The sequence below is a fragment of the Prinia subflava genome, chromosome 21, assembly GCF_021018805.1.
Source record: "Prinia subflava isolate CZ2003 ecotype Zambia chromosome 21, Cam_Psub_1.2, whole genome shotgun sequence".
Taxonomy (NCBI): domain Eukaryota; kingdom Metazoa; phylum Chordata; class Aves; order Passeriformes; family Cisticolidae; genus Prinia; species Prinia subflava.
In genome coordinates this window covers 3,036,033-3,322,048 of record NC_086267.1, presented here as the reverse complement: position 1 = coordinate 3,322,048, position 286,016 = coordinate 3,036,033, and the positions used below count along the sequence as shown (strand labels likewise).

Here is a 286,016-nt window from a genome sequence, read left to right as displayed (position 1 = left end):
CAGTTTTTATTTAGGAGCTAAAACCGTGTGCAGGTACTACTTTAGGCAGTAGTAGATGAAGAAACTGTATTCATTATGCCAACAAATATAGTGGCTAATTAAGCCAGTCAGTCTCCCAGAAATCACTTTATAATCCATGGAAAGGCTAGAACAGGGTAGATCAAAGCTCCAAATTAGATGGTAAAAAGAATGGTTTGGTCATTTTTGATCGAAATACCCCAGGTATTGTTGAAGTAGCATAAAAGGGGCTTTTTGTTGTGTATTTAGACACTCTTTAAATACCACTGTGATTTAAGATATAACACTGTTATATTCCTTATTTTTTGCTTATAAAATAATATCTTTAAAATACAATATTGTGATGTACAATCATGGCCATGTAAAGGTTAAGTGTGAACAAAGAAACAGCAGCAGAACTCAGCAACACAAATGTGTATGGATCAGTTTACCTTGTAATCCCAGTCAGGACTGCAGAAACATCCTTTATTCACTAGTTGAAAATAAGCACAGATGGAGAAAACCAATTACTAGAGGAAAATCCCCCAGTAGAAGGTGAAATAAATTTTGTATGTGAACAACAAGCAGCTTATTGGGAGAAGCTGCTTATGCTCCTGGCATGGCAGTAGCTTTCAGCCCTGAAAATTGCCAGATAGTGAAGGCAGGAAGGAAAAGTGTGCCACACAGCAAAGGTGAAGAAAATTAGTGAATGTCACAAAGAAATATAACATTTTTCTTTGTGTGATACCGTTGCAGATGCTTGGCCATGAGTGGCACGTGGAAAAACTGTTCCAGTGCCTTTGCCCTCTCAGAATTATGATTGACAAAAGGAGGTGGCCCAGATTAGCCTTGCCTAATTTTAGATTCTTAATAAAGGCACCTAAATAAAGTGTCTTCTTGCCATTATCTTCTTTTGTAGTCTGTAGGGGAAAATAAATATCTCTGGAAGATAATTCAGCTCACCTGAGATTTGGGTCGCCCTTGGTGGTGCTGCCTTTCCTTAACTGCAAAGGGAAACTGGAATATGGCTTCCCTCTGAACTGCCCAAAGTCAGGCTGACCTGGTTTCTGTCTGTCTGAGGGTTTTGCCCCAGCCCTGTTCAAGCTGAGGTTCTGGATTTGATGCAGAACAGTTCCTGGACTCTGTTTCCAGGTTCATTTTAGGCTGACAGTGGAAGTGGCTGGGTGGTGGTCAGACACTACCGAACAGAAGGATTGGGAGGCAATTTATTATCAGTGTTCTGCATTTGTAGGAAGGAACACTGGATACTAGACAGCTCTTTGTTGGAGAACATCATAATAAAGTCAAATATTGAAATGAAATTGGGGGACTCTACTGCACTTTAAGCTTCTTTCACTGTACCCAGTACAAGGCTCTGCACCACTGACATCAAAGGGAATGTAAATGGGATTTAAGGGGTGTGTGCTTGTGTCATTTCTTGGTTTCATCTGATGTGGGCCAAATATAGCAAGAGGCAGGGTTAAGTGGTGCCTCTGCATGTGTTCTTAATATTATCTTCGAGGAGGTTGTAAATAAAAACATTACCTCATGGTGCTGGGGCTGTCTCTAAGGAGCCTCTCCTGTTTGCAGCTATACGTTGCTGCAGATGTGAATTAATCATTGCATCCCTTCCTGCCAAAGTTCCAGCTGGGAGCCTTTCAGTTCAAAGTCCCAGCTGCTCTCAGGCTGCAGCTTCTCACACCACGACAAAATTTGATGTCTTTAAAAGTTTAATACTACTTTGAAACCACCCATGCTTAAGCATCCCGTGACTCACTAAGGGGCAGCTGAGCTCACTACTCCTATGCACAGAGTGACAATTTCCTAGAGAAACTTCTCAGAGCTGCTTTCAAAGCACGGTGCTTGTGTTGGAAAGGAGAGCGTGTTGTAAGACTGTTGTTCATTAGCATTTCTTTCAGGTGTCTCCAAAACCAACAAAGAAACTTCTGAAGATGAAAAATGTTGTAGGATCTTGTTTCTTTCCTTGCATAAACCCGAATAAACCCAAACACTAGTGGGTAAAGGCAGTTGTAAGCCAGTATTTTAGCTTAGTCCTTGAAATAGGAAGCCCTCAAAATAGAATGTTTCCATTTCTGATAAGAGACCAGGAGATAAAAATGGCAAACCTTAAATGATTCCTTCTAGCAAGAACTGCAATGATCCTTTCCTCATTGCCCTCTGCTTTTATGTGGAAAAAAAAAGAAAAAAAAAAAAGAAAAAATAAAATGAGCTTCGGTTATTTGTAACAGCTAAAAATATTAGCTAGCAGAGAGTGTAGATCACTTGGGACCTATCACTTTTCTTTTGGAGATGTAACTGAGCAAACATCTGGAGGTGACTGATGGTTTGCAGTGTCTGCTTCCGGAATTGTCCCAGACCCAGGTGTTGTTGGAAGGGATGTGTGTGTTGGCCATCCTGTTTGGGCTGCATTTCAGTCAGCATTTCTGTCCTGATACAGGAACTCCCTTTCTGTGGAAGAATTCTTCACTTACAGACCTTAATTCAATTGTGAATAAACTGAGTCTTAGTTAGTATCCATTACTGGAGTTGGTTCTGTTGTAGTTCAGTGAAAACTTCTATTCACGGTGGTGGAGGTTTAACAAAAATGCATGATTTGCAAGGGATTTGCCTTTTAAATACAGCAGCTCTGTAATTTTCAAGAGCAGTTTTGTCTGTGATTTGGCTTCATCCTCAGTTTAAGTGTATTCCAGAGTCATGTCCAAAACCTACAACATTAGTTTAATTTTGTGCAAGAAGAGTTTTCCATTATTTTTATACTTCTGGATTTTTTTTTAAAGTATACAGGTGTCTCTTCTGTTGTGAAGTTATTCACACTGTGAAATCCAAGCCACAACATTTTTTTGTATTTTGAAAATGTAAGGGTTTGAAGAATACGACATAGTGGATTCTGGGATTTGAATTTTGCAACTTGAATCTTTGGACAGTTAAAATTTTCCGACTTCAGAAAAATAGGGAAGTTTGTTAATGAGAACTGAAATTCTCGTTTGTACCTGGGGCTCCCGCAAAATCATATCTGCAGTATCCTTGTCCTTGGCCTGTTTGGGGCCACAACACTGGCATTTTCTTTCTCTGTTAATTCCTTCTGGAAGTTGGAGTAATGTGTCATGCCATTAAAAATCCCCTGGCGTGTATTTAAGTGTCTAGACTGTTGTTCAGGAGAAAGTATGTACTGTCTAAATCCTGAAGTGCTTGCTGCAGTTTCCTTAGACAAAGACTGACAGCTTTGCTATATATAACCAAGGAAGCTGGATGACAGAATACCAGAAACTTTGGGAAGGATCTGCCAGTTGGAAAATGGTCCTGAAGCACAAGGAAGGATTTAGCTCAGCCTTATTTAGAGTATGACTGACTTTGGTCAGGTATTCCGTGTAGCTCGTGATGACAGTGCTCTGCTGAATTGTCAGAAACATTTCCTTTGGTCACCACACCCTGCTGCAGATGGGTTTTATTGCTGGTGCTGGCTTAGCCAAAGGAACAAAGCCAGAGTTTAAATCCACAGTGCCAAGCGGCAGAGAACCTCTGGGCTGCTTCTCAAGTAGATCACATGTCTTCTGAATGTTACAGCATTCTACTGGCAGAAAAGCAACCCAAAATCTACTTTAACTGGGCAGATACAGAGAAGCAACTGCTCTTCAAGTGCTTGGTGTGTGTAATGACCCCCAAGAGTCACTAAACAAAGCCAGGAGAGGAAAAGCTGGAAATTTCCTAAGCTTTGTCTTGTGTGTGGTGAAATCAGCCACAGAGCTGTGGGCATTAGGAAGGAAATGATGAACTCCAGTACAGGATATTCCTTTAAAATATTCCTTGCAGAACTAGAGATGAGTATTCCAAATTTATGCTTTTAATAATGTTGCTATGTCAACCTCTGCTTTCTTGTCTACTAAGTACACTGAGCTCAGACTTGCTATCCCCTGAATATGGGATAAAATTACTTTCCTATGAGATTTGCTGCACCATAACCCTGTTTCCCTGTCTGCAGTTTTACTAACAGTCTAATTGTTTCCTCTGAGCAGTGAGGGATGGAACAGCAAGGTTGGACTTGTGATCAAGGTGTGAATGTCTTTTGTATCTTGCTGTAAAGTGACAGAATCACTGAACTTTCTGTTTTTTCTACATGGCTGACTAGGAAGGAGAGTTGCAGTCAAGACAAGGAGAGAAGAACAAAACTTGGTGTAAGGGATCAGCAAACAGGGCAGATGTGCAGCACAAAGCAGACATCAGTGTACTAATACTGGGATGTGTCAATGCAAACAAAAGGAATTAAGAAATGACCTCTACTACAGTAATAAACTAATCTTTTCCCTAAATGACTTCCTTCCCTGAACTCTGAGGCTACAGCCATGTGCCCTCTCACAGCTGCCTTGTTGTAGATTACTAACCCTTTGTATCTGCAAGAAGAACATTTTGCAGGTTCCTCAACTCATTTATTTGAAATACTCATGCCAGACACTTAACTGGAAACTCTTAGGTGTTAATTCTGTTCACACAGTGATTTTTGGCTACCTACTTTATATTGCCATGCAGCAGGCAAGTTCCCTCCAAATGTGTTTGGTCTGACTTTTCTACTCCACTGACAATAGACTAGCTAATGTTTGGATGTGTTTCATAGTCATAAAAACATTTTACTACGGGTTTGGAGTTAAGTGTGTCCCCATTACAGATTTAGTAGTGCCTCAAGCTCTCCTAACAGAGTATATGCTTGCCTGAAAATGGTGATGGTGTAACAGCTAAACTGTGCCTTCACAAAGGATTATTCTGATTCAGTTGATGCTGGGTGTTGTAGTGTTTGTAATCAACAAATAAAAGGATGGAAAAAACATGAGGAAGTCATAAAGCAACATGAGAATGTGCTCAGCATCAGCTTCTATGTCCTTTGAGAGTTTTTGGCCAAGCTTCTGAGATGGAGGGTTGGAAATCAATAGTGCATTTGTCTCTTCTTTTTCCTCATTTGTTTCTCTTTAGCATATCCCAGCATACCTATGCTCCCAATCCCACATCTTTTTCTGCAGCTCTGTGTAACAGACTGTGCACTGCAGAGCTCTGAGCTTTGCTGTGGGTTTGATCCCCATGGAGAGGAGGCTCTGTGCACACACAGATCAGAGGGGCCCTTTGAGAGGACCTGGGAGGCTGGGAGTGGTAGGATCTGGCAGCATTTGGGTTCCATCCTGTAGTCCCTGACCACATCCAGACAAAAAGCAAACAAACCAACAAAATAAATGTGCCACTGAGGCAGCCCCTGTGCCCGAGCTGGGCCAGCAGCAGCAGTGGGCATTTCTGTGGTCCTTGTGTGGCTCACCTCGAGTGACACACAGAGAAACACCACAGGGTCCTGCTGGAGCCTCACAGCCTGAAACCTTCCTGCACTGCCTCATTATCTGCCTAAATGCTCTCCAGGTTTTTTGCTGCCTTGGTTTTGTTTTGCTTTTTTTCCAGATGATTTACAAGTCCTTGGTCTGAGGTGAATGCACAGATTCAGTAGAAGCCGGTGAATTGCAGGAGCTGAGAATCTGGCCTCTCTGTTTCCAGTTTTAGTGAGCAGCCTAAGTTAATGAAAGGTCCACTTGTAAGCCCTTAAATAGGACTCTTTTCTTTGTTTGTGAAGTTACAGATTCAAAAAATAACTGCTGGGATACAGACGTGCAAACCTCTCTGCTTGCCCAGCTGAGGAGAAATCGAATTTTATTTGATCTCTGCTGGTCTTTCACAAAGACACTGAAAAATTCAGATACACAGACTTGCAGACCCACTAATTGAGATATAGCAAGATGATTTTCTCCTTTCTGTGATAATTGTCTTGGCTGTTGGACATGTAGAGTTAGATTCATATCATGAAGAGGCACATATGGGACATGTGTAGAAGTACTCATCATTCTGCATGCAGGATGAAAGGCTGTGCAGTGTTTATTTAGTAGAAAACTGGGTCCCTTTTGAGTCAAATGTGACTGTTCCATTTTCTTGTACATCTTGTTTACAACCAGCAGTTACAGAGTTTGATTTTCAAAAGGCTTTAGGGTTGCCTGATTTTATTGTTTAGTTTAGCCATTGAAATAGTGCCAGAGTTTGGGTAAATCAGGACTCTTTTGAAACAATCTTTTCTTGTGATTTAGTCATTTCTCTTTTCTACAGTTTTGAAAAACAGAAAACTTTTTAGTCTTTCATACCTGACTGCAAACTTCAATTCCCTTTCTTACAATATAAACCCTTTTTATCTGAATTATCCTGTCCATGGTCTTAATTTCAGTCCAAACCAAATGTAACCTGACCTGGCATAAACCTGCCTTGCATAAGGGAATATAATCTAATATTTGCCTCTAGGTAAGATCAGGCATGTGGACAGTTGATACAGCCCAAAAGACATGTGGGATCTTGTTAAACAATCATGTTAATTTTTGTTCATGTGATGTGACAGCCAACAGAATAATCTCCTTCCCTGCAGTGACACAGCACCATGGGAAAGGTTTGGAATCAGGAATCTGCCTCTGCAAAGGGCTGCTTTGGATGCTTGTTCAGGCCAACTTCCACCTCAGCTCCTTTGGTTTGATTCTGTGTGCGAAGATTTGCCTGAGTTTTGACATGCTGAACGAGATCAGCAGGGCCAAAAATGTATCTGCTAATATGATAATGACGATTAATAATAACAATAATAACCACAATAACCATAATAATCATCATAATAATCATCACCCTTTTGGAAATTGGAAATATGCTTCCTGATGGAAACAAAGCTGCTTTTCTCGATTTGCTCTCAATCCATAACCTGGAGTGTCCCCACCACAAGCAGAGTAGCTGCAGGTTTATTTATGGCCTTTTCCAGGTTAGGAGGAATCAGAAGGAGACCTTTTTCCTCTGAAACCCTCAGGCCACGCTGTGTTCCCCAGGGGTTCCTGTGTCTGGATAAAGCCACTCCACCAAGCTCTGTACAAGTCCAGCCCTCTCCCATCTCCCTGTCAGCCAGCAGAGATTGCTGAAGGTGGCATTGTCATTTCAGGTCTGTTCTAACTTGTAATTGCTGATGGTTATCAGTAAACAGCAGAGATAGACACTAAATACTCCAGATTTATTTTATCTGGAGTCTATTTTCCAGATAAATATCTGTATCCTTTGGAAGTTATCCTAAATGTCTGGCTCTGTGTGAAGAAAAAGTCACAAACCCTAAACAGACACAGAAAACCTTAAATACTGTAAATCACATTCTTGATCCAGCTCTGGAGTTCAATGCAAACTGTATAGCTAGTGAAACAGAGGTAGGATTTTGCAAGCAGGAAATATCATATTTTTTATCACTAGTAGGGTTTCAGCCTGATCATTGCTGGACTCCTCTCAGAGTTGAGAGAAAATATGCTTAAAGGCTTCTCAAAAGCCTGAATATGAAACACCTTCTAACCTGTAATTCTGGTATCTTAGATTACTTAAGATAATTCTGTAAAATAGTGGTTTTGCTTCATTTCTAATGGCTTTAAACTTTGGTACATTTAATATAGATGCTTTTCAAGAACAAGGTGGCTGAGTGAGCCTAGAAAACAACTTTAGGACTTGCCTAATATCTGTTGATTTTAGTTTTTCTGTGAAATTGTGAACCATTAATCCAAATTTCAGCCTCGTATTCTACCATACAGAACCACTAGAAGTTTCAAGTCAAAATCCACACGCAGTGGATCCACATCAGAATAGCTCCATTCTTTCCAGCAGGATGATACTGATGGTATTCAGGCCAAAATCAGGTAATTCTTTTCAGTTTGGGTCCCCTGATCTAAGCCTGGTGAGTGGATCTGTGCTTTGAAAGCAGTGGGCTGAGTTTAAAGTTTGTGTTCAGAGCACTGTTGTTTGAAACTGCTGTGCTGCTGCTTGGGATGGTTCCATGGCAATGGCAGCTGTAAATCACATTGCCTCGTGGCCGTTCATTCACCATGAGTCAAACACTTCTCAGAAAGACTGAGTTTCAAAGTGACATTCCTGGAATCAAGTACTGGTCAAGGGTAATTCTGATTTACTGTTAACAAATCAGACTCCTTGAGCTGTAGAAAGACTTAAAGATCTGTTTTACCTAAAAGTGTATATTGTATCTTTCTTATAAAATTCAAAATACACGTTTCCAAATTAATCTTTTTGGCACATAACACTTTTCACATGTGTCTTTGGCAGTAATTCCCCCTGGCTTAGTTTCCCTCATTGTACATTTATTGCTTATGGCTAAGTGAAACTTAGCAAAGCCCTGAACGAGGCTCAAATTCCAAGAGCCTGAAGTGTCTCTAAGCACGGAAGTTAAACTCCTGGATGAACAGATTTACAAGTTACTTTCGTGGAGTTATACCCCTAAATGTCAGATAAACGAAACATTTAGTTTAATTAAAAGTCAGTTAAACCGAATCCCTGCTTGCAGAGCCCGCTGTGGATTCTGGAGCCATTTCCAAGGGCTGTGCAGGGAATTCCTCCCCTGCCTGCCCCAACCCCTCTCCCTCCCTCACACACACAGAAAATTCTTTCCCAATAGAGTCAAACTCAGCCCCTCCAGAACTTTAGCTGTGTTTCTTTCCAGATCACAGCTGCAGTAGATGCCCGGTTGCAGAATTTCAAAGAAACTTTTACAAACTGGTCAGAGTAACTATGTAACCCACAAGAGAGCACAGAAACTGTTAAATTACAGGAAATATCTGGAAATAATTGTAACCAAACTTTCTCCTTACCTTCTTGAGCAAGTGCTACAAAAGGCATGCACCCGAGGACGAGGATGAAGAGTGGAACTTTTATAAACATATTTGATCTGCTTAGAGAGTCGCTTCCCAATCCTGAAACCAGATGGATCCAAATTCAGATTTTTATCTTTTTTTTAGAGGCAGCGGAGAATTGAGATGATAAAAGAAATCACGGCAGAAAAAATACTTTGGTATTCCAAGTATTCCTTTAGCTGCTGTAGCGTAAAGAGAGGAGGTTTCCTCGGATGATAACTGCACAGTTAATGAAAACTGAGTGCAGTCAGAACTATTTTCTTTAGCCAAGGGATGGGAGCAGGCTGGAGTGGTCCTCAATTAGCAGCCAGGCCCGCCCTCCCCACGCTGTTTGGTCAGGACCTAAATTATGATCTCAGCTCAGGTTTAAAGTTACAGGACCTGTTGTGGCTTTCAGAAGACTTTTATTTAGCAGAGAGGGGAAAGGAATTTAGGCAAAGTGAGGTGTTCCCTCCCTTCTGCAAACTGTCTTTAAAAAATCCTTAAGAAGCAACACTAAGGACACTTTTCTTGTTATTTGCAGAAGTGAAGTGATGTTTTTTGCATTTCAAAGTGATCCCCCGTGTTTGTCTAAGCAGCTGTGGTACTGAATGTGCATTTAGGGGTACTGAAATAGTTTTTAGGACAGGCTGTTTAATTCTGCAGTAAATACTGTCTGGATTTTCCTGTGTGTCTGTGTCTCTCAGCTTGTGTCCTCAAGTGACATCCTGGCTGTGCTTGACCACCTTTCTCTGCCCACAGGCCTGCTGGCCTCGGAGAGCTGATACCACCCTTCAGGGAGAGGATTTTTCCTTTTAATTAGGGCAATATTAGGAGCGCAGCCCCTACAACAGCCTGTGCCAGACTGGTTATTTTTGGCTTGTCTGTGTTTCTGGGCAACAGCTTTGCAGAGCAGGAGTGTGAGGTTGGATCTCCCCACCAGCTGTAAGAGACTCCTTTGCTCACTGAGAATGGTTGTGAGACATGAACTGGGGCTGAACAGGACTTGGGGAGCAATGACTTCTATCAGTCCTTTTCTGAGCCTTGCCTCATCTTGGGCAAGGGATAATCTGCTGAGTAACATCTATTTAAGAGTGTAGGTAAATTTAAATTTAAGTTTAAATTTAGAGGGATGACCTAATAGTTACATCTATATAAGAGTGTAGTGAGTTTTAAGCAGGGCTCATGTGTGAACTCAAGTGTGAGCAGCGTCCCAGTGACAGAACTGGGTGAGGGAATGTGGCTCCTTCTCCCTCAGCTCCTGCAGTGCCAGGCTCCAGATTCACTTCCCTTCTGCCCACAGCTCTGCAATAACCTCTGCCAGAGCAGTGGGGCAGACTTGTGGCAGAGATTTTGTCTTTTTCTAAATACACACAAACAACCCACCCCTCCCAGCCAACCAAAAAAAGAAACCCCCAAACCAGGGCTGGATTGTTTTGCTCAGGGAATGTGAGTCAGAGCTGTCATTAAAGACCCCACAACACTTGGTGGGGCCCAAAACAAGTCTAAACATAAGCAGTGATGTAAAAGGGGCTGCAGATGGGGAATGCAACACCTTCCATAGGGATTTTCTTTCCTTCTGGAAGTGATAGGTGTCAAAGGAATTTGTTAGCTATCAATTATGGTGCTATAATTGTGTTATTTGTGATGAAAAGGAGTGTAGGATGAGAACAGTTGGCACCAATGCAAAGGAACAACAGGCAATATTGGCTGATTGTCTTCAGGAAAACAGCAAAATAAATATTGCCACGTTTCAGCATCTTAAAATCTGGGAATAATTATTCCTTGAGAACTCTGCTTCAAATTTCTTTAAAAGAATATTTGCTTATTGGGGAAATGTTCCTCAGAGGAAACTGAACCTTGCTAGGGGAGTATGTCGGTTTCAATGGAACTTATTTTGAAAGACTGAAACAAATTCTTTTTTACCTTATCAGAATGGAATGTTTGGAATTCTGTATGTATCTTCAGAACAAAAATTAATGCAGTACACTATGAAAGACAAACCAGAACAAACAGTGACTTTTAAATGTTAACAAATTCTCAACAAGATTAAAAAGAAGGAATTTTTAGAATTCCATTCCATTTTCACAAGTATTGACAAGACCTTTTACTTTTGTGATTATTCATATAAACAACTTTCTCTCATGTTTAGGAATAAGTCTTTCGAAAGGAAAAGCTTTTTGCTGAATTATTTAAATTCTCTCTTTAAACTGTGCTGTGTTATGGGTATAGAGCTGAGGCATTTGAGCTTTCAGGAACTGGAGATATCCAGGTTCCAGTGGCTACTCCAACACTTTTAAATACTTTTATTATTCTTCCTAATAAGGAATAGCTTCTTTTATACCAGCCTATTTCTCCTGCTCCAGCCTATTCCTGAAAGGAAAACTCCTCTAGATAAATTTATTGAACTATGAAGAATTTAATAAAACCTTCTATCATGGCACCGCAGTGCAACAAAGGGCAAGAAATGTGCCCACAGATGCAAAAGAAGTTACAGCAAAAGCTAGAAATGTCTTAGTATTGTCACCTTGGGATGGAATTGTTCCTGAAGGACAGCAGGGGCAAGAACTTGCCTTTGTGGGGACAGCATGTTGCTGTGCAAGGAGATTAAGGCTGGGAGACAATGCTGAGCCCTCTGAAAACATCAACAAAATTCTTTCAGAGGAGCCAAAATCCCCTTGGGAGAGGGGATGGGTCCAGGGAGATGAGGGAGAGTTTTCCTCTGAACTGTACCAGATGAAGGGGGTTTAATCAAACTCTGGTTCCCTGGTTTGTAATTCTGTGGAGCCAAGAGGTTCTGTGACAAGAAAGGAGTTATTCACAGGTCCTGATTTAACAATTCATCTGCACTTACAGCAGCACCCAGTCCTGTGCCTGTGTCAGGAGAGGAGTGAGCACACCCAGTGTGTTTGTGCTGCCTGCAGTGCATCTGCACGTGTGCTCAGTGCTGCCATGAAATGCAGGTTGGGTTCACACAGGGATGTTGTAACTTGGTCTGGGTGTGCTATGACAATTCCCACAACCTGCCAGGATATGAGTGCATGGGTCACTCTTTCTCTTTTTTTTTGCCAGGCAGGTCTGTGTTTTTGTTCCCCGTGGTTTAGGGGAGGAGGTGGAAAGGCTCTTGAGTACACTCAGCACTTTTGTTTTCATTTCATAATCCGTTCTTCCCTCATTGTATCAGAGGTTTGCAGAGTCTTGTGGGAGGCTTGGACTGGTTCAGTGAGAGCAAGGAATGAACCAGAGCTGGGGGAGAAGTGGTGACTGTAACCTGCAGTTTGTTCTGCCTCACAGGCACAACTGTGTGGGAGGATCCCAACTCAGCCAGTGTCACTGCGTGAACCCAGGGCTTGAACTCAGAGATCCCCCCAACACAAAAGGGTTTGACTTCATGTAAATAACCCATAAAATGAACATAACTGTCCACACTCAGTTTAATGTCCACTATGTAGACCAAAGTTACACCCAGGGATGAATTCTCTCTAAGCACACACTAGGAAGGGACACAAATGTCTCTCCACAGAGGAAAATCCCAGCTACCCCCCCACAGTCTCACAAGTGGGCAGGGGTTGTAGCATGGGGACACATTTGAATGTCCTGGCTTCTGCCTGGCTTCTTACAAAATTTTTCATGAATGTGCAAACTGCATGTGCTGCTGAAATTTCTCTTTCTATGGAACCATCTCATCCATAATCACTGGACTAGTGAAATCTCAGCTTACAACATCTCCAACCCATAGAGAGCAAACTCGTATTTTCTCTTCCTATTCTTTCAGTAAAAACACTTGAAAAGTGTAAATTAAGCATTCCATTTGATGACATCCTTTACAAATCTGCTCTGTAACAACAACAAAAAATCCTGTCTCTTTCTGTTGCCACATTTCCTGTTTCTGTACCCTGGAGGCAGCTGTGGGCCCTGCAATATTTGGTCAGAAGCATAAAAGCTGCTTTCTGCAAGCTTTATTAATTTTCAAGCCATTTCCTGTTTTCCCTTTGCAGCCAACCCCACCCCTTTTGGCAGGTACTGAAATACAGAAACACCCAATCCAGTCTGAAGAAAAGTTCAATTACTTGAAGGAGGAGGAGTCCTCAGGTGACAGCTCCAATTTTTGTAATCTGCTTTCCATGAGGGAATTTTTACTGTGAGGTGATCTTCCAGCAGATTAAACAGTGGGATTGCAGACAGCTTTTGCAGAACTACAGATCCTTGCCTTCAGGAACGGCTTTTACCTTACCTTATTCCCAAACTGTTGCAGTTCAAACCCATCACATCTTTTCACTGATTTGTGCAGTCCTTAAAAATGTGTTGCTTGGTCGTAGCTTTTGGGTTTGAGTCACGGTGGGTTTAGTTTCTGATTTTTGGAGTGCAAGAGATGAGAACACTTGGTAGCCTCTGTCTGCTCAGAGGGCAATGCTGAAGTTTTTCATTGGGCAGTGTCAGGGAGTGGAAGGTGCTGCTTTCACCCTGTCTGTGTTTCAGGCAGCCTTTCCTGACTGACCACTTGTGATGTGAAGTCAGACTTGTCAATAAAGAATAAAAAGTGAAATGTGTCCCAAAGGAAGGGATTGGTCTCGGTATTGACAAACTCAAATCTGCATATCATGGAGTTTTTTAAAGATAAGCAGCTATAAATCAAAGCCTGTTCCTTGACCATCTGTGCTCCTGACAGTGTAATAAATGCCCAGAGCAGGGAGCAGCCCAAGCTGTCAGGTGTGGAGAAGAGAGACTGTGAATGAGAAAATTCCAGCAATGCTTGAGGCTGGAGTCCTTCAGCTACAACAATGACATTTGTCAGTCAGTTTTTGAGATGGGGCTGCATTTTCAGCTGATATGAATCAGTTCCACCAAAATCCATATATACCAGTGTTCACAAACCAGCCCTCCAAGCTACAGAGCACCGAGGAAACCAGAAATATTTTAGGCTCTGAGAAATGGGCACACACTAAGTCAGTGCCTCCAGGCTGTACAGGAGGCTGATGGAGAGAGAAATTCTGGGGCAGCCAGGTGCCATCCTAGCAAGGAAATCTAGATGTATTGAATTGACTCTCAAAATAAACACATTTAAAGAGAAAGAAGCAAGTCTCTACACTTTAAATAGTTTCATTTGAGATTTATGGGCAGATGTTCTTTGTACAAGTTGCTGTTCTCCATGATGGCATTTTAGTCAGCTCTGAAAAGAGCTGATTAAGACATGCTGGGAGAGGGAAAGGGCACAGAGGGCTGCACAGTAGAGTTGTGTAGAGCAAGCTGGTCTATGTAAAATGGCAAGATTTCTCTATGATATTTCCAAGTCAATCACTTGATGTTGAAGTTTTAAAGTTGAAACTGGATTTTGTCAATATTTTAAGGTTTTTCATTAGGAGCAGATGAATTCAGGCCATTTAACACAAAAGCCTGAATTCTATTTTTTATGTAAGATAACACCATTGCCCACCTGAAGGAAAACACAGGTGTGAAGGGAGTAGGAAACACTTGGTAGATGGTCTGCAGTGCCTTTCTCAAGAGAGTGCTGATTGTTTATAAGGAGCCTGGAGCAGAGCTTTCAGCTGCTCCCCCATGAGGCTTTCTCCAGAGACAGAGACATTCTCAGGGGACACAGTCCTGGAAACAGAAGTTTCATGAAGTTCAACAGGTTAAGAGCTGATTTTAGGGAGTGGCCATGCTCCTCAGGAGTTTGGATTCTGTCAGGGAGTGCTTTGTCCAGAAAAATTCTTCTCAAAATCTGCCAGCAGCTGTCTCTACGTGACACAAAATGGAGTGACTCAGAGTTAAATATGGAATGCCTACTCTTGACTACTTTTAAACCTGTCACTGACCACCATGTATTTAACAAAAAATTATAAGGTTGACATAGGTTTTCCTAGGTCAGGAGTGTTTTTTAACTAGAACAGTTATATAAGGAAAGCAACACAGCAGTGGAGCCAGAAGGGGAAAACACACGGGCTGTGTACTCAGTCTCATCTATTGCAGAATGGTGCTGGGAGTTTGTTAATACTTTCAGAGGCTTTCACTGCTTGGAGAGTGAGCTTATACAGATAAAGCAAATACCTGTCAGTAGGAATTTACATGCCCTCATTTTTTAAATACACATTGTGATGTTGTGCTGGGAATTTAGCAAGAGAAGACATTGAAATCCTGCCAAGGTGACTGAGATCTCACCTGCTGGGAATTTCAGCAGAACCTGGGGCAGTCCCTGGACTATCTGAAGCAATGCTTTGTCCTAAGAGCCAGCCAGGAGCTGTCTGGGCACCTTAGGGCTTGCCTGGGTTTACAGGGAGAGGGACCAAGCCTCACACTGCATGAGGGCACAATCAGTTCCTCATTAAATGACTAATTATCTCTCTGAATGAACTCGTGGGTCACCAAGAAGAAATGAAATGCACATGGATGAATAAATAACAAATACTACTGCCACGAAGTTCCATTAAAACCTCCCATTTCAGCTCTGATTTTAGGGAGGAATCACACAAAAAAATAATGTGGTTCCTTTGCCTTTCTGCATACAAAGCATGCTCCCAAGAATAGGCAGAGGAAGTACACAAATGAACAAAGGCTGGTGGAAAGAAGAGTTTTGTTTCAAATGGGGAGGGAAGGGAGGGACAGAAAAGCAGGTCCGAGTGGGGATGAAGGCTCAGGAACGTGGGGAAGGAGTGAGTGCAGAGTGGTGTTCTCCAGTTGCCCTTCCTGACTGTAACTGGGCTTCCTCTTTAAACAGTGTAAGTGAACCAAAAAAAGAGCCCATTTCCACAGTACCTGCGGCCACGAGAGGGAGTGAGATGTCCACAGGTCCTGGCTGGGATGAAATTCCTGCAGTGCAGGGCTGGATTCCACCTCTTCCCCAATCCCAGTGAGGAATCTGAGCCTAGAAATACACTCCACACAAGTCAGGTTGGAGCTGCAGGGCTTTTTGCCACATCCTCAAGAAGCAGATGGTTTTCCACCCCAGCTGCATGTCTGGGTGGGGATGGCAGTGCATGGTTTGGGGAGAGAAACAAGGCAGAGGAACCAGGGGTTGTCTCCAGTGACAGTCGTGGTGACCCCAACTCACCTTCTGATGGCAACCACATCTACAGGGAGCAGCAACACAGAGAATTTTATTAAGGAGCAAAGCACAGATCAAACAAAAATGAATCCAAGCATTGAAATCAGGGCAGAGATCATGGGTGTTTCAGCTGATTTGTAAAATCTGGACTCATTCACTTCTTATTGCACTGACGTGTCACTGAATCACGCGCTGCAATCTCTTGAAATGAAATTCTACACCAGTGACTTTAACAAAGAGTCTCAGCTGCCCCTGCAAATGCTTTGTCTAGGAGAAATACCAGACCAAGAGCATGGCTTTACAAACATTTCTGCCAAATGTTTATAACATTGCACCATTTTTCTGAAAAATAAAATGAAAAAGTATGATGGCAAGGGGAACAAGAGCAACAGAGGACACCAAAACATTTACTGAATCTTCATCATAGTTGAAACCATGACCAGATTCAGAGTTTGACTTTTGGCTGGACTACACTATAAATCATTTATGCCTGGATAAAATGCACTGATGACTTGAGAGCGGGCAGTGCCAGTCTGTGAGGGGAAGGTGGACCTCGAGGAATACGATTGAAAGGAGTTCTCAAAGATAGACCTTATCTTTGCATTACTCAAACCTCTGCCTGGCATCACTTTGTGTGACAGCAGCTTCTCACTCCAGGGAGACAAGGCAAGGCAGTTTAAATGCAGGATTTTTCCTATCTAAGGGGTAAGTTAATTCATGCTTTAAATCAGGGAATGAATGTTTTATGCTTTGCCCTGTATTTGCAAGACCTGTCTTGCATAAACTAATCCCGGGACACAAAGGAGAAGGAGATAGCTGCACTCCTGGAGGCCTGCTCAGCACTTTAATAGCCCCAAGCCATCTCCACAGATCTTCAGATCAAGGCATTATTGTGTTGTTAAAAAATAAATATTTAAAAGCCAGGGGTTTTAACATGGAAATGCTGAAAGCTTTTGCAGCGAATGTCATTTAACTTTAAAGCTCCTTCCTGTTGCTGCTTCGAGTTATTTCCATATGAAGTGGTGGGGAAGCTGAGGTGCTGAGCACTCCGGTGACTTTCCCAAGGTTACACAGTAGATAGGAGTGGAAATAAGTATTGCAGATTCTCTCTCCACTGCCAATACTGTCTCTACTCTATAAATCAATTCATTAAGTACAAGCAGTGAATTAGGAGGGTTTTTCTTCATTTGAATGTTAATAATATCTTGCTTTCACTGCAGGAAACTGAATTAGAGGACCGTGATTCATGGATTTGTAGGCGTAGACAGCTGTACACCAAGTACAAGGAATATTAACAGTTTTAATCGCCTGCAAGAACTACAGATAATTCAGTGTCTTCCACAGCAAACAAAATTACTGCTAAAATGGGTGACTTAGATCTAAGTACTTGATATTATAGCCCATAAGTCTGAGAGCAGTTTTACCCTTTCCCTTTTAAAAAAAGGCCCCGAGGTATTACACTCTAAGTGTAAATTAAGGTAAAACTCTGGCTTTGAGATGGATTTTTTTACCTCAGAACGTGTATCCATGGAGTTTGACTTTGTACTTTATTACTGCACAGAATGTTTATGTTGCATAAAGCTGTGTGCACATAAATCTTCCCAAGAGCTCCCCAGGAATTCTTGGCTCCGTGGTGCCCCTGCCTTCTCCTGCTTGGCCCCTGTCAGGGCAGGGAATGATGATGATGATGGTGAAGATGATGATGATGATGATGGTGAAGATGATGATGATGATGATGATGATGGTGATGATGATGATGTGTCACAGCAGCAGACAGATCTGTAAAGGAACAATAAGGTGTCTGCTCTGAGTGCCACCTTATCGCAGTAAAGTGGATTTTCTGAAAAGTGACAAGTCTGAAAACAAACTAAAAATCATTAGGGCTTTCTTGAATGTTTGCATTAGCTATTCCTCTATTGGATAAATTTTTTTAGCATCACAAGTGACTGATTCATCTTACTCAAAAGCTGGACATCAAACAATTCTTATTAGTACAATTTTTAACTCTGTTCCTCTGACCATCCAGTGGAATAGAATGTAATACCTGACTGGGATAGTAGCCAGAGGAAAGTTTATCTTCTGGATAAAATGTGACTTCTTCTGTCATTTTGGTGAAAGGAAAGGTCCTACCTTTAGGGACCTTTAAGAATAACAATACAACAAAAAGTAATTTTCAATTTTATTTTTTTATTGAACATGTTTTGTTAGACATTTTTGGTTTCTCTCTTTTTAGTCTGCAGTCATTCCACAATCCCTAAAAATGTCTTTTTGCTTGTAGCATTGCCTGAGAAAATGGACAGTGCAGTCCACATGTTACCACGTGGACAATATTTTTATCATATTCCTTTTTTGTGCCATTTACTTCTTGAAAAATTTACAAGAGCCTGAAGCAAACTTACTTTCTCTTCTGTGTTCCCCTCAAATGTGAGATTTAAGAGACTTCACTTATTCCTTTCTTGTGAGATGGATTTATTTTTGATGCTACTAAAGAAAAAAAGAAAAAATACGTAGAAGCGTTTCAGCTTGTGATGCCTGAGAACACTGCACAGTGCCCATTAACCTCACTAACATTCCCCAAGGAGGAAATTCTGGGGTTTATATATATTTTTTTTTTTGTTGATGTTACTCAGCTTTAGTGTCTTTGAAATGAGGCAGACCCCAGAATTGTAGAGAGCAGTGCAAGCAGATGTAGGAATGATTTATCCAGATGTAAATCATAAAACAGGCCCTGAGTCACCCCTGCTTGCACAGGAGCACCAGGTTATGGTGGGACAGCCCCTGGGTGCTGAGGCACCTCCACCTCCCCACACCACGGCTCCTACTGAAGATCCAGTGTTCCAACTGCTCCATGCCACTGTAGGGCCACCACACAGGCTGAAAAATCTGTGTTAGAGCAGCTTGCATCGCTCCAAATGGGACTGCAATAACACCCAGCAGGTTATTTTTTATGTTGTGGAGCACCAGAGAAGTCCCTTGGGAAGGCTGACCTGAAACAGAGACTGGACACAGAGAGAGAATAAAATAGGAATTTATTGAGAGGCCTCCAGGATACACCTTGGGCAGGACAGGGCCTGACCAGGGCTACACCCAAGGTGGACTAAAAATGGTCACAAAATGGCTTGGCTGGTCACGAGATCTTACATTTTTATCAGTTTTGGTCCATTTGCGTGTTGGGGTTTAATTGTCCCATTCCAGCTCCAGGCTGTGAGGACCCATCCTTCTTGTTCCTCTCTTCAGCCCACCCCTGTTTGTGCTTTTGGGCTGAAAGTTGTCCTTGGTGTGCAGCAGGACAAGGATTTGTTTTGTGTCCCTGCTGTGTGCAGAGCTGAGTGACCCCGAGTGTGAGCTCAGAGCTGCACCCTGGGCAGCGCAGGGGCTGAAACACAGGAAAGATAAAACTGAAGGCATCACCCCAGTCTGCTGCCCGTGAGGTGAGTGGTTTCTGAGGCAATTACGAGAGCTCCTCATTGTAATAATTAGCCTTGGTCCTGAGCAGGTTTGTGGGAAGCAGCCCCGGAGGCGGCGGGGCGGCTCCTTGGGGCAGCGCTGTGCCCGCTGATGAGATTCCACCTGACATCTCACCCGCCTTATTAACAGAGGCAGGGACATGTCAGGAGGCATCAAGTCAAGGTCTGCTGCCTCCCCCGAGGGACTCTGCACTTCTGCACAGCCAGAGAAACTTTTAAGGGGATGGAAAGTTCCCTTTAGATTGAAGACAACGGGGATCCTCGGCCGTGAACAGGACTGTGGATGCCTCAATTATATATCAACTATAAAAGTTTATATTTTAAAATTTATATAGAACTGCATATAAACTATAAAAACTGTAATAAGTTTTTGTCATCTTGAAGACTTTTTTTTTTTCCAGGGGATGTTTTCAACATTTGCTTTACACTTCAAAGGTAGAAACAAATCCCTTGCACCACAGGATTTCATCCCATTGGTTTGAGCATCTCTGTCACTGTTTTGTTTGGGTTTGTTCTTCATGTAGTGTAAAAGAACCTGGAGATTCTTTGCTTTAGAGTAGAAATTTGATTTATTTAATATACACAAACACATATGCACACCCTCATCCTGTCACTTTGCTTCCACTTGAACATGGTGCAAAATCTCATGTTCCTCATCTTGCCTCAAGTCCTAATGTACTGTTGGTTGTCCCTTTGTATTCCTGAGTGCTCCACAGTTCCAGTGCAGAGATGGATGCATTTTTCTGCAGTAATTATTGTGCAGAAATCCAGTTGTCCAGAATTAACCTGTAAAATGTGGAATTGTGCACTTCTGAGAATAGTGCACGTAATTTAATGAGTGTGAGATGCACATTGAAGGGCAGTTTTCAAGTCCCATTTTGAAAGTAGTCTGATCTTTTAAGGACTTAATTATATTTTTCATGAAGTATTTTTATGGTAAAGGGCAACAGAGAAGGGTGTAATAATTATTTCCATTATTTCTGCCTCTCGGCTGATGCTTGGAATTCCCACTGACACAAAGATGCTTTCTGCATATTTAAATCCATGGAGTGCAAGCAGCAATAATCAATAAAGGAGAAGGGAAGGAAGTACTAATGACTGTCTTGGGGTTGTTTTCTCTGCATTATAAAAAAGATTTAGAAGATCCAGCCTGTTTTTTAACTGTTGTTGTGAATAGCTTGTACCACATATAACTTAAATAAATACAGCCACAGAAGACATTTCACAGAATGTCTTTATTAAATTCCCTTATCAAAGCAGAGTGAGGAGTCACTCACTAAAAAACCTCGACCTCCAATTAAATCAGCACCTTTGTAAATTGAACTTTTCTTGCTGGGTGTATGTTTGGTGTTAATTTGCATCAAATCCTCTCAAGTGCACCATCCTTTTTGGTCAAAAATTTAGCCCATCAATGTTACAGTGTAAATTAAAAAATGAATTTGAGTTCTTTTTTGGGTTTTTGGGGGGCTCTTTTAGTCATTGAGGGGTTTGTCTGTGTTTTTTTAGGTTTTGTGGTTTTTTACAGTCTCTGGTGTACCATGCAGACCTCCTGATCTGGAGGGGCTTTATACTCAGACAATTTTCATGTGGCATTTTTGTAAACATCAGTCAACTGCTTTAATTGCTATAAATCCATTTGCTGTTCCTCAGAACAGGGCAAACTCCCCAAAAGGTTTTCTAAGGGGCACAGAGGACAAATGAAACCTCTACACTTGCCTCTGAGGGAATACAAACTTGGTTTGCAGATATTTCAAGATAATTTCTGGTTTCCCTTCCTTACAGCAAAGGAGAATTTCCTCCTTTCCACTGGAGCATTTTCCTTGGGATGCTCTGCCCTCTGCTCAGCCTCCGTGGGCTCTGGTGGGTGTTCAGCAGTTGTTCCCTCCCTGATAAGATCATAAGGAAATTAATTCCCAAAGGTTATTATTTTCTTGTCTTTTGAAGCAAATAGACCATGTTTATAGTGGTGAGCATGGGTTAAAAAATCCAGTCTATTAAACTTTGCACCAGAGCTGGATTAGGTGTTGTGGGGTATCTTGAGAATTTACCCAAACTTCCTTCTCACTTCAGCTTCACTGCTTGAAAAAGGTGCAGGTTGAAACAAGTTTCAGATATGAACATTGTGTTCAGCTCCACCTTCTGCTTTAAAGACTCTGACTTTCATAAATTTTCCTCAGGAAATCCTGTGTTGGATTTCTTACATAATTTTTATTATAGAAGCTCTTGAGCTTTTAGAAAATCTTGGGTCTCTGATCGCCATGAGGTTTTTCAGATCTCAACAGACCCACTGGTAAACCTGACCAAAGAAATACAATCTCAAAGGTTTTTTCCAACTGAGATGATTCTGTGATTCTGTGATTTGAGAGGAGTCCTGGTACCACCCTTCATTCCATTGCATACATCACTAGCAGTGCATAAACATGAGCACATCTCTGTCACTATCTTAGGAGGAATTTTATTTGCCTTTAATTTGCTTAAAGCTCTGCTAATTCTGGACCAGTGCATAAACTATGCAGAGGACAAGCTGCAGAAGCTGGATAGACTCATTCCTGAGGGAAAAAGGAAATATAATCCACACTCTCCAATCTCTTGTGACTGCATTTAGTGACTCTAAATGCTTTGCAGAAGGGAGTGACCACACGTCTGTGTAAGCCATGCTGTCTGGGGCAGATGATGGAAGCCTTTTGATGGGTTTAGGCTGCTCTCGTTTGGCTGCTGAACTGCAGTGTCTGAAGTTTTCAAATTCAATCATTGCTGCTGCTGTTGATTAATTTTGATGCAATTTCCCCTCCAGTGGCACAGCAGCAGCAGCAGTAGAGAAAGACTGGGTAAGGTGCAACTCAAAGCTTCAGCTCACGGTTTTTACCATCTCATAAATTTTAAGCCTTCTGTTTTTTCAGTGCTTTTTAGATGTAAGATCAGAGGGAAAACTGCCCAGAGGTATCCCTTGGCTGCATTCATAAAACTGCCCAGTCAGAGCAGAGGAAAATTTTTCTCAACAGAAAAAAAAAAACCAAATACAAATCAACAACACTAAAGCCAAAATGGTAAAGACCTGAATAAAAATGGGATTTCTGAGATGCTGCTGAGCACTTGTTTTCAGTGCTTGCTGAATTAACACCCTGCTGGTCACTCAGGCTCAAGCAGTGGTGCCCAGGACAGGTTGTGATGTCTGAAAATGAGGAGGAAACCCCTTTGTGACCATCCTGTGCACCTGGTACTGCAGCCTGGCCGTGACATGTGCCTTCACCCAGTGAAGCATAAGCCTGGAATAATAACTTCCTTCATGGAAAACATGCTCAGTTAGCTGCTCAGAAATGTGCACGAGGATGGGCAGTTTTCAGTCTGAGTCTCTGCTAAGGAAGGATTCACTGGCTGAGACCCAAACCCTTCACGTGTGTCTGCACAGAGATTGCTCTTTCTTTTCAACTCCTTTACTCCAATTATTTCGGGATGTTTTGAGCACTTTTAAGGGATGTGCTGGAAGATTCCAGGGGGAAGATGGAAACTCTGTCAGGAGCAAATGTCTTTTCTCTTAGTTTCTTGACATGATACAGTTCTGCAAGCACACTAAGAATCCAGGACCAGTGACTTGTCACTGCCTTTATTTTCAGAATTTCTCCTGGCAGTATCCTGAATAAAAAAAATTAAAGGATGGAAATATACATCATTGTTTTTAGTCCAAAGCCTGCCTACTGTTGTGCTTATCCACATCCTGCTACTGGAAGGTGTGGAGAGAAATTGGTTTTCCTTCTTTGTTCTCCACAGAGGGATTCGAAACAAATTCCTCTACACTTAGAGCTGGAACTGGAATTGTTACCCTGAATTACAAGAATGTTTTTCAAGCCCATTCTGTCCCTCTAGGGGAACCTGGGAGGCAGAATCCCAGATAAATCAGCCGGCAGTCAAAATCTGATCAATGTGGGATCCCACCTGTGTGGAAGAAGAATATTTGGGGTTTTTGTTGGGCATCAATTTCTAATTGGGAAGCTTGTGCTTTTTCAAACCTGTATGAACTAAAATGTAGTACTGGAAGTATGAAAAAAGGTGGAAAAGCTCTGGGCTTTTGCTTGGGAGCACTGAAGAAGCACAGCTTATAAAACCCCTTTATTTCTGAGACTACTCACTGAAGCAATTTTGTGTTTTACCAGTGTCAGCTGAGGTACATAAGAACACCACCTGATTTATGTCTTTTATTTTTTATACAGAATGATTGGGGTTTCTTTAATAGGAAGAGGAACAAGGGAACCTGAGAGACAGGCAAACTGTAGAAATATGGTAAAACTTGTTAATAATTCACCAGAAGGGAGCAGAGCAGTTGTGGCTGCCCAGTGTCCAAGGGCACAAGAGGGTGCTGTGCACTCAGCACATCACAGCCAAACCTCCAGGTTACTGCCACTGACTGATGCAAATAAACCATTTAAAAGTAAAGCTTTAACTTTTTTTTTTTTTTTAGATAAAAAGCTTTGCTTTCTTCCTGCTAGTCAAAACTGCACAAATTGTTTGGCAAGCGAATGAAGCTTCAAAAAGATTCAAAAGGATTTCTGTGCTGAGAGGGAAACAGCTGAGAAACAGAAATAAGCAGGAGCTAGAAAAGGAAAAAGTGAAACAGGAAATGTTGCACAGAGAAAGATGGGTGAGGAAGAAAGCCTCTGAAATCAAAGACAGCACAGAAAGGCTTCAGCCCATGGCAGGCACTGCAGCTGGGCTTGTAGAGCACAAGATCAGAGCTGTCACACTTTGGCAGAGAAACTCAGTTTCCCTGGCTGCTGTGGGAGCAGGGCTGATGCTCCACAAACCTCTGGGACACCTATCCCAAAATATCCAGAGCCTGACGGGAATCCCTCATCTCCTGCCAAGCCCTCCACCAAGATCTCAGCCAGGAGAAGCCCACAGGCTGTGTGCAGACACTGCCAGCTGCACAGGAGAGTGCAGAGCTCTCTCTGAGGGTGGGGTGGGATACAGGAATAACAGGTGAGGGGTCCAGGTGAGCAGCTGAGCAAAAGGAAGGTCTGCTCTGTACAGAGAGGAGGGGTGGTTTTAACAAGGGCTGGTGGAATTCTTAGGGAAGCTGAGTCCTTTCCCACCCCTGCCACTAGCATGTTCTTGGAACTTTCACAAATGATGCCTTATTGTCTGTAGTCTCCCATCTGTGAAGGCTGAGGCATCTTGGAAATGAAAATGTCACATCCTGATTCTGAACACTTGATAGAAAAAGTGGGGGTCTGCAGAGGAGGAGCCACAGAGATCCTTAAATCCTGTGAATAAATACCTGCTCTTAACAGAGAGCTGAACCTCTCCATATAAAATTACATTGCTAAAGACATCAAATCTGTTCTGCTTTGCTGTGTTAGAAGCATGTTTATCTCTGACCTAAAACCTTAGTTCGATTAGGGGCAGAAAACCAGCAGATTGCAGCAGGAGCAATTGTTTACAAGATACAGCCCTGAGAGTTTAAAAAGCAAGATACAGCCCTGAGAGTTTGAAAAGCAAGATACAGCCCTGAGAGTTTGAAAAGCAAGATAAAGCCCTGAGAGTTTAAAAAGCATCAGTTCTGCATGAGAAATACCAGTTGCAGTCACTGCTTGATGCCAGTTCAATGAATCCTGACCCCAAGAGTTATTTTGCATATTTGGGTTTTTCTAATCGGAGGCAGCCTGTCACTTCCTCTGTAATTTAAAGGTAAATATTTAAAATAATCACCTCAGGAATTTATTTGGGCTTTGCCTTGGTGGTTTATAGAGGCAGCTGTGCCCGTTTCTTTCTGGGTGGTGTTTTCAAAGTGATTTAAGACATGAAAGGTACCTGGAGCAGGATGTGTCTCTATGGGAGGGTTCTAGACACTGTCTCAAGGTGGTTTAGCTAAAAGTCCTGTGAATTAGAAACAAGGTGTGTTGCAAAATGTGAGAGAGGTGCTCAAACAAACCCTGCCATGTTCCTTTCCCAAGAGCAGTGCAGGGAAATGCTGAGGTTGGAAGGGACCTCTGGTCCCCTGCTCAAGCAGAGTCAGAGCAAGTTTGCCCAGAGCTGTCCCCAGCGGGGTTTTGTGGTGATGTTCAGCCTTTCTGGGAAGCCTGGCCACCCTCACAGTAAGAGAAGTGTTTCCTTGTGTTCGGGTGGTTTTCAATCTGTGCCCATTTCATCTTTTTCTCTCAGTGGGGCTACTGAGAGCAGTGTGGCTCCCTCTTTGTTCCCTCCCAGCAGTTCAGGGTTTCTGGGTAGGTACTAAAGGAGAGGTGAGGGATGCTGCTTTCATTGTTTGAATTTAGGCACAGCTATCTTGGAGGAAAGGCCTTCTGAGAAGGAAATTTTTGTCCCATATTCTGGATGAAAGATAATCCAGTTATAAAATATGATCCTAAATCGAAATTTCTGGCCTCTCTTTGACCTAAGAATGAGCTTGCCAAAGGTGTTTGACTTTGTGCTCTTCTCATCAGGATACACCCACCCAAACACCATCTGTCTCCAGAAGAGCCTTCCACCACAGCACCCAAATACCATCTGCCTCTAGAAAAATCTCCCACCACAGCACACAGGTGTGACCCCAGCTCTGCAGGCTCTGCTTGCACACCCTGCACAGAGAGGGAGGGATGGAGTTAAAGGCTGAGCGTGGAGCTGGCTGAGGACTTGCCTTTGTGGGTGTGGGTTTGAGAATGTCACGAAAACACAGATGCCTTGATGTAAAATCATTTCTGCTGTCCCACAGGAGACGGGCAGATGGACTGTCAAATATTTCAACCCCCTGAAAATGAAGAAAAACAGTTCAATTTTAAAGGTTTGATCCATGTTTTGCACTATTACTGGTGCTGTAGCAGAAAGCAGTTTTTTGGGTCATTAAAGGAGGAAGGAAAAGCCCCTCACTTTGGAGACTGTATTCCTTGTTGCTGCTGTAGGTTGTTCTTGGTTAAGACATTGATATTTAGATGATGTGAACAGGCTTGCTCTAACAGCTGAGGAATCCAGAAACAGCACAAAGCAGAGCTGCTTGTCTGTGGGCTCCCCCCTTCTGCTCCCTGCTTTACAAATAAAAGGGAAAACTGTCCCTAGCAGGCATTCAGGACACTGCCTGACCCTTGCTTGCATTTCCAGAGCTGTTGGTCACCTTGATGGAGGCTCCAGCCAGGAAACCCTGTAAGTGATCTCATCAGGGATTTTTACCTGAAAGGCTTTTCAAGCAGAAGCTGTTGCTGGCAGAGTCACAGGATCAGGTGTGATTTCCCCTTTGCTGGAATATACAGCAAATATTCAAACAGGCTCTGGGCTTTTTTTAGCTCACAAAAGCAAGGGAGTCCTTTGAAAGATCCTCCCTGTACCCAATCACCGCTTTCCTCACCCTGCACAGCATCACAATATTCTGACAGTGTAAATCCTCACATTTGCCTCCCTCCCTCCCTCCTCCCTCCCCCTCCAGACTGCTGCTATCGGATCTGTGATGATATGTGATCTCCTGGATACAATCAGGCACACACACAAGTACCAGGCACTCCTGCTCAGCCCAGCAAAATGTCTTTCTCCTAGAAGTGGTGCTCATCACAGCCTGCAGATCCTTGACGATGTTGCCATGCTTTCCTGCCTGCCTCCTGCCTTTTGCTGCCTTTGCCTGCCTGCTTTTCCTGCCCGGGGGGCAGCTTTGCCCTGCTGTCTGTAGCTGTATGGACTACCACACCATAGACTGCCGGGATCAAGGACTCCCGAGTGTTCCCAACCCCTTCCCATTGGATGTACGGAAACTTCTCATAGCTGATAACAACATCCAGGCAATACCAGCTGACTTCTTCATATTTTATGGAGACCTAGTCTATTTGGACTTCAGGAACAACTCCCTCACCTCTTTAGAAGAGGGCACTTTTAGCAGTTCTACCAAACTGGTGTACTTAGACTTAAGCTACAACAATTTAACCCAGCTCGACGCCGGGACATTCAAATCAGCAGAGAAGCTGATAAAACTGAGCCTTGGGAACAATAACCTGGTGGAGGTGGACGTGGCTGCTTTTGAGAACCTGGACCAGCTCCAAGTGTTAGAACTGAATGACAATAACTTACAGAGCCTCAACGTGGCAGCCCTGGAAGCGCTGCCCTCCCTGCGGACCATCCGCCTGGAGGGCAACCCGTGGGTGTGTGACTGTGACTTTGCCAACCTTTTCAGCTGGATACAGGACAATGCATCCAAGCTCCAGAAAGGTAAAGCTCCGTGGCTGCTCAGTGCAGTCTGTGTGTCTGTGTGTGGCTGCTCCCACTGTCTGTGTGCTGCCTGCAGTCTGCTCAGGCTGTAATTGCATGCTTTCAGCAAAGGAGCCCCTTAAATTCCTGTTGGCTTCTTTTAGCAGCAGGTCCTCCTCCCACTTAAGAAATAAAATTTAAAAAATTAAGCCCCAATGATTTTGATTTATAGACTAAACTTGCATAGGCAGTGAAAGAGCCTTTTCAAATTCATTCAGCCCGGAGCTGGTTCTCTTCCAGACTTCATTTTCTCTCTGGTAAATATATTTTCTACAATAAGCCCTTTGAGCAGCTAAATATTCTGTGCCACCTCCTTAGGAAAACTGATTTTCCTCTCATTTGAGGTTCACTTATGAAGCTGTTACAAAAGAGTTAAATCCCCATTTTATGCAACTGTGATTGTCAGCCCCTTCCTGGAAGTATTTTGTTGTGATGCTCTGTGTTTGAAACACTTCAGCATCTCCAAATGGGCTCTTTTCATAAAAAAAGCACTGCTTCCAATATGGGAAATGAAGGGGCTTCAGAACTCCCCAAAATGCAACATATATAATCCTGGTATGTGAGCCTGTAATTTTTAGAAAGGCACAGGGGGAAAAATGAAAGTGTTAAGATTGCCATGTCTAGGGAATCCAGACTCTTGCTCCACATGTCCCACCAGACCCCAAAGCCTCTCTTAATCCAGCTTTAGCAGGAGATCAGCTCATGGTTCATGGCTCCCTACAAGCACCAGGGCACAACTCCTGCCACTGAGCAGCACCAGCTGCTCCCAAAGGCAGAGCAGGGAAACCTCAGGAGGGCCCAGAGGGGACAGAGGGGACAGAGGGGACACCTTCCACTGTCCCAGGCTGCTCGAACCCCATTCAGCCTGGCCTTGGGCACTGCCAGGGATCCAGGGACAGCCACATCTTCTCTGGCAACCTGTGCCAGGGCCTCCCCACCCTCACAGGGAAGGATTTTTTCCTCATAGCCCATCTAAAGCTACTCCCTGTCAGTTTGAGGCTGTTCCTGTGTGTCCTGGCACTCCAGGCTCAGACTCTGCAGTCAGTTATTCGGGTTCTTCCCATGCTTGTGACCTTGGGTAGCATCTTTCTAATACACTCATCCACATTGTCCTGAATATCCTTAGCTGTAGGTCAGCTGCTATAAGAAAGAAGTGATCTGAGGGAAAAGTGTTAGGTTTTTTCCTCTCTGTCCAGTGAAATTTTAATCTGGATTCTTTCTAAACCAAACCCATTATCCCACCTTTCCTGATGCTTTAGTTAAAGTTTGCTCAATTTTAGTCAAGTGTTTACCCGTCTCTAATGTTAAATATGAGTTCACACAGCTGTCCACTTTCCCCAGGATTTTACTGAAATTCCAGGTTGTTCCCCTTCATTCTGAGTCTGTTCAATTTGAGTCTGTCCTACCTCTTTCTCTGCTGCCCCCTCAGTGTTTTAAAGTCTATCTGAACTTATTTCTGGACATCTCAAGTAAGTGAGCTCTCCCCTAGCACTGCCAGTTTCCCAGTGCCTTCCCAAGCTCAGAGAAGCTTTCCCACAGCCTTCTCTCTCATCCATAGCTGTGTTTTGGCCAAACAGATGAAAAAATGCCTAACTTATCCAGATCTTCCAAACTTTAACTAAGACTTGATCTGGGAAGACAAAGAAGGAAGCAGCAAATGTTCCAGTGGTTGGTTTGATCTGAGCTGCCCTGTAAGGGTTTGGATTTTGTTGCCTGGAGTGAGTCCCCTGATGCAGAAAAGCATCAGGGCTTCTTGGGAGCTGCTGCCACAAAACCACTCACTGCCTCCTTTAATAAAGCACCAAAACATTCCTCACAAAGGTGACTGCAAAACTAACCCCAAAAAGGAAAGTCTGTCTCAAAGACTTTTTGAAATACGCGGCCACAGTTGCGTGCCTTGCAAAACAACTTTTGGAAAGCCAGAGTTAAATTATTAGAATTATGACTTGATCACATTTAACACCCAGTTTCCAGTTTTTAATGATGTCACAACATGATTCTTGATTAAATTAGTGTTACTTGTCTGGTTATGCTTATCCAAGACCACGCTTGCCTGGCCTTTCCTGGGAATAGTGGGAAGGGCAACTCAATAAACACTGAGCATTCAGACTCCCTGGCTGCTCCTGACAGCTCTGTAAAGCTGAGATGAGGGATCCTTGCAGCAAACTCACCAGGATAAGTAGGGCAGCAGGCTTTCTGTCTGGAAATACAGGAGGAAAGACAAGGATGCATTTCCAGGGCCCAAGAAAAGATCTTGGCTGCTTCTGCCTTGGAATTCTGCAGCAGCTCAAGGCTTTGTGTACACAGGGCTGGGAGAAGCACATTTTCAGAAAGATTCAGGGTGTGGGCATTCATTTAGGTTCCTCACTCTGAATGACACTTGAAGTAGTTGGATTTGCCTGTCTGAGGGGAGTCCTCAGTAGCTGAGATGTCCCCTGAGCCCAGCACTGCTCCACCTCTCACTGCAGCACTGCAGGGAGCTCAGCAGCCCGGGCCGCCCTTGGCTTCTGCAAAAGAAACACCAAGTCGATTTAAAAAGGGGAGTTTTGTCTCTGTGAACTGAAATCTGGATAATTGATCCTGTCCCTCTGTAATTAAGGTTGCTGGAGGGCTCAGTGATCTGAACAAAAGCTGTGCTTCAACTCATTAGTTTTGCAGGAGTCAGGTCCATTTTCCTCCTGGCACAGTACCAGGAAGAGCTTGTAAAGCTCTAACTTCTGCTGCCCTGCCTGCCCAGCTGAGCTGCCTCTGCTCATCCAACCTGTGGCTTCACACAAACACCTGGGATTGCACCCATTTCACAGATTTCAGCACTTATTCATCTGGCCTAAATTTTAAATAAAGGCTTAATTGGCATTAGGTGAATACCTTCCCCAGATTATACCCTCATCCTGGCAAATTTGCAGGCAGACTTATTAAAAACTGCACTAAAATTTTGTGATTGAAACTAGCACTTTAAAACAGCAAACACTTTTTTTACCACAAAGACATATTAAATCCAGCATTTTCTTCATACTACAAAAAACCCAATCAACAAGTTTCCCCTCTGGTTTGGTTAGTAATTGATTAAAAAAAAAATGAGCATAGTGCAAAGAAGGCAAAAGAAATGTGTAGAGAAATGGGATGGTGATAAGTGGAAAATAATGGAAAAGTTCTTTTTCCTGGAGAAGACAGCGTTTGCTGTTGCATGGTTAAGTACAACACTTAGGAAGATTTTCTGCTGAAGGGTGTTGGTTGTGTAGACATTTTACACCTGAAAGGCACATGGTGATGAATGGCACATACTAAAGCCTTCCCATAAGGAGGATATGGATATTAGGAATATAGGATTTTTTTGGAAATAGGAGAGTTGCTGCTAGATCTTTACCCCTAAAAAGACAAGTATGAAAACTTTCATGGTAGATTTTATTCCATAGGGCCATGAAAACTCATAGGACAAAAAAAAAAAAAACCTTAAAAGAACCAATTCCTAAGCTGGTCTACAAAAATACACTTGGCAAATTCTTGTGTTGGCCAGGCTTCCTTCTCCTCTCAGAGCTTGTTGTTCATCACATTTATCTTGGCTAAAAATGCAGTTTTCTTTCTTTCCTCACCTCTTAAATTAGTTCTTTTAGTAACACTGTTTGAAACTCAGGGCTCAGCCAGCAGAAGATTGTCACTGGTGCAAATGACCTACAGAACAGAGGGTTATGAACCTCCAATTTCAGTGTTCAAATACAAAAGGCTTTGATGGAATAAATTTTTGCTGAAACATCTTGTTTAAAGTCAGTGCAAAAGGCATTTCTTGAATCTCTCTGAGGATCCCATCAGGATGAAGGGACTGGACTCAGATAAATGTCTGTAACAAAGCCAAGCAAGTAATCTGCAATGGCCACATTGAAGGGCTTTGTTGACATTCCCGTTCTGATTTTTATTTTCTGTGAACATGCTTTGGACAGCTGAGCCTGTGACCTTGTTTGCTAATGACTAATGTATTTTTAACATTACTTTTAATTAGAGCTTAAGTATTCTTTGGAGTGTGACTGTAGTGTCTCCTTTCTGTCATCTTGCCCTCATTTTGCTTTTTTACTTCCTTTCTTCCCCTTAACTTTGGGAAGTTGTATACAGTTTCTGGGAATAATTAATTTATTTGTTTAGTTATTTAAGTTCTCCACTACCCTTTGCAAGACTTAAAAAAATTGCTGCTCTCTATAAAAACAGCACTAGAAAAACTTTCAGCAACAGTTTACACTGAGCATTTTTATGGGTAGCCTTTGTACATTTGCATTTCCAGGAAGATTGGAAAAACTCACTCAGAAGTGGCCAGAGACAGAATTCCAAATAGATTTGTGCTGTGATAAATAAAATAGATGTTCTGAATGTCTGAAATTGAAGTAGGCAAAGTTTGAGATGAGGACTGGTGCTCAGGGCTCATTTGATCAACTGTTGCTTCAGTCTGGAAAGTTGTGGGCAGTGGCTGCACATTTCTAAGATATTCCAAGGGGGTTTTGGTGTCAGTACTGACAGAGATATTGTTGAAAGGCTACTTGAAAGGCTTCTGTAGCTTTCAAGACCTCTTCAGAATGGATGGAGAAGTAAATTCTGGTAAAGTGGGATATTTCCAGTTAAAGCCTATCTATGCAAAAGACAGGGGAGAAGGGTGGCAGTGAGAGGAGGTAGGAAAAAAACCAAGAGCAGGTAACAGTGAGGCTGTAAGCAGGAAATTCAGACTGAATTCAGTCCTAAAAGAGAAATTCAGAAGTGAATCAGTGTAGTGAGAATCATAAAATACAATTATTTAGGTTGGAAAAGACCTGCAAAGCCAAGGAGTCCAATCTGTGCCCCATCCCCACCTTGTCCCCAGCCCAGAGCACTGAGTGCCACCTCCAGGTGACACCTCCAGGGACACACTCCAAACCTCCCTGGGCAGTTCCAATGCTGAGCTCCCTTTCCATGGGGAAATTCCTGCTGCTGTCCCCCCTGAGCCTCCCCTGGCCCAGCCTGGGGCCGTTCCCTCTCCTCCTGTCCCTGTTCCTGGGAGCAGAGCCCAACCTGGGGCTGTCCCCTCCTGTCAGGAGCTGTGTAGAGCCAGAAGTTCCCCCTGAGCCTCCTTTTCTCCAGCCTGAGCCCCCACAGCTCCCTCAGCTGCCCCCCACAGGAGTCACCCTCCAGACCCCTCCAGACCCAGGACAATGGGATGGTTTTTCCTCGCCTGTTTGGACATTCTGTGCCATGAGGGTACCATCTCCTGCTTCTTGGCTCTTTCTACGATCCCATTCCAATCTGAGATCTATTGCATAACTTATTCCATAAATTAAACAATCTCTCATTTCATTAATCCAGGCCTTTAATGGGTTTAACAGAAAACATTAAACATTTTCTTCAAAACAAAGCATAATAACGACACAAGGGGATGGGGTTTGTTTAACACTTGAACCAACAGCTAAGAAACTGAGAGTTTTACATCTCCTCTTGACTTATCAGTCTTTATTAGCACTTATTTGTTCATCTGCTGTGGAGGAAAGGCTCCTTAACTCCCTGTACCAATTTAGAACCTGAGGGAGCTGCAGCTCGAGAGGACAGGCTGTTCTGTCCATTGCAACCACCAGCTCTCCCCCAGTACCGTGCACATGCTCCCACATCACCAGGACAGAACACAAGATCTGTGTGTCTGCAAAGGAATTAAAAGCCCTAAGACATTTCACACATTCAGCAGCTTTTATCCCGCTCAAGCAGAAACTCCTCACAGAAATTATATTCCTTAACAAGCGCATCAAATCTGTTTCTATATATACACATATATAAATATATAATTTGATCTCCCAGACATTTTCAGTAAAATGATCTGACTGCCACTGGCTTTTCACTCTGTTTCTTGCCTCCTAAGGTTATTTGGAGTGCTTCCATCTTTCACGTGTTTGAGGATGTGAGGACAGCATTTGCAGATGTGAACACCTGATGCTGAACTTTATATTTGGGCATTGAGACAAATGCTAAGTCCCCTCCGAAGCTGTTCTGCAAATCTTTAGGGCACTTGGCCACAAAAGTTTTACTTAGGGACCTAAATCTGGGCTTCAAGTCTTTTAATCTTTGCTATTCTGATTGCTCAAGGCTATTTTCAATGAAATCTCACTTCACAGGCAATGCCTCTCTCATTGCCTATTAATACATCCAAGACATTTGTGACAGTGTTTAAGGAGACTAAGGCAAACCATAGCTGGGAGCAAAATACCACACAAGAAACAACATGCCACATTTAAACATTTCAAATCTGTGTCAATTACATTCAGCAACATGAGGCAACAGCTAAATTCCACCCAAAAGGGCATTTTTACTCAAAAAAAAAAAAAAAAAAAAAAAAAAAAAAAAAAAAAAAAAAAGCGCCTATTGTAGTGCTCTTATATTTACTGTATCCATAGTAGGGAACATGTGTGCATGCAGCTTATTTAAACATTTATGGTTTCAGATGTTTCTGTGGATGTATTTCCATACATCCCAGTGCATGTCCCAGTGTGCCTTGGCATTATCTCATCCTGCTGTCCATGGCTGAATGGAAGGAAGCTCTTTGTCCTGGTACCTGCTTTTTGTGAACTCTAAAAGACCCCAAAAGAATTGAGGCTTTTTATTTTCTTTTTTCATTTTTTTTTAAACTCAGCATCCAAAATTATAGCTGGGCAACCTCTGTCTACTAACAGACAGACCAGGACATTGAAATGGCAATGAATTCCAGAGGTTGTCCAGTCAAAGATGTATTCAGCAGAGGGATTAGAAATAGGCAGAGGCAGAAGGACACAAGCAGCCCTTCAAAACAAGGTGAAGTGGACCTGGAGAAGGTGATGCCCTTGGTGCTTGTCCTTAGCTGTACAGAGGAGGATAAACCCAAACTCACAGTGCAGTAGGGCAGCAGTCAATATATCCAGGGAAAACCCCTGGCACAGCCAGGAGCAGGCAACGTCAGTGCCCTCCATGGCTTAAAAATTCACTGATCACAAGAACCTGTGAGAAACGTTCTGGATTATGGCTACGAAATCCCAGCAGGGTCCAGATGAAACAGGGCCTCGGGGTTTTTGTGGGGGTTTGAGATGGTGAGATCAGCCCAGTTATCACTTTGGGGCATTACAGCATTGCTGGTCTCTTCTCAGTAATTTACAAGGAAATTATTCATTATTTGCATGCAGACTGGTTTTTGGGCTGCTTCTGTTTTCTAGGAGCAGGGAAAGAGTTAAGCCTGGGCATAGTCCCGAACAGAAACAAACTCAGAGTGGTTTGTAGGACCTAGCAGCAGCCTAATTGCCTGTGATTAATTGGCAGGGTTTGAGTGCTGGGCTTGGTGGAGTTGCACCCCTCCAATATAAGGTGTCCAAAGTCATATTGTTGTGAAACTTGTCTGGGAATTTCATTGGAATAGCTCTACCTGGAGCCCTCCTGCATCACTTCTTTATGTCCACACTTTCTTTTTCTTCTTTTTAAAAACCCACCTCTCCTTTTAACATCACGGTTCTGGAATCCCAGCACTTTCACTTCCCATGTTACTCAGACAATCTGCTCCCCAGGGTACAGACCTTATTTTCATCCTTATTTTTCCAGAGCTGAGACAAGCCTGTGGAGAGTGCAGCACCTGTGCCTTGCCTGGCACTTGAAAGCAATCAGCACCAGTGCAATGCATCTGCTCTGCTGATGACATAGCAGAAGGATACAGGGTGTGTGACATTGTCCTTGGGACAGCTGGAGTCATTACAGATAATGGGATGGCCCTGACCAAAATAACCCGGGCTGTGTATTTATAGCACACTCACACTTGTTATTTCATTTACAGTTTTGTTTGGTATGAAGAAGCAACTCCTTGAATATGTTGTGGGAGCGATGAGGTAGATATATATAACTGTCATCAAAGGCTCTCTTGCTGCAGCCAAGCACTAAATACAGAGCTGCTTTGAGATGCCCTTTACAAAAATCCTGGCTGGTCTTCTAAAAGAATAAATTCTACAGAATGAACAAATAGTTAAAAAAAATACAGAAACCCCCCACAAACAAACTATAAAAATTAATACCACTCAAGTAAAAGTGCGTGAAAGCAGAGTTAAAAGTAAAAGCAGAGCTCTGAGGTTAAATGGCATCTTCTGTCCTCCGTAGGTTCTGTGTGGGGACAGGGATTTGATGGAGCCAGTCTAGATGCAGCAGAATCACACCAAGGAAAAAAACCTACAGCCTGTAATTAACACTGATAACTTTCTACAAACCATCCTTTAGTTCATTGTTCTGTTTAATGCCCTGGAATTGCTGCCTGCCCAAGGAAAGAACAAAGCTGGATCTGTTGCTGGGCACCAGTGGAACAGGACAGGAGGGGTACAGACCATCAGTTCTCTGGACTCCCATGTAAGAACAACCTGCTTGTAAATAATGGAAAGCAGGGCTGTGTTTCCATGGAAGGAAGCAGATGAAATGGGTTTGTCCATTTCTCATCTTGTGACCTGCAAGTGATGGTATTTTCAGGTGAAGGGTTGGAAGCTCTGGTGCAACAACTGCTGCATCAGCTTTGGAAGAAGAAATTCCTTGTGTCACCAGAGACAGAACTGCTGGTCTCACTGCTGCCTGTTCCAAATGAACAGTCTGTTCCAAATTCTCTTCAGAGTCTAAAGAAAGGCTTCTGTTTGGCTGTGCTGGCTTTTTCAACAGTGTTGATTCAAATTAAGTTGATAAAATCACGCACAAAGGCCCTCTAACTAGTTAAAGTTAGCAAGTGGTATGTCTTATTTTGACAAAGGTGGAGTCATCTCCTAGAGTCATGCCCTTGATTTACAGGTTCTTTGCCCTCTATTTATTTACAAAAGTCTTACATACTCAAAATGTTTATACATCTGCATAATCCCAGAGCCTTCCACTCTGGCTTTGTATTAAAATGAGCTCAGAGTCCTTCATGCCTCCACAATTCTCCCCTCAGATTGGGTCGGTGGTCCTTGAAATGGGTCAGGGGTCTTGAAAGATGAAGTCAGGGATGTCTTCCTGGTGACCTTTCTACCTTTACAAATGCTGGCAGGCTTTTGTGACCTTTTGGCATAATCCAATCTTCTCTTGGTTGGTTCCAATTGGTTTCTGTGTTCAGGTGCCGTCACAGTTTCAATGCTTACAATGACCCATTTATCTCATTTCCTTCTACAAACACAACTAAAACAAGCAAATACATGCTCTGGCTTAAGCATCTAAATATTATTAACCCATCTCTGCTCTTCTAACTTAAATCCTAATTAATACAAATTGCATCTACCCCTTAACTAAAACCTTAACTCTTTAAATTCTTAACTCAGTGTCACGACTCAGCGAAGAGAAACCCCCACGCAACAGGAGGGACTGATCCGTGCTCCTTTCCCTCAGTCACTGCCCTGGGCTTCCCCTGAGCTCTGCAGCCTGCCCTGGCTGCTTCCAGCACAGCTGCAGGAGGCTGCCCTGTGTGGGGACAGGAGATCTCAGCTCCCTCCTGGCTTTTGGAAGGGGTGGAGCAGACACAGCACGGCTGAAGCTGCAGCTGGGCAGCACTGGCCCTGGCCCCTGCTCTGTGGTGCTGTATTTCATCTGCTGGCGTCTGTTATTCCAAATAACTAAGAATTCTCTAAAAATCTGAGGCCACAGAAGCCTGTTGGGCTGGGGGATGGAAATGCCATGGACACACAGCAAGGCAGAGCCCAAAGCAGGGACAGCACCCCAGGATCATCACTAGAGAGGAACTGGACCAAGGAACTCAGCAGCAGTTCTCATGTCATTAACACACAATTCTTACATTTCCCCTTTACATTCATGTCCTTAATAATGAGACAAAAGCTGCCTGGCCGGCAGCTCTACAGACTTAATTCACTTCAGCACTGGTTCCATTCTAGCCCTCTCCTGATGTTCCCCCGTGGTGAACGAGGAAGGAGCTGGGATACAGAGTGAACTGTGTGCTTTCCCTGTCCAGGATCCAGCTGTGTCCTCAGCACTTCTTAAACCTGCAGGTTTTTGCTTCCACTACAAAGAACCCAGCTCTGGGCATTCTCCAGTAATGCAGGGAGGAACAATATCTGTCAGTCTGCATGGCCTCAGGACAGCCAGAGAGAAAAGGTGGAGGCAGGACACTGACAAACAAGCATCCATTAAACCCAAACTGTTGTTTGACCAGAAAAAAACCCACAACAACTCTAGTTTGGAACTACATGGAGAAAAGTACTGTAGAAGGGTATGGAGGGAACTTCAGTACCCCTCTGACCCTGTTTTGGAGTCAGAGTCTGTGTTCAGATGGAGTAGTTGGGAATTGCTTTCAGGTCTCCAGGTTTAGATGCATCCAAGGTTCAACATTCACTATTTAAATTCCTCCAAATCATGGTCCTAGATCACACCTGATCCCTGGAAGGCTGAAGGTGAAATAACTTAATTTCCAGGAGATGCTCAAAGGGGCTAAGTAATGACTTTTGGATAGTGACAGGTTTTGTTCCATTTTTCCCTGAATATTGTACAACTTCATAATTAACCTGGAATTAACCCTAAAACTTTCCTTCAGCCATTCAATCTCTGACCCAGAACAACAGAAGAATTCATCAGTACTCTGCTGAGCTGTTCCCCTCTGCTCTTCCTTGCAGGTCTCCATGAAATCCAGTGTTCCCTGCCCGTGGAGAACAGAAGGATCTTTCTGAACGAGTTGTCTGAGGTCAGCTTTAGTGAATGCAAATTCAGCTTGTCACTGACAGACCTTTTCATCATCATCTTCTCTGGAGTGGCCGTGTCCATTGCTGCAATCCTGTCCAGCTTCTTCCTGGCCACCCTGGTGCACTGCTTCCAGAGGTGTGCTCCCAGCAAGGACGACGACGACGATGAAGATGACAGTGAGGACTGAGCTCAGTCGAAATCCTTAACTTCCCTTGGTTCATCAGTTACCAGATCATCAGCCAAAGTCTATGAGGAAAAAAAAAAAAAAGTAGAGCAAAAGCTTTAAATGTGACTTAAACTCACAATGTGTAAGGATCCCTTCTAGCCACTGATGGTCACAGGCAGGAATGGCAGAGCTGAGGCTGTCACCTCTGCTTGCACACGCACCCTGCTGCAACCAGAGCAGGTTGATTTCCATGGTCCTTGATCAAACACTGCATTTAAATGTTGAAGAATGAATGAAAAAGGGGGGAAAGCCAAAAAAATTTCCAGTGTTTTAAAAGATGAGTTTCCAGATTGTCCTGATGAGATGCAGATCCTGATAAGTGCTTGAAGTTTGTTCTAGATACACTTTGAACAGGGCTGGATGAATGGGGATGTTTCAGGTTGAAAATACAGAAGCAACTCAAAATAGTATCCTTCCAAATCTGAGTACTGGCAGATTCTGTTAAAACTCACACAAAATGCAATTAAAATGATTCCTAGAATTGTAGAAAGCATGAGAGGAAGGTTGGCATCTTCCCCCTACAGAAGTTCTCCAGAAACATTCATCCTCCATTTAATGACAGCAATTGCAGGCACCATTCAGCAAAAGAAAAAAATATATATATATTTCTGTAAGTGAATATGATTCTGGGTCTGAGTCATCCACTGCAGATGCCTGGCACTTCTTTGGTCATGGCACAAATACTAAATATAACATCCTTTTTGCATTTTTAGATGCAGTGAAGTAAAGGATTTCCCTCCCCGTAATGCTCGGCACCAGTAACTGTTGCAGCATCCAGTCCATTTAGCTATTTTAAAGCACTAAGGGCTATATTCTGCTCCTGGTTATACTGGAATAACCCAAATGAGATGAACACCATGATCCAAATTGGCAACTGTATAAACAAAAGTGAAACCCGGCCCAACGTATTTCTGACTGTATTACAGGTTTGTAGAAACTTGAGCTCTTCTACATGATGGTAGATATTTTTGTTAAAATTTAAAAAGACATTTATTACAAGAGATTTTTGGAATAGTGCTGGACAGCTTTTTAGGATAAGTATATTTTTTAAATATTTGTAATGGAAATATTTTTTTAAAGCTCTGTGTATTTAAATTATCTAGAGTAGCTGTGAGGGCTTAAGGTGATGAACAACATAGCACTAAGCAAGCTAAGGACTGTACGCTGTTATAAAGTAATTAGAGCTGATAAAGGTAGCATTTATTTAACTACTGTAAATGCTATTATTTCTTTTTTAAAAAGCACTCTTTGGTTCAAGCACTGCCTTGTTCAGAAGGAGGGAATCCCCCTGCGTGGTGGGGGTGTCCAGCAGACCCCTTCCCTCAGCCCTGCCTGTGATCCCCCCGGCAGGGATCAGCGGGAAGGTGCAGCCAAGCGCAGCCTGTCCGTGCCTGGCCCCGGGAGCTGCAGCCTGAGCAGCCCTCCAGGCTTGTCCCCTGCTCTGGGGCTGTGGCTTGTCCCCTGCTCTGGGGCTGTGGCTTGTCCCCTGCTCTGGGGCTGTGGCTTGTCCCCTGCTCCGGGGCTGTGGCTTGTCCCCTGCTCTGGGGCTGTGGCTTGTCCCCTGCTCTGGGGCTGTGGCTTGTCCCCTGCTCCGGGGCTGTGGCTTGTCCCCTGCTCCGGGGCTGTGGCTTGTCCCCTGCTCTGGGGCTGTGGCTTGTCCCCTGCTCTGGGGCTGTGGCTTGTCCCCTGCTCCGGGGCTGTGGTTTGTCCCCTGCTCTGGGGCTGTCATTTGTCCCCTGCTCTGGGGCTGTCATTTGTCCCCTGCTCCGGGGCTGTGGCTTGTCCCCTGCTCTGGGGCTGTCGTTTGTCCCCTGCTCTGGGGCTGCAGGGGGAGGGCAGAGCCCGGGCTGTCCCTGGGGACCAGCCCTGCCCAGCTGCACCAAGGCTTGCTCGGTGTGCTGAGGTCACAGCCAGGAGGAGGGAGTTTATTTCTGTGTTCAGTGCACTCACTGCTTCCACAGTTGGGGTTATCACTTCTGAAAACACTGAGACAGGATTGGGCAGTACAGGGAGAGGCTATTCTGTATCAATACTGTCTTATTCTATGACAATTCCGTCAAGGAAAAATGAAATGACATGATTTTCACTGTGTAGTGCCATGATTATAAACAACACAAATATATTTATAATTTCAACCTGGGGTTTGATGTTTCTTTGTGTGTGGGAATGAAAAAGGACAAAACCTGGGCCTGATTCACCTTTTAGAAGGGAGGTTTTGTGGGGTGGTTGGGAACACGTTGCAGTTCCTGAGGCACCTCCCTTTCCCACAAATACGGATCTGTTATCAACAGTTTTATATTTAGAGCTGTGCAAATTGTTCAGTCATGGAATAGGAAACTGGGTCACACTTTTTATGGACTCAAACCTCACGACCTGTTAGCAAAATTTGACTTGTCCTACCAAACTTCCCAGGGAGCCACCAGTGGGTATTTCAGCAAACATCTGCCCTGCCCTTGGAAATGAATTCATGGTTTTGTGTCTTCAGCCTGCAAGGCTCAGTCGTTTTGCAGAAGTCACGTTCCAAACTCAACTATTTTGCCTGGGCTCTGCTCTCACTTGCAGGTTCACCCTACTGTGGTGCCTCAGGAGGAAGACGTGGATTTGTTTATAGTTTGTAGCTTTTTGTTCAGCCCAGCACAAAGCACCTGAAAGCTCTGGTTCTATTTGGAGCACAGCACCCTCAGAGCAGCGAGGAGCACACCGAGCTGACACCCACACAGCACAGCACAAGCTGGAGAGCAAGGCTTGGCAAGGCTTGATTTGGGAAGCTGCTATTCTGGATACTCTACAGCACCAAAGAGATTTTGCAATGTAGGGTTTTTTTCTGGATCAGCAAATTCAATGATATTTTTAAATTCTGTTTTTCCCTATAGGTAATGCACATTTCAGAAAAACTGAACTCCTCCAGTTAGTGATATTGATTCATTGTAAGCACTAGCAGTTGCCAACTATTAATATTGATTTTGCATAACTCTAATTGCTAGTGAGACAGAACTTGCACTTAGTTCTAACTGGGATCTTTCTGATTTTATGGAATCTTGAGAGCAAAACACTCTCCTGCTGGAATATTGCCAGAACCAGTGATCACCATAATGATCCTCTGCAAAACCAATGGAGAGTGGCCTGAGGGCTGCATTGCTATTGCAGTTCTAGCTCCACAAAGGTGTTGCTCAGAGCTAATCCCCTCTCCAGGTTTTTGGGGCACAGGGAGTGCTCCTGTGCAGGGATATTTCCATGGCTGATCCCCTCTCCAGGTTTTGGGCATGGGAGTGCTCCTGTGCAGGGATATTTCCGTGGCTGATCCCCTCTCCAGGTTTTTGGACACAGGGAGTGCTCCTGTACAGGGATATTTCCATGGCTGATCCCCTGTTGCTCTCCAGGTTTTTGGGGCACAGGAATGCTCCTGTGCAGGGATATTTCCGTGGCTGATCCCCTCTCCAGGTTTTGGGGCACAGGGAGTGCTCCTGTGCAGGGATATTTCCGTGGCTGATCCCCTCTCCAGGTGTTTTGGGCACAGGGAGTGCTCCTGTGCAGGGATATCTCCGTGGCTGATCCCCTCTCCAGGTTTTGGGGCACAGGGAGTGCTCCTGTGCAGGGATATCTCCGTGGCTGATCCCCTCTCCAGGTTTTGGGCATGGGAGTGCTCCTGTGCAGGGATATTTCCATGGCTGATCCCCTGTTGCTCTCCAGGTTTTTGGGCACAGGGAGTGCTCCTGTGCAGGGATATTTCCGTGGCTGATCCCCTCTCCAGGTTTTTGGGCACAGGGAGTGCTCCTGTGCAGGGATATTTCCGTGGCTGGATGTGGTGAGCCTGCACTCCCTGCTCAGGCTGCAGTGACCCACATTAGGATCACAGGAGTTACACTGGCGCCAAGTGAGAGCTGAATTTAGCTTCCCCCACTCCAGCAGCTCTGCCTGTAGGTGATCAGAAATGTGCTGTGCAAAGTTCTCCATTTACAATTTCCCTTCTAAAATAGCTTCATTTTGTGGTGCTCTCTCTCTCTGTCGCTGTCAGAACTGAGCAGACATTTTACCTGCTTCAAGGGGAAGGAGAGAGACTCTGCATGACCCAAATAGAGAATTGCAGGCTCCAGGAGCCAGGGAGCAGCTGCCACATTGCCTGCAGGGATGTCTCCTTGATGAAATGCTGGAGCTTGGTACGTGTGAGGATCCAAAACCTGGGCAAAAAAGCAAATGTGCATGATGTCATTGAGACAGCCTGACTTTTAGAAGGGTGCACATGGGTTTTAAAAAGCCCTACTCCACAAAATATTAAAATAAAGATCACCTAAAGCAACTGTCCAAGCCCAGTATTTTATCCCCAGTGAGCCACCATCTTTGTGAGGCAGCTCCTGCTGTGTCTCTTGCTCAGACATGAACGTTAATAGATCAGGTTTTACAGCAGCATAAAAATGCACTGGGATACCTCCAAGGGGTGGCTCTGGAAGCTCCTACAGAGAACTGATGCCTTCAGTTTGAGCTTTCCTGTATTTCAGCCCCTGCGCTGCCCAGGGTGCAGCTCTGAGCTCACACTCAGGGTCACTCAGCTCTGCACAGAGTAGGAACACAAAAAAAAATCCTTGTCCTGCTGCACACCAAGGAGAACTTTCAGCCCAAAAGCACAAACAAGGGTGGGCTGGAGGGAGGAACAAGAAGGATGGGACCTCACAGCCTGGAGCTGGAATTGGACAATTAAACCCCAATATGCAAATGGAGCAAAACTTATAAAAATGTAAGATCTCGTGACCGGTTGTCCATTTTGTGGCCATTTTTAGTCCACCTTGGGTGTAGCCCTGGTCAGGCCCTGTCCTGTCCAGGGTGTATCCTAAAGGCCTTTCAATAAATCCCTACTTTATTCTCCAGCTCTGTCCAGTCTCAGTTTCAGCTCAGTTCCAGGCATCAGAACCACAGTGCTTTCCTGCCTTGGCCAAGGACTAGAGACTGACCCATTGCACACTGACAGCTGAAATTCAGCTCAGCACACACAGAAATGACAAAAGCTGGGCTTGTCTTTCAGCTGTGGGGAGAGCTGTGTGCACTCACCTGTGTGGGCAGAGAAGGGGTGTGACAGTACAGGTACTGCTGTACCTGTGTCCCCTGTGGAGCTGCAGATGAGTGGACCAGAGCTGGGCTCTGTCCCTCATCCCCAGCCCAGGTCCCTCCATGCTGGCTGCAACCTTCTCCATGAGTAATTCACTTTATTTCCAGGGCTGGCACGTCTGAGTTCAGCTCACATCCCCCAAAATAAAGGAGCAGAGCTTTGACAGTGTCCAAATCCAACCATTCCTCTGAGAGGACAAGGTTTGATCACCTGTGGTTTAAGCTGTTTCTCTGACCTGCTGTGGCACTGGGATGCTTGACTGTGGAGGAAAGTCCTTGTGATTCATCGTGGTGAAGGTGATGGTGGGATGCTGAATCCTTGTGTAGTCCTTCTAAGAAAAAAAAAATAGAGAGAAATATAAATTAAATTAAATTAAATTTCTTGGAGAGTAAGATCTGCCCAGGGCTCTGAGTGTCAGGCAGCCTGTGACACACAAGCCACCAGAACCTTTTGTTATTTCATGTCCTCCCTGTCACCACTGGAGCAATACAGTCTTGTCACAGAACTGTAGAAAATGATGGAAAACCAAACCACAAACGCATTACTAGTAATATTATTAGTATAATTAGTCTTATTAGTATAATTGGTATTATTAGTGATACGTGATGCTCTGTCACAAAAATACCTGGTTTTGTAATCAGAATCACACTCTCACATTGACATCACTTTCCACTTTCTGTGTTGGTTTCTGTATTTTCATATCACAATTGTATCTAAAACAAGATCCCAGTTTGGTGCTTCCTCTGAACAGCACAGCAACACAAATCACCCCAGAAATAACCAAACCAGGAAAACCACATGTCCAGCTATCCACCCAACCACCCAACTACTACTGCAAAGAGTCAGTAGGAAAAAAACTCTGAATTTTGAGCTGACAGAGAGAGAGACAGCAGCAGCAGCCCCTCTGTCACAAAGCAGGACTCGAATTCTGCTGTGTCTCTCCAGTTGCCAGCAGCTCTCACACCCCACCCACAGCTCCCTGAAGCCGTGTGAAGTTGTGTAACTCTGGGGTAGCAGCACCCAGCGTGGCTTTTGGGGGGCTTGTCCAAACCCCTGCCAGGAGATGCTTCAGAGCAGCCTTCCACTGTTGGCTCTGTGGGATGTGAGAGGTTTGCAGGGAGGTGGGCAGCAAGCAAGGAGTGAACCAGCTTGGGCCAGGGTTGTTCAGCAGAGCCAGGTTTGCTCCAGAGCTGCTTTGTTTTCATCTCAGAGCTGCCTTTCCACCAGTTTCTCCCAGTTTCTGGGAGCAGTGGTGAGCTCTGGAGGTTGGCCAGTTCACACCCAGGTACGTAGGATTGTCTGCTGCCAGCAGAAATTCATCTCAGGTGAATTTTCAGTTTAGTCCTCCCAACCAAAGCACCTGTTCCAAAGCTTTCATTTGAATGTGAAGTGTGAGATGTCACTTAAAAACCTGTACAAAAATCTCTTACCAGCTCAGAAATAAGAAAGTCACAAAAGTCCATCCAGACCATGGTCCTGGCAGGTTTTGCTTCAGCCCTTCCAGAGTGTGAGGCCATTCCTCCAAGCTGAATTATCATCACTGTGATTAAGTTTGGACTCCTCCTTTTCTCTTCTCCTGGTTATGCGTCTCACCTGCTGGCATCACTCCTGAGCCTTTGGAAACCTGGCTGCAAAGGTGAATTTGGATCAAGGGAGGAAATGACCAAAATATGACCTGGAGGTCACTTGGTCAGTTTGGCACAGGCATTGAGGTGCCCTTTTTATCTCTATGAACTGTGCCCATGAAAATGGGAAAACAATTCCCTGAGGTCCTAAAGATTCCACACAAGCACAGCATTTGAAAATACAGAGGCAACCAGAAGGATGAGAGAGATGTGTGGTAAATACCATAAAAAAGGAAAATGAGGCATAATTAGATTGACTTGTATTTTCACAGAATAACATTATTTTTGGGTTGCTTTGTTGAGTGCTTACCTAATTTCCACATCGTGATGATAAAATCTACAGACTGGCAGGGAAGTGGGGAATATTGGCTATAAAATAACACAGGTTGTGAGTTTAAACTTGCAGTGTCTTGACCAATAACCTGCAACAGCTGCCTGTCCAAAATAATTCAGTTGTCTTATGATTGTATTATTTAAAAACTAAACAAAACAACCACCAAAATAAACAAGCAAACAAAAACCCCAAACCAAACCCCCTAGTGTTCATCTTCATTTTAAAAATTGGAATGTTCTGTAAGTAGTTTCAATGATTTCTTCCTATGGCAATTCCTAAATGTCATTATATTTACTGAGCTCAGGGGTTTGGTTAAACATGACAGGAAAGTGTTATAGAAATACATTCTCATGTATTTCTTTCCAACTTGAGGTAGGAAATCCTCAAAATCCAATTCTAAATTATGTTTCTGAGAGCATCACGTTGTGAGTGCAAATTGTTCCCATATTAAAAAAACAAATTATCTTAAAAAAAAAATGGAAGGAAAAGCTGCTTTAGGGATTTTTCAGTCCAGAATGTTTTTTTTAAAACAATCAAATTAAAATAAACCCCACAATGCAGGCTTTTAAATGAAAGCAGAAAATGTTTGAACCATAAATTCATGAATATTACACTGAATGGCAGCGAAGTGACTACAGACCTAATATTTAATTTATATTATTCCTTGAGGGAACAGAAGCCATTAGGCTGAGGAACTGCTCATTGTTTTTGAGGAAAGTGTCCCAAGCAGGCTGATTCCTTCAGGTTTGGGGTCTGGATGCAGATTATCCACCACAGAGCACAGGGGGTTTGTGAGACTGTGAGGGCATCAAAACAGAGAACTGCTCTCTGTGTGACCTGAGTATGGTGGGAAAAAAGAATTTGCAGTTGGCTCCAGATCTGATTTCACTGTTAGATGATTTTGGATCCCATCTGGTAAAGACTGGTGCAGCTCCATGCCCTTCACTGCTGCTGTCCCCTGCTTTACCTGAGGGGGAAACTGCCTGGGCAGGGGAACTCCGCAGGTTGTGGGGCTGGGGGAGTTTATTCTCTGCATTCTTGTACAAAAAGAAGGAAAATAATTCTGTGTGGGCCCTTTGTCCTGGTGATCTGAGTGAGTGGGAGTTATCTGGGTTAGCAGTGTCTGCACTGGGGGGTAAATCCTGATTTTATTTCGCGTGGTAGGCAACATTATCTGGAGATGGCAGAAGCCAGACAGCTTTTCCAGCTGTGCCCAGGACCCAGGGCTCTGTGCCCTGTGAAAGAATCTGCTCCACTCCCCAAACTCGACTGCAGCCCCGTGTGGCACAGAAGGTGTCACTGTCTGGTGATCACTGTCCATCGCTGGCCTAGTTTGATGATGGATTTATAATGAACATCTTTAACCTCAGCCCAGCCATCTGCTCTGGGAAGCAAGCTGGCACTCCAAAGCCATTTTCTGCTTCAAGGTGTCTCCTTGCAGCCTTGCAGAACAAACAGTGAGTCATCTCCTCCCACCAGGCTACGGCAGGATTGTAACCCAGCTCGGCGAGGAAAGTCCCTCCTGCTGCTGGCTCCAGAGCTGTGTGTGCTGAGCACAGGCACCAAACTTCAGCGATTTTTCTTCCCAGCTGAATCACAGAGGGGTGACACAGAAATCTCCTGAGGGGTGTGAATGGGGGGAAGACTCTGGCTCACATCCACAGGCAACAGGGAAAAGGCAGCACTTATCCAACCTCCCCAAGCCTTCCTTTGCTCCTCCTGATGGAATTCTCTCCCTGCCTGTTCTGTGTCCATCATCTTAAATCCCTGAGACTTCATTCTTCAACTTTCATGGCAACTGTCCATTTTTGTATTTAACAGGATGGCTCAGAAAGGGGGAGTGTCAGTGAGGGCACTCACTTCATTAATGGAAATCATTTTTGGGATATGAAATTGCTCTCCACCTGCAAAAAGGAGCCCTTGTCAAGACTCCAGGGTTTTGGTCTGCCTTCTACTGCAGCTCTAGAAAATTAGGGACATCCAATCTTAAATGGAAAAGTTTAAGAAGCTTTGTCTCATAAAATGACGTCCAAGACTTGTCTTTTATTCCATGTTCTTTACTAGATGATCCCCCCTGCTGCCACCTTCAAACGAAGCGATTTAAAACGGATCGGATATTAAAGCTTTAAGATGGGATTTTAAAATAAATGAAATGCTATCAGGACTGTAATAGCAACAGCTGCTGTGTCTGCCAGCTGGACTGTGGACTTAATCACTGCACCAAATCCCCCTTCCCACAGTCCTGCCCTTGTTTTCTGTGCCTTCCTGCCCTCTCACCCAACCCCGGAGGGATGCTCCCTTTTGTGAGGAGTGGTCACCAAAAGGAGGAAGGAAAATGAGTCTTCCTCCTTCTAAACTTTCAACCTTTTCAGTGCAGATGTGATTGGTGAATGGCAGAACTCCCTGTTTCCTGATTTCAGTGGGTTTCTGGAAACAGGAGGTTTGCAATTGTCTTGTGTTCTATTGATTAGTTTCTCTGTTTTTCATAATACACAAACACAAAGTTGACAAGTAATGAGTTACTCGATCTGGGGTAGCTTATCTTAAATCCAGTTTCTTTTAACCGTCCTCTAACTTCTAACTGATTTCAGCAAAGCTTTTCTATTCATTTCAGCTAAATCAGCAACATCTATTGTTAACTATAACCTTAGCTTTTCTCAAGTCTTCAGAATCAGTGTCTCACCCCAAAGCAGGAAGGAATGGGAGCTCAGGTTTAACATCTGTAGAAGTTTTTGTTTCCTGCCTGCAGCCCTTCCCCAGCAGGGATGTGGGAGCCTGGTGCTGGAGATGCTGGAAAAGTGCTCTGAAGGCAGAGGTGCTGTCTGCTGAGCTTGTCTTCAGAAGAAAAGGAGCTTCTGTATCACTGTGGATTGAATATGAACCATGCCAAATGAAGAACTTGTCCTGGCTCACTCCTAATTCAGCACCACTGTCCAAGGCACTGCCAGGTTCCAGTGAAACAGATTATTTCCAACTGAGTCACCTCAGAAAACAACTTGTGATTTCAAAGTGTCACATTCCTCCTTGACTTTGGCTTTACATAAAGTTCACCGAAAGAGTTCGCTATGATTTCCTTTTACATGAAATGGAATTTTTTGGCTGACCAAAGTTTAGTTTATGTGTCTCTCATTTGTTAAAAGAGGCATTAGGAGAGAATTATTTTTATTGAAACCAAAAAGACCATTTCTCTGATTTGTGCATCAGCTGCCCAGTCAAGAACTGATGATTTATTTAGGTCTGGGCTCTCACTGCCAGCAGTGCAGGTAAAACAGTGACAGCCACAGACACAGCAGTTAACCTCTCTATTGTGTGTTTAACCATCTGTAAAATGGATATGATCCTATTTACCTGCCTGACACAGCTGGACAGAGGCTTAATTTTTAATCAAGCTCTGTTAAAACACTTGGAGCTCATTGTATAAAAGATGCACCAAGAAACAAAATAGTTTTATTAGGGTATTAATGCTTGTACAGCTTGTATTATGTTCCAAGAGTGATACAGAGTGAATTATACCCATGTTCTAGAAATAACATTATAAAAGGAAAGTAAGTATCAAGAAGCACAAGAGATGTACTGGGATGGAGAACAGACTTTGTGACAGTCTAGGGTTCCTTCATCCCTATTAATTATACATGTGGAGCAACTCGTTAATGCATTTCTAAAGACAGCCTGACACAGGCTCAGCCCTCTCTCCTGGCCACAGGCTTTTGAATAAATTCAACCCCAGGAGAAGAAGAACTGGACAATGAGGTTGAAGGCAGTTCTATAACAACCAGAGTGGACCAGTGGTGACACAACAGATTTCCTGGGCCTGAGGAGGCAGTAATGAAACACCAGTGTGGGAGCTGGGTATGAATAATTTCTGCTCAGGGCCCTGGAGTTACATTTCAGGCTGATTGTCCGTGGAATATGACCAGGTATTATTCTCCATGTTAATTCTTTACCCCTCTATGCCCTCCAACACTTCCAAAAATCAGTGATAAAAATACTAGATTTTACTAATGAAGTCCTTCAGAAGTTATGTTAATGGTAAAATATAGCTGCTTATATTTAACAGCCAATGGAAATGGAAACCAATAATTAATTATATTTCAACAGGTTGCCTCAGATATGCTGCAGTATTCAAATCTTCCCTAAAATATTTAAGCAAATTTGACACGCTGGGTGCTTTGCAGGCCACCCCCACCAAATTACCATTAATTACCTGTAATTAATGTTCATTTCTGTAGCAGTGGATGAAGAGTGTCTGACATTAAATTAATTAAACAAAAAGTGTTACTCATTACTGGACAAGACACGCCCACTGAGTATCAAACCCATGACATTATTTTGATCATTTTAAATTGCTGATTCAGCCACAGGGAAGTCCCCTCAAAGCATTGATGTCTCTGACAATTTAAAAAAGCAATTTTTAAGTCCTGCCCAAGGTAGATCCTGGAGCCCTTTCAATAAATATCTGCTTTATTCTGCAGCTCTGTCCAGTCTCTGTTTCAGGTCAGCCTTCCCAAGGCATCAAGACAACAGGAGCAGATTTTCAGAGATCTCAGGCAAACCAGAAAAAAAAAATGCAACTTTTTAACCCATCCAACACTGGAGACGTTTAAGGAGGTACCCACAGCACAGACAGGAGCTCTCTGCTCCCCTCTCAGCCTCTGGCTGAGCACTGGACTTTAAGGAGTTAATTTCTCCTCCTCTTCCCTTTTTTCCCCTTCCCTCTTCCTCTCTCCCTGCCTGGCTCCAGCTCTGGCTCTCTCTGAAGGGCACAGACACTCGGGGAGGTTCACATGACACCACTGACAGCAGCAGGATAAGCCTATTTCTGACAGTGTGGCAAATTACTATTATGAAATCCCAGTACGTTTGATTGCAGAGTGACTTTCAGAGGGGATCTCACTCAGCAAGGTTATGAAGGGCTCAGTGTTTCCTGCAGTAATGCTGACTTACTGGAAAAGGATATCGAGAGCTCTTTAAATAAAAAAAGTTGGGAGATTCCCAATTCAGAAAACATTTGGCTGAGTATATCCAACCAGGCATTATGTTTCTCTGAAATGAAAGGGAAAAAATGATCAGCAGGAGTTCTTAGGTTGGTTTTTTTCTGGTTGATGAATGACTCAGTGAAACGCTCGAGGTTCACCCAAAAGGGATCCTGGACTCGAGGCTGTCCTTCCCCTCTGGCATTTCTCCCCTCAGGAGGTTCCAGGTGCTCTGTCTGCCCCAAGCTCCCTCCCCATTCCAGCCAAAGCATCTCTGCACAGAGCCCAGGTGAAAAGGACAACAAGATTCAAACAAAAATCAAGACAAAAGCAGAGGCAGGAGGAGCAATAGGCAGTCTCTGGGCTCAGAGGGAGTGGAATTAGCCAGTAAAAGAAGCATATCTGCAAAACACAAAATACCCCTGACCCACCTGCTGAACTACCATCAGCACCCAAGGGGATGTTACAACATGGAGAGAAACTGTCCTGCCCCAAATATCTTCCTTTTAAACTTACTTATGAGGTGACTCAAGCAGCAAAATCAAAAAGAGCAGGCATAAAATCCTGGTTTACAGCAGGAATTTTATCACATCTGTGGACACCAAGGTATTTTCACAGTGAAATAAGTCTTATTCCATTATCTACTAAATAAATATGATTATTACTTTGTTTTTCTAGAGTTTGATAATAAAATGATTGGTTATGATAACACAGGTAAAGATCTAATTGATTTTCTTGGTTTTATTGATTATCATACCAGCAGCTGCCTTTGCTCAGGCAAATACTGTTATCCTGGCAGGTAAAATTAAATGTGTGGCAAGTTCAGATTTCTTTTTTTTCTCCTCCTCTCTTCTTCCTCCCTAACTGAGAACAACTTTAATATTGGTTGAAAAATATCTGCTTGCTGTAAGTGTGGGTACAAAATCCAAAAGCCTCTCAAGTTAGGCAGAAGCTCTTTGGTTTGTATGAGGGTTTTGAACAGCAATGAAGTGAAAAAGCCCCCAAACATCTGAATTTCCTCATCTTAGCACATTTCCAAGTTAGGGCAGAACATGTCAATCAATAGGTCAGTACAAAAAATAATTCCCTTTCCTAATTATCTCAATTTACTTCAAGTAGAGAACTCACATGATCTTTATTTCGGATACACACACACAATACAATCTCACTGCTGGCTGCAGTGGGACTGCTCCACTCTGCCTTGGGGACTTTTCCCAGATGAGTCAAGGAACAGATCCCTGACTCCCCTAAGTGGAGACCTGCAGGTTTTTCTGTGTCCTGCCCTGTGATATGAATATATTTGGGAGATGATGAAAACAGCTGCCACACGTAGGTGGGCAGAGCCTGTCACAGTTTAAGCTGCCTGACTGACCAAATGTCTGGGGGTGGATGTGGAGCATCCACAGCTGTCTTTCCATAAAGGTTATTTTTTCAAGGCATGTGTTTCTGGAATTGGTTTCCTAAGTGGCACAAGTGTACAAATAACCTCTGCAAACATGGATTTTGCACTTTGCTGCAAGATCCAAAGGTGATTGTCTCTGAAATCAAACTCCTGATGGCAAAAGCTTTGTTGTAACCCTATATGGATAAATAGGTGTGTACCCTAAATGGATAGTTACTGCCTTTCCCTATGTGGGAAAGGGGAAGAAATGACAAATTTGGGATCTTTTTGCATGTCTAGCAGATTTGGATAAATGTGGCTTTTACTTCACTGGGGTGAGGGTGTCACCTGTGAGCTGTGGAGGGAGAGATGCTGATGCTGAAGTGGGAAATCTTCTCTGCTGGGTGGGCACTGTTCCTGCTTCCAGCACCCAGACATGAGGCTGTGGGAGCTGTGAGACAGCCTGGAGGCACAGAAATTAGAAATTAGAAATTAGAAACCCTCTAATTGCAGCTGCTGGGTCTGTGCCTCAGGCTGCAAAACCCACCAAAAGGGGTGAGCCCCGTGCCCTCCAGCAGGGAATTGAGCCCTTGGTTCAGCAAGTGGAGACTTGCAGGGGTTTTTTTTGTAAAAATCTCCTTAAAATCTCTGTGTTCCTAATGCTGAGCTCATATCAGTGACCTGTCTGCAGAGCCACCCATGTCCCCATCACTGCCAGGAAAGGCTTTGGGGGTAATGAAACACAGTTGGTATCTTTTGGTAAAACATCTTGTGATTATTTACAGGAAGGAGAAGAAGAGGGCACAGGGATGGGAGAACTGGGCAGGGTGGGATTTAATCTAATTTAAAAAGTGGGGTGATGGGGGAGTCTGCTCCCCAAAACTTGGAAGCACAAGAGGAGAAGCAAATACAAGAAAAGATTTCTTGGGAATCATCAGGGTCTAAAAATAGAATTATTTTTATCTGCAGGAGCTCCAGTTCTAAGAAGAGTGTGGTAACAACCCGACCATGAGTTTTACAGCCAGTTGAAAGATTTCCACTGTTTTCAATTTACTTTGGACCATATTGTATGCAATTCATCTCATGATGCAGAATTCCTGATTTTCCCCTGGAAATAACCCTGCTGTGTTATATATTTTATTATGCCGTTTCCAGCAGAGTATAAAGACAATGACAAATGCTGATTTCAGAGGAAATCTTTGCTCAGGTATTTCAGCTTAGTCATACCCTGGCTGATCCCACAGTAAATCTGCATGCCAATATTTATCTTATATAGGCCATCTGCTCTACTCCTGACACAGGAATTCCAAAGGACATGGGAAAATGAAGAAATAATTTCTGCAGAATTCTAAAAAAAGACAATAATTATCAACAGTGGGTCTCCTTAAAATAGGCCTGGAAGTTTGCTATGACTCAATGTGTTTTAAGGAAAGAAAAATGTTATTTTAACGATGAAGCCAGCAAATTCTATGCTTTAGATTCCACAGCAGTAATCGCTGTAAAACCCATGATTTAAAAGCTGCTATTTCTCACCATCTGAAGCTAAGTACGCTTTTTTATTCTAACAAATCTGAATAAAATTAGAGCACTCTGCATAAATTCTCCCTGCCTCTGCGCCTGCTGTCTTAGCTTGAGGCAGAAGCAGATGCCTGTGATTTCTAAGACTGTCAAACCAGCACTATAAGCCAAAGTTACGTTCACCTTAAAAAACCAAGAAATTTATTCCAGCTTGGTAACAGGCTGGTCCATTATTTCAGGTTTTTGGTGCCAGTGTTCTGCTTTTTAAAGGCCATCTGAAACCTCACAGGCATTTTTGACATTTTCCCATTAACAAGATTGATATTTGGGGTATTGAGACTGCTTTGTGTTCAGATTTAAACTTATAATACATAAGGTCTGTCACTGGTTCACTGGAAGATGCTATTTTTATTTTCCTCATTATCAGTTCTTAAAAAAAAAGAAGGAAAAAAAATAACACATTGCTCATTTAATATTAATTGGAACATATTTTTCCCTGTAGCAGTTTGCTGATTCTGAATTTCGATGCCACAGAGGTGGCGTTGCAAATAGTGACTATAAATAGAAAATAAAGCTTTTCTGTGAAATGCCCAGGCAGAGCAAAGGCTCATTAATCAGGGAGCAGGTAGAGCCCAAGAGCCCAGCCTGGCTCTGCTCATGGAAACAGGGGCTGACAGGGCTGTCTGAATGATCAGCCACAGCTCTGAGCTCTGTGCACAGGGAGAAAGTTTAGTCAAGTGTTTAAAATATGGAAATGGGAGTGAAATGCCTGTGTTGCTGCTCCTCTGGCTGGCTGCAGGCACATCCCCGCCCTGTGATTTCACCACTGACAGAGGGGCACCACATGAAAACTGCAGGCAGGATTGATGCCCTGAAGGCTGACCTGAAACTGAGACTGGGCAGAGAGAGAGAATAAAGTAAGGATTTATTGAAAAGCTTCCAGGATCCACCTTGGGCAGGACAGGGCCTGAGCAGGGCTACACCCAAGGTGGACTAAAAATGGTCACAAAAATGGACAAACAGTCACCAGGTCTCACACTTTCATCAGTTTTGGTCTATTTGCATATTGGGGTTTAATTGTCCAATTCCAGCTCCAGGCTGTGAGGTCCCATCCTTCTTGTTCCTCCCTCCAGCCCACCCTTGTTTGTGCTTTTGGGCTGGAAGTTGTCCTTGGTGTGCAGCAGGAGAAGGATTTGTTTTGTGTCCCTGCTGTGTGCAGAGCTGAGTGACCCTGAGTGTGAGCTCAGAGCTGCACCCTGGGCAGCACAGAGCCTGAAACACAGGAAAGATAAAAGTCAAGACATCAGCATTGCTCAGATATAGCAAAACCAGAAAAAAAATACATCATGGACTGTGAAAGGTGGAAGTGGCCAGTGTGTAAATCCCAGGGATTTGTGTGACAATTAAAGAGTTCATGTTGAAACCTAGCAGGTCATTTTGGGCTAGCTGCATCCTGGGTTGTGTTCCATGTATCCTGCAGTGAGGATGTTGATTATGGCCAGAAAAAGATGATTTGTGGAGGTCAGTGAGTCCTCCTGCTCCCTTGTCTGTCAGCCATGGACACCATGGTACCCCCAGAGCTCTGCCACCAAAATCTCACCAGGACAGCTCTTGGTTTCCAGGCTGAGACTGGCTAATTGGGCAGTGTGTGATTTAATCTGTAAAGAAATGGGCTGCTTTTGTGCTGCTTGCATAAAATCAAGCCCAGTTTACTTTTGACCCCGCTTTGACCTCATTTCTACTCTTAATAGAAATAAGAATAGTAACAATGGCACTGTTCACCCCCCAGGGATTCCACACTGGAAAAGCTGCATCCTCTGAGCAGAGATGTGGCAGGGTTTGAAGGAATAAGTAGAAATTCTGACTTCAGAGGGGGTTTTGGCCCACCAAGGACCTTTGCAGAGCCTGAGCCTTGCCTTGCTGCCCAGTGATGATCAGGGGGGCAGGGACAGCTCCCCATGAGCTCTGCCAGAGCCCAGGGATCAGGAGCACCAAACCAGACCCAACTCTGCCACCTGCTGCTCCCCTCCACGCTTACAGAGCCCTGCACCCAGCCCTGCTCTGCTCTGACCTGGCTGGGATTGCACTGAAGTTGTGTTACCAGCAGGGCTGTTGTATTTAAGCTAAAAAAAAACCCCAAAAAACACCTGGGGGGTTCAGTTAAGTTCTTTGCTTTCAATATTTATATTAACAGGAGGAATGCCAACTGTCCCTGCAGCATGGAGTGAGAGAGGGGCTGAAGAACATCCACACCTGCCTTACAAAAACAAAGCCTGGGGTTGTGCTAAGTACATATTTTAAAGGAAAATTACCGATAATACAAAGGATGGAGACTGGGCTGTTCAGTGAGGGCACTGACATAACCAAAGCTTATGACTGCCATAACTAAAGGTGCTTTCAAAGCTCAAGCATCTGAGGGAACAGAAGAAAAATGCAGATTTGTCTGTACAAACCAGTGGGGCTTCCCAGCACCCCTCTAGGTATCTCCAAGTGAGAAGATGAAATCAGAAAGCTGAGTCTATGGGCAGTTATCAGCAACCAGTGTGTGCAAAGCCATGGCTTCTGTATCCCTGTAAGAACTCAAAATTGCTTTACTTTTAACTCCAATATAAATCCAAGACTTTCTCCTTATGTGCTGCTAGGCTGAGGCAGTGCCTGGCCCTCAGGATGTTTCTCAATGAGCACTTTCCTGTTGGAAATGTGAATTCCATTGTGAGTGTTCCCACCTTGAGGTGAGCTGGGAGGAAAAGGCTCTCACCTTCCATGGCAGCAGAACCTGCAAGTGCTGATATCAAGGATGTTCAGGTTGCCACAGGAGATTGGAGTTGTTTGGGACTTAAAGGAGTTTGTGGTTCTTTCCTTTATGGACTCTGAACTTCCTCTCAGGTCAGCCACTGTCAAGGCTCCCATCAGGTCAATGAGCACTTTATATATAGTGCTAACTAAATTTAGTGTCAAATCCGCTGTGAAAATTTACAGCTTGTAATATTTACCTGACAGGCATCCAGGTCCTCCTGTCCAAACACACAGTTCCTTAAATTAGACACAAAATGTGTCATGAGACAGCAGCTAAATTGCATATTTACAGCCCTGGAGCAGGTAAGTACATATTTACACAGCCAGTCCTGGGTTCTTATTTTAAAGAAGTCGACTGGCTTGTTCAGGGTGTTTTTTTAGTGCTGATTTTCATCAGATTTCCATTATTGAAGAGCTGGGAGGTTTGGGAGCTCTCTGGGCCAGGGGCTGTCTGTGTTTACAGCAAGTTCTGCTCCATGAGCCCAGCTCCCACCTGGAAACTGGGAATGACATTTCTGGGATCTATTCCTTGGATTCAGTCCTCAGGGGCTCTTGCAATTGAAAGAATAAGAGTATGTGACAAAAAAAAGAGCAGCTCCCTCTAAAATGACTGTACCCAGTGATTTTTCCCTTCTTAACAAACATTATTGCTCCCAAACAGCCACTTTTGTATTTATGTAACCATTTCCTTATGGGTCACTGTTAAATAGAACTTGGGTCCTTCTCTACCCAGAGCCAATGTCCCCATCACTGCAACTGCAAAATGATGTCCCTGTCAGGGCAGTTCTTTTCTCTGCAGACACAAGTTTGTTTTTATATTCCTGTGGAAGAAGGATGAGTGTGAATCCCAGTCCCAAAGGAATCAGGGCAGTGGGATGTGGAGCTGTGCATCCTCCTGTTAAAGGAGTTCTCCACCAGAACACATTTCACCACCTTACCTTGGGCTCCCCTGGTGTTGAAATTGTAGATTTAATTGCAAATAGTTCAATAAAACCAGATCAGACCTGTGGCTGGGGAGCTCTCAGACTTTGGAATTAATGTTTTCATACAAATTTCATAGGTGGTTTTTCCATATATGAGCTTTGCTTTTAAAAGTGCAGTAGATTATAAACATAAATGTTTCATTTGTTATAAATATTTAATAATTATGAATAATTGATGAGCAGATTTTAAAGCAAACTGATTAGAGTTGTGTGAATTAATTATACCTTTGCATAATTTTCTAAGCTGTATTCCAGATATTATCTGGGCTCTGTTGTGCTATAGAGGTGCATGCCTGATTGGTACTGTCACAAAAAAAGCAGCAGACTGGAACAAACAGAAAAATACACTTTTAATAGCTATATTGACAATAAAATTAATATGGAGGAATTCCTTGTGGAGACAAGAATTTCTGTATCCACCAATTTTCCTTCCAGAGTAATTCATTCTTTATGGATTATCTTAGAGATGTTTTTTTCAAGAGAATGTGTTTAATAGCACAGCACTAATAGCTAACTGCGATTCAGTGACTTTCACCTATTTTGCTTTCAATTTTTTCTAATTGCCTTTGATCTCCCCGGGGCTTTGAAGCCTAAAAAAACCCACATAATGCTTATCTAATTACCAGGGCTCTTGCATCTCTGGAAGATTTCATCAAGGACGCTGCTGTCTGGTTCCTGCCCTCAGCTGAGGGGCTGTCCCCACATGGGTTTGGGTGTCTCACAGAGCCACAGTCCCTTTGCCAGTTGGTGCCACTGTTGTTCTGCACATCTGAGTCATCGATGTCCTTCACTTGGAAACTCAACCTTGAAAACCCAAATCTAAATCACCCTGACTAAAACGTTGCAGAGGTAAAACTCCATCCAGACCATGGCCAGGGGCCTGTCCATGCCAAGACTGTGGTATGTGCTTAATCAGTTCCTAAAAATAATTATAATATTGCTACTCTTGCGCAAAAAATGAATTGCATTAAAGGAACTCCAGATATATTGAATGTAAGCCTTTAACTTGCTGCAGGTTTATTGTTGAGCCTCAGACCAAGAGCAGCTGAGCTTTGCAGATCTCTGCTCTGGGCCAAATGCAATTTAAATGCAGAAGTTGCATTTTGGAGCAGTAAGAATTTGGAGAAGTACCAGCACTTCTCCCGTATGAGCAAAGCCTCAGGGTGGCCTGTGCAGCAGTGGAAAGGCCCCAGAGCTGTTTTTTCCAGGTTTGCTCTCTGGTAATGCAAGGTCAGCTGATGGAATTTGCTTTGCAGCTCATCTGCTGTTGAGAGCTGTCCCTGTAAAGCCAAGGGCAACCAAGGCCTGCCTGCTTCCTGCATGGGAGGAACCTTGCTGCACTTGTCCTTGGACATGCAGCTGTTTCCTGTGTTTGCTTTATTCTTAGACATTTCAGACGTACTATGGAATAACACAAGGTTCTTTTCTGCTCTTTCTTCAAAGAAACACATAGGAAGCTGTGTAAAAATAATAATAATAATAAAAAAACAACAGAGGGCAAAGCAATTAAGATTTTTATTTCAAGTTCTACCCCACTTGTTTTGTGGTTTGGCTTGGTTGTTATTTTTCACTGCAACTATTTATTGACTAAAAACCAAGACATGAAAATTTGTTTTCAGTGATTTAATATCTTCTGAAATAGTCCTGACCACCTGCAGGTCGGGATGTAACCCAGCAACTTGTTCTGACTGGTCTAAAGCCGTGTGCCTGCATAACCTAATTCTCCCTCCTTCTCCTGGAGAGCTCCCACGGGCAGCAGGCTATATCAGGCAGGGCTTAAATCACCCTAAGCAGTTTACACAGGGGCATCCCCAGCTTCTCTGGCTCTCACCAGGTGTCCCATGGTTTGCAGATATTCTGCCCCTCCTCTAAGTCCAGGATTCTACCAATATTTTGGGGAAGATATCCCTGGTCTGGGAGGTCATGAGCTTTGGGTGGTTGTGTCAGCTGACAAGTAGCAAAAGCAGAAATTGGCTTTCACAGGAAATGGGGCAGATACTGGACATAACTCAACTTCTTTCTTTTCATCAGGTCTTCAAGATGGCCATAGAGAGTGAGTTACTCTGAGACTAGATTAAGTGTTAAAAATATATATAATTAATTTTTTGTTCCGGGTGTTTTTACTCCACAGTTGTCATAGGAATGTTTGTACTATTTTGGCAGCAGATTGAGAATAAAATGGATCTTTTTGTTCCCAGGACATGCGTGTCCACCCTCTGGCTGCAAGAGAAAATCACTGTTAGATACTGACAGATAAAGTCATGTTATCAATCAGGAGTCCTGATTCTTCAGAGCCTCTCTGAGAAGTATTTGAAAAGTCAGCCCAGGTAATCTTTTACTTAAAAATTCAGAAAGATAATAATGCTCAGTGAATTCTCCTGCTAGTTGTATCCCATAGCTCTCCTTGTTTTCAACTGATATTGGATAGGGAAGGGAAATCTGTTCATTGACACTCTCCCTCTGTGCTTCCTGTGGTGAATAAGGATTCGTGTATGAATAACATTTCCACTTTATTAATCTAGAAAATAAAGTCCTGACTGGTAAGAAAGTAGCCAAAAGTCACCACAAAATCCATTTCCAGAATTTAAATAGAAGGAGGATCCTGTCTCTAAATCTATTTATTGACCAGTGCACCATGTTCCATTTCATTGAATGTTTAACAATGCCAAGAACTACCAAGAATGGGGCAATCTGATTTCTGAGGAATCCAGGCCAATTTGCACTCCAGCTGCAGAGGGGAGGCAGCAGAGGTTGTATCTGTGTCCACTGCAGTTCTCAGCACACTCTGACACCAAATTTTGGCTTCTTGTTTCCTTGTGATGGTGAAAAGTGCTGCGGTGGCAGGTCCCAAAATGAGATGCACACGATTCTGTTGTGCACAGCATTCAGATGGCTTTGGGTGGTTTTGAGTCTGTATTTTTCCCACTGATATCACACACCTTTGTCAGCCTCTGTGTTACTTATAATTTAATCCCTGAAAATAAGGGCATTTGCATTTCAAGTGAATTTCCACTTAAGCAACTGCATCTGTATGTCATGAGATCTGATCAGTCTGATTTCAACACTTGCATCACGGATTTGCAGACACTTTTAAGAAGGCTGAAAATGAAAAGCTGATTGCCTTGTGCTGCTTAAGGGTTTCATGCAGCAGCATTGCATATGCAGCCTTCCAGCTGCCTATCTAGAGAGGATGATAACAATACCTGGGGGTGGAGAGGCACCTTGGTGGAAGGGAGGTTCTAGCAGATGATGCTTGTGGGAAAAGTATTGTAAAAGATCTGGGCCTCATTTAAGTGCAGCTTGTTTATATGAATTGGAGGTGTGCTGATTAAAATAATCCTACTTTACCAGCAAGCTGCTATTAGAGCCAGGGGATGCCCTGAAGACACAATACCCAGTCCCAGGTGGGGTAACCCCGTTTTCTTCATGTGCCCTGGTCACCCCCAAGGCACAGACTGGGAACATCCAGGGAGTCCCAAGCAGTGTGTGCTGGTTGCCTGCCTCGGGAAGGATTCCCCCTGGAATCCAGCCTACAGGGGAGCTCTGGGGGCTTTGAATGGCCACAGAGCTACAGTGCCTTCCTTTAGACATACAGTTGTTTAAGGATATAGAAAATAGGATTTAAGAATTAGTCACAGATCATCGCTGCCTGGAATGCTGGCGCACGCAGCCCCACATTGGAATTTTCTGCTCCTTACCTCAAATTTCCCCATCGTGGTTCTCCTCAGTGTTTGGTGTGTGAGCTGGGAAGCAGATGAGGCCGTTGTACGAGATGCTGCTGAGTTTATAAATGTGAGATACACAACCCTCATCATTGCTGAGACAGCCCAGCAGCTCTGTCCCACTGCTCCTTTCTTTCCCTACACAAGTGGTTTTTTGGGAAGAAGTCTGTGTTCTTTGCCTCAGCTGGTAAAGCCAACTGGTAAAATCAGCCACTGTAAAATTCTGGATATGTTCCTTAGTGTAAATAAAAGGCACTGTATTGCACTTGAAAAATTATCTGTGCTTTGGTTAATTTGGTTAAATGCCTTCACCTGCCACGGGAACTAGCATCTGAAAAGGCTGACTGAACCATTTCCCCCTGCTATTTGTTCCATTGCTGCTGCAGCAGATTGCAACACAGCCTGGGCATTTTGTCACAGGAAAAAAAATCTGAAGGAAGCAATTTTAGCAGAGTCAGGAGGATCTGCTTGAACAGCTCTAACATTGAACCTAACTGGCATGTTTTGACAAAGTTAAAGTCTAATGACAAAATTTTGCAGAGCTCTTAAGCAGAGCATAAAATCTATTGAGCAGCTCTGCTAGCAAAGATGCTCATGTTTCTACAAGCAGATGAGACCAATATCCAGATTATTAAAGATCCTCCAAGTCATAGGTATTAAATTCTGGAAGGATTAGTGAAGTCTCTCTTGCACGATGTTGGTAAATATTATTGTCTATATTGCTGTGCAGTTGTGTGTAAGTGGTACAGCAGCTCAAGTGACTGCCCTAAGTGCCATTTTTAATTGGCCAATATTATATCCAGTGTGAAGCCCTCAGTGCAACCTGTGCTTAGGCATTGCTTCTGCCCTGGCTTAAGGAGGTCATAAACAGAATGAATTAACACAGCCCAAGAAAGATACTTATCCTTCTCCCTCTTAGTGCTCTTGTGAGCTGAGGACTGCCCTGTGCTGCCCCACAGCACAGACCAGCTCAGTTCCTGCCCTCACCTTCCTGCCCTTCCCCTTCTCCCTCCTGATCTTTCCCTGGTCCTCTTCTCCAGGCAGTTTCTGAGAGCTGTATTAAAGCATTTGGGTCAGTTTTCCACCAGTCCTGCCCATCTTTTTGTGATGCAATGCTATTTGTTTGTCCCACCAGCACTCCCCTCCCTGACTGATGGAAGTGTCCTTCAAGTTATGTGGGTGAAACATTACCCAGTAGTCCAGTGCTAAAACTGGGGTAGAAAAGGGCTCCAGTCCTGCCTGTGTGCTGAGAAACACGGGTGATGTTGGCCATGGAACCATTTTTTTTTGTTGTGCCCAGTGACAGAGACTACATTTGACACAGCATCATATTTCCTTATTTTCATCATATTTATTATTTTATTGTCAGTGGCTCATAACCCACTAACGTCAGCTGGGTTTTATTCTCACACCACACACACCTGCTAACACACAGTTCCTCTTCACTCAGATATATTTTATTTTAAATAACCAGAACAAACCAGGATGTCCATTCAAAGATCTGTTCTTTACTAACAGAGCTAAAGACAAGGGCCTGCAGCATGGTACAAGCATGTATAAGGTTTGCATATTCCATGTTCCAACAAACAGCTGGAATTAGGTTCTGATGAGCTTTGTTTATCATTGTTAATGGCTGCCCCTGATTCTCTATCCATAACCTGATATTAAATACCCTAAAAAATATTTTCCTAGGCTGAGGTATGAAAAGACTCATGGAATCTAAGATGTTTACTATAAGCTTTTTAGGAAGTTAACAACGCTGTCCAATCCCTTTTTCCCAGATGGAAATGACACACCACAATAATCAAATAGGCTTATGATCCCATGGAATCCATCTTCCAGGTGGTACCAGGTCACTGGGACCCCGTTGTCCTCCAGCCTCTTCTTGTACAACAAGCCATCGTCCCTCAGCACGTCGTACTCGCAGGTCAGGATGAAAGATTCTGGCAGCTGGTGAACAACGGAGTCTTCAGCCAGCAGCGGGCACAGGTTGGGCTCACAGAATCTCTTCACTGTCTCATAAACCTCAGCTATAAAATCAGTGGGACTAAGTGGCTTCACACCTCTGACCTTAAATTCCTCTGGAATATTGTCTGGACTCACCCACTTCCTATACTTCAGCCTCATGTCTGGAGGAATATGAGAGCCCTCCAAGACCTCTTGCATGTGCAGTGCATCCCCATTGAGGTACAGCAAAGCAAAGAAAGCAGCACGTTCCCGGAACAGCAGAGGGACTCCCCGGTTCTGTTGGTAGGACGGTAAATTGAAGTCCAGCGCCTGAAGGCCGGGGTAGAGCAGGATCTGAGCTCGCAGCCTGGGGAGGTCTGACCTGCCTGCCAGGCTCTGGCTGACAGCAGCTGCCAGGTTGCCCCCGGCACTGTCCCCGCAGACGGTGACGCGGGCGGGATCCACGGCAAAGTGCTGCAGGTGCTGCAGGAAATGCAGCGTGGCGCTGAGACAGTCCTCGTAGGCAGCGGGGTATTTGTGCTCAGGGGCTAAACGGTACCTGGGACACAGGGACAAGAGGAAAGAAATGTCAGCAGTAGTAACCAGGAAATGGTCTCCTAAGCTGTTCCTCAGCCCTATCATTTTGGGGTGCTCTGGCTCTAGGTTTGGATTTTCAGTGCCTCCAAAGAGCTGCTCCTCCTTTTGGGATTGCAATAAGCTGTAAATGGTGAGTTCAGTCACAAGGATTCACTGAAGTAGGATTGTCTCTGATTAATGATCTGAACAAGGAATTGTACAGTTCTCAGTGATGGTGAAAACTCCCTCTGTACTCCTGACGACTTTATTTAATATTTTTGTGCGTCTGCTTCCTAAGTGTAAAATAGGAGTATTTCAATGTGATTATTTTCTTTTTCCATAGCTCCCAGTTGCTTGGGGCATCTTTTTACATGTCCATATGTTCAGCACAAGTGGAAGATTTTTTCACCTAAGCTTTTAACTGGCTTTTATAGACCTCCTTAGTATTCCAAATATTTCCATTTATATCTTTTAGGAGTATCTCTGGGCACGAATAAGTAAGGGCTGTGAAATCTCTGTTATCCCTATTTTTCTCTTTATGGACTTGACTGAATCCCATAGAAATTTCTGTGCCAAAAAAGAACATCTCCAACACCAGGGCAGCTCTGCTGTGTCCCACAGCAACAATAATCTCCCAACTACAGAAGTGGGTAGTGTTCACTTACTGCACAGACACCACCACCGAGTCACTCTCCCTGGAGAGGTAGCGACACACCTTTTCATAGGTATCTGTGAAAGAAATATTGTTGTTAGTGCTTTGCTATTTCCCTCAGCTTTGAGACAGCCATAAAGAATGCCCATTCCAGAAAGCTTCAGACTTCATCCCAAATCACATGCTGAAACCACATCTTATTTCAGTCTTCTAAAAGGATGAGAATATTCCTTCTTACACTACTACAGTTCCTCCAGGAAATATCTTACCAAGGCTTCCAAACACCCAGCCTCCTCCATGAAAGAAGAGGATGCCTTTCCTTGGTCCATCCGAGGTAGCTTTAGGCTGATAAACCCTCACAGGTACTTTGTTAAACTGCAGATCCTGGATAAAGAGCTTTGGATCCAACCCTAGTTTCCGTCCCTGTCGCACGTATCGGCCAAAAGTGATTTGGCTGCAAAGCCCAGTCTTCTCCAAAATCCTTCCCTGTTAAAGTAAAAGACATTAAGGCATCTTTAAAACTCTGGAGTTAGCCAGTGTATAAAAACTCTGCATTGTACTTACGTTAAACTTATTTGGGGGAAATTTTAAAGAAACACGGAACTCTGATTTGGAACTGAAACAATTTTCCCAAGTTCTCACATCCTGCAGACTGCAGAAAAATTTACTTGCACTACTCAAATCCAAGGTCACATCAGAAATTTTGTAAAGATCAGCCAAACTGGTTGTCTCAGAGAACATATTTCAATCATCAGGATTGCCCTGCACACATTTGTGGTTATTCTTGCTTCATTTATACTTGATAACAACAATGAAATACCGTATGTAGAAACAATTCTTCATTGCTGAAACTAATATTCATGAATTAGACTCAGTGAATTTGCAAATCTAAAGTGCCGAGCTGTGTTGTGCAAGTTAGTTACTGCCTTTTATTCACACAACAGATCTACTGAGCAAAATGAAGTTGCTTCCCTTCCCAATGCTCTTGCAAGCATGAATATAAATCCGAAGCAATAACAAGAACCAACAAGAAGCTGGGAATCAAACAGTTACCATTCACTGGCTGAACAATATCCCTCTTTTTAATGCCCAGTGAGTCTGTCCTGTCACCTGCTAGTGGGGTTCGGGATTGCTGGGCAGCTTCGTCAGTAAATTTAATTTAAAAAGGATGTAAATGGTTTAAGAATCTGTGTGGAGGAAAACCAAGCCTGTGTGATAGTAGGGATAATGTTTGTGGCTCAAGGAGTGACAAAACGGAAGATTTTAAGAAATTCAAAGACAGCAAGTAACAGAGACAGAGCTGAGGAGGGCTCTAATGCCGTTTATGCAACGCCGCCGAAGGGAGACCAGGGATTAAGTAAAGCAGCCCTAACCGGATTGTGTGCCATAAATGTCAGCCGCAGCAGGAGCAGCTGAAGGGCCGCAGCTTTCCTTGTGCAAGGTGATTCCGCCTGAAGGTGTGGGCAGTTATCAGGCAAAACACCAGCCCAGCCCCGAATTCGGGACTGCCACCAGCCGGCCGCAATCTCCGCTAACATGCCCCAGCACGTTCCTGAACCGGGAGCGGGGTTTGCCCGCGACATGGGCAGTGCCCCCCGCAGCAGCCCGGCCGGGGGTACCCGGGACAGCATCCTGGACAGGGGGATGCCCGGGGCAGTGTCCGCACCAGCGTGTCCGGGGCAGCATCCTCGACCGGGGGATGCCCGCGGCAGTGTCCGCACCAGCGTGTCCGGGGCAGAATCCTGGACCGGGGGATGCCCGGGGCAGTGTCCGCACCAGCGTGTCCGGGGCAGCATCCTGGACCGGGGGATGCCCGGGGCAGTGTCCGCACCAGCGTGTCCGGGGCAGCATCCTCGACCGGGGGATATCGGGGGCAGTGTCCGGATCGGTGGCTACCCCGGGGCACAACCCGATCGCGGGTACTCCCCGCATCCCCTCCCCGTGATGCGGCACCGCCAGCATCCCACGGGGACAGCGGGGACACGCGGATCCCGCCCCCGGCTCCCCGTGTTTGTACAACCGCTGCCCCCCCAGCCCGCGGCTCCCCCCGAGCGCCCCTCGCCCCCCGCACCGCCACTCACCAGCGCGGCGGTGCCCAGCAGCACGGTCAGCACCAGGCGCAGCTTGGCCGGCTGGTTCACCCCGGGCGGGATGTCGTAGCCGGGCAGGCCGAGCAGCACCGCGGCCGCCGCCAGCGCCGCCAGGGGCAGGAGCAGCAGCAGCAGCGCGGGCAGCAGCGCCATGGCCCGGCCGCGGCCCTGCGCGGCTCCCCCGGCAGCGCTGGGCAGAGCCGCGGGCCCGTCACGGGCCGAGTGCGGCCGCTCCGCAAAGCCGGCGCAGGGGTCATGGTGCGGGCGGCCGGGGGGAGCCGCGCGGAGCGGCCGGAGGTGCCGGCCGGGTAATCTCAGTTCAAGGAGGCCCGGCGTGACCTGCGCGCGGTACCGGGGAACGGACGGGCCCGGCGCCGCCTCCCGCCGCCCCGGCGCTGGCACGGCCCCGCCGCCCGGCCGCCTCAGCGCCGCTGTCCGCGGTTCTCTGCGGGAGGGGAAAGCGAGGGCTGGCTGCCCGCGCTCAGGGAAGGGCTGCCCTTGCGCAGGGAAAGCTAAGGGAAGTCAGCGTTTGTTTGTGTAAAATGTTCTGGGTTTCTCAGCCTTGTAGGATTTTTCCCCTTTTTTTCCCCTGAGGATTTCCTTAGGACGAGGAGCAGTGGCCATAAACTAAAATGCAATCTCAATATGCAGAAGAACTTCTTTACACTGAGGGTGAAAGAGCACTGGCACAGTGCCCACGTAGGGTGTGGAGTTTCCCTCTCTGGAGACATTCCAAGCACATGTGGATGTGTTCCTGCATCGCCTGCTCCAGGTGACGCTGTCTTGGAGGGGGATTGCACTGAATGATCTCCAGAGATCACCCCCAACCCTTGCAATTCTGTGATTTCCATGTCCTCAGTCTGGCTGCTCTGAGTGTGCTCGCTGCTGTTCTTGCTTTCATCAGCAGGGTGTAATGAAGCATCGTGTCAGGGAAAACATTGTCTCATCCTGTAAATAAAACTCAAGCCATGGAGAAAGCACAAATTGACAGATTCTAGCACAGAATCACAGCACAGATTCTGCAGAAATAATACTGGGGGACACCCTTTGGAAGAACATGAAAACGTTTTGCTTCATATTCTCTCTCTTCAGTACACACACACCAAGAGCCCAGTTCACTGATCCTTCCTGCCTTTCTAAAACCTGATGTCAGCATTTCCTCTCAACACTATATTCTGCCAGCGGTGGGCACAGTGGAGACTTTCCAAAATTAGAAAGGATTCTGTAGAGCTACAATTATATCAAGATCAGAGCAGCCCTCATTTGCTTATTTGCTATCCAGCTAGGTGTCCCCCATCAACTCTGGCTTTGCACTGCTACTTTTGCAGTCATGGAATATTTGCTTACTCTCCTCACTGAGATCTTGATCTCTGCCTGCTTGTCTGGAGTTTTCCCTCCAGCTCACCGATCTACCTAGCTTAAACTTTTTAGCTAAATTAAGTCATGTTTTGCAGCTCATCAAATGGACATCACTAATAACTTGGCTGTAGTGAACAACATTTAATCCAAATCATTCCACATAGATTATTTATATAGAAGTAAATAATTTAGTAATTAGAGACAAGGAATCAATCAGATACCAATTTGAAGAAAACCCAGCACATAGAAAAATTGTAAAGATTGAGCTGTCAGGAGTCTCACAAGGAAAAGATCTGTGTTAATTTGAAGTTCATGGATATCAGAATTAGTATTTTACACATCAAAAGGTGTCACATTCTTGCTGACCTACCTGAGGTGTGACAGCATAAGTAGAGACATTAGTGGGAGAAGCACAACAAGAGAAAGTTCTTTTTACAGGCCTTTTATAAATGCAACAACCCTGTCCAATCCCCTTTTCCCAGATGGAAATGTCAAACCAGGATAATCAAACAGGTTTACGATTCCATGGATCCCATCTTCCAGGTGGTACCAGGTCACTGGGACCCCGTTGTCCTCCAGCCTCTTCTTGTACAACAAGCCATCGTCCCTCAGCACGTCGTACTCGCAGGTCAGGATGAAAGTTTCTGGCAGCTGCCGAATATTTTCGTCTTCAGCAAACAGGGGGCACAGCGTGGGCTTACAGATTCTTTTCAATTTCTCAAAAACTTCAGGCTTGAATTCACGGGGCTTGTGTGGTTTGTAGCCTCTGACCTTAAATTCCTCAGGGATGTTGTCTGCATTCACCCACTTCCTGTACTTCAGCCTCAAGTCTAGAGGAACATGAGAGCCCTCCAAGACCTCCTCCAGATTTGATGCGTCGCCTTGTACATACAGCAAAGAAGAGTAAACAGCTTGTTCCTGGAACAGCAGAGGGACTCCCCGGTTCTGTTGGTAGGACGGTAAATTGAAGTCCAGCGCCTGAAGGCCGGGGTAGAGCAGGATCTGAGCTCGCAGCCTGGGGAGGTCTGACCTGCCTGCCAGGCTCTGGCTGACAGCAGCTGCCAGGTTGCCCCCGGCACTGTCCCCGCAGACGGTGACGCGGGCGGGATCCACGGCAAAGTGCTGCAGGTGCTGCAGGAAATGCAGCGTGGCGCTGAGACAGTCCTCGTAGGCAGCGGGGTATTTGTGCTCAGGGGCTAAACGGTACCTGGGACACAGACAGAGACAGCAAAAGTAACAGAAGGAAATGTTATAAGTGTAAATACAAAATTTGTACAGCATCCTGCTTTTCCCTGTGTTGGAGTTATTTTTCCCTCAGAAAAAAACCCATGAAGGTATTTTTATCTACCAAACAGGTATTTATCCAATGAGTCATCACAGAGAAGTGATAGCCATAGGATGGAGCTGCAACTATGACATAGCATAGTTGGGATATTCCCAGAGCAGCCCTGATCACAAATTAAATGATGTAACTTCGTTTTTCTCTTCTGGTGTAGACTGCATCTGGGTTGTGGATTAAGTAATTTAATCAATCTGCTCCTCACCTTTACTTAGGATATTTAATTTTTAGAATTATTTTTTCTTTATTTAAGTAACTGGGACTGTTATATTTTTCAGTATTACTAGTATTAGTCGTACTAATTAGTAGTATTATTACTAACTAGCATTTGATTTTTACTGTTAGAAAGGTCCTTGAAATTCTCAAGGTAATTACACCTATTTAAATGCATCACTGAATCATCACCTTCCAAGTCGGTTTATTGATCATTTCTCAACACATTGGAACTCTCCTCTGAAAAGCATGCCTTGGTTTTGTGTGGTGCCAGCATAGCTCTATGTTGGGAGACACATGGACCTTACTGTGGGCTGTGTCTGTGCTGTCAGCTGATGGAGCAGGGAGAGAAATTAAAACAGCCCCCTTGAAAGTCTGTCTGGACCCCCAAAGTCCTGGGGAAAATAGAAAATGCTGAGCTGGGAGGGACCCATGAGGATCATGGAGTCCAGCTGCCAAAAAGGAACATTCCCACCTGCTGCTCATCCCTGCAGTGCTGAGAAGCAACAAGAGGCAAAAAGGCTTCTGTGGGGCCTCCGGTTGTAACTCACCCCACGGACACCACCAGTGAGTCGCTCTCCTCGGCCAGGTACTGGCAGACCCTTTCGTGGGAATCTGAAACACATCCAAGGATGTTGTGCTGCCCACAAACCATCCAGCTCCCCTCGTCCCTCTCCCCCTGCCCACGCCTCCCTTCACAGCGCAGGGTGGGAAAGCCCAGCCAGAGTTCAGCCTTCCTGCAGTTGGGTATTATATCGTTTTTCTAATTAATTTTAATTATTGTTTTAATTAATCATAACCAGTATATTAATTATAAGCAGCGTGCTAGTCTTAAATCACTTTTAGGCAGCATGTAACTAAGAATACTGACAGTGTTCTGACACTTAACACAGACTGTCATTGGTGACTTGATCGGGAAAATCACTGAAACTTTGAAAACTTTTGCCAAACTAACCCTGATACGCTTCAGAGAACAAGGCTTGGGAGAGGGTGTGTATCGCTGAAATTGGATACAAGAAGGGCAGAATTTGTGGACTGCAAGGACATTTTGTAGAAACCAGGATATAAAGAAGCAGCCAACAAAAGGCTCAGTATATGTGTGTTGGAAAGTCCCTACCAGAGGGAAGATAGTACTAAATACTAAATAAATACTAAATAATAAATAAATTATAAACAAATAATAAATAAATAAATAATGAACAAATAATAAATAAATAAATAACAAATAATAAATAAATAAATAATAAACAAATAAATAAATAATACCAAATAATTACTAAATAAATACTAAATACTAAAAAATACTAAGGAGGATAGGATACCAATTTATGAAGGAGAATTAAGCAATTTAGAACCAACGGGCATTAATGCCTTTGCTCGCCAAGAAGTTTACAAACAGGTGAAAAACTTTCAGCGACTGTGTGGAGGCCGGAATTGCGCCGGCCACACACACACACGGTGGCCGCCGTGCCCCAAGGACGGTGCCGGGGGTGTCGCGGCGGCAGAGCCGGGGCCGTACCGATGCTGCAGCAGATCCAGCCGCCGCCGTGGAACAGCAGCACGGCAGCGCGGGGCCGCGCCGGCGGCCAGCGGGGCCGGTACAGCCGCACCGGGACCCGCCCGAACCGAGCGTCCTCCTGCCGCACCCCCGGCGCCGGGCCCGGCCTCCACGCGGAGAGCACGAGGCGCTTGATGGCCAGGCTGCTGCACAGCTCCATCTTCTCCAAAATCCTGCCCTGTTGGGAGAGGGAGGAACAGCCGGGGTGAGCTGAGGTGAGGCGGCGCGCGCGGGAAGCCCTGAGGGGGGAACCGAGTGAGGGGGAAACTGCGTGAGGGAGAAACTGCGTGAGGGAGAAACTGCGTGAGGGGGAAACTGCGTGAGGGGGAAACTGCGTGAGGAGAAACTGCGTGAGGGGGAAACTGCGTGAGGGGGAAACTGCGTGAGGGGGAAACTGCGTGAGGGGGAAACTGCGTGAGGAGAAACTGCGTGAGGGGGAAACTGCGTGAGGGAGAAACTGCGTGAGGGGGAAACTGCGTGAGGAGAAACCGCCCGAGGAGCAGCTGGTGAGGGGCAAATGGTGAGGGGCATCAGGAGAAGGGCAACTGGTGAGGGGTAACTGGTGAGGGGCATTAGGAAAAGGGCAACTGGTGAGGGGCATTAGGAAAAGGGTAACTGGTGAGGGGCATTAGGAAAAGGGCAACTGGTGAGGGGTAACTGGTGAGAGGCATCAGGAGAAAGGTGACTGGTGAGGGGCATCAGGAAAAGGGCAACTGGTGAGGGGTAACTGGTGAGGGGCATTAGGAAAAGGGCAATGGTGAGGGGTAACTGGTGAGGGGCACCTGGAAAAGGAAAATTAGTGAGGGGCAACTAGTGAGAGGAACCAGGAGAACGGCAACTGGTGAGGGGTAACTGGTGAGGAGTAGCTGGTGAGGGGCACCTTGAGAAGGGAAATTGATAAAGGGACAGCTGGTGAGGGGTAACTGGTGAGGGGTAGCTGAAAAAGGGAAATTGGTGAGGGGCAACTAGTGAGAGGAACCAGGAGAAGGGCAACTGGTGAGGGGCAACTGGTGAGGGGTAACTGGTGAGGGGTAGCTGGTGAGGGGTAGCTGGTGAGGGACACCTGGAGAAGGGCAATTGGTAAAGGGGCAGCTGGTGAAGGAGGCCTTGCCAGTGCTCCCAAGTGTCTCTTATCCCTCTAAGGTTTCTGGGGTTTCTGTTTTTGTCTTCTTAAAAAGCATCCAGTCCCCCATTACTGGTACTTCTCTTACCCAGCCTTCCATGTTACTGGAAAGCCCCAAGAGTGGCCTAAAAACATCATGTGTGCTCAGCTAAAGTGGAAATCAAAGCAATCTCACTTTTTATAAATATTTAATTTTAAATTTAATTAAGGGAGCTCAGCTGATAAAACTTGAGCTCTTATGCTTGACTTAATCCTTATGTAATAGGGAAAAATCTGACTGAGGTCTAACAGAAATGATTTTCCAAAAACTGTCCTCTCAAGTCAGCCCCCAGAAAAGAAAAGCCATCATTTAAGCCTTGATGGAGCTGGCAGGATTCTGGTATTTCCACATACAACAAAATTAACATCTAACAACATTTCTGGCAGAAGTCACAGCAGATTTACTCACCAGAGTAAATACAACAATCAAAACAGCAACAATAAATCGAAGTTTTCCAGGACTGCTCACTCCAGGAGGGATGCTGCAATTGGCGAACTCAGTTCGAATTGTTGTTATGATTGCTGATATGAATGAAGCAACAAAAATCACCAGCAGTATCACTGGCAGTAGATGAAAAAATGCCATTTTGCTTATCCAGAGGTGATCCAGAGGTCTTCACACCTCTCTGTGATGTGGCTTTTTCAGGTATCAGCAAGTCCCGGAGCAGTGTCAGTTGCAAGAGATCTCTCAGGTGTTGCTCACTTTAAAGCCCTTGTAAATGTTGTGCAATGTGCCAGTAGTTATCACATTGGAGAAGAGCCACTGTGTTTATTTTCCTGTTTATGGTAATTGTGGGACTGATAAAGGGTCTGGTATTGAATACGGAATTCTTGGATTGTGGATGCTAACAGTGAGTGCTCAGAGACTGAAGCTGAGTCCGGAATGAAGTTCTAGTGTATGACAGAGAGCCAGCAAATGTGGAGATTAAATTATCCCTTGCAACTGATCTTCAGCCACGACACTGGCTTCCTGCATTGTGGGCATGCTTTACGTAGTTTGGAATACATACCGTTAACAGGGACATTCAGAAAAGAAAATGGGAATGAGGGAGGGGTGAAGGCAAAAGATAAGTCACATGCTCTGCAAAAGTAAATGCATCAGTCCTATTTTTGTTGTTAGATTATTTGGGGGCTTGAAGCAACCTGGGCTAGACCACGTGTCCCTGCCCATGGCAGGGTGTTGGGATGAGGTGGGCTTTAATGTTCCTTCTAACTCAAACCATCCTGTGATTGTAGGACTCGATTCAAGCACAAAAAGAAGTTTTTCAGCGTACCTAAATGTTTGATAAATGTAAGAAAACCTTTAAAGCATTTCCCCCATTGTAATTTAAACAGAACCATCAATAGAGTATTTCTGTTGGGAATAGTTGCAGTTCTAAAAGTCAAGTTAACCAATGTGACTTCATTTTCTTGAGTATAAAACACTGGTTACCTTGCCAACAGATATCTTCAGATTGGGAATGTTAAACTCAGGTGCTACATGTAGCACAGAGTACAGGCTGTTATAGAACTGTAGTGTCAGTGTCTTCCTCCTTTGCCAAAACACACACTTCTAGGAAGAATGAAACTGTTAAGTGTAATTGAATAAAATAGGTCAGACCAGATGTTGGCTTAAAATTTTACTGCATCTTTTATATGTACTGAGACAGCAGCACTTGTACTGGACAAGCATCTAGTACAAACAGATGATTAAATTGACAGACTGTGCAGGGACTACTTCAAACAGCATTAAAGAAACTATTCTATCACACTGGCATAATTGCTTATCAACAAATTGTTCTATATTAACTTCTTATATGGAATTTAGAAGCATAAAAGACCACAGAAGTTTGGCAGTTCTTAGAGAAAAAAAGAAAAATGTTGCTATAAGCTTCTTAGAAAATTCACAATCTTATCAAGGCCCCTTTTTCCAGCTGGAAATGACAACCAGGCACTATGAAATGAGTTTATGATCCCATGGAATCCATCTTGCAGGTGGTACCAGGTCACTGGGACCCCGTTGTCCTCCAGCCTCTTCTTGTACAACAAGCCATCGTCCCTCAGCACGTCGTACTCGCAGGTCAGGATGAAAGTTTCTGGCAGCTGCCGAATAATTGCATCTTCAGCCAGCAGCGGGCACAGCGTGGGCTCACAGAATCTCTTCACTGTCTCAAAAACTTCAGTTGTGCAGTCAAGTAGCACACATGGTTTGTAACCTCTGACCTTAAATTTCTCAGGGATGTTGTCTGGACTCACCCACTTCCTATACTTTAATTTAATATCTACAGGAACATGCGAACCTTCCAAGACCTCTTCCAGTTTTGCTGCATTTCCATTTAGATACTGCAGCATGTAGAAAGCAGCACGTTCCCGGAACAGCAGAGGGACTCCCCGGTTCTGTTGGTAGGACGGTAAATTGAAGTCCAGCGCCTGAAGGCCGGGGTAGAGCAGGATCTGAGCTCGCAGCCTGGGGAGGTCTGACCTGCCTGCCAGGCTCTGGCTGACAGCAGCTGCCAGGTTGCCCCCGGCACTGTCCCCGCAGACGGTGACGCGGGCGGGATCCACGGCAAAGTGCTGCAGGTGCTGCAGGAAATGCAGCGTGGCGCTGAGACAGTCCTCGTAGGCAGCGGGGTATTTGTGCTCAGGGGCTAAACGGTACCTGGGACACAGGGACAAACGTAAGAGAAGGAAATGTGAGTTTTAAATGTACTGCTGAAATCCTGGTTCCTGGAACCAGGAGAACGCTGACTTCTGCAGAAATTTTATTGCCTCCATAGTATTACTATCAATAAGAGGTAGGTGGTGCAGATTATTTTGGTATGATATCATCTGTTTATTATGTCTCTTAAGTCTTTAATAACACACGAGTGTTGCCAACTGCCAACTATATGTAGGTTTTATTGGCAATCGTTTACTTAATTTTTGCTTCAGCTTTTCATGGGTTGGACACGAATGTCAATACTTGTTTTATATCTTTGTTACATAAAGTTATGTTCATAACCTCGTAATCTGAACCTCATAATTAGGCCAGTAGTTTGATAATGTATTAGCTTGTGTATTAGAAGCACATTGCTTCTTTAAACATCAAGCAGGCTTTCCTTGAATAAGTGTTAAGGGGATCGTATAGTTTACTGTCTGTTTACAATCAGTTTTGAGTTTGGAATTTGAAAATATTGATTTAAAACTTAATTTTCCAACTAGATATCCCAAAGTGTAATTTGTGATATAATCAGAAAGTGAAAACAGCCCAAGTGAGTCTTATTTTAGGAAATAATCTCTCAAAATCAGCATGAGCAAAGACTCACCCCACAGATACAACCACAGATTCACTTTCTCTGGCAATAAAGCGGCACAGCTCTTCATGGGTTTCTGAAAGACATTGGGTGGGGTTTGGGTTTAGGTTGGGGTGAATTTGTTACTCCAGAGATGTTATCTATTGGAGAAGTCAAAGAGTTGCAAGAAAGAAATGCTTTCTACTTTTCTCTGCTGCTTCCTACAAAGTTCCTCAGTTCTTTTGTACCTCCTCACCTTCCTATTTCAGCATTTTTTCCTCTTATACTAGTGTCCCTTAAGAAAAATCCTGTGATCCACAGCAGGTGCCTTCTTCTGGCAGCAAGAATTATGAGATTGAACCTATGGTTATACCCAAAATTTGCAGCTGCTACAGATGAAGAAAATAACCAACTTTACTTTTTATGAAGTATGCATTTCTTTAACTGAACCATTTCTGTTATGTGTCTTACCAAGGCTTCCAAATACCCATCCTCCTCCATGAAAAAACATAACTCCTCTCCTTGGGCTGGCAGATGGAGTCTTAGGCTGGTAAATCCTTACAGGCACTTTCTCAAACCACAGATCCTTGATGAAGAGCTTTGGGTCCGCCCTCAGGGTCTTTCTTCCTTGCATGTACCGCACAAAGCTCACCTGCCTGCAGATGCCAGCGTTTTCCAAAACCTTTCCCTGTTCAAAGGCAAAGAGAACAGAGAATTCGCTCAATAGATCCTGATTTCCAAAGGAAAGGAGCTGTGTGCACAGTAAACTCATGGTGCCTAAGTCATGTATTTGTTTTAGGGAAGTAATAAACTAAGAGAGTCGTTGTACAGGTAAAGGAGACAACTGAACAAGTGACAGCAGCATCAGGAGAGGTTATGAGAGTTACATGAATCAAAGAACAGAACCCCAAACCAGGCAGCATTAAGAGCCTGTGAAATAGACCCTCTGCTTCCTCAGCAGTTCCTTTACCTAACACTGAAAGCAAGTTTGGTTTTCACTGGTTATTCTATCCTTCCCCCTCAGAGGATGTGAAGACACAGCAAAAGATGGATCATCCTGGTGCTGATTTTCACGGGACAGACACTTGCCCAAAGTAGAGTTGACTAAGTTAAGAATATGTTTGATATTTTTGATCCTCTCCTAATTCTCACTGATGTGTGCCATGCACTGACAAGAAGATCCTGACACATTTAGTAGGAATGAACTTCTGTTCGTTTTCTGTGCCGTAGGGATATTCATGCCAGGCACCAGAAAATGACTACAAATCAGAGCTAGTGCTCCAACATAACTTTGCATAAATAAAGAAAAGGCATAGCCTCTGTTTTGAAATTCATTGTTCAGCCATGCCAGTCATGTTTGGTCCTTAGGAACCAAACATTTGGATCAAGTTCAGAATACTCAGGATTCTGTTATGAGTATTTCTTATTAGACAGCCACATTTGCATGGATTGTCAGTAGTGTCATGACTCTCAATATATTTATCTACAAATGGCTTTTTTGTCAGTGATTCCAGCTATTTATAATATTCTCCATGCCTGATCTTGAGGTAAGATTTCTTGAAAAAACTAAGACATTTTGCAATATACTGATTTTAATTTTATTACAGAAACTAGTCTTAGTGTCTCCAGTTGTATACAAACATGATAAAATTATTTATTCTTTTGTATTTGCTATTTTCGAAGCAGGAATGGAACAATGCCAAGAATATCTTAACTTTTACATTCATCTTGTTTGTTTTCTTTCATGCTATGTTGTTTACATGGCAACATACAATGCTGGTTTATGGTGGGCAGTGGATTGATGATTAAGAGAACTGGCTCTTCCAGCTGCTTAAGTGGTGTAATCTCTAATTACAGCTTCTGTGCAACCAAATCATGAGAATATATATCCAGAATTCTTTACTATGGTTGACCACAATCTAGAATATTTCTAACTGAGAATATTTTTCTCTTTGTTTTCCTTTTTAAATTTTAAATAGCTTGCATCTATTTGCAGCTATTCCATTAAATTAATTTTGTGAATATATGCACAAGCTCTGTTATCCCCTATCCAATGCCATGCCTCATCAGAACATCTCTACACCTATCATTATATAGAAATCCCCGTGATTCAGTGAGCTCCTCTGTCAGCAGAGCTCACCAGATGTTGAGTGCTGCTCTTGGAGACAAATTACCTTTCCACGCTTTTAGAGGCTGCTTCACCTGGGGAAGCTGGGCTGGCCAGAGCACCTCATCCCCATCAGACAATCCTGCTTGGTTGCTGCAGGATTTACATAAATGTGCTTTGGGCAGAAAAATTCCTTCAGCTCCTCTTTGGCAACATCACCTAATTTTGTCACTTGCTTGACAGAAACTCTCCCTTCCCAAGGCCCATTCTGAAATGTTCAGCTTCTCACATAATATATTCAAAATAAATACACAATTCTCATCCCCATGCCCAAGAAAAGCTTAAAAGCACGGCCCAGAGACATCTGGTATAGTCTGAACAAAGAATGGAAATACAAATGATCCAACATGGATAAACATTATAAATCAAATCATTGCTAGGTCAGCTCGAGTCAGGGCAGAAGCACAGTCAGACTTTCACACACTTGTGTTAAGGCAGCATTTATGTACTGCCTAAGATAGGGCTGGGCAGGACTGGATTTGAGCAGTGCAGAGTCAAAATTCTGGCAAAGGTTTCTTTAGCAACACTCAGCTCAATAAAACATGCAGCATGACAGCAATGCCCTGGTCTCCTCTCTGGAACACAATTCCATGCAGGCTTCTAGCATGGCAGTAAGCTTAAAAACTACAGGTTCACTGTTCCTCCCCCAAAAATCACACCAGGTTCACTTACCACCACAGCTGTGCATATTAAAATTATATGAATGATTCGGAGCTTTGCAGGCTGATTCACTCCAGGCGGAATTTCTGAGTTGGTAAAATCAAAATTAACTGCCCCTATGACCAGTAATAGAAATCCAGCAAGAAAACCAGCTAAGAATAACACCAGCACTGTGAGTACAGCTGCCATTATGCTGAACTGCAGTGATCTGACATGTCTTTGATTTGACTTTCTAACATATATATCTTGCTACTTCCCAATTCTTTGTTAATCTTCCTGTTCTTTGTTGGCTCCGGTAAAAACCTCTCTCCTCCCTTTTACAAATACATTAGCAGGTATCTTTCCCTCTCCTACTTTCTTTCCCCCCCATTCCTGTTATTTCACAAAAGATAAGTTGGTCAAAGTCCTTGATTTGTTAACAGATCTGTGCCAGCAGCATTTTGGAATTTTTGCAAGAAACCAGTGCTTAGCTGGGAGAAGAGTGTTATGAATGAACTCCATTATTATTAAATTAGTTGGAGGTGGAAAACGGACAGAGGGCATTTGTGTGCTTTGAGTTTGTGGCACTATAAAACACCCATGGAAGAGAGTGGGAACCTGCATGTGATTATTGTCACTCACGAGGGCCAAAGGGATTGTCACCAGTGCTCTTTGGAAATGTGCACTTAGAAAATTCTGTCATTACCCAAATCTGAGTTCTTTTTAGTGTTTGTGCTTTCTTCTAACAGAAGAACATACTTTAAAAAAGCCACAGGAGGCTGACTTTAGATTCATGACCTTGTTGCAGGTAACTTTCAATAACTCTGCGTGCAACAAGTACAGCTGAGAATGACTTAAGATAACCAGTGATAAAAGAGTTCCAAATCAAACTGCTTTATCTGCTTCTTGCTGAGGAGTAGGGTTGTGCTAATGTAGAGGAGGTGTACTTAAATGATGCCAATTAATTAATTGTGAATCAAAGTCTGCAACTCTTCAAACAACTAGGACATCAGAACATCTAGATTGCAAATGCATGGGGAAAGAAATGAGGTAAAAATCTAACCTGATTAGGCAACAATGGGTGTGGGGGGGTTGACTTGGTTTTTTTGGGGGGGTTGGGGTTTTTTTTTTGTTGTTTTGGTGTGGTTGTTGTTGTAAAGTCAAATTATAAGTGATAGAGGGAAAGAATCATCATTTTAGTTACAAAACTTTATAAAAAATTAATTTCATGTTGTTTCTCTAGTGAGAAGTTGAGTGTTTTTAATAGGGCACATAGTCATCATAAAATATTCTGAAGTAGAAGGAAATCTTGTTTCAAAAATCAGCAAAATCCCAGATTTGAAAAAAAATAGCCCATCCAGCGGTGTTTGTGGACTTTCATTTTGTGTTGTGTTTTCACAGTTACCTGGTCATATGCAGTTGTTTGGTAGGTTAATTACTGACCACAGCACAGATGTGGCCAGGCAGAAGTAGCAGGATTGTGGTCTCTGCCTGCCTGTGTTGTGTTGTTCCTTTCACCAAGGGGGGTTCAGTTGGGTTTGTCAGTCAGTATGTGTTTAGCAAATGGAACTCTCACTCTTAGAACAGAAATATTTGCAATGCTAGTTTTTATTTTTTGTTGTTGAAAGCATCACAGAATCACCATAGCATTACAGTGATAATATAGATAAAATTGTGCTTCTCTGCCTTTTTTACATGATTTTCAGAATTTTTTCATCACAGCAGAACAGGTAGCCTTGAGCATAAGATAACCTTGAAAGAAAAAGGGGCTATGGAAAAGTCTCACCTCTGCACTTCTCTGACATCCACACAACTCACTGAAATTCAGGGATTCCAGTTTGAGAATGAAGTTCCAAAATGAAACATCATTTCTCAGATCCCAAACAAAATCAAACCCCCACTAGTTCAAATTTAGGATTTCTGCTCCAGACAGGAGCCTTCCTTTTGATTTCCCTGTTTCTGGAGCAGTACAGACTAACCCTGGAAATTCATGGCTACAGTTTCAGTGTCTGCTATAAGACTTCATAGAAGCTGAGTTCTCCATCTGATACCATCAACACCTGTCACAAGGGCCAAAGCAGACTTTAGTTGTTGTCTTCAGCATCTCTGGGCTATTGAAGAATCTTCAGGGTGATTCTTGTCTCTTGTCTTCCGTGTGTGCCAGCAATGCAAAGATACTGAAATTGCTATTGTTAGCATATTGAATATGTGCTAGGTGCCTTGCCTTTTTCATGTCAGTCTTATTGGTATGTTTTTACATGAAGATTTTCTAGAATGGTGGCATTTCAAATAATCTTAACATTTGTTTGAGAGTCACTACAGAAGTAGAAATCAGAAGCTACAAAACGCAGTCAAAATCCAAACCATGAATCAAAGTGTTTATATTCCTTGCCAAGTATAAATTCATCAAAGATACTGCATGACTTACATCTTTCCTCTGAAAAATACTTCTATAAACTGTTTATATAATTCACAATATTATCCATTATCTTATTTCCAGATAAAAAGGAAAAAATCCCGTAGCCAAAAAAGGCTAAAATTCCATGGAAGCCATTCTTGCAATGATACCAGGTCACTTGAACACCATTGTCCTCTAGTCTCTTCTTGTATAACAGACCATCATCCCTCAACACATCAAACTCACAGGTCACAATGTAGGACTCAGGGAGCTGGCAAATAATGGAATCTTCAGCTAAAAGTGGGGAAAATGTTATTGCCAAAATTTCTTTGATAGCTTCATGGACTTCAGGTTTATATGGTGCGGGTTTTGGTGGTATGTAGCCTCTAATCTTAAATTCCTCAGGAATAAGGTCAGCACTTACCCATTTTTTATACTGTTGTCTCATGCTCTCAGGAACATGGCAGTTTTGTAGAACATCTTTCCAAACTGTGGGTTTTTTGTTAAGGTAACGAAAACACAAGTAGACGATCATCTTCCGGGTCAATATGGGGACAGAACCATTCTGCTGGTAGGAGGGCAAGTGGAAATCCAGCCCCTGGAGTCCTGGGTAAAGCAGGACCTGAGCACGTACTTTTGGCAGATCTCTATCATTCAGCAGTATTTGGCAAATAACTGTGGCAAAATTAGCTCCACAGCTGTCACCACTAATGATGATGAGCCCAGGATCCACGTGATACTCTTCTAAATTCCTCATGAAGTATAAGGTGGCACTGAGACAGTCAAAATATTGCCCTGGGTAGGGGTGTTCAGGAGACAGACGGTACCTGAAATGTCAGAGATTGTGGTTATTGGAGTTGTATACATTCAATTTGTGTTGTTTGCAGTTGCTGTGGTTGTTATGCAGACTTTTTTTTTTTAATTTTCAAGATTATATTTGGGTTTAACTAGTGTAGATTGGAAGGCCAAACTAATGATGCTATAGCTGTTTTAGAATACTTTGCCTATAAATGAAAAGTTTAAGTGAAAAATAGGGCTGCAATCTAAAACAGTAAATATTTTCAGCATATTTTTCAGAAGAGTTTCAACTGAGAGCTGTGTTCCCATAAATACTTCTATGGCAAAATAGCACTTACCCAACAGACACAACCACTGAGTTGCATTTTTTGGCCATATAGCGGCATATTCTTTCAAAGGCTCCTAGAGAGAAAGTTTATCAGAAATGATGATTTGAAAATCAAATATCCTTTTGAAATGAAAATATAGATCCCTAAACATATGCTATGTGGAAGGCACTGCAACATGAGACTGATAAGGAACTTGTACTATGGAATGTGGTGTTTACACATTAACACATTTTCTGTTGGCCAGTGGCTCTCAGGGCATCACACAAGCATGTGAGGGTAGTGATACTGGGGAAACCCAGAAATATGTCTGGGGTGGTCTCATAGCTCACCTGGTGGCCAACCAAAGGTGTCTAAGGAGAGTGTAAGCTGAGGACAAACAGGAATAACGAGCATACAGGAATCTGAGGCTCAGGGTACTCCTTTGAGAAAGCTTTTCTTTCTACCTAATGCCCTTGATTAGCATTTCTTCTGTGAATTACCCAATCTGCTTCTTAAGCCCATGATTTTAACCTTAACCATAACATCTTTGTGCAAGGAGGAGTTCTCTCGCTTGCTTCTAAAGGTGTGAAGAGCCATTTCTAGTTGCTTCTTTCATACCTGGCATTCACTGCTTCCACACGGTGACACTGACTCTTGTACTGTAAGAAATGGTGGATAAATCCTTCCCCGTTTAACTTCTCTTGCTTCTCATGATTTTGTAGTCACTTAGTGTATCTGTCTTTATGCACCTGTTGCAGCCTAAAGAGTCATAGTTTGTTCATATATCCTCTGCACAGAAGCACTTTTCTCACCTAGGCACCCTCTCCAAGTGTTTCCAGTACTGCTTTATCTTTTTTGAGGAGTGGAAAACAGAACTATAAACACTGTACTGTATTTAGATACACCATGGATTTATTATAGTGGCATAAAGAAGTTTCTTGTTTAGTCTTTCCTTTCTTACCAGTAGTTGCTGGCATTTTATTTGCTTTTTGACTGCTACTGTGCACTATGTCAACATTTTCAGGCAACCTCCTGCCATAATCCCAAGACTTCCTTCCTGCAAGATCTTCTTCCTGCTCCTGCTTGGAGTCTATTGCCTCATTTATAAGGTCAGAGTGCTCTGTTCATCTGTTTGACTTCTCTACAAGCCATTTCATCTCTCATTTTAATGTCTGATCCTCTGCTGTCATAAAGATATTCTGCAGTTTTCAGCCATTCATTTGTGATCCTCAGAGGACTTAATACCACATCACCTTGCACCATCTTTTCTGTGTTTGAATAAATTGATTAGCACTGCTCACAGTATAAATCTTCTTCAGGGAATCTCACAGGAGCTTCCCATAACCCCTCTTTTTTCTGGCTTTCAATGAGCTGTAATCCAAATGAAAGACCTTCCCTCTTGTGTAATGGATGTGTAGCCTCTTTAGGAGACGTTTCTGGAAATCAAAGTGGGTTCTAGCAACTCAGTCTCCTTTATTCATGTATTTGCTGACTTAAAAAAACTTAAATTGATCAAAAGAGTGGGTTTAGATTAGATAAGAGGAAGAAATTCTTCCCTGTGAGGGTTGTGAGGCCCTGGCACAGGGTGCCCAGAGCAGCTGTGGCTGCCCCATCCCTGGCAGTTTCCAAGGCCAAGCTGGACAGAGCTTGGAGCAACCTGGAATAGCGAAAGGTGTCCCTGCCCATGGTGGAGACTTGGAATAGAAAGAGACTTAAGGTGCCTTCCACCCAAACTATTCAATGATTCTAGGATTTGTGAGGTATGACATCCATTTGAGGAATAAGTCATAGTTATCTGTTCACTGATTCTCTTCAGTGTAGCATCTGCTAATTTGCTGGTTGCAGCCTTCAGGCTTCCTAAGCTGCAGATTCCCAAAGGCCTTGTGAAAGCTTGTCATCATGTTGATTGTTTTCCTGTTATCAAACACCAGCAGGAATTGAAGCCAAAGGTCAGGTCCCACTCTCTGTGCACAGGTATGGTTGTTACATCAGGCCATGCCATGTGAACAGGAACTCACTGTGCAACTGTGGCGTGGTTTTTTCTTCCAGTGAGAGGAATTCACCTGTCACTTAGATCACAGAGTGCCTGCCACCCCTGGAGTCCTCACTGCCACCCAGACTGGCTCCAGCTGTAAGCCTGACCCTCCAGCCAGACTCTGTGCTCTGAGCACAGCAGGGTGGGTTAGCTGTGCCCCAGGGCAGAGGGGAACCCGCGGCACCAGAGTTACGTCGTGATCCCTGCACGGGGCTGAAGGATGCCAGGAAGCTCAGGTCTGCCCAGTGGAGGGCAGCCCTACCCTTTGAAACAGTAAAGGATTCAAACCCCTCAAACTGCACTGCCTGACCCCTGGAACGAGGTCCAGATTTCCATGTTAGGGGCCCTGGCTTGCCGAGGAAGCACTCAGAGCCTTGTCTGCTCAGAAGGAGACCCGGAGCACTCGAGCTGAACTCCCAGCTGCTGAGACAAGGGTTGTCTCCCTTTCTGGAAATCAGGTATCCTGTGCCACAGCACCACAAGAATCAAACTTCCCCAAATTGCTCCTTCATTATTTATATTTTCCTTCATTTGGATTCCTTGCTTACATGAATGGGAGTTTATTTACTGATTTTTTTTTTTTTTTGTAATGTATTTAAATTCTTCCTAGGATCCATATTATATCTTTTATGTAAGACAGGGTAGTTTTAGTAGAACAGCATCCCTCACTGAGAGCTGAGAGTAGGGTGAGGGATTTCTGGATCACTCCAGAAATCACTGCAGGTCTCGTGCCCAAAGGAAGCAGAGATGTGATTCCCTTTAATACAAGACTATTCATTCCACAAATACTTTCCAGTTTGCACTGAGCAAAGACTGATGACACTGAGAAGGACAGGGTAGACTGACTGACTCATGCCTGAAGGCAAAAATACAATGTTTGGATATGACTTCAAAAATAAAACTTGCCCATTTCTTACTAATGCTCCCAAATGTGCCAGCGCCTCCATGAAAATACAGAATTCCTCTTCTTTTGCCAGTGGGTGGGCTTTTGGGCTGATAAATCCTCAAGGGTACCTCATCTACTGTGAGATCTTTGATAAGCAGTTTGGAATCTCTCCATGGGGGTATCCCATTGAGCATTATTCGCAGTATGGTTAAATCACTGCAGATCCCCAGCTTGTCCAAAATCTTTCCCTGTTGAAAAGAAAGAATTTGGAAGAGGAGTAATGTTGGCTTGTTCCTGCACAGACAGCATTATTCTATGTACATGCAGTTCAATATGTACAGGATACATCTAGATATTTGTTTTAAATTTTCATGTGAAACAGTTTCCCAGCATAAAGTGACTACAATTTGACTGAAAAATCTAAAGAAGCTTTTAAGATAAATCATACTAATTTTATTAGTTAATTTAACATGTTTTGGGTTCATATATCAATGCTTACAGGCTTCAGGAGCGTGAATTGCTTTTTTTTTTGTTTTTTCTCTTAAGCCATTTTCCTCCAGCTCCCAAATATCCTACCTATGCAAAAGTGAAATCCCCAGGTTAAGAAATTTAACTTACCGCGACCATGGTTGTAATCAGCAAGCAGTGATAAAAACGAAGCTTTAGAGGTTGCTCAAGTCCAGGTGGCAGTTCTGAGCTGAAAAAATCATATAATACAACCCCCCAAAACAGTGCTGGTATTAAAATAGGAGCAATAAAAAACATTCCTATAATTGCTAAAGCTGTATGAACAGATGCCATTTCACTTCAGTGGTAATGAATGCTATAAAACCAATGCTGGGTCAAGCCTTGTTTTCAAGTGCATCTAAGGTGTCTTCACTGGAGACTGATCAGGTCATATGCAGAAATTAAATGTTTATTAATGTTGCAATGCAATGTAATGCAATTTTCTCCACCCTTATTTTGTTTATGGTATTATTGGCAACACTTGTATGCTTCCTTTGTACCCTTCAAAACAGGTGGGATTCAAACTATATGGAAGTGATTAAAACTATGAGCTCTTCATTAGCAAGGAGAAATTTTTATTCAGAGGGGTCCTGATTTGATTGCTTTGTAGTGGATTCATTTTGGATGGACGTTCCTGTTACAGTGTTAAACTTCAGTGATGTAGGGCTACTTGCATTTGTCCTCAAACATGTATACACTTCTCTGAGAAGAAAAATACTCAAATCCACATTTTTTATAAGCTCTGTCTCATAGGGGAATGCACTGACACATTCATGCTTTAATTATTGTTTAAACAAAAGTACATTTGCTCAGTGTTTAAAATCAGTGCAAGCCTTAACGTACACGAAGGTCTCTCCAGACACTTGAGTATGTTTGTAGATTGAAGCCACTGTTGTTTCTGGTAAAAGCTTTTTAGTAATTAACACTCAGAGTTTCATATTCACTGTAATTCTTGTTTGCAGTTCTGTGTAGAGGCATTATGAATACGTGTATTGGTGAGGGATTGGTAACAGTTGGAGGCAGTTGTTTGGTGAAGTAATTTTTCTGGATTGTGTTCTTCTTACTACAATTCTGTTTTCTACATGATTTAAAATTTACAGCTCCCAAACATTTTGTACCTTGGCTTTTAAAGCAGAATTCCAGTCTGAAAACTGAATTAGTCTTTAGTTTCATTAGCATGGTATTTAAATCAAAGCAACACTGACTGCTGATTTGCACAACATTGTCTTGTGAAGGTAAGGATGTGTGGGATGAAGCAATGTCATAAATTTGTGCCAAGGTTTGTGAAATAGAGATATCATTACGGCCTTTTCTGTGCTAAGATTGGCTGATTTGGAGCCTTTCCCTTCCACAGAGCACAAATTTAGGATATAAGTAGTTAAAATGTTAGACTGTAGAGAATTGAAGCCAAACCCAGATGCCCATGGCCAGTGCTCAGCTTGTCCTAAGCTTATCAGATGCTCTCCACAGGGCTCTGCAGCACAGCTGGGGCAGCCTAGTGGTGCTTGGAGTTATTGGTTCTAGAAATGTTTCCCTGTAGTTTGATACTACAGCACAGCCTGTGGGGATTTGGCTTTGTTTTGCCATGTATTCCTGTAAGAATAGCCCAGTGCTACTAAGTGCTTATTTCTGATGTCTGCGCTGTCAGTCAAAATATCCTGAAATAAATTTCCACATGGATATCAGCTCTGAATATTGTATTTCAGCATTCTTGATGATTTCTTATATTTGAATCCTCAGAGGAGGCAATTTCTGTGCTTTCTAAAGAACCTTTAATGAAGAAAAAAAATTCCTAAAGATACTTAGTACTTCAGTGGCAGTAAATGAAACTTTTCAAGGCAAGCAAAGGCAATTAAACACCTGCTGTTTGTATGATCAGATTATGAAAGCTTTATACCACAGAGCACGTCTATCTGCTCTTAGCTCTATGAGCTCTTGCTGACAACCATTTTGACACAAGACTTCTATTCAGTGAGTCAATGATTAATCAACTTTAATCAAAACCAAAACACTTCACACACGCCACCTCTGTTTTGAAACCTTGATAGACCTGATAGAGTGGAAGGAACATTGATCTACTATCTTTTTATTTAAAAATAAATTTACAAAGGGACAGTCTGGGGGTTTTGTTCATTTGTTTTTTGTTGTTACACCCTGGCAGTTGTCTGCAGAATCTGTTGTACAGTCATCACAATCTGAACAAAAATATTTCAGTTCTGCGTTGCAGCCTTTCTGTTCTTAAAGAAATGCTGGTGAATTAATGTTCCCAAACAATATCCTAATGTTTTAATCTCTTAATATGTTACTCTTAGAGTATACTCAGCATGTGGACTTAGAGCATGTTCTACCTCTGTGCTGTTTGCACCTCAGTCCTCCTCGTCCTGTTAATACAATGTCCATGTTTTTCCAGAACCAAGCAAATCCCATGGTCTGAGAGCTGCTTGGTCCTTCTGGGCATGCTTATATTGACAACTGTGTGATGATGCTTGGTGCCTTATATTCTATATATATCTATATATTCTATATGTTTCTATATATTCTATATATTCCCAGTTTCCAGTCTGGCCAGCCATTCGTGTACCCACAGGATAGGTAGGAATATCTATGGTCACCATCAGATTCTCAAGTTGTTTCAAAACAGTCAGTGAGGTTTTCAGTGGGGTTTTTTTCCCAGTTGTTTTTGAGGCACTAAAATGTCAAAAGAATGTTTTTTTTCATTTGAATCCACTGCATGAAATGAGTACCTTGTATCTTTGCAAACAAAAAGGCTTCTTCTCTATCTGCCAGTAGAGAGGTAGTTCTTTAAATGGATGTTTGATGTGTTTTGCTGTACCATATTTTTGTTTTTCAGCAAACTCATCCCCAAACCCCAACTTCCACAAGGTCTTTACCTATTGATGAGAACAGCCTTGCATTAACTAAAAGTTAATGAGATTCCACTAAACCACAGAAAATGAACACAGTCTGGGGTTTGACATTGTAATGAGAATTATGGGCCTCATGTGGTTCTTTATTGTTATAAAACAGCTACTCAGAGCTCACAAATTGATTCTTTATTCACTGAACTTGGTGTTGCTGGAGTTTAATATTGGTTAATGTAGCACTTGGTGAGTATAGAATTGACAATAGTTGGGTAAATTCTTCCCATTTACTCATCATAAGCTTCCATTTATGCATTCTAAAATTCATTCTCTTCTTGATTTTTTAGCATATTTCTAATAGCTGTAGTAATGATGGGAAGGGGAAGTACCATAATGATACCTACCCAAAGGAGTGTGGACTTTGCAGGTTTTCCCAAGACTCAGCCTTGTGGGTTTTCTAAAGCTCCTGTAGCTGTGGAATCACACACAGCTTTGTAGGCTGAGAATGTGTAAAACTCATCAACTTCCCCTTAATTATTAGTGGAAGAAGCAGGAGCTGACAAACACAACAGGAGGGTCAGGGGAGTTGGTGCTAATGAATTCTGTGACTGTGGTGAGTTACTGGTTTTCTTGTGAAATCTTTCTCTAAAACATTGCAACACGTTTCACTTGTGATTGCAGGCTCTTTCCACCACAGTTAACCTGGATTCAGTTGGTTATTGCAGAGCTCCTCTGTGTAACACAGGAAATCCTATGATGAGTAACTAAAGCATGGTAAAGTAGTCAGCTGTGATGTCTGAGGTATTGATTCCAGCAGATATGGCCAGGAAACAGAAAACAGGCAAAAATAAAGTATTACAAAGAAATTTTAAATTTGGAAATAATAGCTTCTGATAGAGTTCTTTATTTTTCTGATGTTCATTTCAAAATGAAACACTCTGGTAAATACAATTTGCCTTGCTTTTTAAAATTATTCTTCTCTAGGTAATTTCTTCTCTAGGTAATTTAGCAAAATAATTAGAATCTGTAGAGTAATTTAACTGACTTGTTTTTTATCACAGTAGAGCATGGGAGGAACTTGCCATACTTCAGTTCACATTTCTCCATTTTAGGTAAACAATTGACTGAAAGCATCTCAGAGCTCTTCATACCTGTAAGCCCGAGTCTTCTGATCTGTGAGATGGATTTAATATGCCCTTCACAATAAGAAGCTTTAAGAAATTACAGCTTAGTACATGCTCTACCATACTGGTTTTCAGAGGTGCTGTGGATTTGCTTCATCTGCCTCTGCATTTAGGCTGCCTCCTACCTTTCAGTGTCCTCCCTTTTCGTTATCTCCATCTCCCCACCCATAAGTAGCTACTTCCCGTATGCTTTGCTCTTAGGACAGAAAGCCACCTTGCACTTAGTCTGGCATAAATCTTTATTTTAGCCTTTTCTTTCTTCCTTCTCTTCTTTAAAGCCTGTCCCTTCCAAATGACTCCTAGGCTAAACAGCTTAAACAGCTGGTAACAAATTCTGGTGTAAAGTGCTCTACTGTATTAAAAAAAAAAAAGTTATGTATTAGTATTCAGCGATGGAAATCCAGATCTTGTGTTGTGCAGTTCAGAGCAGGTACATTTTTGGAATGCTTATTCAGCTGGAGGGTTTTGTAGAGAAGCACTGGGAAATGTGGATGGATTGTTCAGTGTCTCTGTTGCTGTAGAGTTCTGTTCCTAAGACTGAATCAATTCTGCTCCATACAGATGGATTCTAAAAACTGCTCTGGAACATCCACTTGAGATTTCATGATAAGTCATCACATCAAAACAAATCTTACTAAATCAGAAGTTGCTTGAATGTAAATATAACAACTTCAACTGCCCTTCTTTTGCCAAGGCCGGGTTTGTCTGAGTCTCAGTACTCAAATATTCAGGTTAGCAGTGTCTGCACTCTCACAGGAATCAGCAAACACAGTGAATAACTGAGACAAGGAAGACAACATTAAAAAGAGCCAGAGTGTGCAGGATTATGCCTGAGCAGTACAGGGAATGGGCATCATAGGCAGAGAATAGTGTAAAGTGCTTTTAAATAAATAACATTATTTATAAATAATAGAGCTAGTAAATTTGGAATATTTTCTAATTGCCTGTTTATTTTAAAACCACTATGGTGTGTGAGTCGTAACTAGTGTGGTATAAATAGGTGATGTGAAGGCTGCAATAATTGCAGCAGAGGATAATTGAAGTTATAAACTTCCGTAATACACCGCTCCAAACTTGATTGGTTAGAACAGTAACCTAAAGTTGTTATGGCTTAAAATGTGCTCTGTTATTAAACAGACAGCTTCAGGCTGTGAAGGCATAAGAACAGGTTCAGTAAAATATTGAAATCAGACCACAGTTTGACCTGTGGTAATGTGTTTCAGGTACTCACATTGTGTGCCCAGAGCACAAAGAGGTTTTCCTGGGTATTACAGACTCAGCTGGTGATTGAATGGTGCGGGGCAGTTTGCTTTCCCTTCATTTCCTTCAATATCTTCCTGTCACACAGAGCAGCTCAAAGAGCGTCAGGCCCTCCCAGCTGCACTGAGCTTCCCAGCTTCTCACCAGCTTTCAGGTTTTCAGTGTTCAGTCTGCTCCTGGATCCTTCCATTTGTGCTATAGCGCCCTTGGGCAAACTGCAGAGCCCAGCTGAAGAAATGTGGCTGCTGCCCACATTCTCTGGGGTTAATACCTCTGATGGAATGGCCTTGTCCACACCCTATTCCTGTCTGGAAGGCAGCACGGCTTGGGCTGTCACTTCACTCAGGGTGCAAATTCTGGAGTGAATTACCACCTCAGGCACCTCACCTTCCTTGTGGGAGGAACCAGTTGTTTTTGTCAAGATGGCAAGGAACTGCCCCAGCTAAGGAAATTTACTTGCCAACATCATATTTTCTCGAGTTCTTCAAAGGCAAAAGACTCATCAATAACCCAGGAGCTTTCTGGGTTAAAAAAAAAATAGAAATCTGTAATATCTTCATCATATGGTCTTGGGGTGTAATGAGAGGTTTGACAGCTGTCAGCCTCTGTGTTAGTCTGACTCGTTGGATATTTTAGTGTCAGGAATGTACAGACATCACGTCATGGACAAACTGCCACTGATGTCACCTCAGCATTCATGGATGGGTTGCCCATATGGAAAACAGGCAGCATTCAACAGTGTCAGTGGAAGTGTGTGCCTAGAAATCAGGAGAAGATTTTTCGGGGCTTTATGCTTATTCACATTGTATTCATTCAGAGATGCCATATGGAAGATCCCTATAAAATTTCCCCTTTTTCCTGACTACTATGTGAGTGTAACTAAGTGTAATTCATATTGTTCTGGGTGTAAATAGCCATGCAGAGCATTGCAGAAAAGCCCTTCCCGTGCTTGTAGGGTGTCTTCTGTTGGATCATTTGTCTTAAATAAGTGTCTGCAGCATCCTCGCTTTTGGTAATAGTTTAAATGAGCCAGTAGGGGGCAGAAACACATACAAACACATACAGTAACATCAGGTACTTGAAAATTAGAGAGCTAGAGATTTTCCTTGCAAGAATGGTGGTAATTTTAGTGTGAGTAGTGTTCCAGGTGTTAATTTAAGCAAAGACAGTCAGAAGTTTCAACTGTCTGTAAAACTGCATTCTCACCCTGTTTTTGTTTCTTCATGGAAATGCATCCTGCCTCCAAGTAGAACTTACAGAGGAATTTAAAACAATAGAGTCTAGTGACATGAGTTATTTTAATTCAGGATATAAGATTATAACAAAACCTGAAACAATTACACTGTTCTACAGTTATACATTCACCTCAGAATGGTGGAATTAAAGCATTTACTGACATTTCTGGCAATACTTGAGTTAATTTCTGAGAAAAGAGCTTTACACTTTTGTTATGCCATTTTATTTTGCATTAGTTTCCTTGATCATTCATCTCTTTTGTAAACAGTTTGACCTGAACTTTGATATTTTATTTTATTAAAAAAACCCCTCAGTCATTCTCCTTTCTCTCCAATGGCACTTGACACTGTCCCTCAAAGGGAGAGTCCTTCCTGAATTAGGCAGTGCAGGTCTACACTTTGTAAAGGAACTGATATTACTTTATATTCCCATGTATCTATTCTCTGTAAATAAAATATATATGCATGGGTTTTTTAATAGATGCTGTTTTCCTTTAACTAATACTTGTTATAACATCTGTAGTTCCAGGCCTGCTCTTTCCCTCTCTTCTCCTCTTCCCCTTCTTTCATTTCTGTTTATGTTCACATTCTTCCTGCTACATTCAGTTCTCTTTAAGTTTGTCTCAAATTCAGCTCTCACCAGATACAGGATTTCCTAAGTCTTTGACCATGAAATACACTTTATACACAGATCCTGAAGATTCACACCTTGTTACCTGCCCCAGGTTGTTTTTAAATGTGGTTTGTGTTCTAATAGCACCAAAACTTTACTGAACCAGACCACATTGCAAAGCCCATGCTATAAGGATGAGATCTGTAATGGCTACAAAAGAAAACTGAAGAGCTGATAAAGAAATGTAAATTCACCTGATTTTGCCTCTTCTGAGAGAAAATTAAGCAAAGGCCATCATGCAATCAACTTAGTGGCTAAAAAGAAGACAGATGCAATGCAGAAATTTACATGATGACTTAAGGAAAGGAAAATAAAGGATTTTTAAAAATAAGTTTGTAGGCAAAAAGAGATAGGAATCAGGAAAAGAAAGCAAGAAATGGATTCTTACATCAGTCTTAGAAAATTTACTATCTTTTCCAGGCCTTTAGTTCCAGAGCGGAATCCAAAAATACCAAGAAGTGCTAAGAACACTGCTCCATGGAATCCCTCCTGCAGATGGCACCAGGTCACTTTTATACCATGGTCCTCTAATCGTTTCTTGTACAGCAGTCCATCGTCTCTAAGCACATCAAATTCACAGGTCAAAATGAAAGTCTCAGGAAGCTGAGCAACAACACTGTCTTCAGCCAACAGTGGTGAAAAAACAGGGTCAAACATGGTCTCGGCCTGTTCACACATTTCTTTTAAGGGTAGATATCTTTGGCTTGGTTTGTAACCTCTTGTTTTAAACTCATGAGGGATGAAGTCAGGGCTCACCCATTTCTGATATTTCAGTCTCAAATCTTCTGAAACATGGCAGCCTTTAAATAATTCTTGGATGGCGTTCAAGTCCTTATTAATGTACTTCAAGCCAAGAACAAGGGCTCGTTCCTTTAGCAAAATGGGGATTTTGTCATTCTGCTGATAAGAAGGCAAATCTAAATCCACACACTGCAGAAAAGGATATATTAGGATTTGTGCTCTCAGCTTTGGGAGGTCTCTTCTGTTCACCAGTGCCTGGGCAACAGCAGCAGTGAGTGTCCCTCCACTGCTGTCTCCACAGATGACAACACGGGAAGGGTCGACTCCATGGTCTTGTGCAGTCCTCAGGAAGTGCACGGCAGCAGTGAGACAGTCCTCAAACTGGGTTGGAAATGGGTACTCAGGAGCTAAACGATACCTGAATAGGAGTGAAAGTGTTTTAGCACAGTCATTTCTAGAGAATGGGCCCGATGGAATCCTGTCATTCATGTATATCTCTCAAAAGACAGGAAAATACTCTGTGATTGCACTTGCAGCAATAGAATTGATCCAAATTAGTGCTTCTGGTGTATTATTTGCTACTGTTCATGTTTGGGAGAGTCAGTACACTATTCTACCTTTGCAGAATACTTCTGTACATATCTTGGGAAGTGACTGGAGGCACATGAGAGTTGTTTTGGAATTAGCTGGCAAGGCAGGTGTCTCAATCAGTTATCATTAATTCCAGATAGAAAATGAACATTTAACAACAAATTGTTAGGGCATATGAGTATTGAAAATATGAGCATAGAAAATTGATAATGGAAATCTGAAGAGTTTTCAGTATTCTGGAAGCTGAATTCCTTAAACTGGTTCTTCAAGTATTTTAGGATATAAACAGCAATTAGTGCAATTGTAATCAACTCTTTGCCTGAGCTTTTAGACACTGTTTCTTTTAAAAAAGCATTACAGCTCATCAGAGAAATATTTTTAACAGTCATCTCAGGTTGACTACAAGTTAAGTGTGGATTTCTTGCTTCCATTTCTTCATGGAAATGCATCATGCCTGCAAGTGTAACTTACTGAAGAATTTAAGACAATAGAGTCAAGTGTATAGATTTCTTTTGAGGGTGGATGTGTTGAACTTGGTTTGTAATCTCTTGTTTTAAACTCATGAGGTTCTTGTGTTTTTAAGAACTTCTAAATGTGTATTTGGTGTTCTGGGCAACTGTGATTTCAAGAGAAACAGTTAACACTTCAGGCTTTCAGCCCAAGGTGGTTTGAATATGGCTCTAGAAAACAAAAACATCCTCATGTCTTAGTGGTAGCTACAAATTATAAAATTACTCCATTTCATTTGGAAATAAACAGTGGGGCATTAGTTGGCTAATTCCTCCCAAGACAAATTAGTGCTGGTGAAAGCACAGGATCATTAAGTACAGGTACTGAATGTACTTTACAAGGAGCCTGACTGCAGTAAAGCCTTGCAGGGTAGGGTCAGAGAGTCTGGGCTGGGTGCACTTACCCAACACTCACCACCACTGAGTTGGTGTTCCTGCAGAAATAGCGGCACGTTCTTTCATAGGCCTCTAGAAAACAGAACAGTTCCCTGGAATTATAACTTGCTCTAAAAAGAAATGGAATTTAAATATGCTGAATTTCTTATCTCTCTTGTGTGGCTAATGCTACACAAGGTGTGTAACATGTGGCATGGTCTGATCTGGGCACTGCTCACCATTTCCTTACAGCTGTGAGAATGTTCTGGCCGATAAGAAACCCAGAATTTAATGCATTGTTTTGGTCTCCTCTTTGAAAAGTTACAGACAGCACCATTGCTGCCACTTTTAAAGTGATTTTGAAGGAGAGTTTTAAAAAACAAACAAAAAATCCCCCAAACAAACAAACAAAAAAACCAACCAGCCACCACAAACAAACAAAAAAAACCCTGCTAAATCCAGTACAAGATTTTTTCTTGTGCATGAGGCACCATCTCATCTCTTTCCCACTCAGATTCCAAACTGTGTTTTGTCTTTGTTTTTCCACTATAAAGACACACAGCATGGTACACACATACAAGCTTGCACACACTTGTGAACAAAAAATGGGTGCTTTAAATAAGAAATAAAATCCTGAGATTTTCAACCTTTCTCGTAGGCATGAAAAGGAAGGCAGAAAATAGGTATTAAAAATGATCAGAGACTATTCTAGATACACAGTTTATATAAAGGCAATATAACATGAAGCCTGTTGCATGTAAGTAAACTGATTTTGCTGTCCTGAAATTATCTTTTTTTTATTTATAATGTTGAACCTACTAACTCGTGTAGGTTTAGATATTCTATATCGGATCAGAAACTCTGTAGTGTGGTTGTGGAGTGTCAGGACATGTCCTGTGCCCTGTGCTGTGGGATGGCCCTGCTGGAGGAGAGGGGTGGGACCAGATCACCCCGTGGTCCCTTCCCTGACCCATCCTGGGTGCTGCAGGTATTTACAGCTCCTGTTATTCACATTACTTACGGATACTTCCAAACCGGCCAACTCCTCCATGAAAATAAAGGATTCCCCTTCTTTGGCTATTGTTTGATGTTTTTGGGTGGTAAATTCTCACTTTAACCCTTTCAAAGCTTGAGTCCTTGATAAGAAGATGTGGATCCTTTAATGGTGGTACTGTCTCCATTATAACCCTGAGGAGATGGACCTCTGAGATGATACCTACTTTTTCCAAAAATGCTGCCTGGTGATAAAAGAAACCACAAATTAGTGCAAATTTCTACCTAACCTGGAGATTGATAATGAGAAATTTTAAACTCCATGGTCAATTCAGTAGGAAAACAATCAAATTATTGTAGTAGATAAAAGGTGTCAAACACTTCACCTTGTCAGGTGTTTCAGTAGACATGTGCCTGAACAAAATAAGGAGAGAGTAGTTACAGTATTTTAAACTTCAGCTGTGGATGAAGAAACATAGCAAATACTTTTGTTTCCCAAACTCACACTGCTTTTAAACATGCAGGAAAAAAAATCCATAGCATCCAGCACAGCTGTCCTCCTGACCAAGAATAGCTTTGAACCCTGGCTTGATCTTCTCACAGCTCATTGACTCTTACTTAAACACTCGGGCTAAGGTTCTTATGTCACTCTGGGCTCATTTACTCCATTGCATCTGCTTGGCTTTAAGCTGTTTCACTTGTAGCCTGCTCTAATCTATTCCTGCTCAAGATGAAAAATACGAGGCACTATCACTGTATTTTCACTATACCGGATTCAATTTTGCACCAGTTCCACAGCAGACTTCTCTAATGAGTAATTCAATTTGTTGTGCTGCTGTTATTCATGCATATGCATTTCAAGGAGAATTACACATATAAAGGTCTATACTGCACAGATCTTAAAAACCTGCCCTTATAGTTTTCACCTCATATTTCACAGACCTCATGTGCCCCAGTAACGTGTTCCTGTTAAATTTGGTGTAGGTATCCTATTTTAGGCTACCTGAAGAGCTGATCCCATACACAGGAAGGATTGTCTTGTGGCAAAGTTACAGTCTCATATCAATTCCTTCTACAGAACTCCTGGTCCATGTCTGTGGGAAAATAAATTTACTTATTTATTCTTCAATTTCCTCTGGTACTTTCTTTCCTCACACTACTACTTTTGTAACAGTAAAGGTTAAACCTGCCATTAGCTATATCTGTATGGAATATGGAGATTATCTTTGTCTTAAAAATACTAAAAGGAGTCCTAGGAGACCTTACCAACCACAGTGTTTGGTGTTGCCTTTATCCAGCTGAACACTGGATATACTTGTAAACTTTAGTTTTCCCTGCAGATTTGACTTCAAAACTGTCAGCCCTTGAAAGAATTTGGCACAAATAATTTGCCCAATAGCCATAGCAGATTTGGTATATGACTTGAACTCCCCTTGTATTTAAACTTTGGTTCAACCCTTCACTCATGTCCTTATCTCTCTGCTCCTTTCAGGCAGTGTGTGACAGTGCTTGTGCTGGGCCTCTCACTGGCCAGCAGAAAGGATACAAAATTGTAAAATCAGAAGTTAAAAATACATAAATTACCAGCACATTTCTAAATTCTGCAGTTTCACTTTTAACAAATGAATTACACAAAAATAAAACTTTGATGGATAAAGATTAATCACACAGTGTTTAGAAAATGTGGATGTTTACACACTGTGTAATACTTGTAAGAAAATTAACTTTGACTTCAGTTCCTCTCCTGTTTCATTCGTTTGCTGTCAAAGCAGTGTTGAGGTCTGGGTGTGGCTCCGGAGACACGGTGAGTAACCTGCTTGGGAGCTCACTGAATTCAAACAAAACTTAGTGTGCAATGGGGCAGGGAAAGAAAGGAAGAATTAACAACATTAGAACTTAGAATTGAAGTGAAATGTAATGCATAAGACAAAGAGACTGAACGGGTTTTTTTTCATATTTGAAACAACTAAAAGAAGCTTAGTTTAGGTATCACAGAAAGGTTTTTACAGTGACTGTGGCAACTATTAATTAACGACAGGATGTTTGATGAAACAGAAAGACAAGTGCATGTCATGTTTTAGTTTTGAAAAGAAACATGGATGAAAAGCGAGGAAGGATCAAAAATGTGCCAAAAACAATGACACAGTCACTTTAGATATTACATGTGCTGTCTCAAAAAAGAAAGTTGTTCAGGCATATTGAAAGGCAAATGATGATGAATGTGGCAGCTGTCTTCAGATGGCTCAGGAGAGTGACAGGGTTGCAGGAGAGAGCTGAGATCACAGACATCATTTAGCTGCTCACTCTGTAAGCAAGCAGCGTGTTACACGGAGCAGAAATTCCACAGACCTAGGGCAAGTTACCTTCCGTGCCTTCCAGCACTGCCTTGAGGCAGCAGGCATGAAAAGCTAAAACACAGGCCGTCAGAAAAAAACTGGGAATTGCACAGTCTGCCCGATTTTATATTTCAAAAATATTGCCTTCGGTGCTGTATAGCAAACAGGGGAGTCTGTCATGCCCAGCACAGCTGAAGGAATCTGCTTCCATCACCTGATCTGTCCAGTTGCATATTTGCAATTAATTTAAACCCTGATTCTCAAACACATCACCAAACCATTATCCCTCTAACAGAAATAAAATTAAAAACTCAAGATTTAATTGAGTTTTACTTACCAGACCAAATCCAAAGTTCATGATGTAATGAAGAACATAAAGCTTTTGGCGCTCACTGATTCCATGAGGAATTTCTGCTTTTGGGTGTTCATAATAGAAAGCAATTGCCACAATACCAGTGAAAACAGCGAGAAAAATGGCCAGGAGAAGTTCCATCCTGCTGTGTTGGTAGGAGCCCAAGAAGTAACCAGCTGTGGCTTCCTCTCCCTTTTTCAAACTTTCAGATTTCTGAAGGTAAAAGCACAGGATTAGTTGTTCTCATCATAGCTCATAATCCAGCTTTTAAAAATGCTAATAGAAGATGAAAACGTGTGGTAACTCAACCATACAATTAGACAGTAACAATTACTTGTGGGAGAGGCTTGCATAAGCAGCTTTCACATTTGCAGGAACAAGACTGTGCCCATCACAGCAGAACTTGACTTGATGGATCATTTCAGTGTCAGTGTACAAGAAGACAAAAACTTGTTCTGTCTCTCTCTTTTTTGATTACAGGCAAGTCTTTATTATTTGTGAGTTCTGCACAGCATTTCTTGGTAATTACCTTCTGAGCCTGCTCAGATTCTTGTTTTGTTGTGCCTCCACACTTTCAGACTTTTATTGAAATCAAGGCTCAGTGTCACAGACATGTTTCATCACCTGTGATGGCAGATTTTAGTTGCTGCTGCCATTGTATCTTTGAGTCCAGTGGGGCCAGAGGCAGCTGCAGCCTGGTCTGAGAGCTGTTCTTGCCTTATCTTCAATGGCTCCTCCTGCACCAGCTGCTGTGTTTCCTTGGATTTTGTTTGGGTTTTTATCTGCCTCTTGGGTGAGCCTGGCAGTGCTGCAGTCTATCTTCCAGGAAGATGTTATGTACAGATGTCATTGCAGGTAGAAATACGATTTCAACTGATGAAAACTAGACATGAACTTCAGGGCTAGTAGCACTGACTAGACATTAGCAGCCCCCTCTTCTGTGGAGAAGGATCTTCCTCTGGAAGCTAACATATTTTTCCATACACAAATAAGTAGTGGTAAGATTTAACCTGAAGCAAAAAATAAAAATCTGTACAGCTCATGTGATGTCACCCTTGGGAACAGTGTGTTTTTAGCAGTCTGCCTAAACTGTGAAGGCAGCAGATTCTCTTTCTGAAAAATTACAGTGTGGGTACAGTAAGTGTGTATTTTTTTTTCTTAAATAATAAATACTGTAAGGTATGAGCTGGCCTTGAATTATATAATAAAATGAAACTAAAGACAGAGAACCCCAGGGCTTTAGCATGCATAGTCCATGACCTGCATAGGAAATGGCTCAGGCTTGATACCTGACTTCAGAAACTGCTCAGAATAAGCAGGATGGAGCTTCATTTTTGAGTCTGGTGTTACACTTTCTAAAAAGCAGCTGATTCCATGTTCTGCTCTCCCTACCCAAACTTTCTGCCTGAACTGTTTCTTCATTTTATACAAGTCTTTGTGGATTTTCATTTCCCAATGTCCCTGTGCCTCTCCCTCCCTTGCCACAAGGTTATTCATATGATAAGTATAAAATCAGATTCCTCTTTGTTTATCCTTCTGGATGATGGCATTTGATGTCCATGATGATAAGGGATTAAGGTGAGAGGCACATTGCCTGGGAATTGGGACAGTCTTGGGAAATGGCAGTGGTGCATTCAAACCCATCAGGACAAAGGTGAGCAAAGGGCTCGGCTTTCTTATAGCTAAGACAAGAGCATTGGGAAATACTGTTGCACAAAACACGATTGCAGCTCCCTTCTTCAGTGTTTAATAGTGAAAGTAATTAATTGGTATGTGCTAGACTCTGCTGTCCCAGTGGGTGAAGTGTCTAAGTACACCTGGCAGATTTGGCCCCTCTGGGGACCTAAGAAGGCTTTGACACCTGTGACAGCTCCTTTATACTGCAGTTCTTAGCACCTATTGTCCTTCTGTCTTAATCTTTTTGGTGCCAGTTCACCCACAGCTGGTAGGTCTTGGACTCGTGTACAAGGTCTGGACATCACAACACCCCCAGGGGCTCCACACAAAGACTGGAGGTGCTGGAAGCTGTCGAAGAAACAAACGAGTTGGTTTCTGAAGTGATAATGTGTTTTTTCCCTTTGAGCGTTGCAGGTACAGAGTAGTACTTAATGCTTTGTAAGCTTAGTCTCAGCAATTCACAAGCTTGAGGCCCAGGATGGAGAAAACTATTCCCTAAATAATCTTTAAAATAAATGCTCTCTCTAGCTTCTGATAATTTTTTGGCATTGTCTCTGCTCCTGTGAGATAGAGCAGGGGATAGACCAGGCCAAAGCCCAATTTTCTCCTACACCAGGGACTTCCTTCCTTATTAATTTCCAGTGAAAAGCTTAATGTCTGGGCCATAAATCTCATCATTCCTTGTTCTTTATCTGTGATATGGGTGCACACGCAAGGGGAAAGACTGAGCCAGATGTAACAGATGTAAAACATTCCGTGTCTGGATCATGGTGCTGATTAGCTGGCAACAGAACTCAGACTCTAAGTGGGAGCCTGTACTGGGACTGGGAAACATTCCAGAGAAAGCGCTGCATGACCCAAGAGCTCCTTTTGGGTTCTGCAGAGCATGGGAGCCATCTGGTGCTGGAAGCCTGAACTTGAACGGGAGCTGGGCTTGTCAGTCCTCACTCTCTGGCTACATAATTCCTTGAGGAATGACTCTGGTGTCCATAATTCTGTAGGTGGCATTGACTCTCATATTTTGTACTTGATATTTTTTTAATTCGTACTTGAAAATGCCATGCTTTGGGGACTATAAGAATGTCTTCAAACATTCTGTCTTAGCAATGCAAGGCACATAGCAGATCTGTAATTAATTAAAATAAAATACAGGAAGTTCCATGGAGATAGATAGACCATGTGATTTCTTAAAGTTTAGAAAATCTGGGAGTCATGATTAAACCAAGAATACATTATTTCAGCACTTGCTGTTCTCTGCTTATCCATCTGCGCTCAATGGTTATAACCCATGATTAAAACATGTTCAAGAGAATTAATAATGCTTCTGACATATTATAAAGCTAAATTTGTTACTCTTTGTAACAAATTAAAGACCAATGAATAAAGCATCATGGAAAAATCTCAGGAATAGATCAGTGTCAGGTTTGGACATTGACCCATAAATGAGGCATAATTCCAGAGACTGATAAAAGAGAGAAAACGAGTATGGGGTAGCTGAACTGACAAGGACTAAAGCTGCACTGAACTGTGTGTAAAACAGCGTGAGATCGTCTGTGACCATCTCATAACTTACAAAACACAAGGTGCAATTGTACAGACCTCCTTAGCTCTGGCACTTCTCCAGGTTCTCCAATGTCACTCAACTTTTTGCGATGCTTTTATAGCAGGTACAGACTCTGCTGGCCCAGCTTCAGCTACCAACGTGTGAGCTGGCAACCCAGCCCTTGTCTTCATAACCAAGGCAGATCTGAAGTCCTCAAAGAGTGGAACATTTGGAACTATCACATTATTTACCCCCAGAAGCATTTCTTTGCTGGAAGAGCAAATTGCTATGCCTGCAACAGGAAAAACGAAACAAATAAACTCTCTGTTGGGTCAACAGAGCATGAAGAAATGTAATTTCATTTTGCTGAGAGGACTGGAGAATGAGAACCCTCAAGTAGTGACTTGTTGCAGAGATGTGAACCAGCTCACCTGTCACCAGCATTCATTAACATGGTGACAACACGGAATATTCAGCCCACTGTCTTCTTCCTACTCACAGTTTGCCTGGCAGAAAGTAAACGTGTACTAACCTCTTTCCACAGTCATGTGCATGGATGTTACAAAGGCAAGGTGGTTGCACAACAACTCAACATTTTACAATTCCTAGGCATTGCATGGCCAGCTGTTTTGCTATGCAATGGCAATTATCTGTGGCATCTGTGTTTAGCAAGAGTGGGTCTCTCCTAATAAACAATATAACAATTACAGCAATATAACCATTGAGCTCAGATTTTTCTTTGGTTTTGGATATCCATGGAAATTATTTGGCAGGTTCCATGGTATTTACATCCTTTCTCCCCAAAAGCCAGGTAAGCTGAATATAATCAGATGCTGCTCACAAAGGAATTTATAGAATACAATACAGAGGATATTCAGTTACTTTTGAGCAGTTCTCCCTCACTTCCTCTCTGTTGCAGTCTCTGGTACCTCCTGGTACCCATCTCGAGCAGTGTGTGAGCTGTCCCAACCTACCTGTCCCCCATCTCCCTTTAAAATCAGGTTTCCAACCTACCTGATTCTATGGTATTTAACTAGGACTGTGTCATTCAGTCACTGCAGAATAAGAATAGAAACAAGGGTAAGAAAATTACTGCAAAGAGCTCATAATTTAGGAATTGCCTCACATATAAACATATGTGAGTGCATTTAAACGTAGAAATTTGGGTTATTATTATTCATATAAATTATATCCATAGCCCTCCTATCATCCACAGGACCAGTAATTTCATTATAGAAATTTTCCTTTAGATTTAAACACAAATGCAAAGCTACTTTTTGTCTGTACAGACACTGATGGTGATTACTGCTCACTCCCTGAAGAGTGGCAATACCACTCTGCAGAGGTATTGCCATGCTGATTTGGGGGATACTAGGTGGGCATGCATGTGCACATGGCTAATTACACATTGCATGTGGTTTTTACTTACTCATTTAGAATGGTTTTTGTTATGATGGGTTTTTATTCTTTGACATATGAAGAGAACAAAAATTTTTACAATGCAAAAGAGAACATCGAAGCAATCTTGCAAACATCTAAACATCAGATTCTTAAGTAACAGCAAGTAAAAATCAGAATTCAGCAGACCATGCTAATGTCATAAGTTCTTGCCTTGATTCTAATGGACAGATAGCTAGTAAATAGTTTATTGAATCACTTAATTCAATCACACTCTTTCTAAATACCAGTGCACTGTATGCAAGAGAATTGTTTAATAGCCTTTTATAAAGTCTACAGCATGGTTCATTATTGTACTTGATGATGGGAAAGAGAAAATACCATATCCAAAAAATCCCAGTGCACTGTGAAAGCCTTTGTCCACGTGGTGCCAGGTCACGCGTACGTTGTTGTCCTCTAAGCGTTTCTTGTACAACAGCCCATCGTCCCTGAGCACATCGTGCTCACAGGTGACAATGCAGGTGTCAGGCAGGCCACAGATAACAGCATCCTCTGCCAGCAGCGGGGAGAACCAGGGCTCAAACAGCTCTTGCACTTCTCCATGGACGTGAGGTGAAAACAAAGCGGGGAGTGGTGGTTTATAGCGCAGTTTAAACGCGTCTGGAATAAGATCTGGATTTATCCATTTCCTATATTTCAAATTTATATCCTCAGGAACATGAGAACCAGCCAGAACTGGTTCCTTCAGGGAGCAATCCTTATTCAGGTATTTGAGAATGAAATGGACTGTGCGCTCCCGGGTCAGGAAGGCAACGGCAGCGTTTTTCTGGTGAGATGGCAGATTGAAGTTCAGTGCTTGGAGAAATGGATAGATCAGCACCTGGGCACGGATCTTTGGCAGATCTGTCCTGTGCCCCAGTTCTTGGCACACACTGGTGGTGAATGTGCCCCCTACACTGTCCCCACAAACAATAACCCGAGCAGGATCCACTCCATGGGTCTCTGCAGTCTTCAGGAAGTGCACGGTAGCAGCGAGACATTCCAGAGTCTGGGCTGGATACTTGTGCTCAGGTGCTAAATGATACCTGAGAGGTAGAAAAGGCAGCTGGTGTTACACATTCTGAGTGTCTCATCTGAAATACATGCTGTGAAAAAGACACATGCCATGCAAAAACTCCCCCAAACCAAAATTAATTACATCATTAATTATATCTAGTTTAAAGTTTTTACATGCTGAAGCAAACCAGAACAACTTTTCCTGCCTTTCCTTCTCAAAACCAATTCCTCTCAATAATAAAATCCCTTAATAATAAACTTTTTCATGGAAGAATTTGTCGGAAATTAAGGTTTTTTCATATCATCACATATTTTCCATGATGAAAACATCTTTATAGGAAGCAGTGGTCCATGCTGGTTTTAAAATAGACTAAATTATAGACTCATTATTTACTCTTTAAAATCCCCCCAGATGATTTAAATATTCCCCTCAAATATTAAAATCTGATATTTGGCTTATAATTTCTTACTGTCAAACAAAGGTAATGATTTCTGTGATTTACAATGAACAAACCTGTGGCTCTAACCCTGGCTCAGGTATTTCCATTGCCATTCCACAGCACACGCTTGCTCCTACATAACAGCAGTGTGGGGAGGACAGCACTGGAGTTCAGCTTCTTCTCTTATACTCAAAGAAATGCAATTCAGGGGTGTGTGGGAAGCAGGGGGAAAGCTGCAGAGTTCTCTAATTCTGGGATTAGCACTGGTTGGATCTCACTTACCCAACAGACACAACCACCGAATCAGATTTTCTGGCTATGTACCGGCATATTCTTTCATGACTCCCTGAAGAACAAACATTGTTGATGTAATTAACATCTTAGAAAATTTCAGTCAGTATTATCCCTTTTTTTTAATGACATATTACCACAACAGCTTGTCGGCCCCTTGCCTATTTAGTGAGTACCCAAATTTTCTTTAGGATAAATGTAATCTAGACTTTTGGTCATCAGGACTTGCTGTGTAGTTCATACATTTACAGAGATCATTAATCTGTGTGGAAAAGAAGGAATTATTGTGATTATTACTATTAGAGAATGGCCAGTGGTTTTTAAACTGAGAGAGAATAGAATTTGTTTGCATGTAAGGAACACATTTTTATTATGAGGGTTGTGAGGCCCTGGCACAGATTGCCCAGAGAAGCTGTGGCTGCCCCATCCCTGGAATTGTCCAAGGCCAGGTGTGAGGGGGCTTGGAGCAACCTGGGATAGTGGAAGGTGTCCCTGCCATGGCAGGGGGTGGAAGAAGATTGTATTTAAGGTCACTTCCACCCAAACTATTTTATAATCCTAATGGTTCTATGATAAAGAGTGCTATATCCTGTACAAAATTATTTAAATATGAAATAAGTGCAGATTAGATAGTTTAAAAAGTTAAAAACAAGCACTAAGTGCTTTCTGTCTCCAGTCTATCCAACTAAACTTCAGTCAATTCTTAGGGTCAGGAGTTTTTAAAAACAGGCAGTTCACAAAGCTAAAGAGTCACATTTTCTCTTTCACTTCCTTACTGATGCTCCCGAAAATGCCACATCCTCCATGGATGAAGATGACTCCTCTCCGTTTGCTTGCAGATGGTTCTCTGGGAAGGTAAATCCTTACGGGGACCCCATCAAAAAGCAGATCCTTAATGAGGAGCTGGGAATCCCAGCACGGCGGGAGCCCGTCCGTGATCAGCCTGATAAGTGTGTGCTCCTCCATGATACACAAGTGGTTTAAGATCTTTGCCTGGATTGATAGAACAGGAAAATGAGAAATTACTATAGGGAATACAAGTCCTCCCGCTTCGTAAAGACTTCAAGCTACTTTTTCCTACACTGTCTTTAGCATAATTGGGTTGGTTATTTGCTAGTTTTTAGGATTCCCACAAATAACTGCCAAATTAAGAACAAGAAAATTTACATCTTCGTGATTGCAGGGAGAATGTTGTAATACTTGTTCCATTAAATGTCTTATATAAATACCTTCTAGTTCCTGTGATCTGGATTTACCACAAGTAACAACAGGCATTTGCTCAGGTGTGGAAGCTGGGAGGCCTGAGGCTCCTTTCTTAGTGAGTGAATAGAAAGAGGCATTTCTTGGGGATGGCTCCAATCCTGGGTGTGTTAAATCATGCTCTGGAGGTGTCTGTTCATCTCCATGATAAACTGTACTGCAGATGCTTCAGTTAAAATATTTAAGGATAGGTGAGAAGAAAATGTCCCTCTCATGAGAGGATTATCATGCTGGGGGAGAAAAACACAGGCCAGTCTGGGCAAGACTGGGTGGCTTAACAGTGCTGGGTCATCTCCTGGCCATGGGGTCAGTGAGAACAGGCTGTAAGAAAATCATTGTGTCTGGAATCATTACTGAGGAGCTGCTGGCCCAAGCGAGGGACTGATGAAAATGGTCCTGAATCTTATCTCCTCCTCCATTGTGAAACTACTGCCTTTTCCAAGATCTCACAGCTACTCATAAATGACTCTGCAGTCAGTTTTTACATCAAATCAGCAAAAAACCAGATCTTCTGAAGGCAGGGAAGGTTTGTTAAATGGCCTTATCCAAGCCAGTCAACTGCTGATAATTAAGATCGTCTAAAGATCACACTGAAATCCTCCTTTGAACACATGTAATGGATGTATTTCCTGCTAGAACAACATTTCCTTTCCTATTACATGGTGACTTAAATATCCTTCTGAGCTACTGCAATTCATTCTTCTGGAATGATGACAGTCATCACAAGCCATTTGTGAATTGTATTGTTGTTCTTTTCTAAGCCACAGAAGTCTCTGTATCAATTCTTTACAAACTGAAGACCAGCTCTGCTCGTGTAAATTGGTTTTTTTCAACCTGTATATCACAGATTCTTTCTTCCTAATAGTCTGCACCACTCTGGAATAAACAAGTTGGATGAGGAGTAATAAAAGAAATCACCATGAGCCATGGAAGAGGGAGAAAATCAGTTAGAAACAAAGATGGGAATCCAGAGATAATCATATGGGGACCAGATTTTTACTTTAAAATAATTACAAAATCACATACCAAAAGCAACAAAACCCACTCAGTTTGAGCTTTATGGACTTCAGGACTACATCAGACACTCTTTTTGCCAGTCACACTGAAGTGTGCATTTCCAACCACAGTAATTATCATCAAAGCTTCATATCACAGTGCAATATGCACAGTCAGTCCGAACACAGATCTGTCTGAGTAGTTTAAAACAAAAGCCAGGAGGCTTCCTCTCATCTCTTCCATTTGGCATGGCCATTGATCTCTTCATGGCAGGGGATGTGGACAGAGGCAGCAGGAGCAGCATTTGTTACCTTCTGGTAGAAGGTCCACACTTACCTGGTGCTGCAGCTTTTCTAAGGCATGGCAGGTAAGGTGGAAGAAAAGAGGAAAAGACTGTCCTGTATTGTGGAAAAAGAGGTTTTTACAGGAGCATACAGTACAGGCACATCACTGGCACAGTGGTGGCACAGCTTGGTGGCACAGGAAGAGCAGCATTCATCAGGATGAGCAGGATTAAGTTAATTGTCACACGTGTCATACACTTAATTATGCACTTAATAAGAAACCTATGAAGCCTCTACTGTGAGGGCTGCTCCTCTGAGCACAAACATAAACCAGAAATTCACCCAAAGTACCAGCAGATGCCTAAAGGCTTTTGAAAGAAAAATAGGTGAGTGGATTCAATGCATAGCAAGTGGTGAAATGAATCTTTAAATCTTTAAAATCAGAAAAAGGATGCTGAACTTTAGGTGACATACTATCAATGAAGAGAGCATGTGCACTTATTCCATAACAGACACTTAAAAGCTGTGAAAATGGGTTAAAAGTATCACCTTAAAGAATCTTTTCATGCACAAAGTAGGGAAATCAGAGAATTTAATAACATTGTCCTATTATAATATTACTGTCATGTTACATTTATATATAACATAACACAAAGAGCAGTGTGAGAGATGCAAGGACAGCAGCCTCTTCTTTCATGGCAGACAAGGCAGAAAAATACCAGTGGAGAATCAGGGACAGCCACTGGATCTGGTGAATGCTGCTGTGTGAGTTCAAGCAACCCACCTAAGTCTTTAATATATTGTAATGGCCCAAATCACCTCTCAGGATGTGGGCCTAAGTTCCTGTGTTCTTTCTGTATAACTGGGGATTAGAGAATTGAGGTGAGCTTCATACAAACATCAAAGAAACCACTCTGATTTTCCTGCAGGCTTTCTTTTGACGTGTTACGTGCCAGACATGACAGGGCTTAGGCTGCTCCTACATACTCCTGTTGCCTCCTTTGAAAGCTTTTTGGGCAAAAGCTGTTTCTTTCTGTGATGGCAAAGCCCACAGCACAGAGAGTCTGGCTTACAGGCACTTAGATAATAAGTAATAACAGGCCTAAACCTGCTTTGGCAGGAGGTTCAATTAGATGACTTCTGGAGGTATCTTCCAACCTACCTGATTCTATGATATTTAACTAGGACTGTGTAATTCAGTCACTGCAGAATAAGAACAGAAACAAGGGTAAGAAAATTACTGCAAAGAGCTCATAATTTAGGAAATTGCCTCACATATATCAGAGTCCATTTAAACATAGAAATTTGGGTTATTATTATGCATATAAATTATATCCACAGCCCTCCTGTCATCCACAGGACCAGTAATTTCATTATAGAAATATACAAGTGCATCATAAGAATGGATATCTCAGTATTAAAAGAACTCACCTCATCCTGGGTGTTGTACATATGGAAATAGAAACCAAATCAGCCTTTGGCCTTTAAATCTGGGTTTCTGTGTGCTTCACATTTCATGTAGTTGCAGTATTTAGATGTATATCTTCAAACTCAAGTCTTTCCTTTCCTGAAAATCCCAGTATCCCAGAGCAAGGTAAACTCACCAGAATTTCCATCAGAGTGTACATACGGTGATAAAGGCGGAGCTTTGCTGGCTGGTCAACATCAGGAGGAATCTCTCCCTTGAAGAAATTATGATCAGTTGCAATTAAAACCAGCAATACAAAAGCAACTAAAATTCCCGCTATTAAAACCAGAATATAATAGGATTCCATTGTTGTTTGATGGAAATAATTAGACACTGTTTGATATGATTCTGTCAGTATTTATATCCTCCAGACTGATTGCACGGAGAATTCATTTGCATAACAAATTCCCCGTGCCCTTCTCCCTCAGGCAGGGCTGGAAGCCTGCAAACATCCGGCTGTGACAACTGGCATGATTCAAGCTCATACACAGCAGTCACTTCCAGGAAACACCATTCTTTTGTATATTCCAAAGCTGCAAATGGGCCTTATTTTTTATCTGCTTTCTGGGTCTGAAAAGGTGTGGGGGATGTCTTGCAAGTGTACCAGTGAGTGCCTACAAGCCTTTGGAAGCGTGGTCCTGCTGGGCTCCAGTCTCCATGGTCAGGAACTGTAGTGGTTCTGCTCTTGGAATATGTCTGAAGGACGATTCCAAGGCTTTTTGCTTAGTGCTGATCTTTTCCCCTGCTCACTTGCTGAGGCAGACAGCTGCCAGAACAGTTAGAACAGGCATTCTGAACTCAGTCTCAAGGAATTTTGCTTTTGGAAATCCACATAGACCTGTCAGTTATTTGCCAGCCTGAGCATGCAGCAAGGAGCTCTGGGGTCACCAGTGGTGCACTGCCAGCACGGGAACTTCTCCTTGACTTGGAGGATTTTGGCCCTAACCCTCTGTGCTGATTCTTTCTAAAGAAAAGATTTTGATATCTTTACAGCTCCATATTTTGCTGTGTTTCTCAAGACGACTCTGTGTTACCCATGGTTATAATTCAGGTGTGATCAGAGCATATGGTGTCCTTGGTATCCTTCCATATGGAATCCTTGCACCAAAGGAGGTGATGACAGTGCAGGAATGAGTCACCAAGTGTAACTGTGTATTTCTGTCCACCTTGTGACTGGACAAAACATGTTTGGGTAACATTAGAAAGCAAACAACCATTAGCTCAGCTTGACATAAGCAATACAACCTGTGCTTACCCTCTGAACACTGAAACATTTCTTTACCCCCCTAATCTCCCAATACTCCATTTAAAAACCCTTATAAAATCTTATAATCGTGGCCATAGAAGAGAAGTATTCCTTTTTATGAGCCACAGGATTCTGCATTTGGCTAACCAGCCTGCAGTGTATTCCCTCAGAGATCTTCACTGTAAAAAGGTGAGTCCTTTCTACATTTTCTTACACACTTTAAAAAAGCAGACAAAATACATCTGCTTAGAAAAATTCCATTTATACAAAACATGCATTACAGCAGAGAGCAAGAAACTTCAGCGTGAATTAGTCAGTGGAGTAAAATAATATTTAGCTGTGTGGAATGAGTAAACAAGATGAGTCATAGGAGATAAAGTACTGGATGATGAGTGACCAGACTGGATTCTTAAGAGAATAGGCCTAATCCTTCACTTCAGGGGAGGTCAGCAAGTACAGAGGATTGAATGATGTGGGTTAAAATTAGATAGATAGATAGATAGATAGATAGATAGATAGATAGATAGATAGATAGATAGATAGATAGATAGACAGAAAAAGAAAAAGTGTTAAGGATAAGATTATTAAATCCATATAAGTAATAACATGGAATTCTCAGCTTAACTCAGCGGGCCTGGACCTTGTGATCACAGTAATCTTTCCAATTCTGATGCAAATGAACTGACTAAGCTGGGGAATAATTGATCTCTCCAATCACTGAGGTGCAGGACACTTCACTGAGCCCCTCCCAACCCTACTCCATCCAGACCTGTGGGGGTACACTAACCTGAGTGATTTTTAAAAAACAAAACAGCATAAACTAAAGCAAAAAATAAAGCTACTTTTATATTCTAAGAGGTAATACCTAGGTTGGAGTTTATTGATTTCAGTGTGAGCTTACCTGTCCTAGTCTCCAGTCAAAATTGTTTGCATTTGACACCACCATTCTCTTCCTAACATTCCTCTTCTTTTTGACTTCCTTTGTAAAACTGTCAGGTTTGAAGAAACTTCAGACAGTCAGAGGCTCTGAATTATTTCACCTCAGTACATATTAGTAAACCTCTCACTCTGAAAAGAAGCTACAGCAGCATGTAAGGAATTCTTTTTAAAAGACATTGTTAGAAGGAAGGCAGGGAATATTTATCCTGAGATTTCCTTCCTAAGCTAGTTTACAAGTTTCCAGTGCAAACTTGTTACAGGCATTAGCTTGCTCTTCAGATTTTGTCAAAATCAATGTCATGTTGGTTTAGTAGGATTTCAAGACTTTTCTCTAATTTTAAGAGTCTTAAAGACATAATTCTTCTGTTTCCCCAGTTCCTTTTATGTCTTAGCAGTTTTGGCAGGGCTGAGGAGTTAGTCATAAGGAATGGGTAAATATTGACTGGCCTAAAAGTGAGTAAAGGCACTGAAGAGAAGGTGAGTCAATCGGGTTGATAAGCATGGCCACTCCATTCCTGTTCACATGTGGTGTTTTTGCATTGTTCTCTCCTGAAGCAGCCTCAGATATTGAGAGATCTGGCTTCTAATCACAGATAGGTCAAGAAAACCAAGGGCAGTTAGTACAAATGACAATTCTAACAGGTATGAAAACAACTCAGCAAGGGGAACAAGTGCCACATAGGTGATGTTGCATCCCTTTGAATTCCAGAGAGCCCCTATGTGCACTGTGAAAACTTCTGCTTATAAAGACAATTATTTCTACATTTCCTGAGTCTAGAAGGAGATGCCACCTAGAATTTAGAATTACTCTGTAAGACATTTTTATCTCTTTACTCATGACTCTGCTTTATGTAAGACTCTGGGAAAGCCCTAAGACATCAGAATGCAGCTTTTTGTAACAGGCCTGACACGGAGTCTTTGCTGTCAGGCTGGAAGTTAACCAGAAACCCGGTTTTGAGCTTAGACCATGGCAGAACTCCATTCAGAAGGCAACACTATCAGACACTTAATAGCATATAGAAGGACAGTGTGAAATCACAGAACCACTGGGACACATTTCAAATGGAAAGTGAACACAAGGGAAGAATGAAATCAAGAAGCACAAAAAGTTAGCTCTTGATTTATCCAAATCTGACAGCAGTACTTCATCTAACAAAAACCAGATCAGCTTGGCAAAAGGTTTGCCTTTTTTAAAGGAGGTTTAAGTTTTATTCTGTGATCATGATAGATTGTCCATGATTAAGAACCTTGAACTGGTATAAAAAAATGGCATTACTTGACACGCTAGTCACAGAGCCTTTCCACTGTGGAACTGCTGCTGTGTGTTCCCAGGTTTGTTCTGTATCTATTTGAGTGAGGGTTTTTAAGTTGAAAACACAGAATTGTTAGTCCAAATGGCTTCCAGATGTGCCTCAAGCATAGTTTTAATTTCCAGCTCATTTTCCTTTCAAAAGTTCTTGCAGTTCAGCAACCTCAGTTGTACAGCCTTCCAAGGCGGTAGGAAAATAGCTACAAAGGCTCTTTTAACACATTTCTGCCTATAAATACATGCCTATTATAAATAAATTTATAAATATAAATTTCTGCCTATAAATACAGGTATAATATGAACTGTGAGTGTTCAGACACTGCCTGAGCCCCATCATAGATCCAGGTAACATCACTCTGCAAAAATGGGGCTCTGTCATGTAAGTGAAGTGCATACAGAGTGTATCAACCTGCTTTGGAGCTAAATGTGCTTTTCACTGCTGTTTTTTCCTTCAAGACACCGCAATTCAGAAAAAATCAGTTTCTGTGACTCTTATTTGGAATATGAGTAAATCTACACTAAATACAGACCAAAAGCTGCACAAGTACAAACCCAGAAATCTAAACCAACAAATGGAAGCCAAAACTGGCTGGAGTTACCACTGAAACACATAGAACCATAGATATCCCAAGCTGGAACACATCCATAAGGATCATCAAAGTCCAACTCTTGTTTTTGTAGGTTTGTACAATGTAGTATGTATTAATTTCCACTGCTTCAAGGTAAATCTAAAGCAGTAAAGAACTAAAATAGTTCATACTTTAATGAAATTTGAAGAGCAGTTTAGGAAAATGTTATATATCTAGAACTGTCTCCTAGCTCCCAATCCAAATTTGGTAGCAACTTTGTACATAGGTCAAAATCATAATGAATTAAAAAATCACTTCAAACACATCTTTAGATTATTATTCAATTGGGAAATAGATACAGGAAATAAATGCTCACAAGATTATTCCATTCCCCCTGGCTTCAAAGGACCTGCAAATGTTTTACATTAATAATGAATTTTCTTTAAAATCTAAACAAGTTAACTGTGCAATGTTGATGAGTTTTCTGTTTTAAATGTCTGTGGTGCTTCAAGCATAAAGAGACTGAACTCAGGAATCAAAAAACCAAATATACTTCGATGGAGTTCATATCCTTTCATTTTCAACACTGCTCCTTATTTCCGTCCCAGAAAGTTGTTATATTTGTTCCCAGTCCAGACACTGAGTCATTCCTGTTTAAGCCAGACTCTGGGTTCTCTGGGTAATTTCTCCCTCCCCTCCAGAGCTGTTGGACTAAGAGGGAAATTGTAATGCCAGGTGCCTCCTTGAGCTGCATTTCTAGAGGTATTACTGTAAAAACACACCGAGGTGCTAAAGGCTGCCAAGAGGCAATGGAAATTCTCTGGTTGTTTCAGACACAGCTGAGTTAGGGAACACTCCCTGATCCTCACAGTGTGCACAGACAGTTTCCAGTTCGGATGCTTCATCTTCTCTTTAAACCCTCTCTCCTGACACTTTGTGATTATGCAGTGACAGTCATATGGCTTATTTCATATGAGGGAACCTGGCAGTTAAAGGTAAAAATTGTGCAAGTTTCTCTTCTCAATTTTATTTCCTTTTTGCTTTCCCTTAAAACTTTTGTGGAACTTTTAACAGAACTGAAATTCAAGGATTTATGTATTTTTCTTGTTTTTTATTTAAAAAATCCATGTGTGATATAGCTGTTGAATGTGGGAGACACCAGAAACTTGACTGCCCTTCAAAAAACCCCTGAACACTCTGTTCCCACATGGCCACTTTGAATGCCTGCTTTCAAAAATACCTCTTTGATTCCAAAGGAGAAAAGTGGGTTAATTTTTAAAGGGATTCAGCATCCAAACTCCTCTCTCTCTCTCACAGATGCTTAAATTCAAACGTCCATTGAGGTGGTGTTTTAGTAACTGGAGATGTGAAGTTTGAGAATGTGTTTAAGTGCAATTTTCCCTTAATTCCAGTGTTTACCTCTAGATGGCTTCCCAGGATAGTGCATCTGGCTCCAGACCCGAGTGAACCCGTGGACTGCATTAATTTTGATGAATCCTAGTGATACCTACAGATATAAACCCGAATTTCTCTCCAGTCCAGCAATGAAGACAACACTGTGAGTTTGATATCCTTGAGATCTTTTGATATCCTCAAAGCTTTGCGTTTTAGGTTATTTCTGATTGCTGCCACAGCTCCTGGCTGGGCATGAATGTGCAGTTACAGCCTCCTCAGAAAAGCCTAATCTGTACAACTGAAATTGTAACTTTCCTGTCTAATGCTTGACAGTGCAAACAGCCAGGGACCTGGGGGACCTGCTTTTATACACTTTGCCCTTTTCCCTATTATAACAGCTTGAAGTGCTGTGGAGACCTTCTGGGTATGCCCTAATCACCAGACAAAAAAGAACTCATGGAAAAAAACACCCTTTTTTGAAGGGTGAGTCTCCCTCTGTCCTTCAGAGCCTGACTTTTTCACTGCCCACTGCTAAATCCCCAGTTCTCAGCAATGCAAGCATCTTCCAGCATGGAAAATACACGAAGTGTCACGTTATCCAGAGAAGCACTGGTGCAGTGGTATTAGATATTGATGATTATCAGCTAGGCTGGGTTCAGCTGGCAAGCTAAGCAAGCAGCTCTGCCCTGCACACACCAGCTGATCTCGGGCACGCAGCTCCCTGGCAAAGCTCCGTGTGGCACAGATGAACTCTGCCTTAGCCCGGATTCCTCCTGGAGCTGCTCTTCCCTGGTCAGACCAGGGCACCTTTTCTGGTGCATGCAGGGAGCAGGCAGGGGCTGCCTGGCTCGCTGCAGAGAGGCCAGGATGGCATGAGCCCAGCGTGGCATGAGCCCGGGGTGGCCTGAGCCCGGCGTGGCATGAGCCAGGCGTGGCATGAGCCCGGCGTGGCATGAACCCAGGGTGACATGAGCCCAGCGTGGCATGAGCCCAGGGTGACATGAGCCCAGTGTGGCATGAGCCCGGCGTGGCATGAGCCAGGCGTGGCATGAGCCAGGCGTGGCATGAGCCCAGTGTGGCATGCGCCCGGCGTGACATGAGCCCGGCGTGGCATGAGCCCGGCGTGGCATGAGCCAGGCGTGGCATGAGCCCAGTGTGGCATGAGCCAGGCGTGGCATGAGCCCGGCGTGGCATGAGCCAGGCGTGGCATGCAGTGAGCCCAGGGCAGCACAAGAGAGCTCAAGGCAACACGGAGCAAGCCCAGTGTGGTATGCAGCTAGCCCAGCGTGGCATGCAACAAGCCCAACATGGCATGAGCCCAGCATGCCCACAGCAAGCCCAGTGTGCCCACAGTTTGCCCCCCATGCCTGCAGGTGGCCCAGGGTACCTGCAGGATGCCCAGCGTGCTCACAGCATGCCCAGTGTGCCCACAGCTGGCCCATGGTTCACCCAAAGTGCCCACAGCAAGCTCAGCGTGCCTCCAGCTGGCCCAGGGTGCCCGCAGGTGGCCCAGGGTGGCCCCAGCAAGTCCAGGGTGCCCATAGGTGGCCAAGGGTGCCCGCAGGTGGCCCCAGCAAGCCCAGGGTGTCCGCAGCAAGCCCGGGTGCCCGCAGCAAGCCCGGGGTGGCAGAAGGTGGCCAAGGGTGGCCGCAGCGAGCCTGGGGTGCCCGCAGGTGGCCCACAGTGCCCGCAGCAAGCCAGGCTGCCTGCAGGTGGCCCGGGGTGCCCGCAGCGAGCCCGGGTGCCCGCAGGTGGCCCGGGGTGCCCGCAGCGAGCCCGGGTGCCCGCAGGTGGCCCGGGGTGCCCGCAGCGAGCCCGGGTGCCCGCAGCGAGCCCGGGTGCCCGCAGGTGGCCCGGGGTGCCCGCAGCGAGCCCGGGTGCCCGCAGCGAGCCCGGGTGCCCGCAGGTGGCCCGGGGTGCCCGCAGGTGGCCCGGGGTGCCCGCAGCGAGTCCGGAGTGCCCGCAGCGAGCCCGGGTGCCCGCAGCGAGTCCGGAGTGCCCGCAGCGAGCCCGGGTGCCCGCAGCGAGTCCGGAGTGCCCGCAGCGAGCCCGGGTGCCCGCAGGTGGCCCGGGGTGCCCGCAGCGAGCCCGGGTGCCCGCAGGTGGCCCGGGGTGCCCGCAGCGAGCCCGGGTGCCCGCAGGTGGCCCCGCTGGCCGCGCTGGCAGCGCCCGCCGAGCCGCAGCGATTCGGTGGCGCGGCGCGGCCGGCGGGGGAGGGCAGAGCAGCAGCCACTCCCAGGAACAGTAGTGAAATCGCCCCGACACTTTAACTGTCAATCAGGATTAATGGGGTATAAAACCTCCCCAGCGCCGCGGCCCTGAGCGGCAGAGACAGCAATAGGCAGAAATGAGTAAGAGCCAGAGCTGAACTAGTGCACGGCGTAATTCCTGCTCTGTGATCAGACACTCCAAGTGAAAAAACCGGGAGAGGGGGCAGAGAGAGGCAGTGACCAGCTCAACCTTTGAAACCGGCTCAGGACAGAACGTCTGTAGATATTTATAGATACTAAAACAAAAACAACAACCTCGCCCTGAATAGAGCCTTTCTTAAAAAGAAGGTCCTGGTAATTCTGTCTTATTTAAGCAATTTCCTGAGTCTAAGAATAGAAATGAGCTGCCTGGAAGGCACCGCAGGCTGAAATTTGGAGACATAGGCTGCTTTATTTTATTTTTCTACATATAAAACCTTTCCTTTGGATACTGGATTTTTATGTGGGTCTTTGCAGCGGAGGGATGTATAGTTACTTTTAATTCTAGTCTTTTTTTGCTGTATTTTAATTTAAAAAAAAGCTTTCCAGTTCAAAAGCAAGGAAGCTGTTTTACCTGCGTGTGACAATCCCAGAGGACACCGATCAAGAAACAGGGGAGTGACTTGATCTTCTGCACTACTTTACTCTTACCCCCATTTTTTTAGGGGGAGAGAAGGATTTTTTTCCCGTCCAAGAACCTCTTGCCCCCAAGTTTTGGAAGGGGGTCGAAGACTTGTCACCCATCTGGGGGTGCATGAAGGGTATTGCTTTTCTTTCTCTGTCACCTTGGTTTTGTGGAGGTTTGGAAGAGAACTTTGCCTGGGAGAAGAGGATGATGTGGAAGTGGCTGGGCGCCCTGCTGCTGTTCCCGGTGCAGATGGTGTACCTGGTGGTGAAAGCTGCCGTGTGCCTGGTGCTGCCACCCAAGCTGCGAGACCTGTCCCGGGAGAACGTGCTGGTCACCGGCGGGGGCAGGGGCATCGGCCGCCACCTGGCCCGGGAATTCGCCAGGAGAGGAGTCAAGAAGGTGAGCGGGGAGGGGAGGGGAGCACCCACCTGCTGCTCTGCCCGGGTTCCCCCACCCCTAGGTGGGATTGGTGGGATCACCTGAAAAAGCCGAGAGAGGCTCTCATTTTGCAGAACTGAGTCATTGCATCAATTACATTTCAGAAGTTGCCCACTCCTCCTTCCCTGCATCCCGCCTTTCCCCATCCCATTCCGTGAAAACGCGATGGTGAGAAAGGTCCCCCTGTGCTGACAAAGGAGAGGTTTTCTCCTCAGCCCAGGTTTCCTGTGGCAGGGGAAGGAGAGCTGAGCAATTCCTATGCATGGAACCGGGGCTCACTTCCATTGCTGTTTCCTGGGCTGCTTCCTGGCGCTGCTGGGCGTGGGGATCACAGATCAGTGTACAGTGAGCACTCATCTGTCAGGATCATATCCAGGTACATCACCCCACAGGAGAGGGTGATATACCTGTTCAGGTGGCTCTGGGTCAGTGGGGAGAAGTGTTCCCTTTCACCCTTGTGGGTTTCCATTTGTGAAATTAATTTCTGGGGCTTCCTGAAGTCCCTTGTATTTCACTTTTGGACAGCCCAGAGCTGTTCAAAGAGAAGATGAGTAAGAACCCGGCAAGAAGAGCACACCTTGAGTGGAAGCTGTGGCATTGTTTGCACATTTCCTTTAGGAGGGACACTGAGGTGGCCGGTCTGCACAGCAGCCCAGAAGTGCCAGAGCAGCTGGTGCGTCCATTCTCTTGCTTAGGAACTGGTGGTTTACCTTGAAATATTGTGATTTTTCAAGTACAGATACATCCCTAGGTGTGAATCAGTCAGGGATATAGAAACACACATCCCTGAAATGAGTCTTAGGATGGAAAGTTTCATCTCCCCTTTTATTGGTAATTAAGGGGAGGACTGGTGAAATTAGACAGCTGCACAAATACTTCCCTGTGTGAGAGGATGAATGAGAGTAAATAGAGAAGAAAGAAGAGGAAAAATACAGAATGAGAGGCTATTTAAAGAAAAAAAAAATTGGATTTAGTTCAGGATGGTGTTTTGTCACTTCCTTACACATGCATTACAGTTTTCTCTGTGTGGTACAGAGCTATTCTGGCATGTAACTCCGAGGTGTAAAATATGTCAGCATTGAACTTTGATGTTTGTCTGTGTTTGTGTTTAAACATCATGTTGAGATTTACACATTCTGGGAGTCAGAGCAAACAAGTTGACTGACCTTTGGACCCAAGAAATTTGCTGAAAGTGTATTTATGTTATCTGTTGGAATACCACGCTTCATTATTTATTTATTTAGAGCGGCTGGTTGCTATGCTGAGCTCTGGCATTAAAGTGCTACCATTTCTACAGCACACTGAAGAGCTGTTCTGCTGCAGTTGAGCTGGGAGCTGAACAATGGCCCTGAGGAACCAGGGGCCAAAAGGAGACAGGGCTCTTTGAGAGAGAGCTGAGGATGGAATTACTGTAAACACACACAGACTATTCTATCTATATATCCTATCCAAAAAATGTAGATATGTATTGTACCAAGAAAGAATACATGAGAATAATTATTGGGAACCTTTGTACTCATCTCATATGATGTTCTGAAGTGCTCTGTGTTCCTAGTTACTGGTTAGAACTTTGGGGTGTTCTGCCTTTTGGGATGTCTTCATGTGCATCATCAAGGTGTTTTTGTCTTTGCATTGACTCAGTTTGAATCAGATTTTCTCTTCAGTTATATCATGGTGTCCAGTCAGTCATATATGGCCCTCAGTAAGTTCTGATGCCCCTGGTACTGCACTGCCTGTCAGCCTGTGGTGAGAACTCCAAAACTGGCTTATTCTCCTTAGCAGTTTTAATGCCAATTTTACCTACATGTGGTAGCTTCCATTCCCTTTGTTCTGAGATTTCATTTCTTTCCTGCTTCTGTGCTTAACCCTAAATTCGTGAATTTTATGCAGTCACCATGTACCATGCACAACTTTCTGCTTGGCACTTCTCTTTGATTTTACGCTTTGCCTTTGACAATCAAAAAGAAATGAAGAAGTCTTGCAGTGTCTGGCAAGTCATCTTTTGATTAGTGAAAATTGGCTGCTTTTCTCTTTTTACACTATTAGCCGTCTTACATTAATATGCAAAGCTTGAATTATTGATCATAATCAAAAGAACAGATTGTGATTATCAGATAGTGCAGTCACCTTATTCCAAGTTCAGAAAAAGACTTCCAGCAAAGGTGTGGGATTCTGGGCCAAGCCCAGCGTGCCATGGAGGAGGTTGGCAGCAGTGCCAGGGGTTCAGGTCCTGGGGGAGGGTGTGCAGTGTCCTGGCCAAGTGCTCCCAGAGCCTGTGCACACAGACATAGTGGCGGGCTTTTGGAGGTAGGCGGCGATATATAACCATATTTTTGAGATTAGAATCTTCAGGAAGATAAGTTAGTTGGGACTGTGAGGGTATGAAACCTCTCAGGTAATTAGACTGGATGGGATTTCATCTTGCCCTCAGTTTCAGAGGCTGGTTTTGATGCTCACAAGTGAGATGCATCGGAGCCATTTTCGCAAATGTTGTATTTCACAAGATTATGAATTGTCACACCTGCAACTCCTCTACTGTAAAATCTGATCTTGCATTTAAAGCTATGAAGATGACAAGAGCTAAATCCCCAAAGGGTTCATGCAAATGGAAATACAGTGTCTTGTGCTTGATTGATGAGCATGGAGACTAAAATTCTCAATCTAATGGAATGGAAGTATCTTGGGCATGATCTTGTAAATCCATCCTGATTCCCATTCTTTACCCCCATTGCTCTGCCGTTGTGCCCTAAATGTGACTTAGATAAATGTCTAGGAGACATTTCCTTCTCAAGTGATGTTTCTTTTCTCACGGTTGTTTGTTGGCCTCTCCGAAGGCCAATAAGGGCACAAAGCAGTGCCAGTTCTATTTGCAGTTTCAGAAGTGCATGTTCTGTTTTTTTCCCATTCAGACTGCCAGCAATTTTTAGGCAATGAGAGACTTTAATGATCAGATCATTGCTGTTCAGGTGTACACTGAGAGGCCAAAGGATCCATATTCCATTTGTAATTTGAAGTAGTTGTCAAGAGCTACTTGGTCCTGGGAGGCACTGTGTATTGAAATGCTTCCTGGAGCACTTCTGGAAAAAGCCAAGAGCGTGTAAATGAGCTGTATGCAGGGATGAAGTGGTTACAGATGATCCAGGACATGTTAGTGTTATTATGAGGGATGAACAGCACTGACTTTTCTCCGGAAGTGCTCAAGTGTTGTAATCCAACTTCCCAGAGATGTGTCCAGATTCATAAGTGCCGGCTGAGAAGCTACTTTGCTGTGCTGGAGAAATTAACTTCCTGCTCTCAGTCCCTTCTTGGCTGCTTGCAAAATTCAAAATCCTCACTGTTGCTTGCTTCAACTCTTGGAGAATTTGACTGTACCTTAAAAGTACTTGGTCAGTGAAGCATCACCTCAGCCTCAGTCTCATACACTGGTAGCTCTGTCAGGGCTCGTAGCTGTTGATATTCTGGTGAGCCAAAATGGCAGAGAATGTCTGTTAATGAAATGGGAGAAGGAGAGACTTTTATGAGTTTATGATTTAATGCCTATGAAATAAAAATCCACTTCCAAACCCTAACAGTTTTTTGCAAAGACTGTACTGTATAATCCAGTTAATATTGGGCAGGCTGGCCCCTTTGAACAGTATTTCTGGTGTTGGAGAACAGCCCTCTGCAGATGTGAGCAGTCAGGGGGTGCAGGGGCTGAATGGGTTCATTCACTGCTCAGCAGAATGGGAAACTGTGCCTGGTTTCCTCAGAGCATTTACTTTTCCTACAGAAGTTTCATTATCGTGCCTTTGCCAGGAAGTTGTCAGCCCTGGTTTTGATGGTTTCTAGTGGAAAAGTTTTGATTCCTATGTCTTTTGTATGTCTTGCTCTTTGTTAGGTTTTCTTTTAGAAAACCTTGATCTCTAAAACTTTTCCTTGTCATTTTAATTTACTTTGTTCACAGATTATCTAATTTGAGGTGTGATAGAACAGGACAGGGATGCGTGGTTCTTAGGCATTCTGCATTGTTAAAAATATCAACAAACCTAATAAAAGTAACTGAAAAAGATGTTAATGATAGGAGAGAAACAGATTTCCCAACTCTAGTTCATAATTTAGTATTCTTGTTTATCTGACAGTGACTTTGGAAGAGTTTCTTCCAGAAAAACTGAACAACCCTGAAATCTCAACTGTTCTTTCCATTGGTATTTTCACTTTTTTTCAAAGTCAGACCTCAGTGTCTGCATTTTAGAAGATTTCTTGCTATTTGGTGGTGCTGTCCTGTTTCAGTTCAGTGACAGTTGGGACGGGAAGAAGTTGAGGGAGGAAGCAGCACCAAGGAAGGGAAGGATGAGAGCTTTGCAAGCCCACACTGCTGCTGGAACCTTAAGTTTCCCTCAGTGTTTCACTTTCTCAAACAGAACTGAAAACCTCAGGGGAATTACAAGTGCTTGAATCCTTGTATAATTGGAGGGCTTTAGCTGAGTGAGATTTGAGGCTATTTTGTGTTTAGGCTGAGAGTATTGGAGAGAGGTTATGTAAAATAATGGCATCGGGTCTTAGAATTTAGCCTTGTATTCCCAGTAATGGAAAATTGGAAAAAGTTTTGAGATGAGTTTATCAATGGCATGCTCCTCTCACACAAATTGCATCTGTAGGTCTATGAATATTTAACTGTGGTCTTTATAAACCATGTTGCCATGTTATTTCACATATTTCACAGAATATTCGGAGTTGGAAGGGACCCCACAGGGATCATTAATTCCAACTCTTAAGAGAATGGCTCCTATGTTGTTGTCCTGATTCATATGAATTAGTATATACCTTCTAAAAACTTATTTATAACACATACCAATGCTGTACAATCAAGGATTAGCTGGAGTGTGAGTAGAGCTGAATATTAAATTAATAATTTAATATTCTCCTGAAGTGAGGGCAAAAGACTGCCACTGCTGCTGTTTCAGAGCTGTGACCTTTTTTTGAGCTGCGGGACAAAAGCTGTGAGTGTCTCCCATGGATTCAGTAAGAGTTCTTATTCCAGAATGTCTTAAAATATTGGTCGCTCTCAAACATTGATCTCTGATTGCACTTCCAGAGCCTGAGGAAGAGTCTTGCTAAACTGCACTGGACAGTTAAACATCTCTTGCCTGGCATCAAATTCCTGGTGCACAGGAATGGGAATATGCCCCAGACTTCATCCAGATGGGCTGCAGCATTCCAAACCAGCAAACCTTTCTTTTGTAATGTACAATTCCTGACCATGTGCTGGGGAGTGGGGAAGGGATGGGAAGGCACGAGCTCCCTGCAGGAACCCCAGCAAGCCCTTCTGCTTCTGCCAGCTTTAAAATCCACTCTGCTGGGCCAGTTGTCAAGGAGACACTTTTGTTCTGCAAGTAATAACTGATTTCTGACACATTCATTCCTTCTCAGCTCAGAACATGACTAGACCTGATCTGGCCATCCCAGAGAACATTAGTCCTGATAGAAGGGAAAGAGCTGGTTTAAAATGACAGCTTGCAGAGCTGAGAGGACCTGATTTTCCTCAGAAGCTCATTAATCACCATCTACTTGTTTTGAACAGGCATCGTGACCTAACACAATGAAATCAGAAAGCCTTTAAAATTAGGTTTAGAAAAGAAATGGACACAGTTCTGACTTACATTACCTAGTGCAACATGCCGGTGTGGTGCACTGCATTTAATTTGGCCTGGTTTTAAAAGACTCAGTGTAAAATTTATACAAATATATATATTTAGATTACAGTGCTAAGAAACTGTTGCCAGGTGAGCATCTGTCCCCAGTGTGAATGCTCTTGCTGCCCTGTGGTGGTACCACAATGACACACAGCCCATGTGTCTAATGGATTTCTGTGCAGTCATTTTGAAATGCAAAAAAATAAGTGACCATTTGGAAAAGGCAATCTGGCATTGTGTGAAAAGGATATTGTAATCTAAAAAGAACGTGCACATTTTCTATGCTGTAGATATTTTAGTGTTATGAGAATATTTACCTGTAGTGCAAATATGAGGTTGTAAGTGATTCATCTCGCCTGTTGTGTGTGTGGTTGGAAAGAAACCACCATAGGAATGCAGCAGCTTCAGCGATGTGTTAAATGATGGTTACTTTAATCTTCCTTAAATTTAAGCACTTAATCTTACAGTGAACTATTAGAGCATGTCACAACTTATCAGCAACCAGAAGTACATGAGAAGAACTGGGGAGTGAATGTTTTTCCATGTCATGCAAAATAATCCATTAATTTGAAACTTCTGATAAACTGTGAGAGCACAGATCTGATTGGGTGGCCCTAAGGGCTCCAGAAAAGCTTTATTTCTCCAAAGATTACATCCTGATGGCAGCTTTATTTCATGGCTTCCTGTTGGCAGCTCCCTCCTCTGTTGATTGGATTTCAGGATGGGCAGAAGAGCCCTTGTTTGGAGTCGCAGGCTGCGGTGGCATGGAGCCTGTGCTGGCGCTGGGGCCAAGGCCAGCAGTTGCAATAACACGCTGAATAAGTGTCTCTGCCTGGCAGGCACCGCCAGAATTTATAAGCTCTCAGATCTTTGGTGTCTGTGAAGCAGCTTGGGCTGGAGCTGTTTTAACTCAGAATTTGGAACATACCTGTCTTCTGTTGCTGGGTATGTTGTAAGGAGAATAAATAATGTTAACAAGACGTGGAACTTGCAGAGTTACAGTCTTGTCATCTCCCATCAAGATACGGTGATGTCATGAGAAAATATTGTCCCAGTGAGACCATGCTGTGTTGGCACACCAAGATCCAGCACTTTTTAATGCTGAAGGTCTGGCATCAAGGCAGTTAAATGAGGCTTCCCACTAAACACAAGGACTGTGCCAATGCTGTAAAAAATCCTAAAGTTTTAAAGATGAGGTTATATATTAATGTCATTGCAGTGCCTCAAAAACTGACTTCACACCAAAAACTGTTTAGCATAAAGATACTAAATGTGCACTATAAGAACAACAGCACAAGATGATGCTGGCCTCAGGGTTGGCAGGGATAAAATAAATAAATGTGACAGTGGAGATAAAAACCAAAAGGCGACAATGAGTACCAACACAGAACTCTCTGCTGATTAAAGCCAGAGACTGCAGCACCACTCACTTAGCCAGTTTAAAGTTTTGGGGGAGGAATCACAGTAATAGAAATTTTAAGGTGGGGTTTGAAAAGCAGCACTAAAGAGTTTCGAAGAATGCTTAGAGAGGTGCAGGAAGTGTGGTGGAAAACACACAGGTTGTTTTAAAAATTAATGCTGGGAGGTAAAGGCTGCAGTTGAAGGCCTGATGGTAAATGAAAGGTGATAGGAATATGGGTACAGTGAAAGTGAATACTCTGAAAGTGAAAACAGAGGCTCAGATCTGGCAAGCTGGAGGAGGAGGCAGTGAAATTCAAATTGAGCTGACCTGGTCAAAGCAGTAGATGAGGTGTTTGATCTTGAGCAGGGGTTGGACCAGAGGACATCCAGAGGTCCAGAGTCTCAACCACAGTCTGATTCTCAGTCTTACTTGTACCACAGGAGGGAAAAAGGGGGATTCTCTGAACTTCAGGGCTGACAGGAAGGTTTATGATGTTTCATGCCATTTATCTGAAGTGATTCATCCCTATTTTATTTGTGTCATTTCATCACCTACGGTGACTTGTAAAAGTGCTGCTCTGTATTTATGTTGCATCTATGTCACAGCTCTGGCACAGGCTAGGAAAAAGTCTCAGATTTGTAAACTATTTCCATCTGAAGCACTGTAGGTAGTTTTACTGCATTATAAAAGAAGCAAACATGCTGTTGAGCTAATGTCTAATTTAATTAGCCAGGCACGCTAGTTTGCTTTAAGAGTGACCATAATCCATGCATACAGTCCTAAAACATTTGATTAAAACATTTTAAAGGAATCAAAGATTTTATTATTCTTAAGGCTGCTGTGGAAACCTGCTTTTATTAGGGTGATACTATGCAGTGGATAGTAAAATTACAAAGGAGGAACTTAAAAACCCTGAACAGACTCTGAATTCCATTTCTCAAAGAGATCAGCAACATTCAAAGTCAGCCTACCAAGAACTATCTGGTTTTACATCAAACTGCCTGAGCAAAGACCAGGAACTTGGCCTGACAGGAACCTGAGAGGAATGAAAATATTAAGGCAATTTAAAAAAACCCAGAACAAATAGATGATAATTATGAAGTTCACAGAAGCAGACAGTTGATTAATTCTACAAGAGTGATGGGGAGAAGAAAAAAAGGTAACAGTTCTCTTGATTTCCTCCCCATAAAATTGGACAAGGGTCTAGAAATTTGGTATCTTTCCTTCTGGACAGTTTGAAAATGTCAGCTAATGATTATTGAGTATTTAAGTATCGAGTAGGAGTTTGAATATTTGTTTTAAAATCCTCTAACAAATGCTAGTTAGTGTCTAGTGTTCACTTCCACTTGGATCTCTGTCCCAAACTGAAGACACAAATCTAACACAATTGCTGCTTCAAGGTTTTCTGCAGGAAAGGGAGACTGAAAAGAAAAACTCTTCAAGGCAGAGAGCTACAGCCTCAGAGCTGACCACCGAGAGAAAACAAGCTCTGGCATTTTTAAACTCATGCTTATCAGGAATATAAAGCAGAAATTATTAGATTTTTTTTTTAGCTGGGCCCAGACTCTGTTCTTCAAAGCATCCTGTCAACATCCTGAAGAGTCAAACAAGTCAGACCCAGGCACTGCCAGATCCATTGGCTGATAACACTGACGCCAGGAGAAGAGGGTCAAATACATGTTGTTTGACCTTTATCCCAGTGGGGATTAAATTGATTCTAATTAATAGACTTGGGAATAGATGGGTACCTTGGCAGAGTTTGTAATTAATTTAAATTGTTCATCCCATTAGCTTAGCCATAAACTATGCGTAATTACAATGGGATTTTGTGGACAGCCACCCTTATGTTGCCACCTTCTTAATTACAATTTATTGACTGCAGTGCTGCAGAGCTTATTTGTTTTGGTTAACATAGGGATTTCTGTTGTCTTAACACTGCCTGAGCAAATGTGTCAGTGCTCCATTTATGGCAATAAAACCATGTTTGAAAGCACAAATGTAACTCTGCTGAATCAGTTGAGCTTTAGGTGTGTGCCTGTGAGGTAAACCTGGCTCTCAGTGTGTAACCAGTGACAGTTACACACCTCTGAGTACACTTAACCAACATAAAATTATACATATTTTGAGATGGTATAAAAATGATGCCTGGAAAGACTCTGTCTGTGATTACCCAGTAGTATGAGACAGTTTTAGCTACAGATCAGAAAGATTCTTTATAAAGGTGGGGTGGCAGTTGGTGTGACCTGGCTAATAAAATATTTCTTCCCTTATCTCAGTGAAAGAGCCGTTTAAAATAGGTGCAAATGGAATTCAAATTTGATTTCTCATTGAGTCATCTTCCCTTCTCTTGTGCAGCACAGCTGTATCCGTGGGTACTCTGTCATTTTGGTACATTCTCTTGCCCAGTAAGTCCTGGGCTTAGAATCTGCTGTTGAAACTTCTGTGAGTGCTGATCTGTATCAGAAAGTCAAACTTCAGGCACTGAAGATCTGACTTCAGTGTTTCTTAGAGGCTGCACTAAGGAGCAAATGTCTCCTTTATGGCCAGGCCTACATTTAGAAGACAGGAGTCACCAAACAGCCATGCTCTTCTATGTGCTTATAACTGGGGGTTTTTTTCTATTTACCCTTTAAATCACCAGGTACACCCAAGGTTTTCTTTGTGTCTGAAGATCTGACAAACCTGCACCATTTTACCTGCAAGCAGAAATTCTTAGGTAATCTTTTTACTGGACCTCAAGAAAAAACTCAAATATACCAGGCCTAAATTATGGGAGTGAAAAGTGTTGCTGTGAAGACACTGAGCAGTTTGTATTTCCATGCTCTTCAACAGAATGGATCAGCAATAACAATGGGCAGTCAGATATTTTCTACATGAACATTAAATTAGTGTTTGTCTTCGATCTGTCATTTCAGTCTCCTTGCTGGCAGCAAACACAGACAGCTTGTCTCTGATCAGCACTTCCCTGGGCGAAGCTTGGTGCAGAGGGAATGGAAAATCCTGACATCCCCTTTCAGCAGCTTGGTTTGATGTTGACTACAACCTCAAATTCTCTGTACCCAGCTCCTAAAAAACCTTCCCTGTGAGGCCAAACTCAGCCTTAAGGAGACGAGGTCATGCTTCCAAGTGGGATATTAAAGACATCCAGCTGGTACAAGTGCTCCTTTCCCAAATGGTAACAGTTCAGGGCTGGCTCTGGCTTCAGTGAGCTGATCAGGAATTATGTCAGAATATTTCCAAGGCCCTTGGGAAATGCAGGAGTCCTGCCTCGCTGAACCAAGCTGTTTGATTTGGGGTTTGGGATGTGCTGGTTGTGCAATGCTGCAGCTTTCTGCTTCTTGTTACTGGTTTGTGATGCAGGCCCCTCAGAGACCACTGTCCGTGCTGTGTGGAAGGAGGTTTGTCTCTTCACAAGCAGCCTTTAGCCATCAGAAGGGGTTCCAGGCTCTGTTTCCCTGGATGATGATGTGCAACTGTGGCAGATTGTTGTGTGACACCTTTCCTGATGAAAGGAGGGGGATGTGTGTGTGTGCACATGTGTGGGAAAAGGATCTGGCACTTTGCATGTCCTTCAGAGCCAGAGTTCAGCACTGGGTCAGCCAGCTCCTCCTGACATCACTGCACTTGTTTACAGCTCTCACTGAGCTCTCCTCATGCCTTTGACCACTCACACTGTCTCATCTTAGTCCAGCATTTGTGCAAAACCAGAAATTTAGAAGAGCATCTAACATCTATAAAGGCATTTTAGTTTTTTCTTCCTCACTGATTTGAAAGGGACAATAAGAGAGAGAAAATTCTTAACCACTGAAAATAAATTATGTTTATAAAATATATAAAATTATAAACTACACATTTTCAGGTTGTTGTTGAAATTGTAAATGCACTAAATAAACGGAATGCTGGTTATAGACTGAAAAAAGATCCATCTCGGAGTTGATAAATTTGGGGTGAAGTTAGAATGGTTTCTTTAGCCACTGGAATCAGTAAAAACAGTTAAAACACTTTTGGTTTACATTTGAGATTTAGGCCAAGTGGTGTTATTTGTTTAAGGATCCAGGTTTTTAAGTGCAATTCCAACACTGACCATCCATCCACTGCTGCACGTGGGGATTGCTGTCCTTCAGGCCATTACTTCACTTGGGTTTGTCACTTATATTTCAGTGGAAGCAAAAAGTGAATGTGAGTCAACCAAAAATAGGCCTGCTTTTTAGGGCTAAATTTCACACACTTTCTTGGAGCAGTTTCCAGATCCCCAATGCTCTGAAGCTGCTGGCAGGGAGGGAACCCTTCAGGCAAAGAGCTGTGCTTGTGACTACCTTTGAACACACAGAGAATTTATTGTGCCTCAATATTCTATTTCTGCCCCTCAGCTAAATCTCAGTTACTGACCAGGTTATTTTATACAGTTTATTTTATTGGAAAGTCAGGTATGTCTCATGTTCTAACTTAATTGATTTTATGTTCACACAAGTGAATTAACTTCATTTTGCATTGCAGTGGTCTGAAAAGCAGTCACATCCAAAGGATGGCAACTTCCAGGCAGCTGCAAGTTAGGAGCATGCTAAAGCTGCATTTGTGACTGCCTGAGCAGCCCCTCTTGTTTAAATAATGACCATTGTGGCAGGGGCTGAATTTGAATTGCTTTGATCATTGGGTAAAAGTAATAAACATGTATGTAGCTTTTGTTTCTACATTTAGATATAATTTTATTTAACCGGAGCTGTGCTGTTTTTCACGTTTTTTGAAAGCGAGGTAGCTACTTTATCTTAACAGTGTATTGAAAAATATTGTATAATCAATGAAAGACTCTTTTTAAACCATGCTGTACCCCTGGGGAGGGGGAGTTGTGCTCTGGGAGCTTACAGTCCTCTGCTTCCCATCCTCCTTCTTTGACTTAATAGACTGAGAGAGTTAAATATGTCCTGAAAACTGCCATTTGTACAACTCATGAATAGATTTTAGAGATTCTGCCCTGTTGCATAGCAACAGCCACCATTAAAAAAATAACATTTTGAAAAGCACATGAAAAGACAGGCAACCAGTTAAGCATTTCAATATTGAAGCTTTCTTCTAAGCAGTGCCCTTTATTTCTTTGACTAAAATTCTTATAAGAAAGGCACCTTTTGACAGCTTTTATATGGTTTGAAATGGTAGCAGTTCTCTTTTTCTGCAGGCAGAGAAAGACTTGTAGGGGAGCTCGTCTGGAGCAGTTGCTGGTGTTCAGTTTATACACAAATTTAAGACAGGCTATTTTAACTCCAATACTTCTCCAGTAGCCTCACAGAAGTTATTTTTTCAGTCAAGAGCTGCATCCTATTATGTACATGGATGATCTGGAGAATATTTTAGCCCTTTCTGGAGGGCAGTTTATAATGACAGCATTGGAAACATTATTCACCCTTAGGTTTCCATGGCTGTTTTTGTTGCAAACCTTCTCCCAGCTTTACAAATTTAAACCCTTCCCTAGTTTTTTTTTCCAGTGATGTTTTGAGTATAGCATCTAATTGATAAATGTGTATTGTTTTATTTTTATAGAGCTTGTAGAGAATTTTTGATGTATTCCTCAAAGTAAGTGAAGTGCTAGTGAATTGCTCATGATGATTTATCTTACAGCAAAACTGAAGGTGTTCTGAATTCAAGCTGACAATTCTTTAAACTGGTAATGCAGCAGAACTAGTGCTTTTATAAGCTGTGCAGGGTCCAGCCTAGGAGTCAGTGCTGTCCCTGGGGGATGCAGTGGCTGAAGTTAAAACCACCCAGCATTTCAAGGTTAGGCTGCTCTGCTGCAGAATTCATCTCAGAAATAGAAACGCAAACTCTACAGAAGAGTCCACTTCAACTGGCAGCCAGGGCTCTTCAAATCTTCTTTTACATACATTTATATTGTCAGTTTTTTCCATTCTGTTAGTTAAGAAGTAGCAGATTTTTCACTTAATTGTTGGTTGAAGAGGATATTTGTGGGCAGTTCTGCCCAGTCAGGTGAAATAATACTGTATTGGAGCCACTTCTTAATTCCACAAGTCCTTTTCTCCTAACATTACCCTGTAATCGAACTTTTGGGGTTTTTTTAGCTTTCCAAGAACAGTTACTGTTCAGTGTAGACATAACTTTGTGTTGTAGTAAATGTTTAACTCTCTTACATGAACATTTAACCTGCCACAAGTTCTTTACCTGGAGGGTTATATGCAATAACTAAAGATAATAATACAGCATTTTGGAAGAAAAATGTGCATACAGCTAACCCTCAGTGATGCTGAAATATCCTGTCAGACCCTCCTAGAAATTTCTTTTTCCCCTTTGAAATGTTATTTACTGACTTTCTATCCCTTGCTCTTGTCTGGTGAGCTTGCAGGACAAAAGGGCTTTCTGCACCTGCATATTTACCCTCCCCACAATTTCCTGAGATCTCTGTGGACATTTTTATAGGAATCTGGATTATAGGGATGCCATGCCAAGCAAACGGAGGCGGCAGCAGCAGCACACTAGTTATTTTTGCAGGGTGGAGTATTATATTTCTATTGGTGGATGTCTCCAAAGCCTTACCTCAAATACAGAACTGTTCTAACCCCTCTCCCCACCCCCAGATACGCCACTTCTTCCTGCTTTGCAGCCAGAGGATTTTACTGCGGGATATTTCTTTGTGTGCTTTGGATCCCCGGAGCAGCGGCCGCTTCTCACACATGGTGTGGCAGGACATTCAGCATTCAAAGTCTGCCCTTTTTTTCCTCCACAGATGCTTCCAGGCACCTTCCAGGGTGGCAGCTTGTGGCCACTTGGTGCTTTTTGTTGGAACGTGCACTCGGTTTGACCCTGTCCCAGCGTTAATGGGATTGTAAAGGCTGACTCCTGCCTGACCTCTCCTTGCAAACAACCCTCACCCTTCCCCTTCCTCCTCTGCTCCCAGCAGAGCTGCGAAGAGTTGCTCCCAAGGCAGTCTGGAGTCGCAGTTCGTGCTGCAGACGAAAGCAATTGGAAAAAACACTGAAAAAAAAAAAGTCAGCATGAGGCCACCTGTCCTTACATAGTCCTGACTGTGAGAACAGTGGGCATTTGTTCCCTTCTTTTGGGGGAGCTGCTCTTAAATGCCTGTGTGCACACAGAAAATCACACATTCTCTGTCCAAGGAAGGCCTGTCTTGAACAGCAGGCAGGTGTTGACATACTCCTCTGTGATTTTTTAGGTGCTGTTCGGTTTCTTTGAGAGGGGAAAAAAGGATGACTGGGGTACAACTGGAACTGACTGTTGTTTAGGTGAATAATGTTAATCCCATCGAGTGCTAACTCAACATATAAAGTAATAAATGTTCTGACTCTAGACTAAATGGATTGGAATTCACTTTGAGTCTCCTTCTGAAGTCTCTTTAGCTCTAACTTTTAATCTCATTACTATATGTTACTCCTGGACTTAAACCAGTTTATAATAAAGTCTGTGGTTTGTGTTCACCAGGGTGGCAGAATTAAATTTAAAATCAATTTTTACAGGCTTTACAACTGCTAAATAGTAATCTAGAAAAGCTTTTGTGTAAAATAGATATATAGGCTTATTCTCTTCATTCTCCACCTTGACATGCAATCTTTCTCATACCTGTCCCTAACAGCTTTGATATTTGCTGTGGGAACTGAGAGAAATTCGCCACTGGCTTGTTTTGTTTGCTTACCTTTAGAGAAGTGTCACTAACGAGCTGGGTTAAGTATTTTGACCTACTTCAGGCATCACAAGATTCTTTTCTTCCTTTCTAAAGCGAAGATTGGCTTTTCACACTGCAGGGCCACACCTTCCCCTGTTCCAGTAATCAGCCTTTAGCTGCCTCTCCCATGGAGAACTCCTGAAAGAACTTGTCTGCCTTTGCCTGGGGCCAAGAGAGGGGAAGGGGTGGAGGAGAAAACCCTTCTGCCATTGACAGGCAAAAGACGTGGAGCTTTTGAGGCTGTGGGATTTAGCTTCCCTTTCTCACGATATGCAAAACTCTGCCAGGATTATGGGACACACTGGAATGCATTTTTTCGGAGGACAGACTGTGAGTTAGTACTACCAGGCTTTGTAAATATAGGGGGATAAGACTGGCATACTTCAGTGGATTATCTACACTTTGTACTTCCTAAAAGTATGCAGGAGCTCTGAGTGTTGGGCGCAGAAAGGCTTTCTGTGTTTGAACAAAGCTCTGTGCAATTACAGATACCAGCTCACACAGAGCAACTTTTGTTCCACTGGACTAGGAAGGAGGTTGAAAGGGGGAATGAAATGTGTTGACCTACCAAGTACTTCCTATCTCTGCTGATCTGGGGCTGGGAGTTGTGGTTGATTTGTGGAGGCAGCAATAATGAGATCAGGCAGGAAGGGCATTCGTGTCTCTCTGCAACACTTTAATCTTTCAGTGTTTTCAGATTATATCAGAGAATTGCTTCATGAATCGTAAAATGGAGAAACTTTCAGAATGGAAGTTACATCTGCTAATCACAACCCACCTTGTGCTGTAAAAGACCAAGAGTGAACAGTTCTTTACTCAAATATAACCCAGATAACCCAAGGGGAGTGTCTAGAAATAGCAGATGTTTGGTGTCAGAAGTACAATTGTGATAGGACACGTTTCCAGTCCTGCTCCTGCTCACTGGAGGCAGAAATTCTAGCACAGGGGATTTGCTGAAAGTACAGTGCCAAAATAATTGACAATTTAAAAGGGCAGCATTTCTTTGCTGCTGTTCTTGAATTGTGCTAGCAGTAAAACCGGACAGAACAAGTTAACTGGCCTTGTAAGTGATGTAAAGTTAGCTCCAACCTTGTGTCCTGCACTAGTAATGCGCTCAGTCTCTGGAAACATTGATCATGTGTTTACATTGTGGTTGATAGCAGCTTCAGTCTAGACCAGTTTATTTAAATTAGTGGCTTTATCTGATTTTGCGGTGGTCAGAAACATAACTCTTTGAAGGGTTATGGTGAAAGTTTGGCCGTGCTGTCAGGACTGGGCTTTTGGCACGAAGCCAGTGCAGGTCTCTGTTAGACAGCCGTGCTTTAGTCCAGCAGCAGCAAAACCTTTCCTCTGACTCCCCTCCGACCTCGGGGCAGGCCTCATTAGCAGATTAAATCCAGAGTTAAACGAGTCCTCTGGGAGCAGAGGATGCAGCGCCTGCCCCTCCAGCTGAAGGGATTTTCCTAAGGTCAGATAAGGAGTTCTGTGACTCCAGATCAACAGATAAGGTTTGTTTTGAAAAAATTCCATGAATAAATCCTGGGAAAATCTGCACCAAGTATGATGTCACAGCCCTTGCCTACTTTGAAGTTCATCAAGGGGAGGAGGGTATGTCGAGTTCCTCCGTCATCATAAATCTCCTCTTCCCTGTGTCCAGCGGGAATCCCGCCTCCAGCAGCCTGGGCTGTCAGGGATGGCTTTCCCACTCTACCTGCTGCCCTGGCTGCTGCAGCCCGGGGTCACGCCGAGGTGAGCGCGGGCAGGAAGCCTCGGAGCGGGATTAGCCACCTCCCCGGGCTCCTGCCCTCGCCAATTTTCTGGTCAGTAACTCTGTGAAAGGAGAGCGTGTCTGGTACAGCGGGGACAGGCAGGCAGAGGAGGATCGCGAGAGATGAAGCGAGGGGAAAGAAATAAGGGCTGGGTTCTTTCCAGGATGGAAAACTGTCTGTCCAAGAATTTATCCAAAATGCAAATTAAATATTCCTCTGTCCACCACTAAGTTACGGTGAATGGGTGGCTGTGCAGCATCCTGATGGGCTGGGAAATGATGAACATGGTGCTTCTCCTTATTCCTTTGCATTCTGCTCTGTCCAGACAGGAACTTCTGTGTCTGTTGGAGTCATTCTCAGCTCCCATTTGGGACACACTTATTGCCAATTTAGACTTACACTTAGAAAGGAAAGAGGAGACAGACCAGACTCTGAGGCCCATGTCTACATTTGAAAACTCGTGCTTTCTAATAAAATCGACCATATCGGAAACCACGGGTCTGGACTCCTCATGAGTGCAGAGTCCTTGAATTCCAGCTGGGGCAGGATGCAGTGAAGTGATGCCTTTCTTGATGTTTACTGGGCAGAGAATAACATTCCTGTGTCCCAAGGGCTGCATCCCAAGGGAAGTGAAGAGCCAAGTGTTTGGGTAACTGGAGCTCATGGGGCAGCAGCAAACAGCCCCAGGCCCACAGGGGCTCATCAGGTCAGCAGGGAGCAGAAGGGTTTCAGGAGCACCGAGAACACGGAGGATCATCCCTAATGGCACATTTTGCAGAAGAGGGTGAATGCAGGAGGGTGGAGAACCGGGGAGTTTTAGAAAATCTCAGGAGGCAGTAGGAGAGAAAGGACCTGGAAAGCCTCAGGAACATCAGGAAACTGCTGTATTGCCTGTGCAGAAAAACTAAACCAAGCCCTCCCTAAAGATGTTCAGGAGCAACAGAAGCCTCAACTGTGAGACAAACGCAGCAACTCCAGACTTGTCTTGCTGTAAAATCTGATGTCCTGGGAGGCTGGGGGGAAGCCTGTGCCAATTCAGTCTGGCCAGATGTAAGAGAGAAATTGAAAGTCTCATATGATCTCATAGGAGCAGTCAAGCTTGAATTTGGACCAAAAGCACATTGTATTGAGTTCTGAGTTTTATCCATCTGTAAAAAGTAGCAGAAATAATGGCAGGAGCCCTCACTTCCCACTGGGTCATCAGGGACCTCTCACAAAAGAATGGTCTTTTATTTACTGCCTTTCTCTTGCACAGACTGAAGCCTTCACCTGAGTGTGGACAGTATCAAAGACACGAAAAATTCTCATGGAAAGAAGTCAGTGCTGAAATTAATGTTGTCAGCAGGATAAGCAGCAAATTCTGTCTTCCCCAGATGGCCCAGATTTTAACGGGGTCACCTTGCAAGACTTGCCTATAGGATATTAAAAGTCCCAACAAAACTGTTGGGGCATAAAAAATATTATATCCAAGAGTTGCATCACAGACAGATGTTCCTTTGACAGGTCAACCTTTGCTTTAACTATTCTTCCATGAATATTTCCTGACATTCAATGCATCAGTGGCAGCTCCTGGGAATAGGAGGCTCTGTGGATGTTTGAAACAGATTGAAGTGAAGAGTGAGGGATCTCCCTTTTATTTAGCAATAGCATTGTGAAGCTCTGGAGTATTAGATATGTGAGGGCAGTTTCCTGCCTTACACTCTTCTTGTCTGACACCTTATTTCTCTTTCTCTCCTCTTCCTGTCCTACCTTCCATCACTCTTCAACAAGTCACTTAATTTTTTAGTGTATGCATTGACTAAGAGGGTGAAGTTCACCCAGATGCAAAACTCTGTGGGCATCAAACTCACTGTTTGCAGTTGACATTTTGTGGTGGTTTTTTCCCCTCCTTTCCACAGAGGTTTTTCCTCCCCTTTCCATGTGGGTTGTGAAAGGGAGAGCAATTGTGCATGTGCTCACAGCTGAACAGTATTTTGTAAATACTTCCTGAGAGCTTGTGAAATTTCTCACATGTTCTTGATTTCCCTTCAAGTCTGCAATGTACACATGAAAAATATTCCTCGGTCTAGCCCTGGGATCAGAAGTGAGTAAATAGCCATCAGTTTTACAAGCTTTGAGGAGATGCCAAGCCCTGATGGCCAAGGGTGATACGCTGGGACTTTGGAAGCCAGGCCAGTGCACAAGCTGCAATTTCAGCCATATGCTTTCTTACAGTTTTTAAGTGTGATCACAGCTTTTTCTTTGAAAATTACTTCCCCTGAGATAAGATTTCCCATGGAATGGCTCTGGCATATTTATACACGCTCAGAAGGTTCTGGTTAACCAGATTCATTAGTGCTCTGGAGAATTTGAGGATATAAATCTTATCAGTCTGGGTGTGTTTGTGTTCACAGATGTGCCAATGACATGGAAATGGGATTAATTGTAAATGGAACTCATATAGGAAATGGTTGAGGATTTGAGTACTTCTGCATTTTGGCCTTGCTCAGGTACACTGAAGAGCTCTTTGACCCTGCCAGAGATTAGTTTTAGTAGCAGTTATGAGATAAGCTTAACTAGTCCTTAAAAATAAGCATGTTAAAGCTCCTTGCCAGAGATTTGTTGTGGGGTAAGAATACTGCACACATAAATTTTTTTGTGTGTTTATTCTGCTGTTATTAAGTTATTTGCAGGGATTGAGCTATAAGCAGTGATGCAATTCAGACCTTTTTCTTTCTGTTCTTTCTGCTTTTGGAGAACTCAAAGATTCTTTAATCTTTGAAGTTTAAGTGTGCTTATTTAACCATTAAAAATCAATATACTGGTCAGATTCATACAGATTCAGTACACAGTAGTGTGAGAAGGAACTATAATCCTGGATCATCTGTGCTCAGAAATAGCACCATAATTTTGCATTTTCAATGTAGCAACCATTTCTTCTTTCTCTTTTGGATCTTGCTCTTCGAGTCACAGAGCAGTCAGCTGATTGTAGTAACATGCTCCATTCAGTAGTTTATTTTTTGCAGAACGACAGTGACTCACCATTTATAACATGATGAGTGCTGAGAAGACTTAGTTGAAGAGCAAAAAATGATAGATCAGTTCATTCATGGATGATGTCTTAGGTAACAGAGATGAAATGATATTCCTTCCACTGATATTCCTTCCAGCAGCCTTAAAAGAAATAGAAGATAAAGTTGTGTACTCAGAAAAAATATTATGGTTAAATCTGTTTAGCTGCAGATTAACGTTTGAAGGACAGTGGTGGAAGCCACATCTCAAACTTGATGTTTTTGCCTCACTAGAAAGAATTGTACTGGACAAAGGCTCATGATGAAAGTGAATGAACCTTGTGACTTTTCAATTATTTCGATTTCTGACCTCACTGATGGTGTAGAAATGCAGATAGGGTTGGCTGGTTATGTCTCATTGTAAACCAAATCCATGCTCCATTACTTGAGTGTTTGTTCCATGAATACTCAGGATTTCCTTTGTACAAAAAGCAGTGTTTAATTTTTACTGTGTCAAAAGGGAGCAGCAAGTGAAATCCTGAAGGAGCTACAAAATAAATTCATGTTTGAAATTTCTCACTTTAGAAGTCTGTAGTAGGATGAACACTTGTTTGGAATGCACCTGAGACCAGCCTGCAATCAGCAGTGCAGGTAATTAGGAGGCTGAAAAAGTACAGTTCAGAGCAGAGCAGATTTTGTCTCCAAACATAAAACAAGAAGTAGAGAACACACCAGATATTCAGGAAGGTCTGTGGTTTTAGGATAAACTTGTCATTGTGTACATGTGTGTAGCAATAACAGGGAGAGATTGAAATGACATAATACAGAAAATTTTCCAAACATTCCATACACCGGTCATGTTAGGCTTGAGATCTGATTTTTTGTTTTAGTTTGTGTTGCTTGTAAAGAATCTGTAAACAGAGGATCAGCAGTGGGACACAGGTCCCGCTTGATACTCCCCATGTAACAGAAAATCATTGCTTGTCTTCCATGAAGCAAAACAACAGCCCTGGCAGTGAAAACACACAAAAGATTTCCATCCAACTGCTGAAGTCAGAAGCATGTTTTAATTATTTTAGATATGAAACAGAACCAGTTTAACTCTAACAAAAGTTTCTTGCTGCAGATCATCCTGTGGGGTCGGACTGAGAAATGCCTGAAGGAGACCACGGAGGAGATCAGGATGATGGGGACAGAGTGCCACTACTTCATCTGTGACGTGGGAAATCGGGAGGAGGTCTATCGGCAAGCCAAGGCCGTGCGGGAAAAGGTCTGGGAGAACACTCCTTGTGAAGGGGCTGAAGAACCTGGGGGGGCTCACTCTCCAGAAAAGGAGGCTCAGGACGGACCTTGTGGCTCTGCACAACTCCTGACAGGAGGGTGCAGCCAGGGCGTGTCAGGCTCTGCCTCCAGGGAAGAGGGACAGGATGAGAGGGAACAGCCTCAAGTTGCACCTAGGGAGGTTTAGATTGGATATTAGTGAATTCATTTTCATGGAAAGGGTTGTAAAACATCAGAGCAGGCTGCCCAGGGCAGTAGTGGAGGCACCATCCCTGAAAGTGTTCAAACACCATGTGGATGTGGCTCCTGGGGACATGGGTTAGTGCTGAACATGGTGGTGGAGCCAGGTTGATGATTGGACCTGATGATCTCAAAGATCTTTTCCAGCTGTAACAATTCTGTGATTCAGTATTTGATGAGAAAAAATATATTGGAAAAAAGAAGGGTGACCATGCAGATAAGATTGTACAAAGTCCAGCTACCTATGTGAGGTGATCCAAAGGATTACAAAGCCCATAGGCAAGAACATCAAAAGCTATGAAAATAACAATGTATTTGGTCAATAATGGCTATTCAGTTCTAATGAAAATGGCTGATTTGTGAGGAGAGAATAGTTTGTCACAAATAATTTGCGTTTTTTGTAGGTGGGTGACATCACCATCCTGGTGAACAATGCTGCTGTGGTCCATGGGAAGAGCCTGATGGACAGCGACGATGATGCCCTGCTCAAATCCCAGCACATCAACACCCTGGGACAGTTCTGGGTGAGAGAAGCTCTTGTGTCCCATGTAGGCAGGGCTGTTCCCAATTCAGTGACAGATTACAGCCACTAGGTCTTTCTAAGGGATGCTTGGGAAAACGAGTCTGTCTTGAAAACAAGAGAGAAAAAACAACGTGAGGGGCAAAGGCCAGAGGAAAGAAGTCAGAAACAAATATAATTTTTTCAGTAGTACTCAATATTTGTTCCTCTTTATTCCCATTCTGTGATTTCCAGTAAAACATTTGATGCCTTTGTCAAAGCCTGAGCTCACAGAGGAGTTTCCTGTATGGTGATGTGAAGGGAACATCAGAGGAATGTGGGACTACAGGGAATGGAGCTGTGAAACTCAGTCCATTTTGAATCAGACAATAGAAATTAAAAAGAGCTTCTTGTGATTTCATCAGGATTTTCAACAGGATAAAGTTGAAGACTTTATCCTGTGAAAGTTCTTAAGCGTAGAAGGCGCTCTGTTCATGACCCTTATCTGGGGCACTGTTTATATATGTGCAGCAAAGACTTCTGCTGCGTTTCTACACAAACTCTGCCCACTTAGAATCTCAGAAAATGACAAAGCAACAGGGTCCTCTGCCACTCCTTTCCTGACATAAAGAACAGGACATTTGGGCTTGTTGTGTCTGTGTCACCTTACTTTGTTCAGTCAATGCTGGTTTTGTTGTATCACTGCTGAGTAGATCTCTTTTTTTTTTTCTTCCTTTAACTCTCTTATTCTTCAGACCACCAAAGCATTCCTGCCAAGGATGCTGGAGCTGCAGAACGGGCACATTGTTTGCCTGAACTCTGTCCTGGCCTTGTCAGCCATCCCTGGGGCCATTGACTATTGCACCTCCAAAGCCTCATCCTTTGCTTTCATGGAGAGCCTGACCCTGGGGCTGCTGGACTGTCCTGGAGTGAATGCCACCACAGTCCTGCCCTTCCACACCAGCACAGAGATGTTCCAGGGCATGAGAATCAGGTCAGTCCAGGGGAGCTAGAATAAAGCATCTCATTTTAAATGAATCATCAGAATACACTCCTAATTAATGCTTCATTTAGTTAAGAGAATTTGATGTCTCATTTGGCTGCCTGGGAACAGAGGGTCACTTGAGGCCACCTGGGACTCATCAGACTGGTTCCCTCAGTGTGCTGGGATATTCCTGCAGCCCGTGCTGGGGAATTGCCTGCTGCAGAGAGACCTGGAGCTGCTCTTCCCTGCGTGTGTTCAAGCCATACCAGAGAGGGCGGGGAAGCAAACTGCAGCTGAGGTCATGCAGAAGGACCAGTCTACAAATTACTTGAGAATTAACAGTACAAGTTCCTTCTTTATTCACTGGAATACTTAATCCTTTCCCAGTGAAAGGAATGACAGCCACTTACTGAAGTGAGACTATCAGTAGCTCCTTTTTACCCCTGTCTAAGAGAACAAGTAATAATGGCTGTCCAAATCAATCTTTTACAATGTTTAAAATAACCTGTTAATACAGACTGTGCTCTCTTAGTCAAGAAAATCTGCAGTGTCAGGCTATTGCAGGAGCTGGGAGAAGCCTTATGTTTTGTAGTAAAAGCAGTGGGTGAAAATATTTGTCTTTCACCTGTCAAGGATTTGAATCAAGCAAAGAGGAACAGAGAGTAAAAGGAGAGACACCATCACTGAAAAGACAGCATTTGGTATTGATTTGCATTCAAATTAAGAAAAGCCCTGAATCAGGGCTCTGATTACTCTCTGCCACTTCTCCCTGAGGGCACCAACATGTGCATTCTGAGCTGTTCAGCAAACCCAGTGGTCCTGGTTGGAACTGGGCTTTCTGCTTTTGGGCTTTTTGGCTGGAACTGGAATTTTCTGCCTCTTAGAGACATAGCTGATCCTGGGTGTGTTTGAAGGGCAGTAACCAGCAATAACCTAGAGTAACAGGACTTGGTCAATGACACCTTAAAGAAAGATGTAATTATTTTATTTTTTATTTTCTTTTTTCAGGTTCCCTAGTCTTTTTCCTCCTCTCAAGCCAGAGACAGTGGCGAGGAGGACGGTAGAAGCTGTCCAGATGAATCAAGCCTTCCTGCTCCTTCCATGGACAATGCATGTTCTTGTTATCCTGAAAAGGTGAGTGTTGGCCACGTAGGGAAGGTTGGCTCTGTTCCCTGAGGCAAAGCTCAGCCTGGCCAGAACTGCTCTCTCATCTCTTCATTTGAAAAACAGTCATGGAAACAAAAGGGAGACACTTCCTGAGATTCCCTTTGCAGATGTTTTATCTTTGTATAACCCCTTATGAAACCAGTTTCATTCCCAAAATTTGGATTCCTGAGGTGCGAACTGGATTTTTGTCTGGGGAATTTCATAGTAATTAACTTACATAGGTAATTGATTGGGATTTACTGACTCAGTTGTTGGACTCGAGGCTTTTTATTGTGCAGGATTTCTGAACCATAAGGCCTGGACATCCCACTTTCATTTAGAGAGCACTGCCTATGTTACATCAGTGAAACTATTAAATCGATATTTTTGTGTATGATCAGGAAATTTTAAGGTCCCTAAGGAAAAAAAAAATAACTTCATGTCCTGGAACAGCCACTGGGAAAGGACATTCACTGTTGTGTTTCCATGACAGTTTGCACTAAAGCCTTTGGAAAAGCTGCTGCAGTCAGGAAGTGAAACAAGGCAATGAGACTTCTGTGGAAAATAATTTCAGTATTGCATTTCAAACAAGAAAAAATAATTCACAGTAAATGCTTTGCTTTGAATATAAAATTCGGGGTAAAAGTTCCCAGAAATTCTGTCCACAAGAAAAAGGGCTGTTCCATTTTCTTGTAAGAATTAATAGGTTATTTTCCATTACAGTAGCTGCCAGGAAATCAGGTCTCTATCCATACCTTAGGATAAGGAGGCCACATGCCTTGGCCAACCAGATGGCAGATTAACCAGGGAATTCAGGTTAAATGTGTGTACATCCGAGTACAGTATTTAGAAAGAATAAAACATAGTGGTGTCTTCCAAGTTACAGCTTTTACAGACTTCTTCGGATAAATATTTCTGTAGAGAAAGAGTGACTGGATGGAACTTTCTCCCTGTAGGCCTCCTCACAGCAGGAAACTGATGCCAGTTTTGTCTGTATCTCTCATTAGCTGATCTCTGATTAGCTGAGCATTTGTATATTTGTGTATGTAAATGTATATTTACATATGTCTCATTAGAACAGATTGAGGGCTTTGTCTCATCTGCTCATTTTCTTTCTGCTTCTACTCCAGCATTCTCCCCCAGGCAGCACTTGAAGAAATCCACAAGTTTTCTGGGAGCTACACCTGCATGAACACTTTTAAAGGACGAACATAGACCTGGTGGCACAAGGACTGTTCTGCAGTGAACCCAGCACAAGCATGAAAATCCTACAGGACTGTGAATCAGCAAGTTTTGGCTTTCAGCCTGTTCATGTGACTTGTGCTGCTCTGAGGCAACACATTTCTTGCAGGTCATATCCATAGTAACATGACCTTTGCACAGGATTGAGTGAGTGGACTATGGACCCTTGGAAAGAAAAACAGAAAGTGTGAAAAGTTTCTATGATGTTTAATTCTTTAGAGTTCAACTGTTAAATCTACTCATAGTTTTAAAAATGTGATTTTTGTTTGAGTGTCTGTGGGCTGTGTCAGTGGAGAGGCAGCACATCCCATCCCAAACACACTTTGTGCCCTCTCTGCAGAGGAACTGCCACTGGTTTCATTTCAGCTTTTTGAATGGGGAACTTCAAACGTACTTTAAAGAACTAAAAGATACAGACATTGAATGGACGCTTCCTTCCCTTTCTTCCCTTTCCATCCCATGATGAAGCTGTCCCCAGCACACACTGGGGAAGGAGCAAACCATGTTTTCTTTGCTAAAGGCCACCAGGACTTCTCTTTCTGGGCCCAAAAAAAGCTGTTGTACTTCCCCTGTGGAGGCTGGTCAGGAAGGCTCAGGCAGCAGAGCTGAGAGTTTAAATAGTGGAAGATTCTTTCTGTCACTGAACTCGTATGTGAAATTGTTGTTCTGATTTTTTTTTTGTTCATTTATGATAAAATATAAATATATTTTTAGCATTAATCCCAGATTGCCACACATGTAGGCAGCAGCACATTGGGGATGAACTAAATCTAGAACTAAAACTAGAGCCTGCTTGTGCAAACATACATTCACTGACATAATCCATGGAGAGGAAAATCCATTGTATCAATCTGCACAGTGAAGTGGAATAATGCTGTAAGAGACAGCTCTGTCATGCTCATGAGATGTGAAATTTGGGAGCACATTTAGCAAAGACCTGATTAAATGCATTTTGAATTCATCTGGGAATAAACCCATTGTGCTTTAGGGACATTGAATCAGGCACTGATCAGCCAAAAGTGATAAATATTCTTGGACTGAGGTGCCAGAAGCAGCTAGACATTATTTATTTTTATAATGAAATATTCTCTTTGACAGCCTAGGAAGGGCAACACTGCATTCCTGTGCAAAATGCAGTGAGCAGCACATTGGAGCACTACTAACAGAGGAATTCACATAATTGCAATACAGGAAGGAGCAAGTCTAACTGGAGACACCTGAATGAAGTGCCTCAAGGATAGATGTGTGATAAAAGGAGTGAATTTAGGGCTCCTGACTTGAATTTCGAGCTTTTCCATAGATGTCCTGTGTGGCTTGGAGCAAAATGCATCATCTGAAAGAGCACCCTGACCTGCAAAGCAGATATTTCTAGTGTTTCCCTACCTCAGAATTGCAAGTCTGACTACCTAAATGTCTGTCGAAAGCTCAGCAAATTCAAATGCAATGTGTTACAGGAAGGAGAAGCAGTATTTGTTCACAGACCAAGAGGTTCTATACAAAAATTTAGATAAGGAAAAACCCCATATGCCAAAATATTATCATCTCCTACAAGACACCTGAGGTACAGCAGAAAAGCTGTGAGCTTTGTTTAAAATACTCCTTTGGTTCTGCCGAGTTGAATGGAGACCTGCTACTGAGGTGCAAAGGTGTGGATGTTAAAATCAGGTCTGACCTCACTGCAGACCACTGGATTTGTCCCTTCTGGAGCTCTCCAAGAGGAAGATGCTGCCAGAAGTGCCCCTGGTGAAGTCCCTCTGCCAGGGTGAGTGTTTGGAGGGGCTCTCCTCCCTCAGTCAGGGCAGAGCTATAACCTGGAGCACTGTGACACCTCTGAACGTGTTGCTTAGAATGCAGTTTTCCTTGGAATTCCTGGATGTCTGAGGCTCTCTGGAGAGGATGAAAAGAAACTTCAATCTCTGTGATTTTGAGGCTCACCCTAATAAATGCTTCCAGCTTCATTTTTTGTCAATTTTTTTGAGAAGCCCATCTCACTGAAAAGTCAAGTGCCATGAAGGAAGAACCCTTCCAGGATCTGCCTGGAATGCTGAAGGTAACAGGTTTGTCAGGAGAGGTTTGGGAGAGGAGGGCAGTGGTGATACCAACTTGCCCTCTGATCCATTCCAGTTCCTCATTAATCCCAGCTGGGTGTGCCAGGCTTGTAGCTGCAAGAGCAAATAACTGTGGTGAAAGAGCAGTGTCCCCTTAAAATGAAACCTTTGTGCTGAGATTCTGTTTATTGGTAGCTTCCTAATGCAAAAATGAGGTAAAAACACACACTGGCGTCCCCATTCATCCCTAAATGCTGTCCCTGTAACAGATCTGCCCTTTCCCTGCACTGCACAAAGGATGTTCCCTATCTCCAGAGCTGTCTTCCACACTAAGTGCTGTTGATTTCTTTCTGATGAATATAAACAAGTCAGAACATAGCTGAGCCTCATCATCTCTCTCCTCTGGTACACACACAGAGCTCCCTCTCTCTTCCCCCAGGGTCCCAGAGCGGACAGAGGGTCAAATAGCAGTCACAGTGGGGGAGAGGGCTGCAGCAAACAGAAAATAATGAGGAAAACATTGACTTTGCTCTTCAGATAGCCAGGAGGAGTTGGGTAAGAGAGCTCCTTCCCTGGTGAGTGTTGCGAGACGGCACGGGCTCCATCCAGCAGGCAACTGCAAACGTGGATGGAGACACTGAAGGCTTTTTTTAATAGAAAGGCTCCTCTGGAATGCTGCTGAGGTCTGCTGGGACCTTCCCACATAAGGGTAGTGTTGGGTAATCTTGAAGTGCTGCAAATGTGGACAAGCTTTGTTGAAGCCTAAGGCCTTCTCTGAGGAATTTCCGCCTTTTGACTTATTTTAATTTTGATTTTCCCCGCTCTCTCTGCTGCCTCCTGCTCTCCACTGCACAGTTATTTTTTCCCTTCTGTTTTCCTATGTCATCACTGCACTGTTCTGTGCCACCATCTTGAAGCCAGATGTCATACAAGAGTCTGGAGAAAATCGAGATCTGTTTATATCTGCTGGAGGAATCCAGGTGAAGCTGCAGGAGCAGCTCACAGGAGTTTCACTGGAAATCAGTTTTACTTACTCCAAACTCTGAAGAAGTAAAGAGCCCTCAGTATCACTCCTGTACAGGAGATTGGTTTAAAATTTGAATGATAGAGAAACATGAGCTGGTCTGGGACATTTTCCCCTGACAAAAAAAAGGCCAAATTTAAATGGGAGGATTTTTTAGTTCAAGGTGGCTTCAAGGGCCACTGTTTATACAAAGTGATTTTCAGAATTAGCAAGGCAGGGCAGGGAGAGGAGGAGCCTTTGTATAGGAATCTGATCCCTCATGTTGAATACTTAATTTTGTGGTTTTTGATGAGAAATAAAGCACCCTCATACACCCTCAGTGAACTTTAAAAAGGTTGTTCCAGCCGTGTCCCTGCCAATGGCATATTTTTAGAAGCATGACAGAAGAGTAGGCCCTGAAAGTGGGAGCTGTTCCCTCCCCACTCACCCATTGTTCTGTTGAGGTTAAAAAGCAATAGAGTCTGTCCCTCAAGTTCTTCTAGAACTGCACAGAAAGTGCCTGGGCAAGTGATTCTGATGTTTGCAAAGAGAAACTTGTTGTACTTTTATGTAATGTGTTAATTAGTGTGGGTGGGTATGATCAGATCTAGTCTTGCAAGCCTTTCCGACAACTCCCTGAACACTCCCACCTTCAGATATTAACAGATAGCACTTGCCAAAGCTCCTAAAAACCCAGTAACAGACTTAATGCAGGCAGAGCATAAGTGGGTGCATGTATTTCCAAGAGAACACATCTGCTTGTAGCAGACATTAATGTGGCCTAGTGCCTTCCTCGAGCTGAAATGCAACTGTTGAGAAAAGAACAGGGTGAGCCTTGGGTCATCTCTTTTGTTTTTGTTTCTTTACGTGGCTTTAATAAATTTAACCTAGGTGACAGCCACTTTTCTGACAGCACTGGTTCCAAGGTTGGGGTAAAGCAAGATTATGTCAAATGCAGTATTTTGTATTTTTACCAACCACCAGCCCTTAGAATGAAAATATTCTGCACTGTTTGTAGCTCTCACCTCCCCGGCACTAAGATCCTGGTATGTCTGGAGTCTGAGCAGACCTGTCAGTCACCAGCAGCAGTTGCATTCTCTAGGGAGCAGCATCCTCTTTGACCTAATGCTTTTCTGAAGGAGCTGTTTAACCGTGAGTAGCAGCAGCCACAGATTCAGGGACTTAGAGAAAGACAGGGGGAAAACCAGAACGTCACCTGCTCCCTGCAGCTCATTCTCTTCTGTCCCAGTTTCCTGGGGGAAGGTGGCAATCCAGATACTTCTTGCACCTTTACCACCTCTGTTCTACTGAGGTCACCTCAGCACCTTCCTTCAGCACCTTCAGGAAGCTGAAGCTTCAGCACAGACACTCCTGCCTGTCTTCCAAGGAGCTGGATCAGCAGGTAGGGAGTGAGAGAGGCTGTTCAGGGGCTGAGCTGCTCCAGCTGCAGAGCAGAGGTGGAAGACAAGGACACACCTGATTGTCCCCTGTACCACCGACTGCAGCAAGGCCCTGCCCAGTTCCTGTCATCTTTGCTTTCAACATCACACAGTTTTCTGTTCTGTAACAGATCCTGTGAGCAGAAACACACAGTGACCCAGCCAGCCCGGGCTGGACTGAAGGCACAAACCTCTGAGACAATTTAGATCTTCACACCTTCCCAAAGGGTCCAAACTTACTGGTTCCTTATGCTCACCTTGCTATGGGCATTGTGACATATTAGCACAGGAAAAAAATTAAGGCAAATATGTGGTGATTTTTAATACATCATATAATGATTTTTTTCTGCGTGCAACTAGAACAATTCCTCCTTAAATTAGGGAAGAAAGCACTGTAATTGGAGAGTGACTGAAAAGTGTATGAGAATACAAAATAGAAGACAAGAGGCAATCTTAGGGGGAGTGTGATGGCCCTAAACAGACAGAGGCAAGATGCCACCTTACCATCCCTGAAGTTATATAATAACAGAGGCGTGTGATTTCCAGCCAAATGCAAAGTCTATAAAAGAAGCCTGTTGTTGCTCCTGCTCATTCCAGTGGGTCACCGTGCCCTAAAAAGCAGTCAATTAATTTTGTAGCTTGCTGGCTTGGAAACTCCAATATGCTGGTAACTGATGGCTGACTCTTGTTTTTTTGAGGGAGGGAAAGCAGCCCAAACATGTAAAAACAAGGGTCAGTTTGACACCCTACTCACTTCTTCCAGCTGCAAGGGCCATCCATCATGTGTAGGTATGACAAGGACGTGTGGTTCTCTGGCTTGTGTCAGTAATCATCCTGACCTGGTGGTACTAGGTAGATGTGCTTCCATTTCCTATTTTTTTCTTAAGCAAAAGCAATTTTTAAATATGATTTTTCCTCATCTGAGTTTGCTGCATCTGTATTGTACAGGCTTTTCACAGACAGCCATCCTAGACATGAAGTTTCCCTGTCTGTTAATCAAATGATAATGAAAAGAATACAGAAGAGTTCCCATTGGATTTCTTCCCTCCCCAAGCCAGGTGGAGCTAAGGAGAGGAACACTGTTGGAAGATCAATGCCTTAATCCATCTCAGAAGCCTGCTGGCTTCTGTCTGACCCTGGCTTCCAAAATTGTCTCCCTGCAGGTCCCTGAGGCATTTGACACCGAGTTTGGTTTGATGAGCAGGTCACTGTCACAGTACAGGAAAGGCTGCACACACAAACTCTGAACAGAGGGGTGTGAACTTCTGGTCCCACAGGACGCTCTTGAAAAATCCAGATGAAAGGAGGAGGTGACATCAGGTACCAGATAAACCCAAGCACTGAGGGAGGGCTCTGCTTGTCCAGAGGTGCCAGAGCTGAGAGCAGCTCCCACCCCCTGCCTCAGATCTGAGCCCTGACCGGACCCTTGGACCACCCTGTGCAAACCCTGAGCATCAGGAGCTCATGAACTGAGACCTCCCTTAATGTTTAGCCTCAGACACTCTGGGGTGCAGCCACCAGCTGCCCTTGGGCATCGCTGTTGATCTGATCAGCGTTCCCAGACTGGGCTGGCAGCTTTAACTTCAGCCCTAAGATAAGGAGGCAATTCCTTGCTATCTTTTCCAGGAAAGTCAACTGTTAATGCCTTTGTGCAGAGAGGACTGAAGTAAGTGCAGGGTGAGGGGGTTCCTGGGGTGTTTTGGTGATGTGAATACTGCTGTCATATGGAATAAGAACAAAAGGGCTCATGTCAGAGGGATGTTCACAGAAGATGGAAATGGCAATAGTGGAAAACAAGCGATATCCAAACACACAATTCCTGTTTGCAGAGTCTGCTGGAACACTGATTCCCTGAAGACATGTCACAGGGAAGTCAGTTCACTCCACACAGTCTTACACCTCCTTCAACTCTGCCTACTACAAGTAGCAGCAGAGGTGACAAGCTCATGATCTCTGCTCTCTCAACTGTTAAATGTAGCAAAATAGGTGCTAAAAAAATAAAATCCATCCATCAGAGAGCAATTCTTTGGGTCAGTGTCAGCTTTGGAGAATGGAGGAGTCTCTCAGGTACCAGAAAAAGGAGCCACAGCAGCTCCTACCTGATCCTTTGAGGTCTTGGGCCACATCTCCCCTTGTTAATTGTAATAAATGTGGAAGAGTATGTTTGACTCAATTCAGCCATGGGATTAAACAGAATCACAGATCAGCTTGGCTCTCTTCTTCCCAGCAATAAAATACCTTGTGTTCTTTTCTGAACTCCCATCAGAGCTGCAAATTCATGGAGAACACTTGTGGAGCCAGGGAATGTTTTACTCCTGTTGTAAGGACTGTGCAAAAGACAGTGGAGAGAGACACAAGCAAGCAACTATGACATGTGCTTTGGTGGCTGAATAGTCTGTAACTTTCAGTATTCTAATATTTTTGACTATTCAGTAGAAACAATCTGGCATGTTTCTCAACTGTCTGCTATAGCCAAAAAACCTTCTTCACCCATATCAACTATTATAATATTTTTGAATCCTAAACCACATTCAGTTTCTCTATTATCCAGTTGTTTTAGCTGAGGTTTAACAACCATGTTAATCAAGTGATCAAATATAGCCTTGAATTTCTTTAGAAGTGATCTGATGCTGATGTAGAAAAGTAATTTAAAATGTTGATATCCTGTACCAAAAGTTTCTAGAAATGTTAAAAAGCACATAAATCATTTAGAACCAACTCATTTTAATTGCTTACTAGAATGCTCTGCGTCCATCATCCCAGGAATACAGCACTGAGCCTCCTGACCTCATTCTGTTTTACACATGCAGAGTCAAAGCATCTTCATTCCAGTTTTAAAAATCAATTACAGAATTGTAATCTTTCTTATGTACAAACTACTGCTTGGCTTTGAATTCAGGCAAGTACACACAGCTCTGACCCCACATCAATTATGAAAATAATGTTAATTCTTTCAAATTCTGAAGCCCAGGATTTAGGAGCAGTTACACTTTCTGGCTGGAGATGTCACATTTCCTGTGATGCAATGTAGGAGGTAGAGTTGCAATTCTCAGTATTTCCCTTTAAAAACCTCTTCCCATTGCCAGTCAGAGTTGCCAGAGGCTCCTAAAGGCACAGAGCAGAGAAGTTCTGTTCCATCTTTCCCCTGACCCGAGTTCATTGGAGAAGAGCTGCTTTTGAATGAGCCACAAGGAGCCATGCTGAGTTTATTTTAGTTGGGTTTATATTAGGTCTGATTTCTGCTGATCCCTTCATTTTTCATCATTTCATCTGTCTCTTCCAGTTGTTCCCGTTGGAGAGGGCTGTGTTTGGAGAGCTCCTGAGCCAGAATGCTGTGCTTGCACATTGCTCCTCTCTGCGCCCTCCCCTCAGGCATTCCCTCACCTGTGCCTTGTGCACACCTTCCCAGGCATGAACTCTGCAAACTGCCCAAAATATCTCCTGGTTTGTTCCTTTGAAGCATGAAGTGTAGCTGAGCCCCAGAGAGCTGTTACTTCTGTTCATCACTGCACATTCTGTTTAACACCTACACGATCCGAATTTGAACTGGGAAGGACTGGGAGGGAGTGGGTGGCCAGAACCTCACTTTGTGGTTAGAGGGGGAATCATAAGGTAAAAATCATCTGTTGAAAAATAGAAACACGGTGCAAGCCCCAATACCCAGCACTGCTGTTTGATTTCTTCTGATAAGTTACCATATACAAATAGCAAAATAGATTATTTTCACGGTACTTCAGAATGTCCTTTTGCAGTCTAAGGCACACATCCTTTAAGGCTGGGTGAGCAGCTTGTGTTCCAGTGATCTTTATTACAGCCAGCAGCACTGCTTTACACGGGCAATTCTTGCTGTAAAATCAGCCTGTTTTCTTTCAATGGATCATTTTTACATAATTTCTTTCAGAGTCTCATTTATCAAATATTTTATGCACAGGATGGTTCTCAGCCAGTGATTTCCTTGCAAGCTCTTCACTAACTCCCACTTTGAGCTCTTGCCATTCATTAATGTACAGTTTTCCTGTGGATCTGTCCATCCCAATCACATGGTGGCTTTGCTTTCTCCTGGTTGGATGCCTTCCAATCCCACAGAAAGCTTTCTAGGGGCTCCAGAATGTCTGGTGATGACTGTGAGATGGCTTCTGGCAGCAGTGTTAATGCGAGCGCATATTTGAGTGTGTTCTCATGACATATTTCCAATCCTGTGATCAAAAACGTGCCTATAGACATTTTCAAGGGGAAAAAAACTCCAACTTGGGATATTGTCAAAAGTGCATTCGCCTTTACTTACAGCAGAGGATTTTCACAGTTTGGTTTTGTTTCTTTCACTGGATCCGCCTCTCAGCCTCAGATCATCAGGGGAAAATAATCCCACTGGAAATCCTGCAAAGAGTTCATTAAAATATGAGTGACCTCCCAGCATCAGGGCAAGGCATATTTCCACATGAGGGGAGTGACATGGTGTTATTTTGGGATTTGTGTTACCACATACTCACCCTTGGTTCACTTAAGAAAATAAAGTGGGCTAGAGTTGTGCTGCAGCCAAGGTTTGGGGAGTAAGGAAATGCAGGAGAAGCACTGCACATTGTGTGACTCTCACCTGTGCCAGCCTGGCCCTGCCAGAGCAGCACTTCCATTTGTTACACACAGGGTGACAGAGAAGGGTGCAGTCTCACCTGGTGTCACACAGTGAGATAATTTATGATTGTACTGCTGGTACAACCCTTAGGGTCACTGAAAGACCCTTTGGTGGCAGCCAACATCTTGAGTTCCTGACCTGGCTGGGGTTGCCAAAATCCGGGTCAGAAATCCCAACAGAATGTGGTATTTGTTCATGATCTGCTGCTTAATTATTTCACTCTGTATGGACAAACCCCGGTGGCAAATCTCTAATCGGATTTTCACACTTGCCCGTGACTCGCTGGATTGGATTGCTGCTTCCTCTTAATGCCATAATTACAACATTTCCTTGCCTTAAACCAAAACAAGGCTTGGAAACGTAGCCCTGTGGCTGCTGCAGCCCAGGGATGTTCTGGGAGAAGGGGGAAGGAATCTGCTGGGCTGAATTGGCCTAGAAATCACACAGAGGCTCGGAGGGTTTAATCACAGAAATGTTTGCTCAGTGGCACACACGAGGGGCTTTTTTCTTGGAACTTTGAGCAAACGTAGCCTTTGTTTGCATTTTTCCATGGGATTTGTTTACTGTTCATTTGTGCTGCACATGCTGTGAGAAATTAAGCCATTATGTCCATATTTTTTTTTCCTTTCTCCTGCTTTCATTCCTTCCCCCTCCCTTCAAAATCCTTACAATTCCTTTCACTGCTTGGTGTTAACAGGACAAAAGAAATAAATACTTGCAAGAAGATACAAGCTGTGTTTCTGTTTGGCTTTGGAGCTGCTGTGGTAATCAAATACCAGTCTGCAAGGTCAGGAAAAGAAAGGAAGAAATAACTGCCCAAGAGCTCAGACCATGGGTCTCGTTGGCTTTTGCCCAGCAATTTCCAGCCACATGCCCCGAGAGCTGAGCAGTCACTCTGTAAATCTCTGAGTGTTTCATATAGTTTCCTTGTCATGTGGCCATTAAGTTTTATAACCTTTATATTTCAAGGGAAACAATGAACCTGAATTCCTTGGAAAGGCCCTAATAGATCCCACATGTGAGGGATCTTTCATTTTTTGGTTGCTCTGTAGGTACCAAACCTGCCCGTGCAGGGTCAGTGCTGGCTGTGGGACTGGGATGTGCCTGGCCAGGGGAGCCACCCCTGCTGAGGGTAAGGAGAGAAGGAAGGGAAAGGAAAGGAAAAAGGAAAAAGGAAAGGATCACCAGTCCCAGATCCAGCATTGATCCAGCTACTGGGATGTCATTCTTGGTTTCAGCATGGATCCAGCTGCATCAGTCCAGCCGATGGGATATCCAGGATCCTGAGGACATCACCCAGGCTTGGAGGGATGCATTTTTATTCTAGGGTTTCCCATAGTCAGGATTGTTTTCTCAGTTTCTGTGCTCATCAGGTGTCAGCAATGTTCTTACAGACCTTTCTGGAACTGGGTTTGAGGCTTTGTGGGTCACTGGTGATCTTGATCCCCCTTCTAGTCCCTGCCCACTTCCCAGGCTCATTCCCGCACTTGTGCTGTGCTTGTCTCCAGGAGCATGAACAAGGATGTTTGTCCCAGGAAAGTGCTGCCCTACCTCCACACGGGCCCTTCTCCAGCTGCATCTTGTTCTTTCTCACGGCCTGTTACCCACAACAATCCCTGTTTGTGATCAACAATCCCAGCCTGTGATCAACAACAATCCCTGTTTGTGATCAACAATCCCTGTTTGTGATCAACAACAATCCCTGTTGGTGATCAACAACAATCCCAGTCTGTGATCAACAACAATCCCAGTCTGTGATCAACAATCCCAGCCTGCGATCACCAACAGCCTTGGCAGCCCCCCTGCCCTCAGTGTTTGACACTCACATTTATCTCCTGGGATTCTGCATCCCAGGGTGGGGTGGGGCTCGAGTGGGACCGGTCAGAGCTGTGGGAAGGGTTGGGTGATGCAGAAATCCCAGAGCCCCAAGTACTCCTTACCAGCTCATCAAAGGCTGTCAGGGCCATGGTTTTCCCTGTCCTTGGCTTTAGTTAGAATCACAGACTATTCTGGGTTGGAAGGGACCCCCAGGGGGGTCGTCCATTGAGTCCAACTTTTGAATGGCCTGTACAGGGATAGGAGCCACAACTTTGGCACCCTGCTCCAACCAACTGGGCTGGTTTCACTTAATTCCTTTGTTCTAAGCATCGTTCCTGGATCTCTTGGTGCTGATTCTGACTCTGGAGTCCAGGGGCTGTGTCTGAGCTGGGCCTGTTCCAACAGCAGCAGCCCCTGGAGTTCTGCCCCAAGTGCCTGGTGGGGAGCATTGTGTCTGTGAGGGTCAGTCTGCAGCCAAGGGGGCAAAAACCTTCCTCAGGAGCCAGCAGGAGCTGAAGAATCTGCCTGAGAGGCTGAAAGGTTAATTTCTATTGCCACCCTCTTATATTTTCATGATTTGAGATGGAATTTTGGGAGCAGGGGATGGAGGTGTTGGCGTTTGTGTGTTTGTTGTGGGTTTTTTATTGGTTTTGTTTGGGTTTTTTCACCCACAAACAGAAGCCTCTAAGTTGGAGATGTGGAGACTTGGACATAGATTTCCTTTGAAGCTTGACCTGTTAATTGCCCTCCTGTATTTTTAAAGTGAAAGTTGTGTCTCTCAAGGTTTTCACAAGCCCTTTTCTGTTATGAACAAACTCTGGGGTTTGGTGCTGAATTATTAAAATGGCTGCATCAACTATGTGCAGCTTTTTTTTTTTCAATTAGGTGATTCTGAAGCTACACCTGTAAACAATTTGAGCTTCATTGCATTCAGCTTGCCTTTAATTATGCAGGTATGGCATCATTTGAAGTGTTTTTGCTTTTCTGTGCTGGAAGGAGCAAACAGGGCTCTGTGGCACTGAGACTGACTTTCTCTCTCACCTGTTGTAACAATCCTGTTCCTTTTTACCCACCCATGACTAATTCCAGCAGTTTTGAAGAGGCATTAGCATCCATAACAAAGTTTGCACAAGGGATTCTTGTACAGGAATTATACATTTTTAGTTATTTTATATGTAACTTTATAGATATCTAATTTTATAGATTAATGGTGTTGAGGCAGTGGTGAGTACCTGTGCTGGCCCTGCTGTTGAGGAATACCAGGGGAGTTTGCCATGTGGGCTGAGGGGGTTTTGTGTATCCTCAGTTGACTTATGGAGCAGTTTGAAGTTTCATGTCTTCCTGACAACCTTTCTTAACTCTTCTCAGCAACTTCCATGCCTTGAAAACGTGGAGCATTAGATGGGGAGGGTGGTGCTGGGTCATGTGCTTTGGTAAGGGCGTGGGGGTTTTTATTTCAAAGAACTCTTTATAAACTGGTATTTTGCTACTTTGGTGTGGGAGTGGTGGAGTTTGGAATGGATGGTGTCACTAAATTAGTGACTGCATCAGAGCTAGGCCAGTCTTCAGTGCTTGCAGAGTAACGAAGCCACGTGTCAAGGCGAGATCATCTGCTGACCCTGGGAAATAATTTTAATATTGTTCATAGACCACAAGGAATTTCCACTTGTTGTAAAGCTGTCAGACTGTTTCTGCCCTTCCTGTCAGTGGGACAGGACCTCTGTGCTTGCAGACACACTGCAATGAGAGTTTTGGGCACTCTGATAATACAGATTGCAGAAATAGTAAGTTGTCTGTGAGAGTCTCTGCTGGACCTCAGGTGTATCAAAGCCATGGCTCAGCTGTGAGGTTCTTTGTCAGCTCAAAAATGATAAGGTTAACAGGAAACATTTGTTCTGCTCCATTCACAGAATCTCAAGCACGTCCTGAGTGCCCCTCTCGGGGAGGTGAGAGCAGGGTGCCAGCAGGAGGGGAGTGTGGATTCTGGAGGTCAAACACCAAAGGGAGCAGCAGCAGGGGCAGCCTGGCACGTTTGGTGTGTGCCTGCTCTGAAGCTGTGCCCAGCTCATTGAGAGGCCCATCACACGCACTGTGTGCAGAGTGTTGGGAGCAGTCCTGGGCACAGCAGGAAAACAGGGAGAGCTGCCAGGAGCGGCGTTCCGGGCGGCTTTTCCTGCGCTTTGCATCACCAGCGCCGAGCTCTGACGTGGGGAGCCAGGAGGGGCCCCGGGGCTGCTCCCAGGGCAGTGCCCTGCACGGCAGGGGAGTGGCACCTCGGGCTCCTTGGGCTCCTTGGCACCAGGTTTTGGGCACAGGGGCAGCACGGGTGGGAGGCTGTGGATTACCAGAGAAAGGGAAACTGCTCAGCAGCGTCTGAGCAGACCTTGGTGTGCTCTGCAGGGTGAGGAGCTTATGGGTGCAGAAAGGTCTGTGGATCAGGGGGTCCCGTTCTCCAATAGCTCATCTCAATACCCTCCAGCCTTTCCTCCACTGAATTTATGGGATTTGGAGTAAGAAAAGCCCTTTGGTGTCTCCCTGCTCATGCTCTTTGTCACTGCAGCTACTGCTCTGTGCTCTGCAAAGTTTAAATCTGTCTGTCAGGTTCCCTTTGAGGATCTTGAGCTCAGAGGTGAGGTGATGGACATCGTGGGTTAACTGGTGTCTCGGAGGCTGTGTGGGAGCTGTGTGCCAGCCCCTGGCAAGGGCTGCAGGGGGGTCAGGGATCCATCCTGAGCTCCTTTGGGAAGTGCTGCATCCTCGGGGGGTGAGAGCAGTGGCGGTGCAGGGGCTGCCACCCAGCCTTGGGAGGGCTGATAAGCTGGAACACCACGTCAGGCAATGCTGCTGACCGCAGGGCTTTTGTGTTTGCTCTCGTTGGAGTTTGGAGCATAAATAATGATTATCTGTGCGGTGCTGGGGCTCTGCTCTGTGCTCGCCCCGGGTCCCAGCCCCCGCTCCCCTCGGCAGGGTCAGGAGAAGGGAATTAGAGGCGGTGTCTTTGGCTGACATGAACCCGCTGGGGAGGGATGAGAGGAGGGGGTCTTGGGGGCTGGGTTCAGAGCAAGGTTAGCCAAATATCGGATAAATTAGGCAAGAGAAACAGACAGCTCAGCTTGCAGTGAACTTTTCACCCAGCTAACCTGTTCCTCACCCTGCCTTGCACAGGTGGAGTGCGACTGGAGCACAACCCTTGCTCTCCCTGCCTCCCTTCTCGCTGGGGTAAGGCATGGCCAAGGGGAGAGCAGGAGCTGATTGGAATCCAAGAAATATCAGAGCTCTCATTTCTCTAAAAGAACCCTGAAGTTAACACCACTAATTGCACAGGGGTTGGTCCATATTTGCTGCAGGGTGAATGAGGACAGATAATTACTGATCATAGAGGATTGGGAAGAAATTCCGTGCTGGAGAGGGCAAGGAATAAATGTGAGTGTCTAAACAGTGATGATTAGAGATTCTTTGTGGGAAAGCACAGGACTGGTGGAAATTCTGGTGTTTATTTCTCTGACTTTTCTTCTGCATTTTCAGTGCAAGTAAATACAAATAATTGCTGACAGATGTAAAAACATAGCATTATGCTAACCATTAAGGTTAATTTTTTTAGGTTAATAATAGATACTGATAACTTGACATGGTGTTCTTGGCTCAGACTCACATTACCTTGTTGAAATGGGCTGTGCTCCAGATGCACGTGTGGAACCAAGGGCTGCACTTCTTCTCTTGACCCTCTTCTGAATCCCCACGGTCTCCACTCTCCCCTCCCAAGAAAGCTCCAGGCAAATTAAAGTTCCTGGGGTTTAAGTAGCTGCTCCATCACAATCAGTGTGTAGTGGTGAGGCCTGAAGTTTTTGATCTTCTTTCTTATCTCTGGTTTGTGGTGTGACAGGTCTGTTGGAGAGCAATGTCTTGTATTGCTTCAGTATTGGGTTGAAAACCACTGTGTTGAATTGCAGCTCTAGGGTTCTCTAATCTTCCCTTTTCTCTCATTGTAGATAAGGTAGGTCTGAAACCAATAGCAGCTCTCTAATGCACAGTATTTCCAGGAGCCAAGTCCTATGTTTTTCTCTATTTGTGCCTAAATTCCATAGAAGTCCAAAAAGTAAAAAACATTTGTTGTAGAACCCTCTTTAGAAACTCTTACTGGAGAGCACTTCTGGATGGTAGATGCTGGGAGCTGTGTGTCTGGAAAGGGAAGAGCAGCCTGGAGATAATCCCTGACTTCAGGAGGCTGAGAGCCTTCCTGGAGCAGTGAATTGAATTATTTCAGCTTTGCCTCCTGCTCTGCTCCACACCCAGGGATGGTTTCCACCCCCATTTGGGATCTGGGAAGTTCTTGGAATTACCTATAAATGTCTTGTTCACACTCAGCTCCTCAGCTGCTGCCAGGTTTAGGTGACTGCCTGCAAAGGAGCACTGACAGCATCCCGTATTTTGCCCACAGGTGAGAAGCAAACATGGATTGGGTGACAGAGGTGTTTTATGTTGGCAGAAAATGGCTATGGTTCTGCACTTTGAGAAAAGGAGGGTGTTTTGTGGAAGGTGTAGAGAAAGGGATAAGGACTGTGATGTGGTTACTGTTGAGTTTCTGAGTCTGCTGATGCTACTGGTTGTTGATCAAAGAGTTTTTCTTCTCCTGCAGTTGTGTAAGAAGATAAAAGGGGTTGAGATGGGCACAAGGCAGCACCACCTCTGCTGCCCCTTTCTCTGCAAGGATGGGAGCTCTTGGGTGGGTCTGGTGAACCCAGAGAACAGATTCTGTTCAAACTCACTCTGTTGTTGGCTTTGGGCTGTTGCGTTGCTGTTCTGGTTTGGTTTTGTTCCCTCAGGATGGTTCCGGCTGATTTTACAACCTGTAGCTTCAAATACAAATTCCACCCTTGGGGAGGGGACAGGGCAAGGACAAGGTCAATGGTCATCAGATAAGTGAGGCTGCTCCTTCTCCAGCAGTTCAGGCATATTCATCAGAGCTCTAAGTAACATCATAATCTTGCCAAAGACAAATTTGCCTGTCTGATCTGTCAGAGTGTGTATTCTCCACAAAACCTGCTCCCTTTTCAATGCATTGGTGACATTTCCCAGACCTGTTTGGCCGATCACCCCGTGGCTCCAAACCCCTGTCATGGCAGGCTGGTGCCTTCTACTGTATTTTTTATTGCCCCTTGAGTGACATCATTTAAATGATGAGTCTCTGAGATGATTCATACCAAAAAAGATCTAATAATTGTTACCAGCTATTCAGATCAGTGTTACTGATTTCCCGCATCCTCCCACTGGTCCCTTGAGCTCCCCCACCCACTCGTTTTTCCTAATATTTCCCAGGCTCTCTGGCTACAGGCTCAGTGTGCCCTCTTCTGTGCTAAGGTGTGAGTGTCTGGCTCTCCCCAGAGGAACATTCAGGGTTTGGCTGCAGCAGAGGGGAAGAACTGAGCTGGAGTAGAACTGGGGGGTAAAGGGAGCTGCAGGGAGCTTCAGGGTGTTTGTGGCACATCCCTGATCCCTGTGCTGTGCTGGCAGGCTCTGGCAGTTCCAGAGATGGAACTGTGGCCAGTTCCAAGCTGGCTGAGTGCTGGATCTGCAGGGCTGGGGCACAGGACCCCGCTGGGATCTCTGGACAGTTTGCACAGGAGCAGCTCCACTCTCTGCCAAGGCTCCCACCAGGAGCAGCCCCGTGTGCTGCCACTGCTGTTCCAGCTGGGGGCTGGGGTGGGCTCTTCTCTCACAAATAAAGTTCCTCATCTCTGCAGCACTGTGAGCTGAAATCTGCATCGTGCAGTGATTTGTGTGGTCCATACAAAGCTGCCTTTGAGAGCAGTGGGTTTTTCAAGCAGCTCCTCGGCCTGGCCCCTTTTCCTCCTCATGTTCTCTTTTTGGATCCTGGTGCGTTTTTCCTTGATCTTTGAGTCCCTTCAACATCTGTATTCTCATTTTCTTACCTTCTTTGCTCAGTCTCTCTCTGGTGATTTCTTCTGCTGCCAGGTACACTCTTGTTTTCACCCAGAGTGAGATGGATCCAGAGCCCAGTGATGGAAAAGGGTTCTAGGTACACACAATGAAATATTTGGGCATGCACTGATATTATGGCAGCTGAACCTCTAAAGTTGATTTTATTCAGCTATTTTTGGCTGTGTTACTGTCCTGTGTAAGGCCTTAAAGAAACCATGGATATACAGATCTACAGAGCTGTCCGAAGCAAGGGAAACAGCTTCACCTGTCCTACTTATTAGCCCCAGGGGTGGGGTTTTGATCTGACTGTTGGTTATTGGGGGGCAGGAGAGTGATTAGTTTGAAAATTGTGCTGTCAGAAGTTCTTATACAGGAAGTAAAGAGCCACTTCTTTTGTAGAGCTAATTTTGTCACTCTTGCTGGGAGGGGCTGGGATGGCAAGGACCCAAAAATTAGTGTTCTCCACAGTATTTGGGGGATGTTCTTTACTTTGCAGACAGTGACAAGGAGAATGAAGGGATGTTGAGGAAACAGGACACGGAGACAAAGTCTCAGTTGGTGGAGGACCTCTTTGGATGACTAAAAAAATTTGGTTCATTTCCTAGACTCCAATTTTTTACAGGAAAAAACCCCTTTGTTTGAGGTTTTCCTATGGAGGAGATATGAGTATATTGAATGTTCAGAATATTAAAGAAAGGTATCTATCACGTAATCCAGGCCTCACACAGGATTCCCGGATATTCCAGTGAATTTATGGGTTATAGTGATATAAATAAGTGAGATGATGACAAGGCCTGTGGCTGGCTGGTCCTGATTCTGCAGCCTGTGAAGTTCAGCACCCCCTGAGAGTTTTCTTCTGGAGAGAACCTGGGAAACCCTGGGGCCAGGCTGAGCTGTGCCCTGTTCCCTTTGGGGAGGAGAACTTTGGGAGCCCCTAGGGCTGTGCCCTGTTCCTTTTTGGGGACCCTTGGAGCTGTTCCCTCTTCTCTTTGGGAACCCCTGGGCCAGGATGTGCCCTGTTCCCCTTGGGGAGGAGAACTTTGGGAACCCCTGGGGCTGTGCCCTGGGCCCTTTAGACCCCCGAGTTGTTCCCTGTTCCCTTTGGGACCCCCCAGGCTGTTCCTGTTCCCTTCGGGATCCCCTGGGCTGTTCCCTGTTCCCTTTCGACCCCCAGGCCGCCTGTGCCCTGCTGTTCCCCTCAGGAGGAGCCCTGTGCCGCAGTGCTGTGGCAGCAGAGCCCCTTTCCTCTCCCCGGGGTGGATTTGGGGAGCAGCAGAGCCCCTTTCTCCTCTCCAGTGTGGATTTAGGGAGCAGCAGAGCCCCTTTCTCCTCTCCAGGGTGGGTTTGGGGAGCAGCAGAGCCCCTTTCTCCTCTCCAGGGTGGATCTGGGGAGCAGCAGAGCCCCTTTCTCCTCTCCAGGGTGGATTTGGGAGCAGCAGAGCCCCTTTCTCCTCTCCAGGGTGGATTTGGAGAGCAGCAGAGCCCCTTTCTCCTCTCCAGGGTGGATCTGGGGAGCAGCAGAGCCCCTTCCTCCTCTCCCTGGGGTGGATTTGTGGAGCAGCAGAGCCCCTTTCCTCTCTCCAGGGTGGGTTTGGGGAGCAGCAGAGCCCCTTTCTCCTCTCCAGGGTGGATTTGGGAGCAGCAGAGCCCCTTTCTCCTCTCCAGGGTGGGTTTGGGGAGCAGCAGAGCCCCTTTCTCCTCTCCAGGGTGGGTTTAGGGAGCAGCAGAGCCCCTTTCTCCTCTCCAGGGTGGGTTTGGGGAGCAGCAGAGCCCCTTTCTCCTCTCCAGGGTGGGTTTACGGCCGCTCTTGTGCAGGCAGAGCCGCTGGCACCGCGGCCCCTCAGCGTCAGCAGCGAGGGGAAGGAGAGCTCAGCGTAACCTTTGCCGTGTTATTTATTATCGCTTTGCAGCCCCCTGGAAAATGAACTTTGGAAACTCGAGGGCCGATGGTGAGGGCGAATACTGGGAAAAGCCCGGGAATCAGCAAATCCATTGTGTTGCGCTGACAGAAAGATACTGTTACAACACACTTCAGCTGCCAACTTGCTGCAGTCACTCAATCCATCACGGTGGGCTGGGGGATCACAAGCCAGTGAAACTCAGCCTGGCGTGTTATTTTAGTCTTACATGGACTGTGAGATAAACGGGGCATGAACCGGCCCCCTGGCAGGGGGTCGACCCCCGGCGCCCTCATTAAAGTGCCAATCAAAAAGAGTAATGGGAGGGGGAATGGAAAACTGGCTCCTCCAGCCTCTCACCGCGCTCAGCCCCGGCAACTTGCACAGGCCAAGGGAAATATTTCTGTTCTGAACAGGGGCCAGGCCTCCAGAAGTGCTCCGTGCTCGGCCTGGAGCCCCGAGTCCCCCCCGGGGCCGTGTGGGGCGAGCCCGGCCCGCGGGGCTGGCGGGGACAGGGCCCTGCTGGGCTCCGGGAGGAGCTGGGGATGGGGGTCTGTCTGTCCGTGGATGTGTCTGTGCTGTCTGTCTGTGGGTGCACAGGCCCTGGGTTGTGTGCCCGGTCCCTCGGGGATGGGTTTTGTGTCAGAAGTGGCGCCTGGTTCGGTGTTTGTGTGTGGAAGGCGCGGTGGGTCCTGCCCTCAGCGCTGCCCCCGGCCTGGGCGGCTCCTGCTCCGTCCGAGGGGTGGCTGCGAGCCCTGTGCTCTGTGGGTTTATTTCTGCTGGAACACGCAGCAAATCGACCCTGGATAATCCTGGAGTGAGTACGGACATGAGGCTGCTGCTGGTGCTGGGATCCCTGAGCTCTGCTGTGCTGGTGGTGCTGGGTTTGACACTGGGAGCGCTCCCAGCGCTGCTGAGGGGATCCCTGGATGGCCTGAGGTGTGCTCTGGGTGATGGATAAATCCACGTTCTTCTGCGTGTTGATTTCCCTCTGCTGTGTGCTCAAGGGACAGGGGAAAAGTGTCTGTGGAAAGAAAGGTGAGTGAAGTTGTACGTGTAATGTAGATTTTTATTGTTTGACATCAGGAAGCTGGAAGTGGGGGAGCTGGCTCTTAAACCTGCTTATAAATGTCAGCCCTGGAGTGATCTCACTGTGATTATAACCTTGGCAGATGTTCATTTTTGCTCGCAAGGTTTCAGCAGCAGCACAGAGTGTCTCCAGGTAGATACTGGCCTGGTTTAAAAAATATATATTTTATGGACAGGATCAGCAGTTGGGATTAGTGCAGCATAATGTCAGAGCAGTAACATCAAAGAATGACTGCCACAAAGCAAGGAGGGCCCACGTGGATGTGACATTGTCCACTGGGGCTGGTACAGGTTAGAGGCACCCAAGAGAGGGAGGAAGGAAACGTGTCCAGGTCTGGAGCCCTCAGCACAGGGAAGACGTGGAGCAGGTCCAGAGGAGGCCACAGAGATGCTCCAAAGGCTGGAGCTCCTCTGGAGCCAGCCTGGGAGAGCTGGAGGCTTTCCAGCCTGGAGTAGAGGAGTCTCCAGGGAGACTTAGAGACCCTTCCACTATTTCAGGAGGCTTTGCTAGAAAGATGGGAGAAAATTTTTAGCAGGGCCTGCAGCTACAGGAGAAGAGAAAGTGGTCTTGAAGTAGAGTCAGACCAGATACAAGGAAGAAAATTTTACAGTGAAAGTGAGGCACAGTCACAGGTTGCCCAGAGCAGTGGTAAAAGCCCCATCCATGGAAACACCCAAGCCAAACTATTCAATGACTGTAAATAGCATGATTGGAACCAGTTTTGTACTGAGCCAGGTCAGAAATAATGATTGTACCCATTTATACACAAAATTCTAGAACATTTCCCTGTCTGAACTGGGGGCATATGGATTCTGTCTCTGGATAAGGCTTTGAAGGATCGTGTAAGTGCTGTTGTACCACAAATAAAAATGTGTTCTGGCATAGCAGGTAGTGCTGAATACAATCTTCACATTTCTGGCATGTTTACCCCAAATACTGTTTTCTCCACACTTTGAGATTCAAATAAATCTAGAAAAAGGATGAATGGAAGGACCTAGAATTGCCCACTGGCAGAGGGGAGGCAACAGTGGTGATTCCCCTGCTGCTGGAGCTGCTGAAGGAGCCTTACTTTGCTAAAGAAGGCTGGGGGGAGTCTGCTCATGCAAACGATGGGTTACTTGTAAAAATGATTTGATTTTTCCCCTCCCATTAAACCTGCATGCAGGCACAGGTTTTTTGCTACATCATTATTTTGATACCCGGTGGTTTGTGCGGCTGGATGTGGATTGTTTGCCAAAGGCCTTGGAGCAACAGTCCTCAGGAATGGTGAGTCACCCTCCCGGGGCAGAGCAAATGTTTGCTTTTGCGGTGTCTGGAGGGCTGAGGGATAGCTGGTATGATGGATTTCTCCTTTATTTATTGGAATTCCTCTACAGCTGAAGCATGCAGGGGACTTTTTTTGCTGGCATTTTCAGAACCCATTGTTCTGCAGCTCCCATCCACAGCCCTTGTCCTCTGGGTGACCCAGCCGTTTATCCAAAATGGAAATGCACATGGAAGCTGTTTACTTGGCCCATGGCCTTTCAGTGCTTTTGAGTCTGCCCAGAGCAGGCCTGAGGCACAGGGCTGCTCTTACCCATGTGCTGGGCACAGGCTCAGGCAGAGGAGTGTCAGCTACAGGGAAGAAAACCCAAAACCCCAACAATACAGCAGCCAACCCCAGTGACACTGTCATGTATAAATCATGTGTTACTGGCACAGGGTGGGGAGACCCTGGCACAGGTTTGCCCAGAGAAGCTGTGGACATTTCCTCATGACATTTCCTCATCCTTGGACATGTCCCAGGCCAGGCTGGATGGGGATTGGAGCAGGTTAGGAGAGTGGAAGGTGTCAGTGCCCATGCCAGGGGGAGGATGGGATGGTTTTTTAAGGTCCCTCCCCAGAATCCTGGGATTCTGAGGCTCTGTTCTTCATGAGTGTCCCCAGGCCCTGTCAGAGCTGAGCCCTCAGAGGGAACTGCAGTTTGCACCCACAGCATTTGTATTTCTGGCCAAAAAAGTGCTGTGGTTCTACTGAGCAAAACAATATGACTGCTTTTTCCCCAGTGTTTGTCAGTGGTTAATGAGTAACGTTTTCTTTCTGGCAGCAATCCTTGTCAGATTCTGCCCTCTCCTGCACCAGAGGTATGAGCAGGGCTGGTCAGACCCAGCTGGGGCTGAGTTTGCCTCATTCTCCCACTCCAGAAAATCTGCTCCTGGAGAACCCCAAAAGCTCCATGGCTCTGTCAGACCGCTCCCAGTCCTGTTAACAAAACATTTTCTTGGCCAGGGATGGTTCTGGCAGGGGAAGGCAGATGGGTTTGTGCTGCCCTGAGCCCTCTGTCAGAGCTGTCAGACCATTTGGGAGGCCACCAGCAGCTGTAAGAAATGGGCTGCAAGAAAGTCAGACCTGTAACACAAGGGGAGTGGGACGTGCTTTGTCCCAGTCCTGCATTTGATAAAATTAAACAACATAATGTGGAGTTAGAGTGTGCTGTCAAGCTGGAATGCTGCAGCATCCAGACTGGAGTCTGAAGCTCTGGCCACATTTTATTATTATGTTATTATTTTTATGATCTTATTTTTGTATAGTTTTTATTTATTTTTATTTTACTTTATTGTATTTGTTCTCAGAAAAATAAGGCTGTTCTCCTTTTGCGACAACCCTGCCCTTAGGAGGGTGGAATAGAGGAGTTTGGAACACAGCCTTTGCTTTTCAAGAGAATGTTGAAGTATATGTATATTTTGGGATGTGTGCATGTATTAAAAGAAGTAGTACAGAAGCATACACATGCACAGTGTTATTGGCAGAAGAAAACGTGAATAAATGGACTTTGAGCAGCTCTTGACTTAATTAAAATGTGCTTTGATTTTGCTTTGGGGTTGGTTTTTTTTTGTTGTTTGTTTGGGTTTTTTTAAAATATGTGTGCAGCAACCTGTAATCTAGAATATATTCACTGAAACCTGTTTATTCAGTGTGAGGTGTCAGGGGTGAAGTCATTGTGAGCAGCAAATCAAGGCAGGTTTCTCTGAGAAAAAAAAGAGAGGGAGGGTTGGGAGGATTTGTCAGCCCATTGGGTTGTGCACTGGAGGAAGCAGGTTCACACTAAATAGTGCTTTAGAGAGAAAAACAAGTTTAAAACATATATGTAGTTGGGCTAAGATGTTACCAAGTATTTTATTGAAAATAGATAAATGTTGAAAAGCATCACGCAGTCTAGGAAATTAGATAGTGAAGAGATCACAAGGGCGCTGTCACTGGGAAATGTCTGATTATTGCTCTGGTTTGAGATGGGGCCCATTTAGCCACTTAGCTTCTCCCCACAAAAATGTAAACACTGCAGTGCCTTGGAAAGCAGCCCCTGGGACTGGAGCTGAGCACACGGAGATCACACGGAGCTGCTGGGGCAGGGCAGGGGGAGGAAGGGTCGTTCATGTCTGCCCCATGCTCCTGTCACTGCAGGGACCCCTCAGGCTGTGGGAGCTGTTGGGGACGGGATCATTCCTGATCTAGCAGTGATGGCAAGGGAAGGAGTGAACTGTGAACATGCCATGGATGGGGAAGGCACACAGGACTTCACCTCTGGTTTTGGAGTCTGAGTTTCTGTTTTCCAGTTACTTTCATGCCTTGAGCAAGTGAGGCCATTCCCTGTCTCAGCAGTGGGCAGTGGTGCCGTGTCCTGCAGCCAGCCTTGGTGACAGGGTCAGTTTTGGGGTGGGGCTGTTCCCAGCAGGGACAGGGTGGACACAGCCCCTGCATTTGTTCACCTTTGCAGGAGCACTGGAGTGAAACTGGGCCAGGGAAAAGGGCAGGAGAGGGAGAGGGAGAGGGAGAGGGAGAGGGAGAGGGAGAGGGAGAGGGAGAGGGAGAGGGAGAGGGAGAGGGAGAGGGAGAGGGAGAGGGAGAGGGAGAGGGAGAGGGAGAGGGAGAGGGAGAGGGAGAGGGAGAGGGAGAGGGAGAGGGAGAGGAGAGGAGAGGAGAGGAGAGGAGAGGAGAGGAGAGGAGAGGAGAGGAGAGGAGAGGGAGAAAAGGGAGGGCAGGGAAAAGGGGAGAACAGTCAAGAAGAGGAAAGGTGGAAAGGATGGAAAAAGGAAGGAAGAGGGAGGACAGGAAAGGTAAAGGGGATGAGAGGCCTGGGAAAACTGGTGTCTCCACTCTGCTCAAGGAAAGAGCAGAGTGGAGAAGGAAGACACAGAAAGGTGTCATTTCCCCGTGTCGTTTTCTCAGGTGTCATTTCCATGCTGTGTGGGGTCTTTACCAGTTACAGACAGTTCCTCCTTCCTGCCCCTGCTGAGGTGTTCTTTCATCTGCTCTTTATTCCTCTGGAGCTGGGCAGGTGTTTTCACACAAATACCTCTCCGAGTTCAGGGCACTCCAAGGGTGCCACTGCTCAATGAGGTGTTTGCACATCATCTCCTCCTGGATTGTTACAGACCCCGGGTACTCCCTCCACCCCCTGGAAATGCTCCAAACAGCAGTGAGCTACTCCTTGTTCTCCCTCCCCACCTTTCGCAGCCCAGTATTTTACAGGAGCTCACAACTGGTTTCATTCTAACCTTCAGTACCAAAATATTCCCATGTGTCTTCATGAAAGGACTTTACCTTCAAATTACCTTTTAAAGCTCTACTTACACTGAATCAAAAGGTTTATAAAGTCACGCTTTGAAATGCAGATTACCCAGTTTTGTCTTCACAATCAAACCTGGCACCTCCAGGGAGAAAATGTGACTCTGAGGGCTCCAGTGCTGTGGGTTAAGGTGTTTAAGAGCCCTCATTCCTCCCTCTTAGTGTGGCTACAGTTAATGAGACAAATACTGATGTGGTGTACAACACTGGGAAAAAAACCTCATTATTTTTATTATTTAGAAGTTTACTTCTGAGGATACTGTGAAGTCCAGCAGGCTGGTGATCTCCTCTCCCCCACCCTTCCTCCACCTGAGGGAAGGGAAAATCTGAAGTTAAAGGCTCCATTTCCAAGGCTGCCCACTTCAACTACTTCAAAAATAAGTCAGAAAAGGGACCTTGAGATGCAGACTGTGAACATAAAACTGAATCCTCCTTGTATGATTTACCAAAATGCATTTTTTTGTTAAAAAAGAGGCTGACCAGGCCTCCTGTATTTACCTGTATTAGTGAGTTAAGAGTAAAAACAACAAAAAGCCCACCAAACCACCCAACCAGTGCCCCAGTGTTGATGCACCCCATTCCTGGTGTTAAAGCTCCAAACAGGACACCTGTGCTCCAACAGCTGAAATGAATTCTTCATTTTATTTTTTAAAGGTTTATCTACATTCCTGCACTGTGAAAATCAGTTTTCTCACGGAAAAAAGACAGAGAGCGAGAAGAGCTTGTGTCACGTAGTGCAGTATGACTCAGTAGAGCTCCTTTAATTTCTTTACACAGTAAACAGACTCATATTTATACCAACACCCTCTGCCCGTCATATTTACATGGACACTTGTACATATATACATGTTAGCAAAATACAGGGCTTCTCTCAGACCCAAAGCTGTGTCAGCTACACCTCTGTTATACAACTAGTGCTTAAAAAAGAAAAGCCACCTCTTTTGTTTTCTCTAAATACTAAAATTATATTTTTTTCCTTCTCTAGTCACACAATTCTGGCTCCAGCCTGGTACTTGCAGCTTTCTGGCAGTGAGGAAATGGATTTTCAAGAGTCCAGCTCGAGTTGCTCCTGATTTTCACTAAGTCTCAGCATCAGCTGCTGCTCATAGTAAAGGCTCTTTGCATAGTTGATTTCTTGGGACAGCTTTACTGCCAGAGCTTCTGATTTCACTTTCACCTGCAGAAAGAAAAGGGATTTTTCTTAATGTGCTGCTGCTGTCAGCTAAAACAGAATAGATTTTAGATTTGAAGTAAGGGACAGAAAGGTTTCAGTGGAGTTTCCTTCTCAGCACTGAGGCTGGAGCAAGGAAGAAGCGTGAGGGAGCCCCAGGTACACACAGAGAGATCCAAGGCTGAGAGCAGGAGCCCTGTGCCATATCTGGGGTTATTTCCTTTGCTCCCCTCCCACCTTTTATGTGGCTGCTCTGTTTGGAATGTGAACTCACTCGGGTCAGGGGTGAGCCTGGAACTGGGCCTGGGGAACAGCCCCTGAGCAACCACTGGAATGGCCCAAAATACAAACTCTGGGTCCAGAGTTAGAGACCTCAGAAAATCCTACATATGGGAGAGGATGGAACACACAGCAAAGTACCCAAGTTGCACTGCTGTGGTAAAGTTAAAAGCCTTCCACAGGTAATACATGTTTCTTCCTGTTACGTTTCTGCCTGCAGGAATATTTTAGGGTTTTCCTTTCTTCAGCTTTCCCAGGAGTTTAGGGAGCCCCTTCTCCAGTCCCTGAGACCCGGGCAGCAGCTCCTTTCAGAGCCTGTGACTGAACCCTCTGGTGACGAGGGGAGCACAGGGGAAGGGGGGCAGCTCCTCACCATGGGCCGCTGCTGGGAGGGGCCTGGCATGGCCACGCCGCTGCTGGTGTTGACAGCCTTCTTGGTGAGCTGGATGTACACGTTCCCGTGGTCCTTGGACACCAGGCAGTGGTACAGGTCATCGTACCTGACCTCCAGGAAGATGCAATCCCTGTCCGTGCAGTCCCCGCTCCTCAGGAAATACACGGCCTTGGACGAGATGAGCACGCAGTAGCTGTCGATGTTCTCCACGGCAATGAAACTGCAACGGAGCAGGAAACATCATTAGCTTCAAGCTAGAAATAGCAAATTAACCTGTGTCTTCACCTGTTGTGTGACCTTCAGGAGTTCATCAGAAAATGTAGTAGTGCAACATGTAGGGCTCATCTGTATTTAATTTAAACTGTTTAGAAATGGAGCTGATGAAGGACACGCTCACCTAGTTATAAAAAGATCATGCTGTAAATCAAATATTAGTGCTGCCTGCCTGGCCACCAGCTCTGGGCATTGCAGGGACACATAAAATGTCCTTTGACAAGAACTTAGGAACAGTAATTCCTGTGCTCTGCAGCACTGCAGGTCCTAATGCTGGAGTTTAATTGCAACTGACTTCAGTTCCAGAGCTGGTATGGGAAAGGTTTGCAGACATTTATGACAAGAGCTATCCTGTAACCCTCCTGTGCTTCCCTGCTCCCCACACCTCCCTGCCTTCAAAACCAAAAACAAGTTGAACCTGCTGCCAGGATCAGTAGCAGAAAAGAGAAATTAGCTGTTTAACAAGGGGTGAGAGGTTAAGCAGCAAGCAGGTTTCCCCAGGGAGATTAGGCTGAGTGATGAATAGGAAGAGGGAGAGAAGAGTGAGTTAGGAATATTGAGAGCTATGATGGCTGAAAAAGCTCATGTGTAAAAGAATAATTGTAAGGTGCAAAAGTGAAATGGAAGTTGAACACACAAATGATTCTCCCCCACTTCTGATTTACTACTGAAATGAACCTGATTAGTGGGGCTTTTCAAATGCTGAAAAATTCAGCAACTTGAATGCAGAATCATAGCTGAGCACAGTAACAGTTAAATAGAGTAAAAAAGCTCTGCCAACAGCCCCCAGGGTTGACACAGAGGTAAAGGAGGCATCTGCTGCTGTCAGGCAGGTTCCCAATTGCTGCCCTCTGAGCCACTGCTCACACAAACCTGCCTGCTGTCCTCACATCCTGCAGAATCCTCCACTGGCTTAAAATCAGTGACCTTTGTCACTAACTCAGTGTTTTTGGTAAACAGAAAAGTTCCCCATCTCCAAACGCACCCTTGGCTCTACCAGTTAAACATCACTGTGCACAAGCCACTCTGATCTGAAGCCAAATAAACCCAGAGCTATAAAAGGTATGTTAATAGCCAAAAGTATGGCAAGAGGTCAGGCCTGGGTTTATTTTTGTGGTATAAAAGGATAACTCCAGTAATTCTGTGTTCCCAGTGCTCTCACAGGCACTGCTCTGCACTGGGAAAGGTGCACACACCAACCCCAGCCCAGCCTGTCACGTCAGTGCTGGGAAGGGACAACCAGCCCCATTAAAAAGGGCCTGGAACGGGCTCTGCCCAGCTCTGAGCTTGGATGAAGCTCCAGGAGGGGATAAAAACCCCCTGTGTTCCTTTAAGTAAAACAAACTGGAAGAAAAGTGGATTTCAGCTTAGAGGAACCCAGGTGAAAGACAACATTACCACAATTCCGGAAATCAGCAGCTGCCCTGCAGTTTTCCATTGGAGTTCAAACACTTCAGGGTAAGGTTCTGCCTTTGAAATTAGTTAAATAGCATGGAGAGTGACATTTTTTATGAAGTGTCACAGAAAACTTAATTTCAACCCGGAGCAGCAGTACAGCTGCAGAGGAACAGCCTGGTGCCCTGCACAGGCACATCAAACGTGAGTGTTTGAGGGAGCCCCAGAGCCAGGCAGGCCAGGAGGCTGCAGGGGACACCAGGACACCCACGGGGACAGCAGGACACTGCCAGCTGCCCCCAAGCACAGGGGGAGCACCGGGCACTGCCCACTGCTCTGTGAGAACAACACAGGATGAACGCACTGCTCCTTGCAAGGCTTCTGCTGGTGGCATGTATGTATTGTGGGGAATGGAAACAGAGGTCAGGGAGTTAATGGAGAAGCCCAGAAACATTAGCTAATTTGTAGTTCAGGCTCTACATTTTGTTCTAAGTTTGAGTCATGCATCATTACCTTTGCTCTTGCCAACTGTTCTCCTCAGTGTCTAGTTCTTAAAACAGGTATTTTGAACCTTTTCAGATACTACTGCAAGATACAACTTTTTTTTTTAAACCTATACATCTACACTACTAAAATAATCTCAAATTAATAAAATTAAAAATTAAATGAAACATGATCCAGTAGAACAAAGTAGAAGCAACCAGATCTCTGGAGAATTTGTGGGGTTTTTAACAACATCAGGAAGTAATTACACAATATTTTCCAGAAGTGAAACAGCGAGCCTAACTGGAAAAAAATGTGGAAACATTTAGTTAGAACAGTAGAGCAAGGTATTAAACCCCCTTTTATGGATTTAACTCTGAAGAAAAATATGCAAATAATCAGGTCTTCAAATGTGTTTCTGATTATGATACTAGGATAAAAGTCAGAGGCATAATTATGTACTTATTTTCCATGACAAGAAACACTGTGTTCCTGCTGAATGATGTTCCCAATGGCGAGAGTCACAGTGAATGAACAGTGTGACTCGATGACAAAGGCACTGCTCTGCTCTGGGCTGCTCTGCTGATGGGGTTTGGTCACAAATTGCTCTTTCCAGTCTGCCCAAGAGCCATCCTGAACAGGCACAAGGAGATGGGAACAGGATACCCCAAATGTGAACTCACAGGGCCACAGGTAAGGGGACATTGCAGCCTCTTCCTCAGCAGAACCTGGAGTGGCACGTGGAACCTGCCCAGTGACACTGGTGACACCGAGTGACCCTGCTGGACCTGTACCTCCCTCTGCAGCTCCACCTCAGCAGTTCTGACCCTGTGCATTGGCAGAGGTGCTGATGGTGGCAGACACATCTGACACCCTCTCCTGACACAGCTGATCAGCAACTGTGGCTGAGATTGGCCAAGTGATGAATTCTGCCTTCAGACCCCAATCCAACAAACTGATACTCCTCCTGTAGGATCACAGAATAATTTGGGTTGGAAAAGCCCTGAGACCATCAAATCCAACTGTTCCCCCAGCACTGCCCAGGCCAACACTACCCATAGCCCCAAGTGCCACATCCACATGGATTAAATCCCTCCAGGGATGGCAACTACCCTGGGAAGCCATGCCACGGCTTTATGACTTTCCATGAATAATTTACCCCAATATCCAACCTGAACCTCCCCTGGTGCCACTTCAGGCCATTTCCTCTCATCCTGTCCCTTGTTCCTGTCCCCTGTTCTGTGGGAGCAGAGCCTGACTGGCTGCACCCTCCTGTCAGGAGCTGTGCAGAGCCACAAGGTCCCCCCTGAGCCTCCTTTTCTCCAGGCTGAGCTCCCCCAGCTCCCTCAGCCTCTCCTGGTGCTGCAGGCCCCTCCCCAGCTCTGTTCCCTTCTCTGGACACGCTCCAGACCCTGAGTGTCCTTGCAGGGGTGAGGGCCCAGAATGAACACGTGTGTGTGAGGCAATTTTACACATGGAGACGATGGCAGCAAGCAGAACAGAGCTCAGAGAGGCTGTGCACGTGGCTGTGTACTCACAACTCGTCCTGGATGTTGTCTGTCAGTTTGAAGAGCTGCTCCTGTCCCTCTGCTTGGCTCTCCAGGTAGCGGGGCAGCAGCCCCTGGGGTCCCCGGCAGCACCGCGGCTTCCGCACCCGCTCCGCCTGCGTCCTGTGGCCAGAGACACACAGAGATCACCTGAGCCCTTCCTGCCACTGACACCCGTGTGCACACAGAGATCACCTGGGACAGCCCTTCCTGCCACTGACACCTGTGTGCACACAGAGATCACCTGAGCCCTTCCACTGACACCTGTGTGCACACAGAGATCACCTGGGACAGCCCTTCCTGCCACTGACACCTGTGTGCACACAGAGATCACCTGAGCCCTTCCACTGACACCTGTGTGCACACAGAGATCACCTGGGACAGCCCTTCCTGCCACTGACACCTGTGTGCACAGAGATCACCTGAGCCCTTCCTCCCACTGACACCCGTGTGCACACAGAGATCACCTGAGCCCTTCCTGCCACTGACACCCGTGTGCACACAGAGATCACCTGAGCCCTTCCTCCCACTGACACCTGTGTGCACACAGACATCACCTGAGCCCTTCCTGCCACTGACACCTGTGTGCACACAGAGATCACCTGGGACAGCCCTTCCTGCCACTGACACCTGTGTGCACACAGAGATCACCTGAGCCCTTCCTGCCACTGACACCTGTGTGCACACAGAGATCACCTGAGCCCTTCCACTGACACCTGTGTGCACACAGAGATCACCTGAGCCCTTCCTGCCACTGACACCTGTGTGCACACAGAGATCACCTGAGCCCCTCCTCCCACTGACACTTGTCTGCACAGAGTTCCACTCATCTGGAAACACAAAAAACCCCAGGTCTTCACAAACACGGCGTGTAGGTCCTGGAAGACCTGGAGGATGAGGTGTCTACTCACACATTTCTCTGAGACACAGAGCCATACAATAATAAAGATAGAAGAATTTTGTCTACAATGAAGGGGCAAGTAGCTAAATTAGTAGGAAGTGACCTAAACAGCAGATACTCTCTGAAGATTTGGAGATGTATTTATCAGCAGTTTTACTGACTTGACTGTTTCTTCTCACTGCTCTAAAGAAAATAACAGTGCAAAAACCTGGAGAGAGCTCTCACCGATGGACAATGCCAGGAGACTGCGAACTCTGTGGTTGTGGAAATAGGAACATGCAGTTCAATTAAGACAGAAGAAAACTCCTCATTAATTAGGGTTCCCATAGCAGGGTTTAACATACTTTACCCTTCTGTGAGTCTATGAAAAATGACAGTAAGAAGGACACACACTTGTGGGCTGACAGCCATCAGAGGTTGATACTGGCCACAGCACTGATGGCTCAGTTCCTCCCTTAGCAGAATTTTGTTAAAAAATAATACTCTGAATTCCTTCAAGCTCCTGGAACGCCCTGCCCCTGAAGAATTGTGTTACAGGCTGACGAGCTCTGCTGCATTCCCTGTCCCTTCCCAGCAGCATCACTCTGGGGCTGCTCCGTGGTATTTCACAGCTCTCCCAGGCTACTGCTGTTACAGACTCCCCAGCCACATCCACCATTTTGGACTGGAGCTCTCCCTTCCCATCCTGGCCCTTTGTAAAACCCTGCACAAGGAGCTCCAGCCTTTCTCATCCAGGGACAGGAGGAAGGTCCCACGGAGCTCTACCTTTGCTTTTGAAGCTGCCACCACCAGGAGAGAGCACTCACCTTCTGGGCTCCACGATCTGCACATGTCTTCTCTGGAGCCTCAGTTCTTGTCACCTTTCCCCCTCAGCAGCCCTGTCCCACACCTGCCTGGACACCCTTTTAAAATTTGTTTTCCTTCCTTTCCACTCCTTAATGCAGTGGTTAGAGCTGTGCTATATAAAGCACAATGGCTCTGGAGCAAGTCACCTCTCCTACCCCTTAAATTCCTTAGATATAAGCAAGATCCACCTGCACCAGGCCCAGCATTCTTGTCTTTCCAAACCTACACAAGAGGTGAGCAACACGTGCCTGTTTTTACCTATTAGAGTTTTACAAAACAGTAAACAAAAGTGTTTGCCTCTATGAATGCAAAATGTTGAGACAAAAGTTCCAAAGAAATTAAAGAATTCCAACCAGTATAATTCACATTTTGCTGCCTGTCCTACCTACAAACTTCCAAAAGCAGGAAAATGGCAAAAGATCACTAATCAAAGAAGCCCCTGATGGCTCTTAAACCTCTCCATAGCACCTACTGACAAGTTCAAAGAGCGACTGTCTGTAGCCCTAGGCGGATTTTAATTAGCAGTGGCCAGTCAATAATGTTCTGCTGAGACTCTTTCCATGTGGAATTCAGCAGGGTTGGATAACTGGGGCAGAGCAGCTGCATCCTGCAGTGGGTTTTACACAAAGCATCCTTCAGACAGCATTCCCCTGTGCCAGCCTCTCCAGTGTTCTGTACTTCCTTCAGAAGAGGGATCTGCAGCACTGCAGGCAAGGCTGCCCTGATGGCAGTGGGACAGAACAGGGCCTTTGGACCCACAGACACTGCAGGGAACACTGGGTTCTAGGCCAGAGAAAAAGCACCAGTGCTGCAAAGGCACTGGGCACCACAATGGATTTCTGAAGGTTTGGCAATTTCTGAGACAAGATTTTATCTTTTGGTTTTGTTTTTAAATGGAAGCAGCACTTCAGAGTACAAGTTCCGTGTTCACTGTGCCCTCCACGCTCAGACACTGATCCTGCTGATAACAGACCATTCACACTGATCCTGCTGATAACAGACCATTCACACTGATCCTGCTGATAACAGACCATCCCCTTCTTGGAGATAAGGCCAGCAGTCCTCAAACCCAGTGCTGCTGGTGCTGGGCCTAAACTGAATGGATTTAATCCACTGCCCCTTTGGCAAACTGCTCTGTTTGGTCTGCACAGCTAAAAACATTCCACACCACTTGATTTTTTTCATCTAAAAATTTGTTCTGCTGTCTCGAGTTACGTCCTGTAAATAATAAGCAACCCTGGTGAAATCCCCAAAGCTGCAGATTTGTCAAGCAGAGCGGGCGGCAGTGCCCACATCTGGGTTCCATTAGCCAGGCACTCAGCAGATCTGCTGATTCCTTTTTAATAAGCACACAAAAGCACTACAAGGCAGGAATGCCCTCACGTCTGCCCGGCACAGCAGGGAACGGTGCTGCTGGATGGAGGCACAAAGGGCTGGGAGAGGGTGTTGGAGGAACACTGCAGCCCTGCCCTGCTCCCAGCTCAGCCCTGCAGCTCTCACTCCAGCTGGCTCTGCACACTGGAACCAGTGCCTGCCATGAACTGGTTGGCATTTGCTGAGCAGTTCACAGAATCCTTGCGATTCAGCTGGCCAGCTTTAAGGCAGTTTTGTAATCAAACACATCACCAGCCTGATGGAGGAAGTGGTCAGGTATTAGTGGGGATAATTATTGGCCAACTTAGGTTGAGAAAACTCTCCAAGAGACACCAAGTTTTCCAAAATCACCTGTCCTTGTTCCTTCACTCCACGTTTGCCCCTCTCAGGTGCCCACCCCACCAGGTTCTCACCATCAGGTCTGTAGATGTGATTCCTGCAGAGGTGCATAAATACACAGTGGTTTTGAGAACAACAACTGTTACTTATCTTTGATGGTCTCTTGGACCTAAAAAATTTCCCTGAAGTGTACCCTGAGTACCTTGACAAAGACATTAAAAAATAAAATTCAGAATGCCTCAAACTTTGTATATCAAAAGCTGTTGGTCTGCTAAAACAAACCATCCCTATTCTAAAATGATTTAGAAATTATTTACAAATTTACATCTTTCAGTTTCCTCAGTATCACACCCAGAATAATTATTCATCATAACACAGCTTTAGGAAATGTAGCAACTTCTGAGAAAAACCAACATGGACAAAACCCCATGACCAACACAGCAATCACTGGATTTCATTTCAAATGTGTATCTGGGGGATTTCTCATCTGGGTAAGAGAACAGCACTGGAAACCACAGATCTGTTCAAAAACCCAGCCTGAGCACGCACACCCCAAATCCTGCACAAACAACAGCTCTAAGTGCAAGGAGATGGAATTGAGGAGTGGATTCACCAGGACTGAGTGGAGGCTCCTCAGACCTGACCTGCTGCCTGCCAGCCAAGCCCCACGGCCACACCCTGGGGTGCTCCTGCCCTGGGCTCCCTCCCAAGGGATCCTTCAGCCCCGGGGCTCCCCCCAGAACTCTCCAGGAATCATTTCCTTTAGCCATACCCAGTTCTTGCTGCCAGAACTGCAGCAGCTGTCACCAGCACAGGTCCAGTCTCACCACCTCGGTACCCCAGCCCAGTTAAGCAGTAACTTGCTGGTTCTGGTACAGCTAAAATTCAGGGTTTCCATTGTAAACTTAGCTTTTTTAAGGTTTGCATAAAATTTAGTGACAAAAACCTGCTCTGGGCTGTAGCTTGGCATACTGACTTTCAGCCTGGCAACGATTTTTATCCCCTTGAAATAATTATAAAACAATCTTAATTCAAACAAGGGAAAATGGCAGGTAATGTAAGACAGAATACAAAAGCTGCTGGTATTTTCAAGAAATAATAAAATCAAACTCTTACTGGCTCTGGAAAAAGTCTGCTTCCTAAATGCAGGGAGTGCTTTGTCTGAGGAGGCTTCAGTGCATTTCAGACATTAAAAGTGACATGATCTGATAAGTTAAGGGAGGAATAACCTTTATCTTCTACTATAAAATACACAACTAAAATACCTGGTGCACTTGCTTGAGTTCCAGACTGACCTGCAGCCTTCCATGAGGATCACATGAATCATCCCCTGCACATTATTTCCATGAAATGCAGAATGAGGACGGTGCTTGTGCCACAGACATGAAGAGCAAGGAACACTTGGGAGTGCCAGAACCAATTAAATGCTGACCAATTTATGCCTTAAAAATGGATCTGAAAACTCAGCCATCACAGTGACAAACGCAGTGCTGCAGCCAGAGCTTGGGAACACACGGAGAACAAATGAAAACAAACGTGTGGCACTTGTAATGGGGACTGTAGTGCACATCACACCTCTGCACAGCACTAAAAATCCACTATTTCCACCCTTCTTTCCTCACTTAACTTTGTTTCATGTGCTGAACCCTTGTGATGAGCAGGAGTTTTCCCTGAATTTACTGAGCAGAAGGGGAGGGCCAGCAGATTTTTGATGTGCCAGCTCTGAGAACATTGAATGCCTTGGGCCTAATTTCAGGAAAACATGTGGCAATCCAGACTCCCTGGTGATCCCACTGGTGCTGTGTTTTGGGGGTCACAGTGCATTTGCCTCCCACCCAGTGCTGGAATTTGGGGTGCAGGTCACTAAAATCCCACAGATCAGCAAAGCTCTGCCACGGGATCCATTCGCTGCTTCCAGCACAGATGCTGCTAAGGTGTGTTAAAGTGCACACATGGTGCAGGCACTTGAGTGCTGGATTTGGCATCAGAATGTCTCAGTTAGATGCAGGAATGTGTAAAATCACGAGCCAGACAGCTCCCTGCTGACTGCAGATCTGAGGAAGCTCATATGCGCCGTTTATTCCAGCAAATGCATGGAATATATTGTGCTTGTTAAACGTGCTCCCAAAATGCTAGTTTCAGGCAGAAACATGCAAATAAATGGTGCCTAGGGTTAAAACCTCCCACTTACAGTCAAATCCCTCCTCTTTGGAGGGATCTCCCAGCTCAGATGCTGCAGACCTTTAGCTGACCCGACATGCCTTCAGGAGAGTACAGCATGCTCAAGGAGCAACTGTTTATCATGGAAGTTGTTCCTGCCAGTTTCTTGGAGATAGAGCTTTTCTCCTCCTTCCCTTTTCTTTTGTACAGCAGATCAAAACAAATTAAGAATTAGTCCCTGGGTTTGCCATTGTTCATAACCTCATCAGGCTCCAAGTTCAAAAGGAATTGAGAAGAGATTAATTAAGACACAATTTAATTTTGACATCCATATTACAAATGCAGCATCTGGACAAGGTGCAGGAGCTTGCACAGTACACAAAGCACTGACACCAGCTGCACTCTGGGCATCAACTTGTGGGACTCGCCCCACCTCTGCTGTAACAGCTGTGCAGCAAAACTCACACTTTCTCCAGCACTTTGGTATCATCAAGCTTAAGAAGTTGACAAAACATAACACTGCCATCCCAGCTTCCAATTTCCCCCAGACTCCTCCTGTACTGATTACAGGGATGAATGCAGCTGTCACCTTAAAGAGCTTCTTGTTGAAGCAAAGTGTTGAAAAATGCTCCCATTCACCTCCTGACTCGATGTAAAAGATGGTTTTCAGCAGGGATTTCCTGCAAACACCTGTCTGAGAACAGGAGCTTTAGAGAAACCAAAGTGCCCAGGACCATAACACTGCTCAGCCTCAGGGGCACTGTGCAAAGGTTTAAAATACTAAATACTATGCAGGTTTAAAGTATTAAATACTATGCAGGGCCTGTAGCAGATGGAGCACTGCTCTTATGTCTGTGCCCATGGAATCCCAGACTTGTTTGGGCTGGAAGGGCCCTTAAAGCTCATCCCATGGGCAGGGACATCTTCTGCTATCCCAGGTTCACTCCAAGCTGGCCTTGGACACTGCCAGGGATGGGGAGTCACATTTATAATGGTCCTGTCACTGCTGGTCAGGCAATATCCACTTGTAGCAAATGCAAACATGATCACTTTGAGTGTGAAATACTTCAGTCTAACAGAAATGCTTCCACGTTTATTCCTGCCTTTCTGGGAAAGCAACTCTACTTGGGGAAAAAAACCAAGAAAACAACAAACCAGGGGCCCTGCCCAGCATCAGGACAGTGACTCTGGCTGTGCATGAAGGATTGTGTCAATCAACTCTAACGACTGGAGATGCTTCTTCTCTTTCTGACTCTCCTTTTATATTTCTAGTTTCTACACCTGGGGCTGCAACAGGCACAGCAAAGTGCTCTAGCACAGACCTGAACCAACAAAAAGCTACCCACGAGGTTTGTTTTGATTTTTAAAGTTTGCAGTTGCAAGAACAATTCAGATCAACTGGCTGTACTTACAAAACTGATAAAGAGCATTCCACATGTTAACAGCAACATTAGGTGAAAAAATTATCTATAAAAATACCGGCCACATGCTAAATGAGGTGACATCAAGGCAATAAATAGCTCCATCTGTATGAAAGAGTTTGCAGAACAACCCAGAAGACGTCTCTGAACAAAAAAGTAACTATGGATGAAGCAGTGCTGAAACAAAAGTGGGTTGGATTTTTTTTTTCTTGGTTAAAAAAAAGAATCAGTTTTCCATATTTTTCCACGATCACTTTATAAATCTGCTGCACATTAGAAATCAGACACACGTGTATGTTTTCCAAGCACAGAAAGTCGAAGGTTTACATTTTAATAGCAAAGTGCCTATTTGTGAATGGCAGCAGTGTATATTACAGGCAGTGTGAGAGGGTTAAACAGGACAGCCTCGACTCTTTATAAACTTTTGCCCTCTGGATATGTACTCATTGGCTGCTGTACAAGGCTCGAGCTGTATTACACGCCTTAACGATATGGTTCAACTGTCGGTCAGGCTTGGGGCTGGCGCTGCGCCAGACCGCAATCAATGGGACACAAACCTCCCCCTTTCAGATCATCACGAAGGCTCATATTATCTCCTTTTTGTCGTGCTGGTTAAATTTATGGAGCAGAACCCCGAAGCTGCATTCCTTGGCCTGGGCCGGCCCACGCGGGCCTCCCTTTGTTTGGTACTGTAAGGAGCGTGCTTTGGAGGATTGCGGGGTTGTTAGTTCAGGCACTGACTGTTTGCTCATGACTGAAATGAAAAGAGTTCAGGGGAAGGGCAAAAGGACAGCACAAGTGTAAAACCCCATCCCAGCAGGCCCTGGGCTCCCATCTACCGTTCCGGCCTGGGACTGAACACAAAACCTCACGGCAGTGACAAAGGGGAAAGTCTGTCCACAAACAGGTAAAACAGCCCGGCAGCACCTGAGCACCCCCAGCTCTCCTGCTTTCAGTAACTGCTGTCCTGTAATTGCTACATAAATTTGAACCTTGGTTAAGCTGCCTTAAAATATTGCTTAAAAGTGGGATTAGTTGTAAAGCAATGCTGTATCTCCTTTGTTTGAAAATATAACCCGTCAGTGCAAACGGCAACAAAATTTAGTGTTTCCACCACTTTAAACACATGGAGTACCCTCAGAGAACCCAATATTTACAACGTAGTAAGAAATTCTAATAAGGCACAAAATTACTGGGCATACAGTACAGAGAGAAGATTTTTATTTTGTCTAAAATGGGCATTTCCTACTTCTTTATACTTAGTCTGAAGATGAAAAAAATCCACCTCTGGATAGGCTCAGACAGTCTCTACTCAAAGCTTTATTCCTGTTGTAAATAAAGGGCACTTCTTGATCCCACTCCTGACACCATTCTCATTCCAAATCCAAAACACAGCACTGTAATAGCTGCTGGGAAAAAACAGCTCCATCCTAGCTGAAACCAGGGCAAAATCAGAGAGTAAGGATGTAAGGAACCTCTAATGTGATCTCAAGGCAAAAGCACCAGGAGTGAAGGCAAACAGACTATTCCAAATCTGCACAACAAAAGCAAATACACCCATGGAAAACCCCAAGGACTCTCAGTAGCTGTTCAGGAAACAGAAGGTGCCTGTGGACTCTTCCTTCAGCACACAAAATATCCATGTTTACCTTCATCACTATTAAGAGGCTCCCAAGAAGCCACTCCAGAGCTGCTGTGCCAGGCTCCAGCCTGTGGCAGCAGCAGAGGTGTCCCAGGCCAGCAGGTGACACAGCCACTGGTGAGCAGCTCCTGTCACCTGTACACGAACAAACCCCACACTCCTGCTGCCTGACACCAGTTTCATCTTTCCTGCTATTTGTACGAAGTGAAAACCCTGGAGAAAGGGGCATGAGAACTCACAGAATGTGCAGGAGATGTTCCTGGTACATTGCAGCAGACTTGGTAGCATTGAAGGAAGCCTTGGATCCTTCCTGCTGGGAAGATGCTCCCAGCTTACCCCACCTCATTCTGAGCAGGCAGATTTGTGAATTCCACTGCAAACATTCATGGCCCAATCTCCCATGACCTTTCAGCTGGTCCTGCTGATGGTCATGCATGATTAGGATTTTTTTCCTTTTCCAAAGACTCTCCAATTGTGTTCTAGGAGGCACCAATGCAGACTAATTAAATCTGCAGCTCTCTGGAATTGTTTCCACCCAAGGCAAGTGTTACACAGAACACACCGAGACAGCAGTAGCCTTTAGCAGAGATGATGTGATCTGGAAATCACACTAATGCCAGAAAACAGGAAAAAGGCAAAACAGTAAGAAGTGTTCCTTTTACTTTTAGTGTGTCCTAAAGCTTTGGGTGAAATAGAAGATAATTAGACAGAACATGCAGGCTCTAGAAATACAAGTATTTCCAGAAGACATAAAACTTTCTCCCTGTCTAGCTGCATTCCTTTGAGTTAACAGCTAAATACAGTAAAGAGGGCACACAGAATAAGAATTCCACTTTGTGAGGCCCATATTTCATGTCACACAAAGTTTAAGTGGTAGAATAAATCTGTGGTAAATCCAACAAAGGATTTATCTGCTCTTTTCAGAAGGAAGTTCATAATTGCTTCTATTTCTGATGGACTATGCCAGGCCAATGTTACAGTATCTTGGATTTAACTGAATTGGAAAACATTCATCACCTACTACAAATGTCTGTGTGCCCCAAGAAACTTTCCCATGGCCTCCAGACGTGTTGCACTGGAAAGGGAGCAAGTTCTGCACCCCTGATGTCCATTCCCAGCCAGCTCTCCTTGTATACCTGACCACACTAACACCACACAACACATTCCCCTCATTAATTTGCACCTTTTCCACACCAGTTACTGCACACAGGAACATCAAGCTGAATCTGAACCCAGATTTCTGCACTGAGCCCAGCCCAGGCACAGTTTAACAGGAGCTGGACGTGGCTCACTGGATGCAGCACCTCTCACCAGGGAGGGAAATGCACCTGCCCTTACTTTAACATGGCACTAGGAAATATTTGGGGGTTGTGGAGGCCTCCACAGTGGGAACTCTGCGTTCATTCATCCTTTTGAAATTATTTACTGCTACTAATGAATGGGCATCTAAAGAAAAAGACAATTTCACATTTTATGCTCAGGTAACTTCTCAGCACTGTTCATTTCAATGTTTTCCATCTCCACTGTCTGTCCTCCCTTGCAGTGCCTCTGTTCCTTGACCAGAGTCTAAAAGCATCCAGGGTATCTTTCTGCCCTCAAATGTCAAGTTGAACACCAATGTTTTAGTGGGAAATCCTTCTTGCTCACAGAATAGGTGCTGGGATTTAGACTGACAGCCAGGCCCTCCCAAAGGCTCCCTGTTTCATGCCACAGACGTGTCATCACTGGAGAACACAGGGCCTGCACCATTTCCTTAAGCCAGGTTTTTGTTCAGTTTAATATGTTCTGTCATGGCAAAGCAAAAAGGTTTACACACAAAAAGTTACACAACTCTTAATGAAAGGTTTAGCCCTCCTTTTTGGAATTTAAACCATCTACAGCTTCTTCCTTAAATGCAGTGTACATAAAAGCCCAGAAGGACAATGTGAGGATGCTGAACAGCCTCAGCAACTTAAAACTCTTAGGCTTAAAAAAAAAGTCTTTTTACAAACAGGTAAGGGGGTTGTTTTGGGGTTTTCCTGTCCCAGACTGCTACTCCAAGTCAAGCTCATAAGCTCCAGAGACTAATCCAAGTAACATGTGAAGTGTAAGACCTGAACATAGCCTAATTCAAAAACGTTATTCTTATTTTTTCCAAAAACCTCCTATTACATAGAAATATTCCTATAGGCAGATGTGAAAGGAACCACATCTATATAATATTAATGTAGGATTATGTTGCTTCTCTAGATCCAAACACCATGGCTTTAACTTCCATTCCTTCCAAATACTTAAACTGAGTTAAGTTCAGAAAAGGGGACAATGACAACTGCCTGCACACAACTGAGTATTCTAAACATAAATGGTGTTTAGTAGTACTGATCCCCAGGAACAGCCTCCTGGAAACATTATTCAGACATCCAGTGGGTATTTGCAGTAATAAACAAAAATCTGTTAAAGCACTCAACCCTCTAAAAAGGAAAGGGAGATGTGTCAGTGCAGCTTGGATTCTCCAAATCATCTGGACTTTTGCTGGGCACAAACAATGGACAATGTATTGTTCTAGAAACTGTGACATTTTTAGACATGAGACTCCAGGGTTATTGACTCTGTAATAAAATATCATTAAGCAAACTCAATGTTTTAAAGCTTCATCTTGCTTTTACTGTATCCTGTGGGTCACAAAAGAAACCCAATGCAAACTAACTACGTGCATCATATCTTCAGTCATGCATAGCAAATCCTGCTTTACTGTGAAGAACAGAGCCTGCAGTCCCAAGAAATTGTCCCTCAGCTCTTTGTTCCAGGGGGGAGGGCAAAGGGAACAAACTGTGAGATGCCCTCCTGTCAGTGCTGGAGGAGGGCACACAAAAAAAGGGAAGAAAAGCTGCCCCCTGTATTTCATTCTCACAGAGGTACTCAGGCTTGACTTCACTTTCTCAGCTTTGAGAATTTTAGTTTTATTCTTGAAATACTAAGTGTAATTAAGCACTGTATGAACACATTGAGCTTCAGAAGTGCGGGAATGTGGGGTGGCCTCGCAGTCCATCCTCAGTTCTCCTGACTTTGGGCACTCCAGAGGAGTCTCCACCAGCCTCAGCTGCTTGAACCCTTCCAGAGAGCTTTAGGGGGAGTTGACTTTGCCCTCAGGAAGAGTGAACAGGCAAAGAGTCTTGACAGATTCCACTCCCAGGCAAACACCATCAGCACCTGACTGACAAAAAGCGCTACTGGTTTATTGATGCACAGCAAGGGACTTCTGCAAAATAAAATCTGAGTAGAAACAAGAAGAAAACCTAACACATTCTTACAAGAGAGCTGTAGAAAAGAGAACCAACCAGAAGAGAAGCCAGAAGTGTCTCATGAAGAAAGAAGCACTCCTTGAATAGAAAAAGGAACAGAGAACCACTTTCTGTTCACTCCAAAGGGCAGGTTCACTTATTTAGAAATCATTTTAGGTCTTAGATGGTGGATTATTGTCTCTTTCTAGTTAAGACACTAAATTATCTGAGGTGCATTTTCAGAAAGAAATTAAGGTTTTGAGATTAAATCAGCCGCACTGAAGAGAAACAGGGCTCCATTTGGGGAACTGCTTCTCCCACAAGAAATCCACATTCACTTATGAAACAAGCAAGAGCAGACACTTCAAGAACAACGCCAGGATCTCCAAATGAACTACAGAAAGCTACCAGTGATAAAATAAAACCTAACAGAACAATACCAAGCAGGTTAGACTGGCCACAGAAGAAGAAGCATCTACTGAGGAGCTGTAAAATGTCTTGCAAAACCTGCAAACACGGGTTTGCTTAACTACAAGGATCTAGAGATGTAAAATTGTGTTTGGAGGACAAATGAAGAGGCATTTAAAACCCCAGTGAGGACACTGAAGTTACTGAAGGACCTGAAGAGGTCAGAAATATGGCAGGAAATTAAATGGGATTCAACCTACAACATTGCATTTCTGGGGAAAAGTAATCCAGAACGCAAGCATGAAATGACAAGGAGATACCTGCAAAGCAGTAAAATCAAATAAAACACAAAACCTCTTGGGGCAAAAGAGCAAGCAGAAAAATGGGCATCAGTTTGCAATGGGATAAGGCAGTAAAACCAACCAAGACAGTTCTGGGTGCCTTGTCCCAGTGCAGGGGATGATGGGCCCTTTTCACTCCACACAGATGGGAACCTGCAGGTGGGGATTCCAAAGCACCTCCACAAAAGCAGGGGAACACTGTGGACATCAGCTCATGCCAGAAGAATGTAAACCACAAAATCCAGGTGGACAGTGACTGAGCACGGGCTGGCAGTGAGGAAAAGCCCACGGCTACAGCTGAGCACAGGGACAGGAATGGACAGATCTGCTCGAAGAAAACATCAGCATGAAGACTGGGAGCTTATCCCTTTATCCCACAAAGGATATGAAGGAAATCACACTCCTCAAGTAATTTATTGATTAGACTGATAAATACATTTTCTCTCTGGCTCCCAGGAAAATCTCAGAAAGGGCTTACCAGGAGAGTAACAACATCCCCTTGACCAGAAGGGCCCATAAATGACATTATTGTAAAGACTTGTCAAGTCAGATCTAGATGAAGTCCAAGGTCAGGACCCAGTCTGGGGCACATACAGAAGTGTAAAGGTTCAAGCAATATTTGTCTGTTAAACCTGAGACCCTCGTGGCAGCATCTTGGCTGTCTCCATACAATGAGGTACATATTTCCTACTTCTGCTCTGTGTCACTGATACTCACGCTCTCAACCACACTGCTTTTGACCTCACTGTACAAATCACAGCTAACACAGGGATGGATGCAAAAAGGCAAAAAAATTTTAATTGTAATCATCTGCTTTTGACATTGCGTCAAACTTTGCAACCTCACTGCATAACTCTGAGTGATGAGCAGAGGAAAAACTAGCACAGATTGCTGCTTTCCACATGAAATATATTTAAAAGAATCAAACAGTTACATAACAATTTTCTGTGACCATTAATGGCTTTCCAATTTTAAACTTTTCTTTACTAGTAACAGTCTTGTTCGTGGACAGAATTCATCAGAATTGGGGAGGTCACAGCATTATCTACTTCTAATTTTCACGTTGTGACTCAGAAAAGAACACAAACCCTTGCAGAAACAGTCCAAGAATAATCTTAAACTTGCACTGACCTGGCAGAAGCCTGAGAGAAAGCCATAAAGGCAGTTTCCTGCACTACTTGTTAGGTTAGACACACATCTAAATATAAATGTTCTTTACTTGTGCTGCACCAGGACATAAAACACGTTTCTAGGCGAGAGCTCTCCAAACAGATCCAGAGACATAACAGCTTTCCTGTTTTGAACTGGGCTTTAAAACTTTTGGCAGTATATGAAAAATATGGAAATAATCAGAACTGTTGTATGTGACACTGGAGTACTTGGAACACATAAAACCCTCTCAATAAAGGTATCAAATCATAGGCTTTTATAAATTAGATGTATGCTGCATTTTCAGCAACTGCTTTATGCTCTCTTCTGCATCAAATTTGGAAGTAGTAGGGCATCTTTAGAATTAGATAAGTTTGTAAGATTAGCCTTGAAAAAGTCCAGCCTAAAGTCTGATTTAAAAAGTATTTTCCTGCCCTTTAAACCAATCACCTTTGAAACAACCCCCCTAAGGTCTCAAGCCATCACCTGTGCCTCAGCCGAGCTGCTCTGGCTCCATGTTCCCAACACATGGTGCATGCCAGCTGCAGGTTCCAACACAAATCAACACATCTGAAGACAAAAAAGACTCATGTCCATGTAGCCTGATCACACAACACATGCTGCAAACTGTTCCATTCCATTCAAGAACTTTGCTGGAATTAGATTACGTCTTTTAGGAAAGCCAACAACCTCAATTAAAATTCTTCATCCCGCTCAGATCTGATCCGATGGTTAAAGTAAAGCAGCTGAAACGCAGAGCTTTTTTTAAAATTCAACTATGTAATTAGAGAATTGCAAGGGGCCTATAATTTACAGTTACGTATCCTGCTATTTAAATGCAACTGCAATTAGCTGGCTGAGTCAGCTTTGCAGCAGCACCAGCAACATGCACGGGGTAAGGTCACACAGCTCTTGCCATCAACTCCTGAGTCTTCAGGTGTTCAAACCCCACTGGAGATGAGCTCCTGCCATGTCCCAGCCAGCAGGGAAGGCTCTCCTGTGTGCTGGGGCTGGCAGAGCCCACGGGGCCCAGGCTGCTCCTGTGTGCTGGGGCTGGCAGAGCCCACGGGGCCCAGGCTGCTCCTGTGTGCTGGGGCTGGCAGAGCCCACGGGGCCCAGGCTGCTCCTGTGTGCTGGGGCTGGCACAGCCCACGGGGCCCAGGCTGCTCCTGTGTGCTGGGGCTGGCACAGCCTGCAGGGAAGGCTCTCCTGTGTGCTGGGGCTGGCAGAGCCTGCAGGGCCCAGGCTGCTCCTGTGTGCTGGGGCTGGCAGAGCCTGCAGGGCCCAGGCTGCTCCTGTGTGCTGGGGCTGGCACAGCCCATGGGGCCCAGGCTGCTCCTGTGTGCTGGGGCTGGCACAGCCCATGGGGCCCAGGCTGCTCCTGTGTGCTGGGGCTGGCACAGCCCATGGGGCCCAGGCTGCTCCTGTGTGCTGGGGCTGGCACAGCCCATGGGGCCCAGGCTGCTCCTGTGTGCTGGGGCTGGCACAGCCCATGGGGCCCAGGCTGCTCCTGTGTGCTGGGGCTGGCACAGCCTGCAGGGCCCAGGCTGCTCCAGGCAGGGCAGCAGCTCAGGCCTTGGAACGCTGCTCTGCCCCGCTCCAAACCACACATACTTGAGCAGTTACAAACAGCAGGGACAGCGGGATATGGCAGCCTGGAGAACACACAGATCTTTGTCCTGGGGGGCTTCTCAAACCCCCAAAAGAACGAGCTGGCTCCTTCATGATATAAGCACATAAACCCCACACACCGAACACAACACGAATGAGAGGCTGCTCACAGATGGAGGTGGCATTTTGGTCCCACCTCCCCCCCATCCACTGTCTACATATTCTCAAGTACATTTGTTTATCTGAAAAAAGTTTTGATCAGACTTTTGTAGACTGGAGAATTGTAGTAGCTGAAAAACCCAAAAAAGATTGGGGCTTTTCCCCATTTTTCTTTTTTTTCCTCTTGTAAAAGGTTGTTGGGTCAGAACTTGACAGACTGTGTGTAGACACCAACATCATTTCACAGTGTTCATCCATGACAACAAGATTTCAAAATCTAGTGGAAGCAATAACATCTATCTTTACATCTTCTCTTAAGTGACAGTTAACAAGGCAAAGAGAAATATTTCCCAGAGGAAACACAAGCCCAAAATCAGGCTGGCTGGAGATCCTCTTGCCCTCCCCAGCTGCTGTCCACTTTGGCAACTGTTGATAATACCTACCGTGTACAGGCTGTATCTCACAGAACCATGTCAAAACATGAATTGTACAAATATGTGCTTCTTGAAACAAATTACAATAGACACACGGCTCAACCAGAAATCCAGCTAACAGCACAGACAGGTTTGCTTCTCCCTATCTTTATATAAATTAGTCAACCTGTGCAGTCACAAAATTAAGATATGGACAAGCAAAACACTGAATTTGCCCAGGGATGAGAAAGAGAGTTCTCATTTTTGTGCATGCAAATACAGCTACTGAATTTCAATCTTTGATCTCTTGGTTTTACAAATCAGGGTAAGTCTGATTTGTAAGATAAGTTTGTACATGTGTGTCTTACAAATATGTAAGACACACATGTACACACTTCCATTTTCAGAACAAAGCCCACCTAGGGCCATTCTTCAGGCTTCATGCACCTCACACTTCATCAAACTTATTATTTACTGAAACCCTGATGTAGACCCTTCAGAATTCCTAGAGTGGCATAATAAAACACAGGAAATGGAAAAGCCAAATGGGAAGACAAAACAAGCAGAAAGCTCAACATTTTCCAAACATTTTTCTCCAAGATTTCTGACAACAAAACTTACTTAGGGTTTTGTTTCACTTCTTCAGCACACAGGTCTCATGTACATACAAGAGGACATCTTGGCACAGCAATACAAAGCAAACTCTTGGCCACAAAGAGCACAAAGAGTCTCCTCTCAGAGCAGCTCTTTCAGACCTTGGTCCTCTCCCTCTGCCACACTCACAGTCAGTACGAATGAACACTTATTTATTTTAAGCAGAGCCATTGTTACTTTGCTGAGCCCACAGTAACTGAGCACAGGAAGAAGCCAAAGCATCTGTCCTGACAGCTACAGGAGGGCACACGCACATAGGGGCACACAGCCACTCCCTATCGTAACTGAGACCTTTGCACAAAATAAAAATTAAAACATAGTGGCACTGTATTGATGACAGAACTCCTCAAACCTTCCAGGAGCTGTTTTTCTACAGCAAAATGGAAGCTGGAGGTGAGCAGGGAGAACTCCTTCATTTCAACTCTGTGTGAGAACTCAGTGGTAGAAGTTTAGTCTTACTACATATGGCCTTTCTAAAACGTTTTGCTTCATCTAATGGTATAGGTTAATAATAATTCCTATTTTATGTTGCAGCTTTTCCAAGCAAATTTCACTTTTGTTAGAGTATCAACAAATGCCATCTATTAAATAAAATGGAATAAAAGGGGCTGCTAACAGCTCATGCTAACTTTGATTATTGTTGCTTCGCCTGAGGAGAGATGATCAGTTGAGAAGTTGCAGCAGGCAACTTAATTAATTAAATTAAGTGTATTAAATAAAAGAATTAAAATTAAATAAAATTAATAAAAATATGTATTAATTAATACACATTTTTACAGCATTATTGGTCAGAAGGAGCAGCTGGAGGCTGACCTGGGGCCGCTGAGGGTGGCTGTGTCCCTCACTGCCTGCGCGGTCTCCGACGCGAAGTCCAGCGCTCCCGCCACGGGCTTGGTGACGGTGCCCACCAGCCCCTTGCCCAGGCCAGATATGAAACCACTGACCCCTCCTTCTGTTTTCACACCTTCCACCGTGGATGTTATGACACTTGTCAATCCTCCAATGATACCTGGCAAAGACAAGGCAGCAGAGAAGCCCAAAATTAGTGGCTCTAGAACTCACAGAACGTCATCCACCTGATGCTCTCTGCCTACGCTGTTTGTTGTGCATTTAATTTAATACACAAACTTCCAAACTCAATTACATTACCAATAACTTTATACTTTCTATATGCAGTATACTTATGCATATGTACAGACTGTATTATCCCACAGAAGAAGATTTAATTCAGCATTGAATATGTGTATTTAAAAGTATTTCTGTACTGGTTCATTTCCAGCTGCACTTACACCAGCAGTCCTCATCTACTGCCCAGGTTAAGTGGTTACTTAGGATGTGAAAAAATTTGATCATGATAAAAGCTGGTACAATTTGAGACAGAAAACAACAGAGTGCATTTCTCCACTGGACAAAGTCAATTATTTTAAACTGACACTTTGTCTTTAAACTCAGTTTAAGTGACTTTAACAGTGATACTGCTGACAGACATTTTTGTGCACATTTCCCTTCCTGAGAACCTCAATGCTCTGAGAAATCAAGCACCTACTGAGATTTCAAAAGACTTGGAACAGTCTGTGAACACACTTTGGAGATTTCACATCTCCATGATTGAAATATCAGTTTCTAGTGCCTGGCTCAAACACTCACCTGCCCAGCTTCCAGCAGCTCCTCTGAGGTCTGGAACTCAAGTACAGACCAGGCAGATCTAAACTGCCAGACTCAAGAAGCACAAAGTATTTAAAGCTCTCCTCTTGAGTAACTATAGTTTATGATTAAATCCTGTCTGTTGAAATGTAGTAATTAGCAGTTCTTTATTTTTTCAAAAAACTGAATGGGAGGCATTTAAAAATGCCACAGACTTAGGAGTAGAACAGTCACACCAATTACTGGATAATACAATACAGTGAACTGCTTTTATAATGGACTTTTCAGCAAAGATTCACATATTTTGGGATTTCCTGTGTTTCTACCAATTTATGTCAGACTGTTCAGCACACTGGTGTGAGAGGAACTTTCATGATTCATTTCACACCTACAGTGCAGAGTCTCTGTATGACCAAAGCAAAAAGACTTTTCTCAGCATAGAAAAGATCCTCTTTTAGTGAAAGCCAAATCTGCTTTGCACAGTCTGCAACAGTTACATTGTGAGAATAACATTTAAACAAACTGAGCCAAGATGATGCAAAATATAAATATTTGATTTAAACTTGGCTTGTATTGATTTAACCTTCTTCAACAGATAAATCATGAACTAAATCGATGTGAAGTTCTGGCCAAATTAAAACTAGTCCACTACCCTTTACACAAATAAATGTCTCTAGTTCTTAGTACACTGAAAAAAACCCCACAAAATAACCCAACTGGTGAAATGCAACTTTAAACTGATTTACTGATTCTAATGAAACTCAAGTTTCTGGAACTTAAAGCACACATAAGAAAGCTACAACCCAGCCATACAATTTTTTTTTTAATGTCTGGCCCTCAAAAAACCTGTTTGTGTGGGTATTTCATGCCTCCACAAAGAAATTGATGTTTTGGATAAACTTTCTTTGTCGTTTTCATTTTAATTTGCAAAAAGAGCTTTCACTTCCAGTTACATGTGAAAAACTCTGATTATTAAATGTAGTTTCTGTTGACTTGAAAACCAAACAGTGCACCCACCCCAACCTGCCAGCACTGAAACTCAAGCATAAAACCTGTGACAGCTCCACTGCCCAGGCTGCCAGCAAACAGCCAGCAGTGACAGCCAGCAGTTATCTGCAATCTGATCAGCCCTTTTAAGAGAGATATGAGTTAAAATACAGTGAGGGTTACCATGTGCAAGTCCATGGATTCCAGCTACAAGGTGCTCCCCACTGGTTGCGGCGTGGTACCGGATGTATTCCCGCTCTGTCTGGTGTCTGTTATCCATGGTCTTTCCCAAACCATCTGACAAAGTCCCAGCAAACTGCAAGAGAAGACCTTTCCTGTTATTGGAGGAACAAAAGCTGTTTTTCCTAAGTAGATTCACTGCAGAAAATTTCTGGATCCTACTTGTGAAATGCAGGTTTATACAACTCATTTTGATACATAACAGAATCTGTCCAAGCCTTTTGCCATGGAGAAAGCTCAGAACTACATCAACACATGAAACTGGAATCCTGAGGTGACAAGGAGGTGCCCCAACTACTGTGGCCAAGCCAAAACAAATCAAATCTGTGAAAGACACACCAAAAGCAATGCCCATGACCCAACAGCAACCCCTGAAAATCTAAAAGGAATGTTATTTAGATAAAAAGCTTTTCCTCTGCAAAGATATATGCAAAGCTTCAAGGTAAATATGCTTGCTGTGAAACTACAAGATTTTTAAGAGCTAATTGAATTCTTTTCAGTAACTCCGGGTAGAAGTGGCTGCATTGTAGAAGGAGTGAGAGCCACACCACACTCATGGCACAACGTGGAGAGATCCCTGACAGGATTCCCAGCTGTGCTGGGAAGTGTTATCCTGGTTTAAAGGACGGGTGACTGCCAAGTAAGGCAGGAACCTCCCTTGGAATGGAAAATGTGACCTCCTTCCCTCCAAATTATTACAACTTCAAAATGACAGGACTTTCAGGAAAAGATATGGGATTTTACTAATGTATATATATGTACAGCAAGACAAACAAACCCCAGCAATGGTCACACAACAGCCAAACCCAGAGCGCAGCCCCGGCGCTCTCTGGGCAGGCTCCTTCCCCTGGGTGCAGTTCCGGGCACGGCCAGCAGGGGCGCTGGGGGCTCCGGGCCGGGCAGGGCGGCTGCGGGGATTCCCCGCGGCTGCAGGGGGCGCTGGAGAGAGAGAGAGAGAGAGACAGAGAGACAGAGAGAGAGAGAGAGAGACAGACAGACAGACAGACAGACAGAGAGAGAGAGACAGAGAGAGAGAGAGACTGAGAGAGAGACTGAGAGACAGAGAGAGAGAGAGACAGACAGAGAGACAGAGAGAGAGACAGACAGAGATTGAGAGAGAGAGAGAGAGAGAGAGAGAGAGAGATTGAGAGAGAGAGAGAGATTGAGAGAGATTGAGAGATTGAGAGAGAGAGAGAGAGAGATTGAGAGAGAGAGAGAGAGAGAGAGAGAGAGAGAGACAGAGAGAGAGAGAGAGAGCAAAGGGGCTCCCGCTGCAAACTCACCGGGAGGGCTGGTCCCAGTGCCCTGCACCAGCACAGCTCTGCCAGAACAACGACTTCACTGTGTACAACCAGCCTGTGCCTCATGGACCATCTCCTCTGCACCCACAGCAGCTACAGTGAAACCCCTCCGTGGCTCGGGTGTGCACCAGAGGACAACTGAGACCTGGTAGGAAACCCTGATAGACTGAAGATTAAAGAAGAACTGGACAAAGAGTTCATTTCTGGGCCCAGTGCCACAATGAAGTTCCCCTCCTTTTTCTGCCATTTCTTCCAAGGCTGTGTTTCTTTTTCACTAATGACACAATGTCCTGGTTTGAAACACTCCTTTTCAGCTCAAAGACAAACCAGTCCAGTGGCTCCAATTATCTAAACAAGTAGATTTTAACAACAAGGATGAAAATGAAATCCCATGACCTTTCTTGTGACTTGATCATATGGAGACTAAACAGAACATAGTGATCATGGACTGAGTTACTTCTGACCTTATTGTGAACTTAATGTAGACGTTATTTAAAAAAAAATAGCCTAGAAACACAAACCGACCTGATACTATCTGTGAACCGTGTTTAAGGTTAGGGTTTTTCTGAAAAAATACTTTGCTTATAAGGATTAGAGTAGTTGCTATAAAAAACTGAAAGGCTCAACAGGTTTTCAAAATTCAAACCTCGTTATAGAATCTCTCAAAACCTGAAAATGATTTTTCAAGACCACATCTTGGAAGTTATAGTAGTGCATGACTGGACAATCAGCCAGAAGGAATAAACCAATTTACTGATGAGAATTGGTAATCTCTCTTTACAGCTTTCCCCCCAGCTTGCACTCACACTTTCCAGCTCCAATGCCTCATCTCTTCCTGCAAATACAATCCAGTCTTTCCTCAAACATCCCTTCCTCTGTTACACAGAGAACACCTAATTGTCAATAGCAATCCTCTTTGTGTGTAGACAGAATTTTAATGCAATAGTGCATTTTTCTTAGTAAGGAGGAAAAAGAAAAAAATCCCATGCACATAGTTTAAAAGTCAAACTCCATTAGCTGTAAACCCAACGTTAAACAGGGACATTTTTGTTTGTGTTATTTCGAAAACAGCACTGAATTACAGCTGTAAGCAAAACAACTTAAAGATTTTCATGTAGCAAACGTGCCATGAAATGTTTCCATTTTGCCCTGATTCAGGTGACAAAATCTGAACTCAGCACACGTTAGTAATTCAACATGAACTTCATGTTGAATCACTTTTTGAAGCAGCTCCTCCTCCCCACACCCCGGGGACTGTTTGTTTCCTGGCCTCATTTAATAAAGACTGAAGCCAAACTTTTGTCACCATCTGCACCATTTGTAAGCAAACCAAGAGGTTTGCTGGGTGAGCACAGTGAGCGGGTCCCTCCTGAGCCATTTCCAGCTGGGAGCAGCCCCTTCCTGCTCTGCAGTGCAGTTTGCCAATTAGAGGTGAAATGCCAGGGAAGATAAAACAGGATGTTCCACAGGCATTAGCAAGTGGTGGGAAGGGCTGCTGGGCAGTGAGGCAACCTTTTTTTGTGAGGTTTAGACTCATATTTGAATAAAGATTGACTGTGGTGTCACAGTTACCCTGATTCCTGACCTGAACCACACCTACATCCATCCTTATCACTCAGGTACCTGCTGGGGATCACAACTTGACACTGCTTTTTAACTTCTCTATGCACCTCAGAAATACTTACCCCGAAATGGTTTCTGAGATCTGTTTCAGCTAATAGGATTGTATCTACCTATACAATAAGGAAATTAAAGATTTCTAACAGAAAAAACCCACAACTAACCAAACACCTGCACAACACCTCCTGCCCACTTATGTTATAATCACTGTATTTAGAACAAGTTCCTCAGCCATTACCTCTGGATCAGATACCTAAGCAAGCATTAGAAATTTAAGCAGTTTAAGTCCAGCTGAAACTCTGAAGGGAGATTTGAACAAGCTGAAGCATAAAAGCAGGCTTGCCTTTTCCCCCCCTGTGTCTTGCTTTTAGATGCCTCCTTTGGGGAGTGCAATATCAGCTGCTGAGGCTGAGGTTTTAAGACTCGTGAAAGAGCAGAGACGGTGCTCATTGAGCTGTTAACCCGGTCACACAGCAAATAGGCTCCAGATAAACAAAGGTGACACCAAAAGTTCGACCCACCCTTGTCTTCCTCAGCTTTTGTTAATAAGGTGTGACCTGGTAACTTCAAAGCCTACCCAAGACCATGTAAATGCCAACACAACTGAACAGACTGTGGAACAAACATGAAACTAATCAAGGGACTTGTAAAAACCAGCTCCCTCTTCTCTACCCTAATTTTCATAATGAGTTCTTTGTCTACTTGCTGATGAAAAAAAGAAATTACTCACTTGGTCTTTTATCTCTGAATTTTTCCCATTTCAGACATGCTTTGCTTTGAAACAGAAGTGCAACACAATACATTTGTTTCAGCTAAGGAAAGTTACCTGCTTCCAGACCAAAAGGCTCCAAGTGTTTCTGGATGAAGCCAGTCTGCACAAGGCACTCACAGTATTTTACTTGTCAACTTGGCCTCTCCACACAGAGGGGAACAGAAGCCTTCCAGACTACTGATTAAAAGCTCTGTCATTTCATGTACTTAAAATATTTCAACTTATCGTCAGTACGTGTTGTTTAATGCTTTGCCTTATCCATTTTGCCTGGACAGAAGGAGAGCCCCTCCTAAAAGCCCCAGGAAGCTGAGCACTCATCTTCCTTCATTCACAAGAATTCACCCTGCCTCCTCTCACCCTTTTTGTCCTCAAAGCAGATGGATTTTCCTGCATTCTCCTTCTACAGAGGGACACTGATCTTTTCTTCCAGGTCTGCACTCTGAACACTTGGATGACCTGGTTTTCATCCCACACCAGTTCAGGTATGATATGAAATTACTGACTGGTAACACACTGCAAGCAGAAAACACACCCCACCACCCTTCAGCCTACCTGCTTAACATGAACTCATCCTCCTCAGGAGGGACAAATATGACATTTTCCTCCAAATCCCAGGGGATTACACTAGTGCACACAACCTCTGGATGAGCATGCCAAACACTCTCAGCCCTCCACCATCCCTGAAGATGTTACTGCACTTCTGCAAGCCCAGGGCGTGCTGGGCTCAGCCTCCTCCTCTGCAGAGTCAAGTAAATCAATGATTCATCATTTCTTGTTTTACATTTACACAGTGCCAACAATCAATGCTAACTATTCACCAAGAGCTGCAAAAGCAGATGAAATACTATCTGTACAAGAAACTGATCTATTCGTGTTTTGGGTTATTTGGTCTTTTGTTTTTCTTTTTAAAGGCACAACAATTAAGGAAGTTTTACCACAGAAACCTTTTACCACTGACTACATATCCCTTGCTGTTTCAAGCAATAGAAGAAAAACAAAAACACCCATATAGAGTGTTTGTGAACCAAAGCTGGTGCCAAACAATTAAGGCTTATGGGGCAAAGAAAGAATTCAAAGCAAATGAAAACTCGACTTTGGACTGCTTGTTCCTTCTAAGCCAGATGCATGAAGCACACAGCATGGAAATAAGGTTTAAGTAATCTTTTAAAGTCTTTTTAAGCTCTTGGCACTGCCTGGTTCTCTAAGGACATCCCAAAAGGATAAATACACAATTATGATCTGAGTCCAAACATTCCATTGTAATTCTAGCATCAGAGAATGGTACATCTACAAATATTATTGACTGAGCAAAGCAGAACATTCCAAGATGGGATGTTAAGGGAGAAAGTGATGAAATTAAATACAGATCACTTAAAACTTCTGTGCAAACCTCACAATGAACTGTGTTAAAATCAGAAATCCCAGAACTTATTTGGTTCTCTTCTTTGCTTTGCAGAACTAATTTAGAAAGGAGTTCAATCCTTCGTGGTCATTTGTGTTGTAGCAACATCAATAAAAATCCCTTTTATTTCCCACAACTCTACGACCTCTTAAAGGTATTTTAGAGGAAGCCAATTTCTATGCTGATGTCTGTCAGTAAATGGCAACAGTTTCAAATTGAGCATTTACCAATGGAGGCAAAAAATCCTCACAGTGTACATGTTCCAGGCTAAGGAGACATATATACATGCTGTTAGGATTTGTGGTTAAAAAACTTCATCCTCAAACCTTGCTGCTATTCTTTAGAAAATGCAAAAATCAAAAAGCCCTGCCGGATTCTTGGATATACACAAGGACTGGGTGCAGTGGGACAGATAAATTTGTCCAGTAAATTCTGCAGTTCTGCTTTTACTGCAGTGTCTCAGGTTGACATGTAATGTATTTCTGTGACTTACCATAAAAATAACTTTTAGAGCAGCTTCTTTACTCATCAGTACACACACTGTTATAGAGTGGAAGCAGTATATATTGGATTTTACAAACTGGCCATCAGTATGCACAGACAACAAACACAGCTTCCTCCCTTCCTTCCACTGAGGTCAATGGTGTGTTATACTGGGACTAAAAAGCGAAATGCTTTTATTTGAAAACATAACAGGTGTTTATTTGGCAGCTTTCAAAGGGGGCTACTGGTCTGAAGCTGTTCCCCAAAATACTTCTGCCATGTCTTTGGTCAGTCTCTTAAGAACTACTTGGGGCATTTTAGCAGGCAAGATTGTGAATTCTTAAATTCTTCAGTTAAATTTACATGCTCTACACTTTTACACTTTCCTTTACATCAAATCAACTTTTCTATCCAGTCCTAACCAGACAGGACAGCTCAGGCTGAGCCCCCAAGGCATTTATAACCCAGCCAAGCTGGCGAGCAACAAGCCCTGGCACTCCGACCAGCACCAACACAATCTTAATTTAGAAAATACTAAATCAGCAAAAAGCGATAATCAGCTTCTCATTTTCAGAGCAACATCAACTTTGACCCTCTCCAAATTACTGACAACCGCGAGGAGCCGCCGGCTTTTCCCACCGCACAAACGTGTTCCTTGAGATTCCCTGCAGCACTCCCCACCCCTGGCTATGCCGCACGAAACGAAAGGAGCTTTAATTAGCTCACATCCCATCGTTAACTGAGCTTCCTAATGCATCCTGACAGGGGCTGCTGGCGGCCGCGGGGACCCCCGAGGGGCCGGGGCTGATTAGCCGGGTGTCCCCGGGGAGCCGCCCCGCCGTGCCCCGGCAGCGGGGTCGCTTCCCCGGGGAGCCGCAGCAGCAGGTGCCCGCTGGCGATAGTTTTGTGTTACAGGGCTGAATGAGTGATCCCTGCAGGAACCGCCGGCTGTTTGCACAGACACAGAAGGCAGTCAAAAGTCCACAGCGTGAACTTGGAATGACCCCAATCGCGGAGTCACTGGCGGGTTCATCTGGAGGACAACTGTGCTTTATTAAACAACTAATACTCTTAACAGATAATTCCCCTCCCCCAAGCCTTAACTCTTACCAAGCCTGAGGGTCTTCGTGTTTGTTTATTTTTTGGGAATGGAATTATTTGCCCTTCTTCAGCTCCTGCCTTAAACCCCACAATAAACTGAAAAACAGCAAAAGCCTGAAGAGATCCAGTACCTTGAGCTAACAGGTAACAACGAAATATTCAGACAGGCCACATTAGGTTTGGTTTTAACATCATCTTTACCACCTCTCTTGATTCTGATTCCAAAAGCATTTCCATCTGCACTGACTGCAGCACTTAGGCTCTTTCCAGACAATTTCTTTTTCTGCCATGACCATCTGTGACCACACTTGGGATCTGAAAGAACCTCCTGTTTAAAAACTAACAGGCTCTCCATGTTCTATTAGATATTTTGAAGGGAAGCCCATGCAAGCACATGAATTGGACCTGCCATCGTGTCTGTGTGTGAATAGTGAACAATTCTGAGCTGTTTGGATCTCCTGGAACAGCTTTGGCCTTCTCCCTTGGACACAGAAACATTTTCACTCCTCAGGGATACACAGTGAAGGAACTTCAAGTTTAACTCTGTACTACTTAACATTTTCTACTCAACTCTCTAACTTTAAATACACAGTAGGGAGGTGCAGTCAGCCATTTATCATGACTGAAATTACGAATTTCAAACCCATACCCCATTTTTTCTCCTTCAGATGCTAATGGTGATATATGGGATAGATGTGCCTGTCCACCTGACATGTAACCACTCAAAAACTGCAGGTTAAAACTAAATTTCATTTCATCTATGATAAACGCTTATTTCCAGTGTCACAGTTTATGACTTGGCAACTCTTTGCATATCTCATTTTAAATTCTCCTTTGCTCACTGAATTCTCCAATGAGTCAGCAAAACGGGAACAGTCCATTTTATTTTACAGAAAAATCAGCTGGTAAACCCCTTCCAAATGAAGCTCCATGTTACAGGGCTCTCACTGTCAACTGAGTAATTTCTCCAGGGTAAGGCTAATTCAAAGCTGCCACTAACATGTCAGTTTGCTTTTGCATGGGGTACATTTAGGACATTAAATTCACATTAAACCAGTTCTTCCCATAGAATATATCACCATTTCTGTTCAATTTACCCACAGCCATTTCTCCACGTAAAAATACACTGGAGTAAAGGGAGTTCACTTTGTGAAAGAAAGGCTGAATTTAAACCAAATTGAGAAGGAAACTTTTCACCTAGATGCTGGCCACACACGTTTTATCCCATGGTAGAAATTAAACCCAGGACGAATAAAATAATACTTCAAACTTCTAAAAGATGATCCTTTACCCTAAAACCTCTTTCAAAGATACTAATTACATATACCAGATGTTCTGCACATTAAAACTGACACTTTCCACGGCTTTTGATTGCCACTAATTGGTCATAAAACTTGCTGTCTTTTCAAACTGGCAGGAAATGGGGAAATGGCCTCATCTGTAATGTTCCTTCAGTACTCAACATTTCTGCCTGGGAATTTCAATTGCTTTCCACCTCATAATCTGCACGTTTTGACACAGATTCTCACTGTACTCATTGCTTATCTGTGGATGAAATGCAAGTTAAACTGAAGATGATCTCCAGTGCCACCTGGACAGGTTGCAGGAGCCTCCATGCTACACTGGGAAAGATAAAGATTACGCTGAAGAAAATGCAGAAAAAGCTACATTTGACCCAAATTGTATAAATCCCTTTTGGAATAGAAAAAAATTATGGTAAATGCTGCTATATCTCACTACTTCAATACCTCTTGGTAAGTTTTGGCGCTTCTGGAAGGAAGCCTGTCTCCCAGAACCCTGTGTGCTTCCCAAAAACCTAACAGGGAAATGCAGCTGTGACTGATGGTTTACCTTTCCTTAAGAAGCCTAATTACACTGGAAAATTCTAATTTCAATATGAAAATTAAGCTCTTTCATGAAGTTCATTGAATTCTTTTTCTCAAGAGGAAGGGATGTACACACCAATTATTTCCATCCTATATCCTGAGCTCAGAGTCATAACAGCCACCCTACTATGTGCTCATAATTTGTAAAAAATGAGAGAATTCATGGTAGAAATAGAAAAAAATCAGGCACATTAAACACAGTATAGACAAGTTGTGAATCTTTTCAATGCTTTACCACTTTCACTATATCAGCACAACACCTATTTGCCAGTAATAGATACAACCACACTTAATTTTCCATTTGGAGAACACAAGCTACAGAACAGTTTTGTTCAGCTGCTAATTCAGTGTTCAATATTCATTTCTAATTGAAACACATCTGAAACAGGAACAATTTAGGATTTAGTTCCATCATGCCTAACGGGGGAATAAAAAAAAGTGTGGATGCCAAGAATGTGAGACATTTCTACGCATATGGCAACTATAGAAGGCTCCATTCAGAGGGAATGAAATTCCCTCTGGTGTCTATATTTAGGATCAAAGAACTTTTTAAAATACAGAACTTGGAATCTCCAAGGGATAAAAAATACAAAACTGTCTGTAGTGAACTTTATTTAACCTAAGGGTTTGTGCCAATTTAAATACACTGCAGCTCTCCACTTGAAAGAAGGCATTACCCACTGCGTGCTCTGAAATGCATGGAAAAGCCATTACAGGGATAATCAGCACAACTATAAAATAGAAAAGCAATAAAATGACAAAACCAGATACAACTCCAATAGCTTACTTCTCGATTCAGTTGAGCAGTGTTACTTTTAAAGCCATGATTACAGTATTACTCTTTGTTTATCTATCTACTCACACCTTAATAGCTAACTCATCTTAAAATCTAGGATAGATTTTTATTTTAGACACTTCATAAGTCAGGTAGTCAAACAACCTCAATGGAGATTTTTTCCAGCCCTCAGTGCCTGTGCAGGACACAGGCTCCACTGGTTTTAGTTACCAGATCCAGAATAAGCTGCAAAGACAAGAGCCCTCTGTGGCACAGCTGAATCAGGTGAAAATTTATGCAGTGAAAATATACTCAAAAATACCTTCCCAGAGCACCAACAGCAAGATAAAAATGACCTATTGTTTCAGTTTTGTTTCTCTTGACTAACTCAAATTGGTTTTTTCTCTCCACATAATTTTCTTTATCAATTCTTTACATATCCTAGACAACTCATAAGGCACACACAAGGTAGAACAGAAAGTAAAAGAGAAATTCCTATATTGTACCATGAACATAACACACCCCAAACTGTACTTGAAATGGCAATTTTTTTATCATATGGACATTCCTGGCTTAGTTTTTGAGCAGACTTAAATGCCTAAAAGTGTGCATAAGGAAGAATTCAACCTGACTATTTGAGCCTTTTTTACCATTGTTTTCTAAGCAGCAGAATTAAGATTCAACCTTTGGAAGGAGGACTCAAGGAGCTCCACAATGTACTACTAAGCCTTCTTAAATTATGGATTTCTCTCTTTTTTCCAAAAGGACAAATACATAAACCACACAAAAAGCTTTGAAAAGGGAACTGTGTGAGACCTGCATCACAGAGACATTTCTGATATATCAAGGAGAAAGAAAAAAATACCTGGGAAGACAAATAAATAGTACATGGGGTGATTTTCAAAGGTATAAATGGGAAGCAGGCACTCAGCTCCTGTTGAATTTTGAAAGGAGCTCAGCATTCAACTGCCCTTCTGCCTTTGAAAATCTTCCTTCACAAACCCCTTGGTTACAAATGACTCCAAAGTTCAAAGCATGACCTTGCCCTTGTGGGAAACAGAGGAAGGCTCGTGCCTTTTAAAGGAAGATTTATGGGACTGTTGTTGCAGATGTGACTGCGATGAGGAAACAACACTTTATAGAAAGGAAACTCTAAAGAAACACACTCTATTGGGTGGAGTGGATGGGTCACCAGAGACCACAACCACGATGACAAAGCATGGACAAAAGCGCTCCTCTGCAGATCCAGCTGCCTTCCAGAAGCTCAGCAAGTCTTCCACCACACTGCTTGTATTTGCAGTGCTGAGAATCACCTACTAGGAGATTAAGGCAGGAGTATCAATGTAGTATTTTGTTTGAATTTCTCAAAATTGTGCAAAATAGGCTAATGCTGCAAACAAGGTAATTATGACACAGAATGTGCAAGTCATGTTTCCTCATGGTTCAGCTCTCTGGGTCAGATCCAATTTGCACTTGGTGATGGTCTAGGTTTGATGTTAGTCTTGAGTTCTCTGTAATTATACAGACTCTGCACTTCACATCTTCTGAATTACCTTTTTTCACTAAGGAGGGGAAAAAGCAGATTTCCTTGTATACAAATAAGTGAGAAAGGTTGTTAAAGGATGAACCATGACAATACACACGTCCAAAGTTACCCATTAGGAAAATGATGATAATGAGAGAAAGTAGAGAATTTTCACCAAACCAAACTTACCAACATGTCCTTGTGTCAAAAAAGCATTATTGCAGTTGTATGCATGAAGGGGTTCATGCCAACACTCCATGTATGTAATAAAACATTTCAAGAACATCTTTGCTAAGGATCAAGTACAGCATCAACCAGGATCCAAACTGCTTCCTATTCCTGACTCCTGTCTCAGATCACCCCTCTCTTGGGCACTAAATACAGTTATTTTCACTGATATAATGGAATTCTCTCCCATGTTATCAGGAAGGACAAAACAATGTTCACCATGCAGAGACTTTGGAATTAAACTACAAATAAATAAAAGCAATCCCTTATGCTATGTGGCACAAAAGCCTCAAACCTCAAGTGTCAGCATAATAATTGCTATTCACATCAGCTTTATCACTTCTCAAAAATAACAGCTAACAACTCCTGTAATACTAAATAACCCCTTAAATACTCCACCTTTCTCTAGTGCTCTCTCTCTCTATGTAGATTATATACATAATTTAATGCACTTTTGTTCATTTGCATGTAGAACCAAATTATTTCTCACTTTGGTTAACTGTTGATTCAACTTGCAAGTATCTGTACTGCAATAACAGGGCTTTGAGTGGTCTATGACTCCTCAGGCATTCCTGGGATGTACAAAAAGCATTTAACAAAAACAAAATCTACACTCCAAACACCATTTTTACTAAACAAACAGGACATAAAGCACTTTAAGCATGGTCAATAGTTCTATTGGACTTCTTGCCTCTTTTTTGCTTATTGTTATAGCAAAATTTAAAGTCACAATTTTTACCTTTGCAGCAGAGTTTGATACTCCATGAGTGACATTTCTGATGAGACCACCCACATTGCCATACTTTATAAGTCCAGTAACACCTTCTGAAACATCATTCAGCAGGCCCATAGGGTTGCCAAGGAAATCCACAGAACCTAGAATCCTTGCTGCCTGACTCAGCAGCTCCTGTAAAATCAAGAGGAAGAGTGAAGTATTTCTTATGGATCACATTAACACCAGTAAGGTTGATGGAAAAAAAAAATCCCACCCACAACAGAAGCTTATGCCAACCCAGGTAGGTCTACTAGAGAAATCAACACACAAATACCAGGAAAATTAACACCAGTTTCATGTTAAAATGTAGTGTATTCTTAGAATTCTTCCAGGATACTACTTCTCCATCTACCAAAGAAGCAACACAGCACTAAAATTTAATAGTCAGGAAAGACATCCTCGGTGGAGAACTCCTCAAGCAAGAGAAGTTCAACCTTTGCCATGACAAAATCTCTGTCCCACTGACCTCCTGGAAGTGTTTCAGAATGTCATTAATGATGAACTCCTGAGTTTCGTACGGATGGACCCGAGTGAAAGGATCCAGATTAATCACAGCATCTTCAAACCGGATCAGAGGGAACCCCAGGGTGCTTTTCAATGCCTGAGTAAATAAAAGATATTGCCATTGTAATTCTTCTCTCTGCTTCTCATTCCCAGCATCCTTTAAATGGGTAACAAACCAAAATTCTCTGAAGCTGCTGGAGTTCTCTACCACTGCAGAGTGGACACTGATACAGAGAGCAGTCACCCACAAACCTTTTAATTCTAAGCATTGATAACTCCTTAGCACTGTGTTTCTTCAATAACTCAAGAGTCACTAAGTTTCCAATGCAATGTTTCCCACATTTGATAGGAATATTTCAACCCAAAATATGTCTAAGATTGCATATATAACTTTGCTATATTGTTCTAATGTTCAATTAAACTCCAGACCTAAATTAATTTCCTTGACAAAACTGGCCATTTTCCACCCTGCTGAACTTCTGTGAAGGGATTAAGTGTCAGGATGAGCTGGAATAACATACATAATTTCCTGTAAGCCTGAGGCTCATTTCTTAACATTATGTGGTCTAAAGAAATTCTTTAAACTAGCTTTTCCCATTATTTTTCAAGGAAGAAAATGAAAACTGTAATCAGCTCATAGGCCATCTGTACTGTGTACAATTTATACATTAAAAAACACATTTAAGGTGGACAAGCTATACATCTAAATATAGACAGATGTAAATAAAATAATTTTGAAAAAAAAAAGAAGAAAATTGATTTTTTAAGATAGAAAAGGGCCCCTTCTTCTTCAGGTCTTGATAATGGCATCTGCACACTCACCAAGAAGGCAGGAAGCTTCACAGTGATGTTTTATCTTTACACATTAATCACCAAAGCTGCCTGGTATAAGGAACATGAGTTTTTGTGCCATCTGCAGGCAATTAAGGCAAGTTACAGGTCTGAGTTAAGCTTGCAAGTAAGAAAGGAGGTATTTATTTTTCCAGTAAATGGATGACCAACCAGAGTAGTCCTCATTATTCACTTGGGTAGGAAGTAATTTCCTGTTTAACTATCAGATATTATATAAGGCAACTTTGTTAATACTGGTACCTAATAAAAATAATCTGTCTACACCAAATTACCAGACAGCCACGTCCAGGCCAAAAACATTAGAGGTACTTAGAAAAACTTCCACAAAGGCTCTACTGTGATAATTCTCTCCCTCCTACCCTGAACTCTCCTGTGCTACAGAACTGAATTGAACTCTTTCTGTGAAAGTCAATATACAGAATATGCAGGCACTGTTAACATTATGGGGAAAATTTAAATGCCAAGTTTTCTCTTGGGAATGCTGCTGGCAGCTGCCAAGATGGATCCGTGTGCAATCCTATCCCAAGAGTGGAAGGAAATCCAAACAGAACAATGCACAGTGCTGGGCTCCTAAAGGCACTCACCTCTTGCTCTGCTCCCTCAGTCTGCATTTACAATGCATTTACAATGCATTTACAATGCATTTACAAGGGGTTTCATGCTGAAGATCAAGTGCAACCACATATTCAGGACACTGCTGCTGTATTTAGTGGTAGGGAATATCCCAGCCAGCCATAGAACTGTCCCCAGCACAAGGATTCAGTAAAAAGAATCCAAGAATGTAGGACTGGAGATCTGGCTCATCCTGGTAAGACTCCAGGACAGACATTCATTACACAACACTGAACTTCTTTAGAAGCTTGCTCATCATGGTGTCCTTAATATCAAGGATAAAAAAGCCCAGCTGGTGTCTCAGTTTTGGTTTTTTGAAAAGGCAGCAGCTCAGTTCCTCCACAACAGAGAGAGTTTTTTATGGTTTGGTTGGTTGGTTTTGTTTCAACTCTCCCACCTTGGAGAGAAGTAATTGCCTTAGCTCAGAGAGAACTGGAGTATTTCTGACTGAAATGTTAAATTAATCATTTTTGAAGTGGCAACTGACTGCTGCCACTTTATTGAGTCCAGGAAGGTTCTAATACACGATCTGGGAACTCTGGATTTCTGTTCTGGCCATAATCTGCAATCCCTGGTTCACTTACCAACTGTGCCAGGTTATGACATATGAAAGAGAACAGACTTCCCACCTATTTTTAAAGTCCATACCCAATCTCAGTTCACTTTAAGTTTTGACTATATTGCACACTGGTCATGCAAACTCTCCAGTTCCAATGAAACAACATTTTTTGGATGAAAACACTCAGAGTTGTCCTGTATTTCTGTTCTTTAAGTTGAAAAATTTTTTATTTCACCGTAGTAATTCCCTTTAAGCTCTTTACACTTCCACTGTTGTAACTAAAGTCCTTTGTAAAGCCATTAGGTCCAGTTAGCTGTGTGAAATTACAAAAATGAAGGATGGACTGTTACAGAAGAGACTGGAAATTATGCTAATTAAATATCAGAAATTGTTGGAACTTCTATTTTTTTAACTTGGATAAGGCAAGAGTAAATGGAAACTGAAAGTATCAAAGTGTCCATTTATTCCCTTTTCCTCTTTTTTACTGGAAGCCCACTCTGGGAATGCACTGGTGTACCTTGAGATCCAAAGGCAGCTTGTTGGAAGTGAAGACACTCAACTTGATTTGAGGCATACTGATTTTCAGATTTTCAAAGTAGTATCGTTTCTGTGCTCCGCCTTGTTCAACAACCTTCTCATGGAGGTTCTCATCATACTTCTCAACCTCTGCATCCAGACAAAACACAGGAATTAGAACCAATTAAAGATAAATAAATATGGGGTTAGGAATGCACACTCTGTTAAGAGTTAAGAGTCCTCTACACAAATAAAAAGTATGTGTGACTGCTGGTGTAGCCAGCAAAATTACTCATGCCTTGTGACACGAGGTTGACCTCTGAGGCTCAAGAATTTTTGTCAGATCTTTCTGCATCTCTAAAACCTGTTATTTGAGCTTTTAATCTCACTTCTAATTTCTCTTTATCAGCACACAGAAACAAAGAGATAACACATGACTCTGCAATGTTCCTACTAGGCATTCATGCTCTTACAGTCTGTTTTCCTCTCTCTACTCTCATGTAATTCCTTACACACTTAACTAGGAATATAATGTACAAAGCAAGCTTTCAAATATTCACTATGCAATGGACAACATGCCTACATGGAAGACATTCAATAAATCCATTTATATGGAGGGTGACTCCAATTCAGCCCACATTAACAGGCTCATGTTATTTGTAAGAGCACCTGGGTGTTGCGAGGAAGCAGGGCAAAGAAAAAATATTACTAAGTCTTATGAACTCAAAACATGAACAAAACTTATGAACAATAAAACATGCTAACTGTAAATAAGAAAATTATTTTTGTCTGAATCTAGGATGATTTCAGTGGATAAACCACAAATAAAGTACAGTAATAAGGAAAACAAGAGCAAAAGGAACAGGGTAAACCAGAACAAAGGGGAGATTAATTAAAAGGCTTAGAGCAAAACTCGAAACTTTTACTTCTTCCTCATGATTAGAGATCTAAGTTTGTAAGTCCTCTGTGAAATGCAATCCTGTTATTTTTCCAGAGACAATTCAGAGGATACTGTGGATTAGCAAGACAGAACTCTGGAGCATCATTTGTAGGCTTGGCCCCATTTGGAATCATGCCAAAAATAGTTATTTTCCTGTTATAGTTATTATGTAACAGTGCACAGGCTACTACATAATACAAGTGACTTTTCAATTGGCATTCCAAAACAAACATTTCAGAAAGCTTCCAAAGCACAGACAAACACTAAAATAGGAGGATTAGAATAGCATCTGTGAGATCAGAAGATTGAAAAGGTCTGTCTTGCCTCAGTGAATGAAAGAAAACTTACATTACCATTAAAACTAGGGCTATGGATGCCAACACAAAGGTCAGACAAAATTTTCTTGCAGTGAAGCAAGAGGAACTGCCCAAGGAATAAATTAACACAGCTCCCACTTCTAGCCCTGGGTTAAATAAACAAACTCAACAAATCACTAAACAAAGTGGCTTGCTAAATTAATAACACAATTTCTTTTATCCCAGTTCAGATGAATCCAGATACAGGAACTGAAAAGGAATACTGAACTTCTTCCAGAGACAGGCTGTACTCATCACCTGAGTTCTGCACAGGCACAGCACCCATGAACAGCTCCACAGGGGCCACAGAGCCCAGAGTGTGCTGGTGTTTTCCACTTATTTTATACACAAAGATCATAATCACAAAGATCAGGTACATTGTAAAACTGGGCTGTGCAATTTTATACCACACCTGATTCCGACTGGTCGTAACCAAAGAAACTCAGCAGCTTCAGAAGGAGTTTCTCCTCAATTTGAACTGTGAACTTTCGGGCAGTGATCATCAGATGCTACAGAGATAGAAAAGTCTCAGTTTACACCATTAACACCAGAAATATAATCCATGTAAGCTGTTAAAAAGGACAACGTGCTCTATTTCAGTGGAATATTTTCACTTCCATGGATTTGTAGCAAGACTCCCACCTTCAAAATGTAGGTAGCTTTGGCAGCTTTCTTCACTTCAAGTTATCTACAACTAGAGATGATTATTTCAATTCTCTGGGAGGCGTTGTGCTTTATTACCTAATCCTAACACTTCAAAATCTTAGCTGCATTTCCAACACTTTGGAAAATCAGCTGCTTTTCAAAACAGTCATAATACATGCGTGAAGATTCCAAGTGAGAAAGCAAGTCTTGACAACCAACCTGGTTTTGCCCTCACAGTTGGTGGATAAATTTACAACCAACGTTTCCAAAAGGCTGCAGTGCACAGAACAGGGTTTATGCAGCAAGATAACAGCTTATCAGAGAGAATTTATAACCTTGTACTCAACTCCTGAAGAGCAAAACACAGATATTTTGGTTCACTGTGCTACAGCTCTCAGGAGAGAATAACAGCCTTGAAAAGTAAGGTCACAGACATGGACAGACAGGAGTCTGGAGTGATCTGTCACATTTTTTAACATATTTATTACCCTGCTCATCACTCTACTGTAGCTTTAAACACCACAAACATGAGAAGGTGGACACTGTGCCCTTTAAGCTTCAGAACTGATTCAACAAAGTGTATTTCACAAACCACTGAATTCAGATTGCAAGTAAAAATTAAGAACAGGAAAGGTCATTTAAGCAAAATAATACCTATGTTACACAAACAAGACATTGTGGTTTACCTTGTATATATCAGTCAGTGCATTTTTACTGGGGAATTTCATGGCATTGACTTGCACAGCAGGCCCAGGGTCCAGGGGCTCGTTCTCACTCATCCTGGGTGTCAGAAAGAGCATAAAAGGCCGTGTGGTGCCAATAAGTTGGTTATCCACCTACCAAATGGACGGAAAACAGAATTGAAATTCCAGTGATATTTAGGAATTAAAATCTCAGTCACAGCTCCAAACATTTTTCAAACCTATTATGACTCAAAAAACTGAAGAAGACTCACGAATAAATGGATTTGTTTCAAAATGGCAAATACCTGTATATCATGCACACTGAGCTCTAGCACCTGACTGGTGGAGAGCTGAGTGTAGTGGACATTAATTCTGGTGAGGCTTGCAAACACAAGCTCTTCAGGGACTTTGTTGACCAAAGACAATCCTATTCCACCTTCCAGTTTCACAAGCACCTGAGAAAAGAAGGGGAAAAAACTCACCACTGAAACCAACACTGAAAAACTTGAGATAGCAAATACACATTTCTGCGAAGAAATTATATCTTTAGGATCATCTCCAGAGAGACTGAGCAGCTCATTGACAATTAGTCTTAGAATCAAGAGGATTAAGGCATATTAACCCAATTTATAAGAACAAGAAGTTGCAGCAGGAAAATCTAAAGTTTATAACACAAGGTCATCATCAGGAGAGGTTACTGACCATCACCTCACTCCTGAAATCTAGAAAGGAAAATTAAAACGGAAAAGACAAGTAGTAGTTGCCATATCTTACTTCTAGCTCCTGTTCTGTGTCTGGGTTTTTGAACCTGCGCAGATCTTGTTCCGTGACTGGAAGTTCTTCTCCTTCACTGAACGAACGATCGTTTCTACGTTGGTTAAAATCAGTGATCTGAAAACAAATAAATTACTGCAATGATCCCTTTCATATGCATAAATAACAGCTACACTGTCCTATCTTAGCAAATTATCTTTTTGAAAAATTAAGGACAAGAAGAACTTTTGTAGTAACTTCATCTGGCTTATGATATTCCCATCCTCTATGTCATTATAAAGGCAGCTTTTCATAAGGATTTAAAGATGTAATACAGAAAAAGAGTATTTCCAGTGTAAGTGAAGAATGGGACTAGATTCCAGTTAATAAGGGACTGTCACCTGCAGAACTCTGGTTGGCCCATCTGGGATGACTCTCACAGCCAGCACGCCTGAGCCAGGCCTCATCTTTTGGTTTGTGAACTGCTGTTCAGGTGGAACTGGCCCCAAAAGTTCCAGTGAGTTATCAGGACCTAGAACAACTTCAGCTCCATCATGAAGACCCTGTATTCCTCCCTTTGCCTGGAGAAAGAAAAAAGAGTAAAGGAAGAAAATTAAGTAATTAAGTGATAGGTAAATAACTATTTAGGTAGATAACTATTTACATATATTATTTTAAAACTGTATTTTCTTCAGAACTAAAAGAAGAGCAGTCCAGCAGCATTTTACTTGATATTATTAAGGTTTCTGCTAACTCATATTTAATCAGTTGGCAGTTAAAAGAAATAGTCAAGACTGATAATTAAGTAATTGATAATTAGGTGGGTAATTGATAATTAAGTAGGAATTAAGTATTCCCACTGCATGTTTAAAACTGAAGCTGTTACATCATCAAGGGACATTGGAAAGTCCTTCCCGGAAAGTTCTCCAAAATGATAGGAAGCTTTTTAAAAGATGAACCTTAGACCTGAAAACGTAAATCCTTACTTAGTCAGCAATATTATCTAAAGACAGCAATACAGAGCTTTTTTGGTTGCTTCAAGTAGTAACCTACTACACTGCAGGGATTCGACCACAAAATGATCAACGTAATATCGTAGTACTAACAAAAATACTGTTCTGGTTTCTAATTAATAGTGCAAGATCTTTAATTATTTGAAACTAGTAAAAACATTCAAATATAAACTTAACACATAAGCTGTTGCACAAGTTTGCTTTACTCTGTATTCTGCACTTGCCTCAAAGCTTTTAGTTCACTTCAATACTCAGCCCAAATGACTCTGTCAGCTACACCAGCCACAAACACAACAGGTTCACTGCAAAACCAGCACTGACCTGCACAACGAGCCCGTGGATGCCGCAGGTCAGCTTCCCATCCCGAAAGCTCCACGTCTGCGTCGTGCTGCGCCGCCGGTCCGGCCTCCGCAGCATCAGCGGCTCGAACCTGCAGGGGAGGAAGCCCCAGAGCTCACAGGATGCACCTCACAGGTTTTACTCTGCACTTGTGTTAATGCTGAATGTTTGTTTTGCCCCATGTCATTTTTCTAATCTCTCTTCTGAAGTGTTCTGTCGACAGTCACCTGCTGAAAAGGCACCAGCCATCTTTTACACCTATTTCCAAGTCATACAGGTGATCATGAGATTATTTTATACAGCTAGATAAAATCCAGCTCTTTCACATGCCTTCAGAACGATGTCTTTCCGTATTCAGAGAATATCCTGTTAAGTATGTTTTCAAAGACATTGTTAGAAACCCCCACCAGTTCCTGAGGATCTGTATTCCAGTACCTGTTATCTGTGACAGCTGCCAGGCCTGCGATATCCAGAATCATACTGGAGTCCTCGGAGCGAGGAGAGGGTTTGTGGGGGTTATGAGGAACTGAAGAACCTTCATGGCAAAGCATTCCTGAGTCCGTCATCCTCCAGAGCTGGGATCGCTTTCCTGGCTCCTGTTACAGACAAATTCAACGTTTAAATACAGTACAGAGCAAACATTTCGTTCTGTTTTGCCATCAGAGGCTTTGAATTATGTAATTCCTGGAATGACTTGTATATATTTAACTTCAGAGCCCTGAATTAGAATTAGGAGCTAGACTGAACTCTGATATTCAGTGAATACACAACAGCAGCTAGATGCAGAGCTGCATTTAAAAGCTGTTTGTTCATCTCAGCAATATTTAACACAGTTTATATTCCTAAGAGCTCCAGAAACAGACGACTTGGGTTACAATACCCCTGAAAAAAAAAGCATCTCCTACCTTGTGACTTCATGAGAATATCCAACACACAACTACCACATTCTGTTGTCTTGGAGGCATTTCCAACCTGCCTTGCTACTTTATTCTAATTCCCTTTTCTGTCATCTTTACCCCTACAAAAGTCTTATACAGAAGCACCACCACAATTCAAAACAACCTATCCCTTTGGGGTCTTTCTCTACCCTTTAAAAGTTAGAGCTTTTTTTCTGTAATGTTGTCCTACTCTCAGCATATGATTTTATTTCTGCACATAGCAACAGTATTATAAAAACAAAAGTCAGATGTGCTCTGGTACCTTCTTTTTCAGCAGAACTCGTTGAGTCTTTGGAGAAACATCAAGGACAAGCTCTGCATTTGCAGCATCCTTATTTGAAGTCACTGGTCTCACACTTGGCTCCTGTGACCTGTAACACCCAGAAAACAGCATCATGTTTGTTCAGAGCAGCATCTCCTCTTGTAGCATGAATCAGATCTGCACCAAAATTCACACTGGAGGTTTACACTTCCAATACAGCCCATCAGACTAACATTTATAGTTGGGGCTTTTCCCCTCTTGTTAGGAATTACCAGGGCAAGCTGGTAACTTGAGTACATTCTTAAAAGGGGCTTTGATTTCTCACTCAAACTAGGAACTTCACAGGCAGAACAGATGAATTAAAAGACAGTTTTCTACCTCATACTGAGGAAAGTACCAAAGCCCTGTATCAGTCTCCCAGAGCTGTTTTCAGTAGCTTATAAACTAGTGCAAGCTTAAACCTCACAGGCTTGTTGTAAATAGGTGTGACTTGTGATAAAGAGCCCTTTATACACCAAAAGACATTGAAGTCCCCAGAGGGAGACCCAAACATCCCAACTCTTCCAAGACCACACAGTGGGGTCACAGCAGATGACAGATGCTTAATCCCTCTCATTGTGTGATGGAATAAACAATGTCAAGCTGCACCTCTAAAGCAAAGGTACTATGTCCAAATGAGGTAAAATACACAAATTACTGACAGCCAGACAACTTCTGAATTTGGCGTTTCTTCTGCTAGCTACATGGTAGACAAAAGTTTAACTCCATGTGAAAAACCATAATTTGATATTAATTAATTAAAGCTTAATGTATTAAAAATATTTCCATCAAATATATAAACAATTACCCTGAGAAAGTGTATGTAGCAGCAATATAGATGAAGTTTTCATAGTAAAGCTGTTTGCTGTCCTGGAAGTCATTCATGCAGCACACAACTTCTGAGGAGCCTGCTCCTTTCACAGTCAGCGTGATGAAGGGAGGCAGGATGGGCTCATCCCACGCATAATCCAGAGAGGTCATGGGCTTCACATCAGTGGAGAGCCTGGGCTCTACCACCCCGTGCTGCTTAAACACAACTGGCACCTGTAAATCAGCAAGGAGGAGCTTGTTCATACAGGAATTGTTCATCAGACTTTTTGCTATTATTTGCTCATTTAACAGGAGTTGATGACTGAAACGTGTTCAGATCACTTCTTTTCCCCCCCTCCTCAGTCATTTCCATATGCATATTCTTCCCTTCAGGTCTCAAGTAAATAGAGTCTTAAAGGGATTAGAAACATCATCTTTGCTTTTATCTGTCATCTGTGGTTCAAAATGTCTGCAGGCCCATGGAGCATGTCAAACCCTACTAATCTAAATTATGAGACCAGAACAGATTAAATAGCATCCCTCTCACTGGTAATACTTCTCTTCCTTGCAAGACTTTTAAAGCACTCATGAAAGCCACAATGTTACCAGTATTATTTGAAAAAGATGAAGTTGTGAACTACCAATTTGTACTAGAACTTCAGAAAATTACAATTATCACAGACAAATACACAGACTTTTGTTTTATTTCATTACACAAGTTAGTCAGCTCCCACTTCTAACAAATACAGAAGAATGACTTTTTTTACTAAAAAAAGTAAAGGTAAAAACGTGGGGTTTGGTTCTTTTACCTTGGAAAAATTGTCAATGCGGAAAGGCGGCGGTAACTGGTCGGTGTCGCTGAACGCAATGCGGTACGTGGCTCCTTGAAGGGTGATTTCTACTCTTAAAAAGTAACATTTCCCCAGGGTGTCCCTGAACAAAACACAGTGCAAGACAGGTAAACTTCTGATCTGCATTAAACAGCAGCTGCAGAGGATTTACAGGTCACAGCTACCTCATGTTAATGTGGAACGAATTGTTCTTGTTGACCTCGAAGCCCCCGGACCAAATGCAGTTTGGGACATCCATCAGCCTCACACACAAGAGCTGATCATAATCATTGCGTGGCCAGTGGAACACCACACTGGACCCAGGGAGGGTGGAGATGTAGCCGTCAGGATTGGATGTTCCCTAGGAACAGGAATTGGTAAATAATTGGTAAATAATCCCAGCTCTGAAAAATCCACTATGAACCCCTACACCTCAAAAATACAAACACAGCCGTTCTTCTGTCAGGTGAATGCTGCTGTTGGAATAATGAGAAAGATCCTCATAGCCAGCCAACAATGCTTTCTAGAACACTGGCTGCTCTTCTTGGTGAGCAGATGCTGTGACTAAGGACAGCACTATACTAAAAATCACCACCAGAAGTTTCTTACCCTGCCTCTGGCAAACTCCCGCTGAACAAAGGCGAGCTTGTAGCTTGATTTATTGTCCAGCAGGTACCGGGGAGCAAAGGTGACCATGCAGGTGTCAATGTAACGGCCCCTGCCTTTTTTAACATCAATACCTAGTAATAAAAACAATGTGAGGAAAGAGAAAGACAGTTGACACAATATCTTTTAGAGAATACAAGTTCTTTCTTCAGTTCCTGAGATGAAATTTTTGTGCCATACCACTGTCTTGAACTGGAACATTATTTTAAACAGTAAATGTAACCTTATGCTATTTGTTACCCTCTATTTCTTAAGTACAATTTAGATACTGAAGATAATTAAAGAAACCCAAAACAATTCCCAATCACAAGTACATCAATGCAAGTAATTATTTCACTTTTAAACATACAAAAATTCCTCAACAATCACTGCGGAGTAACTTCCAGATTCTCATTTAATTCCAAATTAAAACCTGCTAGTACTTTATGTGCACCAGGAGCACAAGGAATCCAGAAGCTGCACTCCTGCACCTCAGCCTATGCAGGCACCATAAAGCAAAACCCACAGAAGCAGCACACTGCTTAACAGTTACAGTACTCAACATAATCAGAGTAATGTTATGGGATTTAGAATGTACTTGGAATTAACATACAGTGGGAATAAAAGCACAGAGGCAGACAGAACAGTGTGACAATGTAGTTATTAACACTAAGTGATGAAATGTGAAATTAAAAATAACTGAAAATTGATTTTTAAGCTAATAAAGTTCAAAACAAAGATATAAAAATACTCAGAACACTATCTTTTGTTTAATGGTTTTCTCTGCCCCCTCAAAAGCCTTTAAGAAGACGTTTCTCTGCTGCAATTGTTCTGTTTGTGGTGTCACTGGCACTGTATCTCATTGGGTTCCAGAGGGTTTTCCAGTGTCCCCATCACCACCTACCAATGTTGTAGATGAGGCCTGGCCGGTTTCCGTGCTGGATCACCTTGAGGGCTCTGACACCACTGCCACCATCCAGGGAGAAGCCCTGGCACCAGCCAGGCATGCCCTCAGGATGGATTCCCTTTCCAACACGCATCGTGCAGCTAAGGGCAAGAAGAAAACACAAAGGTTTGGTCATTTAATTGAAGGATCAGGGAGCAACAGGATGCTGGTGATCAAACACATGCCCAGATAGAAAAAGAACATATAGATACAGATATCTGGATATAGAAGCATTTGAAGCCTTGATAAATCTCTTACTGAGTGACTCATTCTGCATTTCTGCCATAAGGCCTTTCAACACATTGGTGAGGAGTCAATGGCCATGTCCTGTAAAAAGCTTGGCAGTTTCTAGACTGATTAATCACAACAGCATTTGTGTGTCTTTTATCTTTGAAATTAAAAAAAAATTAAATTTTGAATAAATTGAGACACAACAGAATTGGCCAAGCAAGGAGCTTTCAGCAGGAAGCATCTAAGAATTCAGTGTGCTCAATGCAGTATTAAAAAACTTCATCATTTCACAGGTCATCTTAATACTTTCATCTTTGTAAAGTTCTGCCTGATTGCCCTTCTTACTTACAAGTTTGGCTGTTCTTTATCAGCATAACAGAAGAGCAGTGGGCTGAGGCTCCTAGCAAGCTCATGCTCCTCAAACTGACCAGCTGCATCTGTTTTTGCATTATCTTGTCTGAAGATAAGTGGCAAACCTTTAAATAAACACAGAAGAAAAGAATGTTAAACTACACATCACCTTTGTACAACTTAAAATGAAAACAGTAAAAATTTCCAATGAAGGAACCCAAGATATTTTTGTTTTAGTATTTTAGCCATTACTGTGCATGAATTCTCCTTCTAGTTCTTCATCTAAATCTTCTTAAAACAGCTGTTCATGGCTGCAGGTCATGAGACTGGTCCTGAAAGTGCCAGTAGAAGTTCACACAGACTCACTGCAATTCACACCTGCTGCCTTCTCAAGGCGTTTCAGTCTTTGAAAACCACTAATTTTAACAGTGATCTAATATATACTGATTTATTGAAAGGTACAACACCTCATGTTTGAAAATCTGTAATACAGCAACCCAATGCCTAAGTTATCCGCTGTAACATGCATCAAATGGAAGCTGCTGGCACTATTAAAAATATAAATTCTTACAACCTTTATTCCCTTTAAGCAGCATTTAAAAGCTTTATTTGGCTAGAAAGCAAATCAAAACACCACAGGAAATCCCTATTTCCCACCTCATGATGACAACAGAACTTGCCTGTTTTGTTGATTAGCCAGTATGGAGCAGAAATGAGTATTTTGAGAGAGCCCTCAGCACGGCACACGATGCGGATGGTCAGGTTGAGCAGGCGCTTGTTGACGTCGTACAGCCGCATGCGCACCATGTAGTTCTGAGTCCCCGGAGGAATCAGCAGCTCTTTGCAGATTGGGAAGTTTTCTAGCAAGACCCCTATGGAACACAACAAAGAACAAAGCAGAGCTAAATAAAACATCATCCACACAAACACGAGTTTTTGATAAGCACTTAGGTTTTACATAGCTTGATCTCCCTAAGTATTTCATAGAGCTCACCCACCCTGATCAACTTGTAAATCTGCCCAGTATGGTAAATTTTGTCCTCATGAAGAAATGCCTCAATTTAAGTCACAAACAGCAAAACAAGTTCTGTAAGGGACCCTGCTTAGGGATAATTATTGCTTTAGGCATTACAGGTCTAGCCAGTGTTGAATAACTGCACATATACTCTCAACACAAATTATTTCTGTCAAAAAGAAAATGGAAAAACCACCCCAAATACTGGGAGCTTATTTGATTTATTCCTCTCTTTACCACTGTTCTCTCAAATTTCCACTGTCAGGGAAACAAGAAGTGAACAAGGAACATTCTAAGTGACAGCTGACAGATTTGGAGGAATGATGGCAATATTAGGTTGTTTTTTTTCCAGTGTGCTCACTTCATTATTAAAATTAAGAAGCCCTCCAACCCAATGAAATCACCACTTAAATGCTTTTTTATTTTCCCATTCTGTGCCATAATTCCTTGCAGAAACAAGCCTCCTGGAGGTGCAAGGAGGAGCAGCAAATGGTCCCTGAGCAGGAGCCTCACCGAGCTCAATGTTCTGGGCTGTGTCAGCCGTGTGCAAGGCGGCCTCTTTGCCGGGCTTCAGTGTCCCACTGATGGGCAAACCCTTCACGTAGAACTCCAGCTCACAGGGCAGCAGATTGCAGATCACCACCGTTGGCAGCAGGTAAATGGTATGCCCAGGCTGCCTGAAAATCTGCTTAGCACTGTCAGAGAATATGCTGGAAGGCATGTAATCCGGGTAGTTCTCTTTCTTTATGGCAACACAGAACCTGGGAATGGCGACATGTGTGATAGAAAAATTAAACTTTGTATTTCTGTATTGCACTAAGCCCTCAAAGGTACTCTGACTTCAGGATTGGTAAGAAAAACAGCATTTAGAGTTGTTCTCCACATAATCACTTCATAGGTTATTATGAAAAGGTATAGTGTATTTATGTCTGACATTAAGACAGCATAAGTTTTCTGATTTTAATCAAAGACTAAAGTTAATTCCCCAAAACCTGGTCTATTCAGGGCTTTAACAGAAAATGGCTATTAGAGATTACCACCCTTAAAACCAACTTTCATAAACTGCAAAAGTATGTTCTTAACTGCTACTAAAAGGCATTTTTTAACCATTAAAAGTTATATAATTATGTTCCTAAACATAAATGCTGAATGTGTACTTCTTCCCAATAGATGTATCCTTGCTCTGAGTACTTAACATTTCAGTTTTTCATTAGTTAAGGTGAATAATTGAGTTGGTAAACCTTCATTTTGACTAATTTATTTTGCTCCCTGTGATACATTCAAAAACAGCATATTAGGAAATGAATTATGAAACTTACACACAGCAGCAATTATAAAGTGTGCAAAGGTAACTTCCTGACACAACTTCCATAATCCCCATCCTAAATATTCCCTAAATTCAGAGCAACCCTAAATCAATCATGTCAGAAAACTGCAAAATTCCATCAAGTCCTCACTATGCAGAGACATTTTTGACCTCAGAACCGAGCAGAGGACATTGAGGACAAAGTGTGAGTATTTGTGAATACTCTTTTGGAACACCACTCATTATCCTCAGCGAGACAGAGCAGTTAATTTAATGTAATTAACATCCTATTTTCTAACTTTTTCTTTTTTTTACAATAAATATGCACAGTGTGTTTTGTATTGTCAGAGGTTTAACAAGCACTGTCAGAGGGACTTCAAGGAGCCCTGCAGAAACAGAGAAGCCACACTTCACTGCTTCCTCACTATTCAACAGACCCAATAAAACACACTAAAAAACTGCAGGAGCTTTCATCTCTAAGCAGTTTCTTTCCTGTTATTTACTTTCCCTGGATTTCATTTATTAGGGCTTACAGAAGAAGAAGTAGGCTTTAATTACCTGAAAAACTGGCTGTTTTCAGACTCCATGGAATGACACTCCCTCTTGCTGCTGCACACCTCTGCTGCCTTCTGGACATTGGTCCAGTGAATTGGAGCCTTACAGAAGAAGACTCCCATTCCTTTGGGCCTGGCTTGCAAACGCCAGGATGTGAGATGTAATGGGATAGCAAAGGAATCTCCTGGCATAACTGCTGGAAGGACTACAGGCTCTGCAACCAGAGGAGAAAACACACAGATCAAAAGAGGCTCCTTTACTGAAAACTGTAAAATTTCTGCTGTTGAGGCTCACAGTGACATCACACATTGCATCATCAATTGGGAGATGCTCCACTCAGGGGGAGGAGCCAACCATTCCTACCCAGATAAAAATGGGGACACAGGGACCCCAGACATTCCTCTTTGCCACTGGATTCCCAGAGGAAGGCTGGACTAATCTCACCACCACTGAACCTGTCTGCAGGATCATCTCTACTCCACAGAACCACATCTGTCACTCCAGGAGGATTTATTTGGGTAGATTCCAACACCCTGAACAGGGTGTCAGGTCGTATTCCTGACTCTGTTGGGGTTTTTCAGGACTTTTGTTTGTTTGTTTGCTTGTTTTTTCTACTACTGCATTTGCATTTTTCATATTCCTAGTAAAGAGCTGTTATTCCTATTCCCATATTTTTGCCTGAAAGCTCCTAACTGCAAAATTGTACTAATTTGGAGGGAGGGGGTTTTACATTCTCCATTCCTAGGGAAACTCCAGTTTTCCCTGACAGACACCTGTCTCTCCAAACCAAGACAGAGCACTCACTGTCAGGGGCAGAAGGACTGTCCAGTCTCAGCTCCATTGGTGTTTCCAGCTTGTTCTTCACCATCAGGGCTGAGCGCACTGTGATCACCTTCCGGGCGCTCCCCTCCATGGTAACCTCAAACACCACACGAACTGGAGGCAATGAAGAAAACTGGAAGATATTTAAAAGCATTAAAAAGCTCAGGTAATGAATATATCTAGAAGAGGGACACCTCCATTATGAAGCACTAACTGCTGGAGAGAAACTTGGCAACTGAGTCCGAGCCTGTGCCACTCCTAAGGTGTATAAATAGTTTAATAATCCTGGTGGTTTATAATCCTGTACCTCCTCCTCAAAGCACAGGAAAATTATAAAAAAGCAATTCCACACACCACTAACTCCATTATCTTTCTTGAACTGATACAAGTTCAAATAAGAGCAACACAGATCCTAAGAGAACTTTATACATCATCTTGCTATTACATTATTTAATAAATCCGTGGAGTTTGAAGTCCAAGCCTCATGTATTTACCAGTCACTCATCATTCCTATCTCAGTTTTCAGTCAAAACTGAACAATAAAGTGGAGCTTTCTTAACATATTCATACTTTGCTCATTCATAGTTGCCCTTCTGTTGTGGTGTTTTACCTTCTACATTACACAAAGTCATTGCCACTTTGATCCTGAAAACAACATTTAGTATGTGTTTACATGCTAGAATTCATATATTGGAATTTAAGACCAATTTTTCAACCATTTATGCTGTTGAGGAAAGATAAATCATAAATATTTGTTCTGATTTGAAAGTGCATTTTGTTTGCTCAGATTTTGTTTCCTTTCTCTTGAAAAGGTTCTACAGGGATAGAAAAGCCAGTTCACTTGTAGAGTTGCCCTACTCTCACTTAAGTAGCTCTCAAAAAAATGAAAATATATACTCACATAGACTTGTGGATGTATTATATTTGTTCTACTTATTGGGCTTCCAAGCTGGGAGGAAAGTAAACAAGATGGTTAAAGTAGTTCAGCTTTTAAGATACTGCTCTCAGCTTTTACACAGAACTTTACTACAGAAGAATAAACTTTCATCACTTTGTGTTTCTGATCTTCAGTATCAGCTTGGTATCATGTCAGAACTAGATTAGCAAAGCCTGTTTGTAATATTGCTTTGCAAAAATATGAAGCTAAAGGAGGGTTTGTTGTAAAGAAAAGTTCTACAGGAGATGTTGCTGAACAGCAGTTCTCGTTAATTTATCATAATCTCATAATTTGCATCCTTTTCCTTCAATATTCAGATTACAGAGAGATGACCCTTTCTATGCTTCAATATAAAAATATCAGAAAATTCAAGTAAGAGACCACAGGCTCTTGTCAGCAGTATCAAATCAAATTTAATTCTGTTTTATATAAAAACAATCTTAACCTCCTATTTGTCCAGTGCTCAACAACTTCCAGTAGCTAGTCTCAAAACTTAGTTAGTCTTTAAATCCACAAGACAATTTTATCACTGAGCCCCCACCAAATGCCAGCCTGCTGATTATTACAACTGCATTTCCCCTTCATGACAAGCATAATTTGTCTACAGAGCCACATACTTCAAAAACAATACAGGTTTACAGGAAATTGCCAGTGTTGTTTATTTTAAGCAAATTAAATACATGAAAAGCATTCCTGCAATAGAAGAAATAAAAGTAGCTGCTGAAATGCTGATTTAAAGTCAGTCCCCACGAGTGCAGGGCCTGTCACTAATACATCTGTTTGTCACTGGAAGCTCTGCCTGCCAAGCACAGATGAACTGCTGACTGCTCTGGCTTTGCTTACACAGTCAGGAACCAGCATCTCCCAGCTCTCCCAGTCCAGGCTAACTGGAAAGAGGACAACCTCATACAGCAGATGCTTTCAGATCAAAATCTTGCAGACATCATTACTCCTAATTTACAGATTCTTTTAAAACACTCAAAATCAGAACTTACAGTAGAAGAGGAGGAATTCTTATCTGGTGCAGCGTATCGGAAAAATGTTCCAACTTTGTCTACAGACACTGGACTCACTTCTTCCCAGCCATTTACTCTCACTTGCAGCTGATGAATCCTTAGGTCATGTGTGTGCCTACCAGGTTAGATCAAGCTGAATTACTATTATGCAGTATTAAACAGACTAAATACCAAACAGCTCAAACCACAAACATCCTCTGGATTCTGTAAAAAGAATCTCACTGAAGCATTAAAAAACCTCAAGAGTTTTTCCATTTCAGGTCCATAAATGGACCTGATTTTATGTCTACTTATTTCGCCTTTCCTAAGGAACACACAGACAATAATTATGTTGCAAAAATAAAAATGTGCTATATATTTGTTAAAAAGCTCTAGTTCTCATAGAACTAGATGTGATAGTTATCTGATAACAACCAATATTGCCTCAATAGTCTTTTAAAATAAAGGACATTGATTTGTAACCACGGCCCTCAAGTAATTCTTAAAGCTTATAATGATCCAACTCATACAAGAAGAGCTGCCATCAACAGCAATAGTTGCTGCTTTACCAGAGAAATTATAATTTCCCTCTGTACAAGAGTATTAAAAATAAAAACTAAACATTAACAGCAGATTTTAAAGAAAGACACTTTTAACATGACACCTGCCAGTGCCCTCACAACTGTGAACCTGTGTGCTCCATACATGAGACTGTCAGAACACCTCATGGCCTGGTCCCTTCACCTGTGTCTGAGTTTCCCTCTGGTTTCAAACTCAAACGGAACCTCTTCCCCAGTGATAACCTCTTGCCATTCACTGACATTGTGGGCATCACCCAGCAACGTCCCGTTCTCCTCAGGAACAACACCTGGACTCCCACTGTGAGACAGCGCAGCCCTGCAAGAGAACCACAGCATTTTACACAATGGTTACTTCAATTTGCAAGTGCTTTTTAGTCTGCCTCAGGCCTGCAGTGAACACACTCACACCAGGAATGTAATTCTGTCACAGAGGACACGCTGGTGAGCAAAGCAGGAAAAGGATGAGTTTATTTACAAAACTCAATTTTATACATTTCCTATGGTGCCTGTGGATTGAGGATTTGACCTCTCAAACCACATTGGTCAAGCCAACTCTTAATCAAATTTCTCCTCCTACCTAAAATATGTAAACAATGAATGACAGTTAGCAAAACACGGCTATTGTTTATAGTATAAAGTGTGATAAAGTAAAAATTCTGACTCTAATATGAAGAACAATAGAGAAGGCTTAGCAAAGTCTTCAAAACCAAGGCGACATATTTCACTGGTTTCCACATTCTGCTAGGTCTCTTGAAAAAAAAAGTCTTTTTTGTTTAATAATAAAACTATGTTTGCATCAAAGAAGAGGCTCCTAACTGAGTAAAACTGGGAGCTGCCTACATGTCTCTGCAAAACAAAATCACTGAGAACAACAGGGTCTGGCTGACAGGGAAGAGGAGCCAGAGGAATAAGTCTGAAGTGATTCCTGAGGAGCTCCTTACCGGGTTGGGGTTGTGGTCAGGGTGGCAAACCAGAGCGTGCAGCCCGTGTGATTCCTGAGAGCAAAGGGCACGAACGGCTGCCGGCGCTTCGGGGTCTTCATCTCAGCTGCAAAACACAACACAGACCTGTGTGAGCGCCCAGAAACACCACCAGGGGTTCATGTGGGCTGAGAAACAACGGCTGGGAACCACAGCCTGCACTGACTACAGGGAAACAAAGGGCATCAGATCACCCACAAAGTTTTTATAATTAGTAATTATTATAGAAATGGTACAAAACAAACAGATATTCTTCCCCTACATCAACCCCCTTGGAAGTGAGCTCAATCTACATGTTCTTCTGTTTCTTTATATCAAGTCTCATACTATGAATTCAGTTACACCTAACAAGTATAAAATCTAACTAAAAACCCAAGCATAATCAGAAACCTTTTATGTACATCTAAATGCCCATGAAATACTAAACACACATTCACTTATAATTAAGATTTATGCTGTATTTCACGTCACAAATACAGGGTTAGCCAGTATCCCCTTTAAAGGGACTTTTATTCTCAAAGTTTATTATTCTCAAAGTTATTTATTCTCAAAGTTTTACTGAGCAAGTAGAAATGTTTTCCTATACAGGATAAAACCTACTGAAATATGGAAAATAATTTGAGAGCAACCAAAGGCAATCTGGTTTTGTTAAACTGCTGGGACAGCAAAACACCAGAAGAAGATCCTTCTCCTCCCATGTTCGAATTTTTCCAAGCACAAATTCCTAACAGAGATGCACACAAGTGTTACTCTCATCTTCCACACTGCAGTGCATGAAATCTGTGAAAATACTTACTGAGTTTGGAGACAGAAAAACCCTGTCCAAGTCCGGTAATTTACTTAAAAAGGAAGATAAATGGTGCTACCTCAACACACACATCTTTGGGATGAGAGATGTGGAAAGAAGGCACACACAATAAATCAGCTGCCTAAAGAAAGGTAAGACAGAAATCTCTTCCCCAGACCTGGTCTGGAGTCACTGCAAAAGGTTTCCAGAGGCAAGCAGGGGTGATGTGGAGAGGGCAGGAAAGTTTTTGAAGGAGTTACTGATCATTTTCTGTCAGATCAACAAATCCCTGTGTACCCTCACGTTGTCCATGGAGACTTAAATCTGATCTAAAGCTTACAGAGAAAGTTATTCTCAATTAAAAAAACAAGAAGATTAAGTCCTTGAAAATCAAAACTCAGATTTTTGCCAAAAGCAAATACATGTTTTTAGTGTTGAGTTTCACTTTATATAATTTTTTGGCTAGCCCAGGTTCTACAAAATTAGATCAGAAGCCAAATGAATTTTACTCTGGTGTTTAATCTATTGCCAATTTATCTTTGGAGACTTCTAAAAAAGAATTTTTGGGACTATGGCCTGATTTTCAAGAGAAATGTAAAAGTTGTGTTTTGAGACTACTGCCTGAAAAAGAAAGACTGTCATTACCAGGAGGACTTTTTCATAATTAATTTAGTAATTTAGCTGCAACCCCTACTAAAAGCCAAGCAATTAATATTAGATGTTTTGCTGCTTGTTTGATTTTTGGGAAAAAAAAACAAACAGAAAAATATTTCAGAAAAATAAATCCAAAATTTTCCATTTTGTTTTTTTTAACTCAGAGAAAATATTTCTAATGGCACTCAAACAGGAAACAGATGTAGATTTCCAGAAAGTTTTCTGTCCTCCCAACCATTAATTTTTCAACAGGGCTATATATTTATCAAGTGTGCTGTTTGTCTTCTATAATGTCAAAAAATTTAAAATCTTACTTAATACTGAATGGTTTTGCCCCAAACCTGTCCTGTCAAATAGATTAACAAATTATTTATTAGGAATGCTTTACTTTCTATGGCCTACTGAAAACACCGTGTGCTTCTGAAGGCATCTGAAAGTTTTAAGTACATAAATATGCTAAATTTGGCATAAATATGTCTATAGAACATAATGGTGGATATTTTTAGAATATAAATTAAATATTGTGATATCATTATGCTGTTTTTAATCCCTCTGTAGAAGAGGGACACTGAATAGCCAACAATTCATTTAACCTTCCTCACAAAGACAGTTTTCCTACATGGGGTTGTATTTCTCCACTCTTTCCTGAAGGACCCAGAGCACGACAGGATAAAATTCTAAATCTACAGACTAAAAGAGAAGTAGCTGTTATTTGGCCTGAGGGTTTTTTTGGGTTTTTTTCATTATTTTTAAACACAGAGGCCAATCCACCAGAAAGCCCCACATACAGCACAGTATTTCTTGTGTAAGAGCTTTCCAAAGAAGAAAAGCAGCTTTTGGTGTGTGTGTGCTGTACAGTACCTCTAGCATAGATCTGATGCTCTAGGTTAGTCAAACTGGCTGTACTCCTAGTTCTAAGGTAGACAAGAGGAAGGCCTGGCAGACAGGAAAGACAAAGTTAGCAGGTAAGGAAATCCACACAAATACAGGCAGATCTTCCCTTGCATGCAGAAGGGAAATACACATCATGCAATTGTAAGTCTCTACCCATTTGTTTACACTAAGCTGGCATTTGAATTGATAAAATTCCCTCTAGAAGGAATTCTGGGACAAAATAAGGTGAAAAGACCTGTCACATATTGAGAGCTATTACTCATTTCACAAAGAAAACAGCATTTTTTTTCAGAAACTCAGTTATGTAGGTTTTTAGGGTACAGAAGAAAAAAGATCCTCTCTGAACTGCACACAGCCTAAACTCAAAACTCTGATTTAATCCTTGACATGAGAGTCATTAACTGAGAGTGGCAGACAGAAAGGAAGCAGAACTAGCAGTGTAAAGCTCTTTCTCAAAGCGAAGCAGACGGAAAGCTTTTTGTTTTTAAAGAATTGAACATAATTGAACAGAAAGCAGCTTTTTGTCTTGTTTTTTTTGGTTTTTTGGGGGGGGATTTTTTTTGCCAAACATCTCTAACAAATCACTGTATTCTGTGAAGCCAAAATACTTATGCTTGTAATACATTAGACAGATGACCATGCGTGTCAGGACTGTTCCAAATAAAGTGTGATTAATGACAAACATACTCTGCCCAAAACAGGGGGGATCCACTGAAGAACCCATCCAGTCTTCTGAGCTGATTACATTCACTTCTTTGTCCTGTTTACAGTAATCTTCCATCCACGACTGCTTGGTACACGTGTATTGCTCTAGAGGAATGTAAGCACAGACAGCCAATGTCTTCAAGGTGGCAGTAAACAAAGTCACTGAAAACTGTTAAATTCATCACACTCGAGTTACTCCACTCTAACAGCACAAGTTTCACCTCACTGCTTTTTCTGTGAGTCACATAAGTTAAAGGCAAACAACAGCTCATAAAATCACAGCAGTGTCTTAAAAAAACATATAACCCTATGATAAAAAAACTTTCAGTGGAATTCATGTTCTTAGGAAACTCCTATGTCAATCTAAGAGCTCTCCCTGCCGAGGCAATTAACCTTAAATATTTTTATGTTAGAAGTACTTCCTAGGGGTTTTGGGGTTTGCTTCTTTTTAAGAGGCACATGCACATTCCTGCATAAATATCAAGACACCAATTGAGGCCCCTGGCACAATATTAATCACAAACCAGTTTCACCACTTATTATCACTGCTTTTAAAAAGCATCATCAGGAATCACTGATTTTCTTCTCCTCCTGCCACCTTGGCTCCCCCTCTTTCTGCCAACCCCCAGGTTCTCCTTGGGGGAGAAAGGACCAAGGGAGGTTTTTCTGTTACATCTACAAGCTCAGCTGTTGGCATTTCTTTTATTGTGCCCACCAAATAATTCTGAATGAGCAACAATATTCCTGGGAAGGGCACACAATTAGAGCTCCACAACACAGAAGCTCACATGAAACTGGATTTAATGATGAACAACATATTTTGATTTCCAGGTGGGGATTGACAGCTCAGGTGCTCAGAGACCAAAGAACTGAAATGAGTAGCTCACCACTACACCTCTCAATGTACTGAAAAATGATGAGCTTATCAAAGTATTTTTAAGCCCTGTGAAGCATGGAAAGCTTCAAATGGAAGCATGGAAAGCTTCAGATGGAAGCATGTATCTGATTAAAAATAAATTTCCAATAACATACAAATTTGATAAGAATTCATATGACAACACAAAGAATTCCTACTAACCTGTAACACATGCAGCTCCTGTCTTTACACTTTCACAAGAGCTGACAGAACACAGGCTGCTAAACACAAACCTGGTGCAGCAACAGTGTGGAGGGGCTTGGGCAAACCCCGCTCCCTCCACGGGACACCAGCAGCACTTTAATTAGAGATGTCTGCAATTTTCAGCAGTGAAAAGCAGCCTGCAGAGTGCTGCTGTCAGGGAATATCCCCACATACCTATGAGAACAGAGGTGATGTTTATATCCAGCCGAGGTTTGGCCTTCAGCTCCAGCTTGAGGCGGGGCGGGTGCAGGCGGCTCGAGGCTTGCTGCTGCCAGGACAGCGAGCACGGCCAGGGCTCGATGAACGGCTCCCAGCCTGAGGGAACACAACCCATCACCTCTGTGCACACGTGGGGCACACTGCAGTGCTCTGAACATTTTTAATAATCTAATTTCCATCATTAGATCCTTTACTTTTAGTCTGTGTTCGAGATGAAGCTGGAAGTTTATGGATTTAATTTAATACCTAAAACAAATTTGGTCCAGCTCCTCCATTCAGACCATGTATACTATATGTAGGGTGTTGCAGAAATATCTTAATTCCAATTAAAGCCATTAGAAGGCCATTACAGCTTTATATTTAAGCTAGCTGGAATTAAGCACTCTCAAATACCTTTGACAATGATTTTCATACAATTATACCTTAAGTTGGATATTATTCAGTATCTCAAAAGACAAAGGTCTGGAAGCCATTTAAAAAACCAACCTACATATTTTTAAAAACAAATTATTTTTTAAACACAAGAAAATTACCTTGTTATTGACAGATAATTCCTGGGTGCTTGTCCCCAGTAATGTAACAGAACATTTAGTTTCTAGAGTAAAAAACCCCACACAACTAGATTACTTCTTTTGTCACTATCTGGCCTGTATTGAGGCCTAACTAGCTTTTTTCTATCTAAAATATAAATTGTGATGTTCTTCTTATGTTAATGCTTTGTCTTCAGCCAAATCACTGCCCTCACATGCTTTTCCTTCCTGAAATATGTAATAAACTGAATGCACCAAACCATCAAAGAGAGAAGAGAATGCAGAGACAGCTTGTTATAAAACTGTTATTTTGCTGGATAACCTTTTTATGCAATTCCATTCGAAAACTTGAGTTCCACTTTCATATCAGCAGAATCTCCACTTTCCACATCCCTCCATCTGATCTCAAATCAGGATATCTTGTCTAGGATCACACTGTCTCACACACACAGTCCCAAAACTCAACCTTTCCCTCCTCCCTTAGAGGCACTCCACAATGGGTGAACTTCAGGCTCCTGCACTAGGAAAGGCTGTTTCCTCAAATTAAATAAGAAAACAACCCCCAGGTATTTCACCTGAAAGCTCACGGTTGTAATAATCTCCAGAGAGGGTAAAATGAGCATAGCCTTCAGGGCTGGTTCTCAAATGTTGGAGAAAATTCAAACCTGTGGAGGAAAAAGAAAAGTGAAATGTAAACTAATGCAAAACAATCAAGCTTCCTGATTTTGTGAATTGTTAAGTAAGCAATGGAAGGTTTTGTCTTGTTTTTTAAACTGAAATGGTACAAAAAGCCTATCATAATATTCAAATTACATTTGAAGACAAGCACACCTTACAATACAGAGCCTCCCCAGGACTCTGCTCAGGACATATTCCATTTTTTATGTGATGTAAAAAGAGGAAACCAGAATCTGAATGCTACAAAGACTGTAATCTTCTTAAAACCAAACCTTAAATCAAACAGAAATAAAGGAAAAGGACCCCAAATATCCCACAAAACCACCACCAATACCCTGTCAGCTGAAATCTGACAAATCCTGACAAACAGGAGCATGATGCTGAACACCCAGAACTGACAGTCATTCCATGCCAAGGCAGGACCAGATACTCACGTGAAAAGGTTAATTCAGCCAGGGGAACATCACAGTCCATGCAGTCATCTATAAAGCAGATGCAGACACTTTCTGCCTTTATTTCCACTCCAGAGATGAACTGTAAAGGCACAATCCCCTGGCTATCCCGACCAGAAGAGGTCTGGGAAACTGATTTCAGAGGTTCAGCATTCTTAAACAACCAACTTGCTGCTTTTTTCAAGTCACCTTAGATAAAAGCAAACAATCAATCATTATCTATTTTCTCAAAGACGTGTACTTAGTAAAAATCATATAGAAGTGAATTAATTCCTTCTCTCTCAAGAAAATATTCTCAGCAGTACCTTGAATATGCTCTATTTTGTAACAAAAGTATAAGAAGATTATAAAGACATTGCTATATCCTAAGAGTAAGAAATGTGTTTTGAAGTTTGTAAATGTAATAAAAATCTATAACATTATGCATGCCTAGAGATAAGGTGGGAAGCATGATAGTGCTAAAGGAAGAAAGAATCACTTGTGTTAAAGCTTTGTCTTGAAACTTTTCATGTAGTGCATGTAGAACTAGAGAAATATGATTTTAAAAGGGAGAGATGAAAACACATCCTCTCAAGAGGAAGAGATGTGTGATAGCAAGAAATGGGTGCACCATAAAAATGACCAACTTCAACACAAAAAACCTCCCAAACAAAAATACACTCAAGCACCCCACACATGACATCTCAAAGGGCACAAAGAACCCTTGGGGGTGGATTTTACACAGCAGCAGAACAGGAAGAAGAGTGTTTAAGACCAGAGGCCAGCACAGAGCCAAAGATGTTCTAAAGAAGGACATAGTGCCTGTGCATCTCCACCTGACAGTCTGAAGGCTTTATTTAATTGCAATTAAGGTAATATGAACAATGTGCAAACCCCTGCTGAGAATATCTGATGTTACCTTGGCAGATCAAAAGAGCTTTTCGACAATCTTCCATGCTGAATCCCAGCTCCTGGAGGCGAGCCAGCTGCACCTCTGCAATTAACAGTTAACCAAGCATAAATCCTCGACAGTTATCTACTTGTTTTCATTTCTAAAATCAAACATATCTGTGTGAAAAACAGGGGTTTGTTTGTTTAAGATAGCATCTGTAGAAAAAGCACATAATTCAGCCCTGCTTTTAGGTTTTTATGCTATCATCAGGACCATGCTTTAGGTAGTTCTAACCAACATGGGGTCTTACACCATGAAGATAACAACATCTTTTGTGTTAAGCATATAGATTGGGTTTCCTTTGTAGAAACCTCCTTTAGCTATAAAAAATGGCCTCAGTCCAATAGTAAAAACCATACCAAGAACAGGATCCAGCACGTGTTTGGATGCATCCCTGGTTTCGTGTGCCAAGGAGGTCTCAGTCCCCAGAGCTGCACTGGAGGGGTCAGCAGCACTCCCAGCCCCGGAGTCAGGCAGAGCTGCACTTGTCTGCTGGGGAATGGACTTTGCAATGGCCAGGAAGAGCTGAACGTCATTGTAGGACAGTCTGATATCCAGTGCTTGCAACTGAATCTAAATTAAAATCAGAATATAACATTCACTTGCCTTTTTCCATACATTTTGCTTAAATACTTCAGGTATTAGTAAAGCTTTTCCCAAAGGAAGACAAAATTTCATGTTACAATCTGATCACCCTGCTGTTTTAAAGATCCAGTAATAAAATTATCAAACTTGTTATTATTTACCAACAACCAAATGCATTACATCTCAGGGAAAAGAAGTTTTACTTTGATATAACGGTAAAAAAAGTCTTTAAATATAATTGCCCTCTAATATGTCCTAACAATTACAAAGGGAAAATATAGAAAAAATATCTTTTTCCTTCAAATATTAGTAATTATCTAACACCATCAGCCTACATAACCAGCCCATTTTCTTCCCCCACCAATAATCTCTGTAACACATCCCATAAATCACTCTTTCACTACCACTAAGAGCATTTTCTGCCTGTTTCTTTCATTTCCTTTTCCATTTCAGGAAAAAATTACCTTACTCCCTTCTTATGCATTTGAAAGTCTTCTACTGAATCCTTGGGCATAAAAACGTCTCTCCTAGTATTCTCTACTGCAGACAGTATTATTCAGGCCTTTATTATTACCTCTAGAATAGGAGGAAAATCTTCACTATTGAAAGCATCCAGCAGTCCTGAACCACTTGGGTAGGAAGAATTCCCAATAAGTTCCATATGAATCTGTACTGGATCAATAATTGACAGTGCAGTCTCTTGTTCATTTCCTAACCGGCATGAAAACACCTAAAAATTGCAAATTATTTTACAAAAATTATAAACTGAGAGAACAGGCCTGGCAAGAACTAGCAATATTTTGAGGCTACAGTCAAGTCTTACAATGTTTTAACAGAAAAAATATAAAACTATTCTCAAAACTGCTGTAAAATGAGAACATCTGATGAAAAACCAACAAATTCCAAACAGCAGCTGCGGACTATTCCTTTTGTATATCTATTTATAGTAAAGTATCTTCACAAACTCCTCTAATTTTAGATGTTCAACAGAAGTAAAGTTATTTTTCTTACCTCAATGCCAGACAAATTGCCAGAGAAGGGACGATCCAACAACTTGGGCTTGTAAGTGAGAACAGTTGTTCCCTTCAGAATAATTGCATTGGTATCGAAGCAGGACATGTCTTCAACAACCACAAATTCAGTTCCTTAACCAAAAAAAAAAGACAAGTAACTACCAGGGCAGTTGGCAACATCATTAAAGTACTTTAGGCATTTGCATGAGGTTTCTTGATTTATTTTACTGGACCTGGTTTTAAACCAGCACACAGCTTTTAATGAGAAAATTCCTATAAAAGCACCAGAGAGGAGCACATTTACCTGTGACGTTGACCTTGACCTCCAGCTGCTTTTCTGCTGTCACAGGCAGTGAGGAACGTTTGGTAACTACTCCACTTTTCACAGTTTTGGGAACCACAGTGGTGTCACTGATGCAGGTTCTCTGCCGGGACGAATGGGGATTCTCCCACTTTTTGGAATCTCGAGGAGTATACAAAAAGTCATGGACCAGTAACAACCAGTCAAATATCAGGAACACACGAAGATTGTTCAGAACAACTGTGAAACTGGAGGAATCCTTAGTAGACCTTTTAAGAAGAGAGAAGCACAAAGGTGAATTTTATAACCTGTAGATATTTAAAATCATGCTGAAAACTATCAGTATCTACTAAGAATTATATGGCATTTTATAGGGATACACTTAATTTACAGTGTCTGTACAATACATACTATATATATTTAAACAGTTTGAAATTCAACAATTTGCTGTATCCACAGAACCCCAACAGATCTTAACTGCACAAACTCTAAGCAATAATGCTACAAGAGATGAATTGAAAAACTACATGATGGGAAATTTATGAAAGCTCCTTTAACCCACTTACATTATCAATATTAATTTTCAAAATCTCGTATTTTAAAGTCTTTTTTTATTATCATTTTATGTCTGTTGGGTATCAAACCTAACATTCTGCGTGTGAAACTCAGACGTGGCTCTGAGATAAGAGGTACAATATGAATTTCCTCACACCCTGACAGCATTTTGCAGCTCATGAAGCTGCTCTGTCATTCAGAGCAAATGTCAGGCTGCCTGAGCTCCCAGCACCCCATTCTGAAGGTCTGGCTAGGAGGGATAAATTGTTTGGTTTTATGCTCTGAGATACCAGTTACATTTGATCATCCTAACAGGAAAATCATCTGAGTGGTTAAATCCCATGAAACAATTTTCAATCCAGCACACTGTGAGCTATAAAATCTCCAAAGAACCGTGGGGAGCAGGCTCTGCCTGTGCTGCTTCCAACAGCAAAAGCCCAGAGCCCTCCCTGGCTCTCCAGGATATTTCAAGAGGCACCAGGCAGTACAACCCTACCCCTGAGCTCTGCCAGCCCTCACATCTCCTGCCAAGGATGCTCTCAGCAGTAAAAACAGACCACATGCTGCTGCAGCTCAAACTGAAAATCACAACACTTGGGAAGAAGATTCCTGAAGCTCTCGCTCATAAACCAGATTAGGCTGTGCTGTGCAAACTCACTGTGTCTAATCTGGCCACTGACTGACTCCACAGCTCTGTGAAAACCACCTGGGGTTTTTTAGGGAGTATTTTTTAGTAAATCTCGTTTTAGTTTTATTCAAATTGAAATGTTTCCTTCTGAACACTTTTTTTAGGTACCTAAAACCGTAATATAGCATCCATATCTTCAAAAAATTTTCTCTCAATTGCCAAGTTTCTTTAGCAGGTTTTTATGAACAAATGTCTCCAGAATTTTCTACTGGACTAAAAACTATCACTTTTTTTTACCCTGCATTACTCCTGTTTCAGAAGGCATCAAACTTGTATGAGAGTGAGAAAGCTGAGCTTGGTCAGCACATCTGATCAGAAGTGAAAGCAACATCTCTGTTTATTTCACTTCACCCTCTTTTTTGGTAGTTAACATTCCTCAAAATATACCATGCTGATAGAGGTAAATACTGACATTATACTTTATGTTCCCAATTTCAATACTAAATTAGATCAAAACAGGTGAGAAAAAACAAACAGGGTAGGTCAGAGCATAGAGGAGGATACAGAGATTGCTTTTGAAAGAGGTGACATTTCTGTCTGTATTTGATGCTCTCAGAAAACCACGTGTGACACCTGCTGGGAAACAGCTTTTGTGCATCTTACATTAAAAATTCTACAAAAATTTGTTTTATGTACACATACAAGTGATAGACCAGACTTCTCAAGCTTTAATCACTACTGATTTTAACAGGTCAAATCTTCATCTGATGCATTACACATTCAAACCTAAATTTTATTGCAACAAGTGAAAAAAACAATCCAACAACTTCCAGAGAATGAATAACTGCAGATTTCAATCTATCAGGTACCACTGATCATCCCAAAAATGTCATCAGATTGAAATACAATGCCCCCAAATTTATCTACAATAATAACAGGTGTATTAAAACCAGGACAATACTGATTATGTTGTTATTAAAACCAAACAAATCCCAGAATTACCAACCTGAAATGCAATTCAATCTGGATTGCTCCTGGGCTACTGGTGTTCTTTGATGACTGAAAGATGCAGTTGAAGACATTTGGGGGGCCTGTAGCATATTTCTGTCCAGCATAACGAGTGTCAAAGGCCATCATGGAATGAGAGACCAGATTTACAGACTTTGTTCCATTGGAAGAGCTTTCAAAAAGCAACTTGGATTTCTTAAAATCAAACCTGGGAGAATAAAAAGCAAAACATCAAAGAGAATTCCAGTTTATTTATTCCTTGAAGTCATTTATTTCACAAGTATGGCACAGTGCTGAAATCTTTCATCTAGGTAGTTTCTAAAACAACTACAATCCTGTCCCATGTCATAGAGATAGAAAATAGTTCTGTACTAAATGTAATCATATTTTCCACTGATAAAAAAACTTCAGCATTAAAAAAACCCCAACAAGCCAACATAGCAGAAATCTGCATTTTTAACCTCCCCTCATATTACTTTCTTAATTAAAATATTATTTCTCTTGGGCAAGTAAACTGATTACTGGACTGTTATTTCAAGGATAACTGGAAAGACAGACTGTATCTTTTAAACAATTTCATCTTTCAGAGCAGCTCAAACTCTCAGTTTGGACTCTCATTAATAAATTCCATTTCACTGCATAATTAAACTGTAATTCCACATATTATTTCAATTCTTGTCCTGTATCTTTCATGTGAGCATAGCATTTAGGGTAAGGTATTCAGTAAGAGAAGAACATTCATACCTGGCTAAAGAGCTGCATCCATCTTTTCCCTTTGGATCCATCAGTTCCAGGCTCACATTAACCATGTCAATGAGGAATGACATGGAAGTATAAACTTCTCCACTCAACACCGTCTGGAAGTGGAAAACACCAACATTCTTTTTCAGACCATCTGTCTAACTTTCATCTCTGAATTAAACTGTGTTTCAGAAAAACATAAACAGCTTCTGTGTGGTGTCCTTCTCCTCCAAAGCGTTTCATAAACCATTACTGGGGAAATGTTACATTTCACAACACTGTGGGGCCTTTAACTTGAAAATGACCCTTAATCCATTTCACAGGACTCGTCTGGAGCTTCTATATCCTTAAAATATTGCTGCCATCAGCAAAATTAGCAAAAACCCCCCAGACATTTCAAGAGAATTTCAGCTGCACACAGATCCTCTTACAAACAGGGTAGGACAGAACACAGAAGAGAATACAGAGATTGTTTTAGAACACAGAGATTGTTTTAGAACACAGAGATTGTTTTAGAACACAGAGGTTCTTGTCTCTTACAAGAATTCGTGGGTCCTGCAAGTCGTAGGGGCGCATGAACTCCTCGATGGGCTCGCCCAGGTTGTTCTCCAGCAGCCCCCGGATGAGTTTGTACTTGTTCAGGTCCAGGGAGCAGTGCACTGAGGACAGGCTGCCGTGGATGGAGATGTCTGCCACGGCGTGACTCAGCTCCCTGCAACACAGAGGAAACCTCAGCGCTGCCAGGAGCTCCAGCACAGCAGGCAAAACCCTTAGGATGTGACAAAATGCATCTAAAATGCTGCTCCAGGTGAGAGCATGAAGTGATCGTGTTTAAACTCACTTGTCCAAGTTTCTCTCCACTTTTAGCTTCAGTCTGAAGGGTTCTGTCAGCAGGCTCCCTCCTGTCTGCCTCACCAGGTAGGATGGAAAGCTCAAGTCTGCACTGGTGTCTTCCACAGCCTTGGAATACTCCCTCTGGTACCTTTCTGCAGCAAAGATGTTCATGTCCTGCAGATCAACCACAATGCAGTCTAAGAGGCAGATGTGATCCTCTGCAAGTACACAGGAGATAACACATTAAGGAACAAAAACAGAATCTGGCCTAAACTAATGCAACCTGCTTTTAAAAAGAAATTTAATTTAGTTTTGATTTTATACCACATTTTTATTTTTTTATTCATGTTCATCAATATCTGTAACTACCATGCTCATTCACAGGTAAATGTAAATTCCTAATTAGGAGTTTGAGTACACTCCCTGTATGTGTGCAAAATGCATCTCAAAACACACCCAGATTGCAAGACTGTTCTTCCAGAAACTGAACCACAACTCCCTAATCCTTTAAGCTTAAAAAATCAGCCCTAAAGCTCAGATGTCATTTTTTCTCCAATCTACAGTCTTCAGACCCAGAGCCTCAGACTTTTTCAGTGTCACATAAGATAAAAGCAGTTATGTCACTGTTTTATTTCACAAGACAGAAGGAGCTCCACGAGGTTCCTACTGCTCTCACATACCTGGGCTCTCAGGGTTTGGGACCACAGGCAGCTTCAAGGGCTGCCCCTGCTGCTTACTCGATGTGCTCACTGCAGGCTCACTCTTCAGCCTAGAAATGTTTGTTCCTGATGATTTTTTCATGACCAATCCTTCCATGGCTAATTTGGACTCATCAGCACTTGCTTTCTTCATGCTATGTTTTGGGGTTCCCATAGGAGAGGAAAATTGAACTGAATCCTGCTGATGAAAGAAATTTTGTAATTAACATTAGATTTTTCATTTAAATTCTAAGGAACCAATGCACCAAGGTTCAAGCTGCAACAAATTACTAGAATGCCAGTATCTTCTGCTGTAGAGAGTATTTTACTGGAATGCCAGTATCTTCTGCTGCAGAAAAATAGCCAAACTTTTCTCCTATAGCCTTAACAGCAGATAAGAATATTTTCTTTCTGAAAAAACGTTTATTTCAGCAACCTTCCTCAAAAAGCTGCAGGATCTTTTCAATGAGACTAATTCAAAAGTAAAGACTGAAAAGTACATGCAAAGGAAAATCATCACATCATCTATAAATCTATGAATTTATGCAATTAAATCCGAATTAGCAGCTCCTCAGACATGCATAAAGACCACACCACAAAAACTTTACATCCAATTCTTATAGAATTCAGCAAAACCTTTAGAACAGAAACATCATTTTAATAAATGAAGTGGCTTTTTAAAGTGCTAAATTCCAGAAGAATACTTCCTTTTTTTATAGAATGAAAGAGGAGCACCTGAACACTGCTATAAAGACGTGAAATACCTCAAATAAAACAGGATCCTTGTATGCATTGCCTTGTAAAATCCGATCCTCAAAAATAAACATAGGACAATAGAGGAAAAATGAAAATAAAACCAACAAAAAAAGCCAAACCCCACCTAATCCCATTCCAACACCTACATTTCTACAGTGCTATGTAATACAGTATTTTTAGGCTGAAATAAAATTATTGTGCACACTTTCTTTAACTTACAATGTTAATTTAGGAGTCTACTGCTTACAAACCTGTACTTGTATGAACACACTGCAGTACAGGAAACAACCCAACATCACAGTCCACTATTCCTTACAGCAAAGGCACAGGTGGATACAAATCAGCTGAAAGCAACAGAGACCACAAATCCACTGCAGCAATTTAGTCCACCTAAATTTTAATCCCTTCAAAATGACATTAGGGGGTCCCCAGACAACTCCCTATTCTGTTGAATGGGTTAGATGCAGAAAGCCATTCAAGACTGATATTTTTACCCCAAATTTTGTGACTGCATCTCTCAAGAGCAGCACCAGATACTCCTGTCCCGTGCTCTGCCACGTGTACAGCCCCTGGAAACCTTTCCCAAGGTTTCATCTCATCAAAGCAACTCCACACCCTCAGTTTTACTGAGAAAAGAAAAAAAATAAACCCAGTTCTGTTCTCCAGTGTGTTAGAGCAAGTCTCAGCCAACACAGAGCTCTCTTTCTGCTGTTCACCCTGTGGAAATTTTGAGTGGTGAACAGCTGGAGTAACCAGATGTGCACCCAGCTGGGTCCTGCCTCCTCAGCAGAGCAGCTGCAGTGAGTTCAGGCTCCTTTACTCCCTCTGTTCTCTCCAAACACTCACTTCAGCCTCCCACCTGCCCCAGTGCCTCACACAGAAAGCTCAAGGCAGGAGGGGCAGCACAGCACAATCAGCAGCAAAGGAAATCTGTGAGATCTGCCAGCACACTGGCACAGACTCTCATTACTATAAAGTCAATAAATAAAATGTAAGAATCATTTACAATTTTGATTTAGAAATAAAAGGCACAAGAACTAGCAAAACTACAAGCTGCTAAATGAAGCAGCAATGTTTGTACCTTGTTCTTTAATGAAAAGGTGCCCGGCATTCCTGCAAACAGGAATCTGTTCTTCACTTTCAGCTTTCCCAGATTGGCTACAATGAGACTGTTGGACTTGGAGCTCTCAGGTATCAGCAGAACAGGAGCCCCAGCCTCAATATCCAGAAGAACTCGGGAAGCTCTCTGGGCTTTATCTCTCACCTAGGAAAAGCAAAAATACATTAAAAATATAATTACAAAAATGCAGGAAGCAAGCAGGTGATTATTTCCCCCTGATTAGTACTGAACTCAGGATTGTTACCCCTTGATTTACAAAATTAAGATATGATTAAAGTTTATACCAAAAAAAACCAACAACAAAACAACCAACAAAAACTCCTCCTACTCTTGTTTTAGGCAGAGAATAAAGGCTCATTAAAAAAGTATTATGATGCAAACAGGAAAAAGCTGTGCTAGAGGCTCAGCACTCAGGAGTGACTCGCCCTTTCACCCCTGAACTGAAGCAGAATAGACACTACTCAGCTCATTACATAACAAATTACTTAAGAAAAATGATCTGCAAAAAGCAAAGCCCCATCATTTAGAAGAAGATTTTTCAAAATCAGATTCAAACTTCCCACCTGATACACAATGAAGTATTTTAATATCCAAGTATTCCCTGTCTTTCCTTCAATTATGAGAACTTCTATTAAAAGAAGACTATTGGTTATATTAATTACTCCCACATTAGGTCTATGCTGTCCTGACTATTGAAACACTCTATCATGCCCTATATACTCTATATTGATATATTCTGTCTTGCTCTACAATCTCTATATTCATACACTCTACCATGCAGAAATTCTGATTTTCTCAGCCATCAAACTAAATCAGGGGCATACACCTGAGTGGAACAGAACTTCTCACTTGGCTCTCCTAATTCAGGTATTATTAAGTGAACAGTGGAGAGTAAGACAAGGTAACCTTGACCCTTTCTTCCAGTGCATCCTGCAGAAACCAGTGAGGCCTGGAGGCATCACCAGGCGGTCAAGTTTTAAGGAATGGGCAAATTTGGTATTCTGCACTTTCAAACAGCAGCTGAATGGTCCTAATTAAGGTCTCTTGATTACAAGATGTGCCTGAGAAATTCCTACCAACACAAAAACTCTAAAACCTCCCACCACTTCAATTCACCTGAGCTGACGCATTAACGTAAATTATATATCGCATTTCAACTGCAAAAAACAGAACAGAAAAAAGGCCCAGACATACTGTTTGCCCTTCAATGGCTGCTCTCTGCCTCCCCAGGACATCCTGGAGCTGGGTGAAGTGCTGGATGAAGGCCACCACCTCGGCCTGGAAGCGCTGGGTGTGCACGTACTGCACGGAGGCCATGCGCAGCGTGAGCCGCACGTCGCACTCGCGCTGCAGCAGCGCATCCGCCCGCCCGTACCTGCGACACGGGGAAAGGAAAACTGACCCACCTCAGTATTTTAGAAGCAGCTCTAGAGGTTTGGCTGCATTCAGTGCAGTAATATAGAGGATTTAACTGGTGTTCACAGCATGTAGTTGATGATATTTCAGTTGCAGACGTGAAAAACCGCGTTTGTATTCATTGCTTCTGAATATTGTACATTTAGATGCTGATGAGTTTTAATTAAGCAAATGGGAAGATTCTGCATTTGGAATGTACCTTTAACCTCTGCAGACCTTCAGTGATTTTGTATCAGAACACTGGCTTTTAAGGCTGGCTTTTAACACTGGCTTCAACTACTCCACTGCAGGATAATGTGTACATTCAATTCTGAATCAGTGTGCTGTCATTTTTGAAATTAATTCCATAACATTACTTGGATAATTTCTAATCTGATTAACTGGAACACAAGGTAAGACCTATTCCTTAAAACATACCAAAGAAATTCAAATTTACATTATGACAAAAGCAAACCCCTTAATCCAAAATCAAGGAGAAATGGAAAATCTATTTCATCAGTTGAAAACCTCTTCCAACATTAAAAAAACCTATTTTAGTTAGGAACAAACTATTATGTAAATACTTTCAAGAACAGCTTTAGAGAGAAATAAAAAACTACTTTTCCATTTCTTAGTACATTGCAAGACAAACATAAGTTAAAAATTTTAGTTTATAACTGAAAATATTGTAAGTTCCATTCAAGTCCCAAGAGGCCAAAGCAGAATCAGGCAACCCTGGCAGTTGTGGGCTTGGGTTTTCTGGGTTTGTTTGACTTTGGGGGTTTTTTGGGGGGGGCTGGAAGTTAATGGAGTAACAAGCAAATACTGAGTAACAAGAAGTTTAAATTCATACTTAAAGATTTGAAAAATGAGAGCCTCTTCACCACTTGTAGTGAAACGTTCTCTGTAAAATTCTCCATGAGATGTAAGATCACTTAAGGACAGACTTCCAATACTTCCCTGCAAGGCTAAATCTCCCTCTGCAAAACAAAGGACAGACAATCAGGATCCTCAAACACAGATCAGTTACTAAATCCCAAAAGTTTCTATTAGCCTCATTACAAGTAATTAAATAAGTCAATTCAACTAAATATTAAACTTCATGTTCAAAGAATTAAATTTGTTTCTGCTACTAAGATTGTATTAACCCACATTACTCTAGGCTTCACACACATCATGTGATCACACTACTTTGATTTGTGAAACTTAGCTACAAGTCCTTTTCCTCCTCTAGAGCAGGAATAAAAACTATTGTTTTGCTCTGTGAAAGTGAAGTATTAAAATTGCAGCAAATCACAGCTAAAATGATGAAAGATTTGACAACTGGGAGGGATGCCACTATTTAAATAAACCCTAAAAAAGCGGAGGAAGAAGCAGTGGGAGGAGAATGCACATTTTGTCCAGAATAAACCCAACAAGCACCAAAATAAAACATTTAAAATCATAATTCCAGTGCACACCTCATTTTATTTTAAGCTGCAAACAACCTGAGCCCTTCAATCTACTCACCAATCACTTCCAAGTGAGCTGCAAGTTTTGCCACACTGGCTTTAGCAAGCTCACTGGTTGTCTTATTCAGGACTAAGGATAAAGAATGGACCTGGTCAAACAAAACAGGAACAAATTGGAATGAAAACATGACTTCAGAGCTTGAACATCTTGTTCAGCTTTTTTCCAGAACAATTGCACTGTAACAAATGAATGGCAAACAACAATTATCTGATTGGGAGACACTGAAGGAGAGCAACATTTTTACTGCCTTGTTTGCACATTAATGGGTCTCCCAAGCAATTCAGAATGTCAGGCCAAAAATAAATCCCAGCACTGTCACCTTCATTTTCTTGTCTTTCAGGATTTGTCACATATAAGTCAGACTGCAGGGCCTTTGGTCAAAGACTATATTATAAACACATACATCATGTGTTTTTCAAACTACATATAGATGGATAAACATATATGGATCTATATTTATCAACTAGAGACTTATTTTCATAGATAAACTCCATAGTACCTAGAACAGCACAGTGCCAACTGCAGCACAATAGGTCTTTAATACTGAAGCAACCTTTTCATTAAAGACAGGGTCACAGAGCAAAGGAGCCAGCATTTTACAAATGTTCTGCTTTCCTACAACTCCTTTAACTACACATATACACATTTTAAATCTGTTTCTGCATTATGTACACTCCCCACTAGAATATAAAACACATGATGTAAATATCACCTTAAGTTTCTATAAACCAGATGTTTTATGACAGACAATCCAATTTCTGCTTTGCATCTCAAGTATACCTTTAGATCCAGCTTAGTGTTTACAGGCTCTTGGGCTTGAGAAGCTGACAAGGAATTTATTTCTGCTTTGATTGTCTGCTGAGTATCTTCAGGCTGCGGCTTCATAGCATGGTTATCAGCAGTGGATCCAATCCCAAAGAAATCCAGTATCACCACCCAAGTTTGCAAAGTTATTAACACATCTAGACAATTAAAATCAACATCTACACTACGGTTAATTTTGTTATAGCGAGAAGAAAATTCAGGATGTTTCCTATCCACTAGAAATATATTGATATGAACTAATGAATCATCAAAGTTACTTTTTCCACAGGGCAACTTGGATCTGTCTGCTGATGGAGAAGGAGGTGGAGTCAGAGGATACTCAGAATCAGCATCTTCTTTTTGCTTCTTACGGGAGGCACAAACTGGTCTTTGGTACAGCTGGAAGACATTAGGTGCTTCTTCCATATGGGAGGGGAGGGAACGTGGCATATCTGGGTATTCTGCATTGGACACTGAGGGACAGGACTGTGACAGATATTCCTTATGTGCTAAACTGGAGGGTTTGGGTGCTCCACGGGACACCATGAGGTTCTTATACTTAGAGTCTGGATTCTTTTCCAGGAGATCTTCCATCAGCAGGGAACGCAAGGCAATCTGAATGGACAAGGTTTGAGGGTGATCTTTGGCAAATTCAACATCAAAATCCTGAAATTTAAGGCTGACAAGACCTTGTGCCCCCAGTGTGAGATCACCACTTAACTGAACCTGGAGCTCTGAGATGTGAAAGTTGGCTTGAATTTGAGTAAAAGATTTTGTTTCCCTGACAGCTAAGGGCTTCTTTGGAACAGAATTAAAACTAGAGTGGCTGAACAAGCCATTTTCCTTCCGTTCACTCAAGAATTCTGTGCCTGTACTATGAAGTGATGCTGAAGGAGAACTAAGACCAGTTGGAGATACAGAAGTTGTTGAAAATTTGTTCAAGTCTTCACTGTAAATTAAATTATCCAGAGTCTGAAGGACTTGCTCATATACATGTTTTGCTAACACCACCTACAATGTAGAGAAAATAAACAATCATCACATTGGAGCTCTCTATATTAATGAAATCAATACATATATTCTAAAACTCGTAAGTGGAATTCCAAACCACACAAATTTTAAGTTCACCCAAGAAAAAAATAATGCAAAACAAAGTAGAATGCAAAACTGAAGCAAAACAGTTCTTCTGTATTAGCTCTGGAAGATGACACCACCCCGAAACACATGGGATGGGATCCTAGAACAGGATACCTTGTACTCCAGGGCAAAAACCATCCACACAGAGTTAGTTAAAAATAATTCACCACCTGAGCTTACACACTAATATATAAAACAAACATTCTACTTAGTCATCATTGTTAGATGTTTCAGTTTTCTCTATTTAAAACCTCTGCTCTTGCACACATTTTTTCAAGGCAATGGCATTTTAATTCTTAGTTTCAACTACAACTGCAAATAAACTTATTTGGACAGTGTAATTTACTTTTCCTTCTGGGTTCAAGATAAGCAAAAGTTATTCTAATTCATAAAGATGTCTAAAATGTCCCCAAACAAGGTTAAATATTGGTCATTATTATTATCATGACTTAAGACTGTCTCTTCTAACCATGTGTAAAAGGATCTGATTTCTAAACTACCAACATGTTAAACCTCACAATACTGGCCTGAAAAACACTGATTTTCTGTGCAGGGAAATATTTTTATGCTCATAGTGGAAATACTACATTTCTGTACCTGAAGAGGGTTCACAAATTTCCCTTCAATCTTCATAATGCTTGATGTTCCAAAGTCTTCATTACACAGCGGAAAAGTTAAATCCAAATCTTTCTCTAGTGGTATCTTTTCCAATTTAAACTGGATGGTGGTGTTATTAAGAATGTGGAAAGCTTTAGGAGAAAGTGAAATTAAAACAACATTAGAGCTAGTGAACTGATTAGCCCATATGGAAGAGATAACACGGTAGCTCCTGAACTTGCTCAGAAGCTGAGCTGGACTAAGGTTGTATGGTTGTGTTTTGCCCATTTTCTGCCTAAAAGGCACCATTCTGTTTTTGCTTAGGAGACCAAAAATGGACATAAATACAATAACTAGCCCATTGACATTAAAATTGACGGATGTGTTTCAGTAGGATGGGTGAAGCAGAATTTACACTCAGACCTACGGTCAATACACATTTTTAACACATATACTCTCATAATATAATAATTAAGACTCGTCTGATTAACATACCATGGCCTTTATGTAATGATTCAAAGAAGTCATGACGAGTAAAATGAGATTCTTCTTGGCTGTTAATGCTGGCAGGACCTGATGAAGAATGTGGCCCATTGGGTATCTCACTTGCAGGATCCTTCTTGTTTGTAAACTGACTACTGTTTAATGAATACATCTTAATATCCTTAATTTCAACTTGCAGCCTATCACTCGTAGACTCATCTTCTCCTGGTACAAAATTCTGAATAGATATTTGTCCTAGATGACCTACGAGCAGTTCAGAGCTACCAGGCTTTCGAGGTATGGAGACAATTGGGGATTCAATGTTTATATTTAATATAAGCTTAATCGTATCAGCTTTGAGGGACTGTGATCCAAATGCATCTCCTTCGTTATCTTCTGCACCGGCAACATCTCTTGGTCGTGGTGTGGGGTCAAACAAAGACACCATTTCACTGTATTCAGCGGTTTTAGTTGCCAAGACTGTTGTAACTTTTGAAGCTGCACTTTTCAACATGCTGCGGAAATTCTCTTCCAGCTCATCCATGGACAAAGTCAGCTCTTTCAAAAATTTGGCTGAGTGGTTGTAGTGTAAGGAGGCCATTTTGAGGTTGAGAGAACACTCCTCTTTCGACTTTTCTGTGAAAGTGAAACTTAAAGCATCTGGAAGGTTATCTCCATCATCAAGCCTAAAGAATAAAGATTCAAAGACATTCGCATCGCCGATGAGATTCTCGTACCTCCCTGTGTTCCCTATGCTCACCACATACTGGTTCTTTACATTGTCTTGGGTCAGATCCATAAGGTGAAGGCATCCAAGAGAGCCATTCACATCCAGCCTACTACACATGGAGACGTTGACCTTGGTGCCACCAATACTGGCTGTTGCAATTTTCCTGCCGTATTTTTCTCCATTTGTCATGCCAACTGTCCTGAGGAGGAGTACATTTAACCAGTGAATGTCAACTGCCACCTCTGTGTTCTGGGCATAAGTAGACTGGAATGTTTCCTGTTCCCTCCAACCTCTCTCCAAGTCAGCTATTAAAGGCTGAGGACTAGAATCTTCCTTCTCCTTGGGGAAAGATTTCTGGAGAAACCCAATCAACTCAACAATAGTCTCTGGGTTAAGGATGATATCCAGGTTGTTCACCTGTACAGAGATCACCTGCAGACTGCTATCCAAATTCATTGATGGGCATTCTGCACTCACAAACTGATACTCCAATTTTATCAAGGACTCTTGATCTTTTCCATTGTTACCAGGTGAGGTGCTGGAGGCTTTAGTGCATCTCTCTGACAAACCAACAACATCAATGGGATGTGCATCCTGTGGTCCAGAAACTGGGGACTGAGCCCTGCTGTCTCGAAGGCTTCCCGTTGGCACATCAAAGCTCAGGTTCTTATGAGAAGCCATCAAAAGATCAAAATCTGTTCCGTATGTTTGCATAGTATCCACCAATAGCAGGCCATGCACAGTCAGGGACACCTCTGCATCGTAAGGCCTTTTCACAAAATGGGCATTGGTGCCAAAAACCTTGAGCACAGAGATGTATCTCCCGTTGCTCTCCACACCCAGCTGCATGCAGTTCACTTTGAACTCAGCCAAAAGCAGCTGGGATTCCACCAGAACCTCCCGGGTGTTTTGCTCGAGCATGACAACACTCTGTGTCAGATTCATCACAGAATCGTGCAAACTGCCAAACTGGTCTACCTCTGCAAAAATCTTGTCTTTCCCTAAATTTAGGGCATCTGAAGACTTAGCTTCAGACGTACTCAGCTGTGTCAAACAGTTCTTCAGAGCCAGGATTTTGTCTTCATTGATGTGAATTTTCAAGTCAGGCAAGTTGCCAGACAAGACAGCTCCTGGATATTTTGGGTCAGATGTGTATATCAGCCTGCGCTCCAGCTGCAGGTGAACATTGAATTTTTCTACCACATGAGTTGGACCCACATCACTATCCTGAACGTGTTTCCAGTTGTCTTTCACTCGGCCCACCATGATCTGAAGGTCCATAAAAGAAAGTGTGTATCTCTCATACATTTTTTTACTCATTAGGTGTGCCTGTAGCTGCTCTTCACTGATTTCTACTCCAGTAAATTCAGACATTTTGATGCCACTGTTAGTGTTGGATTCTGGTGGTGGAGTATTGGGGGGAGTTGCAAGAGGTGTTTTATATTCCTCATCACTCAGTTCATTGACTTCTGAATCAATGGCACCTGTACTCCTCTTAGAGTCTTCTGTGGATTAAAAAAAAAAAAGGTAAACAAATAAACAGAAGTCCTCTCCTCCCTCCTCAGATGTTTCCTATGATTATCTGATCATCCTGTCTGAAGTTCTATTTTTTTGAACACAAAGCGTATCTGGTGCTGTCCTTGCCTCCTTCCACTGTCACTTCCTTTTCCCTCAATAAGAAACCTACTGTACCTCTACATTCACAGAGGTGTCAGTCACAACGTAGTACAGAAGCTATTTAAAGACACTATTGTCTCATTTTTAACCCACTTACTGCAAGGTTTACTTTTGACCAAGTTGTCAAAAAAGAATCCATTACTCTGCCCACACAAATCTCCTGATCCTCAAAACCAAATGAAAAGTAAGACATACTACTTAACTACAGTATTTTTATCATCAGAAGGTTTTCTCCAACTGGCTTTATTGTCTAATATTATCTTTCATTTTATTATCTTAAGAAAAGGATTTTTTCTACTTTACAAAGCAGAAACACCCCCCAAAACTTCCCTGGACATTTTTACCCTTTTTTAAAGCTCTGACTTTCTGAAAGAAGATAGAAAGAAAAGGAAAGCTGCAATAAATCTAGATCATACCTTGAGAATTTGTGAGTAATATCCTTCCCAGATCTATAACAACTAACACGGGATCCACAAATTTGAAATCATCGGGAAAGATCACCTGAGGGGCAGAGATATCAAGGCACACAGTCCAGCTTTTGCTGTTTTCCTGAAAGTTAAGAAGAAAGATATAATAGCCCACAAGAAAACAAACCAAAAGAAGCCATGTGAAACATCTAATTAGCCACTTTTTTTCCTGATGAGCTGTCACAAACTCCAGCCACACTCAGGTTTGGTACCTTGTTAAAACACAGACTCCTAATGAAGTCAATTAAAAATAACATTTTCAGCAGGTGAAAACATGCCCTGCACTTCAAGCATGGATTGACTGACAGCAAAAGGAATCTACAACACCTCCTGCTCACACAGAACATCACACAAACAACAACAAACCTCACTCTTTAGAGCTCCAAGTCCTAACCCAAAAGGCTAAAAATCTATATAAACATTTTGGGGGCCAAAACTTACAATGAAGTCTCCAACTAATAAGCGATCGATTGTTTGTCTGATTTCAGCTTTTGTCTGCATTTTCAGCTTGTTGTATTGTCTTCTGGCAGCTTCAGCCACTCTTGCCTCTAACTCAGACTGATAACCAAAACCTGCACAAGAAAGGGAAAACTCACTAGGTATAACTCTGTTCACCCTTTATTGAATCACAAGAAAAAACAGAAGGAAAACAGACAGAAGATTTATTTTAAATTTTAGCAATAAAATACAGAACGGTAAAACACAGCAGGTGAAAGTCACTGTCTGTGTCTATTCACCAGGCTGCTGCACAAAAAAGGAAGTATTTAAGTACAAAACAAATAATCCCACTAAAAAATACTTCCCAATCCATTTTCTGGTCTTTATCTCTCAGACCTTCACCCCAAGTAATTAAATTTGACTAAAATAGAAAGGGTGCTAAGTATGGCCACAGTGGGAATTCTGACTAAACATTAAGATGTGCATCTGTAGGCATTGGGTTTTTGTCTGCTTGGTTGGTTTGTTTTAAACTTGAATATTTATGGAATATTCTCACCTTGTAAGAAAAGGTGTCACACACACCTTTATACCAGAGATAACTTGAATTTTTTGGTATTTACCATACTCAGCAGAAGAACAACTGGTATTTCAAGAACACTTTCATGTTTCTAATGTTATTTACTGTCACCTCTCATCTCCTCAGAAACTGAACAACCAAACTGCAAAGGTGACTTTGTACTTTATACTGTTACAGGCTTAGGTACTGGAACCCTAAATCTTGTTGTGCTTAGAAATTAAAGGAACGAGTATGTTCAAATTTAAAAATCAAATTATCTCAAGAATCTGTAACAAAGGGCAGCCTTAACCTCATCAACAAAAAAATATAACAGGAATTAGAATACTATTTCCTCTGTATCATTACTATAGAAATGCTTTTAACTGCCCTCTAAAAAAAACTTCATCAATTGCCAGGATTACAGGAACAAGCCCCTCTCCTTATTCATGCATTTTAATTTAGGGGACATTAACATCCACCATGGGGTGAAACAGTAACTTGCAATTTTAAAGCAGAAGTTTGCCAAAGCAAAATCCCTGATGCAATAAACAAAGACCAAATCAAACAAAGGAATAAAACCCTCCAGACAAGACTCGGATTATTGTTAAATCTGAACTTAAAGTGAAGATCCTCTGATTAGTGCTTTGTATTTTTAAGAATGAAAATAAATAAAGATCAAAGACAAGAAAAGATGTAATTCCACCAACAAAACCCCAATCCCACAAAAAAAAAACACATTAAAGGTTAACCTGAGGTATGAACCCTTCCCTTGTAGAAGAAGTCAGCTACTTTCTTAATGGCTTGTGGATTGTAAATAATATTTAGAGGTCTGGTACTGACTTCCAGGCGCCTCTCAAAAGTGCTGTGAATTGGATTTCTTTCATAAAGCATCTCAAATACTGGGGCATCAGGATCTGCAACTGAATAAAAAATGACTTATAAAAAGCAGCTGTAAAAAAACCAAAAACAAATAAATAAGACAAAAGCAAAAAACAACTCCTGAAGAATTGAATAAGTGATTTTTAAGTGGTGCTAATGGGAAAGTACAAGTGTCCAAGAATTCTTCAGAAACAGAAAAGGAAGTAATATGATCAACTTCTACAATCAACAAAATTCATCAAGTTTCTATATACAAAAACATTTGTATAATTGGGGTTCTAAAGTTGAACTCCTATCAATTTATTTTTAAACCAAAACAAAGAGTAAGTGCAACTCCCATTGTTTTGAAATACAGAATTTCTTCTTTTCTTTAAAATCAACCTGCATACACTCTTACATCTTGAACAAAGCTTCTATGATTTTATCTTTGTCATTTGAAAAAAGCATTTGCATTCATTCAAACTCCAGGCACTTAGTTTTGAAATTTTTGGTTTGTAGGAATTATGTCATCAAATATAAAATGAAATCTTTACCAGAGTTCTGATTAGTCAGTTCTGAGGACAAACTTTGTAGTCCAAAGGAAGACACGCAGCCAACCTCTTTTTGCTAGTAAGAATTTAAAAGAAAAAGACTGTTTAGATAAAATCAACCAAGCCACCTGATAAAAGCATAAAAGTCTTTTCTGTTGAACTGTATGTAAAGTCTGAGATTATTACATTTTTTCCCTGACATGGTCAAACAAAAGAAGGCAATAGGATTAAGCAGCAAACACTCTCCACTCCTCCAGCAGACAGGCTGAAAAAATAAAATACATGGGAAATCTTCATGGCTTTAGATTCAAATTTTGCTCACTCAGAAGAGAACTTTGAAATCTTTTCTAGAATTTATTTCTACATTTAGTGCACCAATATACAGGTGAAACAGAACCACTGCTTGGGCCACAGAGCTTTATGGAAAAGAACAATCACTGTTTAAGCAGCAATGCTGATGGTTCCGAAAATCAAATGTTGTTCAAGAAATTATCTTCTTCTCAACACATAAAATTGAAAGGTTGAAGTCACAAGCATATAGAGTAAAAAATGAAGAGTTCTGCATATGCTGTTTGGGAACAGAGGGAAAAAGTAAATCCAACAGGTAGAAACTTTTCCTCAAGACTTTTCCTTTTCTGGGATAAGAAGTGTTTTGAGTACAACTATTTTCACACAAAATTATGCATCCCACATAGTAACTTCTAGGGTTTTTTTCACCTACAGGATTTGGGAAAACGAGCACAGGAAATATGGTCCCTTCTGTTGCCAAATCCCTCAGGAAAAGACCACCAAGCTGCACTTTGAGAAGGGAAGATTTTCTGCGAGGAAGGGATTCTGCCAAGATCTTTACACCTGGAATATAAATACATTAAATTATTTTGTTTCTTTTAGTACAGCACACATTTTATTTAAATTTTACAAATAAAAAATAACGTCTAACAAACACGCATTTTTGAAGTCTTTATATATATATATATTCCTACTAAAAACTTTGACATGGAAATTTGTTGTATAGTATAATGATTGTGAGGCATCTCTCGTATTTTTTAGGAAAGAATAGAAATGGGCTTAGTACCTGAAAACTCCAGCTGCATAAAAGCAGTCTCTTCAGCATGCAACACCTTTTTCTTCCTATGCAACAGAGTGAAAGAGCCACCCTGCAGCTGAAGATTTAATTTAGCAAAAACATGATCCCTCTTGGTAAAGGTATTCATGCTGGAAGCATCTGCAGCAGGATCAAAAAATTCATCTGTACCTAATAAAAAACAAAAACAACACATTAAATAAATTCAATTTCTGGAGGGCTACTGAAGAACAAAGAAAGTTCCTATGAATATGAAAATAAAGATTTCTCCAGCTCTCGGGGAGAAAAATAGAAACAAAAAAATAAAAGATATACTTTTTTCCTTAGAAAAAAAGAATAGAGTAGAGTAGAGTAGGAACAGAATAGAGTAGAGTAGGAATAGAATAGAGTAGAGTAGAGTAGAGTAGAGTAGAGTAGAGTAGAGTAGAGTAGAGTAGAGTAGAGTAGAGTAGAGTAGAGTAGAGTAGAGTAGAGTAGGAATAGAATAAAGTAGAGTAGAGTAGAGTAGAGTAGAGTAGAGTAGAGTAGACTAGACTAGACTAGACTAGACTAGACTAGACTAGACTAGACTAGAATAGAATTCTATTTCAATCAAGGTAACATAAATCTGAGTTTACAAAGACCCCAACAGCCCAGTACTATCCCTGTTAGATGCAGTCACATGAACCCACACAGACACTTGAACAGAAGTGCCAAAGCTCTTTGCCATCAATGACAGTACCAGTGGAAGCAGACACATCCCCTGTATCACTCTGGAATTAAGCAGGTATCCAGGGACTGAGACACTGCCCAGGTTGTTCACCTTTGGGCAGGCTCTGCTGCCTGGGTACGTCAGCTGGCAGAGAACCCTTGAGCAGTCCAAGCCCAGAGCTCTTTGTGCCCACCTGGGGCAGGTACCACCCCACGGGAGCAAACCCTGTGTTCCCATACCCAGTATGTCTTCTGGATTCCACTGCTCCTTCGGGTCTGGCAGCAGCCCCTCAAAGGCTTCACCTTCATAGCTCTGCTGAGCGTATCCATACCAGCCTCCCCAGCCAGGAAACCACGACTGCAGGTACTGCAGCATCCCAGAGCTGCTGCCATGGCCGGGTTCTGCCGCAGGGGAACCTCCAAGGGAATCAGGCAAGGGCTCTTTAATGCTCTGTTTGAACAGTCAAGACATACATGTTACTGCTGCTGAGTGAAAGAGCATCACAGTGTACAAAAACCACAATAAAAACACAGTTTATCTCCTATTGACTCAGCAGTCCGGCAGTGGTATTCTCAACCAATACTCAGAGAAGCAGCAAAGAAGCAACAAACACATCATCACTTAACTGCTGCATATTCATACAAATATATAATATACATATGATTATGCACACATGAAGCCATATGTCAGTGTTTAAATCTCAGTCTAGAAACACAAAACCAAAGAACTCATTGACACCATAAAGCACAGCTCAACATTTCAGCATTTGTATTTGCAAGAGATGATGTTGTATTGTTATGGAGATTAGTCCATAATTAATGAAATGGGTTCCCCAAGCTTTTTCCATGAGGCTCACTTCTGCCATGTTTATTTTGGGAAAATATTCATTACAGGCCCTCATTTCCACTCTGTTTTTTACATGAAGAGTACCTGACCTAGGAATTCTGGCAAGGAGTCTTCTGGGGAAGATCATCATATGGCACAACAAAAGATTTCACTGTGCAAGTGACACAACAGTAAAAATTGTAGGAACTGAGCATTTCTGCAATTTTAGCATTAGTGCCACACTTTTAAATCAATGTAAATACCTGCTAAGGCTCTGCAGCAGAACAGTACCTCAGAAAATCACTTAAAGATTCCAAATATTTTCCTGCAGGGAGAATGTTCTCACCTCAGCTAAGTCATGAAATTTATTATGAACTATCTCATACAGAATCTTCAACTCTTCGTAAGTCTGTTCATCCTCAATACGACGCATTTCTGCCTGGGAAGACAAAAAAGTAAAGTAATTGCATTAAAAGAGTACAGAATCTTGTTCACAAAATTGTCAAGTATCTGCCCTGAGTTAGGGACTCACAGAAAAAACTAAGATGGCATTAATGATCATGTGCAAGTGCTTCAGCACAACAAAATTAATTAAAGTCATGTAGGCAATTGTAATATAGACATTCCCCTGAACTATAAATAAAGCTTATTTGCACTGTAAAATAGAACACCAACTATTTTAGCACTGTAAAAAAATTCACAACTGTATCCTCCTATTACAAAGAAGAAGCAAGATTTGCAGCACAAGAATTAAACAAGGGAAAATAAATTGATTTATCAGAATGCCTTGCTTAGCCAGGAGCAAAAAAAAGCTTCTGTCTTGAGTGAAGAAGGTGGAGGAAATGAACTGGGTAAATTAGGACAATGTAGTAGTATTCATAGTCACTCAGACGTGTTGTCTTCCTTGAACTGATTAACAAGTTGTTTGAGGGAACTGAGGATTCACCCAAGTCTAAAAAATCTATCATGAAACAACAAAGCAAAAGACATTTTTCTAGTCCACTGCCATTACCCTTGTCACATTTCTCAGCTCTGCTGAACACAACACAAGCTCTATGAGACCTGGCTTTGCCAGGTACTGTAAAAATTTTCTGTACATTGACCTACTTCTACAGTTCATATCCAAATAACAAAAGTAAGGATTACATACAACTTAAAAATATCAATAGAATTGCACCTTTAATTAACGCAAGTGTGGTATTCAGTGCCCTGAACTGATTTGAAGAAAAAGTCCCAATATACCTAAAGATAAAAAGCAGCTAATTGCAGTCTATGGGTTTTTTTCTTTATGAAGTAGGTCATAGGTTCATTATTAGGGCACTAAATTCTTCATCCTCAAATAAACTTGAAAAAACAAAACAAATAAAAAAACCCAACAAAACCCCACCAAAAACCATAAACACACTGTGAAGTAACTACAATTTTTCCCAATTATCTACCCAAGCATATGGGTAGACACATTTCTGGTATTTAAATACCTTTTGGATCTACAGAGAACACCAGTTAAGAAAGCATGTTACCAACTGTCACAGGCATTCTCTAGCAGTTAATGCTATTTTTGGTGAATACTGGTTACAGCTCAAAAACCAGACAGCTTTTTGCAGTGCAAAACAAAACCACATGAACCCTGCAGCTCACACACCTCCCACAAGCCCAGGTCTCACCATTAAAACCTCAGCTGTGATCAGCAGACAGTTCAGTGCAAACGGCCTGCAGTTCAACTAAAGCTGTTCCTTAACTTTTCCAGGTTTTAAACGTGAAAAGATGACACAAACCAAATGTAAGATGATTAAGCATCACTGCAGAAGCAACTCAAGTGTGAGTACCTGGTCTGCAGCAGACAGTGGCTCCCCCTTGAGCTTGCTGTAGTACAGGTCCGTGTAGGACACGGCGTCGCGGGCGCGCCGCAGCGCGAACGCCCAGGTGGAGCGCTGCCTCTGCTCCCTGATCTCCGACAGATTTGCATTCAGGGCAAAGATCCACCATTCCCGGCAGCTGAAACAATTTCCAATTACAGCGTTTCATTAAAAAAACCCTAAGGCAACGCCGTGTCCAAGTGGTGAAAGGTCCAGGAGAGGCAGTGAAAAGCAATGGGCCAGCGGCCAAGGAAAGCAGCAGCTCTGGAGGCAGCAGGGATGGGCTGGTCCTGCAGACTGTGCAGGACAGGGCTCCCCAGGGTCCAACCACTCTGCTGGGATTTAGCCCAGCTGCCACACAGCAGGCACAGACAACAAAATTTAGAGTTACCAAGACTGGATTGAAACCTCAGGTAAGGGTAATTTTACATTTGAATTACATCTGAATATTTAAACTGATTTCTGAGGTAGGGGAACAAAACATGAAAACTAAATCTCTAACATATGATTATTATGTATGTTTTTGTATTTCTCTCATTCTGTTTTTTCTAATATAGCTGACAACACCACATATGGAGATGTACTTACTTCTCTGTTACTGCAACCCTTGGTTTCCACTTCCTGAACTTAAGCTGTCGTTCTTTTCTGGCCAGCTCCTTTAAAAATCCCATGATCTGCTGATACTGCATCTTTTAATGAAACAACACACAGATCAGTGAGGTGACACTGGAGTGTTTTCCCAGGAAAAGAGGAGAGGAAAAGCCTAGCCAAAAACCCACCCACAGATTTGGTTTACTGGTGTCAATGGGCTGCACATGGTGCAGAATTAAGATTAATGCTAATCATAATTCACAATTTTGTTCCCCAGTGTGACATATCTTCTCCCATTCACCAGTAGTTCATGTGTGACATTCCATTTATGGCTTTATTTACAAATAAGCAGAATGAAATTTTCCATGTCAGGTTATCAACATAACATCAGCTGCTATTGTGCATTGTACAGACCAACTCCCCCCAGATCCACCCTTCTTATTACTGCAATAAACAAACAACAATTTAATTCTTTTTACAGTAATCACTAAACTCTTTATAGAGTTTCAGTAAAAGAAATAAGTAATTTTGAATGCTTGACTTTAAAACAACATATTTAATATATCTCTTAGAGCTGCCTTTCAAACAAAATCTTTCAGAGAGGATTAATTTTATGCTACAATAACAGCATTAAGCTGTCCCAAACACTGCCACAGCTTTGTGATACCTGTTCCAGTTGCTGGCAGGTGAAGGGTTGGTATTTACCTGGGAAAGTTTCAGGGGTATTGTCTCCAGCTGAATGTCACATTCCAGCCGTGGGGTATGCCGGGACCTTAAAGGCTCCTTGGAACAATTTCTCTTGAGAAGGGCAGAGGTGCAGACAGGCTCCATGATGTAATTGTGATCACGACTTTCCATACTTCTGTCCATTGCTTCCTGGGGGTTACAAGCAAATTCCCCTCTAAGAAGTGAGTGTGCAACAGTCATTAGGATGCACTGGTTTCATGTACTAGAATGCACTTTATTGGCAGGCCAGTCCATTGGAAAAATCTTCCTGAACATATTTTCTCTTCAAAAGTAAAACAAACTATTTCACAACACAGCCTTTGTGGGTTGCACATGTATCCCACCAGTAAAGCATAAAACCATAGACTTCTGTTGCTCTTCAAAGACCAGATCCAATAAATTCTACATCAATCAAGTCTGTAGTACAGAAAGGAGACTAACAACAATCTCTCTCATATGCACAACCTCTCTCATGTACCTGCAGCTGGCCAGGAGGCAGGTCACCCAGTAAAGTGCAACTGGTGTCCCAATAAACACTGAAATCAGCAACATCCATCTGTTTCTTCCGCATCAGCTTCTCCACCTGGAGTAGAAGAAATGGAGTAAAGTCAAGATCACACACCACATGCTGTGCAGTTTTCAGTTCTACATACCCAATAAAAAACATGAAATGCTCAGAGTAAATTTATTGCAACAAACAAAAGATTTTTTAAATGCTGTGTGGTTTTGGGAATATTTCCTAGCACCCATAAAATGCAGCCTCCCATCTGAGCTGCTCTTACACACACAAGTTGCACTTACTGGTTCAAACACTGCATTTTGCATTGAGACATTTTTGATGCAGATGCCAAACGCAAACGGCTGCGAGGGGTTTGTGATGCCATCTTCAAACCTCAAATGTACATCCTGGATTTTTAACTGGATAGAAAAAAAACCCCATTACTAGGGATATACTATTTACATCATTATAGCAGGCAGTAGTACTTTTCATTAATGCTGGAGCAATTTAATATTTAATTTCTGCAATTTGACAACAAATTTCTATTAGCTATTTAACCTAACAGAAACCCTATTCCTCATTTCTGTTTTTGTACTCCCTGGTTCTACCTTCTCTTCAGATATCAGCAGTCCCTGCCCTCCTACCCAAAAATGAGCCACTTTCACAAAACACTGTATTTTTTTTTGCTATCCTACAAATATTCTCCATTTTAAAGGCAAATATGTAATTGTCAATCACTCAAAAGCAAAGACTTACTTCAATGTTTTCTACAATTCTTGTGACTACAGATGCAGTCACTGAGTACCAGTAAGACTCCCCTTTCTGCTGTTGTTCTTTCTGAAAGAGGAAACAGGGATAAGCATTATTAACCACTGTAATAGCTGGTGAGGAGGCAATGTATTTTATTACACTGAAACCACTGTTAAGGGAGAAAGAAAAATCAAACAAGTTAACTTAAGATATTTATGTTATCTCCCTATCTCCAACATATGTGGGACAGAATGGTGAGGGGTGGTAGACAGAAACTGCACTATGTAAGCATGAAAAAATCAAATTCTAACTCCATTTCCTGTGCATTTGTTCTCTCTCTTGGTTAGCAGACTTAAATACAATCCATCCACCACAGAGGCTTCTTCACCATGAATCACAAGCATGACTTACCTTCCATTTTTCTTCAAGTGCTAGCAGAAGGGCTTTCTTGTGTTCTCTTTCTTGCAGCTTTTCCTTTTCCTCATCAAACTCTTCTCTTTTTTCTGGTGCACCAATCAAGTGCAGTTTTGAGACAGATATCACCCATGGATCCACATGTGGACGATAAAAAGGGATCTGTAGTGTTATTTTGCCAATGAAACCTGAATAAAGAGAACAGACACACTATCAGATTCCTGGGAAAATGTAACTTTATCACCCTCAAAGAAAAAGTGGTGTAAGAAACAGTCAAGCTAAAACAGAAATAAACTAAAAATCAGGCCACCTCATTTATTCAAGCCTCTGACTCACAGCTCCTCTAAAACATGCAATACTTCCTGTTTAAAAAATATCTGTCTTGCACACACAAGCAAAATACAAACCTGCCTTTACTTCAAATGGTAATTCCAGCTCCTTTAAGGCATCTTTTTTTAGTGGCAAGTTTTCCAATTCAACAGCACCTATACAAGAAAGAGGAAGAAAAAGACTCTGCTAAACAAAACTATGTTAAGGAGAGCCAACTTGAACACTGTAAGCCTAAAACGACTCTTTTAAAAAAACTAAATGGGATTTAATGAGAACAGCTAACCTACCACTTCAGGTTGTGTTACAATCACAATGGTTACTCAATAGACTTGTTAATTTTCCAATGCCATGTGCTCAAACTATTTCATGAGGTCATCCAGACGCAATCTTCTCTGGGGTTTTAGATCTGGACTTCCTCGTAGCCACAGACAAAACCTCTCCTTATTGTCTTTTCAAAAGAGATACTTATTTTCTTAGTATTGTGAAGAGCACACACAGAAAAACCTTGGTGTGTTACAAAACATTCTCACCAGGAGCAGCAGATAACAGCAGGAGGGTGAACAGAAAGCACTGATTTGAGGACTCTGTACAAAGTACAAAACTCGTGGATGCAGCATGACACAAACCAGATTACAGGGGAGTAACTACGAGGGCTAAAAGGTAAGAGGCTGCAGGACACTTCCTGCCATGGTCCCTCAACAGGAAAATTATTGAACAGTATCAAGAAAAAATGACATAAATTCAACATGCTAAGATAGCTAAGCATGCTTCTGCAAATTTTACATAAATTGGTTTAAGAGTGTTGATAAAGAGCAACAAAGAACATAATATCATTTACTGTTCATAGTACAGTTCTAGCACCACACTCTCTATTAAAAGGATTTATATAGACATTAAATGTAATATTAAGTGATTATTTCTAATTCACCTTCCAGTTATTACAAAAAATATCACTTTTCTAAACCACAATATGAAAACAGTACAGAAAATACCACAAAGCCTCCCTCACCCTTTAGAAGAGCCACTGAAAGTTGGTCTGTGTTCAGGTTATTGACATATTTGCCCAAGTAGGTGTTGAGGACCCAGGCTACCAATCCTTCCAACATGACTGTCCTAGAAGAGGAAAACTAATGCTTTTCTGTCATTTTCTGGAATTCTCTTCCATAATTAGTCTCAGTCTGGAAGAAAGAAACAAGAAAATTATTGTGTGAAATATACACTCAGCAGAGCTGACATCACTGTCACTTCAATTCTTACTCTGCTCTATCTAGAGAGAAGTAAAAGCACTAAGGTTGATTTCTACATTAAAAAATGATTTATTCTATGCCCTTTAAGTGTCAACTCAGCTTCATAGAGAGTTCTGGTGATCACACATCACTCCCATTTGCAGATAAAGTTCACCTTTCCATCCTTTTTCTAGCCAAAACATTACATTTTGTTGCAGTAATCAACAAGGCAATTCTACAATCCTCCTCCAGAAAAGGTAAGAACAAAATTCCACGTTGATCTGAAGTTTGCAGAGGCCTCCTCGACCTCTGCTGCCAACATTTTCACCACGCTGGGTTTGGGAGCCTGGTCTGAAGTAAGAGCCTGAAGCCTCCTGTACTTTTGTAAAATTCTTACAAGACGTCTGTGAAGCAACTCACCCTACTCAAACCCCTTTTTGGGAGAGCGTGTGTGTGGGAAGTAATCAGATACAAGCCCCAAAAATAGCTCATCAACAGTTATTGCAACAGGTTTTCAAAGAGGCAGCAGAGATTATTGCACTGGAGAGGGAAAAATCCACATTAGAGAAGCACCACTGGTCACACCCTTGGACATTTCCCTTCACTCTTCTCCAGCCACTTCTGTTTCAACTTCTGTGGTAATCAGGGCATTAAAATCCCAAAGTCCCAGTTCAACTTTTTAAGCAATGAGTTGCAAAACTACTCATAGCTCCTGCAAGGGCAGGGTGAAGCCTGGTACAGTAAGCAAAAAGGCATGCAGGCCATTTCTTGAAGTTAGAATGGAATAAATGTATCAATTCTGTGTTTAAAAAATTCTCCCAATCCCATATACCTGCCTAAACCATTGGATTCTACAAAGCAGAAAAGCAATATACATCCTTTATTTACAGCTGACAAGAGATGGAAATGACAGCTTCAAGAGACACATTTTAAATTTTACATTAAGACTTAAAGTTTTCTCATTCTGCTTGATTTTAGGCAGCCCTATTTCAAGTTTTCTCTTTTTAAAAAGGCAGTGAAAATATTTAAATAATAGTTAAATAAAATAACCAGAATTAAGCAAGCAATGAAAGGCTTTTTCTAAAGGCTGAAATTGTGCTGTCCTGAAGAATGAAACAGAAAACAGCAGAGGCACGTTCGATTCAACTCAGTCACATGACTTCACATAAAACGTGTTTTAACAGTTTTGCCTTTGTAAAATTTCCCAACAATTTTCAAAAACCATACTATTATTCCACATAATAAAAACTAAGCATTCTTTCTCTTGGGCCACCAGCTTATGTTATAGATTTTTTCTCTAATAAAAGTGACAAGAAACTCAGGATCAAACAAAAGCATATACAGTGATCTCTGTTACGTTGTCATTAAAAAAATAATAAAAAAGGGAATCTACAGGTGTTTGGAACCAAAGGAAAGCCCTTGAAGAAACATTTTAGCACAGCAGAGATCGGCATCCCAGTGACTGAAACCCTCTAGTGCACGAACCATGCCTGAAGTCACCCTAAGAACAGCAAATGAAGTACATCACATCCTTAACCTAAACTCGTGGGACATAACTAACCACGCAGGAACCTTTCAAATGTTTTAAGGCTTTTTATATTTTTAACTCTGCAGTGCGCTGCTGTACCCTGGGAATAAAAGCAAGGCGTTTATTTCCTATGGCAGTGTTTTAATTTCCTTCACACACACATAGCACAAGAAGAACTGTCAGGGTGAGAAGCAAAGCCCGGAGCAGGCCGTGGCTCAGAGAGAAGCAGGCGATGTTCCGCAGGGGGAGGCAGCGCAGGCCCTGGGGCGGCGGGGCCAGGGCAGGGGCCAGGGCAGCGCTCGGAGGGGCGAGGGGCTCTCCCAGCGCCCCTTACCCAAAACCGGGCGGGAAGGGCCCTCCGGGGCACGGGGGACACGGGGCACGGGCGGCGGAGACTGTGTGCCCGCACCGCGTGCCGGGAGGAAGCGAAAGGTCACCTTGCCTTGCCCGGCGGAGCAGGAGGGACCCCGCGGGAGCCGCGCCGAGCGTGAGGCGGCGAACGGCCCGCGCCGGGCGGGGAGGCCCTGAGGGACCCCCAGGCCCCACGGCGAGGCTCAGAGCCCCGCGCCCGGCGCGCCACCGCCCTCCCGGCCCCGCGGTGGGCGCAGGGACCCGGACGCACCGCGGCCGCTGCTCGCCCACCCACCCCGGGGCGGGGCGGGGCGCCGCGAGGGGCGTGCGGCAGGGAGGGGCCCCTCAGGCCGGACCCGCGAAGCAGGAGAAGTGGCTGACGCAGGAGGGAAAGGCGGCGGGGCCGGAGGTTTCCCGAGTTCCCCCCCCGTGTCCCCCCGGGGCCACCCCGGGAGCCCCCCGGGACCCCCGACTCACCTGCGCTGCGAGCGGGGAGCGGCGGGCGCGCGCCGGGCGGTCGCGGGGGCGCGCCCGAGTGAGAGAGCGCCGAGCGATCGATGGGGCGGCGGCACCGCCCCCTGCGGGCCGGGCCCGGTAACGCCCCTGGGGCGGGCCCGAACCGCGGCCCGCCCCGCGGGGCCCTCACGGGAATGGGCTCAAACCGGGCGGGTTTGGGGCTGTTTCCGCGGGGCCCTCACAGGAATGGGCTCAAACCGGGCGGCTTTGGGGCTGTTTCCATGGGACCCTCACGGGAATGGGCTCAAACCGGGCGGCTTTGGGGCTGTTTCCACGGGGCCCTCACGGGAATGAGCTCAAACCGCGCGTGTTTGGGACCAACTCCACGGGGCCCTCACGGGATTGGGCTCAAACCGAGCGGCTTTGGGGCCGGAACGAGCCCGAGGCCCCGCGGGGCCCTACCAGGGCCGGCCAGGCTGAAGAGAAGCAGAGGCAGCGCCCCTCACGGCGGGCGCCCCTCACGGCGGGCGCCCCTCACGGCGGGCGCCCCTCACGGCGGGCGCCCCTCACGGCGGGCGCCCCTCACGGCGGGCGCCCCTCACGGCGGGCGCCCCTCACGGCGGGCGCCCCTCACGGCGGGCGCCCCTCACGGCGGGCGCCCCTCACGGCGGGCGCCCCTCACGGCGGGCCGCAGGAGCAGCGGCTCCTCAGGAACAGCCTCAGCCAGCTGCGATATACCGGTAACCTGTGCAGGGGGAGAGCCCCGCTGGAAATCCCAATTTTGTTTTAACAAAGGGGTCAGGAAACCTGAGGATGCATGTATTTATAAAAAGATATGTTTGGTTTGGGGGGTTTGTTTCCTTTGGGGTTTTTTTGGTTTTTTGTGGGGGTTTTTGTTGTTGGGGGTTTTTTTACTTTTTTTTTTACTTTTTATAATCAAACACAAGCTCATTTTTCCTACTTCAACATAAAACTTGGATTTTTCCTCTATGACAGCTCTTTAATTTGAAAACTCAGTAAGATACTGAGTTTTCTACTACTGTAACGGGATCTTCCTTTTTAATGCTTTTTAACACTAAAATCTTCCTTTGCTGCTTCAGTATGGCCCCAATAGTGGGAGCTGACGGAGAAAAAATTGGCTGACAGAAGTATTACAGTGCAAGAGGTTCAAAGTGCTATGAAAAATTAGGTTCTTGCCTAAATCCTTCAATTATATAGGAGTTTCAATATGCCCATTTTCAAAGTCTTTCTTGAAAATTACCTTCACGTGTAAGGTTAATACACATTTGTAAGAAGTTGCTTCATAGTAGAATTACAGACCTGTTGGTCAGTTCTCAGATCCACAAATAATAAGAGCTTATATAATATCACAGCTTTTGTGGAAGTTTAAAATCTGCATTTTCAGAATCTGAATACTCCTGAATAAATGTTATTCCAAAAGATCCTTTTACATGTCAGGCCTCAGAAATAACCACTGTGTCTATCTTGAGATAGATTAGGACGGTTCAGTGGGAAGTACAGAGATCACAGAGTCCAGCAGCGTTTTATGGCATAAAACAAGGGTTGTGTGTCACTGTGTGACCTCACTGCCATGGGGTTCAGCCTCTGGATCGCACATTCTGGTTGAACACGGCCGCTGCAATTGATGGTTAAGTCACAGATGTAAAATATAATTATGGGAAGTGAGTCCCTGAATATTGGCTTCCAAACCACTCCATTCAAGAAGAACCTCCACTAATGTTCTGTAAGAGGTGGTTGGAGCTCCAGCATCGCCAAGCAGTGAAGGAGAACAGGATTTTCGGGTTCTGAGGTTTGAGTAAATTCCTTTTATTACCGATGATGCTCTGCCACCTGAGGGCAGTAGGCTATCTGACACAGATAATCACAGGGATCTGCTCTAATAGTCACTGAACACGGGGAAAATATTTTGGATTTATGGTTTACCTCAAAAATGAGGTCAGATCAATTGAGGAAACATATTAGCTAGGACACAAAGGTGACAAACTCTAGGGTTGTCAACAAAAGGAACGTACTTCCTACTCCAAAATAACAACAGTTCAGTCTAGCTTTTCCCTTCTAAAACAAAATGAACTAAGTACAGGCAATGAAATGTCCCCGCCCCGCTCACCGGGGTCAGCCCCGGGATGGGGAGCAGCCCCGGGATGGGGAGCAGCGGCCAGCGAGGCCCCATCGCCGCCAAGTGCGCGGGCGGGACGGGGCGGACGCGGCCCCCGCGGCCCGGACAGCGGAGCTGCTCGCACCGGGCTCCGGACGTGTGGAGAGCTCTACAGCCCCGATCAGAGAACATCCAGCTGGATCATCCAGTTCCTTCGCCACGGAGTTACCTTTGCACTATTCCAATATTCATTGGAATTCTTACCCTACCGCTCACTCGTGTGGCACAGGCAGCCGGGATGGTACAGACAGATTTTACTATAAATTCAGCCCTGCCCCTGAGGAAAATTCTAATTCACTAAAAGCTCTGTCAGCTTTAAATGGCTTTCTTGCAAGAATATTTTTTGTGGCTGATACAGGTACTGAAATTATCAACAATTAACATTTAACATTTACATATCAAACAGGAAAAGCATGGGCATGGCTTAAAATCCATGTAATTTTTAATTCAGAGATTACCAGCATTATTAAACTGACTAACTATAACATATCCAGCAGGTTGCGATGCATGTGGTTCTTTTAGAAAGCTGTTCCAGTAAAAAAGATTAATTAATATACAGAGTGGAAATACACAATTACAGTCATTGCAGAACAGCCCTGATCTAGCACAGCCAGGTAAATGTGGTTATTCAGTTGGTGGATTCATGAATTGGTGTTCTCTAAAATGAAGTATGTAGTGAAGTTAAAGGAGATGTGGAAAAGGTCAACTAAAGTGATGAAGGTGGTGGAGCATCAAACTTCATGAGTGATATGAAGAGATGGGAACTCATCTTGGAGACTTAGTTCAGTCAAAGCTGAGATACAATCAATCACAAAAGCAACTTCGTTGAAAAAGAAAAAATAAAAAGAACTCACTGACTTCTGTAAGACAAGAGCTAGTGACGTTCACTGAAATAAAGAGGCCAGTTTGAAAGTGCTAGAAGTCCTTTACAGAGTGCATGACATCTGTAATCTTCTGCCACAGCTGCTTGTGGAGGCAGATTGTACTTGGAAATTCAAAAGAGAGAAGAAAACCTAATGGTGATATGAGAGAATAATAAAGACTGAGTTAAACTCTTCGACATCCTTAGTCCAATGCCAGCTGCCACAGCAGAATTATGGTGAATGCAAACAGCAGTTATGGTCTTCCTAACTAATCCCTTCCTGTGAGTGTCAGAGATGAAATGCTGGGCTCAAACTCCAGTGTGGCCCAAGAAGGTGTTTTTATGCCCCTGTGTTCCTTGTGTGTGCTCTAAGACAAGTGGCTGCAGCTCACCACTGTCATTACCGTGCTCTGATAGCACAAAACTACAAAGCATGTCATGGGGGTTGTGGTTCCTTTTTTGATTATTAAGACACACTTTGTCATATTGCTCATTTTCCACTGTCCTGTTCAAAAGCGTAGTCAGCGCTATTACAGTCACAGTTATTGAACAAGCAGCACAAAAGATTTAAAAATAGCATAACACATGCCAGCTGGCCACCAAACAGGTTTGTTTTTAGAGGATATGTAAATCAGTGTCACTCTGATGATTATGGACATTTCTAAAACAAGTAGATATTAACAGTGTTATAGGAAATAACTGCTGTGCCTCTCTTTCTGTAGCAAAACAGTTTCTTTTCTTCATTTCTCTTTTTACAGGCTCCACATTGGGCTTACCCCATAGTTCACCCAATAGTCACATCTTCAGCCAGTTTGGCTTCCATCAGAAGAGGCTGTTTTGTACATTACTAATGGTTTGATGGAGTCAAAAAATATATGAATCAGACTTCAAAACCTAGAAAGAATGGCCTAAAGTACAGTGGACTTTAATTAATTTTATTTGCCTTCTATTTTCAGAGCCTGTGTGGTACCTTTTGATCCCAACTCCTCAAGAAACATGAAGTCCACTAACTTGAGAGTTATGTTGATGCTAGGGAAAACTAAGATTATTATAATTTCCAATCAAAAGTTGAAGCCTTGAGAAAATGCCAGATGTTGCAAAATATATGACAAAATTTGAAGTATTGGAATAGAAACAGCATAAGAAGCAAGGCTGAGTCTCAAGCCTGACTCAGAATCCTGGCCAGAATTTTCACAGCCAATAGAAGTAACCAGACCTAGATTTTAATCCATTCCTTCACAGTGAGAAAGCAAGCTGTGAAACTTCAGCTGGCATCCAGATGGCCTCTAAATTATGCAGCTTTGATTCAAATTTGTTTTCAGTATGATACTGGGAGACAGGGAAATAGAACTATTTGATGTCAGCTGTGGAGGCAAACAGTTTGGATGATCCTCTCATTTGTTAGATGAAGTAAGTTCTGGCTCTCCTTGTTTGAATGTGTTTCTTTCCTGTGTTTTCCAGGAGTTTCCCAATAATCTAAGGCACAGTGAGTTTACCTCCCTTGACATAAATTCAGCCTTAGTGTCACACTGGATGATTCTGTGTCTTCCCACTCTGTCTCTGAGGGCTGTCACTTCTCAGTGGCAGTGGTAGGGTGGTGAAATTCCTTCCCCTCCTCTTCCACAGGAACCATTACATCATTCCCTGGAAAAGACTCTGTTTCCTGCTCTGGGTAGTGCATTTCCAGTTCCTCTTCCATGCTTTCCTGGGCCTCCAGGTTACTTTCCCATCCTCTAAGAGCACAGTTCTTGCCACTGGGCACTTCTGAGACAGAGCCCACGATAACAGTGTCGGCCTTCATGATGTAGAGCTTTTCTGAGGGAGGAAAAAAGTGAACAGTCACTGCTGCCCCAGAGGTGGCTCTTTTTCATGCAACATTTTTGTTAGGGCTCTGAGCATTTCAGATCAAGCAGATTGAGCTCCCATGGGATTAAAGCACTGAGCTAGAGGTGGGACTACAGGAGAAAGACAAAGTGGAAAAGGCAGAAGATATTCACAAGAATCTGTTAGAAGAAGCAACTGATTGGGATCTAAAGAACCCAACATTTATGCTCCTGCTGTTTCAAGAAACAACTCCATGTAAAAGAAACCTCTGGGTAAAGATCAGCACTGTACAGAAGTTCTGGGGTCTTGGGACCTGCAAAGAAATTCTTTCTAGCTGAGAATAAACTACAAAATTCTCTGAATCTTGGGTCCAACTTGTTGTCTTACTCCTTCACAGAAAGGTAAATAATGCCTTTTCATGTCTTGCAGCACTGCACTTCACTCAGAAGGATGCTGCACATCAGGCACAGTAGGTTAATTGCTTGGACTATTTGGATATGGTAAATCAAATCATCACATTCATCCCAATCCATCACTCACAGTAAAAACAGAAAAGTCATTTAGTAAGGAAAGGTCAGTTTAGGTATTATGAAAAATAACACCTTCAAATAACCTCTGAACTGGGTTTGGAGGCACTGCCAGGATGTCTCAGGTAACAATTCTCCCTCTGTGAATGAGATCCCTGCCTGACTTTACCTCCCACCCTGTGCCATGGTAAAAGACTTTATGGGAACACATGAGAGACACATTTCAAGGCATTGTTATGAAACCAGAGAAAATGATAACTAAGTACAATTCTCATTCAGTAGCACAGCATCATCTTCCAGCTGACATATTCAAATTTCTTCTGTAAAATTAACATCTAGAATGAAAAGGAGGAAGAAGGGAATTTTCTGTCAAATTCGTAGTGACTAAGACAAACATGAAAAAAAGAAAGCATTATATTCAAATGAACAGGTATTGTTGTGCCAAAGATCTGGAGATTCTGCATAAACACTTTGAAGTTTACTAGTAATCTTGGAATGACAGTATGCCATGTCTAAAAATTTGAAAAAAGACGACAAAATGAAAATTTAAAAAGCAAGACTCACCAATCCTGTTATTTGTGTGGTCTCTGACTCGAGAATCCACAGGGCAGTCTGGGGCATTGCCACTGCTTGGTGTCACATCAGTCCCACTCCAGTGAGGACTCTGGGCTTTTTCTGTGCTGGACACCAAGTTATTGTTGGTTTCCAAAGGAAGCGTTCTGTCAATTAACTCCTCCTCTTCTGGCCCACTGTCAGTGGTCAGTATGATCTTCTGCCAACACAAACAGGAGAGCAGAAGTGGGGTGAGTGTAAAAACACTTTGGATGTTGCAGTAGGTCCACAGAATCCTCCTGTGGCAGTCAGGATAACAGAATGCACTTCCCAGCACCACTGTCACAGGGAGGGAAATGTTCCAAAGCACCTAACAGGCATGGGAACTCCAAACTAGGCTCCTGCAGCACTTCAGACCCTATTTCAAAATAGTGTTCCTAAGCTGAATTCACAGATTTCTGACGGCATTTTCAGGAATGGACCTCCTTTCCACTGAAGAAAATATGTTTTAGCTACCTCTTGGACTTTGCAAAACCCATCATGCTCCTATGGAAGAATAGAACAAGCCAGAGGCCAAACGGATTTCACATAAAAATGTGATTGCCTCAGCAGAACATCAGGTAGAAGAAAAAAGCTCAGACTACCTAACCTATGAAGAATTAATTATAGGCAGTTCTTGAAAAGAGGAATCAAAATCTGAGAGAGGCTAAAGGTCCTGCATCACAGTTTTCTGGTTCTGATCTTCTTCTGTTTCCACAAGGTTGGGAAAGAAAAAAAACATTTTGAAATATGCACTTTATAACCCTTGCTCATGTCTGACTCTCTGTAGAGGTAAGAATTGAAGCTCCTCACAACTAAGGAATTAACAATTACACACTGAAATTATGACAGCTGAATGCAACCAGAGTAATCAGAAAAAGCAGTATCTTGTGTATGTGCAGATGCACAACATTTAAAAGCAAACTCATTTAAAAACAAACAAAAAATTGTAGTCTAAAAAGTGGTTTAGCAGATCTGGACATTTAAAGATAACAAGCCTAATAAACTGGGAAGATCCAGAGAATGAAAGTGGCTGTGATTTCACTGACAGAGGGGAAATCAAACCAAGGTGTGGCGATTTCAGCAGCTGAGGAGCTGCTTTCTATTGTTCCATATTGAGTGATGTTTGTCCTGTTCATCTGCACACTGTAACAGCAGGAGCTTGTCCTGAAGGAACGACAAACCAACCCCACTGTGTACCCACATCCCAGCCAGGCCAAACCTGCAGAGGGAAGGGAGCGTGGAGGGAGAGAGAAGAGAAGCATCAATCCCATCTGTGGGACCAGAGCAGTAACATCAAATGGGACTGACACACTGAGTTCTCCTGGAAGGAGGAAAAGGCTTGTTCATCCTGTGATTTCAGATCTTGTCCCATTGGGTGCACCACAAATGGCTGAACACCAAACCAAATCCCCTCACGAGCAAGACTGGCAGCATCACATTATTCAACACCACATTAACCTCAGCCCAAGACATGAAAGTGTCAAGTCCTAATACATCTCATCCCACCTAAATGTACTGTAGAGAGAAGTCCAAACTAAAAGGCTGGCAGTTTTTAGACAGGACATTTGAAAATAACATTATTTACTTTGGCATGGCAGGGGATCTGTTTTGGAATATTGTTCACACTTACTGCACATTTGTTCACGAGATCCGAACCTGCAATGGAAAGTCAAAAACATTATCAGAAGAAACCTCACGCAATCCCAAGAATGTTAATATGTGCTCTGAAAGATCACCCAGCAATGTACCTGCTAAACCACTCCCCTGCCCACCCCACATCATGGTGGTTTTCTTAAAGCTCAGGGCACACTGAAATGAAATCCTGAGGTGAACCAGGACAGGCTGCTGCCAAGACTGTGAGATCCTGCTGTCCCCAAAGCCTCTTGCGTCACTGTCCCCACACCACAACTGGTATTCATCTTATGAAAAAATTAGCTGATGAAAATGTCTAGATAAGAACAAGACAAGCTTATTAAGAAGAAAAAAAAGTAAAATAATGTTAATAACTTCCTACTGGATGAACAAGTTAGGTCAGTTCATCATATGGTCAGATGATTATTAAGGGGTGGGATTTTAATGTTCCATTTTAACAGTTCCATTAATGATCCCAGGGAACACTGGGCAGAGAGGTGAGGAGGGAGTGTACAACATTCTGTAGCACCGTGAAGGTGGATGGGCTCTGACCTACTGTCTAATTTCACACAGATGTGCAATCACATTTCTTTTCAGAGCATCAGCTCTGTAATGCTACACAGTAAGAGTTTCTATTGTGCAAGGCAAAAGAGGAGAAAAAAAAATCCATTTTGAAAAAATTAAGCTGCATGCAAGAGCTTTGAATTGTATTCCTGAATGAATGCGTATAAAAAGCTCTGCTGTGTGGTGATTAGAATCTGACACAACAGAGAACGGATCTGGCAGTGACAGTGGAATTGCTGAGAGGGGATCAGCTAAATGGGTGAAATGTTTGCATATTATGGGATTTGGGCAGGGTTTTTTACTGAACACATCTCCCGTATCTGACTGTCCCGAAATCAACCGGGCGTTTTCCAGCACTGACACATCACCCAGCCCTTCACCCATCGTGGGAGCAAAGTGCCACCTGGTGGCATCTGGTCACATCCCGGGTGTCCCCTGGGAACAGAGGGCCACCTGGTGGCATCTGATCACATTCAGGGTGTCCCCTGCCTGCTCGGGAGGAACAGGACTGGCCTCTTTGATGGCAGCAGGGACATACTTGTGACATGAGAAACTTCCACTTTCTAAATTAAAATGCTATAAAATAAAACCCACGTTACACTTCAGACATTAGGGTGACAGTGCTGGCCCCTCAATAACTCACCTGGAGATTTGATAACGTATTTGTGTGTGATGACCGAATGCAGGTGTGCTGATAAAAGAAACCTTTCATTTAGTCAAACTCACTATGGGACCTGAAGGCTCCAACAGCTTCACCACACCCACACACCTACAACCAACCTACAGCGTGCACATCCTGCTTTCTATAAAAGAGGGAGTCTGGTTTTGCAGGCACACCCCACGTGTAACTCTAGGCAAAGCTATGGGGAGTCAGTGTCATAAAAATCACCCTTCCTCTCATGCTCAAAGGCCAGTCCTGTTCCCAGAACCAAAAACTGCTCACACAACGCTTCAGGTATCATTTCACAGTAGTGTCTGTGCTGAGAGAAGATGCAGCTAGTCACCCTTCCCCACTTGCAGGTCGCCCACCCACTTCCCTCCATAAATTCCCAGCTGCTTCCATCTTCCATGTTCTCCAACATCCTGCATGAGCAGCTTGCACTAAACCCTTATCTGGCCTGTAGAGAACAGGCTCTTCCCCAATGGTTTCCACAAAAATCCCATATTTGAGCTTCCCATCTGTAGTTTGGCAGCTCAAACAGCACATCACGTGTCACAGCTTGAAGAACTCACGCTTTCTTCTGAGGACCAGGATCCGCTTCTTGCAAACCTTCCATTTCCAGAGGATGAGCAAGGCCCCAAGAAGCACTGTCACAGAGAGAACCACTGCCCAAAGCACCACACCTGCAGCACAGAGAGGGAGCAAGCACGGACTGAGAAAGGCAGAGAGGAAACCCTGAGTAGATCCATGTGTTTGAACACAGGACCACAGACATCATTTCACCGGTCAGAGGGGATTTGCAGGAAGTTCCCACATAAAAATTGTGTTTACCAAAGTTATTTCCAAATAAGAAGTGCTAGAGAGAGTAAAAGCTGTGTCTCTGTTACCTCCTATTGTCATCTCCCCCTTAGCTTTGGTGGGAGATGTGCCAGCCTGAGCTTTCTCCTCAGGAGTTGAACTGGGGTTTTCAGCTGTGGTGACACTTAGAAGGTCACCAGAGGTCACCAGGTTCTCCTTAAACATCCTCAGGTCAGAGTTATTTGTTTCATGGCTGAATCTCACGGACAAAGTGCTTGGGGTGAGGTAAGTGGGCAACTGGTCCAGGCAAACTTGATCATGTGTGGCATTTCCTTTCCTTAGCGTTACTTTATTCAACTTGGCACAGCTGGGAATGAAAAAGAACAGGTATCACTGCTGTGGTGCAAGGTACAAGTACCATTTACCACGACAAACATCCATGTGGCAAACATCCCCTTGGTCATTTTTGTACCAACAGCAATTATTGCTTTCAGTGTAAAAGTCATAATTCTTCTCATCCCTGTGGCATTAATTCTTGGCCTGGATGCAAAGCTGCTACTCACACACGTACTTAGTAAACTAAAAATGAGGCAAGCAGGATTTCTTCCTTCCCTCATTCCTCCAGCCCAGGGCTGTGCAGCAGGTACAAAGAGAGGCCTCCTAACCTCTGCCCATGAGCCCAAGGTGATTCCCTTGCTCCTAAGATGAATTTGTATACTTTGCACTAGAAGTGACATACCCTACTTCATCTTTTATTAATTACAATTAATTAGTCAGTCCCATTAAGGAAGCACAGACTTACTCGGTGTGGGGTTTGCAGATGTCTGTGCTGGAGCTTTGATCAGAAAAGGTCCCAGGAGGGCACTCTTCACAAATGACATCATTTTCTGGGGTGCCTGAATAAAAATAATGACTGAGGACTGACTAAATAAAATGCATCAGGTCCAGGCCTATTTCCAGGACCAGGAAAGGTTAAACTGGACAGGGAGGAATTCCTACCCCTGATTTTGACCCCAAAGCCGGGCTTGCAAGCAGAGTGGTGCCGGCAGCGCATGCAGGTGTTGGTGGCAGACGTTTGGCAGAACAGGCCGGGCCGGCACTCGCACGTGCGGCTGGAGGTGAGGGAGCAGGGCTGCTTCTCCACCAGGTCCGGTTCTGGGGACAACAAACAGATGCAGTGACAAAGGATCACCTTGCAGGGGAAATGCAAAGTGGGGCCAAAGCTGAGCAACACCAGTTCTGAGGCTCAGGAAGCAGAAAAGGTCCTATTGCTCTTCATCATCACAGAGTTTGGGTTGAAGATGAGATTAGCACTGATCTCACTGCACCCCTGCCATGGCAGGGACACCTTCCACCATCCCAGGCTGTCCAAGCCCCAGTGTCCAACCTGTCCTTGGACACTAACAGGGATCCAGGGGCAGCCACAGCTTCTCTGGGCACCCTGTGCCAGGGCCTCCCCACCTTCACTTCTTCCTAGTCTCTAATCTAACCCTGCCCTCTTTCAGTTTAAAGCCATGTGATGGTAATTTAAGTCATGAATAATTAGAGAAGCCTGTAGATAAGAGCTTGTAACATAAGACAAAAAGCAGGAACCAGACTGGGATAGTATTGGAGGGGAGAATTTTTAGGTAGTCCCCAGCCACAGAGGAAGTAACATGGATTAAGTGCAAGGTAACATTCTGCTGTCTAACTCAGTAACCAAGCATGGATAATTTTGCTGTGGAAATTCTAAATGAATAAATACAAATTAAGTGTAAATAAAATATACAGAGAGAGAATGTAACTGTCAGGTATGTGTGGGGAAGAGCAAACCTTTTGAGCATGACACACAGGCATCACACTGTGGCTTTGAGAATATATTGTTCAAATATTGATCAGGTCCACATGTCATGCAGTCTTCAGCTGGATCCCGAGGACATGCTTTCTTTTTAATATAGCCTGGAGAAAAAAAACAACCAAAATATACAAGATACCCATCCAAAATGGGCAGGAAAACATCCTGAAATGTTCTTGCCTGCTTTTTTACCTGTTAGACACATTACCAGTCTTCCCTTAGTCATTTGGTTTCTCTAGGATATATTTGGCTTTCCCATTCAAGTGTTAAGGTAGAGGGCCAGGACATAATCCCAGCTGGAATGGGCTGCTGCAGAATGGGCAGATGGAGAGGCATTTCTGACAGAAAAGACAAGCAAGTCTCCATGAGGGCCATTGTCCTGCCATTACTGAGTTCCCAGGGAGCCGGGTTTCATGTTTCCTTCTTTCCTTCCTTTGATTAAAAGGACTTTTAGAAAAGCTCCTCTTTCTTTGCAGTGAGCAGCTGAGTTGGTAGCAGACATGAACAGGCTATTGCCTGAAGGAGTAGTGGACAATTAAGGTGGAAAAGGATTCTTACAACTTTTATTGTGGAGGAGTCCAGGACTGACATGAGGATGTCGCAATAAAGAATCAGCAAAGGTGAACTGATGGATTCTGGTGTAAATCAGAGCTCTGCTTCTCACCAAACCTCACTATGGCATCCTCATGACAGGAGCTTTGGCAAAGTATTTGGTTTTGAAGAAGAAAAGAGCTTTTCTTGGGACTGTCAAAGTCACATCCCCACCCGTTTTTTCTTTTATTGGACCATTTTCTCCATCCCTTGCTCTGATTTACACAGACAGCTTCTGAAGGGCTCTAGTGGTCTGGCCAGCAGCACAGGATGTCCCAGTGGGAATCCTGGTAGAACTGGGTGCAAATGCTGGCAATCAAACACTAAAGCCCTCTGGATCATCAGAACACAAATACAGCTCAGAAATCTCCTTTAAAAAAAACCAAAGAGAAAGACTTCGTGGTGAAGCACCACAAAATACCCATCCACTGAGGGGGTTTTGGCCAGTGGGGCAGTTCCAGACATTTCCAGAACTCTTGTGTCACCAAGGTGTTTCCTGGTGCTGACCTCATGTGCCTCTGAGTCACAGCCAGCTTCTAGCACAGCTTAATGTGCCCCTGACCAGGGCCTGTTCCCTCCCTCATGTGAGACACTTTCTAAACTGTTGTGACTACAATAATGTCAGATTTTCCATACCTTCATTTCATATTTTTTTCATCTCTTAGAAGAAACTCATTTAGCCTAATTTCACTGTGTTTATTCACACCCAGGGGTGAGTTTGAAATGAATTCTTTGACCTGGCTACTTCAGTGTCAAGTGAAGTGATAAAATCCCATATAAATTCTATCACATTATCTAGTTTGCATTCAGACTACACAGGAGCAGGACAGTGGAGAACAGATTCACATCTGGAGCCAAATTAGACAGTGATTCATGAAACTGCTCTTTTCTTCAAGGACAAAATAAACTCTGCAGATACACAGGGTTCCTACTGTCTCCATGAGGAGGCTCCATGGAAATCTGACTGAATTATAAACATACCTGAGGGACACCGGTAACAGCAGTTTTGTGAAGCTTCGTCATAGAACCAATTCTCTAGTGTATTACAGGAATGAGGTGGGGTTAATGATGCCTAGAAATTGAAAGGGACAAAAGACACAATTAGAAAACAGCTAATTCTGTACTAGAGCAGATCCCAATGCCTGTCTCAAGCAATGGCAGTTGCAGATGGTAAGGAAAAGCCCATCTTTTTGTGAAAATTCAAGTATCCCCAAAGCAACTAAATTATTCTCTGCATTTCCTTTAGAAACACTGCAGCAGTTAGCAAATTTTAAAAAAAGGATAAAATTTACTGTCCTAAAATGATTTCATGTTAATTGGTGCTAAGGATTTTTTAGGGAAAGGAACAAAATCCCTAACATCTGTAACAGATTGCCAACTCTGTGTGCACTGGAGTAAGAGGTGATACCATATTTAGCATCATCTAAATAGATTTGGTGTAATCCACAGAGTTCATTCCTATTTGCAGCACACAAGGTTGCTGTTACTTATGCAAACTGTTTGAATTTAGCAACCCAAATGTCTATTATGAACCAATAAATTACTTTACTGATCATTTAGGGACAAATCCTACAAGAGGATTTTGCCTTGAAAAGAATGCTGCAAATACTCCCACGATGAAGCCCTTATTCAAACAACTGAGCAACTTCTGTTGTCAGGGAAGGTTTTCAGAAATAACCTTTCATATTTATTATATTTATATAAAATTTATTTGGTTTTTAAAAAGCCATAAAAGAGTTTTGATACTAGCTTACAAAATGAGATGTAGCTATAACTTGTAACAAGAAGCACATAATAAGATTTAGTTTTTGAGTGGCTGGGCCACTACATGCTCTGGGAAATTACAGTGCTATAAGTGTTCTGATGAGAAAGCCTGATTTTTGAATTGGGCATCCCCCTTAAGAATCCCCTAAAAATGCAGTTATCTGAATTTCATTTTCACATTTTCAGTATTTACTAGAAGATATGAACTGTGATTTTCTTCTTCTTTTTTTTTTTTTTTTTTGTATAGAATTGTTAAGCAGATTCTCCGGAGATTTTCCCACACGATACCAGTAGAGCAGTTAAATAAGAATCCCAACTCATTTCACAGCCTGTTCTCCTGTTTAATATACACAAAACATAAAAATTATTTAACTTCCATCAGAAAACAGGGACTTTCTGTCAAGGAGGAAATTATAGAAGAACAAGAAATAGAAACATATCAAAACTATTAAATTTCATTGAGGTCCAGTAACAGAGCTGAGAACTCTGACACATCTCTGTGTAACCCCTGGGCTTCCCTACAAGCTCATTTTGTGGCTGATTGTGGAGGCAAGAGCAGGTTTTTGTGCCAGCTCAGCCTGACTCAAACCACATTTACAGGGTGCACCCAGGGTTTTCCTGCTCTCAGGAGGAAGGCCTAGACTGGAGGAAAGGGAAGTGGTGTCTGCTCAGTGTGTGCAGGGTGCCCTGGGCAGGCACAAACTCCCAGCCCAGATGGAACAACAGGAAATAAATGATCACCACACAAAAGGTCAGTCGTGATTTACTAAGTGAATTAACTTAGTGACTTAACTACTTAGTGAATTAACTGTTTCTATAAAGAAAATTTAAGAAACAGCATCCTGGCTGTAGCTAAGTCAGCCTGGATTAGTTTCTCTGCAAGAGCTGCAGGAAGTCACCACCAATACCTCATTTTTTCTTCCTGGTTCTCCTGGGCAGCCAACTCTGGCAGCAAATGATGCTGAATTTTAAAGAAGGATGTGAAGCCTTGAATTATTGAATTACTTATGCAGCACATAAGCTTACAGCTTATTTAATTGTCTGTTTTGGGGTTCAAATAAAGGAGTAGAGTGTGTGAAAAATGTGAGAGAACAGTTACCTTGCCAAGAATACGAAAATCAGGAGTTTATTATTAAATTCTGCTCCTGGTTCCAGCAGTGCACATTCTGATGATGGATTTGACCTGATGGCAGTGCAGTGATAAATCATACTACATACTAAACTAATTATGCAGATACACATATGAGAGAGTATTTAACCTTATTTTCCCCCTTTCCACTGGAGGGCAGCTCAGCACTACAGCCACTACATTACACAGCTCATCCATGGCTCCCTAACAAATGCTGCTGTCAAGTGTCCAGCGTCAAGCACAGCTTTGTAGCCACCTGTGCTGGTACTGAGCCAGACCCGAGGTGCTCTGCTGTGAAAGAAATTCATTTTAACAAAGCACAGCAGGATGTCTGTGACTGAGAAACCACCCTCTGAAGAGCCCGTCACTTCTACTCCAGAAGCAAAGTGCCTGTAAGTCACCATCTGTTCAGCTGAGGTGATTCATGAGTATAAAAATCAGTACAGAGCCTTGCAGTGATAAATAATGTGCATGTCAATGCTCAGCATCACTCACCATGCCCCCATTCTTGTCATCTTTTTCCCTCCAAACTCTAAAGCTGTTTGACTCCCAATGTGCAACTGCAACACTGATGCAAAGTTCTGCTCTTAATCAGCAGGAAGGTTGGTCCCCAGCATTCTCTGAGGGCTCAGTGAAGAAGTACCAGTTTTATCCCAATAACATCTGTTACTCTCATTAGAACTTCGACTTGTGTTTGTTAATGTGCATTATTAAAAGCCCTTTAACGTTCAAGGAAGATCACACACGTATTGGAGTAAGGCATGTGGCTGTGGTGGACAGTAGGTCTTTATCCTTCTCTCTGACTTTCTCTTCAAATAAAGGTTTTGGGTTTAGCAGGAGTTGGAATGTTCCTTTGTGAAAGGAAAAGCAACAGCTCCTGTCCTGCCTGGACTGCTCTGTCACAGCAGAGCAGTTGGTTTAGAGCTTTCAGTGACCCAGCAAGTCAACTACTTTTTTTTCCTTTTCTGAATGCATTGCAGATCAAGCACCAATTAAATAAAGAAAACATATAGATCAGAAATATTTGGGTTTTTCAACACTTGCTTGAGAGAATTTGTTTTAGAAAACAGGCTTTGTACAGCTCTTCTCACTTTCCTTATTTCTACAAAAATGTTTGCTATTCCAATTTAAATAATGGCAGTTGTAAAGGTGGTGCTGAATTCAGTGGGCTACTCTGCAATTCAGTCAGGACAAGGTTTGACTCATTTATTTATGGTTTTTTGAACTCATAGAGAAAAAGTGATTGTGAGGCAGAGTAAGAAATGGGCTTGCCACAAATGAGCTGTAAGTCAGGAAGAAAGCATATTACCGTAAAAAAAAAAGTAATCTACCAGCAGTGGCTATTCTAGAAGTGACTAATCCTGCAGCAAAACAGTTAACTGTCTGTCAAGCTTCTATCCAAATTCTGATAGCACAGAAAAAGCTGATACTCTGCAGTTTCAAGCAGCCAAGCTTCATTTGCCTGAGAGTAAAGACATTATCAACAAGTGAGGGTTCTCTGAATATAAAAAGAAACAAAACCCAAACTGTGAACTGAGGTAAGATGGAACATGGTTTAAAAATATGACCAGTAAACAGTGATTTACTCCCATTAGACAGTATCACTTGTACTCCACTAAGAGTACTAAGAGCAGGTATGGCTGTGAGAGAGGCAGTGCAGAGCCAGCTGCTTATCCCAGCAATGTCTCTGTATTTATTCCAGGGAACTGATAATTTTACACTGACTCTGAATATTGACAATCAGTATCAGAAAACCAAATTTTCTCTCTGCCCCGTTCATTTTGTGAACAAACCACCAAAAGTGATGTCAAAGAGAAGAAGTATCATCTTTTTGTTCCTGTTGGCTTTCCCCCTAAATCTGCCTGCATTCAGCACACTGGACAAGCTTTTCTGAATGCCCTCCCAAACATTTCTCTGGTGAGCAAGGATTACAGACTCCAATCCCATAGAACACTTATCCCTCTGTATTTCAGGAAGGAGACAGTGGCAGGACAGATAACCTGGGGAAAGTAAAGCAAACTTGCAGTGTGGGAGGGGGAATTTACAACTAAAGACACAAGAGCAAACTCCTACTCTTACCAAAAGAACCAAAAGGATCTTTTTCAAATGTCTAAAAATGTCTATTTTTATTCTGAAAATAACAGAACTTGGTTGTTATCAAATATTTAACTGGAGTCAGTGTCTTGTAAAAAAATCTGGCAGCCCAAGAGATGTGCTGGATTTTTCAGTTACCATGTGCAGACAGGTGTCTTAGGCTAATATATACTTGTATTTCCACTGTAAGGGAATATGGCTCATTTCCAATCCAACCCTGCATGCAAATACTCACCTACTTGACTTCACCTGTGCAGTCTCTCTGTGCTGATCTTTTTATTTTTTTAATGTGTATTTTTAAGTGGCAGTCAGGGAAATCACCTGGATTGATGCCAGGGGCTGTGGGCTCATTGCCACGGGAGCCACAGGAGGAGGGGGTAAGTGGCAGTGTGGGGGTAGAAGCAAACCCACAAGACCTGACACGATTGGAACAGGGAGCTGGTGTGCAGCTACAGCATCAGCTGAGTGCAGCCAGTGGGCTGTGTGTATTTAAAGTGATCTTTGATTCAGAAATAGCACTGGATCCATGAGGAGGTCAGTGGCAGTAGGTGAGGGGTGTAAAGAAAAAGGTCTGTTATTGTTTAGCCTTTCCACCTTTCAGTTTTCCCCTCCTGACTGCCCCAGCAGAGTGGGGAGCAGCCCTCTGAAGCAAACTCTACAAGGAGTGTGTCTGTCACCGAGCACATGGGCAAAAATAAACGCCCCCCACCCCCACCAAACCCTTCCTCAGTCCCTGGCTGTGATGAGCCTGGAGCTGCAGCAGCTCTAGCAGAGCCAACAAGATGCAGATCACAGCTCACATCCCACAGTGCTGCCTGTAAAGATCCCAGAGAGGACAAAATCTCCTGCCTGCTCTGCTCTGTACCTTTATCTCCTCAAAGCTCTGCTCACCACCTTTAACCCTCTGTGTTGCACAAACCCTGATTCTGTGGACAGCCACTCCAACACCCCCTGAAGGGCAGGATGGCTCTGCAGCCCCAGGTGCCCCCAGACCTCGCCAGGCTCCTGCACCCTGAGGAGCTGCAGGATCCTGGTGCATCCCTGCCTTACCTGGGGGGTTGTCTGGACATCGTGGAGAAGCAGCAGGAGCCACAGTCCCAGGGGCAGGCTGCAGGCAGCCATCTGAGGCGCTCTTAAACGTCCCTGGCTCCCAGCATTGCAGGTGAGATGGATGGGTTGTTCCTCCTGGAGCCTGAGACCCTTCCAGGGTCCCACCACGTCATGCTCCTTGCCTGTTCATTCAGTGCAGAGACATTCCAGCTGTTCAAGACAAGCAGGAGAAAGGCTTTGAGACTCAACTGAGCGGAGAAAACAATTTAGAAGGAAGGAGGAGGGGGGCTGCCCTGAAAGAGAAAAGTAAAACTAGAACAAAACAGAATTGCCTCAATGTCTGGTCCTGGTGCTCAGTTTCTGCGAGTTGGTTGTGAGAATCAAGGTTGTCACCCAAGGCTGTGCACAGGCTCCTGAGTCATCTGGGCTGCCCTCAGAGAGCACTTCACCACCCCAAAGCCTTGCTAGGCACCAGTCCAAGTCCAGCCCCATCCAGCTGTCACTTTTGAAGAGCTGCAACCAAGCCTCAAGGAAGTTCCCAGTTAGAAGCACGAATTCTTTCAGTACAGTCATTTTACTGCTGTTTGGATGAGTGGGTGAAGACTCACAGTCAACCACAGTGGCTCCTCTAAGATTTAGGCTTTACACATTGCCACTTAAAACAGCAACATATTGCAAACCTTCCCCTTGAGAAACCTTCCCTTTCCTCCAATTCCAAGAGAAACTAATTCCTCTTGATGAAACTCATCCTTAAGACTGCTACTCATCGTTTCACTCGCTTTCATTGGTTACTCTGGATGGTTTTTGTTCTGATGCCTAAAAATATTTCAGTTGGTTGAAGATGTCCTGAAGTCTCCTTAAGTGCCCAAGTGTTGTCAAAAGTGAAGGTTAGCCACTTCAAAAAGGCAAAGTGCCTTGCAAACCCTCTGAAGTACACAGGAAAATAATGACAATTTGAATTCTCACACTGCTGGGTAGTTTTTTCTTTGCTTCTCACCCTTACCAGCAACAACAAAAGAAATGAGAAAATATTAAAAGCCAGATAAATGATTATTTTACTGAAGATCCACAGTGCTCCCTCACTGCCATCACAACCAAGCACCAAAGTTGAGCATTCCACAGGGACCCTGTGTAAACATCTTCAACTCACAGCTGCAAAAAATTTTAACTACCTCGATTTCTTTGTCCAGAATGCCACCACATAAACCCCAGGCATTTTCAGCACCCTGCTCACGGTGTGTGACACACCATGGATCTGCTCTCTTGGCTCTGCCACGGCACTCCTCAGCTTCTAAACTCTCTTAGCTATGGCAGCTCCTGGGGTAGGTAAGTCTTACAGGTCTAGAGACAACTAAGAATTTCAATACCAAATTATTACATTCTTGATTTTCCTAATTAATGGGCTACAACACACCTTAATCTTCTGTCGTAATATGCCATTAGGCAATTCTCCCAATTTATTAATGCAGTTTCAAATGACATAGTAGTCAGGACAACTGATGAGATCTGTTTGTATTTTCTCCCTCCCCTCTGTGTTTTTTTCTCTTATCAGGTCCTATCCAAGCTTTTCTAGCAAAAGGAGAGGCACCAACATCACAGAGAGCCTGGAAGGTTTCAGTTACACTGCTGAAGTCAGAGTATCTGATGCAACAATTACTTATGTGAGTACAAAAATCTCTGTGTAAAATCTCTGACTTTTCCAGAACTGGCACCAGGGAGAGTTTTCTAACCTGTTTTCCAGAGGAAGTAAGGCTGAAACGAGCATACTGAGCATTTTATATATATATATATATTAGTTCCTTTTTAATGAATGGTATCAATATTTTTAACCCATTGGATAACTTCGTTCAGATTTGTCTGAGATGGCAATGCCATTAAGTCTTACAAAGGTTCATGGGACAAGATGATTTGGATAAAAGGACAAGGTGCTCGTGGCACTCACTGAGGGAAAGGCTCCAGGATGCTCCTCAGAAGAAAAACTCCACTTACCCATCCAAAGTGAAACTGGGCTTCCCAGCTGCCATTCTTCCTTGAGCTCCTTAATTTTTCAGTTTTTTCCTGACTGAGCTGGATATTTAAGAGGATAGGAAGTGGAAAGGGCTTGTTGTTGCTGCTGGCTTTTCAGAAAGGCTGTTACATGACAAAATGTTATTACAAGTGTGTAATAAAAGCTACATCAATAAAGAGGGTGAAGACTTTGTTCCACAGGAACATCACAGCCTGTGTGCATTTCCAAGTGAATGTGTGTTTTGATTTCAAATACAACAAAAGGGGTTTTCCAAAGGAAGCCCTACCAGTAACTGGAAGAAGCAGCTCCATTACATAACAAACCCACACTACTCTTCCCTACATGGTGGCTCTATTTCCTGGGAAAATAATAATAATAATAATCCTATGTTAATAGGAAAAAAAACCCCCACAGAACAAATAGAAGCAAACAACCAACTCCTAATTCTCTTCCATCAAAGGACAATGCCTGTCAGGAAAAAAGGGGAAGCCCCTGTGAGCATGCTGTAATTATTTATAATGTTTATTTGATTACACTTATCTGGATCACTTTTTGCTTTAGGTAGTGATGCCCTGACAAGCTTTCTTGGCATTTTTTTATTTTAACCAATTCAGAAAACGTCCTGTAAGTCAGGGGTTGTTCAAAAGCCACTTGAGACCTGGAGCAAGAGCCCCAGCTAAGGCACAAGGGAAAGTCTCCCCCACGTGCCCAAACATCCCTTCAGCAATGTCTGTTCTCTGTGCTCCAGCACTGAGAGCCCGGCAAAGGAAGCAGCAATGGAACACTCCAGAAGCAGCATTGGTACACACGTGCTCCAGCAAAACTAATCATGACATTTTCTAATTTTGAAACAGCTGACCTTAGTCTCATGTCGTACTTTTACCATGGTTTCCTCTGCTTTTAAATACATACATGCAGTTAATATATATCTAGATGTATGACAGGAAAAAAACCACCAAGTGTCATCTCTAAACTTCTGTCAGACAGATAAAAGAGAGCATGAAATTTAAAAGGATACACATTAAAATACCTTGTCTCAAATCTCTATTTCAGTGTCTGCTAGTGTTGCTATTCAGAGTGATGCCAACTTGATTTTTGCTTTTTTTTGCCTTTATATATTCTCTATATTCTTTACACAAATAGTTGTAGCTCTGTAGCCTATTATTGTATTCATAGCTAGCATTTTACCCACTATTAGACAGAAAGACAAAATAAATTCCCTAGTGGCTCCAAGGTTAGGCTCTCTGGGAGCCAAAGTTGAAACCAGCTGAGAAATATTTTCATAAACACAATTTAGTTCCTATCTAAAAGGGTGGAGGGTTTCAGAAAAGGGAGGAGTTACTTCATCACCTATGCCTCTAACTGGAGATCCTTGTCAATTATACTAATTTGTTAAACACATATGAGAGAGTAATAAATAAAAATTGTATCTGCTTTGTTCTATGTGCATCTTTGGCACTTTCCATCAAGCATTTTGTGTGTGATAAGGATCCTTATAAAGACAACCCCATCATCACCCAACTGTGTCTGGCCCGTGCTTTTAGGACCAGCGAAACAGCCTCAAGAGCATTTTGTCAGCAATATGCTGACAAAAAAATCACCAAATTCTTGCTCATTAGCCAGATGAAACAATGGCAGAGCTTGAAACTTCACGAGGAGCCTCAGGAGTACGGAAGGCAGGGCTGGTTGAGACACATGCTGCACACCTTGGGGGGACAAATTTAAAAAGAGAAGAGAAATTAAGGCATTTCCTGCAATGAAAAGTGCAGAGAATCTCATGTTTAAATGAAGGAAAGCAAGAAATGAAGAGAGGGAGAAAGCCAGTAATTACTTTCTTGCTGCTTTTCTTGATCTGTTCGGGCATTTCAGCCATCAGAGAGTTCTGTCCCTGGTATCCTGGACAGTGACACTGTGGTAACAACACAGGATCCCCATGATTTCAGGCACTGGCAGAAAAGCCAACTCACTGAACTCATTAAACCTTTGAGAGGACAGACAGGAGGGAGAGCAATGCTGAGCAATGGGATCTCTCTGACATAAATCACAGCCACTCACCAGGGCTTGAACTGGCTCCAGCTGACAGAGCACTGGAAATGGCACAGGGAAGAAGAAATAAAACCTCATTTATGCCACAGACTGGCAAAATTCTGTCCCTCTATGCCTCTCTGGTACTGATATTTATTTGCTGGCACATACACTTCTCATTCTTAGTATTAAATATTTGTCAATCCATTTAGTTATGTCACTTTAATGGATTAAATACACTGCAGGTGCTCTTGAGAACATGAACTGAGAGCTTGACTCAGCAATTTACCTTGGTGTATTTGTCCATTGTGATCAACAATAAAGGTGGTTTAAAGCTCTTGTTGCACACTTGTTAAAATGTAGCAATGGCTTAAAATGGGCTACCATCAGGAAAAAAATGATTACCATGTTAAAAATAAAGATAATGTCTTAATTTCCACTTCTTTACGTGTCATTTAGATAGAGGTTATGTGGATAAAAAAATCTTACACCTTTGTTTTCATTATCTCAACTAATACTACTGCCTTACATAAAGGGCTAAAATAACTAATGTAACAAAAAAAATCTGTATAAAATGTCTTTTAGTGCCCCATAGTAACTTCAGAACTAAAGTACATTTTGAGTCAGACTGAAAAATGAGAAGAGCTGACAGAGAACTCAGTTCTCTCAAGAAAGCCATGGGTTCCAAGAAAGAAACCAAAACTGTATCACAGAATTACTGTGCCCACAGGCCGGGAGAGACAGAGGGAGAGAGAAATGACCTTAGGTGAGAGCTCACACCATGTCTGTACTTTCAGTAATTCTGACCACCGCTTCTGAAGGGTGGTACAGTCACACATGGTCATTCTCCATAGAAAAAGCTCTTGGTACAGCAGTTTGGAAATTGAGCTCCAATTCTAGACATGTTAATCCCAAATAGAAAATAAAAAAGTTTGGGGAAGATTGGCCAGATAGTTAAAACACAGAAGGGGGATTCACTAGTTCCCCACAGTGTCCCAGACCTTTTGGATGGCTCATATCCTTTCTTGATACTCTGGTTCTCCTCATCTAAAAGCTGAGTTTTAAAGCTTAACAACAGAAGCCAGATGAACTTTCCCTTGCAGACATGAACAGAAGAAACTTGGGAAATATTAAATAATTTTTGTGAAAGAATCAAATGGGAAGATTTTCAGGATGTAGTTTTTCCAGAGACTGTAAAACTTCTTCTCTTTAAATCATTGAGCACCTCAGCCCGAAAAATTTATGGTGTTGTTTTCCTCTTCCTGGCAGTTTTGCTCTGCAGAAATCAATGGAAGGGAGAAACCCAAGCCCTTAGTTTTGGTCACCATTATCCAGGGAGCTGGTGAAAATGAGGGTTTGACTCCAAAGAGAAGGGGCAGAACTTCTCTTGTGTTTCCAAATTTGAGACACTCTGAAAACAAATTCTTACGGGCTTTGAAAACATGAGTTCCAAAAAGATGAAAGTCCCCAAAATCAAAGTTTGCAAATGATTCAAAAAGCAAGTTCAAGCCACATGCAGCTGTTTCACCTGCGAGTTCTGGGGAGAGTCACTGCTATGCTGCTAACACAACAGAATGCAGAAATCAGCACTACACTCATTCAAAACTCTTGATATTAATTCTTACAATGCACTGACAGCAAGAAACACCTGATCCTGAGACACCACAATAATTATCTTAATAGAAGGCAAGAAACACTAAAGGCCATCTAACACTGGTGGTGAGAAGCAGGTGGGAGCTGAGTTTTAACAGCTGAACTACATTGCTCTGTTCAAACCAATCACAAACATGTCATTTACTGCATCTAATTTGTGTAATTAAGGAAAGCTGGATTTCCTATCTCATGAATCAGTGTTACATACATGCAATACAGTCAGAAAAGGGAACTAAACCACCACCTTTACTACCAGAACACCAGGCAGAAGAGAACTGACCCAAATGAGCACACACAGAGCCAGCCATTAACAGGATACAGAGCTGCCCTGACTAAACCAGCACGTTCCCAAGTGCTAGAAATGGGGAAAAATAAAAATCCAGGTCAAGCCCACCTCCAGAACAGCAGAAAAGCTATCCCACAGCTCTGTGCCTACACAATCCAGTCCAATGTTTGTGTTATTTTGAGCCTTCGGAAACCCTTGGCCTCAAAACATTTCAGTGTTCCTAACCCACAGCCCCAACAACCCCCACACACCACCCTGACCCTCTGTTCTCCCTGGAAATGCAGAACCCAGCCCTGGCTCCAGCACAGGGCACTGCCCAGTGGCAGCAGGTGCTTTAACACTGGCTGGAATCCAAGTTTTCATGCAGTAAAGCAGGCGTGTTCCTTTACAATTTCCCCCCAGGTGAATCTCAGGCCCCTCTCAGGGAAGGCTGCGTTATCCAGGGCTGTAACCTGCTGCAGGACACAGGCACCGTGCAAACCTCATTGTTACAGGAGAGAACATCCCTGTGCCCACACTCAAACTGCTCCTCCATAAAATGCAATTCCACACCTCACAGCACATGCCTGTGAGGTGTGGAATTGGAATTTACACCACTCCAGATGCCAGGCAGGGGAGAGGGGAGGAGACGTGAATTTAAAGGAGAGGCTCCACAAACAGGATCATTTTCAGGCTGTTTGAGCTGAAACACAACACAGAGACAAACCTGAGTGAGCAGGGCAGCATCACCAACCTCTTCCACCTGTTTCTAATGGAGAGCCATAATCACCCCTCCAGTACCTTCACAAGTGTGAAAGACTGAATGAATTCCTATTTATCAAGAGATATTTTGAATTCAATGTTGTTTCCAACCTGCATCCAACAGAGAGATCTAACACAGGTTACTGAATCTACAGC

At 43.0% G+C, this 286,016-nt stretch overlaps 11 protein-coding genes and 1 long non-coding RNA gene across 16 annotated transcripts in view; 2 read left to right on the top strand and 10 right to left on the bottom strand.

The window, feature by feature from the left end:
* Positions 1-9,067, bottom strand: part of PDPN (podoplanin) — a 12,636-nt gene extending 3,569 nt beyond the window's left edge. For both annotated transcript variants that reach the window (XM_063417367.1, XM_063417368.1), the window contains exon 1: positions 8,703-9,067. In XM_063417367.1, the coding sequence (XP_063273437.1) occupies positions 8,703-8,772 (70 nt within the window). In that variant the 5' untranslated portion in view covers positions 8,773-9,067. The remainder of the gene's footprint in view (positions 1-8,702) is intronic.
* Positions 9,068-26,668: 17,601 nt separating this feature from the next.
* On the top strand, positions 26,669-40,446 carry LRRC38 (leucine rich repeat containing 38). The gene is made up of 2 exons (XM_063417186.1): positions 26,669-27,413; positions 38,039-40,446. The coding sequence occupies exons 1-2, from the start codon at positions 26,786-26,788 to the stop codon at positions 38,290-38,292; spliced, it is 882 nt and encodes a 293-aa protein (XP_063273256.1). The 5' UTR covers positions 26,669-26,785; the 3' UTR covers positions 38,293-40,446.
* Positions 40,447-62,104: 21,658 nt separating this feature from the next.
* LOC134560769 (arylacetamide deacetylase-like 4) lies at positions 62,105-66,488 on the bottom strand. Its single transcript, XM_063417085.1, has 4 exons — positions 66,021-66,488; positions 64,209-64,425; positions 63,953-64,016; positions 62,105-63,270 (listed from the first exon to the last, which is right to left on the bottom strand). The coding sequence occupies exons 1-4, from the start codon at positions 66,180-66,182 to the stop codon at positions 62,496-62,498; spliced, it is 1,218 nt and encodes a 405-aa protein (XP_063273155.1). The 5' UTR covers positions 66,183-66,488; the 3' UTR covers positions 62,105-62,495.
* Positions 66,489-67,533: 1,045 nt separating this feature from the next.
* LOC134560936 (arylacetamide deacetylase-like 3) lies at positions 67,534-70,779 on the bottom strand. Its single transcript, XM_063417401.1, has 3 exons — positions 70,460-70,779; positions 69,492-69,555; positions 67,534-68,595 (listed from the first exon to the last, which is right to left on the bottom strand). Exons 1-3 carry the CDS (start codon positions 70,656-70,658, stop codon positions 67,821-67,823), a joined length of 1,038 nt encoding a protein of 345 aa, XP_063273471.1. The 5' UTR covers positions 70,659-70,779; the 3' UTR covers positions 67,534-67,820.
* A 2,744-nt stretch (positions 70,780-73,523) lies between these two features.
* On the bottom strand, positions 73,524-78,075 carry LOC134560974 (arylacetamide deacetylase-like 3). The gene is made up of 4 exons (XM_063417481.1): positions 77,751-78,075; positions 75,383-75,599; positions 74,945-75,008; positions 73,524-74,298 (listed from the first exon to the last, which is right to left on the bottom strand). Exons 1-4 carry the CDS (start codon positions 77,925-77,927, stop codon positions 73,524-73,526), a joined length of 1,233 nt encoding a protein of 410 aa, XP_063273551.1. The 5' UTR covers positions 77,928-78,075.
* A 2,092-nt stretch (positions 78,076-80,167) lies between these two features.
* On the bottom strand, positions 80,168-85,089 carry LOC134560909 (arylacetamide deacetylase-like 4). The gene is made up of 4 exons (XM_063417354.1): positions 84,761-85,089; positions 84,174-84,390; positions 81,252-81,315; positions 80,168-80,942 (listed from the first exon to the last, which is right to left on the bottom strand). The coding sequence occupies exons 1-4, from the start codon at positions 84,941-84,943 to the stop codon at positions 80,168-80,170; spliced, it is 1,239 nt and encodes a 412-aa protein (XP_063273424.1). The 5' UTR covers positions 84,944-85,089.
* Positions 85,090-91,290: 6,201 nt separating this feature from the next.
* On the bottom strand, positions 91,291-98,062 carry LOC134560889 (arylacetamide deacetylase-like 4). Its single transcript, XM_063417325.1, has 4 exons — positions 97,745-98,062; positions 95,100-95,316; positions 94,108-94,171; positions 91,291-93,021 (listed from the first exon to the last, which is right to left on the bottom strand). The coding sequence occupies exons 1-4, from the start codon at positions 97,898-97,900 to the stop codon at positions 92,247-92,249; spliced, it is 1,212 nt and encodes a 403-aa protein (XP_063273395.1). The 5' UTR covers positions 97,901-98,062; the 3' UTR covers positions 91,291-92,246.
* A 4,592-nt stretch (positions 98,063-102,654) lies between these two features.
* Positions 102,655-108,479, bottom strand: LOC134560934 (arylacetamide deacetylase-like 4). The gene is made up of 4 exons (XM_063417397.1): positions 108,309-108,479; positions 104,941-105,157; positions 104,156-104,219; positions 102,655-103,462 (listed from the first exon to the last, which is right to left on the bottom strand). The coding sequence occupies exons 1-4, from the start codon at positions 108,477-108,479 to the stop codon at positions 102,691-102,693; spliced, it is 1,224 nt and encodes a 407-aa protein (XP_063273467.1). The 3' UTR covers positions 102,655-102,690.
* Positions 108,480-115,943: 7,464 nt separating this feature from the next.
* On the top strand, positions 115,944-142,819 carry DHRS3 (dehydrogenase/reductase 3). The gene is made up of 6 exons (XM_063417097.1): positions 115,944-116,906; positions 137,592-137,735; positions 138,391-138,510; positions 139,241-139,479; positions 140,479-140,604; positions 141,747-142,819. Exons 1-6 carry the CDS (start codon positions 116,634-116,636, stop codon positions 141,829-141,831), a joined length of 987 nt encoding a protein of 328 aa, XP_063273167.1. The 5' UTR covers positions 115,944-116,633; the 3' UTR covers positions 141,832-142,819.
* Positions 142,820-143,636: 817 nt separating this feature from the next.
* Positions 143,637-151,706, bottom strand: LOC134560775 (uncharacterized). The gene is made up of 2 exons (XR_010082794.1): positions 150,839-151,706; positions 143,637-150,725 (listed from the first exon to the last, which is right to left on the bottom strand). It is a non-coding gene; the product is annotated as an uncharacterized LOC134560775 (long non-coding RNA).
* Positions 151,707-166,955: 15,249 nt separating this feature from the next.
* VPS13D (vacuolar protein sorting 13 homolog D) lies at positions 166,956-261,181 on the bottom strand. Of its 4 annotated transcripts, none has more exons than XM_063417483.1 (70): positions 261,069-261,181; positions 258,496-258,664; positions 257,564-257,641; positions 257,154-257,344; positions 256,749-256,829; positions 256,295-256,411; positions 255,972-256,076; positions 255,473-255,643; positions 254,765-254,865; positions 254,147-254,315; positions 252,667-252,759; positions 251,735-251,945; positions 250,796-250,975; positions 250,442-250,572; positions 249,724-249,796; positions 249,061-249,231; positions 247,759-247,889; positions 247,267-247,399; positions 244,456-246,678; positions 243,961-244,112; positions 242,203-243,237; positions 241,420-241,510; positions 240,764-240,890; positions 239,710-239,890; positions 238,477-238,659; positions 236,622-236,841; positions 235,949-236,159; positions 235,648-235,819; positions 235,111-235,223; positions 234,365-234,574; positions 232,179-232,444; positions 231,873-232,006; positions 231,436-231,591; positions 230,636-230,849; positions 230,244-230,318; positions 229,328-229,534; positions 228,791-228,880; positions 227,641-227,781; positions 226,329-226,451; positions 225,609-225,683; positions 223,268-223,373; positions 222,490-222,642; positions 221,746-221,881; positions 220,715-220,762; positions 219,796-219,946; positions 218,995-219,205; positions 217,644-217,891; positions 216,796-216,987; positions 216,114-216,240; positions 215,492-215,634; positions 214,552-214,682; positions 214,128-214,303; positions 213,922-214,045; positions 213,111-213,346; positions 212,264-212,372; positions 211,499-211,659; positions 211,046-211,154; positions 210,113-210,292; positions 209,733-209,849; positions 209,264-209,413; positions 208,962-209,111; positions 208,043-208,139; positions 206,336-206,484; positions 203,758-203,892; positions 203,256-203,423; positions 191,367-191,499; positions 189,366-189,561; positions 171,866-171,997; positions 168,156-168,396; positions 166,956-167,509 (listed from the first exon to the last, which is right to left on the bottom strand). In XM_063417483.1, exons 2-70 carry the CDS (start codon positions 258,590-258,592, stop codon positions 167,378-167,380), a joined length of 13,173 nt encoding a protein of 4,390 aa, XP_063273553.1. In that variant the 5' UTR covers positions 258,593-258,664; positions 261,069-261,181; the 3' UTR covers positions 166,956-167,377. The 4 variants fall into 4 exon arrangements, with proteins under 4 accessions (XP_063273553.1, XP_063273554.1, XP_063273555.1 ...); XM_063417484.1 differs by having other exon boundaries at positions 236,622-236,838; XM_063417485.1 differs by lacking the exon at positions 225,609-225,683.
* Positions 261,182-265,655: 4,474 nt separating this feature from the next.
* On the bottom strand, positions 265,656-280,293 carry LOC134560976 (tumor necrosis factor receptor superfamily member 8-like). The gene is made up of 10 exons (XM_063417487.1): positions 279,148-280,293; positions 274,092-274,182; positions 272,498-272,623; positions 271,685-271,840; positions 271,488-271,581; positions 270,775-271,052; positions 270,460-270,570; positions 268,661-268,686; positions 267,001-267,208; positions 265,656-265,900 (listed from the first exon to the last, which is right to left on the bottom strand). The coding sequence occupies exons 1-10, from the start codon at positions 279,217-279,219 to the stop codon at positions 265,656-265,658; spliced, it is 1,407 nt and encodes a 468-aa protein (XP_063273557.1). The 5' UTR covers positions 279,220-280,293.
* Between the last annotated feature and the right edge of the window lie 5,723 nt (positions 280,294-286,016).

Coding starts and splice junctions, on each gene's coding strand:
- LOC134560909 (XM_063417354.1), bottom strand. CDS start 84,943: ATGGCATCTGTTCATACAGCTTTAGCAATTATAGGAATGTTTTTTATT. Junction 81,316..84,173: donor TGGCACATTTGGGAGCATTA/GTAAGAAATGGG, acceptor CTTTCTCTCTAG/GAGCCTTTGAAAGAATATGC. Junction 80,943..81,251: donor TCAGTGGTTGTGTCTGTTGG/GTAAGTGCTATT, acceptor CTGACATTTCAG/GTACCGTCTGTCTCCTGAAC.
- LOC134560889 (XM_063417325.1), bottom strand. CDS start 97,900: ATGGAACTTCTCCTGGCCATTTTTCTCGCTGTTTTCACTGGTATTGTG. Junction 95,317..97,744: donor TGAACTTTGGATTTGGTCTG/GTAAGTAAAACT, acceptor TTTTATCACCAG/GCAGCATTTTTGGAAAAAGT. Junction 93,022..94,107: donor TCAGTGGTGGTGAGTGTTGG/GTAAGTGCACCC, acceptor ACTCCTATTCAG/GTATCGTTTAGCTCCTGAGT.
- LRRC38 (XM_063417186.1), top strand. CDS start 26,786: ATGTTGCCATGCTTTCCTGCCTGCCTCCTGCCTTTTGCTGCCTTTGCC. Junction 27,414..38,038: donor TGCATCCAAGCTCCAGAAAG/GTAAAGCTCCGT, acceptor TCTTCCTTGCAG/GTCTCCATGAAATCCAGTGT.
- VPS13D (XM_063417483.1), bottom strand. CDS start 258,592: ATGTTGGAAGGATTGGTAGCCTGGGTCCTCAACACCTACTTGGGCAAA. Junction 250,976..251,734: donor GAATCCAGAAGACATACTGG/GTATGGGAACAC, acceptor GTTTTTTATTAG/GTACAGATGAATTTTTTGAT. Junction 238,660..239,709: donor CAGCCATTGAAGGGCAAACA/GTATGTCTGGGC, acceptor TGCTTTTCCTAG/GTGAGAGATAAAGCCCAGAG.
- LOC134560769 (XM_063417085.1), bottom strand. CDS start 66,182: ATGGCGCTGCTGCCCGCGCTGCTGCTGCTGCTCCTGCCCCTGGCGGCG. Junction 64,426..66,020: donor TGCTGGGCACCGCCGCGCTG/GTGAGTGGCGGT, acceptor TTACTTTAACAG/GGAAGGATTTTGGAGAAGAC. Junction 63,271..63,952: donor TCGGTGGTGGTGTCTGTGCA/GTAAGTGAACAC, acceptor CCTGTGTCCCAG/GTACCGTTTAGCCCCTGAGC.
- DHRS3 (XM_063417097.1), top strand. CDS start 116,634: ATGAAGGGTATTGCTTTTCTTTCTCTGTCACCTTGGTTTTGTGGAGGT. Junction 137,736..138,390: donor CCAAGGCCGTGCGGGAAAAG/GTCTGGGAGAAC, acceptor CGTTTTTTGTAG/GTGGGTGACATCACCATCCT. Junction 138,511..139,240: donor ACACCCTGGGACAGTTCTGG/GTGAGAGAAGCT, acceptor CTTATTCTTCAG/ACCACCAAAGCATTCCTGCC.
- LOC134560974 (XM_063417481.1), bottom strand. CDS start 77,927: ATGGCAGCTGTACTCACAGTGCTGGTGTTATTCTTAGCTGGTTTTCTT. Junction 75,600..77,750: donor TAATATGCACAGCTGTGGTG/GTAAGTGAACCT, acceptor GCCTTTGAACAG/GGAAAGGTTTTGGAAAACGC. Junction 74,299..74,944: donor TCTGTGGTTGTATCTGTGGG/GTGAGTCTTTGC, acceptor CCTGTGTCCCAG/GTACCGTTTAGCCCCTGAGC.
- LOC134560976 (XM_063417487.1), bottom strand. CDS start 279,219: ATGGCTGCCTGCAGCCTGCCCCTGGGACTGTGGCTCCTGCTGCTTCTC. Junction 274,183..279,147: donor ATGTCCAGACAACCCCCCAG/GTAAGGCAGGGA, acceptor TTCAATTTCTAG/GCATCATTAACCCCACCTCA. Junction 265,901..267,000: donor CCACACAAATAACAGGATTG/GTGAGTCTTGCT, acceptor TTCCTCCCTCAG/AAAAGCTCTACATCATGAAG.
- LOC134560936 (XM_063417401.1), bottom strand. CDS start 70,658: ATGGAGCTGTGCAGCAGCCTGGCCATCAAGCGCCTCGTGCTCTCCGCG. Junction 69,556..70,459: donor CTGGATCTGCTGCAGCATCG/GTACGGCCCCGG, acceptor GATGTGTTTCAG/ATTCCCACGAAAGGGTCTGC. Junction 68,596..69,491: donor TCACTGGTGGTGTCCGTGGG/GTGAGTTACAAC, acceptor TCTGTGTCCCAG/GTACCGTTTAGCCCCTGAGC.
- LOC134560934 (XM_063417397.1), bottom strand. CDS start 108,479: ATGGAATCCTATTATATTCTGGTTTTAATAGCGGGAATTTTAGTTGCT. Junction 105,158..108,308: donor ACACTCTGATGGAAATTCTG/GTGAGTTTACCT, acceptor CTATCAATCCAG/GCAAAGATCTTAAACCACTT. Junction 103,463..104,155: donor TCGGTGGTTGTGTCTGTTGG/GTAAGTGAGATC, acceptor TCTACCTCTCAG/GTATCATTTAGCACCTGAGC.